This window comes from Schistocerca gregaria, chromosome 3 (genome assembly GCF_023897955.1).
Source record: "Schistocerca gregaria isolate iqSchGreg1 chromosome 3, iqSchGreg1.2, whole genome shotgun sequence".
NCBI lineage: Eukaryota > Metazoa > Arthropoda > Insecta > Orthoptera > Acrididae > Schistocerca > Schistocerca gregaria.
In genome coordinates this window covers 386196224-386484581 of record NC_064922.1, presented here as the reverse complement: position 1 = coordinate 386484581, position 288358 = coordinate 386196224, and the positions used below count along the sequence as shown (strand labels likewise).

The window sequence follows — 288358 nt, the reverse complement described above, 5'->3', positions numbered from 1 at the left end:
TATTTTGCAAACAAAACTTTCTTTACTTCTCGGAGATCTCCCTTCATTCTTCATTATTTCCAAAATGTCCTATCTATACCTGCTTTCTGTACTTTTCTCATATAACCTCTCAGTGCATTTCTTCAAATTCATCACAACTCATTCTCTTATATAGGCTACCCCCTCTGAAGCTAACTTAAATCTACTGAGCTCAGATGCTTAACTAAGGGATGAGGCAATGCAGCAGCACAAAACAATTTACACAAACAGCAATGTTAAAAAATGGAAATTGGCAAAAAAAGGCAGCAATATTACAACTAATATAAGGCAATGCGCAGCAAACAAGAAAAATAAATCAGTAATAAAATTGGCTTACCCTAGTAATACAAAGTGACATTCAGTAGCACTATGAATGGCAAACAGCTGCAGCAAATGCTATAACTTATACCTAAACATGACAAAGCTCAATCAGAAAAAATGTTACACTAAAGACAACAATGCAAATAAGGACAATGTCTATTCACATCTTAATGTCTATGCAATTAAAGTGGTGCACCACAAAAATTTATTGTAAAAAAATATTACCATGTACTTGAAAAGACAATTCTGTATGCAATTTCTGTGAAGGAAAATGTCTTTTTGTGCTACTTCGTTTTTTTTAAGTACATCATAAAGTTATTATTTACTGGATCTGTAGGCATAAAATATTTATATTAGTACATCCATAAAATTTATTTTAACCAATGCTTCAGTGCAGTTAGAAACTAGATATTAAACAAAATGAGTAAATAAATGCATAAAGCAAGCCACATGGCATTTCTCTCAACTAGCAGGACAATAGCCATGAAATGTTTCTCGTCGTTTCATTAGGCATTTTAGTAAATATCATAAATTAAGAGATCCACAGTGTAATCATATGTTTTCAAGTTTGAGCGTGTCGTATTTGCGACGCTTTCTACAAAGAAATGTCAACAGCGAGGATAATGACACCCTCTTTTTTTTTTTACCTGTGCCTCTGAAAGGCACACACTAATGGCTTGTTTCCTGGTGGCTGTCGCCCGGCTGGGCGCCCACGACGCATTACGTCCAGGTGGTCACTTAACTTTCTTACCGAAATATTTACGACACCAGTTTCCGCTACAGTGGCTGTCTCATATAAAAAATTTCACAGGTCAAGCATTTGCGTTACAAATATGTAGAAACAAAATCCTGTAAATATAACAGTGTCCAAAAAATTTTGGCGGCCTTGTGATACATTCACACGTATACACACATTTCATAACTCTTAAAGTACGATTCTTGGTTTCCAACACCCTTTTTCACAAACCAGAGTCCCTAACCACTACTCATTATTCCTTACCGTATTACACATATGTATATTCGTCGACACTTCTTCAATATGTCATCATAACAGATACGTAGCATAACCAAATAACTCATATAGCATCAGCTTAAGCATACTTCAGCAGCATAATTCACATCGTCGTCGTAATAATAACATCATAACACCACAGTCAAATTCTCAAAATCTCCGTAGCGTCCTCCAATAATTTCAAAACCTAAAAAAAAATTCTCTGCTCATGTCAAAAGTGTCATCTGCCTCAAAAGTACTTTAAAAATCGTGATCCCATACCAAATATGTCATTCAAAGCTCTCATAGTATCACAATGGTTCCGAAAAAATATGAACAGTTCACAAAATACAACTTCGTAAGTGTGAAGTTATCCAATGGTGTAATTACGTAAACATCTGTCACTGATGTAGTAAAGTAAATGTTTGTCTCTCTCAGTTAAATGATCAGATAGCTGTGTAATTTATGTGTTAGAGAAATATGGTACCGATGTGTAAAGTTGTATAAAAAATTCCATATTAGCTAGGGCTCCTTGTGCTTACCAAACACATGGTACACAAAGTAAGCGTGTACCCCCCTGAGGAATAATGCAATTATATCCTCAGGTGTTACAGATTACAGCAATGGAATGAAATGTATCACGGAAAACTTCCTTTGTAATTCAAATATGTTGAAAAATAAATAGTTTAATGCGTGTCCTGTAGCGCTAAATGTGCGTCTTGCTGTAAGACAATCTCTGTGGAAGTGTCGTAGTTATTGTCCTCCGAAAGCTAAGTTCTGCAGAAGTCAATGTAGTTACCTCATGATAAACGAAATTGAAATGCTTTGCGTATAGATATCTTAGTTATTACGCTTATTGCCGTGATGAAGTAAGTACTGTACTGTACGTATTGTTGTGCTACAGAAAAGGCTGTCTCATTGTAGCTATACCACAAACGTTACTACTAAAACATGTTTTACTTTCCAGAAAAGTTCAGAAAAACTGTGCAGATATAAAACAGATAAACTGCGAAAGCAACATTGTAAATTGTCACTCATTAGTAGCGTCGTGATAAAATCGTGTAGCTGTCACATAAACTAACCACTGTATCATCTGGTATCTCACAGTAAGTACTTTAAATCCAGAATGTATTTTCAAGTAAACCAAAATGTTGCATTAAAATCTCACTAGCAATACTGGTAAATGTTCTAAGTATGTGAGCCTTATAGTCGTTACGTAATCGTGCAACTAACAAGCAAGAATGTACACGCACAATAACACTGTGACGTCTGTTGACTATAACAATGCATTCGTAATTTCTGTTTAAATAAGTTCTCTTGGTTCTTGACTGGATATTTAACTTCAAACATGGTTGCATGTTAACACATTCTAAGTCTGACAAATTGTACTAGTGGCGTGAAGTGAAAAATTTTGTGGCAAAGACAAAGTTAAAAAGCAGATTATCTTTCAATAAACGGTTTTACCTGTGAAATGTGGTGCCATCATTTACCCTTTCTAGTTCGCAGAATTTTAACTTCAAAGGAATTATCATGTTGTGTACGTCGGTAAGGAATGCTAAAATTTTTCTCAAGGTTAGCGTCTTATATTATATTTCTCGGAGCCAGCCGGCGCACGTGGCTGCCTGCGGTGCGAGTCATTGTCTGTTACCTCTTTGTTGGCGCGCGTCGTTATTGGGATTAGGAGACCTAACTTCTACAAATTCACCTTCTCGAGAGGGCCCTGCTCTGTTTGATTCCCGCCAGTTCTGCTGCAATTCAGGTCTGTCGTTACGATCATATCGTCTGTCGTCATGTCGGTAGATTCCATAGTTTCTTTCTTGTCGGTCACGTGGTGGAGAATTTCTCTCTGAATCGTAACTGCGCGCTGGACCGTTTCGTCCAACGTTATTCTGTCTCCCTTGATAGTAATTATTTTGGTTCCCATATTGTCTGTTTCTCTGATTGTCTCTGTGATAGTCATTACCACGGAGAGGTAACCTTTCCCTGTAATTATTACTACTCTGCCAACGGTTGTCATACGGATGGTGTCTGTTTTGGTCACGATTTGTATTGTGAGAATAGCGTTGTCGTGTCCAGTTGTTATTTCTTTCATCGCGGAATTGCGACGGATGTGACCTGTAATTGTTGTGTTCCTGTTTTCGCGTTCCGCGATTGTCAGTGTCAATTTCTAATTCTTGTAACAGTCCCTGAAAAGCTTCAATGTCGTCTTTGCATCGTCCTGCTAAAATAATCTGTCGTAAATGTTCAGGTAATTTGATTAAGCAAATGCGGATGAGTTCTGACGGGCTGTATGGGTTTGACAGGTACTGATTCTTGTGCAACATGTCTTCAAAATATTTCACAAGACTGGAAAATTCAGATTGTTCGAAATGTTTCATCATCATGATGCCATGTTTTACTCGGTCTTATGTGGCTTGGGACCAATATGCTGAGAGGAAGGCATGGTAAAATTCTCCTTCACTGTGGCAATCGTGAATGACCGATAGCATTCTTACAGCTGGTTCATTCTCTAAGTAGCCACACATAAATTCTAATCTGTGCTCTAGTGACCAGTTGGGAGGAAAACAATGAGAGAATTGATGGAGCCACGCTTGTGGATGAATGTCGTTGCCAGAATTCTTAAATGTTTTCAATTTACGTGTAGCAATGAACAGCTTATAGTCAAAATCATCGTGTCGGCGGGTCGCATATCGGTCATTGTTACGTCGTTTCGGCGGTTCCATCTCAAAATTCGGTGTATTTTGCCAATTACTTTCATGATTTCCGAAATGCCCTGTGTTATTATTTTGTGGTTGTTCTGTATTGCTATGTCCCTCTTCCCATACTGGGGCGCGAGTGTCCTCTGAAATATGTAATTCTTGTAATACTCTTCAGTGTCAGTGAAGGCTACAGGTTTTGTGTCATTCAGATCATCATCTACCTTCGTAGATAAATTAGTGAACTGATCCGAAAGTTCGGCTACTTTCTCCGATAGTGAACACATTTCCTCAGTGTGTTTTTCTGAACCAAGTTTCAGAGTCTCCATTTGTGTTGAAATCGAATCTACTGTGTCCTTTAAGTGTTCCTGAGTTCTTGCAAGTTGCGTAACCGAATCGGTGGATGCAACTGAGTCCATTTTAGCTTGCAAGGTGTCGTGATTTTCACGAACAACAGTTTGCAATTCTTTTATGGCTGCTTCGTGATTCTGTAATGAGTTTTCATGCCGCGAAAAAATAGGTTGAAAATGCTCACAAATTTGTGTTTTTACGTCATTACAGATTTTTTGACATTTCGATTCAATGTTATGGAACTCAGTAGTTAAATCTTCACGTGTTTGTTCAAGTGTGGTGTCTAACTTCCGAAGATTATGTTCCATTGTGTCCAACTGTTGCTGTGTTTGTCTCTGATTTTGTTCCATTGTATCTAACTTTTAAAGATTATGTTCCATTGTGTCCAACTGTTGCTGTGTTTGTCTCTGATTTTGTTCAAGCGTTGTGTCTAACTTTTGTAGCCTTTGTCCCATTTGTTGCATTAACTGTAATAACAGTGCACTGGTGTCTGAAACATGTTCCTCAGTGCTTTTCGGCAGTGCATTTGAACCGGCAATATTCGCATTTTGAAAAGCAGAAAATGTGTCTTGATTTATTTGAGAAAACGGTGAGGACGCAAAATCTGAATCTACAGTATTTGCAAGATTGTGTCCTGTCATTTCGGAATCCTGAGGCGAGCTGTTGCCGACCGGTCGATCGACAACGCTTCCCTGTTCACTAATTGTTTCACTGCCTACACCATTATTTGCAACCCACTCCATTTCCCTATGCGCTATTACTAAATTACTACTTTGAACGTTAGTGAATTCATTACATGGCGACGCTAACACACTGCTTTCGTCTTCACTGTCATTTCTCAGTTTACTTTGGAGCCTAGTGTTACGTTTTTCACACGCCATTATTGTCACAATTTTTCACACGACAACACAGAAAAACACAATTTGAAGAACAAAAATAAGAGAACACATTAACATAGCACTGAAAATAATATCTAGTTAATTGCAAGCGCAGCTGCGAAATACTTGGTGCAAATCTACATGCATGCCACAACTGTTTTACTGTACAACAATGAAAGACTGCAATTACAAAGGAAATTCTCTCTATGATTACGCACTAGCAATAAAAAAAATCTACATTAATTACACAAACTACAAGAAAAAATCAGAAGATTCCAGTGAGGCATCCTTGCAGGGTCGCCATATGAAACGTCCCCTCAGAAAAAATTATACTCGACTGTGCTTAAACTGACACACAATATTTTTAGCGCAACGCAATCTGACTTCCAAAATTCACTACGAAAGAATGGCCCGGATTAACATTAACCTATACGTTTCACAAATCACTTACCTCACAAAAATCTTCGTTACTCGAACTACTGCAATACAGCAAGTGCCACTACTGCCAGCTAAATAAAAGATTCAAACTACTGAAGGCACCTACTACTGATAGGTATAGTTAGCAAATGAAAGATTTTAATACAGAACAGACAATGTATTTACCTTAATAGTCATAATATATATGATAGTTCATGACATCCAGTCTTACAAATTACAAAACTCCGCCATCTCTCTCCCCACGTCCACCACTGCTGGCGGCTCACCTCCAACTGCGCAACGCTACGCGCTGTTAGCATCCAGCTGCCGCTGCCCAACACTACAATGGCGAGTATTACAACATTGCAAACCAGCCACAGACTGCACACGGCACAGCCAGTGATTTTCATACAGAGCGCTACGTGGCGGCGGCGTTACCAATAAAAAAACCTAAACAGCCTACTTACACTTTGAAGGACCTGCTCGTAACATTCAAATACCATGGAATAATGAGAAAAATTGAGAAATAGGAAATTGGTGTTACATAAGTCAAATTCTTAGGACACAAAAAAGACGGTATAGGGATCTCTCCGGATATGCAGGAGTCAGAAGCAGAACGATGTAAGTCAGCTCTGGAGATACCTTGGCCTGATCAATTTCTACAAGCGTTTTATGCACATTGAATATCTGACCAACCGAGACAGTGGAAAAGATGAACGGGGTGTAGGACACGAACACTGAAAAAGAATTCCTGACAATAAGGAAGACAAAAGTAGTGGCGTCTATATTATCCCACCAACAGCTATCCAAAGAAAATGGACAGCGCAAAGACAGGTTTAGGTGTGGTTATCTTCCAAGAAGTCGAAGAAGGTGAGGAGACAAGACGTAAGATAATAGCATTGTCATACTAGCATTTTCCAGTCAGGTGCTTATGAAGCAAGAATAGAATTATTCAGTGACGGAACTAGAGGCCCTTGTCACTGTGTTGGGATTCAAGAAATTTAAGTATTTTCTATATGGAAGACACTTGTGTTTTTGGACAACAAGGCATTACGATTTTTGATGTATCTGGGGTAACGAATATTGTAGCCAATGCACTATCTCGTGCCTGATAGGATTAATAGAAACTAAGGAGGAGAATGTAGAAAAAAACCAATCCCATTTGTGCTATATGAAGGCAGTAGCTTTTGAGAATTTTATTATAGCATCTCTGAAGGAACCGAACCATGGCCTGATGTTGAAAGAGACAAAATGGAAGATGAAAGACAGGGAGCAGAGAGCTATGCAAAAGTTTTCCCTATTGGAGAAAGGAGTACTATTACAGCACCAGAATCTGAACAGGACAGGATGGTTACTGTGCATACCGAAAGATACTATTAAATAAAATAATATGGTATACTCACGTGAGTCAAGCAGATTACAGGCCGAGGAAACGTTACTTGAATATTATGGTTGACATTTTACTTCAAGAATATGGGAAGAAGAATCAGGAAGGTGTTAGCCAGTTTCAAGCCATTTCAAAAGTCAAACCCTTAACGAAATAAAACCACGTGGATCTGTTTCCCGTCGTACCAAACAGATTAAGGTATACAGCGGCAACAAATTTAATGGGACCGTTAAGTCATAGGAGGGGTGTTATAATTACATTTCGGTGACAACAGGACTGGTCTCGAAATACGTGACCTTGGTGCCACTGCGAAAAGCAATAGCAAGATGGTTTCAGGAGTGTTCCGCAAAGTTTTCCTGAGACAGGTTGGGTGGGTGGAAAAGGCTATTTCTGATAACGGCGTGTAATTTATGTCGCGAATACGGAAAGGAGTATTGAAGAAGCACAGGATCTGACTGATATAAATATCAACTTACCACCTCCTCTCAAATACGTCTGAAAGGATTAGTAGAGAATTAGAATGGTTGTGCTGATAATATTGTAGTATGCGCCATGCATCACGGGATGTGTTTTTCAGCGACTTTTAGGAAGCGACGAACAAATGCCCCAATGGTGCAATAGGGCTCGCTCCGATAATGGTACTAAAGAATAAGGTGGCAGCAGACGAGATTACAGAGATGATAGAATTTGTGAACAGGCTGCACCAGCGATACAAACAAGAGGCTGATTTGGTCCTAAAGAAGATAACAGCAGCGGGCAAAGCGGAAGAACTGAATGTGTAGAGATGGAGACACAAAACTATGGGGTAGGGTAGAAAGTTTTGATATGGTCGCAGAGACTATCAGTCAGACAGAAGACGGTGTGTCATAAATTTTTTTCCTCTATATTATGGACCACCAAAGATACGGCGTGCTGTCCATACCAATGTTGTAGAGGTGGACACAGTCAAAACTGGCAAACATGGAGGAAAACGCCATATTAGCAACCTTTTAGAGATTGGTGCAAGAATGAGAGCAAAGCCTTTGTGGTGACGTAGAATGTTAATCCTAGGCAATTTTGTGGCCATTCATGTTGTATTACATGTGCAGAAGTAAATATTGACGTCTGGAAAGATGAGACCAACTTGGCAGTATAGTATGTGGCTTCGGATACTGATAAAAGTAGTAATAATATCTGAGGATGATAAATAAGAATCAGGTCGGAATACGTTGGAAGGAGGATTATAAGATCTATAGGAGGGCTGATGACATGGCAAGAGAGGGGAGAGAACACAGATGTAAAGGAATACCCATGACTTCAGGAAGCGAAAGAGAGGAGGAACGTTGGTGTCGAAAGTAACAGGTGATTGTGTGTGGGCCAAGGACAAGTAAGCGTGAAGTTGTGCAGATAGAACAGCCCACATCCAGAGTGCATGTCGTAAATTGTTGATATACGGTAAAAAGAAGAGGTGATGTTTATATTGCACATGTAGCACCGAAGCAATTGTCGAGAATAGGAAACAATTGTTTTGTCTTAAAAGTAGTTGACGAAAGTGAAGGATTAAATGATAAATGGACGTAAAAGAAATATGCACGAATGAATATTTGACCAAAGGATGAAGATCCGAATATTTCTTGCAAAATAAATACGCATTTGTTTTTTTTTTTTTTGTTACATATGAGTAGAAGTGGTAACACACATAACAGAGAAGAGAAAAAACTGCTAAAGAAGGAAGAAGCGTATGCGTTACTGTCCATGTCTGAACTAATGGCTGTAGCGAAATATAGGGAGAACAACGGTAACCAACCCCAGAGGCCAAATGCACCGCTACTTACGGAAGAAGAAAAATAAAATCGCTGTGAGAGTGTTCAAATAATCTACAAAGCTAAAAATTAATGCAAGGTGATAGTGTGTTGATGTATAGTTCGCAAGATGTTCGCAAGAATGGGTAGCTGCAAGCAGCGACAATGCTGAGGAGGAGTCAGTTCCACGTATAGTACTGAGGATAATACAGGGGAGGCTTAATGGAATGCAAAGAGATGTGGAAGCATGGAGACGTACGTGTGGAAGGGGAAGACCAAGCTTGGCATCAAAGGGCAACTTGCGTTGGGTGTTGGTATCTTATTCTCTTCTATGTCTTTAAAAGATGATAATTTAACATAGACTTAAAGATATGGAGGCACTAACCTAGGACAGGGACGAAATTGCATGTATATAAAAGATGGATTGTGCAACCGCATGATAAATTACCCAATAACAAATCTATCAGTTACTAGATGGGCATTCTGTCATTACTAGATGGGTATTCTGTTAGTAAAAGCATGAATGGCCTTTCAGACCATGATGCACAAATGTTAATCCAACAGAAATGAGAGTTTTTTAAACCTTGTCAAGGAACAAGAGTAGCAGGATGTTTATAGTGCCGATAACATAGATGATGATGATAATATAATGCTTTCCTTAACACCTTTGTCATGCTCTTTGAGAGTTACTTTCGATTAGAACTACCAGTAATAGGCAACCTGGGTGGCTGACCGGTGGGATATGGATATCTTGTAGAACAAAGCGGGAATTATATCAAAATGTTAGAAGTAGTCACAATCAAGCTACAGTAGCCCATTACAAACAGTACTGTAAGGTGCTTAAAAATGTTATTAGGAAGGCGAAGAGTATGGAGTATGCAAATAGAATAGCTAATTCACAGGATAAAATTAAAACCGTATCATCAGTTGTGAAGGAAGTGTCTGGTCAGTAGCACAAGGTCAACCATATAAAGTCAATTCGCAATAAAAATATTTCTGTTACTAATAAATCAGATATTTGTACAGTATTTAACAATCATTTTCTGAGCATTGCTGGTGAATTAAATAAAAATTTAGTTTCTACAGAGAATCATATAACTTTCTGGCAAATGCCTCCCGAAGATCGATGTCTGAAATATTCCTCTGTGATACAGACAAGAGGGAGAGTGAGTCAATAATTAAATCACTGAAGACTAAGGACTCTCATGGTTATGGTGGAGTGTATAGCGGAATATTAAAGTACTGTGCTGCACATGTTAGCCCAGTATTTAGCCATATTTGTAATTTTTCTTTTAGAAATAGTCAGTTTCCTGAGTGAATAAAGTACTCAGTAGTAAAGCCGCTTTATAAAATGGGAGACAGGGATAATGCAGATAATTTTAGTCCTATTTCTATGCCATCAGTGTTTGCTAAAGTTATTGAAAGGGCTGTGTATGTAAGGATTACTGATCTTTTTCACACGATTTGCTGTCAAATATAGTTCGGCTTTAGAAGTCGTTTAACAACTGAAAATGAAGAAGCTTGCACAGGATAGAGAACTTCAGCAACCCGGTCTATGGACTGAAAACGACAACTACAACAGACACTCCGCAAGTTACCGTACGGTGTGTGGTGGAGGGTACCCTGTACCACTACTAGTAATTTCCTTTTCTGCTCCACTTGCAAATAGAGTGAGGGAAAAGCGACTGTCTATATGATTCCGTATGAGCCCTAATTTCTTATATCTTATCTTCGGGGACCTTACGCGCAATGTACACACATCGCAAAGTTTTGCTTCACGCCGGTTCCCAGAACTCTTGAAGATAGACGTTGACTGTGGATATTGTATCACAGACACAGTCCCTTTGACTGTCCAGAGATGTCACTAAACCCGCCCAAAGATGTAAACAACCATGCATGAGCAGCGCCTATTAGACGGAGGGGGTCCGACAGCCGATCAGTTCTCGTCATTCCACAGAAAGGAGATATACGGCTCGTGTTGTCTGTAGTTCAACCATGCCTAAACGATCAATACCGCGGTTCAATCGCGTCCGCATTGTTACTTTGTGCCAAGGAAGGCTCTCAACAAGGGAAGCGTCCAGGCGCCTCAGAGTGAACCAAAACGATGTTGTTCGGGCATGGAAGAGATACAGAGAGACAGGAACTGTCGCCCCCTCGCTCAGGCCGCCCAAGGGCTACTACTGCAGCCGATGACCGCTCCTACGGATTATGGCTCGGGGGAACCCTGACAGCAACGCCACCATGTTGAATAATGCTTTTCGTGCAGCCACAGGACGTCGTGTTATGACTCAAACCGTGCGCAGTAGGCTGCGTGATGCACAACTTTACTCCCGACGTCCATGGCGATGTCCATCTTTAAAACCACGACACCATGCAGCAAGGTACAGATGGGCCCAACAACATGCCGAATGTAACGCTCAGGATTGGCATCACGCCCTCTTTATCGATGAGTATCGCATATGTCTTCAACCAGACAATTGTCGGAGGCGTGGTTGGAGGCAACCCGGTCAGGCTGAACGCCTTAAATACACTGTACAGCGAGTGCAGCAAGGCGGAGGTCCCCTGTTGTTTCGGGGTGGCCTTATGTGGTGCCGACGTACGCCGCTGGTGGTCATGGCAGGTGCCGTAACGGCTGCACGATACGCGAGTGCCATCCTCCTGCTGATAGTGCGACCGTATCGGCAGCATATTGGCGAGGTATTCGTCTTCATGGACGATAATTCGCGTCTCCATCGTGAACTTCTTGTGAATGACTTCCTTCAGGATAACCACGTCTAACGTGTCTGGAATAGATTGAAGAGGGCTGTTTATGGACGACGTGACGCACCAACCACTCTGAGGGATCTAAGGCGAATCGCCGTTGAGGAGTGGGACAATCTTGACCAACAGTGCCTTGATGAACTTGTGGATAGTATGCCACGACGAATACAGGCATGCATCAATGCAAGAGGATGTGCTATTGGGTATTAAGGGTACCGGTGTGTACAGCAGTCTGGACCACCACCTCTGAAGTTCTTGCTGTAGTCTGGTACAACATGCAATGTGTGGTTTTTATGAGCAATGAAAAGGGCGGAAGTGATGTTTCTGTTGATCTCTGTTCCAGTTTTCTGTACAGGTTCCAGAACTCTCCGAATCGAGGTGATGCAAAACTTTTTTTGATGTGTGTATGTTGGCGCCAGTAGAATCGTTCTCCAGTCAGTTTCAAATGCCGGTTCTCTAAATTTTTTCAACAGTGTTTCTCGAAAAGAATGTCGCCTTCCCTCCCGGGATTCTCATTTCAGTTCTCGAAGTATCTCCGTAACACTTAAGCGCTGTTCGAATCTACTGGTAACAATTCTAACAGCCCGCCGTCTTCCTTCCGTCTGACTAATCATACTGTATCTGAACATTACAGGCTTGCTTTTCCTATTCATCCGCAGTACTATTCGTCTGTGTTTTCCTGTTCTGATGGGATTTCATGCATCACTTATAAAGTTATGTATAGGCGGGTACTGACCCGTCAGGGGTGAGTGAGCTCTAGGACAGCGAAGGACTGCTATGGGGGTCGTTCCATTGGGACATAGGAGGCGGTGTCTTTACAAGCTGGCCAGTGAGCCCACGGCCGAGGGAGAAAAGGAGGACGGGGCTTTTTGAAGGCAGCCAGGAGGGCACCAAGCCAGGGCCTTGCTGTAGACCACCAGGACCGACGACAACACAGGTGGATGCGGCCGCAAAGCTAAAACCCAGTCCTCTCGGTTTCCTCAGTCTAACCTGCGAGCCATACAGTTCTCACTCAGGTTAAAGAGAAAAACTTGCCAGGTGATGTGAGGGATTTAAGAGAAATACTACAACGATTGTGCAAAAGCGCAGCTCCTGCCGCAGATAACATCCTTAGAAAGGGCACAAAAATCGTCACCGACTGTAACTTTATTGCGTGGGGCAGATGGCCTGCCGAGCCGACGCCGAAAGAGTAGGACTTTTTTTTTTTTTTTTGTTTCCATGACGGTGAAATTGCGCCTGCTGGGAAAGCATGGTCTATCATGGGTGATGGCTTGTGATGTTGTTCCTGAGTTTCACTTTTTAGACTGATAGGGGAGTAAAGAAGTTGACTGAGAGGAATTTTTACTGAGCCGGTGGAGGGAGGATGAAAGACATTAAAAAGCTATACCACTGTCCAGTATTGGCGCAAACCGATTGATTGGATGGAAATTTTAGGCGCACCAAAAATTGTCACCGGGTATGGACGAGGGCGTTTTTGGACATTCTTGAAGATTTGGGCTTAGAGTGCAGAACAGGAAAGTCGCAGACATTTGGGTTTGAGCAGTGGTGTCGGACATTCTCATACATTCTGTCTTGGAGTCCCCAACAAGACGCATTTGAGGTCTGATTTTCGGAGCTGGATGGACTCAGAGGAGCGCACTCCTGACCGGCAGAGCCGGAGGGTCCCTTTCAGTTATACCACTACGGTTTGACGCTCTCCACCGCTGCTTACGGTAAGAATACCTTGCAGTACCAACGTGATAGGGACAGATAGGCGCAATTAATTGTATGGGAGCGGCGAAACTTCTATTGTTCGCTTTGCCGCAGTAAGATGCTTGTCTTCATTTGCTGTCCTCCTCAAGACTTGCAATCGCAGTATACCTGTCATACAACTTCGTTGTTTAATTAATGTGACCATCTGCCTACTATGTGAACTGAAACTGTTAGCAATGAATGTTTAATCCTTTCAGGATTCAATATTAGCTTCAATACTGGAATGAATAATTAATACACAACTTTACTCAATGATTTTCATTTTATAGTACATGAATCAAATATCCATAGGTAGGAGTATAGGAGTAACAGAAAGTTAATTGACACCCACTCAGGATACACTCCTCAGCACCCCGTAACAGATAGCGTTTTATTAAATTCTATCGCGTAACTTAATTAATCGGCACTAGCGCCTTATAAGTGATCTCTCGACATACTAAGTGGCCAAGAAAGTTTCAACATTTTTAATTACGGAATTATAATTTTTCGATGCGATAATTAAAACTTCGTTTGTACCCGTCTTGCAGACAAGACGTGTGACGTGTCAGGTTTTGTCTTGCAGTTACTGAATGATGGCAGATATCTGACGTGCATTAGCGACTAAGAAACCGCTTAACATAACGGAGTGTGTGAAAAACGCGTTCGCTGTCACGCCGTAACTCTGAGCATAGGAACGACAGTCTAATGTTACATACTGATACAACTTCGTTTGCGAGCTGCGTGGTTTTTTTAGTCGATACAGGAGCAAGGAACAGATGCTGTTCATGAACAAAGAATTCAGATATTAATATCAAATACTAAAAATAAGACACAACTTTTTTGTTGTAGTTGTAGCGTCAGTTGCTAATAGTAGCTTTGAACGTTGAAACATGTACAGATACCTTAGAGTTAAAAACATGTCAGTCTTCAACACAGTAACTATTCAGTAGGTTAGGATTGGCCACTATGAAAGTCCGTAAGTGTTACTCAACTGGCAAACACACAAAGTGGGCTCAGAGCATGAAGGTTCGAACTTAAGTACACCCGCCGGTCGAGCTCCGGAGAGAGGATGCTTGCATCTCATTGGCCGCGGTGGCGGCTGCAGGAAACGCAGCGGCGCAGCTGACGCGCGTGTATTTGAAAGTATGGCCGACAGGATAGCGGCCGATAGCGCACATACATACACTATGTGATCATATACACTCCTGGAAATTGAAATAAGAACACCGTGAATTCATTGTCCCAGGAAGGGGAAACTTTATTGACACATTCCTGGGGTCAGATACATCACATGATCACACTGACAGAACCACAGGCACATAGACACAGGCAACAGAGCATGCACAATGTCGGCACTAGTACAGTGTATATCCACCATTCGCAGCAATGCAGGCTGCTATTCTCCCATGGAGACCATCATAGAGATGCTGGATGTAGTCCTGTGGAACGGCTTGCCATGCCATTTCCACCTGGCGCCTCAGTTGGACCAGCGTTCGTGCTGGACGTGCAAACCGCGTGAGACGACGCTTCATCCAGTCCCACACATGCTCAATGGGGGACAGATCCGGAAAACTTGCTGGCCAGGGTAGTTGACTTACACCTTCTAGAGCACGTTGGGTGGCACGGGATACATGCGGACGTGCTTTGTCCTGTTGGAACAGCAAGTTCCCTTGCCGGTCTAGGAATGGTAGAACGATGGGTTCGATGACGGTTTGGATGTACCATGCACTATTTAGTGTCCTCTCGACGATCACCAGAGGTGTACGGCCAGTGTAGGAGATCGCTCCCCACACCATGATGCCGGGTGTTGGGCCTGTGTGCCTCGGTCGTATGCAGTCCTGATTGTGGCGCTCACCTGCACGGCGCCAAACACGTATACGACCATCATTGGCACCAAGGCAGAAGCGACTCTCATCGCTGAAGACGACACGTCTCCATTCGTCCCTCCATTCACGCCTGTCGCGACACCACTGGAGACGGGCTGCACGATGTTGGGGCGTGAGCGGAAGACGGCCTAACGGTGTGCGGGACTGTAGCCCAGCTTCATGGAGACGGTTGCAAATGGTCCTCGCCGATACCCCAGGAGCAACAGTGTCCCTAATTTGCTGGGAAGTGGCGGTGCGGTCCCCTATGGCACTGCGTAGGATCCTACGGTCTTGGCGTGCATCCGTGCGTCGCTGCGGTCCGGTCCCAGGTCGACGGGCACGTGCACCTTCCGCCGACCACTGGCGACAACATCGATGTACTGTGGAGACCTCACGCCCCACGTGTTGAGCAATTCGGCGGTACGTCCACCCGGCCTCCCGCATGCCCACTATACGCCCTCGCTCAAAGTCCGTCAACTGCACATACGGTTCATGTCCACGCTGTCGCGGCATGATACCAGTGTTAAAGACTGCGATGGAGCTCCGTATGCCACGGCAAACTGGCTGACACTGACGGCGGCGGTGCACTAATGCTGCGCAGCTAGCGCCATTCGACGGCCAACACCGCGGTTCCTGGTGTGTCCGTTGTGCCGTGCGTGTGATCACTGCTTGTACAGCCCTCTCGCAGTGTCCGGAGCAAGTATGGTGGGTCTGACACACCGGTGTCAATGTCTTCTTTTTTCCATTTCCAGGAGTGTAGTTATTCTCGAGTGAATATGTAGACTTAACGAGCCCAGTTCTCATCATTTCCGGAAAGTTTTAATTTTCTGCTTTACCATTAAGAACTCTGCAGCCGAGGCTCATAAAATGCTGGGTAAGACCTATGGTGAGGCACCTATTAATGAAAGAACGTGCAGAGAATGGCTTCAATGCTTCAGGAACGATAATTTTGACGTCGAAGACGGACAGGACGTTGGAAGAGAGTAGGTTTTCGAAGCTGCTGAAACGGGCGGAAACATCACAGTAAATAGCAGAATGAGATTTTCACTCTGCAGCGGAGTGTGCTCTAATATGAAACTTCCTGGCAGATTAAAACTGTGTGCCCGACCGAGACTCGAACTCTGCCTTTCGCAGACAAGTGCTCTACCTCCCCCTGCGGGTCCGGGGTAAGAATAGGCCCGAGGTATTCCTGCCTGTCGTAAGAGGCGGCTAAAAGGAGTTTCAACCGTTTCGGCCTTCCATGTGATGGTCCCCCTTGGGGTTTTACCTCCATTTTTCAAAATTCTACAGAAGTACGAGCCTTTTGCGGAAGGACGCCTTACATGGTGTATCAATGGTCCTCAGTGCATTAAGACCTTGGCACTCAGCATTGTAACGGCGTTGTAACCGCACCCACTTTCCTCAAATTGGGCCTAAACGCCTGATGGGCTACACAAGTTACGCCCATAGTGCGTCCCCATCTGCACCTACGATATCATGATGGACTTTCCATGGCACCCGAAATCCAGCACAGTAGCCAGCCCGTTGTGGTGGGGTCGTCATGTACCCTCTAAGTTGTAGCCCCTGACAACACAGGGATTGTACTGCTGATACTTGAGCTGCACCCTCCCCGTGTCGGCCAAGGAGTAGATGCCTGTCTCTTTGGGGCATCAGGACTCCCGGCAACGGTCATCCTGCCAGGTGGTCCTTGCTGATGCTGGGTGGCGCCCATGGGGAGAGCCCCTGGTCGGAGTGAGTGGTATCGGGGCGGACGTTTCGCAGATGAAACGTCAACATGTATCAGGTCGATCTGCGGCCGAATCTTTTAAAAAGAAAGGTACTGTCTCTGGTTCTGGTTCTCCTGCCCTTTCCCCCTTGGCCACTCCCTGGGGGGAAGGAAAGGCCCGCCGTCTTGGGGCGACGTACTTCCCAAGCTATTTAGTCTGTTCTCGGACCGATGGGGGGACGTTCGCCACCTCCAAGCCCATGTTCTTTGTCCAGCACATTGAGGACATCTTTGGGGAAATCGAGGCTCTCAGTAAAATGCGTTCGGGGTCCGTTCTTATAAAGACCACCTCCGCGACACAGTCGGCGGTGCTCCAGGCATGCGACCAACTAGGGGACATCCCAGTGTCCATTGTCCCGCATCTGGCACTGAATAGGATGCGGGGGGTTATTTTTCATCGGGACCTCCTGCTGCAATCTGATGAGGAGCTCAGGGCCAACCTGGAGCGCCGAGGCGTGCATTTCGTCCGACGAGTCCAGCGCGTCCCCAAAGACCATCGCATCGACACCAGGGCCTTTATCCTCGTCTTCGAGGGGAACGTTCTCCTGGAGAAGGTAAAGTTGATGTGCTACTGGTACGACGTGTGACCTTACGTCCCGCCTCCTATGCGCTGCTTTCGGTGTTTGCGCATCGGGCACATGTCGTCATGGTGTGAGGCTGAGTCGCTTTGTGGCGATTGTGGACGTCCTCCTCGTGAGGAACATACATGCACCCCACCACCTTGGTGCGTCAATTGTCCTGGCCTCCACTCGCCTAGATCTTTTAGACTGCCCTGCATATCAGAAGGAGAAGAGATTCAAGAATTAAAAACTTTGGACCGTCTCTCTTATTCTGAGGCCAGGAAGAAGTACGACCCCTTCCATCCCGTGACGTTGACAACATCGTTTGCCTCAGTCATGTCCACTCCTTCCACAGTATCCTCACCCCTATCCTGTCCCCGCTCCACCTCCTCACCCCATCCAGGGTCTATGCCTCCGCCTCCCAAATCCCTCCCTTCCAAATCCTCCTCCCTCGCGGCCCCTGCCCCCTCTGCCCCAGGGGCCACCATTCCTCCTCCTCCCCTCCGCCGCCTGAGAAGCGCCTCTTCTCAGGCGTCCATCGGGGAAACGTTCCGGACCCCGGCTTCCGTGTTCCGGCGTTCCAAAACGGACCCCGCGTGAGGACCTTCTTCAGGTCCAGCCCACCATCCCTGTGCCTCATCAGACTTCCAAGAAGGCCTCCAAGAAGAAGTCTTTATCCCCCTCTCCACCCCGGCGCATTTCGTCTGACGCTCCATCCGTGAGTCGCTGCTCCTGGCCGTCCTCAGTTTCGCCGGGACGCTCTGCTGCCAGGCGCTCAGCTGGCCTGTCGTCGGCGAATGATGCTGCCCCTCCTACGCAACCCAGGAATGCAGCCGCAGCTGGCGACGACTCGATGGAACAGGATCCGCCTCCCGCCGGTTGTAGCGTTGTTCCCTCGAAACCTGGCCCTCCGCGGCCGTCGAGGTGACCAGCTCTTCACCCGTTTCGTTCCCCCTTTTTTCTGACTAGCGATGGCTTTGTTACATTGGAACATAAGAGATATTCGATCTAATCGGGAGGAATTACAACTGCTCCTCCAGGAAACCAAGTTGCGCCCAAATGACCGTATTGCTTTTACCCACTATACCTCGGAGCGGTCTGACCTCACCCCTATGGACGGTATTCCAGCTCATGGTGGGGTCATGTTGCTCGTCATGTCTATTACCATCCCATCCCATTGACCACCCCACTCCAAGCAATAGCTGTCCGTATTACTCTTTCTGCCTTTACTTTTTCTGTTTGTACTGTCTATACTCCATCGTCATCTGCAGTTAGTCGGGCTGACATGATGCACCTTATTGTTCAGCTTCCTCCGCCGTTTTTATTGTTTAGCGACTTCAATGCCCATCATCCCCTTTGGGGCTCTCCTGCATCCTCTCAGAGAGGCTCCCTCTTGGCGGATGTCTTCAACCATCTCAATTTTGTCTGCCTCAATACTGGCGCCCTGACTTTCCTCTCAGACTCTACTCATACCTACTCCCACTTGGACCTCTCGATCTGTTCTACCACTCTTGCCTGTCGGTTCGAGTGGTATGTCCTTTCTGACACCTATTCGAGCGACCATTTCCCCTGTGCCGTTCGTCTCCTGCACCACACCCCATCCCCACGTCCTTCGAGCTGGAATATACCGAAAGCTAACTGGGGACTTTACTGCTCCCTGGCGACCTTTCCGGACCACGATTTTCTCAGTTGTGACAGTCAGGTCGAATACCTCACAGCTGTTATCATCAATGCTGCCGAACGTTCCATTCCTCGTACTACCTCTTCTTCACGTCGCGCTTCCGTCCCCTGGTGGAATGAGGCTTGTAGAGACGCTATCCGTGCTCGACGACGTGCTTTACGCACCTTTCGCCGCCATCCTACGTTGGCGAATTGTATTCGATACAAACGACTCCGAGCACAATGCCGTAGAGTCATCAAAGACAGCAAAAAAGCTTGTTGGGCCTCTTTCACCAGCTCCAGTTTTACTCTTCTGTCGTCTGGGGTGGCCTGCGCCGGCTGTCGGGCATTAAGGCCCACTCCTCGGTACCTGGCCTGACTTCAGATAATGAGGAACTTGTTGATCCTGTGGATGTCTCCAACGCCTTCAGCCGCTTTTTCGCGGAGGTTTCAAGCTCCGCCCATTACCACCCTGCCTTCCTTCCCAGGAAAGAGGCAGAAGAGGCTCGGCGACCTTCCTTCCACTCGCTGAATCTCGAAAATTATAATGCCCCCTTTACTATGCGGGAACTCGAACGTGCACTTGTACTGTCCCGGTCTTGTGCTCCGGGGCCAGATTCCATTCACGTTCAGATGCTGACACACCTTTCTCCGGCAGGCAAAAGCTTTCTTCTTCGCACCTACAATCGCGTCTGGACTGAAGGTCAAGTCCCCATGCGTTGGCGTGACGCCGTCGTTGTTCCTATACCCAAACCCGGGAAGGATAGACACCTTCCTTCTAGTTACCGCCCCATTTCCCTTACAAGCTGTGTCTGTAAGGTGATGGAGCGCATGGTTAACGCTCGGTTAGTTTGGATTCTTGCATCTCGACGGCTACTTACCAATGCTCAATGCAGCTTTCGTCGCCGCCGCTCCGCTGTTGACCACCTTGTGACCTTGTCGACATTCATCATGACCAACTTTTTGCGAAAGCGCCATACGATAGCCGTGTTCTTCGATTTGGAGAAGGCTTATGATACCTGTTGGAGAGGAGGTATCCTCCGCACTATGCACAGGTGTGGTCTACGCGGTCGCCTGCCCCTTTTTATTGATTCCTTTTTAACAGATCGAAAGTTTAGGGTACGTGTGGGTTCCGTATTGTCCGACGTCTTTCTCCAGGAGAACGGAGTGTCTCAGGGCTCCGTCTTGAGCGTAACCCTTTTTGCCATAGCGATCAATCCAATTATGGATTGCATTCCACCTAATGTCTCAGGCTCTCTTTTTGTCGATGACTTCGCGATCTACTGCAGTGCCCAGAGAACATGCCTCCTGGAGCGGTGCCTTCAGCGTTGTCTTGACAGCCTATACTCATGGAGTGTGGCTAATGGCTTCCAGTTCTCTGAAGAGAAGACGGTTTGCATCAACTTTTGGCGATATAAAGCGTTCCTTCCGCCATCCTTACATCTCGGTCCCGTTGTTCTCCCATTCGTGGAAACAACTAAGTTTCTAGGGCTCACACTGGACAGGAAACTTTGTTGGTCTCCGCACGTCTCTTATTTGGCTGCCCGTTGTACACGTTCCCTTAATGTCCTCAGAGTTCTTAGTGGTTCATCTTGGGGAGCGGATCGCACTGTCCTGCTTCGCTTGTATCGGTCCATAGTCCAATCAAAGCTGGATTATGGGAGCCTCGTCTACTCGTCTGCTCGACCATCCCTCTTACGCCGTCTCAACTCCATCCACCATCAGGGTTTACGTCTTGCGACCGGAGCATTCTACACTAGTCCCGTCGAGAATCTTTATGCTGAAGCTGCCGAATTACCATTGACCTACCGGTGGGATACTTGGTCATCACTTCAAGGAAACAAGCTCCGGGCCGTAAAACCGTTCCCAACTGCTTGGACAACCTCCTCCCGACCATCTCGGCGAGAAGAGGTCCTTCTGACCAGGTTGCGGATTGGGCATTGCCGGTTTAGCCACCGCTACCTGCTCTCCGGTGACCCAGCCCCGCAGTGCCCTGGTGGTCATGCATTGACAGTGCGCCATGTTTTAGCCAATCTCGTGTTGTCCTGTCTCTGCCATGTACTTTACAGGATATTTTAGCTGATGACGCTCGAGCAGCTGCTCGTGTTCTTCGTTTTATTACTTTGACTGGCTTGTCCAAAGACGTCTAACTCTTTGACTTATTTTATCTGCATCTTTGTAAAAACTTTCTGGTGTTCCCCGCCCCCCCCCCTTGAGTTTTACTAGATTCTATGTGCTCTTACAATTGTGACTGGGCGCTAATGACCTCAGTAGTTGAGAGCCCTTAAACCCCAAACAAAACAAAAAAAAGTGCTCTACCATCTAAGCTACCGAAGCACGACTCACGCCCGGCCCTCACAGCTTCACTTCTGCCAGTATCTCGTCTCCTACGTTCCAAACTTTACAGAAGCTCTCCTGTGAACCTTGCGGAACAGGCTATCACTAAGCCATATCTCCACAATATCCTGTCTTCCAGGGGTGCTAGTTCTGCAAGGTTCGCAGGAGAGCTTCTGTGAACTTTGGAAGGTAGGAGACGAGGTACTGGCAGAAGTAAAGCTGCGAGGGCCGGGCGTCAGTCTTGCTTCGGTAGCTCAGATAGTAGAGCACTTGCCCGCGAAAGGCAAAGGTCCCGAGTTCGAGTCTCGGTCGAGCACACAGTTTTAATCTGCCAGGAAGTTTCATCACAGTAGATCGTTATCGAAAGCAGTTAATGCGTTCGAGCCGAACACTGAAAGAGGAACGGCCACAATACAGTGGTAGACATGAAAAAGGTTATTTTGCAGCACGACAATGCACGACCCCACGTCGCAAAACCCGTCAAAATATACTTGGAAACGCTGAAATGGGAAGTCCTACTCCACCCTCTGTATTCTCCAGACATTGCTCCCTCTGGCTACCATCTTTCTCGATCAATGGCACACAGCCTGGCTGACCAGCACTTCCGTCCATATGAATAAGTGCAAAATTGGATCGATTCTAGGTTCTCCTCCAAAGACGCTTAGTTCTTCCGCCTCGTCATTCGTATGCTGTCCGAATGAGGGGAAGAAGCAGTGGCAGCGATGCCCAATACTTTGAATCGTAAATATTTTTTTGTAAGTTTTTCGCAATGAAGCCTCGACCTTCGAGGAAAAACGGCGGAAACAAAGTTGTACATCTGATAAATTCTGTAGTAACCCGGGGATTGTTACAGAGCTGTTACTGTTTCAATATACAAGGTGTTTAAAAAAACTGTCACATATTCCTACAAGAAGTAGTATTGACCAAAACAAGGAGAAAAATTCCTCTGATTACAAGTTTAGAGCCAGTACCTGTTGAGGCATCGTCCGTTTTATTCGTGACGAGTAATGGATAGTACTCTTCTCAGTGTTACAGTTTACTGCGCATGCCTAAATGGTTGTAATTTTACAGACACCGATTGTTACTCCTGCAGAAAGTCAACGACTTTGGGCTATGCACGACGGGGCACAACTCAAATTTGTACGGGTCGTGCATCGGTACCTCACCGCATCGTTTCGTATGCAATGGATTGGCCGATGAGGTCCGGTAGCATGGACTGCCTGTTCACCAGATCCGTTGGTTTACGGTTATGGGGCACTTACAAGCAGTGGGCTATGGCCAAACCATTGACAATGCGCAGACGTTTCAAGAGCAATCGAATGGAGCCAGGCGTATTTGAAAGGGTACGTGATTTACTGCGAAGAACTGAAGGACGTTATAGGATGTGTGCATTGCTGCCTGTAGCGTCTACATTTTTTTTTTTTTTTTTTGGTAATTGCAGATGGGAATTGGAGGGTAGATTTGCCTCACGTAGCAATATGCGATTTTTTTTTTAAACGGCATATAACGGAATCGGCTGTATGTGAGGACTTATGCGGTCGGTGTTGAATTGCTATAGTGTGTTCTTTTCCTGGTAGATTGGCGTTAAGCTGCGTGGCTATTGATCGCAGTCCATCTTCGTTTCTCTATGCAGCTGAAGTTTTCCGGGCGGCACTCACGAGGAGAACACGGCAAGTGCCATAATTCGATATCCTAAAAAGCTTCGCTCAGTGGAAGAGGAGTCAAAATAAGGGAACACGTGTCTCGGGTTATCTGTAGATACTCGACCGTTTGTGATAAAATTACGGTCAAAGTTTTCGACGTAGTTAAATGACTTAGCATGCGATAATCGCAGTCAAAATGGTGGTTTTCATTTATTTTATTATATTTTTTCATTTATCCACCCATGTCTGTAGAAGTTACTACACAAATGTTTCTTATAAAGCTAGGGTACACAAGGGCGTTAATTAATTGTAAAATAACAACTAGTTTTCAGAATGTCATACATTTATTATACAATATAAGTGTGTTTGGTAATTTATGGGGCGCAATATTTTTTAAATTGTTTTTATATCAATTCTTATATTAATTAATGGATTTTATTCTTATTTTGATGCATTCCCTTGAAAGATATCGCTCGTTGAAACATTGTAAACATAGACATTCCGAACGGCAAGAGCAACGCAAGAAGGTAGGTTTTTCACAGTGGCATTTCTTTGAATCTCTCTGGGGAAAGAAACGTGTTAACATTGCTGAAGATTTCAGGCGCTAGACATAATTTCACGGCAAATCACGCTTAACGGACTACTTTTTCGAAATCGCTTGCCGCTAATTATGAATCACTATACACTGCCGCGCGACTGCTACGGTCGCAGGTTCGAATCCTGCCTCGGGCATGGATGTGTGAGATGTCCTTAGGTCAGTTAGGTTTAAGTAGTTCCAAGTTCTAGGGGACTGATGACCTCAGATATTAAGTTCCATAAGTGCTCAGAGCCATTTGAACGATACACTGCAGGAATTTCACCAGAAACAATTTCAAATCATTTTCTCATTACTTTATTTTAACTATCTAATTTTTTGTAATTCATTCACCAGATGTACAGTTAGTAGACAAATAAGGACAACGTTACTTGAATATACCTTGGAATACGTGCATGTAGTAATCTTTTACGAACATGGGTAAATAAATGGACAACAAAAATAGAAATAATAATCTGGCTTCGAATTCGGGGAGCGGAAGTATGAAGTCACAACGCTAGCCACTGTGCCACTGTATCGGGTGTACTGTTTACTCGCTAAAAGGCTCGAAAACTTTTACAGTCGTTTTCTTTGAAACGGTATAGTATCTATGGATAAGCGGAGACACGTATTCCCTTATTCTGAACCTCTGTTCCAATGAGTGAAGTATCTGAGAAATCGGATTATGGCAATTTAACTCGCACTCTGTCCACTGGTTTCTGTCTAATCGTTCTCCAGATACAACTGTTGCCTGACGGTCAGTGCCAGTATTGTCTCAGACACACTACTCCTTTGCTTTCTCCCGGTACTCATGCTGCATTTTTGGTCTGCAGTTGACATCTATTGGTCAATTCCGCATTACATTGTGGTGTCTGGAAAGTTTTGATCAGGTAGTGCACTTTCTAAAAAAGTAATTCTATAGAGTCACAGAATTTCTTGGTAGTCGTACAGAAAATTTTATGTTTATAGCAGTTAGAGAGAGAAACCACAAAAGGTTCAAATGGCTCTGAGCACTTTGCGACTTAATTTCTGAGGTCATCAGTCGCCTAGAACTTAGAACTAATTAAAGCCAACTAACCTAAGGACATCACATACATCCATGCCCGAGGCAGGATTCGAACCTGCGACCATAGCGGTCGCTCGGTTCCAGACTGTAGCGCCTAGAACCGCATGGCAATTCCGGCCGGCCGAGAAACCACATTACCAACGAACGGTACGAGATTTTTCATGGTTTTTATCAGTAATAAATGTGATTAAAGTTAGTGTACTGATAGGAAAATCCAGTACCGTAGTGGTGAACAAAATAACGTGCATGACAATTTTTGTGTAAGTGGGATGTGAGATAATACGATCGTCTCGAGGACTGAAGTTATCTCTATGCGAAATCAGTGTTACGTTAGATTACTCTCTGTTGTTGTTCTGTTAGTCTTAGTTATTGCTACCGGGCTTAGTGCAGCGCAGTGTGTGGTCGAGATGCGCCAGACGTCGCAAACACAGCAAACGCGGCCCACGAGAAAGACGGGCTGTGGGAACTATGAGTGCCAGCAGCTGTCTTGGGCGGGGAGCGAGTAGCTATTTCAGACGAGTTTAATAATTCTTGACTGCCCATTTCAAAGTATGTAGGCTCTCAACAGCTCATGACAATGTTTAGACCTTTAGTGGGCACCTTTTCAATCACTTATTAATTTCCTAGGCGACCTACACGGAGCCTGGCGTTCACGAAGTGTGGCGGACAAATCAAGCCCAGTAGTGTGACGTCACAAGTTCGTTGTGGAACCCGTATTTCTCATGGGCCTTATATAGGGTGGTCCATTGACCGCTGTTGGTGAATGACGCTTCGTCGCTAAATAGAACGCGCGCCCAAAATCTGTCATCGTCCCGTAATTTCTCTTGTCCCCAGTGGCAGAACTGTACACGACGTTCAAAGTCGTCGCCATGCAGTTGCTGGTGCATAGAAATATGGTACGCGTGCAATCAATGTTCATGTAGCATTTTCAACACCGGCGTTTTTGAGATTCCCGATTCTCGTGCAATTTGTCTGCTACTGATGTGCAGATTAGTTGCGACAACACCTAAAACACCTATTGGGCATCACATTTGTTGCAGGTCGTGGTTGACGTTTCACATGTGGCTGAACACTTCCTGTTTCCTTAAATAACGTAACTATCCGGCGAACGGTCCGGACACTTGGATGATGTCGTCCAGGATACCGAGCAGCATACATGGCACACATCCGTATGGCATTTTGATCACAATAGCCATACATCAACACGATATCGACCTTTTCTGCACCCTTTATTGTTTATTCGGTAATTCATTTCCTCTCCTAAAGATCTATTCAGAAATGTATCACAGTGTACCATTCACTGAAACACAACGTTATTAATTTCATAACACAGCATTGACGTTGACGCTCCCAGCACTTAGTGCAGGTATTCGGGGTAATGGGACAATCCACGTGCTGACGTTGACAGACGACAGATGTAAACATAAGTAGAATGCACACCCGTCATTCCGTCAACCGTCGCGAGTTGGAGTTGTGTGAGTAGAATGTACACCAACGAAGAGAAAGTAGAAATGCTACTTATTTATGGGGAATGAAAGTTAGCAGATCAGTAACTGCAATACTGTTTTCTTATGTACGAGTACATTTAGTACAGTAGTTTAGTCCTTTTAAATACCGTTGTGTAGAGTTGACATACAGTGAAGACTTTGCTTCCTACAAACTGCATCGACATAACGTTTCTTTTATTGTTGTTGTTGAAGGTAGGCGAAATGCTACGCAGGGAGCGGAACTGTACTGAGAGCGATATCCTGACAAGAACCCTCCTTAGCGACGGATGTTTTCTCGTCTTGCGACGACACTTGAGGAAACGGGAAGTTTCAACCCACGACAACGCAATCGTCGTAGCACTCGCAAAGACAAAGCTGCCGAAGTTGTTTCCTCGCTTCTGTTGCTATGAATCCACATGTGAGCACACGACAGCTTGAACACGGGTTTGGCAGTCCTAAAACCAGTTTACATCGCATTCTTACACGTCATCGGTTCCATCCTTACCATGTACACCTACATCAAGAATTGTATGGAAATGATTTCCAGAATCGTGTACAGTTCAGTCAGTGCTCACAGCAGCAAATCCTTGCTAACCAGGACTTCTTCTCCAAGGTTCTATTTACCGATGAATGTTCTTTCTCAAACAAAGGACAGGTAAATAAAAGGAACATGCATTATTGGTCCAGCGACAACCCACGATGGCTTAGACAGGTGGAATATCAGTGTCAATGGAGAGTTGATGTCTGGTGTGGGATGCTCGGTATTACAATTATTGGCTTCTATTTCATCAACGGTAGTCTAAATGGCACAGCGTATGCCAACTTCCTCAGACTAATTCTTCCTCCTCTTCTGGATGAAGTGTCGCTAAGAACAAGAATGCTTATGTGGTATCAACACGATGGACGTCCAAAACATAATGCCTTGCGTTAACGTCGTGTTCTGATCCTAAGGTATCCTGCCAGAGCGTCATCATTTGTTGCAGGTGGTGGTTGGCGTTACACATGTGGCTAAACACTTCCCGTTTCCCTAAATAACTTAACTATCCGACAAACGGTCCGGACAGTTGGATGAAGTCGTCCAGGATACCGAGCAGCATACATAGCACACGCCCGTTGGACATTTTGATCACAATTGCCTTACATCAACAGGATATCGACCTTTTCCGCAATTCGTAAACGGTCCATTTTCACACGGGTTATGTATCACGAAGCAAATACCGTCCGCACTGGCGGAATGTTACGTGATACCACGTTCTTATACGTTTGTGACTATTACAGCGCCATCTATCACAAAGCGAAAAATGTGGTCCAACTAAAACATTTATATTTCTTTAGGTACTACACTAATATGTAATAAAAATGGGGGTTCTTATTTTTAAAAACGCAGTTGATATCCGTTTGACCCATGGCAGCGCCATCTAGCGGGCCAACCAAAGCGCCATCTGGTTTCCCCCTTCAAGCTACACGAGTTTCGTTCTTTGTGGTTTTTCGTTTGATGCTTATTTCGTGAGATATTCGGCCCGGTCACTATCAGTGGACCACCCTGTACATAGTCCATCCCGGTACTCGAGAATCTCATCGATTTATGCCTCTCATCGATTTATGCCTTTTATCGATGTTGATGCTGGCAAGATTATCGGTCCATGGCAAGATATCAGTTCAGGGAATTCCAAGGCCGTATCAAATTCTTTACTGGCATTCCTCAACGTAGCCCGTACAAACAAAATGAATCGAGCAGGTGCTTCCGCTTGTATATGTAAAGAGAGAAGATTTAATATTTTTTTTTACTTACTAAAGCATGACCACAACTTACATTTTGTGTTTGCACGCAGTAATGTTGTCTATTATTCTTGTGACGGATGATGAATTGAATCTGTCCTAATGACAAAAAGTTATTTTTACGTGATGTACCTGCAGTTTAGCAGTTTTCTGAAAAAAAAAAGGTTCAAATAGCTCTAAGCACTATGGGACGTAACATCTGTGGTCATCAGTCCCCTAGAACTTAGAACTACTTAAACCTAACTAACCTAAGGACATCACACACATCCCACTTTTCTGAGCCTTTAAATTGTACTTCTACTCTGAAATCTTGCGTCTTGCCGAATTTCATGATTGAATGTCAGCGGGAAGTATTCTATTTGTTTTGATAAGTGAGTTTTCGTGTTTCAAAATATGTGATATAAATGGCCGCATATTTTGATTGAACTGGCTTAAAATATTCATATTTTTACACTGCTAAGGGATTAGACATTAATATGCGACATAAATTTAAGCTCGACACGTCTACCCGTCCCTGAGAAAGTGGCCGCTTAACAGTTGGACGGACAGACAGACGAACGGACAACAAAGAGATCCAAAAAGGGCTCCGTTTGAGGTAAGGAACCCTAACTATTAATGATACTATCGGGCAGAACAGAAAAAGATAACGTGGAAATTAGAGAGGAAATTTCAGTTGAAAAATGGTAACTAAAATTTCTATCAACAGAAAGGTCATTCGAGTGGTATTTAGTGTTGTAATATCAACAAACGCCAGCAGTATAACTGCCACTTAAACCTGCAAAGCAATTATATCTGTCGCGAAATAATGTTTTCAGCCTAAAGGAAAGCAAAGAAACTATTCTTTTGTGTTTAGTGATTATTATTTCGTATGACACGTAGATCAATACTACTGGCGAGTGATATTCATATCTAAACAAATGGGGATTAATGTCTTAAATATATACAGATTTAGGTTTATCATCATGTAATTAAGTATTGCTACAGCTGGATATCCCCACTGCTTAATGATTTGTGCTAACTCGTGACACTGACGTACATTTTACAAACTACCAATTATTGTATAAATGTTCAAAGAGGGAGCAGTTTGCCGCAGCTGCAGATTGGGCGAATGAAACTGTGTTTTGATATTTAAAATGAAAGGAATGTTCCAGAGAATCATTTATGAACCACATTCCGAAGTGTGAGATACATAAACGTATGCCGTATAAAAATTTTGTGTCAAAATACTATTCGCAAATTTAGATTGAATTGGCTTAAAATCTTCAAATTTTGACGCCACTAATTGTCTAGGACTTTTTTTTAATGTGTGGTACGAAGACATTTGCGTGTGCATATACTGCTGTTTTAGGCATAACCTGTTACCAAAAATGCTTTCTGTTTGTTTATACAATAGAGAACATGTTTTTCATGTTCAACACCATAATATGCTCCCGTTGCTTCGGAAGCAAAGGAAGCACAGGGTTTGTGTTTCGACCAGCGTGACATTAGCACAGTTGTTAAGGGGCGGGGGTGATGGCCAAAGTATCGGCCAAGAGGCGAGGGAGGGGATAGCGTACCCATCCATTCGGAACAGGTAATCTCTTCAGTGAACCGTTGAAATTCCGAGATCCTACGTTCGACAGATAAGCTACCAGAAGCAGATTTCTCGTGGGAAGTGACGTCAGAATTACGTGTTTTCCATAAAACTCGATGCGAGGACGAAAGTCGGTTGCCGTCAACAAACGAAGAACCTTAGAGAGGTCGTATTGGATCCACGAATTTCGTTTTCTCCGTATTATAATGTGCGCGCTATGGAGTATGTCGGCTCAAGGCGACGGCGCACTGAAGATTTATCATAAACATATCACTCTTGCTACGATTTCTTACAATTAAATGGTTGAAATGGCTCTGAGCACTATGGGACTTAACATCTATGGTCATCAGTCCCCTAGAACTTAGAACTACTTAAGCCTAACTAACCTAAGGACATCACACAACACCCAGCCATCACGAGGCAAAGAAAATCCCTGACCCCGCCGGGAATTGAACCCGGGAACCCGGGCGTGGGAAGCGAGAACGCTACCGCACGACCACGAGATGCGGGCTACAATTAAATATCTTTTAATGACATATCTGTGTTACCGCGATTTAATGGTGTATTGGGTGTTCAAGACATCCAGAGCTACAATGGACGGCGATGTTTGTCAATTGTGTTTATAAATTGTTGCACGGTAATCAGGCTCACATATGACGAAATCTGTTTACTGCGTTAGACACAAATGACCGATGTGCTGCAATAAAATTGTATCACGAATCAACCCAGGAAGATAAGATATTGCGTCGAATGTAGTTATGTTCACGGTGGCTACAGTTAATGTTCCAGTTTCAAATGCTGTAAAAAAAAAAAAAAAAAAATAGAACTGCTGCTCAGAAGCGCGCCAAATGTGAACGGAATATTATCGAAATGGGGGGAAACATGATGGAAACAAAAAGTTTATCGAAATTCTTACCACCAGATGGCGCTGTAAGTGGCAGAATATTCGAAATAGAAGACGCGGCCCTTAAGGCTACTTCTCAATTTATGCCTGTGACCTCAAGACAAATTGTAGACGAATGTCACTGTTGCTTTTTACGCAGTTTTGGCCTGAGGACAATTAAAACCCTGTTTTTCCTATCTGATGTTGTACGAACCTTGCCTTGGTGGCTAGGCTTAGGTAGCTAATAATTCCACAACAGTTGAATGCCAAAGTTGTGTGGTCACGCACACTGCAAAGTACGGTTGATTTAATGTGCAACTCACACCATAGCTGTGGTATTGCGATTCATCTATCACTTTTACAGCGCCATCCTGAGGGGAAATTTCGCTTTCATTTTTATTTTTTGTTTCCATAACGTTTCCCCTCTTCTTCGATGGTACTCCTTTCACATTTGACATCATTCGGAGCAGCGGTCATTTTTATACAGCCTTTTTGAAACTGTTATTTTAATTATAACCAGACTGTACTTGAAAATATCATAAAACTTAATGCTTGTAAATTATACTGTGATCTTGCGAAAAGTCACCTCAGGATACAATTGAGATGAAATACAAAGATAAAATCTGGAAAAGATATGATGAAATATCAATCATCCTGTTCTACAACTGAATGTAAGTTCTTTTGTATGATGTGGTTAATGACAAGGTCCTCACATGAGACTAGTGTGTGTGTGTGTGTGTGTGTGTGTGTGTGTGTGTGTGTGTGTGTGTGTGTGACGAGGCTTATGGGCGCTCAACATTGAGGTCATCAGCGCCCTGACACACATTAAAAGAAACGAATGTGGACAGACCTAATAAAACTAAAGCACACACTCAAAGAAAGCAGGAAAAGAAGGAAAATGGTAGACAAGAATGTAAAACCTACGGCAAGGGGAAACATAGCAACAAGAATGTCACAGTAAATTGTGATTGGCTGGCCACTTACATAAAATATGGACGAGCTTGTCAAACAGTAAGCAAATTAAAATCCTCTCCCTAAAGTCTTTGTAAAAACATTTGACATGGCACAGAACTTTAAAACTTTTGCCACATTAGTCCGAGTGTTGCCTAAAAGAGATGGCAGGTCCGCTGGCAAGTCAGCTGCGGCCCGCTGGTCAGAAAATACACTCCTGGAAATGGAAAAAAGAACACATTGACACCGGAGTGTCAGACCCACCATACTTGCTCCGGACACTGCGAGAGGGCTGTACAAGCAATGATCACACGCACGGCACAGCGGACACACCAGGAACCGTGGTGTTGGCCGTCGAATGGCGCTAGCTGCGCAGCATTTGTGCACTGCCGCCGTCAGTGTCAGCCAGTTTGCCGTGGCATACGGAGCTCCATCGCAGTCTTTAACACTGGTAGCATGCCGCGACAGCGTGGACGTGAACCGTATGTGCAGTTGACGGACTTTGAGCGAGGGCGTATAGTGGGCATGCGGGAGGCCGGGTGGACGTACCGCCGAATTGCTCAACACGTGGAGCGTGAGGTCTCCACAGTACATCGATGTTGTCGCCAGCGGTCGGCGGAAGGTTCACGTGCCCGTCGACCTGGGACCGGGCCGCAGCGACGCACGGATGCACGCCAAGACCGTAGGATCCTAAGCAGTGCCGTAGGGGACCGCACCGCCACTTCCCAGCAAATTAGGGACACTGTTGCACCTGGGGTATCGGCGAGGACCATTCGCAACCGTCTCCATGAAGCTGGGCTACGGTCCCACACACCGTTAGGCCGTCTTCCGCTGACGCCCCAACATCGTGCAGCCCGCCTCCAGTGGTGTCGCGACAGGCGTGAATGGAGGGACGAATGGAGACGTGTCGTTTTCAGCGATGAGAGTCGCTTCTGCCTTGGTGCCAATGATGGTCGTATGCGTGTTTGGCGCCGAGCAGGTGAGCGCCACAATCAGGACTGCATACGACCGAGGCACACAGGGCCAACACCCGGCATCATGGTGTGGGGAGCGATCTCGTACACTGGCCGTACACCTCTGGTGATCGTCGAGGGGACACTGAATAGTGCACGGTACATCCAAACCGTCATCGAACCCATCGTTCTACCATTCCTAGACCGGCAAGGGAACTTGCTGTTCCAACAGGACAATGCACGTCCGCATATATCCCGTGCCACCCAACGTGCTCTAGAAGGTGTAAGTCAACTACCCTGGCCAGCAAGATCTCCGGATCTGTCCCCCATTGAGCATGTTTGGGACTGGATGAAGCGTCGTCTCACGCGGTCTGCACGTCCAGCACGAACGCTGGTCCAACTGAGGCGTCAGGTGGAAATGGCATGGCAAGCCGTTCCACAGGACTACATCCAGCATCTCTACGATCGTCTCCATGGGAGAATAGCAGCCTGCATTGCTGCGAAAGGTGGATATACACTGTAGTAGTGCCGACATTGTGCATGCTCTGTTGCCTGTGTCTATGTGCCTGTGGTTCTGTCAGTGTGATCATGTGATGTATCTGACCCCAGGAATGTGTCAATAAAGTTTCCCCTTCCTGGGACAATGAATTCACGGTGTTCTTATTTCAATTTCCATGAGTGTAAAACGCAATCGAATAAAACGTGGCGCACAGTGACCTGGACGCCGAAAGCACCACACATTGGAGGGTCCTCTCGCCGGAGAGGGAAGCCATGCGTCATAAGGCTGTGGCCTATTCGAAGCCGAGTGAGGAGAACCTCGTCCGTCGATGGGGCTGAGAGGAAGTACACCACACACGCGTCGTGAGCTTGACTATTGGAGGTTATTGTCAGTCACTTCCAGCCACTCATCCTCCCACCGACGCACGACTCGTGAGTTCAACAGTGATTCGAGTGCGTGCAGGGGGATAGCACACTGAGATACTTGTGGGGCGAGACACGCCTCCTTGGCTGCGAGATCTGCCCTTTCATTCCCAGCAATGCCGACATGCCCCGGAACCCAGCAGAAAGCTACAACCTTCCCTAGTCGCTGTAGTCGGAGGAGGGCATCCTGGATGGTCTGGACTATTCAATGAGTATAGGGCACTGAGTGAATCGGAACAGACTAGAAATTCAGGTGAGGAAGAATGCCTCATCTGCTCCAGTTCCCGCAAGACCGCAGACAATTCTGCATGAAAGACAGTAAAAGTCTGAGGCAGTCGGACACGATTCGGAAAAACAACTGAACAACCAACGGAATCCCCTTGTTTCGACCCAGCCGTAAAAACAGCTACATAGTCGTGGTGCTCAGATAAAATGACAGAAAATGCTGCATTGAAAACGGTGGCAGGAGTGCAATCTCTCTTGTACTGCAATAAATCTAAAATCACTCTGGGCCTCTTCAGTAACCAGGGTGGCAGGCGGTTAAAACCCTGGATTTGGGGCTGTACAGACTCCACACCAAGCGACTCTAGCACACATTGCACACGGATCCCAAACGGCAACGTAGCCTGCGGGCAGTGGGAAAAAAGGCGGTCCAGAGGTGGATGGGCAACAAGATGGTGAGCAGGCGAGCTGGGAGCTGCACGAAACTTACAAGCCTGGCGCACCAGCAGGAGCTGCCGCCGAATGGTAAGTTTCGGTTCGCCAGCCTCAGCACAGAGGCTGGTCCGATAAGCACCCGTGGCCAGTCGAATCCCAGCATGGTGAACAACGTCAAGGATCCGCAAATAAGATGGCCTCGCTGACCCATATACTGTGCACCCATAGTCCAGCCATGAACGCACAAAAGCTCGATAAAACTGAAGGAGACCTGTGGCTGAGGCACTTAGGCACTTGAGGATGTTCAGTGCCTTCAGCGTTCTGGTTTTCAAGTCACTTAGGTGTGGCAGCCAAGACAACCTGGAGTCAGCAATTAGGCCCAGAAACCGCACTGTGTCTTTAAAATGTAGGACAGTATCCCCCATATGCAAGGCAGGCAAAGTAAAAAGACGACGAGAACGATTAAAATGAACACAAACACAATTATCGGCAGAAAACCGAAAACCCGTCTTTGCAGCCCACTCCTCTAACCACCGCACTGTTAGCTGCAATTGACGGCTCGCGGTTGCAACACTGGAGGAGGAACAGAAAACAGCAAAGTCGTCCACAAACAAGGAGCACTGTACTGGACTCCTCACTGTAGACGTTATACTGTTGATGGCTATGGCAAAGAGGGTAACGCTTAAAACACTGCCCTGGGGGACACCGTTCTCTTGCTCAAAGCGGTCAGACAGTGTGTTACCAACGCGGGTCCGAAAAAACCGCTGAGACAGGAAAGACCGAATGAAAATGGGAAGGCGGCCACGAAAGCCCCATTGATGCAGTTGTGCAAGAATACAGTGTCTCCAAGTAGTATCATATGCCTTACTGATATCAAAGAAGATACCTATACAGTGATGCTGACGGAGGAAAGCCTGCTGAATAGCCGCCTCTAGGAGGGTCAGGTTGTCGACCGTGGACCGAAATTTTCGGAATCCACACTATAAGCGGCTGAGGAGCTGTCTGGTCTCTAGCAGCCAGACCAGACGACGGTTAACCATCCGTTCCAGGGTCTTTCCGACACAGCTTGTCAAGGCGATACTACGATAACTACTGGGACATCTGCGGTCCTTGCCTGGTTTGAGGAGAGCGATGAGGATTGCCTCCCTCCACGAGGTGGGGAACACTCCTGTCTGCCATATGAGATTAAAACATTCGAGGAGGATTACCTTTGACGCCGCTGGCAGATGGCGAAGCATGGAGTACCGGATGCGGTCGTAACCTGGTGCAGTGTCAGAAGTCCCAATAAGAGCCGATTCAAGTTCCCACGTGCAGAAAGGGGAGTTGTAGGCCTCAGAACTGTTCGACCGAAAGTCCAAGTTCGCTCTTTCGACAGTCGCACAGGTAGCGACGAAACGCTGGATCCTGGGTTGCAGTAGTAGTACTTTGTGCAAAATTCTCTGCCAGCGTCTGAGCAATGGCTCTGGGTGTCGTTTGGAGGCATCCCTGGTTCAGGACTGCAGCTATTGGTAAACGGCTGCGTTTACCGGAAATCCTCTGGATGGCTTCCCATACTTTTGTGGGAGAAGTGGAACGGTTGGAGGAGTCCAGGAACTCCTGCCATGACCTTTTCTTGCTCTCTTTAATGACACGGCGTGCCCTGGTTCTCGTGATTCGAAAGGCGGTAAGATTGACTGCTGTTGGGCGGCATTTAAATCGGCGAAGAGCCGCACGCCTGTCCCGGATGGCTGAACGGCACTCTTCTGTCCACCAAGGCACAAGGCGCCGCTTAAGAGTGCCAGAAGACTGTGGTATGGACAGGTCAGCAGCATGATGGATCACAAGCGTGATGTGATCCACCCATTCCTGTACGCTATTGTGGCGGTCAAAGACAGCCAACCGAGTGAACAGTGGCCAGTTAGCCCTGCCAATCATCCACGATGGTGGCCGCTGCTCCAGCAATACACCATCCAGGAGATGAATGCGGATAGGGAAGTGATCGCTGGAATGAAGGTCGTCAATGACCTCCCAGTCGGTGAGGGTTGGAGAGCAGAAAGATAGGTCAATGGCTGAGAATGACCCTGTAGCAGTAGAGAAATGAGTCGGAGTACCTGTGTTGAGGATGCACAACACTTGAGATGTTATGAAGCTCTCCAAAATTCGACCTCGAGCGCAAATAGGAGTGAAGCCCTACAGGACATGATGAGCATTGAAGTCTCCCAGGAGGAGAAATGGGCGGGGGAGTTGGTCGATAAGATCAGTGAGAGCGTCTAAGGTCATTGCATCCAGAGGGGGTAAATAAAGAGAGCAAACGGTAAGCCTCCGAGGTGAATGAATTTCAACTGCAACTGCTTGCAGGTCAGTATCCAGGGGGAGAGCAGAGGAGTGGTGGTCATTATTGACAAACACAGTGACTCCGCCTTTGGCCCTTTCTCCAGTCAGGTCATCTTTGCAATTTGACGTATAGCCCGTTCGTACAGAAGCATCAGATGGCTTTAAATGCATTTCCTGTAAACACAAGCACAGGGGGCGTTGCCGTGCTAGGAGGTTCAGTTCCTCCACATGTGCCCGGAATCCATTCATGTTCCACTGTATAATGGGAGCCATCTATCAGGGTGGGAGTACCTTCATTCTCACTTTCTGTCGGGGAGGAGAGCCCACAACAGGTGGAGGCTCAGTTTTGGGGCGAGGTGATTGCCCCAGTCTGACATCAACCTCCATCGCCTCAGAAGAGGAGTCGAGAGAGACGTCAGAGAGAATATCCACATCAGCAGACTGTATAACTTCAGTCTCCTTTAGTGGGAGAGTCTTCACCTTTGTCTTTGGCTTCGATGTTCTGGCCTGAGGTGGCATTGGAGCCAAAACCTCAGAAGCAGTAGGGCGTGTAGCAGCGCTGGGAAGTGCACAAGACTGGACCCGGGAAGGGGCAGGAAGTTCAATGATGTCAGCTACCACAGCCTGGTCAGAAGGCCGGGGGGGGGGGGGGGGGGGGGGGACAGCAGGCTTCACAGGAACGGCAGCAGCACACGTACATTGACAAACGCAGGTGCTAGTGCTGACAGTAGCAACCTCCGTTTGTGTAGCGGTATCGGTTTTCAAGACTGGCTGTTTGAGAATGGAAGAAAAGGAAGCAGCGAACGTGGGCGGCTGCATGGCCTTGTAAATTTTCTTCGCCTCACTGTACGGGATGCGTTTTGTAGTTTTAAGTTCCTGGATCTTACGTTCCTCAAGGAAAACTCTGCATTCCCTACTCCAAACAGGGTGATCCCCAGAGCAGTTGACACACTTGGGAGGAGAGGAGCAACCAACTCCCTCATGGGTGGCTTTACCACAATTCCCGCAAGTGGCTTCCCCTCTACAGCCGAGAGTAGTGTGTCCAAAGTGTTGGCATTTAAAACACCGCATGGGGTTGGGGTAATAGGGCCGTACACTGAGACGTAGGAAACCTGCCTTCACATGCTCTGGCAATTAGGTGCTGTTAAGTGTAAGGATAAATGAGTCAGTCTTTATGAGAGCACCATCCACCCGTTTCATAACGTATTGCACGTCGAAAATTCCTTTCCGGGACCATTCAGCCCTCAGTTCGTCTTGGGGAATGTCAACGAGATCTGTGCAAGTCACAACACCCTTGCTGTAGTTCAAGGTGTTGTGAAATTCAGTCTCTATCGCAAGCTCCCCAAGCAATTGTGCCTTCTGAAGGTTCTGGACTTGCTGGAAGCTAGATGTTTCAACCAACAAGGTGCCATTTCGCAAGCGCTTTACAGACTTTAATGTGCCAGCAATACGTTCTAGGCCCTTCTGGATATAAAATGGCGAAACTTTTTCGAAACTCCCATCTTTTCTTTTAATTATGAGAAACACATTCTGCGAAGCAGTTTGCATTCTGTTACGAGTAACTAAATCAGGAGGACTGGCTACACGAGCCCTCTTGTTTGATTGGGTGTTACAACCCACCAGCGGTCCACCCTTTCCGCTGGCAGGAGAAGAACAAAAGTTCGAGGGTTCCATCTCGGTACCACGAGCAGCTAGGGAACTAGAAGTCCACCTAGACAGAGCCCCGCGTGCCTAGGTAAGCCTTATACAACTGAGGTGCGGCAGTTTCGCCAGAGGTTGCCTAACGACTGTTCCAACTCAATAGCCATGCATCTCATCAGCGCGCAGCACACCTTGAGATAGAGGGGTTGTTTATAGAGGTTTATTCCATCCTCGCGATCCGGGCGGCCAAGCCAAGATCCCCACTCCCTGAGACACCCAACATTCCACCGCCGCGCCGCACGGTGGTCGTTGAAGCATGCCCAGAGCTTACGGTGACAGAGGACTGGCGGCGCTTAACAGTCCCCAGCTCAGGAACCCCAGGGTCGCCAAGCCCGTACCCAGCAAATGAATGCTGTGCCCCTGGGGGCGCGAGAGTAGCTTCGTAAAATAAACCTATGGCTCACTCCATACTGTGACTGCTGTCAACTGGTGGAAACTCTTGAACATGTTCTCACTTACGAGGAAATCATTCGGATCTGGAAGTGGACGGTGAAAAAACCGGGCCGTCATCAATAGAACCGCCAATAAAAACGTTTCAATAAAAGATGTACTCCAGAATATAATTTATGTCCTAATACAAAACATAATAGTCATAATTGGCTCATTGCACAATATGTATTTAATGCGGTCACGAAGACAGTATGTCGACGAAGAGCATTTTTATTTAAAGGAACATCCTAAATGTAAACTGGGTTTTCAGAGATACTTAGTTGTTGTCGTTAAGTCCAGAATGATGTTTCAGTATGAATTTTCCCCACTAAAGCAGTCTGAAACAGCACTGCTTCCAAAATAGATATAAAAATTATCTTTCATTTCGCCTTCATATGTAAATTAAGTTTTCTATTTTAAGTTAGAAGAAGATTACTTTTGCTTCCACGAACCTGCTGTTTCTGTGAAGAAATAAAAGAGGCGAGCAGAATTATCCTGTTAAAGAATTAGTGGCACGAACGTACACACAACTGAAGAGAATTCGTTGGCATTGAATCCAAGCTGACGAAGGCAAAATGGAGAGTGATCGCGTTAAGAAGAATAATTCTCCACACTGTCTACAGTGTTGATGGTTTCAGCAAAAAAAGGAGCTTTGTTAATTGATGACATAATCCTTCAAATTACTGAATGTTGAAGCGATAAATTATTGATGTGCTTGATAGTAAATGGACGCTGAGTTGATGACTATTTATAAGAATTGGACAACATTTATTTCACTGTGAGGTTATCATCAGTAATGTTCAAACCATTCAATTATAAAGCGACAAGTGTGGTTGTAAAAAAAAGAAAAAAAAAACAACCTAGTGCACTACATCGAGGTATGGATTTACGAAGTAGAAGGAAGTAGGTTCGTGTTCTGCTGCACTCGATTTTTTTTTTTACCGTCACGTTTGTAAAAAATTCTGGGACTTTCTTATTAATGTAAGGACGATGTGAGCTGCAATGTTTGATGCTATTTACATATGAGAGCACTGTCTCTGAGGAGTTTGTTCAAATGGCTCTGAGCACTATGGGACTTAACATCTGAGGTCATCAGTCCCCTAGAACTTAGAACTACTTAAACCTAACTAACCTAAGGACATCACACACATCCATGCCCGAAGCAGGATTCGAACCTGCGATCATAGCTGTCGCGCAGTTCCAGACTGAAGTGCCTAGAACCGCTGGGCCACAGCTACCGGCGGAGTTTGTTCGATTTTGCGACTTAAATCTGATAAAAAAAGTGAAAGTTTCATTTGTGTAGGCTATTATCCTCATGCTACTACTATTTTTTCCGACACAAAGGTGATGTCCTCCTTCAGCATGACAACGCACTTCCACATATGGCAGCTGTGACGCAGCGTCTTTTCTTGTTTGTCACAAATATTTGGCCTTTTGATTCCGAATACGTCGCGGTTTCTAATGCTGTGGTTAGGCAGGAATGTGAGAGCACAGCTTAAATTACTGCGACTGAAATGAGCATTCGATATCTGTCGACGAACGTGCTACGTCATTTTGGCGTCACTTTCCAGTAAGAATCGGATGAAACTATCTTCTCTTACGTTCGAAACAGAGCGGAGCGTCTTATTACTTCCTTGCACTCACGTCTCTCGTAGTGATCACGAAGATAAAATCAGAGAAATTAGAGCTCCTATAGACGTTCTTCCCACACACTATTCGCGAATGGGGCAGGGAAGCGGCGAAGTGATAGTGGTAACAGACGTTTCCTTCACCATACACCATAAGGTGTCTTGCCGACTATGGATACACTGACTACCAAAGAGTAATGCAACATAAACGAAAGCTGGCAGGCGCGTTACTACTCTCATGTGCAGAAGAAAACCAGAAGACCTGGAGCGACTAGAGACAGGACGTTCATATTCACAGTACTCGTACATTAGTATGTTCTGCAGAAATGATAATCATTTGAATCATGTCGACCAGCTGATTCAAGGTCAACATCGATATCACAGAGAGACACCAGCTACCGGTAAAATGTGCCTGCGGCTCTCGTCATCGCTATAAACAGAAGGTAATGGATCAGTGTGATTTGAGCAGACGTGAAGGATGCCTCACAGACGTATGCACAAAACTTTACCGTAAATCAGTGAGTCTGAAAGAGAGCGCATTACTGGCGTGAGAGAATGTGATTCGTGCACCCGGGAAATTGGTGCTCGTATGGGATGAAGTGTTTCCGCAGTGCAACTGTGTGCAGAACGGTTCACGGAAGGTTGTAGAACACAACGAGATGGGTCAGGTAGCACCACCCAAACCACCCCGAGCATATCGACAGGTCATCTGAACGGCATTGCAGGACAGATCTGTGTCCTCCTCGGCTCTGGCGCAACAGTGGAACAGTGTAACACATTGTATACTACTAGGGGTGACAGTCCGTCGCCGTTTATTACGGCATATGTTACGTGTGCATCGTCCACTTATCCGCCTACCCTACACGAATGTGCAGAAATATGCTAGACGGCAATGGTGTATAGAACGATGTCACTGGGGACAGGAATGGCGTCATATAGTCTTTTCGGACGAATCAAGGTTCTATTTGTTTGAAAATGATGGCCCCACATTGGTTCGCCGCAGGCGGAGCGGCATCACAGTGACTGTATTCGCACAAGACATGCGGCGTCAGCTCAAGGCCTTATGATATGGGGTGCTATTGAGTACAACCACAAATCACAGTTAGTACGTGTCCAGGGCACTGTGACCAGTGTACCATACGTGAATGACACCCTGAGACTCACAGCCGTACCGTTACTGCGTAACACCCCAGACTGTTTTTCAGCAAGACAATGCACGACCACATGTTGCTGCACGAACACGTGCCTCCTTGGTGTCACAGGATGTCACCATTTGTTTTGGGCACCCAGATCACCAGACATGCCGCCATTCGAAGATGTGTGGGACATGGTGAAACGATGAGTGCAACGCTGTGACCCAAAGCCAACCACCACAGGTGAACTTTGGAAGCAGGTGGATGCAGCATGGATGGCTATACCGCAAGACGCCATTCCCACCTTACACGTGTCGATACCATCACGAATGGAACAAGTTATCAGACTCTGTGTCTGCTAGGCAACAGGTCACATGCTGAACCGAAGTGACTGAAGTGCTAATCATTTTTGTAGAACATACTACCGTACATGTTCTGTGAATATGAACGTTCTGTCTCTAGTCGTTGAAGATGTTCTGTTTTTTTTTCTGAACATGAGTGTACGTCTGAAAGACAGCGCTATTAGCGCCACTATGAGGATGCAAATCAGGTTTGCTTTAAATACACGCTGTAACGGCTGTGAGCGTTAGTTACCTTTGAGATTGGACGTGGTGTGTTAGGTATTAGTCAAGAATGGCTTTAAGGCGACAAAGACGCCATTATCAGCACCTCGCTGAGTTTGAACGAGATCGTGTAATAGGGCTACAAGAAGTTGGACGTTTCTTCTGTGATACTGCTGAAAGACGTGGCAGGTACTGTATATGACTGATGGCAGCAGTGGTCACGAGAATGTAGGTCGCAGGAAGACCGGACTCCACACGGACACATGGCACAAACCGAGAGGGAAGACATCTGTGCTAGGCGTATGGCTCTGTCGCATCGTACTGCGTCTGCAGCAGCAATATGAGCAGCAGTTGGCCCCACAGTAGCATAACGAACCGTTACATATCGGTTATTTCAAGGACAGCTTCGAGCTAGACGCAGTATAGCGTGCATTTCACTGACCCAAATGACCATCATTAGCCACTTCAGTGGTGTCGAATGAGGGGTTATTCGAGGGCAGGATGGAGATCTGTTGCATTTTCTGAAGAAAGCAGTTGAGGAACTGCAACCAACCTGTCTAGGTGCTAGACACACTGGACCCACACTTACGATCAGGAGTGCGATTTCGTATGACAGCAGGGGAGTCTTGGTTATCACACGCTCTTTGACTGCAAATTTGTACGTCAATTTGATTATTCGACCTTCTGTGCTGCCATTCATGAACAGTATACCAGGAGGTGTTTTCCAACACGTTAACGCTCCACCACTGGCCCACATATCGCTGTTGTAGCCCACATGCTCTACAGGTTGTCGACATGTTGCTTGGTGTGCTACATCACAAGATCTGTCTCCAATCGAACACATATGTGACATCATCAGACGACAACCCCAGCGTCATCCACATACAGCTTTAACTGTCCCTGCGCTGACCGACCAAATGCAACAGACATGGAACTCCATCTCACAAACTGACATCCGGCACCTGTACAACACAACGTTTGATTGTTTGCATTCAACATTCTGGCGGTTACACCGGTTGTTAAAGTAGCTACATTTCATGTTTGCAATTGCTTATCTAGCGCTTACATTAACCAGTGATATCCCAAAGTTACTTCTTAAATATGTTTTATAGACAAATGTATTCCCGAAATTTCATTAATCTACGAGGGTCACTGCAAAAGAAATGCACACTATTTTTGTGAAATATACAGTTTTCATTCTGCATGTGTGATAGTTTTACAGTGTGTAGATACATCCTTCCGCTTGTTTTCAAACTTAGTTCAACCTGTTCCCGTGAGTGGCGCGGTCACAGCATGTGTTCAAGATGGCTGCTACATTTGACGTTCGTCGGAAGCAACATGCTGTCATAGAATTCCTGTGCGGTGAAAACGAGACAGTGGGAAACATTCACAAGAGGTTGAAAAAGGTGTATGGAGATGCTGCTGTCGATTGATTGACACGTTACGTTGGGATAGAGGAAGGAAGTGTTTGCAGTATACTGGAAGTGTTTGCGTTAAAAAAGGTTTGTGCCAGGTGGGTTCCCAGGGAGTTGACAGGCTCACAAAGAAACAAGAAAAACGGTATGCAGCGAACTTTCGGAACAGTACGAGAATGGTGGAGCTGAATTTCTTGAAAGAATTATGACAGGTGATGAAACATGGCTCCCTCATTTTTCACCAGAGGCGAAGAGGCAACCAATGGAGTGACATCATGCAAATTCACTCAAGAAAAAAAAATTCAAAACCACACCTTGTGCTGGAAAAGTTATGGCTACGGTGTTTTTGATTCCGAAGGACTCTTGCTTGTGGACATCATGCCAAGTGGAACCGCCATAAATTCTGATGCATATGTAACGACACTGAAGAAACTTCAAGCTCGGCTTAGTCGTGTTCGACCACATCGGCAAAAGCAGGATGTTTTGCTGTTGCACGACAATGCACGGTGTCAGTCAAAAAACCATAGAAGCGACCACAAAACTCGGATGGACAACACTGAAACACCCGCCTTACAGTCCTGACCTAGCTCCATATGACTATCATCTCTTTGGGAAACTGAAAGACTCTCTTCGTGGAACAAAGTTTGAAGATGCTGACTCCCTTGTGCAAACAGTGGCTCCAACAGGTTGCCCAGAATTTTACCGTGCGGGTATACAGGCGCTGGTTCCAAGGTGACGTAAAGCAGTTGAGAGGCATGGAAATTATATGGAGAAATGAAAATATTGTTCCTAAAGGATGTATCTACACACTGTCATACTTTCAAACTTGTAGAATAAAAGATGGATTAAAAAATAGTGTGCATTTCTTTTTGAGTGACCCTCGTATCTTAATTGTTTTTTGTGTTGCGGTTTTTCTCCGTCAGTGTGTGTAAATGTAGCCTGGTTGGCTCCCTGCCTCCCGTAGGTCTTTGTAGAGTCACTAGTTTGCAGAGAATTTGCAAATAGCATACGGGCGTTTCCCACTTTTTCCCTCGTACACCTTCATCCGTGTCATTTTTCGCTACTAACTGTGATACCAAGTGAATACAAATCTTTTACTCGAGTGCCCCTGCGCCCGTCTCAGTTAGGCGCCCCAAGCGACCGCTACTAATTCTATAATACGTCCTGTATAGAATTATTTCACTTCTGACAGCTATGGTGCCTCTTTCAGGTTGACGCCGCAAGCGGTCGCTTGTGTCGCTCTGCTAGTAATAGTAGTCATAAGAAAATAATGAGAACAATAAAACGTATAATGCTTAGCTTCGCCAACGCTGTATTTCTCCATTTCTCCTTCTACAGTGTTAACTTCTATTAATTATAATGTTTTATTAAGAGTAGTCATAGCAGAAGTAGGAGCATTGACACTGGAATGACAGTTCGTTGGTACCATGGTCAGAGAAGAGAGACACAAAAATGAAGATAAAGGGAGAGGGCAGAAGTGAAGAAAAGGAGATAAGAAAGTAAGAGAGAGGAAAGAAATGCCAAGAGAAATACTGAGCATGGGAGGGAGACACAGATGCGTAAATAGGAAGGAAGAAGACTGGCAAGAAAGAGCAAGGCGAAAACTAAGTAGGTGATGTGCATAATGAAGAATGGGGTACAACTCGTCGGCTTTGACCAATGGCGTCATAGGAAAGTCACACGAGATAGATGACCAACATTTGACATCATGAATGTTCAAAAACAAAGAACAGAGATCGTACGCATACTTCACGTAAACCCATGGAGGTAAAAAAGATTAGAGTTGTGATTACGTCAGAAACTTGAAGCCAACGTCCGCCATCTTACATAGCCCAAAACACTAAGTTCACCGAACTTATGCCTGAGCGATTCACCGCGGTGATACTTTCCGTGACGTCGCTCTGACGTGCCCTTGCGCAGTTTCAACCACTGGGGATATCCTTCGACTTTCGTGGTAGTACCCCAAACAGCAAATGGTTCAAATGGCTCTGAGCACTATGGGACTTAACTTCTAAGGTCATCAGTCCCCTAGAATTTAGAATGCCCGAGGCAGGACCCGAACCTGCTACCGTAGCGGTCGCGCGGTTCCAGACTGTAGCACCTAGAACCGCTCGGCCACCCCGGCCCGCTCCCAAATAGCATCTGGTACTCTTATCGTGTGGGGACGTAGCTGTTTCATCAAAAATGCCAGCTTGCGTAGTTTACAGGTGTACTAATCCATCCGTTCGTAATGTAAAGTTTAAAGGAATTACATTTCATTCGTAACTGGAGCCGTTAAAGCAATATTTTCTTTTCTGTACATAAATTATCGACGCAATGTTTACTTCTATAGTAGTCGTTTCATTCCTATCATTTGACTTTAGATTTACTATCTCTCCAACTCGCATAGCTCTCTGGCTGAACGCTGCGGGAAGGATAGATTGAAAACCACCCAAATTTAGCGAAATATTTTCACAACGTTTTCGGGAAGAGGACATAGACCGAACATCAATGCGTATTACGAAAAATGCAGGGCCGTCATTTTTTCCTGCAACTCCTCCTCACTTACAAAAGTTAAGTGTAAAATATCAATTTTGAATTCAGCTCCTATAAAATTACGATATAAAAACTTTCTGCATGGATTTACACCTCCTTCAATAATTGTTCACTTTGCTGGCGAGTGCAAGATACGTTATCATGTCTTGCTTCTTTCATGATGTTTATGGGCTAACAAAGAACACTTAGGTAAGTCGTTTGCAAAAGTGAATATTAATAATGTCATGCATACGAGTTGAAAGCTGAAAATGTGACGATCAAGAAACAGTACTAGTAAGCAAACAAGCATTGATTTCGGCGTTCTAGCTCCATATGCTATCGATACACATACAATGAAAGCAGAATTAAATGGATTACGAAAGCATCTTTTTTTACATCACACCTTTCGCATCTTGGTTATTCGAAATACGTCTACGTTAACGCGGCGAAATGTATCGGATTACTAGAGCAAATTCGCATTCAAAACAGAAAAACGTTCGAAATCCCTTACGGACACTAAGTTATCCACGTAAGGACTGTAACTTTTACTATTTAAAACAGCTGTTTCGAGCACACGGGAGAAATAACTAACAAGAAAAAATAGTAAACAGTAGTCTGCTAATGTTTTGAGCTATTTAAGTTGGCAAGTTCCTCCCACACAGACTTCATAACAACGCATAGCGTAAGTTATAGCGGCATTTACCTTCTCTTTTTACCTTCATGCATAAATCCAGTTTTGTAACGTAATCTTAAAAATGTAACGGAAAAAGAAATGTAGCACAGAAAACAGAGACTGCACATGTACATCATGTCAACTCATAATTGTAAAGAAAACTTATGTAAAGGAAACGCGACTTATGAAAGTCCATTAAAAAAATGAAATTAATGGGACAGGCGTGGGAATTGTTTCGGACGTTACGATTAAAAACAGAACTAGAAACATAACAACAAAAGAAAATACTAACAAAAATACCAGGAAAAATACAACAAACCGGCAGTCGACTGAGGAAGAAGATAGTAATGTTATTCATGAAATAAAAAGCAACCAAGCAAGCACTGATATTAACAATAGCGTAATGAACAAATTATCTAACATCGGCATCCTGTTCTTCAGACGACCTACCCACGCAAACGAAAGTGACGGAGCTAACATTGGTATTCCGTTCTTCTGTAGACATACAAATTACCTATTGCGAAGAAAACTATAACTCTTGCGTTGGTGTCAGTTGACACAGATATTACCTACTGTGGAGAAAACGACACCTCTAACATTAGTATCCTTTATTTCAGTGGACATATACAGAGTGGTCCATTGATAGTGACCGGGCCATATACCTCAGGGAATAAGCATCAAACGAAAAAACTACAAAGAATGAAACTCGTCTAGCTTGAACGGGGAAACCAGATCGTGCTATGATTGGCCCGCTAGATGGCACTGCGTTTCTTTAAATAGGAAGCCCCATTTTTATTACATATTCGTGTGGTATGTAAAGAAATATGAATGTTTTAGTTGGACCACTTTTTTCCTCTTTGTGATTGGACGACATCATCCAAGTGTCCGGACCGTTCGCCGGATAGTTACGTTATTTAAGGAAACAGGAAGTGTTCAGCCACATGTGAAACATCAACCACGACCTGCAACAAATGATGATGCCCAAGTGTGTGTTTTAGCTGCTGTTGTGGCTAATCCACACACCAGTAGCAGAAAAACTGCGCGAAAATAGGGAATTTCAAAAACGTCGGTGTTGAGAATGCTACATCAACACGGATTGCACCCGTACCATATTTCTATGCACCAGGAATTGCATGGCGACGACTCTGAACGTCGTCTACAGTTCTGCCACTGGGCACAAGAGAAATTACGGGACGATGACAGATTTTTTTCACTCGTTCTATTTAGCCACGAAGCGTCATTCACCAACAGCGGTAACGTAAACCGGCATAATATACAGTATTGGGCAACGGAAAGTCTAAGATGGCTGCGGCAAGTGGAACGTCAGCGACCTTTGTGGCGGGTTAATATATGGTACAGCATTATGGGTGAAAGGATAATTGGCCTCCATTTTATCGATGGCAATCTAAATGGTGCAATGTATGCTGATTTCCTACCTGATGTTCTACCGATGTTACTACAAGATGTTTCACTGCACGACAGAATGGCGATGTACTTCCAACATGATGGATGTCCGGAACATAGCTCGCGTGCGGTTGAAGCGGTATTGAATAGCATATTTCATGACAGGTGGATTGATCGTCAAAGTACCATACCATGGCCCGCACGTTCACCGGATATGACGTCCCCGGATTTCTTTCTGTGGGGAAAGTTGAAGGATATTTGCTATCGTGATCCACCGACAATGCCTGACAACATGTGTCACTGCATGTGCGAACATTACGGAAGGCGAACTACTCGTTGTTAAGAGGAATGTCGTTACACGTATAGCTAAATTCAATGAGGTTGACGGACATCATTTTAAGCATTTACTGCATTAATGTGGTATTTACAGGTAATCACGCTGTAACAGCGTGCGTTTTCAGAAATGATAAACTGACAAAGGTACATGTATCACATTGGCACAACCGAAATAAAATGTTCAAACGTACCTATGTTCTGTATTTTAATTCAAAAAACCTATCTGTTTCCAACTGTTCGTCTAAAATTGTGAGCCGTATGTTTGTAACTATTACAGCGCTATGTATCACAAAGCGAAAAAAGTTGTCCAACAAAAACATTCATATTTCTTTACGTACTACTCGAATACGTAATAAAAAATGGGGGGTTCCTCTTAAAAAAAAACGCAATTGTTATCTGTTTGACCTATGGCAGTGCCATCTAACGGGCCAACCATAGCGCCATCTGGTTTTCCTCTTCAAGCTAGACAAGTTTCGTTCTTTGTAGTTTTTTCGTTTGACGCTTATTTCTTGAGATATTTGGACCGGTCACGATCAATGGACCACCCTGTATATTACGTAATACGCAGAAAACGACACCTCTCATTTGGTTTCCTGTAGTTCAGTTGACCTACGTAGGAAACTAGTATTACCCACGACTAAAAGAACGACAAAGCTGAAATTGATATCCTATTTTTTTTTACCAATTACGGATACAATGGTAAATTGAAATGTGTACACAAATTTCTTTAAAACGGCGACCAAAACAAAATGCGTACAAAATGTCTTTCTTTTAATGATACATTCATTTATTTAAATTTACAATTTGACGCAATCAATTTACTATGGCTCAGAAATAAACAAATTATCATCTATGACTCAAATATGGCGTCGTTAGTCAAAGCAAACGAGTTTTGTCCCATTATTCAGCTGACCCATATGCAGCTACTAATGTCTGCACTCCTCATCATGTACACACGCATTACATAGCCGCTGCGGAACACAATGCGCGCGCAACGCATGTACCCATAGGCAGAGATACAACATGACGCGAGGTGAGCGCTCCTTGGTTGCGCGACACGGCAGAGCGACGGCAGCGTAAAGTCTCTGGCGCTGCGGCTTTTTTTCCAATATGGCGTCAGCGAGTTTCCTGCAGCTGGCGCGCTGCCAAACAAGCAAGGCGAGGTGAGCGCACTAGGAAGAGAATGTTCGGTCAACGGCAGTGTTGCGCCTGGTGAGGTGCGCGCGAGGTATATAACGGTCCGTCGGCAGAACGGCGCCCACACTACGCTACGCGCTGCCGCCACTGCTGCGACTGATAAGGCGACGAGGTGAGTCGATAGCAGAGATCGAACTTTAACTACCTTTACGTTATGACGCCTTGCTGGAACTCGCGCATCTTCGTCGGTCTGTAATGTGTCACAGATGTTCCGCCTGCTCAATCATCTGCCAACCTTGTTAACAATATACGTGGACAGACAGTCATTGTGTGGTTGCGAGTTAAACAAGCGATTTCTAACAACACGGCTCATGTGATGGAACTGTGACTAGTGCTGAAGTTCATAACATCCGTAACAATTCGTAAACAAGGAAAAGGCGAGACATATGTCATTAGTACGTCTACATAATAACGCTCAGAACTTAAAAGTTTTTATAAGCAGCTATTGGGAAAATTCTGAGTGGCGGCGTTCACCAAGTCTGTTTTAAATTACGTACTGCTGTAATGAAATTCGCTGTTGTAAGCGGAAAGTGGTTGTATAGAGCACCATATGGACAACGGATTCAGAGACATCAAAACATAAGCACGTGGAAGGAAACAAACTAATTAAATGAAGATGCATTTGCTGTTTCTGATGTTAAGGGACCACTTGTGACGTCAGTAGTAAGCATTGATACCGGTATAACACAGCACTTTATTTACAGTAAAAGAACTTATATTACAAGGAGTTTACGTCAAATCACAGGCATCACCAGTACATCCAGTCAAAGACATAAGTGTCTTTATATCAGTTCTCAATACCGCCAAAGAAAGAGGACAATACACGTATTCAACAAGGGAAAGCAATACAATAAGAAAAACAGAAACATCGTCGTGATGGAGCGTGCACACAGAAATGGTGTTCAAATACAGATGAATGTGCCAATTCCGGCCTCATTCTATGCCTCTGAATCAACTGTACCGTATTTTTTTTATTGAGCTAGTATTTTTTTTTTCTTGGGAAACGAAAGCACAATTTTCATCTTTTGGCTTTGAACATAATTTAACGTTTTGGTTAGTTTTTGTCGCTCTCTGAACCTGAAACAAACTGTATGGAGATATTCCATATGTCATATACGTTTGGAATGTTACGTGTCCCAACTTTCATAAGGTATTGTTCTTAAATATATGCTGCTGAGTCGTAACCGACAAAAGGCTCTGTTCATGAGAAGGTAAGGCGGCACAGTCTTACGCATGTCGTATTAAAAGCCAATGAAGTAAATCGTTTCTTTGAAAAGAAACGAAATGCCAGTTGGTAGAAAGCCCGTCCTACGGCGGTCCTGAGTTCGTGGAAGCCTAGCCTTGACTGTCATCGCTTTAGTTGTTTCGCTCAAGGCCAGCTCCGAGGCGGCATGCTGTCGACAATCCAGTTCGCTACCACAAGAAAGGAAAAGAAAACACGAATTCTCTTTATCAGAAGCTCATGCCTACAGGTTGTAGCGCCCGAATGAATGCGGAAGTATAGTATTTAAAAGAACTGTTTGGGTTTCTCTGTCTATACTAGTCACTGAGCCGATCACAGTAATTCAAGTACCAGAACTCAATACTTGTGTCTGTAATCCTGTAGCTACTCTCAGAAAGGTCTATCCTCCTTTTACAAACTTAAGTATTTTAGCAGCTGCTAGGCAGAGACTTTTATAAAACCGCCATTCCGCTTATTATACAATTTTGTACCAGTTGGGTGGCCTGAAAAGTAGTTTTCGTAATCCTTCATCATTGAACTAGGGAAAAATGAAAAAGGAAAGACTAAATTTATTCTTATAGGTAATGTGACTTCCTTGGAATTTTGCACTCCACCGGACGTTTGAACAGTAGATTCTCTCTGACTTAAAGAAAAATCTGAGGTCCTTGATTCAAATAAAGAAACGCCATTTTCTGCTATGCATACATCGATAATTTTATATGCGGCGCGTTTCTCGTCAGGTGAATTACAATATTTTACCTACTCTACTGCTGGTGAGCAGACGTTGATACGTAAAGAATTCTGTCATACGATCCGTAATTGCTCCAGAACAACAGTCACATTGGGGATAACTGGAGTACAGGCAAGCATATACATACAGGTTGCGAAAAACAAGTTGACCAAAAGTGTAGGGCAGAAAGACAGCATCAAACAAAGGAACTTGAGTATAGGAAGTTGCACATTTTCGGCGCTACAGTGATGTAATCGAAATCTGACTTGTCAACGTCTTTACCCAAAATGAAATGAAATTCACAGAAAATTTATACGTAAACAAAATCTTTGCACTATCTAGCGATGAAAGCAAGTAAACTTAAATCATCACAGACACATGTGTCTAATACCTGACGCACAATGTTAACACTTCTTGACAAATGAGAAAAATCGGATGTTCGTGTTTCCTATTTCAGCATGTTCTAAAAAGTTCAAAGTAAGTGGAAAACTAGTATGTTCACTTACACGACCTTGCCACCGCTTAATTAACATAAATATGTCGTTTCACGCTGACACTGCGCCGTAAATATTCAGCTGCGACTGCTAGTTCCTATACTAAAATGCCATCGTTTGGTGCTGTCTTTCTGCCCTACTCTTTTGGTCAAATTGTTTTTCCGCACTCTGTATATTGCCTGTATAGAACTGTATATGTTACAGAAGTACACAGTGTATGAAAAAAGTTGAGAAAGATAAGAGAGAGAGAGATAGACAAGCAGAAAGAGAGGGAGGAAGAGACGAGGAGAGATGAGAACATAAAACACTACAGTTACACAGATCGTTAAGGAGCCATCGGACACCGCTATGAACTTGGAAGCGGTTTTAAATAAATTTTAAGTGTTTTGTAACTCTTTTTCTTTGTTTTCCGCAGCTTGAAACATAATGAATGAATGGATGGATGGAAATGCGCCTTCTTGCAAGACCCAGTTTTATTTTTTAAGAAATGAGAAATGTTGCAGTAAAGCTGTTCCACTATCAGCATACGTTTGCGAGTACGTTTATATAAAGAGCGAACCATAACACCACCGACAAACTTTCCAAGGTTGTTCAGGGATAATGCCTGGTGTTTTGGTGTAAGGGAACCGCAGTCTCCAGAGGGTTGTCATAAAGCTATTGTATTCGTTTAGCTTCTTGTGCCGGCCGGTGTGGTCGTGCGGTTCTAGGCGCTTCAGTCTGGAACCGCGTGACCGCTACGGTCGCAGGTTCGAATCCTGCCTAGAGCATGGATGTGTGTGATGTCCTTAGGTTAATTAGGTTTAAGTAGTTCTAAGTTCTAGGGAACTGATGACCACCGATGTTAAGTCCCATAGTGCTCAGAGCCATTTTTTGGCTTCTTGTCCCAATTAGCTTTGTATCTGTACTGCACTGAGAATTGTGTACAACGGTGCAAAATGTGACGATATGATCTCTGTGTTTTGTTTCCATGAGCTGCTGTGGTACCGCATTCGCAATTTGGGAATACATTTGTTTAAATCATAATTACGTTATTACTAACGAGACGCCGGAGATCACGAATCCCTTACACGAAAACTCTCAGACGGCTTCCCTGAACAACCACTATAAGTTTCAGTGGAGTTCTGGCTCATTCTGTATAATAACGCTCCATGACGAAAGTCGTGGAAATTGAAGCTTGTCAACTTTTAAAATCTCACTAGGGCTGTTGACAGAAAGGTCGAGTGAAACAGTTGTTAACTTGTTAATTACGTCCATCAGATTGGAACGAGGAAGACAAAAATAGACATGCCGGCGTGAACACAAACAGAAGTGTTGCATCTTGTAAGTCCCTTCTGTCTACCATGCTACTTCCAAAAATCGAGACACTGCAGCGAGAGTACACGTATTCTGGTCTCAAAAATTGATGAGATGTTAGTGCTACGAAAAATGATAACCATAATGTCGTTTTAAGAAATAATGTAGGAGAGGTTCCTGTATTGAACACAGCGATGCGAAAACAAAGAATGTGTCCTGCAGGAAGATAAATCTCCATTCTGCACGCTAGACAGGGATGAAGAGTCAATGTGAGAATTATTTTGCCGGCCGTGGTGGTCTCGCGATTCTAGGCGCGCAGTCCGGAACCGTGCGACTGCTACGGTCGCAGGTTCGAATCCTGCCTCGGGAATGGATGTGTGTGATGTCCTTAGGTTAGTTAGGTTTAAGTAGTTCTAAGTTCTAGGGGACTAATGACCACAGCAGTTGAGTCCCATAGTGCTCAGAGCCATTTTTTGAATTATTTTCATCTTTGACGTTCCGAAATTCATCATAAATTGACTTATACTGCTACCATAAATTTCTCCCTTTTTTGTGTTTTGTTTTGTTTTAAGATCGTATGTTACCAACTTAACACAACTCGTTTGATGCTAATAAAAATTATGGATTGTCTACTTTTTACGAACAAACGAATATTATTTCTGTTTGTTTTATTTGTTATGTTTTATACAGTTAGAGACTCACTCATTAATATAACAAGAAAGAATGTTTTTTTTTCATATTCTATTTCTGACCTAAATTTCTAAGTGGAAAGCAAACCGTAATGATTAACTGGATGAGGCCCGTGATATGTTGATTCACTTTTTATTTGTGTCTGCGTCAAAGAACTATAAACGCAAGGCATAATTTCAGCCTTAGTCATTGACTTTCGTATCCATTACACTACTTACCTTTCTCGAACAGCCCGGATGGCCTCGCGCATTAACACGCCGCTTCCGGGATTCGGGTAGGCGCGCCGGCGTCGGTACCGGCGAATTAACGACGAGGGCCGGCGTGCCCTGAGGACTGGATGTTGTTTTTAGGCGATTTCCCACAACCGACGAGGTGAATACCGGGTTCGTTTCCATGTCCCGTCTCAGTTACACGATTCGCAAACATTTCGAAAACTTTCTCATTCTTTCGTATAGGATAACACTAGACGCAGCCAAATGGGGAACAGAAATTACGTGGCGACAGAAAGGACATCCGCCCCAACTCCAGATTAAAGTGTCGACCAAGTGAAGAGACGGAAGAAGGCCACGAAAAAGCGATTTTATAATATTTCTCTCAGACGACTCAACGCCGCGAAAGAAGTAACATAGTTTCCCTAATGTTTACCCACTTCTTTACCTGAGGTCACAACACGCACAATTCTGACTGTACTCGACCTGGAATTTGTCAGTTCCAAACCTGTTAGTGAAATAATATTTTCTTCATCAGCTTTTGGTCGCTGAGAGGTGGAGATATGATAGCACAGTTCCTGACAACCTACCAACCATGGTTACTACCTTTCTGATGCAGCCATCCTTCTTTCTGTCTCATCATCTGCACCATTTGGTAGTAGTTACTGTAGTTTATTCCACCGATAACGCATAACAATATGAATACTCTGTGCGTGTCTGTCGACATTTTCCCGGTATTTTTCCTGTAAACAAGTTTTTTTTAATGAAACTGTTATGTCTAATTATGTGTCCAATTAATTTCATTTTTCTTCTCCATATCACGTTCATAAAATTTTCTCTTCAATTTCTTTTAGTATTTGTTCATTTAATTTCCTTTCTGTTTAGAATGTTTTATGGCTCTCCATGTCCTCATTCCTATTGCTTTTATTTCAACCAGTGGTCGGGATTAAATTCGAAACCTTTTCAAAATGTGTTATGAGACGAGGAAAACAGCACTGTTGACGGTTATCCGTCCGTCCCAGTTGATTGCCTGCTTAGCTAGTACTGCTTGCAAGAATGAAATGAGAGCTACTGTTTAACTTCCCGTCGACGTCGGTGTCATTGGAGCACTGGATCTGGTGGAGAAGGGGAAGAAAGGAATCGGCGGAGGAATTTTCAAGGAAATATCCCATCATTCATGTAGAGAGATTTATAAAAACTATAGGAATCCTATACGTTGAATAGGGGTTTGCACTCCAGTCTTGTGTAATAGGGGTCCATTGCGCTATTTTACTCATTGGTGGTATTGTTTGAGAGGATTACGGTATATGGCGCCACCAAGTTTTACATTCTTCTCAGTTTCATAATTATCCATAACAACACAAACATAACAGTAAACTTCATAGGTACTATTCACAGTCATCCACAAAACACGGATACACTCACTATTCTGTGGAAAGAAGACGGTTCCAACCTTAGTGTGATTGACTGTATGGCGTTATTTCCAATGTAAAGAAAAAAAGTGCATTGTAGTAATTTCTGGAGTGGGGCCACTCTCAGACCAGAACTGAGGCCAGTGTTGAGGTCCATGGTGAACGGAAGTGTCATATATATATATATATATATATATATATATATATATATATATATATAAGAGTTGTGACGTCATAACGCCCGATGAGAGCTTGATATTTCGCGGCCTGAACTGGAAAGTGGTGCTTAATCAATTAATAAGCCCAAAATGGCCGAAGCAGCACAGATAATAGAGTATTTAATTTTGTAAATATTATAGCGTCATCTATGAAACGGATGGAAAAAAATATATGTTAAGAAATGGTTCAAATGGCTCTGAGCACTATGCGACTTAGCTTCGGAGGTCATCAGTCGCCTAGAACTTAGAACTAATTAAACTTAACTAACTTAAGGACATCACACACATCCATGCCCGAGGCAGGATTCGAACCTGCGACCGTAGCGATCGCTCGGCTCCAAACTGTAGCGCCCAGAACCGCACGGCTATATGTTAACACATATACGTCATTCTGAGACGGTAATTGTCTTCATGGGAAAATGTTTGCGGTTGCTTACGGATCCATGATTGTACCGAGGCGTGCAAGTCTTCGTCCGATGCAAATCGACTGCCACGAATGTTTTCCTTCAGGACTCCAAAAATATGGAAATCGCACGGGGAGAGATCAGGACTGAATGTAGGATGTGTAAGGGCCTTCGAACAAAACTTCTTCAGCGTAGTCGAAAGAGCCTGCCAACATGTGGGCCCGCCCACATATTTCGAGTACGCTGAGAAAGTTTCACTGGAAAGCCGTTACAAACTCTCAATACAACCCGATCTCAGCCCACGCGATTTCCATATTTTTGGAGCCCTGAAGAAAGACATTTATGACCGTCTATTTGCTTCGGTCGAAGAGGTGTAAGTCTGGATGAAAGCAAGGATTCGTAGGCAACCGCAGACATTTTCCCATGAAGACACTGATCGTCTCACAATGGCGTATATGTGTTAACAATTTCGGCCATTACTTTTGAAATACTAAACAGTTCACTTACTTTTTCCTTCCACTCTGCCCCTTATAACTAAACAATGTCCGGTACTTTCCTCCTTAATTCACGGAGAAGACTACTTGCGCGCTGACAAATTGATATGGGCTCTTATTATCGAACTTGTATAACAGTCAGCCCAAGAACAAGGACAAACTGGTACACAGTCTCGCGAAAATTAATTAAGTTGACGGTCCTGATTAAACACTTCACCAGAGATCGAATGTTAGTGGAATGAACAGCCATTGAGATGGATGAAGTGAAAAATTTGTAAACTCCTCAAAGGGCAATAAAACAAGTATACAAGTAACGCCGAGAAAGAAGCAAACAAGGTGTATGAGTGAAGAAATTGAAAAAGAAAGACACAAGAAAATAAGTGCACCAGATAAAGATGTTCGTATAAAATAAGCGTCAAATGAGAGTGGCACGAACCCAGAAGGTATGAAAGAACAGTTTCTAGTGTTGTACTTGATGAGACATTCTAAAAATTACGCCAAGGTATTTTATTTTTGAAGCTACTAACCAAAGTAGAAGGTCATAAGCGAAGATATTATAACAACAGTCTACTGGACATAAAACAAAGAGTCTGCAACATGTGTTTGGGCTTACGAGTCCAAAGGGGACATTATTATTTGTCCTTACTGCTGTCACTTGCGTAATTGCCAAAAAGAAAACAGAAGTATCAAGTAGGTGAAACATCTTTGTTAGAACTGGCCGTAAGTGAGATCATAAAACAGGAATGACAGTATTATGTACACTGAGATCCAGCAAGAGCACAAAGGGAAAACGATCACATAGTACAGTCTGGCAGGCCTTCGACAGCACCATTAAAAAGACATAATAAATCAAGGGCTTTAACAACAAACTACGAAGACTAAACTCCACCCAAACAAGCCATGATGGCCCAACGGTATCGACCGGCCGCCGTGTCATACTCAGGCCACATGTGTCACTGGATGCGGATATGGAGGGGTATGTGGCCAGCACACCGCTCTGCAGTCCGTATGCCACTTTATGAGACCGGAGCTGCTACTTCTCCATCAAGTAGCTCCTCAGTTTGCATTGCAAGGGCTGAGTGCGCCCTACTTGCCAACAGCGCTCGGCCAACCGGATGGTCCCCAACCAAGTGCTATCCAAGCCCGACAGCGCTTAACTTCGGTGATACGATGGGAGCCGGCCGCGGTGGTCTCGCGGTTCTAGGCGCTCAGTCCGAGACCGCGCGACTGCTACGGTCGCAGGTTCGAATCCTGCCTCGGGCATGGATGTGTGTGATGTCCTTAGGTTAGTTAGGTTTAATTAGTTCTAAGTTCTAGGCGACTGATGACCACAGATGTTAAGTCGCATAGTGCTCAGAGCCATTTGAACCATTTGATACGATGGGAACCGGTGTCACCACTGCGGCAAGACCGTCGGTAACAACAAACGACGGTGGCGCTAATCATACATCGCGTAAACGACGAAATCTTTTGTTCTGAACACGTCACACATAGAGTGGACCAGAACACTGACGAGCATTCAGAGGTTGTTCAGGAATACCTAATACCTTCTGAGTGTTTTGGAGTAAGGGACCCACGATCTCTGGCGCCTCGTTACAGATTTACTGCATTTCGTTTGGTTTCTTCCCCAACTTATCTTTGTATCTGTATTACACTAAAAATACTTCACAACAATGCAGATGTCGACAGTATATATTTATAAAATTTAGCTATACCTTTCAGCTACTTCCCTACATAGTCAAAAAAAATGTTCAAATGTGTGTGAAACCTAAATTATCCTAAGGACAAACACACACACCCATGCCTGAGGGAGGACTCGAACCTCCACTGGGACCAGCCGCACAGTCCATGACTGCAGCACCTACATAGTTGGCGCGCCGGCTTTGGCATTTGTTGTAGCATTGTACCAACTTCCCATTACTCTCATTATAGAAGGTTGCCGCCTGTGCTTTCCGGCAATTCTCGACGCTGGTCTGCAGCTCATTGTCTATGTCAGATACTCCCCTAGTAGCCAAAGGTTCATATGAGCAAAGAGATAAAATTCAGAGGAAACCACGTCTGAGCTGTATGGTGGGCGATCAAACACTTCTCATCTAAAACACCGGAGGAGTCTTTTTATTGCAGCTGCGGTTGGGTTCCTGCAACATTCCCGCACTTTCCTGTCATGCATGACAATTACGTTGTGCGGGCTGCGTGAAATCAGGCGAAAAACCTCAGCGAATGACAGCACGCAATTCACATTTGGTGCGAGACTCCATTGTTCTAAGTTACTCCATTTGTTGTCTGTGCCCTCAGAACTGAAAAGTGCGACTTGATGCAACTACGCCACTGACAGTCATCCTAGAGACACTGGTAATACATCTGCGACGAGCTTCATCGGATTTTCACGATGGCTTTAATTTTGCGACCGATCGGACCTTGAAAAAATAATTGCTATCGTATAATCTTGTTCCCACTAGGAAGAAAACTGTTCTGACAGTGCGCAGTGATCTTCTCTTCTTCATCTTAAGCTTTATATTGCACTTAATTAACAAGCACTAATTTGCCTCACTACCCACCACCTAATACAGGCTATGAAACAATGTAATAATCATCATAATAAACGTAATATCAATAATATGTCTGAAATGCGCATGATAACTGTAGGCCTACAGACAAGAGCTGAATAGATTCTTTTGAGATGTGATGCTGCAGAAGAACGTTGATCATCATGAGTATATCGTGTTACTGCTGAAGAGGTACTGCATCTAACCTTTGAGAAAATAAATTTTGGCAAAACTTATTTTAAAGAAAGGTCAGGTTGGCAGAACGCAGACTGAGCCACTGTTAATTTTATAACGGGGGGAAGTGCTGGGGAGTAACAATTGTAGAGGGATATCAAGATTTGGCTACTGTAAATAGATTCAAGTGGCTGTAGCGATGCAGTCGTTACAAAGAGATTAAGAGGCTTGCAAATCTGCTTCAAACCTGTTTTCGGACTGAATCCATAATAATAACAGTACTAACAATGAGCGAACTGGAGAGAGGAAGTGGAATGAAATAGGAGATGAATAAAATAATAAAGAGAGATCTGTGATTTTCTGCAAGATTTTCGTATCACGGCATTTATTGTAGTGTAGGTACTCGAACTCTACACTCCCTTTCGAACAAGCTCAGCTTCGGGTCCAAAAACAAATTTGTTTACTAGATCGAGACTATCTGATCAAAGAGTATTCGCACACCTATCATTGGACTTAATACGGGTTGTGTCCACTCTTCGCCTTTATGGCGACTTGAACTATGGTGGTGACACTTTCAGCGAGGTGTCTGAATATCTGTGGAGGAATGGTAGCTCATTCATCCTCAATAGCTGAAACCAGAGAAGGTTGTGAGGTTCGAACTGTGGTATGGTGCGAAGTCGACTTCATAATTTGTTCCAAAGATGTTCCATCGGGTTCAAGTCTGGACTCTGGGCGAGCCACTCCATTTCAGGATTTGTTACTGTCCACAAACCATTTCCTCACAGATGTTATTTTGTGAAACAGTGCATTGTCATGCTGATACAACGACTATCGTCTCTGGACTGTTGCTGTACGATACGCAGTACATAATGCTGTCATATATTTGCAAATACTTCCGTATTTAGCGTTTGCCTAAGCGCAGTAAGATCACCACATCCTAACAATGAAAAACACATCTATGCCGTAACACCGCCTCCTCTGTACTACACTGTTGGAACTACACACGATGGCAGGTACTTTCTCCTGGTATTGGCCAAACCCAAACCCAAACCCTCACATCGGATTGCTAGAGGGCACTGTGTGACTCATCGCTCGTTTCCAGTCATCCACTGTCTAGTGGCGTCGCTCTTTGCGCTACCTCAAGCGCCGTTTAAGGCTGAATACAGAAATTTTGGAAATTTATGGTAAAATCTTATGGGAGCAAACTGCTGAGGTCATCGGTCCCAAGCTTACGCACTACATGATCTAACGTACACTAAGGACAACACACACATCCATGCCCGAGGGAGCACTCGAACCTCCGACGTGAGGAGCCGCGTGACCCGTGACAGGACGTCCAAGACCCGCGAATACCCCGCGCAGCTGTGACTACAGGAATGTGCGGCTTATGAGGAACTCTTAGAATCTTGTAGCCCATACTTTCTATCTCCCTACACACAGTAATTGTGCTATCTCGACTATTGGCAGTACTTTGGAGCTCACGGGTGATTCCTTCCGCCGATTTCATGCGAGTTTTTTTTACACACATTCAAAAAAGTTTTGCATCACCCCGGTTCCGAGAGTTCCGGAACCTGTACAGAAAATTGGAATAGAAACGACATAATCATCATTTAAACCCTTTTTATTTGTCAAAAGAACCACACATTACATGTTGTACCACCATACACCAAGAGGTGGTGGTCCAGATTGCTGTACACACCGGTACCTCTAATATCCAGTAGCACGTCCCTTGCATTAATGCATGCCTGTATTCGTCGTGACATACTATTCACAAGTTCATCAAGGCAGTGTTGATCCAGATTGTCCCATTCCAGATTGTCCCATTCCTCAACAGCGATTCAGCGTAGATCCCTCAGAGCGGTTGGTGAGTCACGTCGTCCATAAACAGCCCTTTTCAATCTATCCCAGGCATGGTCGATAGGGTTCATGTCTGTAGAATATGCTGGTCACTCTAGTTGAGCAATGTTATCGTGAAGGCAGTAATTCACAAGATGTGAACGATGGGGCCGCGAATTGTCGTCCATGAAGACAAATGCCTCCGCAAATGCTGCCGATATGGTTCACTATCGGTCGGAGGATGGCATTCACGTATTGTACAACCGTTACGGCACCTTCCATGACCACCAGCGGCGTACGTCGGTCCCACATAATGCCTCTCCAAAACAGCAGAGAACTTCCACCTTGCTGCAGTCGCTGGACAGTGTGCCTAAGGCGTTCAGCATGACCGGGATGCTTCCAAACACGTCTCCGACGATTGTCTGGTTGAAGGCATAATAGACACTCATCGCCAATCCTGAGCGGTCCATTCGGCATGTTGTTGACCCATCTGTACCGCGCTGCATGGTGTCGCGGTTGCAAAGATGGACTCTGCCATGGATGTCGGGAGTGAAAAAAAAAATGGTTCAAATGGCTCTGAGCACTATGGGACTGAACTTCTAAGGTCATCAGTCCCCGAGAACCTTGAACTACTTAAACCTAACTAACCTAAGGACATCACACACATCCATGCCTGAGGCAGGATTCGAACCTGCAACAGTAGCGGTCGCGTGGTTCCAGACTGTAGCGCCTAGAGCCGCTCGGCCATCCCGGCCGGCTCGGGAGTGAAGTTGCGCATCATGCAGTCTACTGCGTACACTTTGAGGCGTAACACGACGGTCTGTGGCTGAACGAAAAGCATTATTGAACATGTGGCGTTGTTGTCAGGGTTCCTGCGAGCCATCCACTTCAGTCGTAACACTTGGCAGGCCTGAGCGTGGCATGCCATCGACAGTTTCTGTCTCTCTGTATCTCTTCCATGTCCGAACAATATCGCTGTGGTTCATTCCGAGACGCCTCGACGCTTCCCTTGTTGAGGACCCTTCCTGGCACAAAGTAACAATGCGGACGCGATGGAACCGCGGTATTTGACCGTCTAGGCATGGTTGAACTACAGACAACACGAGCCGTGTACGTCGTTCCTGGTGGAATGACTGGAACTGATGGGCTGTCGGACCCCCTCCGTATAATAGCCGCTGCTCATGCTTGGTTGTTTACATCTTTGGGCGGGTTTAGTGACAACTCTGAACAGTCAAAAGGACGGTGTCTGTGATACAATATCCACAGTCAACGTCTATCTTCGAGAGTTCTCGGGACCAGGGTGATGTAAAACTTCTTTTGATGTTCCACAATGCTCGACGGTCCCTATTCGTCAGAGCATGAGGTGTACCGGGTCTTCGCTTAGCTGCGGTTGTTCCTTCGCGTTTCTACTAAATAATACATCATCAACAATCGGCTTGGTCAGCTTTAGAAGGGTCGAAGTGTCTGTGATTGACCTTTAACTCAGGTGACATCCAGTGACTAGTCCACGTCCGAAGTAACTGAATTCTTCTAATCGACCTACTTTACTGTTGCGGCTTCTCTACTGATATCATAATCGTCCAGTCTTCTTTTATACTGGCGAATACACCTTGCAATATGGTGTCCTGATATTTATGATCAGACATGTCCGTATTCCCCTTTATTTTGTTATTTAATACCGATGCTAGTACCGAAGCGTTCCCTTTCCTCCACGTCACGTAGTATCTTACTGCTTTGTGTACGCCTTAGCTGGTCAGCTAAAACTAGTAGAATCGCAGCAACAGTGGGCTTATGGAGCCACTTACAGCTGTGTCGACGCTCATTCATCTGTGTCGGTTTGCGGTCGTCGCACCAGGCTTCGTCTCAGCGGAAGTTGTGGGACGTCCTGTCTTATCGCTGCCTAGCGAAGTCTGCAAGATCCGCTGCTGTTGCGTCCTCTAGCTGCGACCCGCGACATTCGTTCCGCAGCGCCTGTACCGGCGCTCTGCTGTCCGCTCAAGCGACGGCACATTCTATAATTTCAGTGATTGAGGACTCGACAGCTGTTTTGTAGAGATTGCACTTGATTTCAATACCAGGGACGGCAGAGAATGTTACCAGCGTGGTCAAATTCCCGAGTGCCCCAGAATCCCAGCAGTTTTTTATATCCTTCACTTATCTCTCAAAATAAGTCTTTTTGGTAGTTCTATGTATTGCACATGTTGAATAAGCCGTCAAAACGCACTTCAAATAACAAGATGAAACTTACTAATACGGTACTTTATCAAGCAAATGTCGCTAGGAAGCAAGGGACGTCGTAACAACCGAAACCAACGGCACGCGTTTCGCGCCATTATTTCATGTAATCATTTGTAAAGCTTTCGCTAGGTGGCGACATTTGTATTGTTTATACAGTATTACTAAACAGGTAACCCGGTTCATGGTTCGTGATGTTCTGTTCCAAGTGCAGTTTGTTTATCTAACAGCTCCAGGGGCAACAATAGTTTGGTTCTCAGTATTTCGTATAACTATTGACTGATATTACAAATTTAAAATGGCGTCGTAATCTACTAATTAACAGATATAATCTTATGTTAAAGTTGTCTTTTTTATAGATTCTTCCGTTACTTCTTGGTAGAGCAATCCCAAGGTTGAATAACAAGTACACAGTTTTTATCTACTATTTTTTTTAATTTCAGACTAGTTTTCGGCTTACTGGGCCTTCTTGAAGAAACAACTGACTAGCGTCTGGAAAGGCACTAGTTCTTAGGAAGCTAAACATTATAACATTCCATTTGTATACAGTGATGTGCATCAAACTTGCTTCTTAACATTCACATTACACTTCACCCAGTGGACAATGTTAAGCAAAATAAATAGGATAGTAACCATTTCAGTTATAAAATTGAAAGTTTAATTATTTATTGTGGTTAATATTGTCCATTGGGTAGAGTGTAATTTCAGAGTTAAGAAACAATTTTGATGCACAACACTCTATGCAGGTGGAATACATGTTTGCTTATAATATGTGGTTACCTAAGAACTTCCGTTAAATGTTTAACACAGTAAGACAAGTAGTACAATTTGAAACTGTGTGTATGTCTTGAGGTGGCTTAACTGACGGCGCTTAAATTATCGTAAAAGTGGATGCAGTTATTTAAATTTGCGTGGAAAATATTGGAAAAGGTTTCTTATAATTTGAATTTTGTAACATACTGTTGAAAAATATAATATATATTTTAGAGCAGATCCACCTCAGAGCCTTTAGTCGAGGTGTCGCAGTATTTAAGACATTGGATTCACATTCAGGATGGACGGACTTTCTCCGTCCGGCTATTCAAATTCAGGTGTTGTATGGTTTCCCTAAACGTTTAAGGCGAATTATGCGATTGTTCCTTTTATAAAGTACACAGTCGTTTTCGTTTCTGATTCTTGCCCTATCCTATCTTGAATTCTGTCTTTGGTAAATTCGCCGTCCTTTCTTAGAACCTCTCTATTGGGTTCCATACTTCATAGATGTTCGCCTGCATACCAGCGCTTCTGAGTGAACGATATCTAGAAGAAATGGCCTAGAGTGTCTTAGTTTTTGGAATGAATGTTTCACTGCGCAGCGAAATGTACCTTGTTTCGAAACTCATGACTCATTGCATCTGCATGCTGCACCAGGATATTTTCGCCCAAAAACTATATAGTTGGGTATTTACGGGGTTGTCCTCCTGTTATAGTTCGAGCCTTCCTCTCAGGTCGGTATTTTACGTTCCGAGTTGGCGATGCACTCCCATATCGACATAGCCAGGCGAATGGTGTCCCTCAGGGAAGCGTTTTAAAGCGCTAGACTTTTTGCAATAGCCGCTAACACTGTAGCGTCCACCATGACCAATGAGGGTAGACAGATCCTCTCTATTACTATTTTACAGAGTCCTTGTTCAGTGACGGCTGCGCTGTGTATAAAAACTTTCCAAGTCTCATGTTTTATCACAAAACACGTTTTCAGTACTATTGTGTTCTCTGTACTTTGTTGCTTGTTCTTAGACTTTATGCAGGCACCAAACCATGGAGAAATTCTTTCAAACATACGTTAGCTGATGGAGCATAATCTTTGTGTCAAACTATTCTTCCCCCTGGAGCTTCAAAATGTAAAAAGTATGAGAGGTGTTATGCGATATAGGTTCCGCCTCTTTGCAAAAACACTGTTTTCTTATTTTTACCCCAACGTGTTTAGGCACCTGTGTGCCATCCATCTTTTTTGGAAACTGTAAAAATTGAACACTGTTTACGTTTGTAACCTTTCTAACAAAGTGAGGCCTAAAGAAAGTTGTGTATGACACACCAGATGTGTTTACCGTTGGAGGATTCGGTTGACTTATCGCCTAGTCATCAGATGCTTGCTGTTCCCATTCGAGAGCCAATTCCTTTCGGCTGCTAATAGAGTAGTTGTGCAGAATAAGGTCTGATTATAGGTGCCTTCCTTACTCAGCCGGCACGGTAGCTCAGCGTGTTCGGTCAGAGAACTGGTTGGCCTCTGCACTAAAAAAACTGAGTGGAAGGATCAACAAGCGAACTTTAACGAATGTCATGTGCCGTCCGCAACGACCAAACCAACGATCAACAACGAAAAAAAAAACAATAAAATAAAATAAAATAAAGTGCTCAGCGCGGCGGTCTGTCACGCCAAGGGGTTCAAATGGTTCAAATGGCTCTGAGCACTATGGGACTCGACTTCTGAGGTCATTAGTTCCCTAGAACTTAGAACTAGTTAAACCTAACTAACCTAAGGACATCACACACATCCATGCCCGAGGCAGGATTCGAACCTGCGACCGTAGCGGTCTCGCGGTTCCAAACTGCAGCGCTTAGAACCGCACGGCCACTTCGGCCGGCACGCCAAGGGGCCTAGGTTCGATTCCCGGGTGGGTCGGAGATTTTTTTTTTTTTTGCTCAAGGACTGGGTGCTGTGTTGTCCTCATTATTATCTCATCATCACCAGTGGAAGGCAACGGGAAACCACCACTGGGATCAATTCCCTAGACGCTCATGCGGTGGACCTCTCTGACGAGGCTCTCCCCAGCCCTCCCCCACCCCTCTATGACAAGACCTGCCGTAAGGCAGAACACAAATGGTTCAACTGGCTCTGAGCACTATGGGACTTAACATCTGTGGTCATCAGTCCCCTAGAACTTAGAACTACTTAAACCTAACTAACCTAAGGACATCACACACATCCATGCCCGAGGCATGATTTGAACCTGCGACCGTAGCGGTCACGCGATTCCAGACTGAAGCGCCTAGAACCGCACGGCCACACGAGCCGGCGGCAGAACACCAAGCTTTTTTTCCTTACACCTCGCTGTTGCAAAAGGACTCTACACACGCCACTGACGTAAATTTGAGTACAGCGAACAGACACGACAATGACCGGACGGACAGCTCATGATTTTCATAATTTTGTGGGAAAAAGAAATCGGGTGTGAGGGAGATTAGAACCCAGATCTCGCGCTTTGCAGTCCAACACCGTGACCATATAGCCACGACGCCGCGGATTTTTCCACATGGCTCGATGTTGCACATCTTGAGCTTGGATCGCTCACACTTTCTATTTTCCTTCTTTTTTCACAGTTTAGTGCACCTTCGTTCTGGTTTCATGCTTGATCTGTGTTCAATATTTGAAGGGCAATCCACTGGGCCATCTTCCCACTAAATCCGAGGAGAGCGCGATGGGGAGCTTTCCTTGTGAGGTTCGGGAAACATCTTTAACCACTAGGCGGAAGTTTCTCACAGTGGGGCATGCGTGTCAGGTCCGCTCAGTTCCCTAGTTTCCAGTTTTTAATCTTTTTGTCCGACCGCCAGCGGAAAACCGGTATGTAAATCGCTGAAGAGCAATAAGACCGCTTAGAGGGGAGGAGCAGCTTGCGAAGCTCTGTGTGGCGGACCCGACTGTTCTAAGGCTGACAAGGAAACACCATCAGCTTAACCTCATATTTTATGGAGAAAGAAGCGTATTTGCAAGGTATCAGCCAAGTAATTTGGATGACAATTCAGAGAGCACGCAGTTATGAACTTCGGCGCGCACTAGTTGTCACTCGCTCTGCCCCAATGCGGCCTAATGCCCAAGGGCGTAATGCTAGCGTAGTGAGTAAAAGGATCGTGCTCATAGTGGCGGTGAAGGAACAAGTGATAGTCAGAATGCACGGCTTTTAGTCTACACCTGGGTGCCAGAGATCTCTTCGCTTTACAACTACATTTCTAATCTGCAATTCACACTTAAAGTGTCTGGCGATGGGTTCATCGAAACACTATTGCTCTATTTATCTACCGTTGCACTCGAGAACAGCACACGCGAAAACGGAACACTTAAATCTCTCCATACAAGCTCTAATTTCCCTTATTTTATTGCGATGATCATTCCTCCATGTGTAGGTGGGTGCCTAGAAAATATTTTTGGAATCAGAGGGGAAAGCTCGAGTTTGAAATTGCGTGAAAGTATCTCGGCGCATCGAAAATCGCTTTTGTCTTAATGATTGCCACCTCAACTCGCGTATCATATCCGTGAAACAGTCTCCTTTATTTCGCGATAGTAGGAAACGAGATGTTTTCTTTGTACTTCTTTGATGCCCTCCGTCAATGTTATCTGTTAAGGATCGCATGTCTCACAGCAATATCCTAGCAGAGGACGAACAAGCCTAGTGTAAGCAGTTCATTTAGTGGATTTGTTTCATCTTCTAAGTGTTCTGCCAATACATCGCAGCCTTTAGTTCGCACATCATCGTTCCAGTTTAAGCAATTCAAAAGTCATCACTAGGTATTTGGTAGAACTGACAGTCTTTAAATTTGTGTGATTTATTGTGTAACCGAAATTTAACGAATTACTTTAAGAACTTATATTGTGGATGACCTCACACTTTTTATTATTCAGTCAACAGCCATTCCTCACATACAGATACCTTGTCTAAATCATTTTGCAAATGGTTTTCATCTTTCTATGACTTCACTATGCGCTACATGAAACATCATCGGCAAACAATCTAAAAGGGCTGTTGAGATTCTCTTAAATGTTCAAATGTGTGTGAATTTCTAAGGACCAAACTGCTGAGCTCATCGGTCCCTAGACTTACACACTACTTTAACTTATGCCAAGAACAACACACACACCCATGCCCGAGGGAGCAATCGAACCTCCGGCGGGAGGGGCCACGCAATCCGTGACATGGCGCCTCCAACCGCGCGGCCACTCCACGCGGCTATCTCTTAAATATTTATGTATATTAGGAACAGCAAAGGGCCATAACATTTCCTTGGGGGAATGCCACACATCACTTCTGTTTCACGCGATGATTTTCTCTTAATTCCTACGAATTCAGACATTTGAGATAGAGAATGACGAATCCAGTCACAGAACTCCGTAGCCACGCAATTTGATTATAAGCCGCTTGTGAGAAACGGTATCAAAAGCCACCTGCAAATTCTAGAAATATGGAATCATTTTGAGAGCTCTGCAGATAGCAATCATTACGTCATAAGAGAAAAGAGCTTTTTGTGTTGGATAAGAACGATATTTTCTGAACCCGTCCTGACTATTTGTCAATAAGTCGTTTTCTTCGAGGTAATTCATAATTTTCGAGCACAGTGCACATTCCAAAATCTTATTGCAAATCAACGTCAATGACATGAGGCTGTAATTGAGTGGATTACTCCAATTTCGTTTCTTGAGTATTCGTTTGACCTGTGGAACTTTCCAGTCTTTAGGAATGGATCTTTTATCGAGTGCTAATAAGTATGGAGCTATTATATCAGCATACTCTGGAAGGAATAGAGCTTTTACTCAATCAGAAAAAGAAGACTTGCCTTTGTTAATTGTTTTGAGTTGCTTTGCCTGACCATGATGTAATCTAACTGAAATCTTCCCGAATCTCCTGGACTTTTTCAAGTATACCTTTTCTTCTTGTGATTCTTGAACATGTATGTGCGAAGTTGATATATTCCGCACTCTTTTCTCGTAAAACAACGTTTTCTCGAACGAGATATTAAAACAGACGTGACACCCTCCTCTTCACACACCTTCATCATCCCGTGAACAGGTGGGCGGTAGTCGTAAGACCGTTGTACAGTGCTTTACGCTCGGGCATTATGCGGCTGCAGTGGGGGAGAAGTAGCGAGTGACTCACAACTAGTGCACGCGAATGTTTAAAAGCTGTACATTCACAATATCATAACTGCGCACTATCAGAATTATGGCCTAAAGTTTCGCTCTGAATCGATTCTTGGGCTTATACAGGGTGTTTCACTAAATGTGTTTGCGTCTGTAATTTACGAAGTAGTAGGCGACGGAAATATTTATTGCGGTAGGTCACCATAAAAAATGTTACACTGTCTGCGGAGCTATGAACATAATTTGTTGTGTTATTATCCAAAGAGTTACAGCGAAAAGATACAATTTTAATGGAACAATAGTTGTTTCTATCATACATTGGAATCAGTAACACCAGCTGTGTATACATCAATTTAAATTACATTCCTATGACTTTTAGTTTGGGAGTTACAACCCTTCAAAGTTTCAGTGGCAGATACAATACGCTGTACGTAATACATGGCTGTGTGGTGGGTGTTGGATGTTATGGCGGTGGGAAGTTGATTTAAATGAGATGTTCAAACGTGTGTCCATGTTTCTGAATGCACAATGCAATGCGCCTTCTAAAGGATCTGCGGACGAGATTAAGATCGCCGGTGTCACGAAGCAACATGCATCCTTGATGCGCCGTTTTAGATCATCTGAGGATGTGGGCTCAGTGACAAATACGATTCTTTAGACATCCCCACAAAAAGAAATCTAATGGTGTTAAATCGAGCTACCTTGTGGGTCATGTACGAGGACCATGGCGCCTCAACCACCTTCCTGCAAACCTGTTGTTTAGTTCTTCCACAACAGCACGCACAGAATAGGCTGGGTGACTATCTTGTTGGATCCACGTACGGACTCTCGCGTGTAGAGACACATGTTCAAGGAGACCACCTAAACAGTCGACTATAAACGCGCGATATAACTCACCTGCTAGTGTACCTGGGGAGTAGTGTGGACCGATGATTTCATCCCCAAGGATTCCACGCCATACGTTAACAGACCGCCTACGTTGACGGTCGACAGGTCGTACACACCGAGGATTGTCTGCGGCTCAGTAGTGCACGTTATGGCGATTCACTGCACCATAATTTGCGAACGCGGACTCATCAGAAAACATAACACCTTGTAATGACTCGAGCGTCAAATTACGCATGGCCCATTCACAGAATGTGAATCTCGCACGGAAATCGTTCTCATGCAGCTCGTGGATCAGTGACAGGCAGTACGGGTGAAACCTGTGGTCATGTACTATACGCCACACAGATGTGAGACTGACACCAGCGACTGCAGCAAGTCTCGTTAGCTGACATGAGGATCGTGGTGTACTGCAGCTAAAACAAACACCTCCGTCTCCTCACTTCTTGCAATTCTTAGTCTGTTACTGCGGCGCATTACCAAGCTGCATGTTTCCCGAAGTCGTTGTTCGGCACGTAAGAACGTAATGGCTGCCGGAGCTCTTCGCCTAGGATATCTCACGGCGTACGCCGTGACTGCTTCGGTGGCATCGTGTCGGCACACGCCGACCATCAGCAACATGTCAACGTACTCGTTGTTCGTGTATTCCATCTTCATCCGATGTCAGTAACTGTGGTATATTGAGCCCCGTTTGTTTGTGTGGCTCGAACTGTCGGGTATACGGCCGTGTGCTGCGACAGTCGGCAATCTAACAACGCATCGAGGAAGCTTCTCGCTCCGTGACACCGGCGACGTTACAACTCAGCCGCACCACATTTAGAAGGCGCATTGCGTTATGCGCAGCGTATGTGCTCTCTGCCCCTCAAACTTTGAAGGGCTGTAGCTCCAAAACTAAAAGTGATAGGAATGTCATTTAAACTGGTGTATACACAGCTGATGTCACTGATTCCAGTGCATGATAGAAACAACTATTGTTCCAATTAAAAAAATGTATCTTTTTGCTGTAACTCTTTGGATTATAACACAATAAACTATGTTCATAGCTCCGCAGACAGTGTAACGTTTCTTATGGTGACCTAACGTAATAAATATTTCCGTCGCCTATTACTTCGTAACTTACAGAGACAAACATATTTAGTGACACACCCTGTATATTGCTGGTGTGCTTCTTTCTCCTTAAAATATGAGATCAAGTTGCTTGAAGTTTCCTTGTAAGACTGTGTTTAAATTTGGTAGAGAGCAAGAAATCTTGTAGACCAGATTTTATTTTTAGAGAAGCCTTTACGTATTTTTCATGAGCCCCGAAGTTTAACAGCCAGTTTCATTGTTGGGTCTAAGCACGGCATAACGAATAATGATTCCGTCTGTTTTGATTCCCTAAGTGACCTACACACAATTCAGCAAATGCAACCAGCAGGCAAAGTAGTACAAAACATACAAGACACCCTTCACGAACTTCGACGGCAAGGGAAGGAAGTAACATTCTGCTGGGTATGAAGTGGAAATCCAGGGATATCAGCAAAGCTGACAAGGCGCTTAGGGACGCCTGAAAAAAAAAAAAAGGAAAACACTACCCCATGCTGTTCCCTTGGGTGCTAGTACCTCGTTGTTGAGAAGGAGACTTCTGTGTCTGTGGAAGCATGCGTGGCTGGAGCTACGAACTAACAAACTACGACTGGTGAAGCCAACAGTTTCGCCGTGGCGGGCATCGCTCCTGCCATAAAGATACAGAGAAGTAGCCTTGACACGAATGAAAATGAAGCACTGTGCAATGACACACACTTAACTCTTCCCGGAGGGAGAAACCATCAGTGTCCGATGTTTGTGAAGTACCATTGTCGATGTGCTTCATTTTGCTTGACTGCATTTTATGTTCTGATAAGAGCGCAACGGTATTTTTTGATAACGTTTTGACCACTGTTAGACATAACAAAGAAACGAGTGTGGTTAAGTTTTGAAGGTCCGAACTCCTGACCAAAACACAGGATACGTTATTTTAATGTGTCTCAGAATGGCTGTTCATCCTTTCATTCTTTTTTAGTCTGTGATCATACCAAGTATAATTATCTGAAACATAGGTTCACTACATGTCCAATTTTAATATATATGAATATATCTTTTATCTGGGACTATGGTTTCTTTCTAATCAATATTAATGTATACGTGTAGAACTGTTAGCCAGAGTGGTTACCTATATTCCTGAATGTTATTAGTGGTTAATCAGCACTATGTACTTGGGAAAAAACTTTTTCAGCCAGTTCTCGTTTTACATGAAATTTTCTCATCACTGTATTTCAGTTTCATTAAAGAGCGACGAAAGATACATGAACGTCCATATAAAGAAAACGCCAACGTGTGTTATTTTAGTGTCCATTTCAATATATTTATACGCAACTGTAATCTATGTTGTCATTTCCTGATAGGTTTTTAGGCACGCAAAGTGTAGTTCGAAACAAATTCGGTGAGTGTAAATATCTGGCATCGAATGTATTGGGTATAGATATATTACCTATTATACTAAAATTTGTGTCGGACGAGAACTCTAACCTGAATTTCCCGCTTATCGCGACCAATCCCTTAACCTCTTCGGCTACCCGTGCACGCCTTCCGGACTGGCCCAAACTTCCATATACCACAGTGTCTACACCCTTGTACGATAGTCCGCTACATTCACGATTTGATGTTCGCAGCATTACTCTGGATCCGTGCATCAGTGAGAATGGGACTAATACGAATACTGACCAATGGCGTTATCGTCTTACTCCGCCTTGGCGTGCAGTACTCACTTGAATGTCCGAAGGAACAGGCGTTAGTGACGACCGAACTAAATTCGTAGGGCTGTCGATCGTCAGTAATGTCGAGACTGCTTACAAGGAATTGACTGTTCGTCTCAATAAATGCACACATTCATAATCAGCAATGGCGCTGAGCGACCTGGAATCATTATCGTTATGATAGTTACGATGCCACAGCGTGGGTGCACGCTCTCGTAAGTTGGCACTACGAGAGAAGACTAACTACGCCGACCACAGCGCCCTCTGGCCGACGCTGTGGAGCTAAGGGAGTGCGTCTTGATTTCGGCCCCTTTCATCAAGAGCAAACGGCCTGGAAATATCGCTTCTACTATCGAGTGGGCTAGCTTGCTACTGAGGCTCTGTATTAGTTACGTTCAGTTAAAGTTTGGACAGCAACGAGTATTTGATAGTTTTGAGATTATACAGAACAGTCATCCTAACTTCACAGGATTAGACATGGACTACGGTTTCACACCTACGTGCTCATCCTAGCCAAAGTTACTAATGCATTTGATATTTAATTGTGTTTTTGACTCTATTGTTGTTGTTGTCTTCAGTCCTGAGACTGGTTTGATGCAGCTCTCCATGCTACTCTATCCTGTGCAAGCTGCTTCATCTCCCAGTACCTACTGCAACCTACATCCTTCTGAATCTGCTTAGTGTACTCATCTCTCGGTCTCCCTCTACGATTTTTACCCTCCACGCTGCCCTCCAATGCTAAATTTGTGATCCCTTGATGCCTCAAAATGTGTCCTACCAACCGATCCCTTCTTCTAGTCAAGTTGTGCCACAAACTTCTCTTCTCCCCAATCCTATTCAATACCTCCTCATTAGTTACGTGATCTATCCACCTTATCTTCAGTATTCTTCTGTAGCACCACATTTCGAAAGCTTCTATTCTCTTCTTGTCCAAACTAGTTATCGTCCATGTTTCACTTCCATACATGGCTACACCCCAAACAAATACTTTCAGAAACGACTTCCTGATACATAAATCTATATTCGATGTTAACAAATTTCTCTTCTTCAGAAACGCTTTCCTTGCCATTGCCAGTCTACATTTTATATCCTCTCTACTTCGACCATCATCAGTTATTTTACTTCCTAAATAGCAAAACTCCTTTACTACTTTAAGTGTCTCATTTCCTAATCTAATTCCCTCAGCATCACCCGATTTAATTTGACTACATTCCATTATCCTCGTTTTGCTTTTGTTAATGTTCATCTTATATCCTCCTTTCAAGACACTGTCCATTCCGTTCAGCTGCTCTTCCAAGTCCTTTGTTGTCTCTGACAGAATTACAATGTCATCGGCGAACCTCAAAGTTTTTACTTCGTCTCCATGAATTTTAATACCTACTCCGAATTTTTCTTTTGTTTCCTTTACTGCTTGCTCAATATACAGATTGAATAACATCGGGGAGAGGCTACAACCCTGTCTCACTCCCTTCCCAACCACTGCTTCCCTTTCATGCCCCTCGACTCTTATAACTGCCACCTGGTTTCTGTACAAATTATAAATAGCCTTTCGCTCCCTGTATTTTACCCCTGCCACCTTTAGAAATTGAAAAAGAGTATTCCAGTCAACATTGTCAAAAGCTTTCTCTAAGTCTACAAATGCTAGAAACGTAGGTTTGCCTTTTCTTAATCTTTCTTCTAAGATAAGTCGTAAGGTCAGTATTGCCTCACGTGTTCCAACATTTCGACGGAATCCAAACTGATCTTCCCCGAGGTCTGCATCTACCAGTTTTTCCATTCGTCTGTAAAGAATTCGCGTTATTATTTTGCAGCCGTGGCTTATTAAACTGATAGTTCGGTAATTTTCACATCTGTCAGCACCTGCTTTCTTTGGGATTGGAATTATTATATTCTTCTTGAAGTCTGAGGGTATTTCGCCTGTCTCATACATCTTGCTCACCAGCTGGTAGAGTTTTGTCATGACTGGCTCTCCCAAGGCCGTCAGTAGTTCTAATGGAATGTTGTCTACTCCGGGGGCCTTGTTTCGACTCAGGTCTTTCAGTGCTCTGTCAAACTCTTCACGCAGTATCGTATCTCCCATTTCGTCTTCATCTACATCCTCTTCTATTTCCATAATATTGTCCTCAAGTACATCGCCCTTGTATAAACCTTCTATATACTGCTTCCACCTTTCTGCCTTCCCTTCTTTGCTTAGAACTGGGCTGCCATCTGAGCTCTTGAAAAGTGTTAAAGTTATATGCAGTTTCGAAGTGCTTCACCTCTCCTGCAGTCCGCAGCTCGTGGTCGTGCGGTAGCGTTCTCGCTTCCTACGCCCGTGTTCCCGGGTTCGATTCTCGGCGGGGTCAGGGGGTTTCTCTGCCTCGTGATGACTGGGTGTTGTGTGATGTGCTTAGGTTAGTTAGGTTTAAGCAGTTCTGAGTTCTAGGGGACTGATGACCATAGATGTTAAGTCCCATAGTGCTCAGAGCCACCTCTCCTGCTACTACTCGCTTCCTTCACTCTCGGCCTATATTACAGAAGCAGTTCACAGGAGGAGACTCACGCACCACCTATCCAGTCGGGACACAAAAATAATCACTATCGTTGATAACTAAGTTACTGGGAGTTTTGCCCGACAAAGATAAGACTCTGGGTTTGAGTCTTCGTCGCTCACAATTTTAATCTGCCTGAAAGTTTCAAAACAACACACACTACCTTGCAGATTGAAGGAGTCATTATGCGAGGGGCGTTCGGTAAGTAATGCAAAACATGCTTGGTAGGTTCCCGGGAACTACGCCGGATAATACTGTAAAAACCGCACAATATTTCAGTGAGACAGCTGCCCGCCATCTTCAGGTGCTACTGTCGCGTCGCTGAGAAGCTCGCCAATTTATATATTGGCTTTCTAGAATAGGGCAGGCGCCAGTGAGGGCATAACGTCATCGAAGGGCAATCGTAGGCGGCCTCGAATACCAGTGGCGTCTGCCGGAGAAACGGGCCGCGGTCTGCGGAAGCGCGCCGCGGCGCGGGAAAGTGCGGCTGGGAGCGACGGACCCCGTCCGTGCGCGCGAGGTGTTGGCGCGCGCTTTAAGCATCTGCGCTAAAGCTTCCCATCTGCGTTGACTCGGTGCGGCTGCTGATCTGTGGCTGACGATTCCTTACTGCCGCCAAGGCTGGCGCCCCCGCAGTCCTAGAAAGCTAACATATAAATTGGCGAGCTTCTCAGCGACGCGACAGTAGCACCTGAAGATGGCGGACAGTTGTCTCGCTGAAATATTGTGCAGTTTCTACTATATTATCCGGCGCCATTCCCGGGAACCTATCAAACAGATGCAGCGTCGGGAAAGCCTCAAACAGCACAACAATGCAAGACATTTTTTCTAGGCCAATTACTGTTTACAAATGCTGAATTCACTGCGGGACACTGTAGAATATTCCCGCTTCAACCGCTATAGTCTCATTGAGTACCGACAGGTGTCGGCGCCACGCATAGTCCTCAAAATGGCGTCTGTAACAGAGGTGAGTTCCAATAAGAGAGCCGCCATTGAGTTTCTTTTGAAGGAAAGTCGGAGCATTGCGGATCTTCCTAGGGCCTTGCAGAATGTCTACAGAGACCTCGAAGTGAACAAAAGTATGTCGAGTCGTTCGGCGGGGCGCCTGTCAACAACGCAACAAGGTCTCACAAACCTGTCGAGTCTCCCACGTGCCGACCGGCTGGCGCACACAGCTACGGTTACTGCAATATTGGAACGTGAGAACACTCTCATCCAAGGTGATCGACTGATCACAGTTAAACGCATCGCTGATCTACTGGACGTCTCTGTTGGTACTGCTGACACACTCATCCACCAGTTAGGGTTTTCAGAAGAGGTGTGTGCCCGCTGAGTTCCTCGCCGCCTAACATGAGACCATAAAGAGCAACGAAGGACCATCTGTGCGGAATTGCTTACGCGTAACGATGCTGATCGTTACAATTTTCTTTTGAACGCCGTCACAGGCAATGAAACACGGGTTCATGACTTCCAAACGGAAACAAAATGGCAATACAATGATGGATGCACCCCGTGGGCAATAGTGCGTGCTGTGATTGGGAGGTTATTGATACAGCAAGACATTGGCTTCGACGTCGACCACTAGAGTGGTACCTCAGAGGCCCTCCCAGTAAGACGGCGTAAGGCCCTTGCGATGAACGGAGATTCTTTTTTTTTTTTTTTTTTTTTGAAAAAATTGTGTAATGAATAATAAGGTGTATTGGAAACGAGAATAAAACCAATCTGCTTTCATAAAAATAAGATGCGTTGCGTTACTTATTGAATGACACTGGACTCGCATTCGGGAGGACGACGGTTCAATCCCGTCTCCGGCCATCCTGATTAAGGTTTTCCGTGATTTCCCTAAATCGTTTCAGGCAAATGCCGGGATGGTTCCTTTGAAAGGGCACGGCCGATTTCCTTCCCAATCCTTCCCTAACCCGAGCTTGCGCTCCGTCTCTAATGACCTCGTTGTCGACGGGTCGTTAAACACTAACCACCACCACCACCACCACTTATTGAATGCGCCTCGTAGAAAGCAGCATTAGGATATCACTATGCCATTTCTCAGTGATATCCTTTCTTGTGCAAGTGCTAGTCCAACGAGGTATGCTGCCGCGCGGTGTAGCTGCGCGGTCTAGGGGACCCGGCCGCGGTTCGCGCGGCTCTCCCAGTCGGAGGTTCGGGTCCTCCCTCGGGCATGGGTGTATGTGTTATCCTTAGCGTAGGTTAGTTTAAGTTTGATTAAGTAGTGTGTAAGCCTATGGACCGATGTCCTCAGCGGTTTGGCCCCACAGGAGCTTACAAAAAAAAAAAAAAAAAAAAAATGGCTCTGAGCATTGTGGGACTTAACATCTGAGGTCATTAGTCCCCTAGAACTTAGAACTACTTAAACCTAACTAACCTAAGGACATCACACACATCCACGCCCAATGCAGGCTTCGAAACTGCGACCGTAGCAGTCATGCGGTTCCGGACTGAAGCGCCTAGAACCGCTCGGCCACCGCGGCCGGCGAACTTACCACAAATGTCAATTTTTTCCGAGGTATGCTGGAAGCTTTCTGTGTTGTTTGCAAAGTAGGAGGTACGTATTATCAGAAAAGTAATTGAGAGGATGGCTTTTGAGTCGTGGTAGCATAGCTCAGCCGGTAAGAGTACTGCAGAGGACTGAGTTCGAGGCAGGATACAGCACGCAGTTTTAACCTCGTCAGGAGGTTTCACAAGAGCGCATATTTCGCTGCAGGGTAATTCATTCTAAATCTACAACACACATACATAAATAAACCTAGATACATAAAATTTTAGTTTTTGTCTGGTACAATGTACAACAATACCCCGCAAGTTTACTGAAGTATTACGATCTCTCGGTCTGACCAAGTTTTTTGGGAGGTTTCCTTTGGTTAAAGAGCGAATGCTGGAACTGAAAATTCACTCTGAAATATTCTCAAGTGTGACTGCTCTGCCCTTACTGGGATGTTGGGTTGAAAAGAAAGAGTTTCTACAACAGCTCACCCAGCTCTCGTGACGAGGGAGTATAAACTGACGAGTGAAAACACTATGACCACTGCCCAACGCGAGCCTGAATGCCGCCTGGTGGTCTTGTGGACAAGTGGCGCAATGAGGAAAGTATGGAAGTGGGGCTCAGGCGAATGGGGAACCACTCTGGCGACATTATGGACCCAAAACTGGGAACTCCACTGACGTAAGCCACTTTGACAAAGGGCAGATTGCGACGGCTTGGCGCCTAGGAAAGAGCATCTCAGAAACACCGAAACTGGTCGGCAGTTCGCATTACATAACGTCTACATGACTACTCTGCAATTCACACTTAAGTGTCTGGCAGCGCTTCATCGAACCTTTTTCACACTATATCTCTAACGTTCCACTCTCGAACAGCACGCGGGAAAAATGAACACATGTAATTTCGTGAAAAGATCTCGTGACAACGAAAAACCCCTTTGTTCTAATAATGAAGATGGCATCTGTTCTTTCAGACATGTCCGAAAGAACAGATGCCATTGGTGACCGTGCAGCTCTCTAGAATGAAATTACAATTAAATCAATATCATTAGCTGCTGACACCAACGGAAACAGTTAAAAATGTGTGCCCCGACTGGGACTAAAACCCGGGATCTCCTGCTTACATGGCAGACGCTCTATCCATGTGAGCCACCGAGGGCACAGAGGATAGTGCGACTCCAGGGATTTATCGCCGGCACGGTCCCCGTGAGACCCCATTTTCAACTTATAGTCCAAACACTACATTAATAGTGCCCCTGCCATTTTACCCATTACTCGCCGCAGACAATCCACCGAGTCCCGTAAGAGTTCAGGCAAATCGTGTGCATCCGCACTGAAGAAGGTCATCAGCTGGTTAGCCTTAAGCGATATGAAGATGGCATCGGTAACGCGGTGGAGCCAAGTCGGCTGACAGCGGAGGCCAGAGTCCTGGAGAGATGATGCGGTCACCGAAGATGTCCTTTAAGAAGTTCTTCGTCTTGTGGGCGGTATGTGCAGTCACCCTATCCTGTTGGAGCCAGGCATTCTCAATTTCGTCCTCATTCATTTCACCTAGGGAGGGCTCCAGAATGCAAGTGCAGTGCCGTCCTGCATTTATAGTATCCTGAAAGAAGATCGGGCCAGTGATGCGTTTACGAGTCAAGGCGCGCAGTGGGGACACCCTAAATTCATGCGGATTCTCCGTAGTTCACACACGACGATTCTGGCTATTCACGTAACGGGAGAGGTGAAAGCATGCCTCATCCGTGAAAAACGTTGTGTCAAGAATCCCCTCATCATTGTCCTGCAGGAAGGACAGAAACCAGTTGCAAAAGTTCACACGCGCCGAGCGATCGGTGTGCCTCAGTTCATGCACGACCGATATTTTTTACGGGTACATGGACAGTGACTTGTGGATGGTCCGCCTGACTTTGGAGCGCTATGAACGCTTCTGATCTTTCGAAACTTGGTGATGAGGTTTCGTACAGCCAAGCCATTAGACATCTTCACTCCTGGGAACTTTGCTGCAAATGCAGCTTCTGCTGCTGAGATCAACTTGTCTCCATTGCGGAACACATGCTCCACAAGAAACACTCTTTGTTCAATCGTCAGCATGATGACCTGGATCACAATGATCTCACACAAGACATCGGTCTTCAATCAAACCGCACCTGCAAACAAATACAAATACCTGATCAAATATGGTTCAAATACGTTAAATAATGGAAAATGTATCAATAATTGACAATCATATAAGTCATTACTTAGCACACCACAACATGGCACTGCATAGTTACTTTCTGAACACCTCCGGAAACCTAACAACGACTAATCGAATCCATACCAAGCGGAATCGCTTCTGTATGGCGTTACAAACGTGGACCAACGCGCTATTAATCAGGTGGCCGTAATGTTTTGGCTCATCGGAGTATATTCTCCCAGTTGTTTAACCCTTAACCTTACTTTCTTATATGTTAATAATGGAACATTGCGCTGCCCAGTATCTTCATATGGTGGGAGACATCGCATGCACAGGCGACTGCAGTCTGTTAATCAACACAAGCACTGCAAACAACGAACGTAAGAGTCCCCTGAACTCCGCGTCGCAGTTACTGTGACATTTTCAGTTTAGTGAATATGTTGGCGAATCAAAAAAATGTTAACGCTGCAGAACTTACCTCTGAGGAATACGTACTAAAATGGATTGAGGAATGTAATCTTGACTGTTCAGATCAAATTGGCGGTACCGAGACAAATAATACCATCGAAAATACTATTCCAGGTGATCACGAAACAGCAAGTGAACTTTTTGGCAATGAATCTGACGACGAAAGTGAGGTGCAGGTTACTGAAGGTGAAGACGAAAATGCATTGCAAATCTACAAGACACTCTTTTTATATATGTGTTTGGACCATTGTCAGTATTTTACACTTTCCTATAGAAGTAAATGTATGCTCTTTTCTTACAGTTTAGACCTTGCCAAATGTGTATTCCATACGAAGAAATTTTTATTTGTCTGTTTTCTCGTGGAAAATAGATATAACAGAAAGACTATGTTTATTTTTGTAATATCTGTAGTTTCGGACTTTTCGCTTTGGTTTGTTACTAAATTGGTTTTAAATAAAATAAAAACGTTTGTTTCCTTATAGATCTCTGATTCCATAAACATCCCAAAACAACAACTGCAAAAAAATCATTACCAGACACAAGACCCATTTTTGTTTTGGAGTCCCCAGGACTCCGCAACGCAATTAGTGTTAAAATTTCCGACCTTGCTGTTTAACCGTTAAATTTATCTATCCTTTTTACTGTGGCTGCTGGTGTTCTCCAATCCCCAGGGGTATTCAGTATCTCTGTCTTGTTGTAGGCGATCCTCAGGGTCGCCATGTAGTTTATTTTTCTTAGGTTGTCAAGCAGTTTCTTCGCATCTTCTTCTGTCTAACTTACTGTCGCTATATCGTCTGCAAAGACTAGACAGTCCGCTTCGGCTCTGCAGTTCATTTTGTGGCGCACGTGCATGTTTGGTATCGCCATTTCAGTGTTTATTGCCCTCCATTGTCTGGAAGTTGTGGAGACGCGCTGTTTTCCGCGACCTGCAGACCAAATTATTCACCGAGAATGCCTGGAAGCGGGTACAGACAGCGCCGCCAGGCTCGACTGCCGTGTAACGTGATTCGCGTGACTGACTCGCTTCTGACGGGTAGCCGCTGCTTTGTGCTTTGCGAGAGGCGGTGAACTCTGCAGCGGCGGCGGTCACGCACAGTTCGGACTGCGCTTCCACGTGACACACAGACCGAGCGGGCTAAGCGCGTGAGGTGCCGGGCCGGAGCTATCACAGTGCGTGCAGAACAGGACAGCTTTTAAAAAGGTAGGCTGATAGAAACAGCTATGGACCACCTGAAATATTCCGAGGCATTTCGGTCATCCTGTCGTCTTTTTATGGTCTCTTTCTCTGTATTTTATTAACAATTCGGCAAGGACACAAATCTATTGTAGTCTGTGTGACAAGAGGCTCGAGTACTTTAACTGAAATTAGCTTCCTGCGTCAGGTATTAGCTATTTTCTCCCTGTAAGGCGTTACCTGTGATGTAATATAAATTCTGTGAATGTAGTGGTCTGGAGTCGGCCGTGCCCTGTCAAAGGAACCATCCCGGCATTTGCCTGAAGCGATTTTTAGGGAAATCACGGAAAACCTAAATCAGGATGGCCGGACGCGGGATGGAACAGTCGTCCTCCCGAATGCGAGTCCAGTTGTTGACTGAAATGGCTCTGAGCACTAAGGGACTTAACATCTATGGTCATCAGTCCCCTAGAACTTAGAACTACTTAAACCTAACTAACCTAAGGACACCACACAACACCCAGTCATCACGAGGCAGAGAAAATCCCTGACCCCGCCGGGAATAGAACGCGGGAACCCGGGCGTGGGAAGCGAGAACGCTACCGCACGACCACGAGCTGCGCACGTGAGTCCAGTGGGCTAACCACTGCGCCACCTCGCTCGGTTATGGTTTCGTGATTTACAAGAGTGGTTTAGTGCTTAAGATAAAAAGAGCTTTACGGGTGTATAAATAAGCCGTGAGACTTAAAATCCATGTAATTCCACGGTTAGATGGAAGATACGATCAAAGGTCCTTAACCGTAAGCACCCCAAGTAGAGGGAGGTAGCTGTGCCACTGTACGGTTAAAAATACACTTCCAAAGTAGAGGTGTTGAAGAATACATTATCGACGTTTGAAGTGCGAAGTGTAACAAGGGTTTAGTGTGTAAAGAAAATGTCCCTATCTGCAATTCATTGTCCAATAGTGGATGGTTGCGAAGTGATCATAATGTCACAAAAATAGGTATGCTTTTGGTGTCAGGAATTTGATAAAGACAGAACAGGTGTATGAGAGGAGTAAAGGTAAGCACAATTACGTCCCACTTCAGATGACAACGTGTGATGTGTCAAAGTGTTGGTTCAAGCGGGAAGTCGCAGCAGACTGCACGTGATCCCAACATCTCGATTGGCAGTGAGCCGGCCGGGGTGGCCGAGCGGTTCTAGGTGCTACAGACTGGAACCACGTGACCGCTACTGTCGCAGGTTCGGATTCTGCCTCGGGCATGGATGTGTGTGATGTCCTTAGGTTAGTTAGGTTTAATTAGTTCTAAGTTATAGGGGACTGATGACCTCAGAAGTTAAGTTCCATAGTGCTCAGTGCCATTTGAACCATTTTTTTGATTGGAAGTGTGATGAATCTCTTACGAGTACAAAGCAAGCGCATGTGGTTGTCTCTCCAGCAGACGTAGGATGCTCCATTCCTGCAGCATACTGTCACAGAGGACGAAACGTGGGTGCGTCATCATGTGTCACATGAGTTCAAAAAGGCCTCAGTTTCATGGAGCTACACTGGGTACACTTCATTCCCCCCTCCTCCAAAACTCTACCCGTGAAGAAATTTATGGCCACAGTCTTTTGAGACTTGCAGAGTGTGTTTCTGGTTGATCTGCTTTCCATGGAGACGCCGTGAATGCTACCAGTTACTGCTCCACACTGTAACGGTTGCAGAAGGCGATTTGGAGGAAACGACTGGGAATGCTTTCGAAAGATATGTTGTTGCGTGACAACATCCGACCGCATACGGCCTCGGTTAAGCAAGATTTGAGCCGGCTTTCCTGATGAACTGTAGCGGAACACCCTCCGTACAGCCCGGCTCCTGTTTCAAGCGATTTTCAGCTCTTCGGACCGATCCACTTGAGAACCGATGCCGACATTCTGGAGGCTGACGCTAAGTGACTCCAGGGCTTGGACCCTGGTCTTTTTTATGCCAGTTTCAACATAATGGTTCACCGCTGGAACAAACAGACAAGTTCGATGACTCTGTGGAAATATGGTATGTACAAGTGACTTAATAACTTTGTACATTTCTCTGATTTCGCAAATCAGTCTTTTCTCGCAGAGGTCTTGTTACCAACGTCGTAGGAAGAATTTATTTATTTGTTAACTTTTTGTCTTGACGCTCTTCCTGCTGCCACAGTCATTAATTATTTGCCTAATAGAGGGCAGTCCTGTGCACCAATTGTCTGTGTAAACTTTGTGCTGTGCGCTGTTGTATGTTAACGGGTTGTGTGGCTTAGTTTGTGATGCGAAGATTGCAACTTGTCCGGAAATGGCCTATGTGAGCGCGGGAAATCGATTAAAAACCACAGTTGGGTTGGCCGGTGCTGCAGACCAACGATCATTATTGCGGGGCTAGGATTCCATCCGAGCCGGTCTCACTTCTCTATCTTCTTGTTGAGCAAGCCCCGCCTCGAGCCGTACAAGAAGGTCGGTATTGCTCCTGCCCGTAGAGCATAAATTGCGCGTGGTATTACCTACGCTGTTCTTCCTTCGCTTTGATGCATCTACATCTTCACCTACATGATTACTCTGCAATTCACACTGTAAGTGTTAGATAGAAGGTTCACAGAATCACTTTCAGACCGTTTCTCTGCTGTTCCACTCTTGAATAACAGGTGGGGGAGGAGCAACTCTTAACTCCCGCTGAAAAGGAACACCTAACTCGTGGTGTGTGAGATCAGGTTCCTGTTATTTTACCACAATGGGTATTTCACCCTACATAGCTGGCAACCAACAAAATAATTTGGCTTTCGAAGGACAAATTTGGTGATTGTAATTTCACGAAAAGCTCTCGCTGCAACGAGATTACTGCCACCTCAATTCGCTTGTCATTTCTATGATATTCTCTCCTCAATTTCGTGATAATGCTAAATTTGCTACCTTTCTTTGAATTTCCTTGATGTCGGAAGAAAATTGGAACATCAAAAAAGTAATTAATGTAAAGTAATGAAATTTCGGGACTCCATTTGCCTAGGTAACATATTTCTGTGATTAACATTGCAAGATCATAGGTTAATGTAACCACGAGATAAGTCATTGCAAGTGTGAAATGGTGGTAAATTATTAACTGGTGTAATAACCAGAATGTTGAATGCAAGCATGCGAACGTGCTTTAGTTGTGTTGTACAGGTGTTGGACTTCAGTTTGTGGGATGGAGTTCCATGTCTGTAGTAGTTGATCGATCAGTACAGAGACAGTTAATGCTGTTTGTGGATGGCGCTGGAGTTGTCGTCCGATAAAGTCCTATATCTGTCTGATTGGAGATAGATCTTGTTATCGAACAGGACAAGGCAACATGTCTGCAATCTGTACAGCATGTTGGATTACAACAGTGGTATGTGGCGGAGCGTTATCCTGTTAGAAAAAAAACCCTGAACGCTGTTCGTGAATGGTAGGACAACTTGTCGAATCACCATATTTACGTAAAAATCTGCAATCAGGGTGCGTGGGACACCCACGAGAGTACTCTTGTTGTCTTACGAAATCGCCCCCCAGACCATAACTCCACGTAAAGGTCCAGTGCATCTAGAACGCAGACAACTGGCCTGCTTCTAACCAACAAATTGTCATCAGTGGCACGAATTCAGAAACAGATTACGTAAGAAAACACAACAGATTTCCACCCTGCCCTCCAATTAGCTATCGCTCGACGCAACTGAAGTCGCAAATGTCGATGGTTGGGTCAATTGAATCCACGCTGTAGGGCGTCTGGCTCAGACCTGTTCTTAAAGTAAACGATTTGCAACTGTTTGTTGTATCATTGTGGTGCCAACTACTGCTCAGACTGCTGCTGCAGATGCAGTACGATGCGCCAGAGCCATGAACACGATGGTCTTCCCTCCCGGTAGTGCCACGTAGCCATCCGGAGTGTGGTCTTCTTGCAACCGTACATTCCTATGTTCGCCGCTGCCACCAATCATTTCCAGTGGCTACATTCCTGCCAAGTCTTTCTGCAGTATCTCAGAAAGAGCATCCAGCTTCTTTTAGGCCTATTACACGACCTCGTTGAAAGACTGTGAGGTTTTAATAATGACGTCTTTTTGCCTTTAAAGGTATTCTTGACTAACATCAGCTCACCATCGTCCCAAAGATAACTAACGCTCACGACTGTTACAGAGGCATTCCCATGTGACTGGCGCGAAATTTGAATAAACATTTTTCAGACGTAGAAACACGCCTACCAACTTCTTTTTAGTGTAGTGACCATTTTGCGGCAATGTATTCTGCGATGATCCTATATAGCGCGGCAGTACTCCAGAACAGTACAGACAAGCACAGACTAGGCAATTTCTTTAGCAGATGTGTTGCATCTTCCATTCTTCCCTCTTGTGAGCTACGCCCTTGATTTCAGTACAACTAGTGCATGCTGTATCAGCGATCTGCCTTCATTCTCATATCTAGGCCTACTTGTGCGATTTTTGTTGACCCGCCTCCCTCGAACCATATTTTCAGCGAACGGTTCATATCATGATAAGCGCTCAACCAGTCTATCTCTGCAACTCATTACGCTCCTCTGTAAGCATAAGGGACATTAAAAAAACGACCCAGATGGAAAACAAATACGTAAACTGTTTATTATTACAAAAGTAATCGTTATAACCGTTAATACATTTGTCCCTGAGAGAGACAAGACGGTCAATGCCTTCATGGAAAAATGTTTGTGGTTGTCTATGGAACCATGATTGTACCCAGATTCCCATACGATTCCCATATGTTTGGAGTCCTGAAGAAGGACATCGGTGGCCGTCCATTTGCTTCGGAAGAAGAGGCGCACGCGTGCATATAATCGTGGTCCCATAGGAAACGGCCAACGTTTCTCTTTGAAAGCATTATCCGTCGTGTCTCACAGCGGGATAAATGTATTAATAGTTAGGGCATTTACTTTTGAAGTAATAAAATGTTTATCTAACTTTTTGCCATTTGGCTTGGTTATATTTTGCAGCCCTTTTATATGTTATTGGTTATCGAAAACTCGTTGAAGTACGGCTTTCCTCCTTAAACAACGCACCTCAATCACCTAATCTTCAATACTCTTCTCCAGCACCACATTTCAAAGGATTCCATTCGTTTCCTTTCTGTCTTCCCAGTTGTCCTGCCTTGCACTCGTAGAAAGCTTTGGGGCATTATATGAATTCTTTTCTCGAGTGGATTTTAGCAGCTGTTTCTTTTTGTTAAAAGGCCGTTCGCTTCGTCCAATCCTTGCTGCTGTGACTTTCTTACATCTTCCTCCTGTACCTATTCTAGTTCTGAGATAGGAAATTTCGTCCACCTATTGAGAGCCTCGTGTTCAAGATTAACATTTAGTCAGCTAGCATTTCCAATTGCTGTACACACCATTACCTCAACTTTCTTTTCATTTATGAGCATAATGTAGCCATCAACTGGCATACGTTCCACTTCATTAAGCACTATATTCAGTTCCAATTCACAACAGTGGTTGGTTGGTTGTTTTGGGGAAGGAGACCAGACAGCGATGTCATCGGTCTCATCGGATTAGGAAAGGACGGGGAAGGAAGTCGGCCGTGCCCTTTGAAAGGAACCATCCCGGCATTTGCCTGGAGTGATTTAGGGAAATCACGGAAAACCTAAATCTGGATGGTCGGACGCGGGATTGAACCGTCGTCCTCCCGAATGCGAGTCCAGTTTCCTGTTCACTTTCGGCATCTACTGCCATGTCATCAGCGGATCACCTTAGGCTGATCTGGCCGACCGAACTCTCTCGTAGAGATAGTCCTTTATTTTCCTCACTACCTATTGTGTAATCAAGTTAAATTTTAGTGGTGCCATTGCGCAACGCCGCCTTTCCCTTTCCGATTTTGTCCTCTTGTATCATTCGTTAGTTCTTGATTACTTCAGCCTGTTTTGCAGTAAGAGATTGGGTTACACTTCTATCCTTGTGTTTGATATCACACTAGCTGAAAATAAAAAAAAAAATTTAGAACAGAAAAATAGTCTTGCTTGCGCAAGCAAGACTGTTTTCTCTTGTTCTACAGATCTACTATTGTTAATGCAGCAGTGCCACTGCGGTAGTCATGGAGTGGACTGATTTAAAAAAGACCCATTGTACCTCATAAAAAACCTTCTTCAAATGTACTTTTGTAATGTAGCGAAACATTGCTCCCCCTCGTCATCGGAGAGATTCTGTCGTCGTGAAATCTCACAGTCGCAGCTTGAATCCACGCGCTCTTGACGCGCCTGACAAGTTAACTCAGCGAATTGCACTGAAGCTTAACTAGGAATTCTTCCGTGGCGGAACCGGATGAATTTTATTCACTTTTACTCTTATAAAATAGTCATAACAAGAGTCAGAAATCGCGGTTTGACCCACTAGCCAGAGTTAAACGTGTCAGCAGTCAACAACCAATGACAATTTCTCTCTGAAGCTAACTGTACTCTATAAAATTACGAGATCTAACTGCTGGATTGTAAAACGCACACCGTTGACAATCAATTAACGGCCGCCGCCCCCCCCCCCCCCCCCCTTTCCCTCCCTCCAGCTTTCCCAAGCAACTTCCAACGATAATCTTCACAAAGACACAAGTAGATAACGGTTCAAAATCAGTAGATCAAAACGCGCACACACACACACACACACACACACACACACACACACACACACACTTTCTGTTTCTATGGAAACAAGTGAAGATTGGAAATGTCAAACGTTCTAAGTGCGATTTTTGCACAAAACACGCTTTCAGTGCTGTTGTATTCTCAGTACTCTGTTGCGTGTCCCTAGACTTGTTCCAAATGTAAATCGAGGAGGAAATGTTTCAAACATTCATTACAAGATAGCGCATGGTATTTGTGCCAAGCAGTACTTCCGTTTGAAGTTTCAAGTTCCATGGGTCAAAGTCAAGGGCGGCCATTGCCAGGGACAAGGGAGGGTTGCTCCTCCACCCTTCCCCCCAAAATTCTGAGAGAAAGGAAAAAAATATATAGTGTTGTAAGGTGCTTTTCTTCTAAAAAAAAAAAAAAAAAAAAAAAAAAAAAGACTTAAAACTCGGTACAACGCAATTTTTCAACAGGGCTGGAACTGGAACTTTATTATGGCCTTTTACGTCTTCTTTCGTCTTCCAAAATATGAAAAATACTTCATGTCCCCCGGCTTCCTTGCCCCCTCCCCTTATAGACTATCGTATGAGTGCTCTTGGTCATGGTCTCCTCGATATAACTGCTGCACATTTTGTGCGGTAAGTAGAGTGCATTTAAGCGGTTTCTTCAAAAAATGAAACATCTTTGTAACGGAAGTAGATAATTTTTGTTTCATAAATGTTGAAAAAAAAATAAAATGCGTTTTCATCAAAGTGTCTCAAACTCATCTGTCGCAAATAGGTATTAAAATACTTATTCTTAAACAGAAGAACGGAATAATGTCAGCGTATTCAGACGACGAAAGACCGTGACTAATGTGTTCCATGCTGTTGTTTTTCTGAAAGACCAGCCATGTTTATCAGTTGCAAAACAATGACAATGTTTCCATTTCCTCCTCAACAGCACAGGGAGTTCTGCAATTAATTTTGCAACACCTTATCCCAAGAACGAAGTTGTGTAAGAAACAGTTCAATACTGAAAAAAACCTTTCCTTCAATTTAATATTTTTCCTTGTAAAAACTTAAATGTAATGATATATGAGTTTTGTTGACTGGAGTCTACTGCTTTAAACAGTGGTACTGTGTGACCGAACTTGTATTATCACAAACAAAATGTCGTGACACTTGAAATTAAAGCTTTCTTATTGGCACTTAGAAGCAGTAAGTTCCCTGCAATGGCACGTACAATGTTCTTAATAAATTGTCATTTTATAATTTATCTCATTATCTTTAGTAGCGGTGAGGTGAAAAGCATAATTCTGTGGTATCAGAAAACCTTCTCAATTTTCTGGATATGTGTATGTAAGTTATGTACAAAAAGAAATACATTGTTTTTGATTCTCTTGAGAAATTTGAGATTTGGTACTTACTGGTTTACATTAGACATCGCCAAGTGTATCCCTTTGATTATCTAACATCGCCCGCTAGTCGCTGGCTCCACTATCTGTTTCGAAGTCTGGCTCTGAGCACTATGGGACTTAACATCTGAGGTCATCAGTCCCCTAGAACTTAGAACTACTTAAACCTAACTAACCTAAGGACATCACACACATCCATGCCCGAGGCAGGATTCGAACCTGCGACCGTAGCGGTCGCGCGGTTCCAGACTGTAGCGCCTAGAACCGCTCGGCCACTCCGGCCGGTTGTTTCGAAGTCTGTTCCGACTGTTCAAGTGCCCACACACTAATTATTGGAAGCGGCAGCGCTCGCCTGTACAATCGGCATTGACAGGTCGGAATTCCACACCCTCTTGTGCACACTTTTACGCTTTAAGTAGTGAAAAAAATAGACTTTTGGATCACGCAGGATCATTCATTTCCGACTCTATATGCGCAACACTCTTAACATACCATCTCCATCCACGTATCTCCATGCCCAGGAGGGCTTTTGGCCGACTCCTCCATTTCGCGACTTCCCAACAACTCCCGAAAATGAACTCGGGCTTTTCAGCCAGTCAGTATCAAGAGCAGATGGGAGGTATTTTCATTGTTCATTTACTGTGCCTGCAAATAGCGCTCTTCAACAAAGTGCTCCTTCCTTTCGCAGTGTTATTTCCAATACGTGGTCGAAAACGCCAGCCCTTACGCCAACCGAGTAGGCTCCAAGCACGATCCGCTCGAGGAAAGACGAACGCATGAGTTCCAGGTTGAACAGGAATCCCCACTGCTGGATGCCGACTCTGGCGCCCCAGTTGTTAAAACTCTCCTCCAGTTGCGGACCACAGGAGATGGAGGCTCCTGCTACGTATTAAGGAGGCTATTGGCTAAGAGATTATATGGGCTGTTGACAATTGTGTAGCTGTCGCAAGTATTTTAGCCTGTGAACATAATAATGTGAGTATTGACTGACAACATCTGCTGACAAAAAGGAAGAAACATTAGGTTTTAACTTCACATCAGCGACAAGATCATTAGACAAGGATTTTTATTCAGTCTGGCGAAGGGTTGAGAAGGATATTAGCCTTATCCTTTGGGAAGGCACTACCCCATCATTTGACTGTAAAACCACGGAAAATGTAAGTATGGACGGCTGGACGGGGACTTGATGTTCCGACGTAACGACAAACGCCTGAAAAAAAATGTTCAAATGTGTGTGAAATCTTATGGGACTTAACTGCTAAGGTCATCAGTCCCTAAGCTTACACACTACATAACCTAATTTAGCCTGAGGACACACACGCACACACACACACACACACACACACAAACACACACACACACACACACACACACCCTTGCCCGAGGGAGGACTCGAACCTCCACCGGAACCAGCCGCACTGTCCATGACTGCAGCGCCTCAGACCGCTCGGCTAATCCTGCCTGGCGACAAACGCCTTCTCGAAGATGAAGAACGCAAGACCAGAGAAGGCAGTGAGACGAGGTCAGCCAATACCTCGCCGACTATGACTGCACGACTACAGGATCGACTTCTATACCAAGAGAATATAAGCGCCATTCCTGCCAGACTCGGGGACAGTAGAAGACGGACACTGACAGAGAGGCCTAGATGAGCAGTGAAATTAACGATAGTAATGACTTATGAGCGCGTGTGAATGCTTACCTGGACATTGTGTATAGTGAAGGGCACTGTTTGTATGTCGCCCATCGCTTACGATAACTCTTGTAAACCAAAGTTAACTATTGTCAATCTACTTTATTGTAATAAAAACCATTAATGTGATTTGCGTGAATTGTTGTATAGCTATCCGAGAAAGCAGCATCTTTTAGGCACCCTTTAAGAGACGAGTGGGTAGGACCCCACACTTGAAAAGCCGTCCGTCAAAATGAGAGACCAGTTTCTTACCGCTGCTCATCCTCGTTCAGAGATTGCTAGAGGGATGTCAGAAATGATCTGTTCATGTATATTTCGTTTTCTTTCAAAATCGACCTCTAACAACAATGGTGCCAAAATTGTTTCTCAAGTGCTGCTGCTCCTCATAAAACCAAATTGTTCTTCTTGGTTTGTGTGCCCATTCTGTTCGTAGTCACTTTATAATTATTGAAGGTATTTTAAATTCGACTGTGCAAACACAAGAAAATGCGTATTTTTGTGAAAAACGCATTTAGTTTTATTGATCAAAACAATAAAACATCAGCTGTGGTCTGTAACGAAACATATTTATAGTCTGACTTGCCTTCTACATACAAAAGCAGTTCGTTACAGAAGAGGTCGATTTTTTGTATAATATTTTACGTCTGTTTTTCTTTCACATCGGGACTAGCTGCCTCTCCGTATATTTTGAGGTATTTCAGTGCCAAATGGGGGAATAACTTCAAATGGCTCTGGGCACTATGAAACTTAACATCTATGGTCATCACGCGCCTAGAACTTAGACCTACTTAAACCTAACTAACCTAAGGACATCACACAACACCCAGTCATCACGAGGCAGAGAGCATCCCTGACCCCGCCGGGAATCGAACCCGGGAACCCGGGCGCGGGAAGCGAGAACGCTGCCGCACGACAACGAGCTGTGGACGGGACAATAACTCAAAATGTGCAAGAAGACGGTACTTTCTGATATATTTGAAAACTGGACGTAAATTATCTGGTCCTTACTCGCCAATAAAAAGAAGAAATTAACACAACTAATCGAAATATTCATACCCAATACAACAAATATACAAAAGAAAACAAATATGCAAGGAAAACAGGAGGATATGTGGCATCAGGATAAAGTTGACATTATACCAATTATATTATCAACTACAGGAGTCATACCACACAATATCCACCAGTACACCAATGCAATACAGCTACATCCAAACTTATATATACAACTACAGAAATCCGTAATTATTGATACATGTTCAATTACCCGAAAGTTCCTAAATGCAATATAACATATACCGTACAGTTAAAAGGAAGTCACGCTTGATCAAGGTGCGCGTCACTTTCTACTTCTGACCAGACATAACGTCTGAGATAAGAAAGAAATAATAATAATAATGACCCTATAAGGAATAGCACAATTAGGAGTACCATTAGCAGGTGACCTCTACGGAAAGGTCCAAGTAAAATGGTCTGTGACCCTGACTTCTAATCATCAAAGTTGAGTGTTTGCCACAAAAGTGGGAAATAATCACACCACTTGCCATATGTTTTTTTCAGCCATATGCGCGCCACACAAACAGTTACTTCCGTGAAAAATAAGCGATCCAGGATGGCGTACAGTCCTCGCGAGTTCAGTTCCTAATTTTACCGAAAACGCGTTTGGTAGGTGTCTAGCCCTGATGTCATCCGAGGCACAGCGTATGCCAGCCTTTGACAGACTCGGACAGATTGATAGCTCGGTGCAAAGTGTCTCCCTACGGCAACTCGGACCGTATTTATAAATGAGCGCAGCAGACCACCGAACAGAACATCTGCTATAAACCGTTAAATGCGTAGGTAGCAGACTGTAAAACGCCCATATCTCGGACACGCATTAATTAATATCTCTGTTGTGTAACAATTTACAAACTTCACAATTTTTACATAATTAAAGATAAGTTTGGTTTAGTTATTGAAAAAGTTTGGTTCGACTATTTAAACTTCGCCGACTAGACTGCACGTACATACAGATTTATTATTTAATGAATGTAATCAAGTGCTGTAATTATAACTTTCTATAACAATTACAAATGATTCTTAACCTATTACGAATAAGGACGTTTATGTTCCAAATTTGCTGGCCGGGGTGGCCGAGCGGCTCTAGGCGCTACAGTCTGGAACCGCGCGACCGCTACGGTCGCAGGTTCGAATCCGGCCTCGGGAACGGATGTGTGTGATGTCCTTAGGTTAGTTAGGTTTAAGTAGTTCTAAGTTCTAGATGACTGATGACCTTAGAAGTTAAGTCCCATAGTGCTCAGAGCCATTGGAACCATTTGTTCCAAATTTGGTTTTTAGTAAATTACTTGAAAACTAATAGGGGTAGCTTAATGGATTCACACACTTTAGAATGCTATATGAAAGTGAGGCTACATGCAAACTTTCAACTTCCTGAGACTAATGTTTAACGCCTTCAATTTTTCGTGAAAACACCGGTTTTGACCAAAATGTTGCCCCGATCAAGCTGAGACTTGTAACTTTTGGTTATGACATACATTTGCACATTCTGAACAATTTTTGGCTTTCTAGCTCCGTTGTTTAGTGCTATTTATTTTTCTCTCAAAATAATATGTTTGGCAAAACTTATTCATCTGATGTTTCTGAGACTTCACTTTGTTAACATTAATATACTGAAGCATACATTGACAAAGTTTGGAAAAGCTATTACAATTTTTAATTTTACTCTTAGATTATCGCACAATATTGTGTATGCTACGCGCAGGTGTGTTATGATGACGTGGCTCTAGTACCAGTGAATCGGGGTAAGTCCCGGCACACTCCATCTCTCAGAATGATACAGCTTGTTTTGTTACATATTGAAAGGGCGTGGTCGATATCGTTCCCCATTCTTCCCAAACCCGAGGCTGTGCTCTGACTCTAACAACTTTCGCTTCTCCTCCTTGTCTTATTGTTACCATTCTTCTTCTACTACTACTACTTTTATCAATTTATTTAATTTTTTCTTTAAGCACTGGTCGACAGTTTGATACTCTTACCTGATAGGATTATTGGAAAAGGCAGGGAAGATTTAAGAAAAGCAGCTTGCATTAACTTCATCGCTTTCCAATAGCTGATACTAAGAGATGGGCGTTGTGCGACTTGTAGAGGTATACCATCGTTGTTAATCCTTTCTGGAATAGTGGATAGACACTGTGTTTGCATTCAGGAGGACAGTGGTTCATATCCTCATTTGGACTTCCACAGTTAGGATTTCCGTTAGCCGAATACTGGTATGTTTCCTTTCCAAAAGGACACGACCGATTTCCTTCCCAAATCCGAGGCAGTTATCTGCCCTTATGACCTCTTCGCCGACGGTATGTTAACCTGTAATCTTCCTTCTGTAATTAATCTTGAAACGCCGGCCATTGTGGCCGAGCGGTTCTAGGCACTTCAGTCCGGAACCGTGCTGCTGCTACGGCCGCAGGTTCGCATCCTGCCTCGGGCATGGATGTGTGTGATGTCGTTAGGTTAGTTCGGTTTGCGTAGTTCTAAGTCTAGGGGACTAATGACCTCAGATGTTAAGTCCCATAGTGATCGGAGCCATTTGAACCATGTTTTTTGACTCTCGAAACATTTATTGTTGTTCTGATCTGCAGTTCGAAGAGTTTTTTTACGCAAGTCTCTGTGCTTGTCTATCCTGTGCAAGTCGCTACATCTCTCTTTCCCTGCATTGCCAAACTGATGATTCCTTTATACCTCAGGAAGTGTGCTATCAACCGATCCCGTCTTTTTTTCAAGTTATGCCACAAATTACTTTTCTTCCTATTTTGACACTGTACTTCCTCTTTAGTTACTCAGTATACTCATATAATCTTCAGCATTATTCTGTATCATCACATTTCTAAAGCTTCTATTCCCTTCTTGTCTGAGCAGATCATCGTCCACATTCCACTTACATACAAGGGTACACTCCAGAGAAGTACTTCCTAAGACTTAAATTTGTATTTAGTACAAACAAATTTCTCTTTTTCGAGAAATTCTTTTCTTGCTCTAACGAGTCTGCATTTTATATCCTCTCTACTTTGGCAATCGTCAGTCATTTTGAAGCTGAAATCGCAAAACCCATTCACTACCTGTGGTGTCTCACTTGCTAATATAATTTCCTCTGCATTGCCTTATTTAATTGGAGTACATTCCATTACCTTTGTTTTGCTCTTGTTGATGTTCATAATATAACATTTTCTGAATACACTGTCCACTCCGTTCAGCTGCTCTCCCAAGATCTTTGCCGTCTCTGACAATATTACAAAATCGTCGACAAACATTAAAGTTTTTATTTCTACTCCCTGAACTTTAATTCCCTATCCAAATTACTCGTTGGTTTTCTTTGCTGGCAGCTCATTGTTCAGACTGAATGGCATCGGGCATAGGCCGCAATCCTGTCTCACTCCCTTCTCAACCACTGCTTCTCTTTCATGCCCTTCGACTCCTATGGTTTCTGTACAAGTTCTAAATAACCGTTCGCTCCCTGTATTTTATGCCTTAAACATACAAAATTTCAAAGAATGTAGTCCAGTCACATTGTAAAATAATTTTTTCGAAGTGTACAAGTGCTCCGAACGTAGATTTCACTTTCTTTAACCCAGCGGTAGCGAAATAGCGGCCCGCTAAAGTTTTCTTGCGTGTCCCTCCAACACAGTCATAAAAATCTGTCTTGAACCGAGATTTACTCCCCGTGCGTGAGCTAAGATCTTCAATAGGACAGCCATGTCAGTACACATGCGCAGCGTAGAAACATTGCCGCGCAAACCATGTTGACACTCGGCGCGGCGTTTGCTGCGGACGACCGTAAAGGCATTTCCAGTTTAAACTCGCTCCCATCAGGCATCGCGCAGAGTATCATGAGAACCAACATAATTTGCTCGTAAAGTACGGTGCGCAATCGCTTTTCCAGTTGACCTGGTTTATTTCCATGTTATCTGTGCTACAGCTAGTATATAAAGATCGAACTTTAGTGAAACCACGAACCTCCGAAAAAACGTAAAATCAATTATGAATGTTGTGTGTACAACGAAGAACCGGCCTTTTCTGAAATAGGAAGTTAGCTAATGAATGCAAAAGTTTTAAAAGGTGCGAACCTGCTCAAAAATGCGGCCACCCAGCTACAACAATTACCCACTCCTTCTTTACCCTATCTTCTAAGATAGGACGCAGGGTCAGTATTGCCCCACGTGTTCCTCCATTTCTCCGGAATTGAAACTGATATTTCTGAAACGTTTACCCTATGAGCTTACGTGGCCAGTACAACGAGAACAACAGCGCCTTGTATCTTTATTGGGAGACTTCCAACGTTACCGTTGTTTCTACGGGCAGTAGCTGTCAGAAGACGAGCCATCCTCGTGTGGGATGTATAGGTTGAGAGAGGACGGCTAAACGGCGGCCAGCTGCAGACTCTTGTTTGGCAGAGTGCCTCCTGCACACGGATGCTCTGCCAGGTCTCGAGGCTGCACCGGTAAAGATACCCTCGCCCTCGCGACGCGCTGTTGGCAGTCGCCTCGCCCGCAGGTCGCACGCTGCACATACTCGGCCAGAGTGAGTACCAACAGCGGCAAGTACACGCGGGAATTGCAGAAAACACTTTTACGAAATTACCAACACTCGGTCTAGAGTTGCAGGATAAGAAACCTACAAGCATGAGCGACCGACGCTGAGGTGATAAAAGTCATGGGGATACCTCCTAATATCGTACCGAACCTCCTTTTGTCTGGCGTAGCAACTCGATGTGTCATGGACTCAACAAGTCGTTGGAAGTTCCCTGATTGACCCATGATGGCTCTATACCCGTCTATAATTGGGAAATTTCTGCTGCTGCAGGATTTTGTGCACGAAATGACCTCTCGATTGTGCCGTTAAATGTCCTATGAGATTCATGTCGAACGATCTGGGTGGCCAAATCATTCGCTCGAATGGTCCAGAACGTCCTTCAAACCAATCGAGAACATTTTTAGCCTGCTGACATGGCGGATTGTCACCCATAAGAATTCCATTCTTGTTTGGGAACATGAAGTCGATTAATGGTTGTAAACAGTCTCCAAGTAGCCGAACATGCCCATTTCCAGTCAATGTTCGGTTCAGTTGGACCAGATGGACCATTCCGTCCCATGTAAACACAGCACATCTAGCACACAGTGCCTTGTTGACATCTTGGATTCATGGATTTGTGGAGTCTGTGGCACACTCGAATCCTATCATCAGCTCTACCAACTGAAAGCGGGACTCGTCTGACGAGACCACGGTTTTACAGCCGTCTAGGTTCCAGCCGATACAGTCGCGAGCACACTAGAGGCGTTGCAGTAGACATTTCTTAGTTAGGCGCTTGCGTCGGTCGTCTGCTGCTATAGCCGACTGACGCCCAATTTCTGCGGTTATTTCGCACGGTGTTGCTTGTCTGTTAGCACTGATAACTCTATGCTAACACCGCTACGCTCGTTCGTTAAGTGAAGGCCGTCGGCCACCGCGTTGACCATGGTGAAAGGCAATTCCTGAAATTTGCCATTCTCGGCACACTCTTGACTCTGTCGATCTCGGAATACTGAATTCCCTAACAATTTCCAAAATGGAATGTCACATGAATCTAGCTCCAACTACCATTGCGCATTAAAACTTTGTTAGTTCCCGTTGTGCGGCCATGATCTCGTTGGATACCTTTTCACATGAGTCACCTAAGTACAAATGGCAACTCCGCCAACGTACTGCCCTTTTATACTTTGTGTATGCGATGCTAGCGCCATCTGTACGGTATATGTGCATATCGCTATCCCAAGACTTTTGTCACTTCAGTGTATAATTTCACTCATTAGATATGCATGTACATCTAAATGATTATTGTACAGCTCATACTTATGTGTGGTAGAGGTTTCATAAAATCACGTTCAGACTATTTCTCGGCCGTTCCACTCTCAAATGGCACGTGGGTAAAATGAATACCTACATCTTTCCGCGCGAAATCTGATTTCTCATTTATTTATCACAATGGTCATTTCTCCGTGTGTACGTGTTGGCAACAAAATATTTTGGCATTCGGAGGAGTAATTTAGTCATTGAATTTTTGTGAAAAGATCTCAGCTCAAGCAAAAAACATTTGTTTTAATGACTGCCGCATGAACTGCTTTGTCATATCCTTGACATTCTCTCCCCCATTTCGCGACTCTTGTTTGAACTTTTTCGATGTTCTCCGTCAACACTATATGTGAAGAGTCCCATACCAGAAGCAAGGTTCCAGAAGAGTACGAATAAGCTTAGTGTAAGCAGTCTCTTTAGTAGATCTTTTGCATCTTCTGAGTCTTCTGCCAAAGATTCCCAGACTTTGTTTCGGCTTCCGCACAACATTGTCTGTGTGATCCTTCCAGTTTAAGTTGTTTGTAATTAGGATCCATAGGTATTTCGTTGAATCGATAAGCGTAAGATTTGTGCGATTCATCGTGTAACCAAATTTTAAAGGATTTTTTTTTAGTACTCATGTGGAGGATATCGCGCTTTTTATTATGTATGGTCGATTGTCATTTGACCTTCTTATAATTTCCTAGATGGTATACGACAGTAACTTCTAAGAGGACTGCTCAGATTGTCATCTAAGTTATTTACATAAAGTAAGAACAGCCGAGGACCTATAACGCTTCTTTGGAGAACCCAGTTATCATCTTGGTTTCGCGAAATGACTTACCGTCATTTCCTCGAATTATAACCTTTGAGACAAGGAATCACGAATCCGGTCATGGACTCAATAGGTGCGCAATTTAATTAGATGCCGTTTGTGGGGAACCCTGTCGATACTACTTATTACTTCGAGTGAATAAAGAACAAGCACGATATTTCCTGAATCTGTGCTGGTTATGTGTCAGTAGTTCGTTTTCTTCGGGGTATTTCATATTGTTGGAACACAGTTAATGTTCCAAAATCTGCTGCAAATCGAAGTAAGTTGTATGGGTCCATAATTCAGCGGGTGACTTCTGTTCCTTTTCTTGTGTATTCATACGATATGTGCAATTTTTCGGTCTTTACGTATGGAGCTGAAGTCGAGCGAGACGCATTTGAAGTAGTAAGCCGGCAAATGTTTTTCACAGGTACACGCGCTGCTACAAGAACGTACCCTCCAGCTTAGCCGTAGGAAGGTAGGTTACGTTAGTTTTTTCGAGAAAGACGAAATAGTTTTTAGATTTCACCACTCTGGGTATACTAGTTACCATTTAATATCCGTTACACGTTGCTTTCTTCAAACTTATGCTGAACTGAGAGGGTTTGTAAACTGAAAAGCGGGAAGTGCTGGTGAGAGGGAAGTGGCCTTCCCTGGAAGTAAAACACAACCGCCATACAGACACACTAAGTATCAATTTCTCATCTAACAGTAGTCAGAGTGCAGTGGTTTATGTAGGTTCAGTTCGTGGATGTTTCTTAAATTACTTACGTTAGTACTAATTTCTGTTTTCACTGAAGTGTCACCGCATTTAGTGGGAAATAAACAGTCCTTGGGCGTGTTTGCACACTACTCATAATTGATTTAAAAGGCATTCTACGGAAGGGTCGGTGTAACTTCGTGAAACAGCCGTTAGGTGCTGCTTGTGACGTAATTGGGGAGGGGGTAGGGGGCTCACCTGCTCACTATTCAGTTCGCGCACAAACTATAATTATGTTTGTCTGTCGGCGGGGCAGGCTCTGGATTCGATTTACGAAGATTTTTTTTCCCCCTAAGGAGTGGGGTGCTGGGTGGGGGATGCGGGTGGCAACAACCCTATAGTGTTCCTCGCTGGTTGCGCTCTTTTGTCGCTCAAAGTGACTAGCTTTAAGCTTGAAAATTGTCCTACCTCATCCAGTTTTGTACTGTCGGAAATATCCTTTCTCGTACTGATGTGATGAACGAACAAAAAATAACAAAAAGGGTGTGCGTATTGATGAAAATTTTAAAATTCGAAACTTTAAGCATAACAATAATAGTCAGGTTTGGAGAACAGACACTTGTAAGTTAACATAGCTTACACATTTTCATCCACTGATGTCCTACGGGATAATATTGAAGGATAACTCCTCTCTTACGTAAAATGTATTGACTGTACCAAGAAGTTGACGTGTGTGACGTTTGTAAGGGGATATATATCGATATCACTGCGCTGTACCAAACATAAAACTTATCCATCGCTGCTGGATACAAGACGACAGGTGACATGAGGATGGGAATGGAGTTAGCTTTACGCGCCCGCAGAAAAGCGCGATGACATTTAGTCCGTCTCCTTGACGTGAATAGGAGCGAGATATATTTATTTTGTGGTAAATACCGTGTAATACGAATTAGTATAATTTTATTTATGGCATCCGAGAGTAATCTTAATGGTGCTTACCGAACCCACCCAAAGAAAATGTGGATTAGTGTGAGTGTTCATGTACTCTGAATGGACTTTAGATCGACTTAGAGGCATTTTAATGGATTTAAGACATTATAAACAGACTGTTAATGATTAACTGTTTATTAGTATAAAGGTTCCTTTTTATCATAGTATGTTCATTGAGTCAGTCACATAGAAGTATGGCAGCAGCAGATTAGAGAGGACATTAGTCACATAGACACACGATTATGGAAGTTATTACAATAGGGCCACAGGGAAGCTTACACAATCACACACAAGGCAGTCTTATATTCATATTTTAGCAATTCGGAATAATAACTACAGCCTCACAGTACGTTTATTCACGGATGAAATTTGTTCCCAACATTTCATTGCAGTTGGAAACCAATAGAGATATTCATAAATGCAATACTAGAAGGAAAAATTATCTCTACCTAACCTTGACACAGAAAAGAAGTGAAACACACATCTATAAAACTCTGTGATAATATGCAGTATGTTGTTCCAGTTACCAAAAAACTGTCTCGGAAATGTAAACTACTCAATTAAGACCCCGTCCCATAGTGCTCAAATTTCACCCATGACCCATCGTTGGGGAATGTCGTACATGAGTGATGGGCCACCTGCACATTTTGCTGCTGACGTATGACGTCGTGTAATGTATCTTGAGCCGGCCGGGGTGGCCGAGCTGTTCTAGGCGCTACAGTCTCGAACCGCACGACCGCTACGGTCGCAGGTTCTAATCCTGCCTCGGGCATGGATGTGTGTGATGTCCTTAGGTTAGTTAGGTTTAAGTAGTTCTAAGTTCTAGGGGACTGATGACCTTAGAAGCTAAGTCCCATAGTGCTCAGAGCCATTTGAACCATTTGAATGTATCTTGACATCTATGCTCTGGATTCTTTTGTCTGCGGTCGACTCGGAAGAGAAGCGTACAGAACTCCCGTTGGTATGGTCGAACGACTGGAACAGCTAATTGTACAGACTTGTCACGATTTACGCGATGGTCCCAGGATGCTTGAAAGAATTCCTATCGCACCAAAGAGACGTGTTCGATAGTGCCTCCAAACGCGAGAATGACATGCCTAACACACCCTTCAAACAGGTACCAATTTACAGTAAAGTGCACCATGTAAGTGCTGAGGTAGTGTTGGACAAGGGACATTCAATGAGTAATGCAACACATTGTTTCTTAAAACTGGTTCGTTTTATTCAGGATTCCAGTACATCATATTATTCCCCACTCTTTTGCATACATACCCTATTTTTTAACATAACCTCCGTTCAATGCGACAGCCTTAAGCAGCGTGCTAAGTTCAACGTGCTGATGAATGCTCAGGGACGATGCGACTTGTGCATACGGTACGTGGGCCCCAACGTGGTACACGCAATCACAACGCACTCCAGTGGCAGTTGCGGGATGTTTCTAGTTCGCAAATCACACTGTTTACTAAACTGGTACGTGTAAAATTCCCACGTTAGCTCTATTAAAACGCACATTCCCTCGATCGTTCACGAAAAGGAGAGTACCATGTCCAATCAATAAGGACACAGGCTTATTAAAGTTCCATTACAAACAGTACGATACAAATTTTCAATACTTCTCAACACAAGATAAACATTATTTTATCGCCGGCCAGAGTGGCCGAGCGGTTCTAAGCGCTACCGTCTGGAACCGCGCGACCGCTACGGTCGCAGGTTCGAATCCTCCCTCGGGCATGGATGTGTGTGATGTCCTTAGGTTAGTTATGTTTAACTATTTCTAAGTTCTAGGGGACTGATGACCTCAGCAGTTAAGTCTCATAGTGCTCAGAGCTATTTGAAACATTATTTCATCGTTCCCTCATTTTAGTAAAGCCCCAATGTCAGTCTTACTTGATAACTGTTCCTGCCCAGTGTCAGAATCTTTGCAACATGTGAATTACGAAGCGTAAAAGAGAAAGGAGCAATATATCTGTTGTGGTTGGCAGGAGAGCCAACCGTATGGTTAAAGGAGGCCGAAATGCACGCGTTTTAGCTCACGCAGGCTGGCGTGAGGTCTGGAACATGACAAGGGAATTAGAATTGAGAAAAACAGACGTAGCTGGTGGAATACTTAACTTTAATCCATTCATGGAGGACGTCGCTCTTTATGGTACATGATTCACAATATCAATAGTACGGACACTGGCGCCATGCTAGGTCGTAGCAAATAACGTAGCTGAAGGCTATGCTAATTATCGTCTCGGCAAATGGGAGCGTACAAGTCAGTGAACCATCGCTAGCAAAGTCGGCTGTACAACTGGGGCGAGTGCTAGGTAGTCTCTTTAGACCTGCCGTGTGGCGGCGCTCGGTCTGCAATCACTGATAGTGGCGACACGCGGGTCCGACGTATACTACCGGACCGCGGCCGATTTAAAGGCTACCACCTAGCAAGTGTGGTGTCTGGCGGTGACACCACAATATCATTATACAAGTAGCGCAAGCTATCCTGTAGATTAAGCCAATCCAACAAACTCACCGCTCGAAAGAAGGTGAACTTATATCTACATAACACCAAATATTATAGTATATACTTATATTAAACTAATAATAAAGTATCAGATCCTTAAAAAAATTCAAATGTTCGGAATACAATTTGAGAGTTTCGAGACGCGAACCACCGCCTTTGATTTCATCTTCATCCGGAGCAGTGACGCTACTCACTATGCTTTTTTTTTTTCGTTTTGTTCGTTCTTGATCGTTGTGTCTGTTCGTTGCGGACGTCACATGACATCCGTTCAAGTTCGTTTGTTGATCCTTCCACTCAGTTTTTTTTTATTACAGAGGCTTACTCGCTAAATCAGCAACACGCTACTGACAACCAATTATAGCATATTACCACTTGCTAAAAACTGTAATCGTAGATATGTTACTGATTGAAATTTAATTATAACAAATTGTACCAAGAAAATGGGTTTTGGCTGGATCTTCAGTGTGTCGTTGCCTTCAGATAGCATACTCTCATAATACGCAAGTTACGATGATTATTTTGCCACGAATTCGATGTTTCTCATTATTTTATTGGAACAAATCTCACAGTTAACAACAGGTTTTCCAGTGATTCTCAATTTGCTGGTGCTCAGAAACGGCATATACAGGGTGTTACAAAAAGGTACGGCCAAAATTTCAGGAAACATTCCCCACACACAAATAAAGAAAAGATGTTATGTGGACATGTGTCTGGAAACGCTTAATTTCCATGTTAGAGCTCATTTTAGTTTCTGCCACCTACGCCCAATGGAGCACGTTATCATGATTTCATACGGGATACTCTACCTGTGCTGAGAGAACATGGGCCTTTACAAGTACGACACAACATGTGGTTCATGCACGATGGAGCTCCTGCACATTTCAGTCGAAGTGTTCGTACAGTTCTTAACAACAGATTCGGTGACCGATGGATTGGTAGAGGCGGACCAAATCCATGGCCTCCACGCTCTCCTGACTTTCATTTATGGGGGCATTTGAAAGCTCTTGTCTACGCAACCCCGGTACCAAATGTAGAGACTCTTAGTGCTCGTATTGTGGACGGCTGTGACACAATACGCCATTCTCCAGGGCTGCATCAGCGCATCAGCGATTCCATGCGACGGAGGGTGGATGCATGTATTCTCGCTTACGGAGGACATTTTGAACATTTCCTGTAACAAAGTGTTTGAAGTCACGCTGGTACGTTCTGTTGCTGTGTGTTTCCATTCCACGATTAATGTGATTTGAAGAGAAGTAATAAAATGTCCACATAACATATTTTCTTTCTTTGTGTGTGAGGAATGTTTCCTGAAAGTTTGGCCGTACCTTTTTGTAACATCCTGTATACGTATAGGCTTGAAATGAATGCCAATATGGCCCCTCACAACTCTGTGCTGAAGGAAGACGGCGTGCGTGTGAAGTAGGTGGCGTTGTGCCATCTCATTGGTCAACGCTCAGACGCACGCTCAGAGTATCTGACATGTTAGATATTGCTCTGCACGTTCGGAAAGACTCCCGAACGCAAATGTTCCGTGTGCCGACTGCTTTACGCCGCCGTACTGGGAAGGCCTACATGCCCGTACGGTACCAATCTACTAGGCGATATCGGAGCCAACGTCTCGCTGCATCAGTAACCTCCGCATCATCCAATTGTCGCGATCGCCCTTGTAACGCGCAAGCAATTTCCCACCGATGGTCCTGCGTTGCTCTTTGTGGTCTTCTGTTACGCGGTGAGGAACCCAGCGAGCACACACCTTTGAGTACCCCAACTGGTGAGCGGGTGTGTCAGCACTACCAACAGAGACATCCAGTTGTGCAACGAAATATTTGATTGTGATCCGTCTATTACCTCCAATGAGAGGGTCCGCATGGTCCAACATTGCAGCACACACACAGCTGTGTGCGGGCGGTAGGCACATGGGAGATCGGACACGTTCGAGTGACCTTATTGCAGTGATGAGAGACGCCTTACCCAACGACTCACCATGCTTTTGTTCACTTTCAGGTCTCAATAGACATTTTTCAAGAGTCTGTCAATATCTGCGATGCCATGGTTTTCCTCCAAAAGAAAGTCAATGACAGATTTTTGCTTGGAATCCACCTCTGTTACAGACGCTATTTTGAAGGCTATTTGTAGCCACCTATCGGAACTTAATGAAACTATAGGGGCTGAAGCGGGAATATTGCACGATGGTCCACAACAAAGTACGAATTTTTTCAACCGAAATTATCCGAGAAAAAAGCGATACATTACTTGTTGAACGCCTCCTGTGTTTTTTGTTAAGGCAGTGCTTGGATGAATTTTGAGCCCCCTTAATGGGCACCTAATCGGGAAGATTACTTACATTTCCAATGCGTTTTACTAGCTAGGACACATTTCTTACTGAAGTCAGTGGCGTCTCGTAACCAGACTCGCCACGGGAACGGCCTTTTTGCGGACTCATGTCTGTTAGAACGTTTTTGCTTTATTTCCACCTGTAGCAGTTTTCGCGGTTAATTATGTTGCACTCTATAAGGTCCAGACTGCAGGCCGATACGTGCGCTGGATCTTCGTCTGCCGCGCTACCTCGTGTGCCTGCTGGAAGCTTCTTTATGCCAAAAAGCACCGATAGCGAGCAGCTGCGGTCTCCCTTTTAAAACGACTTGAGAGGCTTCTGAGAACCGGCGAACTACTTCAGTCGTGGCTTACTCACCGCTGTGGCGGTCGGAATATGTCGCAGCTGCAGCTGTACCAGGTAGACGCACACCCACCTCGCCGTGTTATTTAACTGTTGTAAAGCCACCTTTACACGCCTATAGATAAGGTTTTTTTCGGAGAAATTATTATCCGATCCTAATGTCAATCGAGAATCTAATTTGACGTGGTTTTAAATACATCTACATCTACATCTACATGGTTACTCTGCAATTCACGCTTAATTGCCTGGCAGAAGGTTCATCGAACCATTTTCATACTATATCATTACCATTCCGCTCTCGAATGGCGCGTGGGAAAAAGCAACACCTAAATCTTTCCGTTCGAACTCTGATTTCTCTTATTTTATTATGATGATCATCTCTCCCTACGTAGATGGGTGTCAACAAAATATTTTCGCATTCAGAAGAGAAAGTTGGTGATCGAAATTTTGTAAACCGCCTTTGTTTCAGTGCCTGTCACCCCGACTCGCGTATCATATCAGTGACACTCTCGCCCCTACAACGCGATAACACGAAACGAGCTGCTCTGCTTTGCACTTTTTCGATGTCCTCCTTCAATCCTACCTGGTAAGGACCCCACACCGCGCAGCAATATTCCAGCAGAGGACGGACAAGTGTAATGTAGGGTGTGTCTTTAGTGGGTTTGACGCATCTTCTAAGTGTTCTGCCAACAAAGCGCAGTCTTTGTTTCGCCTTCCCCACAATATTATCTGTGTCGTCTTTCCAATTTAAGTTGCTCGTAATTGTAGTTCCTAGATATTTAGTCGAATTGAAAGCCCTTAGATTTGTGCAATTTATCGTATACTCAAAATTTATCGGATTTATTTTAGTAACCATGTGAATGACCTCGCGCTTTTCTTTGTTTAGTGTCAATTGCCACTTTTCGCACCATACAGAAATTCTCTCTAGATCATTTTGTAACTGGAATTCATCGTCTGATGATTTTACTAGACGGTAAATTGCAGCGTCATCTGCAAACTATCTAAGGGGCTACTCAGATTATCATCTAGATCATTCATATAAACCAGGAACAGCAGAGGGCCTATGACACTACCTTGCGGAACGCCAGGTATCAGTTCTGTTCTACTCGATGATTTACCGTCTATCACTACGAACTGTGACCTCTCTGAGAAGAAATCACGAATCCAGTCAGACAACTGAGACGACACTCCATATGCGCGCAATTTGATTAATAGTCGATTGTGAGGAACGATATCAAAAGCCTTCTTGTACTGTAGGAATATCGAATCGATCTGAGGTCCCTTGCGGACAGCACTCATTACTTAATGGGAATAAAGAGCTAGCTGTGTTGAGCAAGAACGATATTTCCTGAATCCGTGTTCATTATGTATCAATAAGTCATTTTCTTCGAGGTTATTCATAATGTTCGAGTACAGTAAATGCTCCAAAATCCTCAAATTGAGATCAGTGATATGAGTCTGTAATTCAATGGGTTACTCCTATTTCCTTTCTTGAATATTGGTGTGACCTGTGCTACTTTCGCCGGTGTGGCCTAACGGTTCTAGGCGCTACAGTCTAGAACCGCGCGGCCGCTACGGTCACAGGTTCGAATCTTGCCTCGGGCATGGTTGTGTGTGATGTCTTTAGGTTAGTTAGGTTTCAGTTGTTCTAAGTTCTAGGGGACTGATGACCTCAGAAGTTACTTGCCATAGTGCTCACAGCCATTTGAACCATTTTGTGCTACTTTCCAGTCTTTAGGAACAGACCTTTCGTCAAGTGAGCGGGTGTATATGATTGCTAAGAAAGGCGCTATTGTGTCTGCATACTCTGGAAGGAACCTGATTGGTATACCATCTGGACAGGAAGACTTGCCTTTCTTAAGTGATATAAGTTGTTTCGCAACCAACACCTAAGATATCTACTTTTATGTCACTCATGCTAACAGCTCTTCTGGTTTCAAATTCTGGAATATTTACTCCGTCTTCTTTCGTGAAGGAATTACGGAAAAAGCAATGCCGCTTTAGTGGCACCATCATCGGTTACATTTCCATCGCTATCGCACACTGACAGTATTGACCGTTTTTTTTGCCACTGGTGTACTTTACATACGACTAGAATCTCTATGAGTTTTCTACCATATTTTGAGACAATGTGGCAGAAATGAAATGCGTTACACCGTGAGCGCCTTGACAGAGCGCAACGAATTTGATATTGCGCTATTTCCACATTTAAGAATGGTGTGGGAACACGCTGCTTATTGGGTGTCTACAATTATTGGAACTGATCAGGTGAAAATCGCAGCGTTTCGAGAGGACGTGCATGTGCCATCTATCACCATCTTTCGGACCTTGAGGAAGGTCAAATCATTGGCATGAGGGACATGGGAGTATCATACAGTCAGATCGCACAAACAGTTGGCAGTAGTTCAATGGCTGCAGAAGGAGTACTAACGGGATGGAATGAAGACGACAGAAGAGTAGGCACGGGTCCTTGTACAAGAACGAGAATATGGTAGGTTTATTCGGTTGGCTCCGATGAACAGACAGATGACAACAGCTGAAATCCGAGCAAAGGTTACACGCAAAGATTCACCACGAGCCGTCAGGAACCGACTACTCGAAGCTGGGTCGAAATCTGGAGTTGTTATGCGTGACTTGTCCTCTCCCCTGACACCTTACCACAGACAACAAAAAACTTGCCTGGTGAGATCAACTGAGACACTAACTGGCAGTGTTCACCAATGACTCTCTCTCCTGTCTGTGACGGTCAAAAATGGTTCAAATGGCTTTGAGCACTATGGGACTTAACATCTGAGGTCATCAGGTTCCCTACAACGTAGAACTACTTAAACCTAAGTAACCTAAGGATATCACACACATCCATGCCCGAGGCAGGATTCGAACCTACGACCGTAGCAGCAGCGTGGTTCCAGTCTGAAGCGCCTAGAGCCGCTCGGCCACAGCGGCCAGCTGTGGCTGTCAGGTTGATGCTAATGTGTCAGTAGGCAAGCTGGTGAAAGATCACTAAAAGAAGCGCTTCTCGAGACCTATACCGCTCCATCTCCTGGGAACACATTGTGAGTATCCGTCGGATTTAACAGCAGGATTGATTTGGAACTGTATCAGGAAACTGAATGGTAGCTAGTGTGTGACAAGAGTGGTAAACCTAATTATTTGTCCCTTCGTGACCATGATGCCAAATGGCATATTCCAGCAGAGTAATGCAAGACTCCGCATTGCAGTTCATGCCCACAAGTGCCATGAGGAATGTACGGATCCTTCATTGAACTGCATGCTTATCATTCAGCTACGAATGTGGTGAACTTCTTCAGAAAGTTTGATAATTCTCTGACTGTTGTAATTCCATTTGTGTCATTGTGCGTCAGACCGCTGTAGTCCTTCTTGACTTCGGCGCGAGTTTCAGCGAAATTTATGGAAGGCGTTCCAAAATACACAAGGACTGGGATACTTCCTTTGCTGGCAGCGGAAAGTGGATGAGAGATGTTTGCATCAACTATGGCGCAGTGTAGCATACGATAATGCTTTCATTGCACACAGTATTCTGAGCTTTTCCCCGGAAACTACAAGAAATTCTCTGGTAATTAACTTGCTAGATATGGTCGAGAGTGAGTGGTATCATTAACTGCCGGCCGGTGTGGCCGGTGTATATTATTCATCAGTCCGAGAACTTTTAGAATGCCGAAACACAGACTTGCATAGGACAAGGATTGCGAAGGATGCCGACCGTATCCTTGGAATAGAAACCACCCAAGAATTCGCTTTAATCATTTTAGGAGAAACACGTAAAACGTATTAATTCTAGGTGGTCGGACAGGATTTTGAATTTCTTCCTTTTTACACTCCTGGAAATTGAAATAAGAACACAGTGAATTCATTGTCCCAGGAAGGGGAAACTTTAATGACACATTCCTGTGGTCAGATACATCACATGATCATACTGACAGAACCACAGGCACATAGACACAGGTAACAGAGCATGCACAATGTCGGCACTAGTACAGTGTATATCCACCTTTCGCAGCAATGCAGGCTGCTATTCTCCCATGGAGACGATCGTAGAGATGCTGTATGTAGTCCTGTGGAACGGCTTGCCATGCCATTTCCACCTGGCGCCTGAGTTGGACCAGCGTTCGTGCTGGACGTGCAGACCGCGTGAGACGACGCTTCATCCAGTCCCAAACATGCTCAATGGGGGACAGATCCGGAGATCTTGCTGGCCAGGGTAGTTGACTTACACCTTCTAGAGCACGTTGGGTGGCACGGGATACATGCGGACGTGCATTGTCCTGTTGGAACAGCAAGTTCCCTTGCCGGTCTCGGAATGGTAGACCGATGGGTTCGATGACGGTTTGGATGTACCGTGCACTATTCAGTGTCCCCTCGACGATCACCAGAGGTGTACGGCCAGTGTAGGAGATCGCTCCCCACACCATGATGCCGGGTGTTGGCCCTGTGTGCCCCGGTCGTATGCAGTCCTGATTGTGGCGCTCACCTGCACGGCGCCAAACACGCATACGACCATCATTGGCACCAAGGCAGAAGCGACTCTCATCGCTGAAGACGACACGTCTCCATTCGTCCCTCCATTCACGCCTGTCGCGACACCACTGGAGGCGGGCTGCACGATGTTGGGGCGTGAGCGGAAGACGGCCTAACAGTGTGCGGGACCGTAGCCCAACTTCATGGGGACGGTTGCGAATGGTCCTCGCCGATACCCCAGGAGCAACAGTGTCCCTAATTTGCTGGGAAGTGGCGGTGCGGTCCCCTACGGCACTGCGTAGGATCCTACGGTCTTGGCGTGCATCCGTGCGTCGCTGCGGTCCGGTCCCAGGTCGACGGGCACGTGCACCTTCCGCCGACCACTGGCGACAACATCGATGTACTGTGGAGACCTCACGCCCCACGTGTTGAGCAATTCGGCGGTACGTCCACCCGGCCTCCCGCATCCCCACTATACGCCCTCGCTCAAAGTCCGTCAACTGCACATACGGTTCACGTCCACGCTGTCGCGGCATGCCACCAGTGTTAAAGACTGCAATGGAGCTCCGTATGCCACGGCAAACTGGCTGACACTGACGGCGGTGGTGCACAAATGCTGCGCAGCTAGCGCCATTCGACGGCCAACACCGCGGTTCCTGGTGTGTCCGCTGTGCCGTGCGTGTGATCATTGCTTGTACAGCCCTCTCGCAGTGTCCGGAGCAAGTATGGTATGTCTAACACACCGGTCTCAATGTGTTCTTTTTTCCATTTCCAGGAGTGTAGAACGCGACACCGGGTCAACTGCGCGTCCTCGATCAGAATGTAGATAAGACCTTTACGGTTTAATTAGTAAACAATAGGTTTACACACAGCTTTGTACCATTTCTGACAACAAGCTCGAGAACAGAGGGGGAGGATATTGGTTCGTGGGAGTGGCCGAGCGGTTCTAGGCGCTACAGTCTGGAACCGCGCGACCGCTGCGGATGCAGGTTCGAATCCTGTCTCGAGCATGGATGTGTGTGATGCCCTTAGCTTAGTTAGGTTTAAGTAGTTCTGAGTTCTAGGCGACTGATGACCTCGGATGTTATGTCCCATAGTACTCAGAGCCATTTGAACCATTTTTGTCATTAACTGCATGAAGGGTTGATACGATAAAAATGACCAGAGGAGAGAAAAGAGCCAACCATTCTACTGTTATACTAAGAAACCTTGATGTTTCAAAAATGTACAGGTACTGCTCCGAACTCGCCGAGTGGCGTGGTTGGTTGCGGACGCTCATGGAGGGAGGAAAGTAGTTCAACGGCAGTTTTCACTTTCATATATTAACATTTTTTTGTTATTGCAGATAAATCATTGAAGTGGTAGTAGTGAATCAGTAACGGTGACTTCCAAAGTTGAGTGTATAGCAAGCTGGTGTTATTGCTCAGTTTTTTACCGGCTCACATTTCTGGGCAGTCAGAGCGAGACATTGCCTTTGTTTAGAGCGCCAGGGATATAACAAAGAGGATAATCAGAGATTTTTGTCACAGCATGTTTGCAGTCCAGTCGTCCAATTCTGAAAATTGAGTGCATTATGATCGCTGCGGGGCAGCAATCAGATTTGTCAGACTTCTGACGTTTTTACTTTGCGAGCCTTATGAAAAACCGATTATCTAATGTAGTAGTCAGGATATTGATCCAGCTCCACCGACTGACAGTTCTTTCATCTGCACAAGTCCCATTACGTCATGTAACATCGTCGAGTGTGTCACAGAGGACTAGAGTGCGCGGACGGCAACACGAACTTTTTCACTCCGTATAATGCAAAAACTTTTTATTTTGTAAAAAGAAAGCAAGAAAAACCGTTGTTACCCAGAAGTCTGTGGGCTGCAGTAATACAACAAATTTAGAATGGATATTGTAAAATGCAATTGAGTGTAGCCATCTGTACAACTTCTTGGATGATTAAGACTGTGTGGCTTGCCGCGAGTCAATACCAAAACCAAGTCTTACGGGGCATATTTCGAGAGCTGACCTGAACATGCTGAAATAGGGCGCTCGGTGGCGGACCAATAATCACCGCTATTAGATGAATTGAAATGAGGTCAGATGCTGAGTTGTAACTCAATGGTATAATCGTCACGAGAATTGCTTGTGTTAGGCAATGATTCGAGTCCGAGGTCTGGTCGGGAACGGAAAGATCTTTACCTGAAGATATGTCAGGACTGGTAGTCTAATGGGAACCGAAAAGTCTTTGGATCGTATCACGGTCGGAATATTTCAGTGTGCCTTTATCCTAGTCTCCAACTTTCTGTGATGTAAACCAGAAACGGTACCTGGTTCAGATTCCTCAGTTGGATAACTGGGGTAGGTTAGGGACACGCAAGTCGCTGAAGTGATGTCCAACAGAGGGTCTCGCACCAGGCCTTCGAGCCATACAGAATTATTATAATTATTACACGTGTCGGAATGTTTCATATGGAGAATGTTGCTCAAAGAAGCGGACATCATTCAAAAGCAATAATATGGGACTGCTTTGAAGGGAAAATCAAATAAATGTTATGTTCTCAGTAATTTAGTGGTAAAGGTGTTAGAAATTGGCAAAGATGGGAACAACACATGCAGCAGTAGATACTTTACTTGTACAGTAAAACTTTACTTCTTGGCAAATTTATTGATTCTTCACTAACGAAAATACCCTACAGGTTTTCATGAGTGAGTTTGCGAGGAAACATATATTTGGCATAAATGTCCGTATCTTTCGATTGCATTGACTTAGAACCTTCACTTTCTTACATCGCCAAAAGGCCGTAGATCCTAATATGTAACATAAATTTCGACTTCATAGTCTGTCCCTGAGAAAAGAGGGTCTTAATAGACGGACGGACAGACATACTGTCTGATAACGAATGACAATTTTTTTTGTAATACCATAAAAATTAAGAATTTTCGGCTTTTTTTCTTTCGTTGTAGCGTGAAACTTTCCTCTTTGGGAAATTTCATGATTCTGGGTCAAGGCGAAGTAGCCTGTAGGTTTTGATGAGTGAGTTTTGTATCAAAATGTGTAACATAAATGGCCGTATCTTTTGACTGCCATGATCTAGAAGCTAATCTTTGTTATATTGCCAAGGTGCGATGGCCTTGATACGTCTACCCGTTCCAGAGAAAAAGGCTTTTAAAAAGTCGGACAGACAGAGATATGGATAGACAGACGGACACAAAGTGATCGTGTAAGGGTTCCGTTTTTACCAATTGAGGTACGGAATCCTAAAAATGATCCGGGCGGAATGCACTCCTGAAAAGATGCACGTGGAGGAGGGGGGCTGTGTCTCAGTAACAACGACCGGTGAATGTACCGCGTTCTAAGAATTAGAGGTCAGTACTCAGAAGCAGCATTATGTCTCCCCTTACCGTAACACCTGAACCAGAAAAACCATCATATTCGACAATAGTTCAGGATGCATTATGAGTTCCCACCTCTCGTCATATGAGGCTACCTCCAGCATAGTCGAACAGCATAGTTTAGGTGGTTTGGCTGCTACAGTATGAGGAGGCATAATGTTGCTTCTGAGTTCTGACCTCCAGATCTTTGAACGCTATACACTGACCGGTCAATGTTATTGTGACACTGTGCTCCTTCCATACGCGCTTCTTTTCAAGGGTGCATTCTCCACTGTCCTCGTTTTTATGGATAACAGTGCGCGACCGCATCGAATTGCGCAAGTGCAGGAGCTCTTGAAACGGGCGAATGGACTGGTCTGTACGTTACCCCAATACAAATACCTTCCGCACTTGTGGGAAGGGTTGGGAAAACGTACAGCAGCGCGTCCACATGCATCACCGACCATCCAGCAATTGACGGAGGAATGAAATGCACTGCCACAGGAAATCCTTACCAACATACCGGGTGATCAAAAAGTCAGTATACATTTTAAAACTGAATAAATCACGGAATAATGTAGACAGAGAGGTACAAATTGACACACATGCTTGGAATGACATGAGGTTTTATTAGAACAAAAAAAAAATACAAACGTTCAAAAAATGTCCTGCAGATGGCGCTTCATCTGATCATAATAGCAATAATTAGCATAACAAAGTAAGAGAAAGCAAAGGTGATGTTCTTTACAGGAAATGCTCAATATGTCCACCATCATTCCTCAACAGTAGCTGTAGTCGAGGAATAATGTTGTGAACAGCACTGTAAAGCATGTCCGAAGTTATGGTGGGGCATTGGCGTCGGATGTTGTCTTTCAGCATCTCTAGGGATGGCGGTCGATCACGATACACTTGCGACTTCAGGTAACCCCAAAGCCAATAATCGCACGGACTGAGGTCTGGGGACTTGGGAGGCCAAGCACGACGAAAGTGGCGGCTGAGCACACGATCATCACCAAACGACGCGCACAAGAGATCCTTCACGCGTCTAGCAATACTTTTTTTTGGTTCTAATAAAACCCCATGTCATTCCAAGCATGTGTGTCAATTTTTACCTCTCTATTTACATTATTCCGTGGTTTATTAAGTTTTCAAATTTATACTGACTTTTTGATCACCCGGTATAATAATACATGAAGATGGTATCTGTTCTTTCGGACGTGTAAGATTGTCTGCCGCGAGTAATGCGTGTAATGAGCAGCGGCACTACGATTGTAGTGTGTGGACGTTAAGTTGGGAATGTGGGTCTCACGGGGAGCGTGCAAGCGATAAATCCCAGCAGTCGCACTACCCTCTGTGCCCTCGGTGGATCAGATGGATAGAGCATCTGCCATGTAAGCAGGAGATTCCGGTTTCGAGTCCCGGTCGAGTTACACATTTTCAACTGTCCCCGTTGATGTGTATCAACGCCGTCGACGGCTTAGGGTATAGATTTAATTATCATTTCATCTTACCAACCTTGTGCGCGGCATGGGAGCACGTTGTATATCATGCACTGCCGTCCGTGATGATCTCACAAACTATTAAGGACCATGTCTCGGGTTTGTAATGTCCAGGGAATTGCCATAAAGCGCAGCGACTTCAGTGTTTTTATTGTCTCTGAATAAAAGTGTCATTTCTATTCATCTCATTGCGCGTTTCTTTCAGTTCCCCCCTGTACCAAATTGTAGCAGTCCTTTGTATGTGTAGTCCAAGTTTCATCGAGCTATGATACGCGGGAGTGACACATCATGCGACAGTTGTTTTCATCTTTAAGTTTTGCACACCTGTGTATGTGTAAATTTCCTTGCCATACATGCGGATAACTATTTAATAGCCCTATAGAAACTAGCTACTTTTATATCCTCAGGAACCACCTTTTCTTTAAACTAGCAACTTCGCTGCTAATTTTAATACAAGGTGTACAACTTTGCTTCCGCCGTTTTTTCCCAACATTTGAGGCTTTAATGAAACAAATTAGTTACACTTGTATCATTCAAAGTATTTTACATCGCTGGCCATTACTTTCTCCCATCTTTCGGGCAGTGTACGAGTCCCACATCGAAGTAACTGTTCATCTTTTGAAGCGACCCACGAATCGATCCAATATGTGACTTCTTCATGAGATCGGAAGTGTTGGTCAGCCAGGCCATGCGGCATTGATATAATCAGGTGACAGTCAGAGGGAGAAATGTCTGGAGAATTTTAACGTTTCCAAGTACGTTTTGACCTCTTTTGCAACGTGGGGTCGAGCGTTGTCGTGCTGCAAAGTCACTTTATCGTGCCTCTCGCTGTACTGCGGCCGTTTGTCTTTAATGCTCCGCTCAAACGCATTAATTGCTTTCGGTAAAGAGCACCTGTGATTGTTGCACTTGGTTTTAATACCTCATAGTGCAAGATGCCGAGCTGGTCTCACCAAATGCACAGCATGATTTTGGAGCCGTGAATATTCGGTTTGGCCGTCGACATGGAAGTATGGCCGGGATATCCCCATGATTTTTTGCATTTAGGGTTATCATGATGAACCCATTTTTCGTCCTTGGTCACAATGCGATGCAGAAATCCCTTCCATTTTTGGCTTTGAAGCAACTGTTCACAAACACACAAACGCCGTTCAACGTCTCTTGGTTCTAGCTCACACGGGACCCAAGTTCCTTCTTAATCAATCATGCCCATAGCCTTGAGACGTTTTGAAATGGATTGCTGTGTCACTCCCACTAATCGTGCCAATTCTTCATGAGTTTGACGCGAGTCTTCACTCAGCAGTGTCTCCAATTCTGTATCTTCTAAAACGTTCTCTCGTCCATCACTAAGCCGGTCTACGACGTTAAGCTCACCGTTCTTGAAGCGTTGAAACCACTTACGACACGTTCTTTCACTAATAGCGTCCTTACCGTTGTTACTTGAGAGCATTCGATGAGACTCAGGCGCTGTTTTCTTCATATTGAAACAATACAGTAACACCACCCGCAAATGACGAGAATTAGGCTGGTAAACCGAAATTTTCAATCAAGAAAAACTTTTTTATGCAGACACAAATCGACTGATGTTTGAATGAGGTTAATGTTGATCGAGGTCCAAGCTAACTGCCTGGCGTCTGCGATCTGTTTCTTTTGATCGCTACTTAACGTTGTCGCCATCTATCGGCAAACGGTTGAAGCGAAGTTGTACACATCGTATTTTAAATTTAGACTGTGTAAGTACGCGTAATATATAGTAACGCACACGTTTGGCATTTAACTGATATTTTTCTTTTGTTAATGTGCACCTTGCATCATTTCAGATACAACACCAATGTTTTTACGATACTAGCAGCGCGTCTCTAAATCTCTTCAATGTGTACTGTCAGGCCTGATTCATAAGTACACCGTAGTGTAATAGTATAGAATAAATCTCAGTTCGGTTTTGTATTCCGTTTTATTAACGTATGCACTGTATTTTATTAGTTCTTGCCAAGAAAAATAACTTTGCTGTTGGCCATATCTATTACTGATTTCAAACGTTCGTCCCATTTATTATCGTTTCGTAGGTATACGGCACGATAAAGACGTTAACGTTAACTAATGTGATACTATCACATTTTTTCTCTTGTTTAGGGGATTACCTTGCATTTGTCCACACTTAATGACAGTCGCTGACCAGTATATTAAGTGCAAATACTGGCTAAATCGTCCTGCTTTCTACATCTACATTGAAGTAACTGAAGTCATGGGATAGCGATATGCATATATACAAATGACGGTAGTGTCGCGTACACAAGGTGTAAAAGGGCAGTGCATTAGCAGATCTGTGAATGTGAAAAGGTTTCCGACTTGATTATGGCCGCATGACAGAAATTAACTGACTTTGAACGTGGAATGGTAGCTGGAGCATCGGACATTCCATTTCGGATATCGTTAGGGTATTCAATATTCCGAGATCCACAGTGGCAAGACTGTGCCGAGGCATTACCTTTCACCACCGACATCGTAATGGTCGACGGCCTCCACTTAACGACCGAGAGCAGCAGCGTTTGCACAGCGTTGTCAGTGCTAACAGACAAGCAACAGTGCGTGAAATAAGTACAGAAATCGATGTGGGACGTACAACTAACGTATCCGTTAGGACAGTGCGGCGATATTCGGCGTTAATGCGCTATAGCACCACTGGACTGTCGCGAGTGCTTTTGCTAATAGTGCGATATTACCTGCAGCGCCTCTGCTGGGCTCGTGACGAAATCGGTTGTATCCTAGACGACTGAAAAACGGTGTCCTGATCGTATGAGCCCCTATTTCAGTTGGTAAGAGCTAATAGTAGGATTCGAGTGTGGTGCAGACCCCACGAAACCATGGACTCCAGTTGTGGCTTCTTAATGGTGTGGAATGTGTTTACATGGAATGGACTAGGTTCTCTGGTCCAACTGAAACTATCATTGACAGAAAATAATTATTTTCGACTTCTTGGAGGCCATTTGCAGCCTTTCACAGACTTCATGTTCCCAAACAACGATGGAATGTTTATGGATGTCAGTGTACCATGTCACCGGGCCACAATTGTTCGTGATAAGTCTGAATAGCATCGTGAACAATTCGAGCGAATGATTGGCTACCCAGATCGCCCGACATGAATCACATCTAAACTTTATGGGACATAGTAGAGAGGTCAGCTCGTGAACAAAGTCCTGTTCCGCCAACACTTCCGCAATTATGGATAGCTACATAGGCAGCATGGTTTAATATTTCTGCAGAGGACTTTCAATGACTTGTTGAATCCATGCCATGTCGAGTTGGTGCAGTACGCCAGGCAAAAGTAGGTCCGACTCGAAGTATCCCATGAGTTTTGTCACCTCAGTATATGTCTACGTCTACACTGTGCAAGTCATGCTATGGTATTTGGTGGAAGATACTCTATGTATCAGTATCACTTCCCCTCACCTCCCCCCCCCCCTCCCCTGTTCCAGTCGCGAGTGATGTGCGATGAGAAAGACTGTTGGTAAGTCTTCATGATAGCCCGAATCTATTTCATCTTTCCTTTTTGTTCTCTTCGTGAAATATACGTAGGAGGAAGCAATATAGTGGTTGACACTTCTAGAACGTGCACCTTCGTAATTTTAACAGTTAACCATCTTGATGCAGAACGCCTCATTTGCAGTGTCTGCCAGTGGAAATGTGTGTGACACTCTCATGCTTACTAAATGGACCTGTAGAGAAACACGCTACTATTCTTTGTATCTACTCTAGTTCACTTATAAATGCTATCTGGTGGCGAACAGCACTCAAGTGTCTGGAGCGGATCCCAGCTGACGATCCATATTCAAGTAGGTTTTAGGTTGAACTAGGTTCTTGTAAAGTACCTCCTTCGTGGGTGGACTAATCTTCCTGAGGATTCTTCCAATTTCAGTCTGGCGTCTCCCTTTGGTACGATTAGTTTTGCTTTGTCCTTCCTTTTTAAACTCGGTTATTTGGTGGCTGTGACTACTTCCGGTGAGAGTTCTGCAACCGTAATCATACCATACCGTCGTTTGTGTCTATTTACACACAGTCACTTGGTGAGAATACCTTTCTGTGGACAACAGTGTCATCAGTGGCTAAAGAGTGTGCTGACGACCCTATCTCAGGAATAGCTTGTGTGTACTGTGAACTTTACTTATTCTATTATGCTTCCGCGGAGCACAGCTGAAGTTACTTCCTTTTCCGTTGAAAGTTCTCTGCCCAGTATAAGGTCACACCAACGATCAAAAACTGATCAAGGCAAAAGTACAGGGGGGGGGGGGGGCACGTAAACACGGCATTCGGGTATTTAATGTACTCCCAAAGCAAAACCGGGAGACCAAGGGAACAGGGCCACATCATCTTTACCAATACGCACAATCCAGCGGTGTCGAAGTTTGTCGTTTAAGTGGCGACGAACGTCAATGCTCCAGTCCAATGAGGTAGTGCCCGTCTTGTTGTGAGGTGGGATTTTCAGAATCAAAAGTGGACTGTAGAAACAACCATAATTGCAACATTTCAAGGGAAGAGGTAACCGTCAGACTCTTTTCACAGAAGATAAACAGCCCACTCAGCTTTTTCTGTGAGATCGTACAGAAAACATTAACTCCCAGCGAATGTCGTTGATACACCACTATTTCATGAGGATGTCAGTGTCCAACACTTTTACATTGTGGCGATTAACCGTTAGAGATAAATGGAATGTTATTACGTCGTTTGGACGCAAAATGTTCATCCTCAAGTGCTTCCAGCATTGTGATGAAAAATTGAAGGTGCCGGCCGTAATCTTCCGGTTTTAATAAGTTGCACACTTTACGGTCTGAAATGTAACCGCCCTTGGAAAATCTTCCACACCGTATGCTGCAATATTCTTAGTTCGTGGCTTGCGCGGACCGCTGATGTTTTTGGACTGCGTACAAAACTTCCCCTCACCCTGAAACTTCCTGGCAGATTAAAACTGTGTGCCTGACTGAGACTCGAACACGGGAACTTTGCCTCTCGCAGGCAAGTGCTCTACCAACTGAGCCACCCAAGCACGACTCACGCCCCGTCCTTACAGCTTTACTTCTGGCAGTATCTCGTTTCCTGCCTTCCAAATTTTACAGAAGCTCTTCTGCGAACCTAGCACAACTAGCACTCCTGAAAGAAAGGACATTGCAGTATTTTTGAGAGGAGACATGGCTTAGCCACAGCCTGGGGGATGTTTCCAGAATGGAAACTTTCCCTCATCCTCTTTGCATCTGGCACAATTGTTCGACTGGTACTTTTCTGTTTACAGAGACAACCATTGTCGGGGTCTGCATGGCAGTTCTTTTCCATAATTGCTTCTGCAGCCGGCCGCTGTGGCCTAATCGTTCTAGGAGCTTCAGTCTGGAACCGAACGACCGCTACGGTCGCAGGTTCGAATTCTGCCTCGGACATGGATGTGTGTGATGTCTTTAGGTTAGTTAGATTTAAATAGTTCTAAGTTCTAGGGGACTGATGACCTCAGATGTTAAGTCCCACAGTGCTCAGAGCCATTTGGACCATTTTTGCGTATGCCTGCACGCTGCGCTGTTATAACACATAAAGATCTTGCATATTCCAATATACAATAACTCCTCCTTGCTTTGTCACCATTTCGTCAAAGCTCTGGACTGGTAAAGGCAAACGGTGGGCATACATGGATCAATCATATTTGTACATGTAACACTTTGGAAAATGTAGAACTTCGAAAACGAATAAACCATTTATAATGACCCTGTATAATTCGGAACTGCGTCTGCTATTTGCGGAAAGAAAATTGATTTGTGTTCCTTTCAAGTGGTGTTTCCGGACCGCATACAGTATTTTTGAGAGGAGTTCGTCGTGTTAGTATTCTGCAACATGGGCCAGCCGCGACGTTAAAATTGCACAGCTGACGTGGGTGTTAGCGGACGTGGACGCCAGCTGCAAGCAGGGGCTGCCTACTCGCCTGCTTCGTGTGCTGATCGAAATCTGCACCGTCAGACTGTGCTGTTCCGGTGGCAGTGCGGCGTGCATAGCTGCGAGCGCCGGAGGCGAGTTCTCTGGCGTGATGGCACCAGTCCGTCGCTGTCTGCGAGCTGCTCTCTCGTCTGTTAAATTTCTGTTCTCGCGAATGCCCGACGGGACTGCCGCTCGACGTGCTGAGCTTCATACCTCGCAGAAGGCGTCGTCGAAGAAGTGGTTTCTTTATTGGATTCGAAACAAAGGTACGCAGTATTAATGCTCACGAGATGTCGTTGCTATTAGTGCTTCGCGCGTTATGGGGGTAAGGGTGTGAGACATCATTCCTGGCAGCGTCATGGTGTAGCCCCTCAGTCACTGTGGGAACCACAATCGGTTTCCAGTATACAGGGGAATATGGATTTGACCTCCGTGAAAATAATGAGTCAGTCTTTCGGTAATTTTTACGAGGGTTGCCCAGAAAGTAATGCAACGCATTTTTTTCTTCAACAGTTCTTTATTGAAGATGCTGAGAACTGCAAACGCGAAAGAATGGTGTTTTATCTACACACCCTATTTTTCCACGTAATCTCCATTCCATTCTACGGCCTCCCTCCAGCGCGAAACAAGGACGTGTGTGCCCTGTCGGTACCAATCCTTGCCCTGGTGGCGGAACCAGTTCTTCACTGTGTGAATCGCCTCCTCATCATTCTCAAAATGTCTCCCTCGAATGGCATCCTTTAATGGCCCAAGCAAGTGGAAGTCCGAGGGAGCTAGGTCAGGGCTGAAGGGAGGATGGAGTAACACTGTCCAACCCAGTTTTGCGATATGTTCAGCAGTCCTCAGACTTGTGTGGGGCCGATCGTCATCGTGTTGCAGCAAAATATCTCTTGGGCTGCTATGGCGACGAAGTCGCCGGAAGAGCGCCTTGAGTTTTGTTAATGTGTTGACATATGCTTCTGAATTAATGGTACCGCCTCTTGGCATCACGTCAATGAGAATCATACCTTCACAGTCGCAGAAGACGGTGATCATGACCTTACCGGCGGAAGCAGTTGCTTTGAATTTTTTCTTCTGTGGGGAGTGAGAATGGCGCAATTCCATAGACTGTCGTTTTGTTTCGGGCTCAAAATGGTGAGCCCAGGTTTCATCACCTGTCACAGTCCGGGACAACAAAGCCTCCCTGTCAGCTTCAAAACGTTGCAACAAATCAAGGCATAAGTTTTTTCTGTGCGATTTGTGATCCACCGTTAGGCACCGCCGGACCCATCTTGCACACACTTTTGAATATCCAAGAGTGCGCATAATTGCATCCACACTTCCTTTACTGATCGACATATGCAGCGCCAACTGCAGAGTCTTAATGCGTCTGTCCTCGCGAATGACAACGCCAGGTGGCTGCAACATGTCAAGTGTCACGCCCGTATATGGTCTCCTCGACCGCTGCCAATTGTGGAGCTCCGCCGAACCGTCTTCTAACGAACTCATCCTCCGCGCCCAGCGACTAACTGTACTTCTGTCGACAGCAGATGGTGCATAGACTTAGCACAAGCGTTTGCGAATATTTCCCACAGTTTCTCTCTCTGCAGCGAGAAACTCAATGTCGGCACGTTGTTTGTAACGTACATCCCCTACAGACGCCGGTTTGAAACTGTACTGCTGCTACGCTATCTGTCGTAAGTGACGGAAACTTGGCGCGCTCACTCACGAAACTTCAAATAATAGATACATAACGTTTCGAGTTCGTAGCATTGTTTTCCGCTGAGTAAAAAGAGTGCGATGAGTTACTTTCTGGGCAACCCTCGTAAATAGGCTGTGGTCGAGGTCCGCTCGGCTGGCTTAATGGTTTGTTTCTTTATCAAGACGTCAGACGTTAGTTTCACATGTGCGAAGGAAAATTTGGGAAGTCCTGGCAGAAAGCAACGCTTTCAAATTATTTTCTGGTGGGGGACTGCAAAGAATAACTTACGTACGTTGTCCCACGTTAAGACCATTACGCAACTAGTACAGCGCATTGTCTGCAGAGAGTAAATTTCATGGTTGCCAGCAGACTCAGTTATGCTGCGTTACGGTTAACAGGTACATCACAGAGTGCGAATCAAGTGGCGCTGCAACTGGAAACGTAATCCAAAGTTTAAGTACGCAGGACGGCACGATTCTTGAGGGGAGGACGTCTGAATTGCAAGCAGATTCACCGCGACATCCTGACGGTACAGCCGTAGTGAAATCGTGCCAACAATTTGAGCAGCGCCACACCAGACGTGCCTGATGCTGATTGAAAAGGAAGGCCCACAACATCGACCACATATGAGAGCGTGCATGCAATCGTCGAACTGATTCGCAAACATCGCAGTTATTCCAACGGCAAAGAAGTTCACACAGCGTTTTCGAATGAATCCGTGACCAAGGAGCGGATTTGTAGCTTCGAGGAATTGAACGATCCTTAGGACCTTCCGACCGTTGTTTAGAGAGACTTGGCCAATCCTGAAAAGTAGTGTGGTATATTTGTGCGAGTTTGAAGTGTAGCGCAGCATTCAATAAAATTCACTTGGCCTGCCGTCATAATGTGTAACTTATTTTATGTAGTCCCCTCATATTAGCGGGAACATGATGATTTAGTGAAAGAAGTGAATTTTGAAGCAATTTCGTGGAGCGGTTTGGAGCTCCCGGAATCCAGGAGTCGGGTAGGAACCCTTTTGGATGTAGACGACGCGTCATGAGCTATCTGTGAGGCGCAGCTGATGTTTCAAGTGTGTTGCATATACCAAGTCGGCAGTGAGTGATTGTCAATGGCCCATGAAGTTATTGTTCCGCCAGTACGGACAACTTTGAAAGTGTTCATAGTTGTGTACCCGTCGCGGACGTGGACTTCTGCTTAACTTTTCGTGAGCTTACTCGTGCTCGAAGACCCCTCTTGCCAGAGAGTAGAGCCAGCTCGTCAAGTCTTCTAAAATAAAGACGCACAAGAAAACACTTCTTAAAGGTATAAAAAAGTCACTTTCTAGTATAACCTAACCTACCTTACTTGAAAATCAGTTAAAACTGTATCTTACGTACTTTTTACTTTTTTTTTTTTTTTTCAAACAAATACTTGTGGACCTCTCGTTCTGCCGAACCCGGGGAGCAGAGTGGGATATGGTAATTCTTTGCGAAACCATTGCATAAACCTAGTAGAAATTATTAGGAATCTCGTCGTTAAGAAAACACTTAAATGTCATTTTGAAAAATGTACTATTATTTTCGATGCTTAATTCCTGCTTACTGTTGTTGTTATTGTTACTTTATTGAATCCTACCTCTCGTGCACCAGATGTATTTTCCGGCTTGAGATTAGACAACTTTGGATGCCTAGTAAAAATCAAAATGTTCAAATGTGTGTGAAATCTTATGGGACTCAGCTGCTAAGGTCATCAGTCCCTAAGCTTACACACTACTTAACCTAAATTATCCTAAGGACAAACACACACACCCATGCCCGAGGGCGGACTCGAACCTCCGCCGGGACCAGCCGCACAGTCCATGACTGCAGAGCCTGAGACCGCTCGGCTAATCCCGCGCGGACGTAGTAAAAAATCCTATAACTCTGTCCTGCCCAACTAGACAAGTTTCTTTTGCAAATCTGTGTGGTAAGCCAATTCTTTCTGCTAGGTGATAGGCTAATCATTTGCCAATGAAGTGTTTCATCGTTGATCTAAAAAGTCTGCTCTGCATTGACCTCAAGTATGCTACCAGTTCATCTTTTTGTTCTGCAGTGAACAATTTTTTATATTTTTCATCCGATTTGTCAGCTATGTAGTTTGGATTATTCTTAGCACTACTAACGCATCTTTCCAATGTTGATTTGGATACTTTAAACTCCTTAAATGCTTTTAAAATTCCCATTTCAGAACATAAAACCAATGAAATTGAAATTGTCATTGATTTAATATCCAGCTGTTTCCTATCAGTCTTTCCAATGTAAGTTTACAACATCTATGAAAGAAAGCGAAATATATAATTTGATATCTACTTGCATCAAAAAAATTAAGGGGCAAATCTTGTTCTCTTCCGTGCCGTTCCGTACAAGGAGCAATTGTCAGGTTAATGATTTTTATGGACCGTAATAACTGTTAGGTTTAAGCGTATTATGTAACTAACGTATAGTGAATGGGGAGCACTTTAAGGATGTACAATTAAGAATTAGCGGCTTATCTTGCGTTGAAATTCACCGAAAGTTACAAAAATTCTACTGTAAACTTCAAGTGCAACCGTTCATTTAGCAGTCGCACTCCAAACCAAATCAAAAAGGTTATTGCACGTTCCGTTCCATTCAGAGGCACACACTGAAGCGCCAAAGAAACTGGTATAGGCATGCGTATTCATATACAGAGATATATAACCAGGCAGAATACGGCGCTGTGGTCGTCAACGCCTATATAAGACAACAAATATCTGGCGCAGTTGTCAGATCGATTTCTGCTGCTACAATGACAGGTTAGCAAGAATTAAGTGTGTTTGAACGTGGTGTTATAGTCGGCGCACGAGCGATGGGGCACAGCATCTCCGAGGTAGCGATGAAGTGGGGATATTCACGTACCATCATTTCACGAGTGTACCGTGAATATTAGGAATCCGGTAGAACATCAAATCTGCAACATAGCTGCGGCCGGAAAAAGATCCCGCAAGAACGGCAGCAACGACGACTGAAGAGAATCGTTCAACGTGACAGAAGTGCAACCCTTCAGCAAATTTCAATGCTGGGCCATCAACGAGTGTCTGTATGCGAACCATTCAACGAAACATCATCGCAGCCGAAGGTCCACTCGTGTAACCTTGATGACTACACGATACAAAGCTTTACGCCTCGCCTGGGCTCCTCAACACTGACATTGGACTGTTGATAACTGGAACGAGTCTCGTTTCAAATTACACTCCTGGAAATGGAAAAAAGAACACATTGACACCGGTGTGTCAGACCCACCATACTTGCTCCGGACACTGCGAAAAGGGCTGTACAAGCAATGATCACACGCACGGCACAGCGGACACACCAGGAACCGCGGTGTTGGCCGTCGAATGGCGCTAGCTGCGCAGCATTTGTGCACCGCCGCCGTCAGTGTCAGCCAGTTTGCCGTGGCATACGGAGCTCCATCGCAGTCTTTAACACTGGTAGCATGCCGCGACAGCGTGGACGTGAACCGTATGTGCAGTTGACGGACTTTGAGCGAGGGCGTATAGTGGGCATGCGGGAGGCCGAGTGGACGTACCACCGAATTGCTCAACACGTGGGTCGTGAGGTTTCCACAGTACATCGATGTTGTCGCCAGTGGTCGGCGGAAGGTGCACGTGCCCGTCGACCTGGGACCGGACCGCAGCGACGCACGGATGCACGCCAAGACCGTAGGATCCTACGCACTGCCGTAGGGGACCGCACCGCCACTTCCCAGCAAATTAGGGACACTGTTGCTCCTGGGGTATCGGCGAGGACCATTCGCAACCGTCTCCATGAAGCTGGGCTACGGTCCCGCACACCATTAGGCCGTCTTCCGCTCACGCCCCAACATCGTGCAGCCCGCCTCCAGTGGTGTCTCGACAGGCGTGAATGGAGGGACGAATGGAGACGTGTCGTCTTCAGCGATGAGAGTCGCTTCTGCCTTGGTGCCAATGATGGTCGTATGCGTGTTTGGCGCCGTGCAGGTGAGCGCCACAATCAGGACTGCATACGACCGAGGCACACAGGGCCAACACCCGGCATCATGGTGTGGGGAGCGATCTCCTACACTGGCCGTACACCTCTGGTGGTTGTCGAGGGGACACTGAATAGTGCACGGTACATACAAACCGTCATCGAACCCATCGTTCTACCATTCCTAGACCGGCAAGGGAACTTGCTGTTCCAACAGGACAATGCACGTCCGCATGTATCCCGTGCCACCCAACGTGCTCTAGAAGGTATAAGTAAACTACCCTGGCCAGCAAGATCTCCGGATCTGTCCCCCATTGAGCATGTTTGGGACTGGATGAAGCGTCGTCTCACGCGGTCTGCACGTCCAGCACGAACGCTGGTCCAACTGAGGCGCCAGGTGGAAATGGCATGGCAAGCCGTTCCACAGGACTACATCCAGCATCTCTACGATCGTCTCCATGGGAGAATAGCAGCCTGCATTGCTGCGAAAGGTGGATATACACTGTACTAGTGCCGACATTGTGCATGCTCTGTTGCCTGTGTCTATGTGCCTGTGGTTCTGTCAGTGTGATTATGTGATGTATCTGACCCCAGGAATGTGTCAATAAAGTTTCCCCTTCCTGGGACAATGAATTCACGGTGTTCTTATTTCAATTTCCAGGAGTGTATATCGAGCCTATGGACGCGTACATGTATGGAGACAACTACATGAGTCGATGAATCCTGCAAGTCAGCAAGGGACTGTTCAAGCTAGTGGAGGCTGTGTAATTGTGTGGGACGTGTACAATTAGAGTGGGTCCCCTGATACTTCAACTGGTCACCAAAGTCCCCAGACATGAAAATTATTGAGCATATCTGGAATGCCTTGCAACGTGCTGTTCAGAAGAGATCTCCACCCCTTCGTACTCTTACGTTTTTATGGACAGCCCTGCAACATTCATGGTATCAGTTCTCTCCAGCACTGCTTCAGACATTAGTCGAGTCCATACCACGTCGTGCTGCGGCACTTCTGCGTGCTCACGGGGGTCCTACACGATATTAGGCGGGCGTACCAGTTTCTCTGGCTCTTCAGTGTAGTTACATCTTGCTGTAATAGGTTGCAGTTCTCTCCTGTCTAGAAAACAGCACAGTCCCGCTGTGCCCCGCTATCCCTTTCTGAACCGAGTTCCCCTATTTCTATTTTGTCTTTATGCAGATTATCGGCGGAAGTTGCTTGGCGCCAGCTGGAGGCGTTTTACGAACCGTTAGCGGAGTACGTTTACCAGTCCAGTGGTCGCATCTTAGAATATTTCTGCCAGTACTTAGATCACCAATGGCTTTTGTTAGTTCTGTAGGAGGGGTGACAGATTTAACGCTGTTCGGGGACTAAAGCTAAGCTGGCAACCCTTATTTATAAAGATTTAATTGTGTAGCAAGAAGGAAAAACTGTTAGCAGCTAACCTCGGCGATCATCAGTTCGGATTCAGGGGGGCAGTGGGAACACGCGTGTTAATACTTTCCCTACGACTTCTCTTAAAAGTTAGGTTAAAGAAAGGCAAATTTTCTTTATAGCATTTGTAGACTTAGGGAAAGCTTTTGACAATGTTGATTGGAATTGTGTTGTTGTTGTGGTCTTCAGTCCAGAGACTGGTTTGATGCAGCCCTCCATGCTACTCTATCCTGTGCAAGCTTCTTCATCTACCAGTACCGAATATAACCTACATCCTCCTGAATCTGCTTAGCGTATTCATCTCTTGGTCTCCCTTTTACGATTTTTACCCTACACACTTCCCTCCAACACTAAATTGATTATCCCTTGATGTCTCAGAACGTGTCCTATCAACCGATTCCTTCTTTTAGTCAGGTTGTGCCACCAATTCCACCTCTCCCCAATTCTGTTCAGCACCTCCTCAGTAGTTACGTAATCTACCCATCTAATCTTCAGAATTCTTCTGTAGCATCACATTTCGAAAGCTTCTATTGTTTTATTGCCTAAACAATTTATCGTCCATCGTCCACTCCACACAAATACTTTCAGAAAAGATTTCCTGACGCTTAAGTCTGCACTCGATGTCAACAGATTTCTCTTCCTCAGAAACGCTTTTCTTGCTATTGCCAATCTACATTTTATATCTTCTCTACTTCAGCCATCATCAGCCATTTTGCTCCCGAAATAGAAAAACTCATCTACTACTGTAAGTGTCTCGTTTCTTAATCTAATTCCCTCAGCACCACCTGACTACATTCCATGATCTTCGTTTTGCTTTTGTTGATGTTCATCTTACATCCTCCTTTCAAGACACTGTCCATTCCGTTCAACTGCTCTTTCAGGTCCTTTGCTGTCTCTGACAGAGTTACAATGTCATCAGCAAACCTGGATTTCAACTCCTACTATAAATTTTTCTTTTGTTTCCTTACCTGCTTGCTCAATATACAGATTGAATAACACCGGAGATAGACTACAACCCTGTCTCCCTCCCTTCCCAACCACTGCTCCCCTTTCGTGTCCCTCGACTCTTATAACTGCCATCTGGTTTCTGTACAAATTGTAAATAGCCTTTCGCTCCCTGTGTTTTACCCCTGTCACCTTCAAAATTGAAAGAGACTATTCTATTCAACATTGTCAAAAGCTTTCTAACTCTACAAATGTTAGAAACGTAGGTTTTATTTTCCTTAATCCATCTTTTAAGATAAGTCGTAGGGCCAGTATTGCCGTGTGTGTTCCAATATTTCTACGGAATCCAAACTGATCTTCCCCGAGGTCGGCTTCTGCCCATTTTTCCATTCGTCAGTAAAGAATTCGTGTCACCATTTTGCAGCCATGACTTATTCAACTGATAGTTCGGTAGTTTTCACACCTGTCGACGCCAGCTTTCTTTGGGTTTGGAATTATTATATTCTTGAAATCTGAAGGTATTTCACCTGTCTCATACGTATTTCTCATCAGATGGTAGAGTTTTGTAGTGGCTGGCTCTCTCAAGGCTATTAGAAGTTCTAATGGAATGTTGTCTACTTCCGGGGCCTTGTTTCGACTTAGGTCTTTCAGTGCTCCGTCAAATTCTTCACGCAGTATCATATCTCCCATTTCATCTTCATCTACGTCCTCTACCATTTCCAGAATATTGCCCTTGTATAGGCGTTCTATACACTCCTACCACCTTTCAGCTTTCCCTTCTTTGCTTAGGACTGGTTTCTCATCTGCGCTCTTGATATTCATACACGTAATTTTCCTGTAGTTAGTATTTATCTTATCACTAGTCATATATGCCTCTACATCCTTTCATTTGTCCTCTAGCCATTCCTGCTTAGCTATTTTGCACTTCCTGTCAATCGCATTTTTGAGATGTTTGTATCCCTTTTCACCTGCTTCATTTACTGTATTTTTGTATTTTTTTCTTTCATCAATTAAATTCAATATCTCTTGTGTTACCCAAAGATCTCTACTAGCCCTCGTCTTTTTATCTGTTTGATCCTCTGCTGCCTTCAGTATTTCATCTATCAAAGCTACCCATTCTTCTTCTACTGTATTCCTTTCCCATGTATTTGTCAATCTTTCCCTAATGCTCTCTCTGAAACACTCTACAACCTCTGGTTTTTTCCTTTCATCCAGGTCCCATGTCCTTAAATTCCTACCTTTTTGCAGTTTCTTTAGTTTTAATCTACAGTTCATAACCAATACAGTGCAGTCAGAGTCCATATCTGCCGCTGGAAATGTCTTACAATTTGAAACCTGGTTCCTAAATCTCTGTCTTATCATTATATAATGTATCTGAAACCTTCAGTGTATCCAGGCCTCTTCCACGTATACAACCTTCTATCATGATTCTTAAATCAAGTGTCAGCTATGATTAAGTTATGCTCTGCGCAAAATTGTACCAGGAGGCTTCCTCTTTCATTCCTTATTCCCTGTCCATACTCACCTACTACTTTTCCTTCTCTTCCTTTTTTAACTATTGGATTCCAATCCCCCACGATTATTAAATTTTCGTCTCCCATAACTATCTGAATAATTTCTTTCATCGCATCATACATATCTTCAATCTCTTCATCATCTGCAGAGCTAGTTGGCGTATAAACTTCTACTACTATGGTAGTCGTGGGCTTCCTGTCTATGTCGGAAACAATAATACGCTCACTGTACTTTTCGTAGTAGCTTATCTGGACTCCTCTTTTTTTATTCATTATTAAACCTACTCCTGAATTACCCCTATTTGATTTTGTATTTATAATGCTGTATTTACCTGACCAGAAGTCTTGTTCCTCCTGCCACAGAACTTCACTAATTGCAACAATATCTAACTTTGACCTATCCATTCCCTTTTTAAATTTTTTAACTTATCTGCCCGATTAAGGGATCTGACATTCCACGCTCCGATCCGTAGAACGCCAGTTTTCTTTCTCCTGATAACGACGTCCTCCTGTGTAGTCCCCTTCTGGAGATCCAATAGAGAGACTATTTTACCTCCGGAATATTTTATTCAAGAGGACGCCATCATCATTTAACCACACAATAAAGCTCCGTGTCCTCGGGAAAAATTACGGCTTTAGTTTCCTCTTCCTTTCAACCGTTCACAGTACCAGCACAGTTGGCAGTTTTGCTTAAAAAATGTTCAAATGTGTGTGAATTCCTAAGGGACCAAACGGTTGAGGTCATCAGTCCCTAGACTTACACACTACTTAAACTAACTTAGGCTAAGAACAACACACACCCATGCCTGAGGGAGGACTCGAACCTCCAGCGGGAGGGGCCCCGCAATCTGTGACATGGCGTTTCAAACCGCGCGGCCACTCCTCGCGGCTTTGGTCAATGTTACAAGACCAGATCAGTCAGTCATCCAGACTGTTGCCCCTGCAACTACTGAAAAGGCTGCTGCCAATCTTCAGGAACCACACGTTTGTGTGGCCTCTCAAGAGATCCCCCCCCCCCCCCCCCCCCGGCGTTGGTTGCACCACAGTACGGCTATCTGTACCCCTGAGGCACACAAGCCTCCCCACCAACGGAAAGGTCCATGGATCATGTGGTGGGGGACTGGAATTTCTTCCTTTCCCACGGAGCGAGAAGTTACATACAATCTGTGTAGAAACCAGACGGGAATGCAATAGTTGAGAATGGAGTGAGACAAGGCTGTAGCTTATCCCCAATGTTGTTTGATCTGTACACTGAGCAAGCAGTAAAGTAAACCAAAGTAAATTTTACGAATGAACGGGCGTTCAGGGAGAATAAGTGAAGATTTCGAGGTTTGCCGGTGACACTGCAATTCTGTCAGAGACAACAAAGGACTTGGAAACGCAGTTGAACGGAATGGACAGTATCTTGAAACGAGGATGTAAGCTGATACTCTGACGGAAAAAAATCGCAACACCAAAACTTAATTAATGTAGAACAAAGGAATTTCAGGAATACATTTGTTGAGGTAACATATTTAAGAGAGTAACATTTGCAAGATCACAGACTGATGTAAGAGCGAGACACACCATTGCAACTGTGATATGCTGGTACATTAATAACCAGTGTAACCTCCAGGATGTCGAATGCAAGCATGCAAACATGCATTATTGTGTTGTACAGGTGCCGGATGTCAGTTTGTCAGCTGGAGTTCGACGCCTGTTGCACTTGGTCGGTCAATACAGGGACGGTTAAGGGGAGCCGGAGGTGCCTATGCTGCCCATGTTAAAATCACTAGGTTTGAGGAACATTATTGAATAAACTACCAAATAGAAAAATTTGATTTTTTTTACATATAGAGTGGTTTAGTATTGCAGTTATGGCAGAGGGATTTTGGAATATCTTTTCTAGTTTCCTTCCAATTATTTTTTTTATTAATGACCCAATTTTTTTTACAAATAATTGCTTTATAATTAAACTGAAATGAAACTACTGAACATATTGCCAAATGGCTGTGTTACAATGTAAGTTTGACCACTAGGAGCGCCGTATAAAAATTTCATCTCTCTATCTTGAGTGGATTTTGAGAAAATGTTCCTTATATTCGAAAAATTCTAATTTATGGGAAATGGCTATCAAAGTTTCTCAATACATTCTTGCACTATAGGATCGATTGTCAGGATCTTCTTCATCCTCCAAAAGCTTCCTCTTCTGTCTTCTTTTCTGACCTTTCTCTTCTTTCTGCTCCTCTTATCCTTTCTCTGTCAATATTTCTTAGTGCTCGTACAGTGTTCACCCCAGCTGTAAATCCTAATGCCTTCAGAACTTCACACTTCACACTGTTCCCTTGGTTGTAGGTTGCTATTGCATCATAAATGCCAAAGTTCAGTGTTTTTATGCTTACCCTTTTAGGAATCACTTTCCAAATCAAATTGTTTACGCTCTCGTTAGGATTCTGCGTCTTTCCGTGTAGACGTTTGTGTAACAATTCTGGGTGTGCTAAGTCATGAAAAATATAACATCATCACTGTCACTAAAATATTCACGAAATCTGTCACTTCCAGCAGTCAGCTTTTTGCTAGAAGATGTCACAGGGCTATGGCCGGCCATGTGTTGCTTAGCAGAAGAACGCACTGTTTCTGTAATTGTAGTATTGCAACTTGGAATTACTGTTAATTTTCTTTTCCCTACGTTCTTCCTCTTCTTATATACACGGTTACTAAAACGTGGCATCGTAACCAGAACAACGCTTTACACAAGAAGTATAATACTACCAACAAGGGCAACACTGAACTAATTCGAAACGGTAAACAGCAAAGAGACGATGTTTCGCGCTCTTAGCGCTTGATTTGTCACAGAAAACAATGTAGCCAACCCTTGCACACTCGCTGTATGCGTAACATAAGGCGCTGTATGCGTAACAGGCCGAGAAAATCCCAAGCAGTTCGCCAGGAAGTCACGAGAGGGTGTTTGATGCATTCACCGGCCGCCCATTTCCTCTGCAGGCGTGGGGGAAAATGGTAATAACTCTACTTCTAGGGCGAGTAGAACAATAATTCAAAGTTTACATTAAAGAGGAATGTTCCAATTAATTTTCGGTAGCAAAAAAAATCGTGCATTTTTGGATTTGACCACCTCCGGCTCCCCTTAATGCTGTCAATGGATGACGCTGGAGTTGTCTGATGATGTGACATATGTGCTCGACAGGAGACAGATCTGGTGATCGTGCAGACCAAGGCGAGATGTCCGCACTCTGTAGAGCATGTCTGATTACAATAGAGGTACGTGAGCGAGCGTTGGAAAACACCCCCTGGAATGCTGTTCATGAATGGCAGCACAATTGGTCGAATTACCAGACTGACGTACAAATTTGCACTCAGGGTGCGTGGATTAACCACGAGAGTGTTCCTACTGTCATATAAAATCGCAGCGCAAGCCATAACTCCAGGGAGCTTTCATCATAAAACACAACAGACTTCCAAGTTGCCCTCCAATGAGCTCTCGTTTGACACCACTGAAGTCACAGATGGTGGTGGTTTGAGGTCAGTGGCAGCACGCTACAGGGCGTCCCGGAGCCGTGCTTGATGTAACCGATTTGTAAAAGTTCGTTGTGTCACTGTGGCACTGCTACTTAGATTGCTGCTCCAGATGCAGTACGATGTGCTAGAACCATACGGTGAATACGGTGGTCTCCACTCTCGGTGGTGTCATGTGGCCGTCCGCAGCGCGGTCTTCTTGCAACGATACATTCTTGTGACCACCGCTTCCATGTACAGTGGCTACATTCCCGCGAAGTCTTTCTGCAGGACCGCAGAAGGAACATCCGGCTTCTCGTAGCCCTGCTACTTGACCTCGTTCAAAGTCAGTGAGGTGCCGGTAATGGCATCTTTGTAGCCTTAAAGGCATTCTTGACTAACATCGACTCACAACGGCCAGTCTCAATGGTAACCAACGCTCACGACCGTTACAGCGTGTATTTAAAGCAAACCTGATTTGCAACCTCATAGCGCTAATAATTTTATGCTACCTGATAATAGATATGTGCTGACAATGTTAACAGGCTAGCGGACAGTGTGCTAATTCACATTAGGGCACTGAAAACTAATTCTAACGAAAGTGGTTTGGGCTGGGTACAACAGAGACTGTAGGTGCAGCTCACGTGTCGAGCTGGACCACTATACTAGGAGCTCGACGAATAAAGCGAATTAAGAGCGCCTCATCTGTAGCAATTAGCTGGCGCAAGATGGTACGTGAGTTGCCTGCAGTAACTGCTAAGCTGCTAGCACTGCCAGGCACGGAGCACGCTCATCAGCTGCGGTGCGTCTTACAGCACTTTGTCAATAGAAGTGGTGATCTGTGGCGTGGGAAGTTACTTTTGGAGGCATCAGGCTCAGGGGTAATTGCAAAGTGGCATTGAAATATATTAATGTATCAAAAATTGACATTATCTGAACGTAGATGTGCGGAAATAAAATTGATTCCTTACTTGAATTATAAAAACACATAACCACTATTAATAATCTGTTACTGAAAAAAGAGCCACATCTCTGTCTCTCCTAATAATATAATTACAGTAAGAATTACTGTTTTAATTTTAGTTACAAGGTGTACAACTTTGCCTCCGCAGTTTTCCCTAACATTTGAGGCTTTAATGAAACAAATTGGTTACACATGTATCATTCAAACTATTTTTTCATCGCTGGCCTCTACTCTCTCCCATCTCTCGGACAATGTACGAATCCCGCGTCGAAAAAATTGTTCATCTTTTGAAGCGATCTACGAATTGATCCAATTTGTGACTTCTTCATGAAATCGGAAGTGTTGGTCAGCCAGGCCATGCGCCATTGATCCAAACATGTGAGATTCAGAGGGAGCAGTGTCTGGAGAATACGGCGGGTGGGGTAGGACTTCCCATTTTAACGTACGTTTCCAAGTACGTTTTGACCTGTTTTGCAACTTGGGGTCGAGCGTTGTCGTGCTGCAAAGTCACTTTATCGTGCCTCTCGCTGTACTGCGGCCTTTTGTCTTTAATGCTCCGCTCAAACACATTAATTGCGTTCGATAACGAGCATCTGTGATTGTTTCACTTGGTTTTAACACCTCATAGTACACGTACACGACCCCGAGCTGGTCCCACCAAATGCAGAGCATGATCTAGGAGCCGTGAATATTCAGTTTGGCCATCGACGTGGAAGCATGGCCAGGATATCGCCATGATTTTTTGCTTTTAGGGTTATCGTAATGAACCCATTATTCGTCCCCGGTCACAATGCGATATCACAATGCAGAAATCCCTTCTGTTTTTGCCTCTGAAGCAACTCTTCACAAACACACAAACGCCTTTCAATGTCTTGGTTTCAGCTCACACGGAACCCAAGTCCCTTCTTCCTGAATGATGCCCATAGCCTTGAGAGGTTTTGAAATGGCTTGCTGTGCTTCTCCCACTAATCGTGCCAATTCTTCTTGAGTTTGACACGAGTCTTCACTCAACAGTGTCTCCAATTCTGTATCTTCTAAAACGTTCTCTCGTCCACCACTAAGCCGGTCTACGACGTTAAGCTCACCGTTCTTGAAGCGTTGAAACCACTTACGACACGTTCTTTCACTAATAGCGTCCTTACCGTTGTTACTTGATAGCATTCGATGAGACTCAGCCGCTGTTTTCTTCATACTGAAACAAAAGAGTAACACCTCCCGCAAATGACGAGAATTAGGCTCGTAAACTGAAATTTTCAATCAAAAACAACTTTATGATGCAGACGCAAATCGACTAATGTTTGAATGTGGTTATGTTGATCGAGGTCCAAGCTAACTGCCTGACGTCTGCTATATGTTTCTTTCGAACGCTACTTACCGTTCTCGCCACCTATCGGCTATCGGCAAACGGCGGAAGCAAAGTTGTACAACTTTTAGAAATTACTAATTTTCTAATAAGATGAGACGACAGAGACGCAGGAAATGGATGGTCTGGTAGCTATATGTTTTCTCAAGGTCTGATTATCTTCTGGTTGAAGCTGTGCAGAATTTGCATCTCATTACATTCACTCGTCTCAGACATCGTGCAGAATGCGTTGTTCTCATTCTATGCACCACTGCGAGCTGTGTCAGACAACATTATGCGGAACGCGTCGTCGTCTTGCGGTGCAAATATAGAGTGTGTCCCGGGGGGAATGGCCAATATTCATGGATGTGGTAGGAAAGATCATTCCAAGTAAAAAAGTCTAGTAAACATGGGCTCCAAAATGCATACCTTAACAGCTATGAGCCCTTCTTCGACTTCGCTACCTTCACATCTCTTCAGCTGAGTAAGTGCTTGCAACTCTTAAGGTATGCAATTTAGAGCCTGTGCCCCAAAATATGCAAAGCAAGGAGCTTGCAGCAGCGCAGATTTGTTTCACAGTATTTAATATGAAGAAGTGCCCATAGATGGTAAGGCATGCCTTTTGGAGCCCATGTTTACTAGATTTTATTGCTTCAAATGGTCTTCCCTATCACATCCCTGAATATTGACCATAGTCAGGAATATGCAAACAAAGACTAGCAGTTCTATATTGTGTCGTATTTCCCACCAAGAAATGTGTAGTGCGGCAAACTAGCTTAAGTACAGGCAAAAAGATCAGTGCCAATCGAAGGAATACTTGAGAGTTTTACGAGGAGACGACACTTCCTGATGTAAGCGAGAATCGGACATAAGATGACCTAAGTAAAATCTCACAGCTGAATGTATTCTACACTACTGGCCATTAAAATTGCTACACCACGAAAATGGCGTGCTACAGACGCGAAATTTAACCGACAGGTAGAAGATGCTGTGATATGCAAATGATTAGCTTTTCAGAGCATTCACACAAGGTTGGCGCCGGTGGCGAAACATACAACGTGCTAACATGAGGAAAGTTTCCAACCGATTTCTCATACACACGCTGAAACGTTGTTGTGGTGCGCCGTGTAAGGAGGAGAATTGCGTACCATCACGTTTCCGACTTTGATAAAGGTCGGATTGTAGCCTATCGCGATTGCGGTGTATCGTATCGCGACATTGCTGCTGGCGTTGGTCGAGATCCAATGACTGTTAGCAAAATATAGCATCGGTGGGTTCAGGAGGCTAATATGGAACGCCGTGCTGGATCCAAACGGCCTCGTATCACAAGCAGTCGAGATGACAGGCATCTCATCCGCATTGTTGTAACGGATCGTGCAGCCACGTCTCGATCCCTGAGTCAACAGATCGGGGCGTTTGCAAGACAACAACCATCTGCACGAACAGTTCGACGACGTTTGCAGCAGCATCGACTATCAGGTCGGAGACCATGGCTGCAGTTACCCTTGACGCAGCATCACAGACAGGAGCGCCTGCGGTGGTGTACTCAACGACGAACCTGGGTGCACGGATTGCAAAACGTCATATTTTCGGATGAATCGGGATTCTGTTAACAGCATCATGATGGTCGCATCCGTGTTTGGCGACATCGCGGTGAACGCACACTGAAAGCGTGTATTCGTCATCGCCATACTGCCGAATCACCCGGCGTGATGGTATGTGGTGCCATTGGTTACACATCTTGGTCACCTCTTGTTCGCATTGACGGCACTTTGAACAGTGGACGTTACATTTCAGATGTGTTACGACCCGTGGCTCTACCCTTCATTCGATCCCTGCGAAACCCTACATTTCAGTAGGATAATGCACGACCGCATGTTGCAGGTCCTCTACGGGCCTTTCTGGATACAGAAAATGTTCGCTTGCTGCCCTGCCAGCACATTCTCCAGATCTCTCACCAATTGAAAAGTCTGGTCAGTGGTGGACGAGCAACTGGCTCGTCACAATACGCCAGTCACTACTCGTGATGAACTGTGGTATCGTGTTGAAGCTGCATGGGCAGCTGTACCTGTACACGCCATCGAAGATCTGTTTGACTCAATGCCCAGGCGTATCAAGGCATTTATTACGGCCAGATGGATACTGATTTCTCAGGATCCATGCACCCAAATTGCGTGAAAATGCAATCACATGTCAGTTCTAGTATAATATATTTGTCCACTGAATATCCGTTTATCATGTGCATTTCTTCTTGGTGTAGCAATTTTAATTGCTAGTAGTGTATGATGAACTGCTGTAGATCTAGAAAGGAATCCAGAATTGTAAATATGTTTTATTACAGTTCGCTAAAGATCTTTTACACTGATAAGCCAAAACATTACGACCACTGCCCACTGCGACGTTGGATTCCGCCTGGTGGCGTTGCGGGCACGTGACGCTTTAATAAAAGTGTGTAAGCGCAGCAGACGGGGACGGAGGATAAACCTAGCGAAGATATGGGCTCCAGATGCGGAAATCCATTGAGATAAGCAGCTTTGACAGGGGGTATGTTATTATTACGCAGAACCTATGAACGAGTATCTCTAAAATGGCAAGGCTGGTCGAATGTTCACGTGCCGCTATTGTATCTACGGAAAGAGGTAGAAGGACAGTGAAACTATCACTAGGCGCTAAGCGGTTGGACGTCCACGACTCTTCACAGAACGTAGGGTTCGGAGGCTTCTCTGCTCTGTAAAGTAAGATAGATGGTGTATGTACACGTGTTTCGGAACACACTGCTCATTGTACATTGTTGAACATGGAGCTCCACAGCAGATCACCCCTACGTGTTCACATGTTGACACAACGACATCGTCAATTACGATTGCAGTTGGCCCGGGACCATCTGGATTCAACCCTCGATCAATGGAAACGTGTCGGATTTTCGGGTGAATCACATTTTTGCTACACTGGGTCGATGATAATCTCCACAAACGTCGTCATCGAGGTGAACGGCCGCTCAAAACGTGCAGCGCGCCACGGACTTAGGCATGTGGGAGCAGTATTACGCTATGGAGACATTCTCCTGCTCTTTCATGAGACCTGTGATAGTAATCGAAGACACACTGACAGCTGCGAACCACCTGCATGCCTTCATGCTTGATGTCTTCTACGAGCCGATGTGTCTTTCAGTAGCATAATTGTCCATTTCCGGAGCCAGAACCTGCTACAGAGGTTTGAGGAGCATTATAATGAAATCACGTTGATATCTCAGTGACCAAATTCGTCCAATTTTATAGAACCCACCTGGCTCGGTAACGGATGCCATCACAGTGTTCGCAAATCAGTGGCTCGTTATTTATGCGAATTACATGACCTGTGCTAGACATCTAATGCCACATACCTCCAAAGACTTACCAAAACCTGTTGGATCCCTGATACGCAGAAACAGTGGCGTATACCGTACCAAAGACGGATAAACAAGCTATTAAGTAGATGATCATAATGTTTTGGCTCGTCAGCGCATATCAACAAAAAGAAAAGCTCATTGTGATAAATGTGCGCATTGTCTCGGACTTGCACGGGTGTAACTTAAAAGGCTTAAGTTTATCTCAAATTAATTTTTCGGCTGTTATTTTTTTATTTTTATTTTTTGAACGCTCGGCATATTAACTTGTCGCTAGGTTCAAATGGTTCTGAGCACTATGGGACTTAACTGCTGTGGTCATCAGTCCCCTAGAACTTAGAACTACTTAAACCTAACTAACCTAAGGACATCACGCACATCCATGCCCGAGGCAGGATTCGAACCTGCGACCGCAGCAGTCGCGCGGTTCCGAAATGAGCGCCTTAACCGCTAGACCACCGCGGCCGGCTGTCGCTAGGAAAAACTTAATTTTTGAAACTAGGAAAATGTTGAAACAATGACATTTCATGCACGGATTGTCTTAATGATTGCCAATTCTTCTAGAACATAACGGTAATATAGCAGGTAACTATTAACAGGCACGTTTAGTAGCACAAAACATTCGAAGGATATCGGGAAGTGCCGGCTGCTGTGACCGAGCGGTTCTAGGCGCTTCAGTCCGGACCCGCGCTGCTGTCGCGGTCGCAGGTTCGAATCCTGCCCCGGGCATGGATGTGTGTGATGTCCTTAGGTTGGTTAGGTTTAAGTAGTTCCAAGTCTAGGGGACTGATGACCTCAGATGTTAAGTTCCATAGTGCTTAGAGCCATTTGAACCTTTTTTTTTTCATATCGGGAAGTCCTACAAAATAGTGCCATTTGTGCAACAACTGGCAGTTACACGTTATCTAAATAAATTTATTTCGCAAACTACTGTATTTTATACTATTGGGTTAGTGCATAAGTTCGTAGCGTTTTTCTATAAGTTTAATAACACAAGAGATACATGTAACAGAGACTTTAGCCATCAATAATATATTCTCCTTCACTATTTACAACAGACTGCCAACGCTGGGATAATTCTTTTAATCCGCGACTGTAGAAGTCACATGGTTTTGAGGCGAAGGGCTCGTTCAGCCTTTTTCGGAGCGCATTTTAATCCAGAAAGAATGTTCCATGTAGGGTCTTCGACAGAGAGCTGGAAAAGTGAAAATCTTAGAGCGCACGTTCGGGTGAATCAGATGGGTACGGAATGAATTCACAACGCATCACCAGTAATTTTTCCAGTCTAGCAGTTTGCTAGTGGGCGTTATCGTTGAGTAGTACATTTCGTCTGCAAGTCTTTTCAGTTGTTGACAGTAAATGCCAGTAGTGATGGTAACACTAGGGAAAGCAATTCATAGAACTCCACACCGTCGTTGTTCCACCAAATGCTTAGCATTATCTTTTGTGGATTCACGCAGGCCTTTGTACGGGTAGTTGCTGGTCTGTGTGGGCTCAACCATTCCTTTCTTTTCTTTATGTTAGTGTAAAGATGCAATTTCTCGTACCAGTAAAGATACAGGATAGAAATGGTCGGTGTTGTTCACGAGTCGATTGATGCCGAGCAAGCAGGGATGTTCATATGGCAACCCATTGAGTTTTGTGTTTTTGGCATAGAGCTTGCTGTACCCATACATCTGATTTTTGAACCTTCCCCATTGCATGAAAATGTCGCACGACGGTGGAATGATCACGGTTCGTCACATTTGCAGTTTTCGAGTACACTGACGTATATCATTGTGGATTAATGCGTTTAAACGATGTTCATGAAACCTTGCAGGTCTCCCTGAACGTTGCGAATCGCATACATCAACACGGTCATCCTTAAAACTAGAAAACCATTTTCTTGCCTTGCTCTGTCCAATGGTATCATCCTGATTTACGGCGCAAATGTTTCTGGCTGCCTCTGCTGCTGTTACCTCTTTATTGAACTCACACAGAAGAAGATGCTGTAAATGTTCCGATTTCTCCATTTTGCACCCGTTTGCTAGCGTCCACAGCTCCACTCAGTATCTCCAAATAACAAAACGACAATATGTAAACTCAAACAGCAACAGTGAACTGCAAATAAAAAATGATAATCCATAAATAAAACCACAGCAACCGGAACACCAACATGCAGAACAAAACAGGCCACGAACTTATCCACAAATCTAATATTATGACTTGTTCCTTCTTCTGTTCGAATACTGAAACAGTATAGCTGTGAACACTATCGTATCTACGTATCTACGTATCTATCGTATCCACGACCTTCTAGGCTTATATCATCTGTAGCATTCTTGTTGTACCGAAATAATGGAGGTTTAAGTTGGCTTTGCAAAAGAGCTGCCAAGTGCAGCAGAGCAAGTGCCATTATCTACCGCTCACTAACAGCTCTATAATGAAGACTTTTCGTCAAAAGTAGTTATAATCAGGAAAAAAAAATGATTTTCAAGCAATAATCCAAAATGAAGTACGATTTTAGTGTAAACTTTTGAAGAGTAACCGGAACGCGTCAAATCTGAATCGTCGGCACTGAACACGGCTGAAGTACACGACATTCGAACAATATTAACTATTAGAAGTGTCATGCATCGCAACTGTGTTGACGAACATTTCTTTATTCCGAGCATGTCTTTATAAAAATACATACCAGACTTAACGTTGCTGCGTGTGTCTTGTCTTCATACTATTTTTGTTTTGTATCTACATTCTAGATGCTAACGCAGATCGTATTTTGCAACACAACCTCACACAACGATTTGAATGTATGGCTTCCTGTGATTTAGTGAATTACCCTTTAGAACTATTGTTGTTGTGGTTGTCTTCAGTCTAAAGACTGGTTTGATGCAACTTGCAGCTATCCATTCTAGTCTATCATATACAAGCCTCTTCATTTCTGTGTTAACTACCGAGGCCTACATCCATTTGAACCTGTTTGTTGTACTCATGCCTTGGTCTCGCTGTACAGTTTTAACCCTCCCCCCTCCTCCCCCATACTTCCTCCCATTTCATTTATACTTCAGGATGTGTACTGTCAATCGATCCTTTCTTTTAGTCAAGTTGTGCCATAAATTTCTTTTTTCCCTAATTCTTTTTTCCCTAATTCTTAGCCGGCCGCGGTGGTCTCGCGGTTCTAGGCGCGCAGTCCGGAACCGTGCGACTGCTACGGTCGCAGGTTCGAATCCTGCCTCGGGCATGGATGTGTGTGATGTCTTTAGGTTAGTTAGGTTTAAGTAGTTCTAAGTTCTAGGGGACTAATGACCGCAGCAGTTGAGTCCCATAGTGCTCAGAGCCATTTGAACCATTTGAACCCTATTCTTCCTTCTTATCTGTTATTTTGTCTACCAATCTAGCCTTCAGCACTCTTCTGTAGCACCACAATTCAAACAATTTTACTTTTCTTGTCTGAACTGCATATATCCACGATTCAGTTCCTTACAAGGCTGCACTACTACAAATGCCTTCAGAAAACACATCATAACATTTAACAAGATATCAGAGGTTAAGAAATTCCTCTTTTTCAAAAATGCTTTTCTTGTCATCGCTAATATTAATTTTATATCTACTGTATAGTCAAAATGGCTCTGAGCACTATGGGACTCAACTGCTGTGGTCATTAGTCCCCTAGAACTTAGAACTACTTAAACCTAACTAACCTAAGGACATCACACACATCCATGCCCGAGGCAGGATTCGAACCTGCGACCGTAGCAGTCGCACGGTTCCGGACTGCGCGCCTAGAACCGCGGCTGTGTAGTCAGCTTTTCAAGACACTACCCATTCCATTCATTTGCTCTTCCACGTCCCCTACTTTTTCGGGCAATACTACATTGTCTTCTGCAAACCTTAGAGTTTTAATTTTTTTCTCTCTGAGTTTTAATTCTTTCTCCAAATTTCTTTCATTTTTCTTTTAGTGCGATAGGCTACGACGCTGTATCGCTCCGCTACTGCTTTCCTTTCATGTACTTCGGCTCATAACTGAAGTCTAGTTTCTGTACATGTTGTATTTAATCTTTCACTCCCTACACTTAGAGTGTATTCCAGTCAACATTGTTGACAGTTTTCAAACAACTTACGGGAATTCAGCCAGGTGATGTTTACAGCCACCGCCTGTATTTCGGCGGGAGTACACGCCGCCATCTTCAAGACGGTCGCTGTAAACACGACCTGGCTGAATTCTCGTAAGTTGTTTGTAAATTGCATACGCCAGGAGAAACTCAGGTCTCACATTGTCGACACAGTTGCTGTATGTTTACAAAAGCTATGAACGTAAGTTTGTCTTTGTTTAACGTATCTCCAAAGATAAGTCGTAGATGCAGTATTGTCTCGCATGTTGCTACATTTCTCCGGAACACAAAGTCATGTTCCCCGAGTCTCTTCATTTCTCTGTAAATAATTTATGTAATTAGCAACAATGACTAATTAAATTGATAGCTCGGCAATATTTGCTACTGTCAGTACATGCTTTCTTACGAATTAGAAACATCACATGCTTTTTGATCGCTGAGGGTATTTCGCCTGCCTCATTTATCTTGCACGCCAGGTGGAATACTTTTGTCATGGCTGGCTCTCCGAAGGATCTCAATAAGTCTGACGAAATGTCGTGTACTGCAGGGGCCTTGTTTCGACTTAGGTCTTTCAGTGCTCTGTCGAAGCCTTCTAGCAATATCATATCTCCCATTTCATTTTCATTTACTTTCTCTTTCCGTCCATGTTCATTTTTAACGTCTAAACTATTTGACTGTGCTTAAAATAAACAAAACACGTGGATCTTCCTATGATCTACACCTGCATCTGTACTCTGGGAAGCACTATAAAATCCGTGTCGGACCGTAGTTTTTATTCTACAATGTATTGAGGTTTTTTTTTTGCCGTTTCACTGACTATTAGGAAGTCTCTGTGCGGGCAGTTAGTCTGTTTCCGTCCGCGCGGTCTCTTACGTGATCGATATATAGGAGGCTGAAAGGTATTTGTAGTTTCCAACCCGAGAGCTCAATATCGCTCGGTGTAATACTAGTTTTCGAGTGTCTGCCAGTCAAGATTTTTCAATACCTCTTTTAGATTTCGGAGTTTTTCCATTTACTAATTTCTCAGCTGTTTATTTAGTAAATAAACACCGCTCCTGTTGCTGTTGAGAACTTGGTCGCGTGCGCTACAGGCTTCGATCTATACGTTAGGTCATTCCCAAGTGGTTCGGAACAATTATGATTTGGACGTTCTTCTCTACAGCATAATTTTTCAGGACTATTTGATAATGGCCTAATGTAAAGACCGAAAGCGGTAGGGAACTCAATAAAAGTTCTCAGCAGCAACTGGAGTGCTTTCTATTAATTAATAAAATCTGTTACACCCTCTCATCAGTCAAACAAAGCTGTGACGATTTTCATTGTCCCTCTTATATACTCTTAACATTCCCTGTTCCTCCAACCTTACATGGGTCCCACACACTTGACCAGTATTTGCGTGTCAGGGGTGTACAAGTACAGTGTTTTGAGGCAGAGAGAGAGAGAGAGAGAGAGAGAGAGAGAGAGAGAGAGAGAGAGAGAGAGGGTTGTCGAGATGAAGGACTCGGGGACACACAGTATTCTGTTTGAATCTAAATTACTTAGTTATGTCGTTTTAGAATCGAAATAAACAATAAATGAAAGATAACGTTTGTTGGTTCGCATTACTTTCATGTTGCTCGGAATCGTGTTTTGATAAGTATCATACCAGCTTTGGGTGGCTGATTTCTACTGCACATAATGTAATCGAAGTTCTGCAGCTGCGCCTACATCCATATTCTGCAAACCGCTGTGAAGAGCATGACAGAGGTACTTCCCATACACCAATTGTTACGGCTTCTTTCTGCTCCATTCACGTACGAAGCGCAGGAAGAAAGACTGTTTATATACCTCTGTGCGTACTGTAATTAATCTAATCTCGTTCTCACGAACCGAACGAGGTGATTGTGGTTAACACACTGGATTCACATTCGGCAGGAAGACGGTCCAAATATGCATCCGGCGAACCAGATTTACTGTACATTTTCCGTGATTTTCCTAAATCGCTCCAGGCAAATGTCGGGATGGTTCCTTTAAAAAGGAGCGGCAGATTTCCTATCCACATCCTTGGAACAATCCGAGATTCTGCTCCGTCTCTAATGACCTCGTTGTGCGATAGGACGTTTTACCCTAATCTTCCTTCCTTGTCTCACGATATCTACGGAAAGGGGTTGTAGTATATTCCTTGTGTCATTTAAAGCCAGTTCTTGGAACTTCTTAAGTTGGTTTTCTCATGGTAGTTTAACTTTATTTTCAAGAGTCCGTCGGTTCAGATTCTTCAGTATCTCAGTGACACTCTCCCACGGATCAAACAAACCTATGGTCGTTCGTACTGCCCTTCTCTTTATACGTTCAATATGTCCTGTTAGTCCTAATGGTATGGGTCCTACACGACTGAGCAGTACTCTAGAATGGGTCATACAAGTGGTCTGTAAGCCGTTTCTTTCGCAGACTGTTTGCATTTTCCCCGTATTCTACCAATAAATCGATGTCTGCCGCCTGTTTTACCTACGAGTGAGCCTATGTGATCGTTCCATTTTATATCCCTACAAGACGTTACACCCAAATATTTTTATGAGGTGATCGATTATAGCTGTGATTCGTTGATACTGTAGTCGTAGGATACTACGTTTTGTTGTATTGTGAAGTGCACAATTTCACATTATGTACATATAAATTAAGTTGCCAGTCTCTGCTCCACTTTGAAATTTTATCGAGAGCTGACTGAATACTTACAAGCTTTTTTCAGACAGTACTTCATTATACATACTTGCGTAATGTGCGAAACGTCTGACGTTACTATTAATATTGTGTGCAAGACAACAAGAGTCCCAACACACTTCCCTGGAGCACCCCCAAAGCTACTTCTACATCTGTTGACGACTCTCCAGTCGAAATAATATGCTGCGTCCTCCCTGCCAAATAATCGTTAGAACAATCACAAATTTCACTTGACACCCCCATATGATCGTACTTTTGACAATAAGTGGAGGTGTGATACTGAGTCAAGTGCTTTTCGGAAATCGAGGAATACTGCATGGTACCTTACTGGCTTGATTACGTCATGTGAGAAAAGTGCAAGTTGAGTTTCTTATGACTGATGTTTTCGGGATCAATGCTGGTTGGCATGGAGGAGGCCATTGTTTTCGAGATACTTTATTACGTTTGAGATCAGAAGATGATGAGATTCTTACTGCGCACTCCTGAGATGCAGATGCATTCAGTAATTAATGCTGCGTGACTTGCTTGCACGGAGATGCACCCATAGATCAAGCTCTTCAGCACGTAAACCACTGTAAACTGATTACACACTGATTTACCACTGCAGTACCTCCAAGCTCGGTGGAGATATCCGCAGACACGGGTAAAGTTAAACGTGAGAAACACAATGGCGGTATCTAGTTCGGTGCCTATGCTTGAAGGTATCTGCTGGCATCTTACGTCTAACACAGCAGAAACTTCGTATCATTATCGTAAAAACACCTCGTTCCAGAAACGATGCGTGCGATGGATCCCCGAGATCAATAATACCGGAATACATAAGAAGTGTCTCAGTTAAAACAGTCCGACTAAGATATCAGGCAACACAGCAGTGAAAATGAAATTGACGAGAACGACTTCCATATTAATAACTTTCGGAAATACTGCCTAAGCAACGTCGAACTGTGACTGTGCAATGGAGTTGGCCCAATGTTCCGTTACGACATATGTGAGTCTCTATTTGTATCTCTCTCTCTCTCTCTCTCTCTCTCTCTCTCTCTCTCTCTCCGTGTGTGTGTGTGTGTGTGTGTGTGTGTGTGTGTCATTAACACACACACACTTAATATACATTATGCCTTGGGTCTGTGCAAACGGAGACAGTCCTGACTATCATTTTCTACTCCAAATATTTCATATCTTCTGACGCCTTCGTTTTCCTCCACTGAGAATCGTACTTGCACTGCTGTTTGGGAAATTTTTTACTCGTTCACGCTGATAAAAACAAGAATGGTCTCTTTTAACGTTGCAGCTCGTAAAAGATTTGTTTGTTATGTGAAAATAACAATTTATAAATCAGCTGCGGAAATGGCCACGTCACCAAACCTTTTGTGTGCTCATAACGAACATTGAGTCACAATTTAATCAGGGAAAAGGTTATGTAACACGTTATAATGGCCTGATTGGTTCAAAACTAAAAACATTCCCGACAGACAGCCACCAGGTCCCAAATAAGTCGGAAATTTAACATGTAAAAGGAATGATAATTAACGAGCCGTCGACATCGAATGTATTAGAAACAAAGCATTTGAAAAAGCAGGACTGGTGAGTCAGTCGAGGTGTACTGAAACCGTCGTGGTATTCAGATGAGAGATGTAGAGAAACTACTGTCTCCCAGAATGCAAGCCAGTAGGCCGACCTCCGTCAGAGTCATAAGAACTGCGGCGTCTTTTATTCGTAATAAAGTAACAGACAATAGCCTGGGGAAGATAAGCACACCGTGCTGAGTGAACGTCTTTCCGTTTTTGCGTCCTGTCGTTGTGACACTAATTTGCCTCTCCGTTTTTGGTAGTGACTTCGTGTGACTTGTTTACAGCCGGTCGTTTTGGCTGAGCGGTTCTAGGCGCTTCAGTCTGGAACCGCGCTGCTGATACGGTCGCAGGTTCGAATCCTTCCTCGGGCACGGATGTGTGTGATGTCCTTAGGTTAGTTAGGTTTAAGTAGTTAGTTCTAAGTCTAGTGGAATGATGACCTCAGATGTAAAGTCCCATAGTGCTTAGAGCCATTTTTTGAACTTGTTTACAAATTGACACAGGTTATGAACTCTAAAAATAAACCGTCTGTGCGAAAGGGATAATGAATGTGTAACCAATTTGTTCTCTGGTGCGCCACACAGCAGTGTAGTGAAATATCGCACTGTCATCAGATGGAAAAATTTCAGACGCGTTCATTTTGACTCTTCAAACGAAACTTAGATTTAATAACAGAATACATATCGGTCAGGTGCAAAATAATTATTTTTTCAAGACGTTTGCAGCCGTGTTTCAGTTTCTACATCTACAATCATATTCTGCAGGCCACCGTGAAGTGCGTGGCAGAGGGTTCTTAGTATGTTACCAGATTTATGAATTTCTTCCTCTTTTTTGTTCAAACCGCTTGAGGAGGGTAGGGTGAACGACTGATGAAAAGCTTCTATGCATGTTGCAATTAATCTGCTTTTGTCCTCGTGGTCCATTCGGGATACGTAGGCGGCTGAGGAATACCTCTAGATGCTTCACTTGAGATACTGGTTCTTGAAATTTTGTGAGCAGGCTTCTGGGGTGTAATTTGCGTACTTCTTCAAGCGTCTACCAATTCCAGTTTTTCAACATTTCCGTGACACCCTCTTACGAGCCGAGCAAACCTGTGACAATTCGTTCTACCATTCTTTGTCCACGTTCGATATTCTTTTCCATTCCTGTCTGACATGGGTTGCACGTACTTGAGAGCAATATTCTAAGACAAGAGACACAGGTTAGTTATGAACAGCTTCTTTTGTAGACTGGCTGTATTTTCCCAGTATGGTGCCGCTGAATAGCGCCACTCAGACTTCTGAAAGACTCAAGGAATCAAAATAAAGTGAAGTTACGGATATTGATTATTTGAATCAACATCCCTCGCAGGTACGCTTAAGCATGTGACTTAAAATGTTGGCATTCTCAATTCTTAAGATGGTCCCACACTGACGTCACCGTAACGTCGTGGAACGGAAAGGAGCGTCACTGTCAAATGACGACGGGTTCGCACTGGACGGAACGTCAATACAACGAAACGTCGGTTAGCGCAGTACTGAACGCCGAAAGGGAGTATCTACGATACCGGCGATCTTATAAAAAAATGTCGGAGTACACAGAACTACAGAGACAGTGGGGTGTTTGAACTATCACGGGACTGGCAATGATAATAGTCATTAATATAAACAGTTAATGGACAAAGCAAAATCGAAGACTGGAAATAAAAAAGCTCTAAGTGCCAACATCATGAATCTGAGGAAAATTAGTTCTAAGTATAATTTTGTAATTAAAGATCATAATTGCACAATTAATGTGTTTTATTTGAAAATTAAGCATAGTATGGCTCTAGTATCCAAAGGAAATTACAAACATTGTATCGTAATGGTATGAAAAACTTACTGAAAGTGGAAATGCAATGAAAAGCTGTAAGTGTCACGGTTCATTACCTGGAAAAAAAATAAAAATTCAAATGGCTCTGAGCGCTATGGGACTTAACATCTGTGGTCATCAGTCCCCTAGAACTTAGAACTAACCTAAGGACATCATACACATCTATGCCCGAGGCAGGATTCTAACCCGTGACCGTAGCAGTCGCGCGGTTCCAAACTGAAGCGCCTAGAACCGCTCGGCCACCGCGGCCGGCACTCGGCAAAAAGATAGGAAAAGTTCATTCTACGTTTGTCAACTGTACCTGGTCATTAGTTGTCAGGTACTGCATCATTTTAATCAGACCTTTATTCTTTTCGTCATAGATGTGGCTTGCATCAACGAGGGCATATAGCGGAATTTTCTTGATATCCTATACTCTCAAAACACATATACCTTCCCAATCCTCAAATTCATTTAAGCTTCTCCAGGGTCTTAACTAGATGAAGCTTATATTTGACTACCCATAGGCACTGTACATTGGACATGTTTAGGCTTCCTGTGTTTACATTACTATCAACGGCTTTTTTTGAAATCTAACAAGTCAAATGAATTCATGTTATTGACAATAAATGGCTTTATTTGTCTTGACTGATGAATCACGTCCTTTGCAAATTATGGAAAGGTACATTGGGTAACTCAAGACTAAACATTCTACTCAGTTATTGTACAGGTTAGTGATCAGTAATAAGATTTACCTCCAGTGCTGGGTGAGCTTTTGCAGGAATACGTTTTTTATTTGAACTTAAGTATTCATTTCCTCCATTTCTCAGCTTTTTCTTCATTGCTGCCACAGTGCCCTCTCCTTTAATTTGTCGTTTATTTCCGCTCAAGCGGTTGCAAACATCTGTTGTCTCCGCCATTTTATTTAGCACCGAGGAGTAAGCGCGCCGAACATAGAGCCTTTCGTATGTGAACAGCAGTTTGTGTTAAACTTCATGCCATCTACTGGCTGCACTTGGCAGTACATTTTGATTCATGGCAGATTGAGCCTTTTGTACGTTATTGGCCATGACTTGTGGATCCTATCTCACACAAAACTTCAAAATTCCATGTTATACACTTTTATTTCAAGTCTTCGATTCAAAACGGTTGCTTTACAAAGGCCGTACGGCAAATTTTCCACTCTATTCAAAAGTGAAAGAACAGAAAACCTGACGTCCAAATATTACAAATATTAGCATTTATTTCCACGTGAAAATATATACATACAAACACTCCAGACAATGTTAATATTGCAGTGCATAGCTCCTTTTTTCTTTATCCATTGTACTTTCTGTTATTGCTAATACCTAAAAAACGTCAAAAGTAATTATATTTTTCCCTTAGTAAAGGTGATTTATTTTCATTATTCAAAATGGTTTTTCAGTGTCAATCCTTTCATTGTTCACGCAGTTACTTACTCACATTGTAGGGTTTTTCTTTACCTAGGCGTCGTCAGACTTAAGTCCTATTCTCATTCAAATGTTTACCCTCTTTTGTGGAAGAACGTTGCTATGAAAATTATAGAAGAACGCTCATACGACAAGTACCGAACTCTTTGTGCAGCCAGGCGTGGGACGAAACGGGAGGGAGGTTCCTTCCCACCCCGCTCAAACAAATTTTCAAATTTCGCAACAACTTTTTCGGAGAGTAACGTAGCATAAAAACTAAGGGTCCCGAAAATGGCAAGGAATTTTATAAATTACAGACCAGTGCACATAAACTAATGTATTTAAACATTTTGTGTGTATCATTGTTTTCGTTGACAAAATCGGAGGTATCTGTGGCACGTTAAAAGTATGACTGCAAGTGGTATTTGTGGACAGAGAGGGGAGGGGTGGAGACGGTAACAAACTATAACTCAACTCACAACCGGTCCCAGGATCCGCGCCTGCGTGCAACCTTTGCAATATATTACGAAAAAAACAGTAAGCAATACATTAAAAAGTGAGAAGTTACTGCTATAGCATGAGTGAGCGTGGGGTGAATAGTTCAACTTCCGATGTTGGAAGACGACCTGCAGAGTGATTCGACCTTGCTGTCGCACCAATTGACCACTGACGGTTTGCTGAATGCAGCTGGTCAGAGGCAGCCGCGGGTCCGGGTTCGATACTAAGGGGTCACCTCCTCCGAGGTGACTCTTGAGATCATCTACACTTTTGACATACCACAGACGTCTAAATTTTTAATAACAATAATAATAAGATGTATGAGACAGGCGAAATTCCTTCAGACTTAAAGAGGAATATAATAATTCCGATCCCAAAGAAAGCAGGTGTTGACAGATGTGCAAATTACCGAACTATCAGTTTAATAAGTCACAGCTGCAAAATACTAACGCGAATTCTTTAGAGACGAATGGAAAAACTAGTAAAAGGCGACCTCGGGGAAGATCAGTTTGGATTCCGTAGAAATGTTGGAACACGTGAGGCAATACTGACTTAGAAGCTAGATTAAGGAAGGGCAAACCTACGTTTCTAGCATTTGTAGACTTACAGAAAGCTTTTGACAACGTTGACTGGAATACTCTCTTTCAAATTCTAAAGGTGGCAGGGGTAAAATACAGGGAGCGAAAGGCTATTTACAATTTGTACAGAAACCAGATGGCAGTTATAAGAGTCGAGGGACATGAAAGGGAAGCAGTGCGTGGGAAGGGAGTGAGACAGGGTTGTAGCCTCTCCCCGATGTTATTCAATCTGTATATTGAGCAAGCAGTGAAGGAAACAAAAGAAAAGTTCGGAGTAGGTATTAAAATCCATGGAGAAGAAATAAAAACTTTGAGGTTCGCCGATGACATTGTAATTCCTTCAGAGACAGCAAAGGACTTGGAAGAACAGTTGAACGGAATGGACAGTGTCTTGAAAGGAGGGTATAAGATGAACATCAACAAAAGCAAAACGAGGATAATGGAATGTAGTCAGATTAAGTCGGGTGATGCTGAGGAAATTAGATTAGGAAATGAGACACTTAAAGTAGTAAAGGAGTTTTGCTATTTGGGGAGCAAAATAACTGATGATGGTCGAAGTAGAGAGGATATAAAATGTAGACTGGCAATGGCAAGGAAAGCGTCTCTGAAGAAGAGAAATTTATTAACATCGAGCATAGATTTAAGTGTCAGGAAGTCGTTTCTGAAAGTAGTTGTATGGAGTGTAGCCATGTATGGAAGTGAAACATGGAAGATAAATAGTTTTGACAAGAAGAGAATAGAAGCTTTCGAAATGTGGTGCTACAGAAGAATGCTGAAGATTAAATGGGTAGATCACATAACTAATGAGGAAGTATTGAATAGAATTGGGGAGAAGAGAAGTTTGTGGGACTACTTGACGAGAAGAAGGGATCGGTTGGTAGGACATGTTCTGACGCATCAAGGGATCACCAATTTTGCATTGGAGGGCAGCGTGGAGGGTAAAAATCGTAGAGGGAGACCACGAGATGACTACACCAAACAGATTCAGGAGGACGTAGGTTGCAGTAGATACTGGAAGATGAAGATGCTTGCACAGGATAGAGTAGCATGGAGAGCTGCATCAAACCAGTCTCAGAACTGAAGACCACAACAACAACAACAACAATATTTCAATATGCCTTATTAATAATATACACTAAGTGAAAAATAACGCGGAATTATACGAATGAGACGGAAATCAGTAGATGTAACATACAGGTACAGACAAACAAAATATTACAATTTCAGAAAAATTGGATGATTTATTCAACGAAAGAGTTTCACAAATTCAGCAAGTCAATAAAGCGATCGTCAGCCCCTGGCCCTTGTGCAAACAGGTATTCGGCATGGCATTGATTGACAGAGTTGTTGGTGTCCTCTTGAAGGATACCGTGCCAAATTCTGTCTGGCTCGGCCTTTAGATCATTAGAATCCCGAGCTGGTTGGAGGACCTGCCCGTAATGCTCCAAACGTTGTGAACTGGGCAGGGATCCGGTGACCTTGCTAGCCAAAGTAGTTTTTGGCAAACACGAAGACAAGCAGTACAAACTCTCGCCGTATGCGGGTGGATGTTATCTCGCTGAAATGTAATCCCAGGATGGCTTGCCATAAAGGGCAACAAAAGGGGACGTAGAATATCGTCGACGTACCACTGTGCTGTAAGGGTGCCGCGGATGACAGCCGAAGCGATCCAGCTCTGAAAACAAAATGGCATCCGAGATCATCACTCGTTATTGTCAGGCTGTTAGGTGGGCGAGAACAGGTTGGTATCCCACCGCTGCCCCCGTCGTCTGCAGACGCGTCTTCGGCCAGGAATCTCACTGGCTAGAGTAGAAATGTCTTTATGTATCATCACGCTTCGGACTGAGCCCCGATGGACAGCGGAGACGTGTCTGGAGACGCTCCGGATAGCGGTGGTATACCAGTCTGACTGTCACACACCATCTACATCTACATATATATACTCCGCTAGCCACCAAGCGGTGTGTGGCGGAGGGCACAATTCGCGCCAACGTCATATTTCCACCCATCTGTTCCACTCGCGGATCGCGCCAGGGTAAAACGACTGTCTGAAGTCCTCAGTATGAGCTCTAATTTCTCTTATCTTTGAATGGTGATCATTGCGCGATTTGAAAGTTGGTGGTAATAATATATGCTCTACATCGTCGGTGAAGATCGGATTTCGGAATTTAGTGAGCAGCCCCTTCCGTTTAGCGCGCCATCTATCTGCAAGTGTGTCCCACTTCAAACTTTCTATGAGATTTGAAACGCTCTCGCCATGGCTAAATGTACCAGTCACAAATCTTGCCGCTCTTCTTTGGACCTTCTCAATCTCTTGAATCCTACCCAAATGGTAACGGTCCCATACAGACGAACAGTACTCCAAGACTGGACAAACTAACGTAACAAGAGAGCTTCTGTAAAGTTTGGAAGGTAGGAGACGAGGTACTGGCAGAAGTAAAGCTGTGAGTACCGGGCGTGAGTCGTGCTTCGGTACCTCAGATGGTAGAGCACTTGCCCGCGAAAGTTCGAGTCTCGGTCGGGCACACAGTTTTAATCCGCCAGGAAGTTTCATAACAGCGCACACTCCGCTGCAGAGTGAAAATCTCATTCTGGTAACGTATTGTAAGCTGAAATGTCTCTGTTGGATTACTTTCATGTTAATTTCTTAAATCTGTTATCATTTGCGGCATAAATTCCTCTTCTAAATTTACTGTGGTGTTTCTGACTATCTGGGAGGAGACTGAGCAGTGAAACGTGTTACTTTTACACATAAACAAGAACGATCTGTCACACTACTACACTTTAAAACACAGTTTATATATAATTCATGTCACACAGTCTCATTCGGAACCTACATTTTTACTTTTTTTTAAGTAAAAATGTAGGTTCCGTATGACACTGTGTGACATGAATTACGTACACTCCTGGAAATTGAAATAAGAACACCGTGAATTCATTGTCCCAGGAAGGGGAAACTTTATTGACACATTCCTGGGGTCAGATACATCACATGATCACACTGACAGAACCACAGGCACATAGACACAGGCAACAGAGCATGCAAAATCTCGGCACTAGTACAGTGTATATCCACCTTTCGCTGCAATGCAGGCTGCTATTCTCCCATGGAGACGATCGTAGAGATGCTGGATGTAGTGCTGTGGAACGGCTTGCCATGCCATTTCCACCTGGCGCCTCAGTTGGACCAGCGTTCGTGCTGGACGTGCAGACCGCGTGACACGACGCTTCATCCAGTCCCAAACATGCTCAATGGGGGACAGATCCGGAGATCTTGCTGGCCAGGGTAGTTGACTTACACCTTCTAGAGCACGTTGGGTGGCACGGGATACATGCGGACGTGCATTGTCCTGTTGGAACAGCAAGTTCCCTTGCCGGTCTAGGAATGGTAGACCGATGGGTTCGATGACGGTTTGGATGTACCGTGCACTATTCAATGTCCCCTCGACGATCACCAGAGGTGTACGGCCAGTGTAGGAGATCGCTCCCCACACCATGATGCCGGGTGTTGGCCCTGTGTGCCTCGGTCGTATGCAGTCCTGATTGTGGCGCTCACCTGCACGGCGCCAAACACGCATACGACCATCATTGGCACCAAGGCAGAAGCGACTCTCATCGCTGAAGACGACACGTCTCCATTCGTCCCTCCATTCACGCCTGTCGCGACACCACTGGAGGCGGGCTGCACGATGTTGGGGCGTGAGCGGAAGACGGCCTAACGGTGTGCGGGACCGTAGCCCAGCTTCATGGAGACGGTTGCGAATGGTCCTCGGCGATACCCCAGGAGCAACAGTGTCCCTTATTTGCTGGGAAGTGGCGGTGCGGCCCCTACGGCACTGCGTAGGATCCTACGGTCTTGGCGTGCAGCCGTGCGTCGCTGCGGTCCGGTCCCAGGTCGACGGGCACGTGCACCTTCCGCCGACCACTGGCGACAACATCGATGTACTGTGGAGACCTCACGCCCCACGTGTTGAGCAATTCGGCGGTACGTCCATCCGGCCTCCCGCATGCCCACTATACGCCCTCGCTCAAAGTCCGTCAACTGCACATACGGTTCACGTCCACGCTGTCGCGGCATGCTACCAGTGTTAAAGACTGCGATGGAGCTCCGTATGCCACGGCAAACTGGCTGACACTGACGGCGGCGGTGCACAAATGCTGCGCAGCTAGCGCCATTCGACGGCCAACACCGCGGTTCCTGGTGTGTCCGCTGTGCCGTGCGTGTGATCATTGCTTGTACAGCCCTCTCGCAGTGTCCGGAGCAAGTATGGTGGGTCTGACACACCGGTGTCAATGTGTTCTTTTTTCCATTTCCAGGAGTGTATAAACTGTGTTTACTTCAGTACTTAGTAGGCTGCGTCGCTCCAGTATAACATCCAAGAAATTGCATTTTGCAGAAATATAACATATGGACAGCATTTGTCCGAATATCTAATAAGAACACGGCTCATACAGTCAATTTGAAAACTATAATAGTAGCAAACACAACTCTGACATCTTCACATTTTACCTAATAATGGTAGTTGACACCGAACGTAAATAAATATAACACAGTGAGCGTAAATAGGCGATGGTATCATTTTCTGTTCGATTATGCCATTGATGAAAACTCGCTGTAACTAGTAATAAAATACCTAGGAGTAGCGATCCGGAAAGACGTAAGGTGGAATAACCACGTAACACAAACTCTAAGAAAATCAGATGCCAGGCAGAGATTCTTTGGAAGAATTTTAAGGAAATGTAATTTATATAGTTGAAACAACAGTTGCATAACATATTACGCGTGATTCCTACTCAGTTTCACGTAAATATCCTGCTCGACGCTGAACGTGAAAGAGAATGTGGTGCTCGTGTATTCTGAGTAAGTTTCAGTTAAACTAATTGAGAGGTTGGCGAATAATTAAATCAACTGAAACTGAAATGAAAGATTGCAAAATTACCTCCCTGATTACCATTTAATTTAAAGTGGAGTAGAGATTCTGATATCAAAGAACATAAATTACCTCCCTGATTACCATTTAATTTAAAGTGAAGTACAGATTCTGATATCAAAGAACATAAAATGACATGTTAAAATTCAAGTAGTTAATTTTGAGGGGCCTCACAAGCAGGTGGCTAACTCAGCTCGATAATCCCGTCTGTCTGTTGTCTGATTCTCCACGTTAACATAAGGTAACATTTCATTTTGAAATCATCAATGATTTAAAGCATCAAAAAGTTTAACGTGTGAAATTTGTCGCAAGAGACAATGCCAGATGGCTTTGAAGAAGCCCAGGTTGGAAAACTGATGTGTATGGCTTGAAATAATCTTACGATCAACTGAGCATTTATTATCGGAGTAAATTAAGATAAATTACAAATAAAAATCACGATTGCTAGTGTATTGGTTTATTAGTTCCTTAAGTTTATCATTAACGTACGGAGGTGGCAAAAGTCATAGGATACCTCATAATATCTTCTCATACCTCCTTTTGCCTGGCGTAATGCAGCGACTTGATGTGGCATGGACTTAACAAGTTGTCGGAAGTCCCCCTACAGAAATATGAGAAAAGATGCCCCTATGATGATGATGAGACCCCGTACTCTGAGTAGCGTAGGGGACGATGCGGGAGTCCCGCACCACCTACTAGCCCAGGTCCTAGCGGAGGTGGTTTGCCATTGCCTTCCTCCGAAATTACGAAAGTGTGACCGGTGCAGGACTTTATGCACGAACTGCCCTCTCCTTTATGTTCCATGAAAGTTCGATGGGATTTATATGGAGCGATCTGGGTGGTCAAATCATTCGCTCGAATTATACAGAATGTTATTCAAACCAGTCGTGAACAGTTGTGCCCCATGACATGGTGCATTGTCATCTATAAAAATTCCATAGATGTTTGGCAACGGCCGTCCGTGATGGCCGAGCGGTTCTAGGCGCTACAGTCTGGAACCGCGCGACCGCTACGGTGGCAAGTTCGAATCCTGCCTCGGGCATGGATGTGTGTCATGTCCTTAGGTTAGTCAGGTTTAAGTAGTTGTAAGTTCTCGGGGACTGATGACCTCAGAAGTTAAGTTCCATAGTGCTCAGTCCTTTTATACAGGGCGAAAAGTATTTAAAAAGTATTTAAACCGACAAACTCTGGTTGTAGGGGACATCAAAACAAATATTTTTCCCTAAAATCATTTTTTCCTATGAGGAGTATTTAAACTGGTAGAGGAAGATTTCTCTGACGGCAAATTAATTAAACCAACAAACACTTTTCCATTTTTTATGACCAAGAGACAACAATTGGGTAGCAGATACGACCCAATTAAACAGTCCCCAACAACACCGACCCACACATTAACGAAGAACCGCACTTGATGAGCGCTAGTAGCTGTGGCATGTGGGTTATCCTAAAATGCGAATTGTGCATGTTGAAGACTCCATCACCCCCGAACGTTGCTTCATCGGTAAACAACACAGAGGATGGAAATGTAGGATGCATTTCACACTGTTCCAGGTACCACTGCGAAAACTGCGCTCTGTGTGGATAATCAACTGGCTCCAGGTTGTGGACACGCTGTAAGTGAAATGGACGTAGCAACTGCTCTCGAAGGACTGATCTTACATTCGTCTGATTCGTCCCTATGTTACGTGCAATTGCACGAGTGCTGATTGAAGGATCCCGCTCCACATGCTAAAAGAGAGCTTCTTCAACTTGCAGCGTTCTTACCGTGCGACGACGTCCCTGTCCAGGTAATCTGCTAAATGGCCCGGTCTCACGCAGACGTTGATACACAGCAGCAAAGGTCGTATGATGCGGGATACAGCGATTAGGATATTGTTGCTGATAAACCCGCTGTGCAGAACGTCGGTTGTGGTGCGCTACGTAGTACGCACCAACCACATCAGTGTACTCACTCCAGGTGTATCGCTACATTAGTAAACAGAGTCAATGCACTACTGCACTGGTGGACAGCAGTTGCCTACAAATGAAGAGCGTAATACGCCCTCTAACAACTGAAGATCGTAATACGGCCTCTAACAACTGAAGAGCGTAATACGGCCTCCACCGGTTTAAATAAACCTCATAGGAAAAAATGACATTAGGGAAAAATATCTGTTTTCATGTCCCCTACAACCCCCCAGAGTTTGTCGGTTTACTTTTCACCCTGTATATTGTGTACGCCATACTATCGCCATCTGTGCATGTGCGTATCGCTATCCCGTGACTTGTCACGCCAGTAGACGACAGTTGTGACATGTCTTTTTTGCTGATGACCGTTAACTTCTGTTGATTTCTGGCTCATAGCGGTTACTACTTTCGTTGATTCAACTCCATCTACGTCATATTGCGAAAGCCACCTGACGGCATGTGACAGTATCACTAATTGGTCCCCTCTGCCCCGATCCACTTGCGAATGGCGCGTGGGAAGAATTATTGTTGTAAGATATTGAAAACTATTTAAGCTGTCAGTGAATATTCAGCTATAATGGTAAAACTGATATATATGGACGTGAAAATGACCATAAGTGTGTAACTAAGTGGCAGAACTATCACCACAGCATAACTGTAATAATCGTGCTTCATCATTTTGTAAGTACAGATATATTTTCATCAAATGCTGCCTTACCACTTGCAATTGTCCCACTTGTATGTGTGGAGTCACCAGCAAATATTTTTTTGTATTTACACAGTGCTCTCCAACTGTACAAACATGTACATGAATGTATAAACACCTGAAGATGGGCGCAAGCTCGAAACCGGTCGTGTGACAAATAAACAACCTTTTATTGTGACTGGTAGTGGATATTTTTCTACAACCCCGTAAAGCAACAGTCACGGAGTTCGTCAGCATCCATTACGGATAAAATTCATTTAATATTACAGTATTATGAGCGTAGTGGACACTGTTTAGCTTCTAAAGAAATATGTTAGGGGAGGGGTTTCGGCCCCTCCCGCTTCCGTCTTCCCCTCCCTGTCTCTCCAGTTGGGTCTGGCCTAGTCAGAGAGCATTCTGTCGAAGGTAACACCTTTACGAAAGCAACCGACCGCATTCGTTGCTGGTACGCTGCGCATTATTTATGTTTAGCTGGCCGGGAACGGCGAGGGACGGTGTGCGTGCACGCAGGTGCTTGCGATAGTCGATTCCTGTGCCTACGGAACCAGCTGGCGGCGGCTGGTTCGGTGGACACGACTGTATGGTGGCCCCCCTCCACGGCCGCCGCTGCAGCGGGAGGAACTTTCCCTCCGAGAGCCGCCGCTTCACGGCAGCCGCCAACAGCCAGCCACGCAGTGCGTGAGCAGTGAGCGATCGTCTCTCGGGGTGCGTCCGTGGAAGACTTGCGTGCATGAAACGGGAACACCGGCTGCAGAGGGGCGTTCCCCGCCCTGACTTGCGTAACTGTGCGTAACGCTCTGCGTAGCTTGCCATCTTGCTGCATTTCGCTCTTGTGTGTCCTATACTACGCGGATGACTTGCCGGAAGGAATTCTTGTGACAGTCTTCTGGTGGAAACTACGCTCAAAAAATATGTCTTGGTCTAACCGTAAAGGGAGACTGATTAGTGGTGGAAAATATTGTAGCGATGTTTTCTGAAGTGATGTATTTATGATGTTCTTCTAGAAAATCGTGGCTGTGAAGAACAGCGTCATAAACACGTCCAGTTTCATTCCGTTGTGTGTTAGCCTGGGGAACTCCGAACTCTACCTTTAACAACGATTAGTGTCAAAGACGTATTTTCGTGCCAATGATTACACTTACAGAAACTCCAGCTGATAAACCTTGCACTGCCCGGGTGTCCATTTCGCCAGTTTTCTGTTAAAAACGGAAGCTTGAGATGTACTGTGTTTGTAGTGTAATACCGAAAAAATTTCATTTCCATATATTTGTGAAAACACCTATGAAATTATGAAACAGTTGTACAAAGAAATACGCGTAATGTTCAGTTGTTTAAGTCGAGCTGCTTCTCGTGTCTACAACGTGAGTCTTTATGGCTAAACGGCTATTCTTCTCGCCTACAGCCGCTTACTCCTCTCATTTGAAACCTTTCAAAAGCGCTGCCAAGTGTCAGGGATTTACTTAAGTTGTCTCGCTGTAGGAGTGTCTTAGCAATAAATAATGAGTGTATTAAAACTTCAGGCATGATGCGAAATTTTTTTCACGCATCTCGATGTTAACGATGCCATACCTCCCGAATTGTGTGTCATACAATGACATAATTTTGTGGGTATATTCAGCGGCATATGTGGATACTGTTTACACACTGTGTTGCGAATAGAGATAGTAGCACAGAAGCAATAAATTTAAACGTCATGCACGATATCTTCCGAACTGTGATAAGTAGGTGGCTCTTACTACGACGGCGTTTGTTGCCTGACAGTAAGGGATATGCGTACCAAGTTTGGCTGAAATCGGTCACGCTGGTTTAGGAGGAGATGTGGAAACGCCCCCCGCCTCCCCCCCCCCCCCCCCTCATATAAAACAAGAAAGGAATAGTCGGAACTTTGGATATCATCTTAAACTAATGAACACGTGATATTGCGTATTTTGCAATCTGTCAGCTGGGCTATGAAAGTCCCTCTCTCCTCTGTAATTTTTTTAAATAATTTTGCATATTCTTTCGTTTGCGTCCATAACATGTTCGTTATTAGTTTTCGTAAATATACTTACTGCAAACGGAAGCTTGTGTAGTTTTTCATAAGGTAATTAGCGCACTTCATAACTAGTCTCATTTATTTCTGCCGAGTCACAATGTGCGCACAGACAACTACAATGAAACGCTATCTCCGACTGAAGAAGATTCGTGTATTTGGTTGAGTGCTCTGCTTTAACAGTGACTGCATGTAGATTATTAAAAGTATGTCAGATGATTGTGCAGTGCAGTAATTCAAAGGAAAACGTTTGCAATATCTGTGAGAATGAAAGAAAAACATGGTATGGTGAGGGAGGAGTGCATTCATCCGCGGGTGTTTATAGCGTGACATCATTTGTATACGGTGACGACAATTAAAATCATTGTACAAATAATTGTTATTGCTTTTTTTAAGGGTATGTTAATCACTTATTCCTGTTTTTACTTTATACGGTGTTGTCAACCAGAGCCCTGATCAATACGCCTCATTTGTTTCTTCCCGTTAAGTGCTCTGTTTGTCCGCTATTATTCATCCTTCTTACGCTCGCACCGAACGCTTTCCCGCATCTACTTGTGAGATATATAACATCTACGCGTTCCATTTATTTCTTTAGAAAGCTATGTACTGGATAGACGGTACTGATTAATCTCTACCATATGGCCGACCAGCTGAGCCCTCTCTTCTTTAGCATTGACAGTTCCAGTAACTCTTAAATTTGTTCTGATCCTCCTTTCTCTGTTCCGCACATCGTTTACAGGACCAAGACTTGAGCCCAGCAACATGGGGACTTTTCAGATACATTTTTACTATCGAGGATTACATCTGTTTCATACTGAAGTCACTGGCAGCTACTGAGAACACTTGCCGTGTCTCTTTAACGTGTTTCCTACTGTTACCTTATACTGTCTCATGGTTCAGTTTTCGCTATTAATAATGTTACACCCCGTCCTAACCTGGGAGAGTCAACCAAGCTCCACTATCCCTTCACCCATCACCTCCCTCACTTACCACCCTCCACTCAACACCACACACAAGAGTTCAAAGTTATTTGTACTTATTTTCTCTCTATGTAATTTATTTACATTAAACGAAAGATCTATATCGAAGGTTCTCGTAATGAATAAACATCAAGCACTTAATGTAAACTGATGGATGCCGTGAATCTAAATTTTTTGTTACATTTGGTACTCAATACTTATCTGAAATATATTTTATACCATACACTGTGTTCCTGGTGTTGTACTTAGTCGTGGTTAATACATAATATCGGAATATAGGATGAGCGAGATAGCTCGTACAGCAAAGCGTTAAAAATACGGATCCATTGTGTGGAACCCTCGTCTATTATGCAAGTACATTATTAGAGAAGAGAATGCTCTTTCTAAAACATAAGCCACAGTCATGGATGTTGCACGTGGGTGATAAACAGTACAGACAAGCAGAGGATAGAACATTCTGACATGTAGTGTTAAAGAAGAATGCTGAAGATTAGATGCGTACATCGCATAACCAATAAAGAGGCACTGAATGGAATTAGGGAGAAAAGACCTTTGTGACTTGACTAAACAAGGAACTGTTAATTTGGTAATCAAATAATACGTATGTGTGTTGGTGTGTGTGGAATAGGGTAAGGTTACAAATTGGTGACAGAGAATACATTAAGCAGGTTCTGCAGCAAACCAAACTTCGCATTCAACACCACGACAACAACATAAACAACAGCCATTGATCAGAAGCGACTATAACTAAAAAAGTGAAAGATGAAACACATTCGGACGAGTAATCGAACAACTGACGTAGTAGTTTTGATAAAATTTTCTGGTCAGTTTTACGTTCGGGTGTCTGTAGAGTAATATTTCCGAGGGTAGACAAAGTAATTATCGTAAAGCAAACTTATCGGACCTACATGTCTTAGAATGCATTAGTCGTTGTGATGACATAATCATGTACACTCCTTATGTACGTAGTTCAGAGCCATCATTTTTTTATACGTGGTGGCAGTATGTTCAAAGTATTTGGCTAGTGTTGTCCTGTCACAGGCGAAGGAAAGAAGTGATTACGTCTAGTCGATATCGAGATTGCTGTCATCTGTTGGTTGTAAGGTCCTAGAGCATAATGTAAGCACAAACATGACGACGATACCGGAGGAAAAACACATTTTCTCAGTCAATCAGCACACATTGCGAAAAAACCACGCGCTTGAAACGAAGCTTGAGTTATTCATACACGATGCCATGCAAACAAAGATGCAGACAAGCAAGAATGAGACAAGCAGATAGATTTCCAGCAGATGTTAAATCCGCACCATTTTATCTTCAGAGATATGTAGTTGGTTGGATGATCTTTGGACTAATAGAAGCGAGTACCGTATCCTGGACGGCGAATGTGAGGCAGGAATGTGACTAACGTCGGGAGTGCTCCAAGGTGACTTAACGTAAGATTATACCTCTTAATGTGTAGATTATGACAGAATTATAAATTTTTAAATTCGGTCAATAATCGAGCAAAATACTGAAAACAATTTTTTGTTGCTGCAGGAACCCCTAAGGTAGGCAACCTGCAACTGGTGTCGGATTCCTGGATAGCGGTTTGGTGATGAATAGGGCGTCCCAACAGAATGGTCAGTACTCATGGATATGACGAACGATCATTCGAAGCAAAAAATATCTACTGAACATTGGCTTTAAATGTGCCTCACAGTATCGAAAATGAAGAAGTGGACGTAGCTCCTAAGATATGCACTTTACAACACATGTGTACTGGACTTTTCTGCTTCGAATGATCGTTCCTGTCATATCCCTGTATATTGACCATTCCTTCCGGTACACCCAGTAGATCATTCCAGCATTTGTAACCTTTGTCAAGTGTGTGTAACAGCAGATATCAAACTGAGAAACAGTCAGCAAGTCGTTCAAGGAAGAGAGGTGAGGAACGTTACCGCCGTGCTAGAACTGTTTGCAATGTCATACCTTTGGAAACTGGTGGACGTATCATACAGTTGTATATATCTGAGGGGTGTGCTCTGTCGGGCATGTCTGGCAGAACACACTCCACTCAGATCCATAAATTTCTGTAAGAGCGCGAAGGCTCCTTGAAGTTTTTTTCAGTGCCGATGCACTCAATATCGTCCGAGCTCCTACGGGAGTCAATAATTTACGAGTAGGGGGTGCTGCATTGCAGCGTGCGACAAGTTGGAAATTTGAGTCGGCCAGAGACCGTGTCCGGTTTGCCGAAGCGGTCTGTGATCCCCAACGGTACTCCCCTTTATTTCTAGAAGATGTACATGGATTTCTCCACGGCTACGTGTGGCTTTCATGGACTTAACTTCACAGGTCCGAGCAAAAATTAAAAAAAAAACGTTCTTGTCTTATATAACTTTGACACCCTTTCCCCCATTTTCTTTCCTCCTGTCTTAGTTTCTTCCTCATTTCTTAGTTTCGGCATAACTGCTGGGATAGGCATGTTTAGGAGCCAATACGTGAAATGGTGCAGATATCTTTGTTTTTAGGTTTAAAGTGGCGGTGGCAAATAGACCTCTTTTTTATAGGTTGCTTTATAATTAGGAAAATAGGGGAAAAAAGCGGTTAAGGCAATCTTATGAGAAGCGGTAAATCTGTGTTTGAGTCCCGGTCCGGCACAAATTTTCAAGTTTCGCCACTGCATTGCTACAGTGGCCTGTGCGGCTGAGACGTCGTAAGTTTCCCACCCATCCTTTCCCTTTCTTTCCCCATCCCCCATTTCATATAAAGAACATAGAGTGCTGTGCATGTTCAGTATATTTTTATGTAGCAACTTTTTGCAAATGGATCTAGCTTTCAGTTCACTTGACCTTAGTCTACAAACGGTATTTCCACCGCCGTACCCTGATTCTCCCGTAACCTATATAGCCTACGAAATCTGCTGTATCATTATTACGTCCGCGATTCACCGTTACGAGAGTTTTAGTAGAGGTGGGAGTGCAAGGGACACGAGCTGGTACCGGTAAATATTTTACATGCGACAAAACTTTCGGAAGACGAAAACCGAATTTCGGAAATCATTTTTCGTTGTCGTGATTACGTGTTAAGGTCTGAAGTGGTTTTCTTAGCTCGATCAAATATGGCCTTTGGAAATCAGCTCTCTTGAATTAAATATTAGAGGTACACCACTTCATGCCCTGCGTATTATTTCAACTTCTCCCTCACTGCACAGAAAGTCATTCCTTTTGTTCACATGGCAGCGAATATCGTTTGTGGAAATTCAGCACCTCGGATCGCATTTCCAGAATCGATATTGGAGTCTTTACATGACCAAACGAAACAGGTATTGGGAAGTCCGTTTACGGAATCTGGTTTTGGGAGCTCCATGTGAATACAGCGAGTGTCGCAGCCTCGCAGGAACGTCCTCGTAGCGGTGTACAGTTGTCGCGCCGGCAGCGGCTGGCCGATCTGATGAATGAGTTCGTGGGGAGCGTAGTGGGGAGAAAGGCAGTCGGTTAAGAGGGGAGGCTCGGCGTCCTACATCCGAGGCGTGCGGAACGGGGCTCAGATAAATAAACCCGCTGAGCGGCTTTTGTGGCGTTACACAAGAGCTACGAACGAATATGGTTCAATTGGCTCTGAGCACTATGCGACTTAACTTTTGAGGTCATCAGTCCCCTAGAACTTAGAACTACTTAGAACTACTGAAACCTAACTAACCTAAGGACATCACAAACATCCATGCCCGAGGCAGGATTCGAACCTGCAACCGCAGCGGTCGCGCGGTTCCAGACTGTAGCGCCTAGAACCGCTCGGCCACTCCCACGAACCAATATCCTCCCCCTCTGTTCTCGAGCTTGTTGTCAGAAATGGTACAAAGCTCTGTGTAAACCTATTGTTTACTAATTAAACCGTAAAGGTCTTATCTACATTCTGATCGAGGACGCGCAGTTGACCCGGTGTCGCGTTCTAAAAAGGAAGAAATTCAAAATCCTGTCCGACCACCTAGAATTAATACGTTTTACGTTTTTCTCCTAAAATGATTAAAGCGAATGCTTGGGTGGTTTCTATTCCAAGGATACGGTCGGCATCCTTCGCAATCCTTGTCCTATGCAAGTTTGTGTTTCGGCATTCTAAAAGTTCTCGGACTGATGAATAATATACAAGAATTTAGGGGTGAAGAATCTTTAGTTTTCAAATAGTTAGCTTACAGTATAATGTATTTAGTTCAACAAATGATAATTTTAGTAAAATTACTCCAACTGCGCAAAATACATGATTGTCTACACCTGAAAACCACTGTGAACTGCTTGGCAGACTGAGCTTCCCTTTGTACCGTGTTTTAACGTTATTTTACATTTCATTCTCGCATTGAGCGCGGGAAGAATGATTGCTTAAATGTCCCCATGCGTGCTGTAATTAATATAATCTTGTTCTCACAGTCCCTGCAGGAGGGATACGTACAAAATTTTAGTATATTCGTTGATTCTTTATTTCATACTGCTTCTTAAAACTTTGTAAGTAGACTTTCGGGGGTATTTGCGTCTATCTTGAAGAGCTTGTCAATTTCGGTTTTCAAACATGTCCGTGACGTTCTCCTCCGAGGATCACAAATATGCGATTATTCGTGCCACCTTTTTTGTATTACGTTCAATATACTTTCTTAGCCCTATTTGGTACGGGTCGCACGTCCTAACAATGAATTGTAGTCTACCACATCTTTTACCTAAGGGTGAGGATATGTGATGTCCATTTCATATCCCTACAAATTGTTATACTGTAGAATTTGAATGCGTTGACTGCTTCCTACTGTCAATAATTGATATTGTAGTCATAGGATACAAAAATTTTACATATCTGGACATTTATGGTAAGATGTCAATCTTTGTAACACTTTGATAAGTTACCAGGATTTGACTCGATAAATGTATAGCTTTTTGTGATAGTAGTTCTCTACACATTCCTAAATAATCTGCAAAAATTTGAAATTAATGTTGGACCTATCTGGCAGGTCATTAATATACAATACGAAGAGCAAGGGTTCTAACACAGTTCGCTGGGGTATGCCTGAAGTTATTGGCTACATCTGTGACGCTCAGTGCAAGATAGAATTCCTTGTCTTTCCTACGAAGATATCTACAGTGCAGCCAGAACATTTGTTCATACACCATATAACTGAGCTTTCCTTAATAAGCGTAGGTGTGCTATTGAATGAAATGCGTTTCGGAAGTGAAGAATTACTGATGTGGGCTCAATTCACATATTCGAGTCCACATATATAGTGATAAGCCAGAACATTATGACCAACGCCCTACTATATCTATAAACCTGTCCAGGCGATAGCAGCGTCACCTGGCCAGTAATGACCGTTATTTAGACACACGCGCAGTACATGTAGAATCAGTGAGCGTGAAGTCCGTGTGTAGAACAAGGAGGACGCGCGATCTGTGTGGATTTGGCCGAGGGCAGATTGTGATGATCCAGAGGCTCGTCACATGCATTTCGGAAACTGCACTACTTGTAAGGTGTTCAGGGAGTGCTGTGGTGAGTGTCTTCAATTCGTAGCGAAACCAAGGTGAAACCACGTCCACATGTCGTGGGGTTGGGCGGTCAACCTTCATTACAGATGTCGGAAGTCGTAGGTTGGGCAGACTGCTAAAACATGCCGGAACTAACATCAGACTTTAATGTTGGGCGGAATACAAGTATGTCTTAACACACAGTGAACCGATCACTCCTAACGACGGTACCCCGTAGCCGTCGACCAGGCATGTGTCAACATTAACACTATGACATCGGCAACTACGACTAAAATGGGCATGTGATCATCGTCACTGGACGTTGGTGCAGTAGCAGGGCGTCGCATGGTCTGATGAATCCCAATACCTTCTTCACCAAACCGATGGGAAGGCGCGTATCCGTCGTCTTTCACGGGAACAGCTCCCTGACACGTGTACTGCGGGATGGAGACAAGCTGGCGGCATCTCCATTACGCTCTGCGGAACATTCACCTGGGCATCTATCGGTCCAGTGGAACTCATGCAAGGCACCATGACGGCCAAGGAGTATTGTGCACTGCTTGCAGACCACGTACACGCTTTCATACCTATCATGTTTTCCAACGACAGAGGCATTTTTCAACAAGATAATGCGCTATGTCACTACGCCAGAAGTGTAACGGAGTGGTCCGAGGAACATAATGGCGAGTCCCAATTGATGTGCTGACCTCCAACTCGCCAGGTCTGCGCCCAATCGAACACATCTGGGATCTGACTGAATGTGGGTCATCGACCACCTCCCCGGAATTTAGGAGAATTAGGTGACTTGTGTGTGCAGACATGGTGCCAACTCACTCCAACGACTACTGAGGTCTCATTACTTCCATGCCACGACGGTTCGCCGCTGTTATCCATGCCAAAGGGGGACGTACCGGTTATTAGGTGGGTAGGTCGTAATATTCTGGCTGATCAGTGTTTCCGCATTCTCTGCTTCCATTGTTTAGATCATTTCTGCATGTCATTTTCTGTAAGGCTTCACAGAATCAGCCCTGTTTTGCTTTTCGACGGAGTGCATTAATACATCTTTTGTAAACTGATTATCCAGTACGATGGAGTTGGTGGTGATGGATTTGGATGAAACTTGTCGAAGCGTATGGTCACAAGTTCAGTTCGTAAAACAATAACGCGCTATTTTCTCTGCATCAAATAGCTCTTTCGTAAGGCGAACGTAGTAATCTTTTCCACATGAACGAATCAGTGTTTTCAGTGCTCGGTATTTTCGCGCTAGGAGGTTGAGACAAGGCAGCATTGCATACACTTGCTTAGGCAGCGTGCAAGAGAAAGTGCATGCCTTCTCGTAGTTCCTTCGTCGGATACGCGCGGCAGCCCCAGCAGCAGCAATTTCCGTCAGGATAGTCGCCGATGCGCTGAGCAGTTGTTTCAGACATCTACTCCGTTAATACGTTATAATGTATTCAAGAAAAAACTCTAATATAAATTGCCTCTAACCCACGAGTCGTCAGTCACCGACAGAACGTTTTTTGAAACTTCCTGGAAGATTAAAATTGTGTGCCGGACCGAGACTCGAACTCGGGACCTTTGCCTTTCGCGGGCAAGTGCTCTACCATCTGAGCTACCCAAGCACGACTCACGCCCCGTCCTCACAGCTTTACTTCTGCCAGAGTTCGAGTCTCGGCCCGGCACACAGTTTTTATCTGCCAGGAAGTTTCATATCAGCGCACACTCCGCTGCAGAGTAAAAATCTCATTCTGGAGAACGTTGTTTATTAATTTTCTATTTTCTTTCTGCGGAACTTTCAAGTCTTTGGGCTAATGACTTTTCTTATCATTATCTTCCGTTCGAACAGCGCCATTCTTATTACAAGGTTGCTACGTAGCGTTTTTGTTTTGCATGTTGGTATTTCGGTTGTTACGGGCTTGTTTATCGATTGTCATTTTTATTTGTAGTTCACTGTTGCTACTTGAGTTTACGTACTGTCATTTCGTCATTTGGAGATAGTGATTGGAGATGTGGATGATAGAAAATGGAGTGCCAGGTGCAGAAATCGGAACATTTCCGACATATTCTTCTGTTTGAGTTCAGTAGAGGGGTGACAGCAGCAGAGGCAGCCATAAACATGTGTGCCGGTATGAGGTTAATGCCACTGGACAGAGCACAGCAGGAAAACGTTTTTCTCGTTTTAAAGAGGATCATTTTGACATTAGTGACTCTTCACCTTCATGAAGACCTTCAAGGTTTGATGAAGATCGTTTAACCGCATCATCCACGTCAGCGTACTCGAGAACTGGTAAATGTCATAAAGTGTGGTTGACATTTGCATGCAATGGGGAAAGTTCACAAATCGGGCGTATGGGTACCGCAATCTCTATGCCAAAATCACAAAAATCAGTGGGTTGCCGTACGTGCATCTCTGCTTGCTCGGCATCAATTGGCTCGTGAACAACACCGATCGTTCCTATCCTGTATGGTTAAAAGACCTGCACGCATCCACAAAAGATAATGTTATGCATCTAGGGGAACAGCGGCCGTACGGTGTGCTACGAATTACTTCCCCGAGGTTTAACCGTCACTGCTAACTTTACTGACAACAACTGAGACGTCTTGCAGACATAGTCCAAGAACAACGACCAGGTGGACATGTAGCTACTCCACGATAACGCCCGTCCGCATTCTGCTAGACTGACAAGAAACACTGTATAGGAAGTCATTCGGCATCCACCTTACTGATCTGATCTTGCGCCCTCAGGTTTTCGTCTGTTCCGTTCTCTACTGAACAACCTTCCAGGAACTTCCCTTCCGAATGAAAATGCGCCCCGAACGTAGCTCGACAACGTCTTCGTCTCAGAACCACGTAATTTCTACAGTCGTGGAATCGAAAAGTTAACCCCAGATTTGGCAGACTGTTGTAAATAGTGAAGCAGAATTATTGATGAGTAAAGTCTCTCTTATGTATATCTGTCGTGTTTATTAAACTTATAGAAAAACGCTACAAGCATATGCATCAACCTAATAAGTCGTCTAACAATGAAACTGCATATATGCATATATGTCGATTTATAGGAGCTTGGAGATCACCAGTGAAGTGACTTGCTCTTCAGAACTGCAGAAGAGCTAATTTACGCTTGGAACGTGACATGAAAAGTGTTATGTGCAGGTATAAACGAAAAGTGGCGGCTTAGAAAGATTTTAACTTTGGCTGTTCAGCCTATTTGTCACGAAGAACAAACAAAAAAAAAGATCCGTTGTAAAGAGTTACATATTTGTTACATTGTTAGAAGAGCGAAAATTCGCCTGCTTCGATGAGTTGTTAGGTTCATGCATAAGCTCGCAGCGTTTTTCTATAAGTTTAATAAAAACGACAGGTGAAGGAATATTGGTTCAAAAAATGTTTCAAATGGCTCTGAGCACTATGGGACTTAACACATCTGTGGTCATTAGTCCCCTAGAACTTAGAACTACTTACACCTAACTAACCTAAGGACATCACACACATCCATGCCCGAGGTAGGATTCGAACCTGCGACAGTAGCAGTCCCGCGGTTCCGGACTGAGCGCCTGAACCGCAAGACCACCGCGGCCGGTGAAGGAATATTGATGCCGTAATGCAAATCTGCTACGCGTAAGAAGACCAAAGTTGCATGGAATGGAGTCCTTCCAGCTGCAGAGTGCTGGAGAAGTGGTCCAAGGCCGACTGTCAGCTGACTCCGCAGACAGCGGTTAGTAGGCGGCCAGCAGCTCCCCACTCCAGCCCAGGTCCGAGTAGCTGCTACCGTTGCTTGCCTCTCTGTCTGCCACCTTTCTCAAGTAACGGCTACGCCCTCTATACATGCTCTGCAAGTCACACTAAAGTGCTTGGCGGTGGGTGATTTGCACCACTGTCTTTACTGTCCCAGTCGAGAGTGAACTGTGATGCAAATGGCTGTAAGTCTGTGTACGATCCTAATGTTCCTATTGTGTCTCCAGTATCTCTGTTAACACCCGACACAAAACAGCCTTTTTTTAAATTTTTTTTTAATTTTGCAAGTCAGTGTATCTAATAATGGTTGACCGTATCTACAAATTTAAGGTTCCCCGGGTCAGACATAATTTGAATTCTGGAAGCACCTCCCCAGTGAACATGACACTTCACTGACAGTGTTTTAAAATAGGCTACCGGAAAGATTTCACTATAATTTATTTCAGTATCTGTGCTGCACTGAAAATACATCGAGTTGACAAAAGTCATGGGATACCTCTTAATATCGTGTCGGTCCTCCTTTTCCTCGACGTAGTACAGCAATTCGACGTGGGATGCTCTCAACAAGTCGTTGAAAGTACCTTGCCGAAATACTGAGTCATCCTGTCTCTATAGCCTACCATAATTGCGACTGTGTTGCCGGTGCAGGATTTCAGGCACAAACTGACCTCTCTATTATGTCCCGTAAGTACCGCTACGAGGTTTGCGTCGGGCGATATGGGTGGCCAACTCATTCTCCCGAACTGTCCAGAACGTTCCTCAAACCAATCGCGAACAATTGTGGCCCAGTAACACGGCGCATCGTATTCCATAAAAACTTAAGCCCATGAATGGCTGCAAATGGTCTCCAAGTAGCCGAACATAGCAATTTCAAACCTATGATCGGATTAATAGGACCAGAGAACTCATTCAATCCATCCCGTATAAACACATACCACACCATTATGGAAATGGCCATCCTGATCTAAGTTTTGCGTGATTTTCCTAAATCGCTTCATGAAAATGCCGGGATGGTTCCTTTGAAAGAGCGCGGCCGACTTCCTTCCCCATCCTTCCCTAATCCAATGGGACTGATGACCTCGCCGTTTGATTCCCTCCCCTGAATCAAGCAACCAACCAACCATTATGGAGTCACCACCAGCTTGGCTAAAATGGTTCAAATGGCTCTGAGCACTATGAGACTTAACATCTGAGGTCATCAGTCAAAAAATGGTTCAAATGGCTCTGAGCACTGTGGGACTTAACATCCCCTACAACTTACAACTACTTAGACTTAAATAACCTAAGGACAGCACACAACACCCAGTCATCACGAGGCAGAGAAAATCCCTGACCCCGCCAGGAATCGAACCCGCGAACGCGGGCGCGGAAAGCGAGAACGCTACCGCACGACCACGAGCTGCGGACAGGTCATCAGTCCTCTATAACTTAGAACTACTTAAACCTAACTAACCTAAGGACATCACATACATTCATGCCGGAGGCAGGATTTGAACCTGCGACCGTAGCGGTCGCGCGGTTCCGGACTGAAGCACCTAGAGCCGCTCGTCCACACAGGCCGGCCCACCAGCATGCACAGTGCCTTGTTGACAACTTGGTTCCATGGCTTCGTGGGGTCAGCGCCACACTCGAACCTTACCATCAGCTCTTAACAACTGAAATAGGGACTTATCCGACCAGGCCACTGTTTTCCAGTCGTCTAGGATTCAACCGATACGGTCACGAGCACTGGAAAGGCGCTGCAGGCGATCTCGTTCTGTTAGCAAAGGCACTCGTGTCTGTCAGCTGCTGGAATAGCCCATTTACGCAAAATTTTGCCGCACTGTCCTAACGCATACATTCGTCGTACATCCCAGTTGATTTCTGAGGTTATTTCACGCAGAGTTGCTTGTTTGTTGGAACTGATAACTCTACGCGAATGTCGCAGCTCTCGGTCTTTAAGTGAAGGCCGTCGGTAACTACGTTGTCTGTGGTGATAGTTAATGCCTGAAATTTGTTGATACCGTGGACCTTGGAATATTGAAGACCGTAACGATTTCCGAAACGGAATGTCCCATGCGTCTAGCTCCAACTATCATTCCACGTTGAAAGTCTGCTAATTGCCGTCGTGCGGCCACAATCACGTCGGAAACCTTTTCACATGAATCACTCAAGTACAAATGACACCTTCGCCAATTCACTGCCATTTTATACGTTGTGTACACGATACTACCGTCATTTGTATATGTGCATATGGTGGATATCCCGTGACTTTTGTTACCCCAGTGTACTAACGGAACAATGCAAATATCTGTGATATACCCTGTGTGTCTTGTCTGGCGGAACTTGATCCTCTAAATACACTTGTTGTTGACTACAGTAATGTCCGCTTAACTCTTCGCCCTCAATCTTGCATTCATTACTCAAATGGTTCAAATGGCTCTGAGCACTATGGGACTTAACTTCTGAGGTCATCAGTCCCCTAGAACGTAGAACTACTTAAACCTAACTAACCTAAGGACATCACACACATCCATGCCCGAGACAGGATTCGAACCTGCTACCGTAGCGGTCGCGGCATTCAATACTACTCGGTCGTCTCGGGTCTGCTTTTTACCGGCAGTGTTAGTTGCACTTTAACACTAATACACAGGTGCATGAATATGTTTACTAAGAAGAGATGGCCGATGTGCACGTCGTGGATGGGTTCACTGAAAGCAATGGAGAAGAGGCACAGCGACGCCATACTAAACTCTTCCCGAAGCCACGTCAACCACATCACAGAACCTTTGCCGACAATGGTTGTTGAAGTATACTGTGTTTCGTGTTGCATTTGTCAATGAATGCATACTACAGACTTTTTCCCTGTTGTTACAGCATTATTACACAAATAAAGGTAACTGGGGTAGCAATGCGAATTAATCATAATTACAGTACTACTCTGTAACGAGTTACTGGAAACCATAAGTCCCTTATACCAAGATACTCGGGAAAAACACCGAACAACGAACAACCTCTGAAATGTTGTCCATGGAGTTCTGGGTCACACTGTGGAAACGGGGTACCTGTATAACTAAGAACTCAAATGGTTCAAATGTCTGTGGGCACTATGGGAGTTAATATCTGAGGTCATCAGTCCCCTAGAACTTAGAACCACTTAAACCTAACTAACCTAAGGACATCACACACACCCATGCCCGAGACAGGATTCGAACCTGTGACCATAGCGGTCGCGCCGTTCCAGACTGAAGCGCCTAGAACCGCTCGGCCACACCGGCCGTCAACTAAGGACTGTCTGAGGCATGCAATACTAACTAGTGAGATTGAAGAATCTATGAAGGAGATCAAAAATGAAAAAGCAATGGGAATTGGTAAGGTTCCTGCAGAACTGTTAAAGTCATTGGAGAAAGAAAGGAAAAGGGAGTTGATTGAATTGTGTAATTAAATATACATGACAGGAATATGGACAAAGGACTCTACAGAAAGTATCTTAATGCCTACAGAAAAAAAGAACAGTAAAAAGTGTGAGGAACATAGAACAGTGAGCCTGATATCGCATGCAGCCTAAGTCTCGCTGAGGACGCTCAACAGAAGGCTATATGAAAAGCTGAATTGCGTAATAGGAGATGAACAGTTTGGTTTTAGGCGAGGAGTGGGAACCAGAGATGCCATTGGGCTACTGAGAGTTATTGGGCAGAGGTACATGGAGAAGAAAAGGAAGGTGTATGTTGTGTTCATTGATCTTGAGAAGGTTTTTGACTGTGTCAGATGGGACATACTGATGGAAATCCTAAGGAAACATGGAGTTGACTGGAGGGATAGACAGCTAATTAGAAATTTATATTTGAACCAGAGAGCAAGAGTAAGAACAGGAGGTGTGATGAGTGAAAAAAATGAACTGGGAAGAGGTGTAAGACAAGGTTGTTGTTTATCACCAACACTGTTCAATATATATCTGGAGGAAATTATTAGTGAAAGTTTCGATGGAAGGAGAGGAGTTTGTATAGGGGGTCGGAAAGTGGAGGGTATGAGATTTTCAGACCACATGGTTGTGATGGCAGAGAGTGCAAGAGAGATGGAACAAATGTTAAATGATCTAAACACAAAATTATAAGAAAATGGAATGAAGATTAAAAAGAAGAAAACGAAAAGTATGGTAATTGGAGGAAAGGGGAGAAAATGCCATATGAAAATAGGGGGAGAGGAAATAGAGCAAGTTACTTGGGAAGTGTAATAATGGATGATATGTATTTCTCAACAGAAATTAGGAAAATAATTGCAATGGCAAAAGAAGGATTCAAGAGGAAACATAAATTACTTTGTGGAAAACTAAACAAAGATCTGAGGAAAGGACTTGCCAAATGTCAAATATGGAGCGGTGCACTATATGGTGTGGAGACTTGAACATTAAAGAAGGAAGATGGAAGAAGATTGGAGGCACTAGAGACGGAGATATGGAGAATAATGGAAAAAGTGAAATGGGAAGACCGAGTAAGGAATGAAGAAGTATTAAGAAGAGTTGGAGAAGAAAGAAACATGCTGAAAGTCATCAGAAAGAGAAAACGGAACTGGATTGGACATTGTTTGAGGAGGGACTGCTTATTGAAGGAAGGAATAGAAGGAATGGTGAATGGAAAAGGGGGAAGAGGAAAAAGAAGATATCAAATGCTGGACAATATCAAAGGAGGCAAATATTCAGAAATGAAAAGACTGGCTATGGTTCAAATGGCTCTGAGCACTTTGGTACTTAACTGCTGAGATCATCAGTCCCCTAGAACTTAGAACTTAAAGACGGTAGCGGTCGCGCGGTTCCAGACTGTAGCGCGCCTAGAACCGCTCGGCCACCCCGTCCGGCTGACTGGCTATAGACAGACATAAGTGGAATAGGCTTAACTCGTGACAAGACCTGCCGTTAGGCAGAATACCATACTACTATTACTGAGGCATTTGCGTAAATCTGGCGAAGTTCCCGTAGAGGCACAACCGCAACGGTGTCGTTGTTTACATTCGCTTCGACGTTCCGTTTTCAAGACGTCTCCTGCATTTATTGGGCTTGAAATAAAAATGTTTTCCGTCAGCAGGATTTCAGTAGACTACAGGATCAATCCAACGCACCATAATCCATTAGCAAACTCGTCTGCGAAAGCTTGTGGTACTCCACATCAAGAATATGCCACACATTATTCTGTCTATAGCGCCGGAATTAAAAATAAACGACAGAAAGCGAAAATGTGAAAGTCTACAGTGTTTTCCCTTTGTTTATAGGATGACATCTACACACAAACAAAATTTAAAGCTGATGATACTTGAGAGCGTATTGTAGGTAATATGGGGTAATATCCGCAGTTTGTTCTTTGGAAGGAGAAATTTTCATTAGACAGGCGTCGGGTCAAATTTTTTTCCATAAATGGTATAAGAATTCAGTCACATTCTTGGTATCGTACTGTAAGTAGTACCCTCCACTGTGGAACATGTATTTCGAAATGATTGTAATGTAAGCATTGGATCTCTTTATTTCGTTTTTCTAGTCATTGTTTGACACGCCAGGTAGGCTTTTCATTCCGTACCGGCCTTTTTGTTCTGTAACGCTTTCTCTTCTAACGGGGCTACGTTACCGGTCAGCACGACTGAACTCTGCAGCGATTGGTCAGAGCCAGATACTTGGCTCATTGTTTTGCTCACGATCTGTAGCTGTTTTTTTTTCTTTTAATTTTTAGGGTTCCGTGCTTCAGTCTGTAAAATCGGAACACTTAAAGACCGCTTTATTGTCGGTCTTTCTATCTGTCTGTCCGATCGTTAAGAACCATTTTTCTCAGAAACTGGTTGGCGTATCAACTTCAAATTTATGTTGCATGTTAAGGTCTAAGGTTCCTTGACGGTATAAACATTTTATCTTCTAAGTCGATACAATCAAAAGATTCGGTCATTTCTGTCACATATTTTGATACTGGCAAACTCACTCAACAAGTTTGTGCGCGGGGTTTTACAAAAGGAATATCACTCATCAAAACCTATATGGTGCTCCCGTTGACCTAGAAACATAAAATTTGGCAGGAAACAAGGTTTCACAGTACAAGTACAGGAAGAAATCTGAAAATTGTTTATTTGCAATTACATGACACGAAAAAGATTTTTGGTCATTTTTTTATCCGTCTGTTTATTTGTCCGTCTGTTAAGTCTCATTTTCCCTGGAACAATTTGGAGTAACAAGTTCACATGTATGTCACATACTACAGTCTATGGTCTCTTGACGGAGTAAAAATTATAAACATGTAAGTAATTGCAATCGTGAGATACTGCCATTTATGTCACATATTTTGATACTCGCAAAGTCATCCATCAAAACCTGTAGGGTACTTCCCGTTGACATAGAATGATGAAGTTCTGCAAGAAACAAGGTTTCATAGGACATGTAAAGCAAAAATACTGAAAATCGTTAAATTGTAATTATATCACATAAAAATGTCTTTTGCAATTTGAACATTCATAGCATCCATCATCCGTCAGAAGCGTAATAGACGAACAGTAGTGCATGCAAATATAAAATATAAGTTGCAGTCATGTTTGTACGTACGAGCTAGTGTGAGGAACTATTGTAAAGATTTTGATACGATCTTCGAATTCCCACGACCAATATATTGATAACAAGCAAAGATCGTTGGGATTCTCGATTCGCAGGACGGATGAACTTATTAAGTTTGTACGACGGCACTCCTCAGTGTGCTCGTCGTACTCGCACTTCGCCATTTTTTTTCCGAAGTGGCTGTTACAGGCGGCAAGAACAAACCGTGTCGCTTAGTTTCGAATCCCCGCTGTATATAACGCAGTGAACATTCTTTTCGTGGTATGGACTGATAATCAACGCTGTTTCATTTCAGAGATAACTAGAAAGTTGATTTACACACAATGTAAGTTAATGATTTGCAGGTTATTTGGCCGTGATGAAAGTACTAACAGGTGTGTCTTAGGACCGAGGGTAGATGACGAGCTTTCTTTGTGGTATCCCGTTGAAGACGTTGTGCAGAAGCTGAATTCCGCTATCTTCCGCGATAAGAATAACCTCCACTGTCTTTGCGACCGAAACTTGTTTACTTTGCTTACTTCCGTTCTTTTTATCTCGTTTGGTGCCCAGCAAGAATATTCTTAGTCTAGGACAGGGCGATCAGGTAGATCTGCTGCATCAGTTCGCGGACTTCGTAAAGGGCATTGTTCAGGTATCTCGGAATTCTAACTCTGTCTTTACTGTTTCGTTAATAATATTGCCTCATTCAGAGAGATAGCCACATTCGTCCAGCAAACACTGGACGCAAAACGATCTGCACTTGCATCAAGTGCAAAAAGACACGATAAGGAAGACCTTCGGGGTTTGATGAAGATCGTTTAAACGCTTTAACCCACAATGATCCACGTCGTTGTAGTCGAGAACTGGCAAATATTATGAACTGTGATCATTCCACCATCGTGCGACATTTGCATGCAGTGGGGAAGGTTCCGGTTGACCGTATGTGCGTCTCCGCTTCATCAAATGACTCGTGAACATTATCATTCATTCTAATCTTGCACCGTTACTGCTAGAAAGAAAGGAATGGTTGAGCCCAAACAAAGCAGCAACTCCCCGTATAAAGATCTGCGTGCTTCCGCAAAAGGTTATGTAATGCATCTGGTGACACAGCGACAGTATGGTGTACTACGAATTGCTTCCTCGAGGTGTAACCATCACTGCTGACATTTATTGTCAACAACTGAGACATCTTGCAGATGCAATCCAGGAACAACAACCAGAAAGACTGTGTGAAGTGATGCTACTGCACGATAACGCCTGAACGCATTCTGTTCGACGGACAAAAAATGCTAAACAGGAGTTGGGTTGGGAAGTCGTTCCGCATCCTCTTTGTTCACCTTATCTTGCCCCCTCAGAATTTCAGCTGTTCCGCTCTCTGTCGAACAACCTGAAAGAAACGTCCTTTCCGGATGAAAATGTGCTTCGAGTATGGCACGACATTTACTATTTCGCCTTAAAACCACACAATTTTTACAGTCGTGGAATCGAAAATTTACCCCAGCCTTGGCAAACTCTTGTAAATAGTGAAGGAGAATTTATTATTAATGATCCTGTTTTATTCCCGGGGAAGTTCCGGGGGACTAATGTTGACAGCACGGTGAGTAGAGCTGGAGCCATCCTGGAGGGAAAGGAACGAGAAAAAATCGCCACCACTACCCGAGATTGAACTCAAGGCTTCCAAGACCGGAGTCTACAGCTCTGCCCGATAGACCGTCGTGGCCACCTACAAGATGTTGTAGTCACAGGAACTGAACAAGTTAGATTTTTTAGGAGACTTCAAGTAAAAAGTATACTCAACTTTATAAGGTCGCACCTACAAAGTGTTTTGTGTGATCTGCCCTTGAGTTCTACCAATGTTTGAAACCTTTGCCATCGAATTAAAGAAAAATATCTAAGAAATTTGGACGTATCAGCTAGATTGTTACATTGAGTTCGCATATCTTCTCTCTCAATAGACTTGTTGTTTACGATATACACTTGATTTGAACAGTGATCAACTCAGCGACCACAAGACTGATATTGTGGCCTGACCTCCACCGCCGTTAAAGAAAAAAGTGGGTTGTTGTACAGTATGCATTTTTAAGGTTGTCAGCTACCTCCACAGATTTTCAGATCAAACTTCCAGAGCTCCTTCTAGGCCATCTCCCGTTCGTTAAAGAAATTCTAAACATTTTGTTATTGTAACTTACAACAGTAAAAATCTTTTGGGAAATACTGATCAATTTATAGCGACACACATTCATAACCATCCGCTCACACTGATTTGCGTTTTCCAAATCGTTACAGGCGAATGCCAATATGGTGTCTAACAATCTCTGTACGGAAAAACAAGAGACCTGACATAACAGGTCGAATACGTACTGCATTGCTGCAGAGTCACATCTTGTATTTAGCGCAACTGCCGACTGGTTTTGCAAAACGTTTCCCTAGCCACGCTACAAGTCTTGTATCATTTCCGATTGACTAAGGAATGCGACGAAGCAACGATAAATGCCAAACAATTTTTTTTAAAAAATTGATTGATACATATTTCTTCGTTCGTCATGAACCCATAGATAAAGTTCTTCTTCGAATAGAAGGCTTCTTTCGCAGCTCTTAAATTGAATTTCGTTGCGCATCCTCCTTATTCACCCGATCTTGCGTCCTCAGATTTTCAGCTGTTCCGCTCTCTATCGAACAACCTGAAAGAAACGTCCTGTCCGGATGAAAATGCGCTTAGAACATGGCTCGACAAATACTATTTCGCCTTAAATCCTGCCTCGGGCATGTGTGTGTGTGAAGTCCTTAGGTTAGTTAGGTTTAAGTAGTTCTAAGTTCTAGGGGACTGATGACCTCACAAATTAAGTCCCATAGTGCTTAGAGTCATTTGAACCACTGTGTACCATGTACTCCGCAAAAAGGTGAGTTAAAGTGACCACATAGTCACGGGAATTTGTTTGACCATGATGTAATACAGTTTGAATCCTCTCGTGTTTCCAGCCCATATCAAGTATATCTTCCCGTCCTGTGGTTTTTTTAACAGTGTATTCGGTATTACAAAAAAAATGGTTATAATGGCACTGAGCACTATGGGACTTAACTACGGAGGTCATAATTCCCCTAGAACTTTGAACTACTTAAACCTAACTAACCTAAGGACGACACACACATCCATGCCCGAGGCAGGATTCGAACCTGCGACCGTAGCGGTCGGTATTACAATCTGAAATTTATTGTAGAACTCAAGTAGGCTTTCTTCTACCACATTCCTGCTATCCAGCCCATATTCTGCCGTAAAACTGTCTTCTAATCTTTCCCCCACTGCAGCGTTCTGATTAAGCAATGTTATAGATTTTCATCTCCCATTACATTCTGGATTACAGCTTCGGTGGCCTCATGTACTTCCTCTACCTCTTCATCTTCTGTTTGAGGTACTGGCATGTATATCTGAACTATTGTTGTTGGCACTGGTTCCGTTTGGGGAAGTAATGCCTAATCTTTCGCTAATGCAGAAATTGTGGTGATGCTTTTTCCACTACATGCCACATACCGTGCCTTCTGCCTGCTCATATTGTTGACTGTTGCTGATTATTCCGCCTTTATGGGCCAGTTTCCTGTCCCAAGGGCAAGCCCTGAATCACTGCACGCTCCTGCGTCATCATTGACTAAACCACTGGCAGAACGGGGGTGCCTCTTTCTACCACAAGACTGTAGCAAAAATTGTTAATGACCTTTAGAAATCGTGGTCGTGCGGTAGCGTTCTCGCTTCCCACGCCCGGGTTCCCGGGTTCGATTCCCGGCGGGGTCAGGGATTTTCTCTGCCTCGTGATGGCTGGGTGTTGTGTGCTGTCCTTAGGTTAATTAGGTTTAAGTAGTTCTAAGTTCTAGGGGACTGATGACCATAGATGTTAAGTCCCATAGTGCTCAGAGCCATTTGAACATTTTGACCTTTAGAAAGATTCTACATGACGCGATAACGACATAACCCGTTAATGTCACGGAAACTGTTCATCAGCAGTCGTGTACCATTAACATGACGTCATACAGTAATGCGTATTATCTATCAAAATATTTGGAATATTCCCAAGGGAATATGAGAATTTTGGGCGGGGACATTTCTGCTGTTGTCACTTTCAAACATATTGAAATTTTAAAATAACAACTCATGGAGGGGAAATGTCCGCCCCCGGTAGCTTAGTGGTCAGTGTGACAGAATGTCAATCCTAAGGGCCCGGGTTCGATTCCCGGCTGGGTCGGAGATTTTCTCCACTCAGGGACTGGGTGTTGTGTTGTCCTAATCATCATCATTTCATCCCCAACGACGCGCAAGACGCCGAAGAGGCGTCAAATCGAAAAACTTACATCTGGCGAACGGTCTACCCGGCGGGAGGCACTGGTCACACGACATTTTCATTTACAGTTTAGAGCGAACATGTACTTTTCAGAGAGCGAGGTTAGATGTAACTACGAAATATTCAGTGTTTTTTTAAAAAATTGTTACTGTTGTCATGACACATTCTTTGGCTCGCACAAAACAAAGCTGTGGCCTACGTGTCTATTCGAAACCGCGAGCTAATCTAAAGATCAGGTTACATGTTACCACAGTCTTGATCTACGGTGGAGAGCGCGATGTTTTGGAAGCTTTGACAGACCTTGCATTACGCGGGCAGTGCTCTACCGGCTGAGCTATCCAGATACGACTCACAATCCGTCCAAGAGGAGAGGGGTACCTGCGGAAGTAAAGCCCGGAGGGCTCGTCGTCAGTATTAACTCGATAGCTCAGCTGGGGAGAGTACTGTCCTTGGTTCGTGTCCCGGACAGCAAGTTCAAACATACTTCTCCATTTCAGCATTATTCGCAGCAGGATGACAGTGCCGCTGATTGTATCTGAGAAATTATTTGTTTATATTGTGAAAACAACAGTTCTTGGGACACACCCGATCTTACTTCCGTTTCTGCTGAATATTTGAAACGCAGGTTCTGTCAGCGTTCTTTTAATTTGTATTTGTCCGTCATATCAACTGATACAGTTGTAAGATAAGTGGGACAAGATATGAAGCGCAACAGATGAGCTGATAGCGTTGTGTACACGTTGGCATCGCTTCCACAACAAACCCGCAGCGGCGACGGTGACGGCAGCTGGCGCGCGTTATCTCGTGTAGCCGACGGACGAGAGTCGACTCATCGAAGACAGGGCCATCGATATAGGAACAAGTCACCTGTTGAGACTGCACGTGCGCTCGGCCTGTGAAATGAAGTGATGGCACCGCCAACGAAGCGTCCTGGCAAGCGACCCTACGCCAAACTCGCGCCCACCACGAAGCGTTACAGGTGGACCCCGCTGGTGCCGCAGCGATGGCTGCCTCACGGTACGTCGACGCCGCCGCAGCTACCATGCGTACAGCTGCTGTGTCGTCTGTGACGTCGAAAGCTCGTGGTATTGTGTTCGCGTGCGGTAAGAAAATAGCTGATCTGTTCACGAAACAAGAAACTTCGAGCTGAATTTTATAAGAAGGTAGATTTCTCTCCTACATTTTTGAGTGTACAACTGGCAACGAAATCGCGTTGTTCTGGCAGTGTCGCTGCATTGTTATGGCATTTTTTCTTCGCTAGCAATTTGCAATATATCAGCTTTTTGAGTGTGCTGGCTTGTACTACCTGTAGTTAGCAGGCAAGTTAGTGTTTCCCAGAGGGAGAAAGAGTCTTCGGAAGCTTCTGTTTCTGCTTTGAGTAAACATACTTAAGGCCACTACACGCGCACCAACGAACCGACCGACCGACAAATTGGATGTGTAGGCGTTTTGACCGACCGACCGACTAACTTACCTTGGGATGACGAGCGTGTAGGCTCACACGACGGCAACCAACCAACCCACCCACCTCCCCTCCCCTCCCCTCGCTTATCCTAGCCTCGCCTCTACTACATCCCCTCCAGCTCCCCTCCCTTCTACTCCATCCCCTCCCCCTCCCCTCTACCACCACCCACCACCTAACAATTTGTGCCGTGTGTAGCGCTATCGTGTCAATCACACAACAGTTCCTCTTTACTCACTAATTCTGGAGAAATTCAGACACTGTAGATGCTTGTGAGACACGCGCAAGGAGTGTAGAAATATAAATGCATGAAGTGAAGCGCTTTTATCATTTTTTTTAACGAATCCAGAGTGGTTTTGTGTGGGATGTAGAGAGAATAAAAGTCTGTCAGCCTTCAGTGTTTCTGTTTTTAGGTATTATTTTCAGTGCTTATCGCAAATGAATTCTAAAGACCGAATTATCAACATTCAGAGCACGTTAATTCGTAAATTTTACTAGCTTTGTTGTCATGTGTGTTAAAATCTAGCTTAGATCAAAGCCCTCTGCTACGCCGAGCAAAGTGTGGGATAATTTTTACAGTTCTAACAGTTGCTACTTGCTTAATTTCTTACGTAAAAAGTCTTCAGATGTGTGTGAAATCTTAGGGGACTTAACTGCTAAGGTCATCAGTCCCTAAGCTTACACACTACTTAATCTAAATTATCCTAAGGACAAACACACACTTCCATGCCCAAGGGAGGACTCGAACCTCCGCCAGGACCAGCCTCACAGAATTTCTTATGTCTCTGTTACATTTATTAGATTTTGTGTCACTCTGCCATATGTAGTCTTTCTTCTTCGAATTTGAAGTGATTTTCTTAAACTTACAAGTAACCTTCCATGACGTTTACATGAACTTCTTTTTCCTCAGTCAGCTATAAATCGCGTTGCAAGTTCAGGAATCATTTTAGTTAATAACTGTGAGTATATAACAATGAGTTTGAGCTCTTCTTTAATTTCTGCCAGTGGCTAGAAATCGAAATGTAGCTGACAGCCTCCCCTCACAGTTTGCAGCCTCTCTCTAGAATGTGTTATTTCTCTTTAAGAATGGTCTGATGATGTGCAGGAGCTCCGAAGTGGAAGATTCATCAATTATTAGATAATTATGAAAATTATCGGCTCCCAGATGCTTAGTTAACAGGACATGGGTGAATTTCTTTCCTTGCATTACCGACTTCTTTGCGCACAGCTTTCTATCGGCCTTTTATGGCCTTGTTAGCTTTGGAACAGCTAAGGCAAACCACTGTTTTTCTGTGTAAAACAACGCGTGCTCTAGTAGAACTTAAACACACTGAACTTAAATAGCAAGTAACAGTGCTGTAGTCGCTGAGTGCAGCCGTCAGCACGTGTGTAGGCTGCCACGAAATTGGTCGCTTGCCCGAACGGTCGGCCGGCCAGTTAACCGGGGCCTTTAGACTTACTGCATGTGTATATGTGGCGGGAGGGGGCGGAGGGTGCTGCTGTGACATCACTGGTCAAAGATGACTACTCCTCGTGTAGAATATTCCTCTTGATCCGGTGTATGATAGGCGGGTTGTTTCGCATTCGCAATTTTGATGTTTTAATCACTCCGTTCCGTGCAAGGTCTCTCTTATAGAGTATTATTACAGCCTGTTAGCACACAACTGAAAGTTTGTGCTTCTGCAACAACTCCCACTTCTATCCAACCAGTATAACGCGTTTTTCTCGTGATTAAGGCTGAGAAATCGTTTCTTTTTCTTTAGTTTGATGTGTTAAATGGGATTTCTTTTCTTTCTTCTTTATCTTTAGGATGGACAAAAAAGTTTCGTCACAAGTGATATTAATGGGCCAAAATGACCAATGAAACAGGTTTTTAAAAAAAAAACCTTCTGTGAAGTTCAAAATGTTTTTTTTTTTTAGTTTAATTAACCATAGTCTACAGCATTTTGTGTTGCCACTTTCTGTTGGTGTCATCTTTGTAACATTTTTTTCTCAATATGCCTTTGAAATACTACGCGACCGTGAGCAGATTAGATCCCATGGTGGTTTGGTACTCACCATTCGCTGGCCTGTAGCTGAATGGAAGACTGCCTATAACCGACGTAGATCGGAATAAGTTTGTGTTTTCATGGCACAGACTTTCACGAATATTTGCTGTTATTCAGAAGGATTAATTTATTTGCAGAAACAGTATCATTGCGAGAATGCAAACGGTAATTTCATGAAACACAGAAAGGTAGGATATCAGGGAATGTTTTTAGTTTTAAAACACGTTATTGAAAAACATCACTGACTTGTTGAAGAAACTATGTTGACTGCTGATTCACAGCTTTGGAAAAATCATGAAAACGGTAATTAAAGTTAGAAACTCTAAAATATGAATTCAGTATCTCCAGAGAGAGATATCAATAGCTACAATAATTCACAGGGTGTTTCAAAACGAATATACGTGTTGTAAGGCTTTGTATCAATTATTACATTCGCCTTTTTGTTTTGGCCATCAGTCTACTGACTGGTTTGATGCGGCCCGCCACGAATTCCTTTCCTGTACTAACCTCTTCATCTCAGAGTAGCACTTGCAACCTACGTCCTCAATTATTTGCTTGACGTATTCCAATCTCTGTCTTCCTTTACAGTTTTTGCCCTCTACAGCTCCCTCTAGTACCATGGAAGTCATTCCCTCATGCTTTAGCAGATGTCCTATCATCTTGTCCCTTCTCCTTATCAGTGTTTTCCACATATTCCTTTCCTCTCCGATTCTGCGTAGAACCTCCTCATTCCTTACTTCATCAGTCCACCTAATTTTCAACATTCGTCTATAGCACCACATCTCAAATGCTTCGATTCTCTTCTGTTCCGGTTTTCCCACAGTCCATGTTTCACTACCATACAATGCTGTACTCCAGACGTACATCCTCAGAAATTTCTTCCTCGAATTAAGGCTGGTATTTGATATTAGTAGACTTCTCTTGGCCAGAAATGCCTTTTTTGCCATAGCGAGTCTGCTTTTCATGTCCTCCTTGCTCCGTCCGTCATTGGTTATTTTACTGCCTAGGTAGCAGAATTCCTTAACTTCATTGACTTCGTGACCATCAATCCTGATGTTAAGTTTCTCGCTGTTCTCATTTCTACTACTTCTCATTACCTTCGTCTTTCTCCGATTTACTCTCAAACCATACTGTGTACTCATTAGACTGTTCATTCCGTTCAGCAGATCATTTAATTCTTCTTCACTTTCACTCAGGATAGCAATGTCATCAGCTAATCGTATCATTGATATCCTTTCACCTTGTATTTTAATTCCACTCCTGAACCTTTTTTATTTCCATCATTGCTTCCTCGATGTACAGATTGAAGAGTAGGGGCGAAAGGCTACAGCCTTGTCTTACTCCCTTCTTAATACGAGCACTTCGTTCTTGATCGTCCACTCTTATTATTCCTTGGTTGTTGTACATATTGTATATGACCCGTCTCTCCCTATAGCTTACCCCTACTTTTTTCAGAATCTTGAACAGCTTGCACCATTTTATATTGTCTAACGCTTTTTCCAGGTCAACAAATCCTATGAACGTGTCTTGATTTTTCTTTAGCCTTGCTTCTTATTAGCCGTAACGTCAGAATTGCCTCTCTCGTGCCTTTACTTTTTCTAAAGCCAAACTGGTCGTCACCTAGTGCATTCTCAATTTTCTTTTCCATTCTTCTGTACATTATTCTTGTAAGCAGCTTCGATGCATGAGCTGTTAAGCTGATTGTGCGATAATTCTCGCACTTGTCAGCTCTTGCCGTCTTCGGAATTGTGTGGATGATGCTTTTCCGAAAGTCAGATGGTATGTCGCCAGACTCATATATTCTACACACCAACGTGAACAATCGTTTTGTTGCCACTTCCCCTAATGATTTTATAAATTCTGATGGAATGTTATCTATCCCTTCTGCCTTATTTTACCGTAAGTCCTCCAAAGCTCTTTTAAATTCCGATTCTAATACTGGATCCCCTATCTCTTCTAAATAGACTCCTGTTTCTTCTTCTATCACATCAGACAAATCTTCACCCTCATAGAGGCTTTCAATGTATTCTTTCCACCTATCTGCTCTCTCCTCTGCATTTAACAGTGGAATTCCCGTTGCACTCTTAATGTTACCACCGTTGCTTTTAATGTCACCAAAGGTTGTTTTGACTTTCCTGTATGCTGAATCTGTCCTTCCGACAATCATATCTTTTTCGATGTCTTCACATTTTTCATGCAGCCATTTCGTCTTAGCTTTCCTGCACTTCCTATTTATTTCATTCCTCAGTGACTTGTGTTTCTGTATTCCTGATTTTCCCGGAACATGTTTGTAGTTCCTCCTTTCATCAATCAACTGAAGTATTTCTTCTGTTACCCATGGTTTCTTCGCAGCTACCTTCTTTTTACTTATATTTTTCTTCCCAACTTCTGTGATTGTCCTTTCTGGAGACGTCCATTCCTCTTCAACTGCGCTATTCCTTATTGCTGTAACTATAGCGTTAGAGAACTTCAAACGTATCTCGTCATTCCTTAGAACTTCCGTATCCCACTTCTTAGCGTATTGATTCTTCCTGACTAATGTCTTGAACTTCAGCCTACTCTTCATCTCTAGTATATTTGATCTGAGTCTATATCTGCTCCTGGGTACGCCTTACAATCCAGTATCTGATTTCGGAATGTCTGTCTGACCATGATGTAATCTAATTGAAATCTTCCCGTATCTCCCGACCTTTTCCAAGTATACCTCCTCCTCTTGTGATTCTTGAACAGGGTATTCGCTATTACTAGCTGAAACTTGTTACAGAACTCAATTAGTCTTTCTCCTCTTTCATTCCTTGTCCCAAGCCCATATTCTCCCGTAACCTTTTCTTCTACTCCTTCCCCTTACAAATATAAATAATAGTCCAAATGAAAGGGAAACACTAACAGTTTTTCTTACAATTATTCAGTGTGAACACCCATCACACATAGTCGACAGGCGACTTGTTCCGGAACCTTGATCAATGTGTTTATCAGTCACTTTGTCATTCCACACACTTCCCATTGCGCGCAGGTATACAAACTGTCTAAACTGTTGCAATAACACTGTTTCTAAAATCGGATAGGTCAGCTGGTATAGGAGGCACATACACATGATCGCACATGGAGGTCATGCATAAAATGCTGTGTCAACCGACCCCTTGCGCCCAGTCCACCGGTCGGATACAACGTCGTTTAACCAGTCGCGTACTGACTACGCCAATGAGGCGGCGCACCTGCTTGCTCCCAAATGAAGATGTGTTGTTCAGCTTCTTCCCATAGAGGCACTGGCCATAGCTGTAGCACATCAAGATAAGAAACATCAGTTACAGCTGACTCGCCGCAAAAGAAAGGCCCATAAACTTTCCGCGGGGATATTTCTTGGGGCTAAGTGTGAAAGACTCGCACTCGTTCTACACGTTTTTCAGTCATTCCCCACTCTTCACATTGCGCAAAGATATAGAAACAAACTGTTTGAATTGCTCTTTCATTTGGCGTATTATTTACAATTGTAAGTTGAACGTAATAAATGCTACAACGCTTTAAAACCGGCATGTTCATTTTGAAACATCCTGTATAATAGTCATCTCGCTTAGTCGAAACTTCTGGTGATTTTTTTTTGTTCCTTATTGTTGCATAGAATAACATAAAAGATTTTTTTATTCTGCAGCCTTTGGCTACAATCTGTGAAATAGTACAGACATTATGGACGAATCTTGCACTGCATGGGGTCCATGCCAAACAAGAGTAACAGGAGATACTGATCGTGTACAAAGAAGGTAAGCACGAAAAGTCTCAGGTTTGTTTGCCCCATGGGAGAGAGTAGCAGGGATGCTGAAAAATGTAAACTCGCAAAAGCTTGAAGCCATAAGGTGAGATTAGTCTGACTGGGGAGAAATCACGTATGCGGTTCCCCAACCCTCAATCATAAGTCTACCAATGTTCCTCGATCTTCCGTCTAAAATTCAACAAGCAGAATTACTTCTTTTTGCAGATAACATTAGTATTGTAATCAGTCCAAGCATACATCCAGAAACAAAAGAAATAGTAAACAATGTCCTTAAAAGTGTCATTGGTTTTCTGCAAATGGTCTCTCTCGATTATACACTCCTGGAAATGGAAAAAAGAACACATTGACACCGGTGTGTCAGACCCACCATACTTGCTCCGGACACTGCGAGAGGGCTGTACAAGCAATGATCACACGCACGGCACAGCGGACACACCAGGAACCGCGGTGTTGGCCGTCGAATGGCGCTAGCTGCGCAGCATTTGTGCACCGCCGCCGTCAGTGTCAGCCAGTTTGCCGTGGCATACGGAGCTCCATCGCAGTCTTTAACACTGGTAGCATGCCGCGACAGCTTGGACGTGAACCGTATGTGCAGTTGACGGACTTTGAGCGAGGGCGTATAGTGGGCATGCGGGAGGCCGGGTGGACGTACCGCCGAATTGCTCAACACGTGGGGCGTGAGGTCTCCACAGTACATCGATGTTGTCGCCAGTGGTCGGCGGAAGGTGCACGTGCCCGTCGACCTGGGACCGGACCGCAGCGACGCACGGATGCACGCCAAGACCGTAGGGTCCTACGCAGTGCCGTAGGGGACAGCACCGCCACTTCCCAGCAAATTAGGGATACTGTTGCTCCTGGGGTATCGGCGAGGACCATTCGCAACCGTCTCCATGAAGCTGGGCTACGGTCCCGCACACCGTTAGGCCGTCTTCCGTTCACGCCCCAACATCGTGCAGCCCGCCTCCAGTGGTGTCGCGACAGGCGTGAATGGAGGGGCTAATGGAGACGTGTCGTCTTCAGCGATGAGAATCGCTTCTGCCTTGGTGCCAATGATGGTCGTATGCGTGTTTGGCGCCGTGCAGGTGAGCGCCACAATCAGGACTGCATACGACCGAGGCACACAGGGCCAACACCCGGCATCATGGTGTGGGGAGCGATCTCCTACACTGGCCGTACACCTCTGGTGATCGTCGAGGGGACACTGAATAGTGCACGGTACATCCAAACCGTCATCGAACCCATCGTTCTACCATTCCTAGACCGGCAAGGGAACTTGCTGTTCCAACAGGACAATGCACGTCCCCATGTATCCCGTGCCACCCAACGTGCTCTAGAAGGTGTAAGTCAACTACCCTGGCCAGCAAGATCTCCGGATCTGTCCCCCATTGAGCATGTTTGGGACTGGATGAAGCGTCGTCTCACGCGGTCTGCACGTCCAGCACGAACGCTGGTCCAACTGAGGCGCCAGGTGGAAATGGCATGGCAAGCCGTTCCACAGGACTACATCCAGCATCTCTACGATCGTCTCCATGGGAGAATAGCAGTCTGCATTGCTGCGAAAGGTGGATATACACTGTACTAGTGCCGACATTGTGCATGCTCTGTTGCCTGTGTCTATGTGCCTGTGGTTCTGTCAGTGTGATCATGTGATGTATCTGACCCCAGGAATGTGTCAATAAAGTTTCCCGTTCCTGGGACAATGAATTCACTGTGTTCTTATTTCAATTTCCAGGAGTGTAAAACCACACGTCATTTTCAGTTCTGCACATCTAGATGTACAACACCAATGATAAGCGTACGCATGGCTAGTAAATAATAAATGGGGTGGAAACTTCAAATTTCTTAGGTGTTCATATTGATGACAAAGGTGGAAAAAACACGTTTTGGAACTCCTAAAACAACTTAGTTCACCCACAATTTCAGTTAAAATCATTGTAAATCTGGGGAAGAGACAAATCAAAGTTTACATAGTTTGCACATTTTCATCCAGTAATGTTGTATGGAAAAAGTTTGGGGTTTGTCAGAAACGTGCTGTAAGAGCAATGTGTTATACACTCATGATCATTTCGTAGACATCTGTTTAAGGAGTTAGGTGTTTCCTGTACTCCTTTACAGTACACATTCCTCCCCCCCCCCCCCCCCCCCCATGAAGTTTATTGTAAGTAATTCACTGCAGTTCGAAATGAATGATGTCCTCTTCCAGTAAATCCGTTCTCAGACAGTTGCCAGCTGGACACTCTCCATTTTTCTGTCGCGAGCAGCATCCTTCATTTGCTTGTAATTTCTTCTTCTCTTCACATTTATTAACATTTCAAACATTCATCTTCTCCCTCTTTTTCCTTCTCCTTTTCCCTCATCAGTGTTGCTTTCAGTGCCTCGATTTTTCCTCTCCTACGTACTTACATTACCAGAACACGTTCCTGGCTGATGTAACTAACAATAGATGACTTCTCCTGGGGGCGAGGGACTGATCTCGCTGTTTAGTTCTTAAACCCCCCCACCTTCGCCAGCCAGCAGCCAGCCAACCGACCGACTATCCTGTGCCTCCATTATGACTAACATTTTCTGGAAGTTCCTCTTGGTCTCAAGACCAACTGGCGAAACAATAATCCCACTCCAAAACATTGCCAATTAGGACACCCTGTCCCGACTACCAGCTCGCTTCGTATTTGGCTGAAAAAAAGTGGGACCTGCAAGGGGTCTCGCATCTCGGACAGCCCACTCTACCATTCACTGTAGAGAATGGAAAGTATACACATGTCAGAAAGATCCAAATTACAACTGTTCGAAGACTAGTTCCATCCACATGCAATAATATCGTCTCTGGAAGTCTGCTTGAAATGGACTGCGTTAAGAGTTCCGTGATGAAATTCCAAAGTATGAACCCTCCGATTACCAGAACATGAGTATAACGTTATCTGCCAGTCAGGCCTCTCAGGCCTGTGTTTAAACTGTCACGGTTTTGATTACTTATGACGTGAACCACCTTCGCGGCATAAACACTTTTAAAATAATTTGATTTGTTTAAAGTTAACTTATAAAAAAAAACAATTGTTATACTTGGTTACTTGCTGCTTTTTAAGGATTCTCATCCGGCACTGACAGTTTTTATAATTCTTGTTACAAATTTGCGTTCACAGACAATAGCAGAACATTCCGAGCATACACGTTTGGTACACTTATAATATGAAATTTGACTTTTTTTGTCTTCTCTACACGATACGCACATCTTTAACTGGAGGCTTCACTGCCCTTCCTGCATCCAGTGTTACTAATACAGGTAAATTCGTTAACTTCTCTTACCCTGATTGTTGCTTTCCCGAGTTGAAAGTCCGATGTCTCATTTTTTTAATCATCCACATTATGTAAGCATTTATTGTCTCTACGTCGATCATGTTGAAGAAAACCACCGATGGCCAGTGTCCTGTATTTTTCTTCACACTAGCACTGCGTGTTCTGGTCCACAGTATCAACGCCGCCTTTTGTTGCAGGGTATGTCTTTATAAATTCAGGATTCTTTACTTGTGATGGTGATACCGTTGGTCTGTGATGAAGAGAGCTAAGAACGGTAACAACTTTGTTCTTCTTAGGACCGTAAGAGGCTGTCATCATATATGATTGAAAACCAAATAATGTAGAGTCTACATCACGTCCTCTAAGTGTAATAAAATCGACAGGCAGTTCATCTGTTTTTTTGTTGTTTTTTTCGAATAGTACCAGCTAGTGTCATATCTTCTGACAATAAATAATAAGCTAAATCGAGAGGTGTAAAAAAATTATCGCAAGTGCTATTAAGTCAAGACTTTCCAAGTTCAGTCACCAGCGTTTACACAACATTCTCTCCAACTCGCAGGATTCTCGCTTGTTTCTCCTTCCCTAAATACATTTTCGTCTTCCAGCATTAGCCTGATGCAGTGTCACAGCTTGCCAAACTTTATTCCGTATCTATTACGTTTTCATGGCACGTATTGTTGAGACGGACAGCGACGTCGAAATGTAACTAACTGTTCACCCACGATCATGCATCCTGAAATGTAGGCATTCCTCAGGGTAGTTTCCTACATTTCACGCTTCTCTAATTGGTTCCAGTTTATCACTTGGCCTTTGTTCAGGTCAGGTAATTTTTTCTATGAGGGCTGCATGAAAGAACAACATAAAATTAGGCTCTTCATGATTACAGTTCCTAAGCGTCAAAGTGACACAAGCCGCTATTTGGGGCGCCAAGCTAAAGGCGCCCAAGTATAAGATTTTGTAGGCAGTGCGTGTCACAATCAGTAGCGAAAACACACGTGTGAAAGGGTTCAAGGGAAAGGGGGTGGGAGAAGGCGTCAAACGATAAATCGCTTTTGTGGGAAGAATGTTCTGGCCCCGGTCATGATTCATGAGGAAGAAGGGAAAGAAAAATGATTACCCTAGCTATTTATCTAACGTTCGCTGCCTATTCTTGGAGCAGGATGCACCGTTGGAGGACTGCGTCTGTGTTCTTAGAGGTCCAAAAGTATATATTTTTAAAGATACACTCTACACTTGGATTAATTTATTCTGTTGAAACAGTGCTTCTGTGTAAAACAAACAGTCAAACAATATACACTATTTAATTCGGAGTTCATCGAGTGATTTCCATTCTTTAGCGATTGTTATCGATCGCTAATTTAGGTAAGAGTAAAAACACGTAGCTCATACTTGGGGAAATCCCAAAGAATTATGGTGCTTTTCGGACGGTTTTTACAACTATTTTTCGGCGTCGCTCGAACACTTTCGATGTTATGAAGAGTTCGAATGCTGGTAGATCTTTCCCAAGGCCTGTCCACTTTAAAATCATCAGCATTGTTTCTTACATGACATGAATTGTGTTGAATGATGGTGCTAAATGTGCAACGGAACGACCTTTGTATAAACCTCTACATTTCATTTAATTAAATAAATCTTTTATCTCTGTGTTAAAGATATTTCTGTCCGCCATCTTGGAATGGTTGAAAATTAGTGCTCATAAACAGAATTTTGATATCTACGGGATTAGCATAGCGCACTGCGCATGCTACCAATTTAAAATGAATCATTGCATGAGTTTGGTATAACGGTGTTTGTTTAAATTTTGTACTAAAACCAATCTTTAATGTTTCACTTATCTGCCCTATATTTACAGTCTTATCATTAACAGTAGTGATGAATACTTGTCGCCGTTACGGACGCAAGTCGAAATACGTGAAAGGAGGAACAGTTACTTTTCATAGATGAGTAGTACTGTTACATGCCTAGGAGACAATACAGGGTGGGCCAAAAGTCGCAACCCATCGTAACTTGATTTGAATAAAAAAAAACCTCATCACTCAAAATTATCTTAGAAAACAACTCACTATCACCTTCTTTTAATTCATTTAACAATGCCTCAGAAGACTGAAGCCTGCGATGAAGATTGTATTTCAATAGCCCGTGTATGAGACGAGGTACGTAAAGTTTGGATTTGGCCTTATGTAAACCTTTCCGCACAAAAGTTTTAGAAATATTCCGTGTCTATGAGTAGACTTTTTAGGGCTCTGGATGACCTCTTATAAAACTTTTAAGCTTCGTTTCATCACTTATGGCTGGCTGACCTGGGTGATCTGCTTCAAATCCATTTTTCACAAAATGTTTCCGTAAGTTGCAGACAGGGTTCCTTGTAAGTGAACTAGTGTTGAAATTACTATTCCACTTATTCATTGTTCAATTACAACCACTTTGTATAACATGTTTTTAGCAAAAACTCTTTCTTCGTCAGAAAGAAACTTAAAAACAGATTAGAAACAACTGCGAACAGACTTAGAAATGTTTAAATGAATAGCAGTGTAGTCTAGTGTTTGTGCAAGTAATTAACTGAAAATGTATAGCAATACACTCTGATGTTCGCAAATAATATGTTTTCAATGTACGCCGATCGTGGTCTAGTGGCGGCCGGAGTGGCCGAGCGGTTCTAGGCGCTACAGTCTGGGACCGCACGACCGCTACGGTCGCAGGTTCGAATCCTGCCTCGGACATGGGCGTGTGTGATGTCGTTAGGTTAGTTAAGTAGTTCTAAGTTCTAGGGGACTGATAACCTCAGACGTTAAGTCCCATAGTGCTCAGAGCCATTTGAACTGCTTTGAAGGACAGCAACAGGTGCAAACGTGTAACTCTTCGTCCGCAACTCGTGGTCTCGCGGTAGCGTTCTCGCTTCCCGAGCACGAGGTCCGGGGTTCGATTCCCGGCGGGGTCAGGGATTTTCAGCCTCAGCGTGCTCGGTCAGAGGGTTAGCTGCCCTCTGTAATAAAAAAAAAAACTGAGTGAATGGATCAAAAACGAACTTCAACGGGCGTCAGGGGACGTCCGCCACGAACAATTGCAACGAACTATAACGAACAAAATGAGATTAAAAAAAAGTGGCTGGGATTGCTACCTCTCGATCACGGGGTCCCGAGTTCGATTCCCGGCCGGGTTGGGAATTTTCTCTGCCCGGGGACTGGGTGTTTGTGTTGTCCTCATCATTCCATCATTCGTGAAAGTGGCTACATTGGACTGTGTACAGATTGGGAATGTGTACAGGCGCTGATGACCGCACAGTTGAGCGCCCCACAAACCAAACATCATCATCAATATGTTTTCAGTGGGCTAAGATGGGTAGTGACTTTCGGCCCACACCTTAAATGCACGATACAAAAATACTTTTCTGCCCTCGTGAATTCTCACTTCATACATTTCCTTACTAAATGTCCTGAGAGAGAAGGAACTATTTTTCATGAACGAAAATTCATAATGCAAACAATCTAGAAAACAAATACTAGATGACATTTCGTGCTGCCAGGAAACTACTCAGTGAGTCCATAGAATCTGTAACAGAATTTCTGATTTTATCAGTACTTAAGAATTCCTTTGTTTCATGGAGATACGAACATGATTTTCCAGTCTGGTCAGTTATCACCATTACGTTGCCAAAATATTTAGGGTGTATAACTTTGAGCAACAGAAAAGTGAAAACAGGAGTCAGTTGATGGTTGGGAATCAATGACAAGTCTAAAAACAGATCCGATTTTGAAGAAATTGAATGTATAACAAGCAAAAGGAATTAAGGAATCTAATATCGAGAAATAAATAGCAAGTCCATTACAAATTTCAGCTACTGAGAATAGCATTTGGTGAGAAAATCAGACGGAATTCTAGAAATAGAAAGGGTGCCTTATCTTAACGACACAAGAGTTAACGACTTTGTCTACCGACGGAGAAATCGTTAGGCTGTTTTCCATGTAGCTAAGAAATGTTTTCACTCGTATAAACGACTTGTACGGCTTTGTTCCTCATTCCCTGCCCGTGTTATAGCCACCATTTGAGTGTACGGAACAGTTGAGGTAGCACGGATGTGATACCTGGAAACAGACAACCGGCTCACCTGAAGTACAACTTTCGAACTAATGAGTCGCTGTTTAATGACCGACAGTGAACTACGAGAATACCTGCGCGTTTTAGAAGGGCCCAGTCCGCTCTGTAAGTATGCGCTTTGTTGCTTTAAGTAAGCCGTAAGCCGTGAGCCGAGAGCACTTGGTTTACCGTGGTTTTATAACTGCGTTCTCGTCGGCGCCCTTGACTGGCTCCTCATTTATGGCCAGGTTTAACGCTGACTAATCTCTAATTCCTGGTGTGTAGTGTTACTCATTCCCACATTTCAAATATTTGATGTTTTGACATTTTAAAGCCCGGGAATTAATTAAAATCCGTGGGTTAACATGTAGATTAGATGGGGAACTTTAAAAAACCGCTGGGGACCCTTCTATGCAGTTTATCCGTCGAAAGCGTTGCGTACGTGATTCTGATTTACAGGTAAATTTTCATTCGGTGGTGAGTACTGGATCTTCTACCGTAACACTGCAATCGTCTAACCGTGACAAACTCGACTGAGCTACGGGTATATACAAAAAATCCGCGTCGACCTCCGTTGTCTCAAATTTCTCGGTCTTCAATAGGTATTCAATTATGATCGTGTATAATATCCTTGTCCTAATAGTAAAAATCGAAAGTATAAACCAGTATACATATTACAGGCATTCAAAAGTACTTTAAAAGAGATGAAAATCACTGATAATTAGGTTTTGTTGATCGCTTGACTGCTTAGTTGATTATTGCAAATGGTGGCTTAGGAGTGAAAGGAAAAATAATTTGTTGCGACCAGGGCAAAGTAGTTTCGTCCATCCACAAATGTGATGTCGTTAATTGCTCTGAGAGAAGGTTCATCGAACTAGAACACATGAAATATTAGTTAACTGTGTTACATGAATTAATAAAAGTTTTACCTAACCTTCACACACTTTTTTGCCACAGGAGAACAGGATAATTTACAACTGTCACAGACTAACAAAGCTTCACTGGATGCACTCATTAACAATCTGTTCTCTTGATGTACAATGTTCGGCCTTAACAACACTAAAGGTTCATCTGAAACTTTAACTACTCGTTGGTCGTAGGCGATGTTGCTGACCGCTGGAGCTGAGTGGGCAGATCTCTTGCATGCTCAACACTATATTGACCTCAGTGTGAGGGCGCTACCATTGCTGAGAGGGAGGTGTGGTCTGGAGCGCCTCCGGTACATCATTGTGGATCACAATGAGCCCTCAGTAATGTGTGTCGTGTCCATTCGCCTTGCAGACGTTGCTGTGGCACTCCGATCTCTGCACAATACCAAATATTTGTTATAAACTCACCATATTATTTTTCTGTCAACATCTCGAAATTTGGGGAACTCAGAGCTTTTACGTTCAATTTGGAAGAGATTTTGATACGACGTCTATGTATAAGTCTATATAAAGAGCCTCACGAAGTAGGGTAACTTCTCTCAGCATAATTTTAGGCAGCAGTCAACATTTTTGTGCCATGTCGTATGAGAACCGTGGAATTAGATTTATTTTGTCGCCCTCTTGCTGCACCACGGCGTAATAATAGTTACAGCGTTGGAAAGTTTAAAATGAACTATGTATGGTGCAAGAAAAATGACGTCAAATTTAGTCTTCAATGATAAGAGAGCCAGAACATAGCTAGAACCGTGTTTTACTGTCTTGCTGTAAACGTGCTATACGAATGCACTGAGGCGACGTAAGAATCACCCTGTTGTTGGTAGGATTCACAGATGGTTACACGATCATAGTATAAATAGCTAAGCCAAGTTTTTTAGCAAAGCAACAGCAGCATATGTTTCCTTTCTTGTTGTTAGATACCAAAAGAGTGATTAGATTTCTTCTATGCCATATTGTGAATGTAGGTCTTATTGTGGTTCAGAAGGGTTGTGTGTGTGTGTGTGTGTGTGTGTGTGTGTGTGTGTGTGTGTGTGTGTGAGAGAGAGAGAGTGTGTGTGTTATTTTTGAGAACATCTGCTTCTATGCCCCTGACTCTTCATACTGGCTCAAATGCTAGTTCTGCAGGGACCACACTAGTGGTGCAGATTTTAAGAGGCCATAAAATAATTTTTCCATTTTTGAAAGTATTAACGTTAAACAATATCGTTTTTGCCTACAGAAACAATTTGTATTTAGTAGTGCAGCTTAGGTCATAAGCGATTAAATGTTGGTAAACAGGTACACCTATGCGCAGTGCACGGTCCCAGTTGCAAGTTGCTTATCTAACGGCTTCAAGTAGCAACAAAAAGTTTGATTTCCAGTGTTTCTTGATAGCTACTGTTAGAATTTAAAAATTTAAAGTGCTGTCGTGACCTACTCATTAAGAGAGATAATCCTTTGTTAAAGGTTTAACACAGTAAGGCGAGTATCGCAGTTAGAACTCCGTCGTATAAAATAGCTTCAGACATACGAACATTTTACAAATGAGTTAATGTGTAAAACGTTTGTAGCATGTAAGTGAGAAACACTTTTCAAAAGGTTTGGAAATTATGTTTAAAATATATTGCAAGTCAATAAGTGCTCTCATTCTCAAATACCGAAAGAATATAATCTGTGTATTTGCGTGCGGTGCACGGGCGGTTCGAGAACATTTTTCCACACAAGCTATTTATCGTTTGGCGCTCCCCTTTGCGCTGGAACACTTTCACCAGCGCAGTTTTTGTTACTAATTGTGATACGCAGTGTGTACAAATCTTGCACTTGGAGGGCAGGGACGTCAAATGCTAAGTTTGGCTCCCCAAGCGGCAGCTACAAATAGTGATCCGCACTGTACAATGATCTTATCGTTACGGCGCCTTTGCTTTGCGCCCCAAGCGTCGGCTTGTACTGCTTGGGCCTTAAACCGGCCCAGGGCGGTGAGCTGCTCTGCCTCAGGTCACATACACAGTTTCTAACCGTATATTACTTTTCTTACTGTGTTAAAGCTTTAACACGAAGTTATACCTGTTAACGAGTAGTAGATTATGGCAGCATTAAAATTTTTAAATTCGGCCAAGAAGTACATGAAATACTGAAAAATCAAATTTTTGTTGTCCCTGGGTATCGTTAGATAGGCAACCTGCTGCTGCTGCTGCTGCTGCTGCTACTACTACTACTACTACTACTACTACTACTATAATATCATATATCAGTTCTGAAGCATTTGTGTATTCGTCTCTATTACTCTCTGCAAATAGCCTTTTATTAGGAACAAGTTAAAATTTGTAATTTGAATTACCATGTCGACCACTCGAAATTTGTGGTATTTTCCGCAAGACGTCATCAGTTCCTTCAGGAACCAAAAACCAATTACTAGTTACGTATTATCCATGAATTTCGAATGTACAGGCAGTTTTCAAATTGTGTAGGCGTCATCAATGGCAATTCTATCGTAATGCAGCTCTGCAAACGCTACCGCACGTATTTGGTGCAGATGAGGCTTTACCACTGACTTCAGATATCATATGGCCATCTCACGCCTATTAAAGGATGCACTAACGTCGATTGAAACCATTTTTAGTTGCCGCTTGTCTTCGGGAAGCAGGTAATAAGATGTAAACACGGCATTTTGGCAATTAAATACCAATAGACAGTTGTATCATAACATCTGAAGTGTTAACTGTGAAACTAATTACTGTGACTGGTCCTACATAGCCACTTGAAAGACTGGGCTCAGTGAGAATGTTCATCTACTATGACGTATTGTCCTCCACGGCTTACACGTATTGAACACCATGTTCAGAATATTATATTTAGTACTTTACGCCAAATTGTTCTACAGAAGGCTGCGATTAGAGATTTATAATCTTTCGGTGTAAGAAATTGACTTACCAATTGGCTATATGTCCTGCACGTAAAGACTATTTTAGCGATTCTGGAAAGATTAATTCGCAAACTAGGGTTAAACACGTACTTATAAAGTATTCTAAAGGTTGCAAATGAACAAATGTCATAAGGCAAAATAAAATAATTAGTACTCGTTGATACTTAGCAGTAGCGTCTTTTGTCATACCAGGAAATTGGTTTCAGTTTGAGATCTTTAGATATATACGGCATGTCGTAAGTATTAACATGTCCCATGTCTCTGCACTTGTCCTCATTTCATGAGCTACTAACTCCCATTACGAAAACTACAGCGATTTATTGAAAAAAATTATATATACCCTTCCGTATCTTGACTGATAAAGTTTTCTGTATTTATCATGCAAGAAAATAGTGACTCTTTGCCATCTATCATGTGCAAGAAACCACTTTTCGATATTTTGAAACGTTTATGAAAGATGAGGAGTGTTACGACCACGTGATTTCCGACGACAAGGTATGACATTGGCGGCATCGCGCGCGACCCATCCGCCAGAAATATTTGTACAATTCGGTATCTGGAGACCGGTGATAGATATCGATCTGCTACTATCTTGTTATGTTGGCTACATTTCATACGCAGTAATGTATGACCTCAAATGAGCCATGCAGTGCGTTTTTACCTCTGAAAACACTTAAAATACCGTGTAATGCTTTACTTAATTTGATGTAGAGCAGTAGCTATGACAAATAATAAAAAGAAATTCTCTCCTTTATCGAGCGAATACATCAGGCTGCGAGATGTAGAAGAACCAAAGCTTTTCACCGAATAGTTTTCTTAAAATCGGATGATAAGTCTTTCTCAACAGACGGCGCGTCCGCACAACCTCTTTTGCGACAATTCGTGTGGCTGGAGGATCTGAACCTGACATCGGTGTCAGAGCGTTATGGTGAAGCGGCATACGACTCAACTGCTAACCAGTTGGAAACAAAACAATAAAACATATTTCTATAAAATTTAATAAAAAGTTAGATGCGTTTCTGTATGCATAAATTAGGGAATTCTGACAGCGATAAAAGGGAGTTCGCTGCGTTAAGGAAATGCCCCAAGTATGTCCCGAGGGAGCAAATAATAGAAGATAGATGCAGAGGGTGCGGAGAACACAAGAAGACCACATCAAAATTACATGTATATATAAACCTCTTACCCCCACCCTGAATGTTTGCAAAGACATGGTGAGATCGTCTAAATAAACTTGGGATAGTGCGATCCATGAGCCAAGCAAATACTTTCCTTTACAATATAGGTACTAAAAACCTGCAGGGAAAACGAAAAATCCAAAATTTATTGGAAGAACAGGATAAATAACAAAAGTATTTGATGCAGTAGACCTGACATAACAATGATCTAAAAGCTGAGCAAGATATCACCATTTCCAACAATCTTGATTTACAGTGAGACAATGTACACATACAGGGATCCATCACGTGATTTAAAAGTCATGTGAACACAGAAATCTATGCACGTCGTTCCTGTGACAATATCAGACAACAGCCTTATCCCAAAATGTGTTGTCAGAACCCTGTAGTACCTACCTAGCGTTGGTCCTCTGTAAACCACTGCCACTAAATGTTTCACTGTAGTGAATTCAAACGTAGTTACACGGCATGCTGCATTCTTCGCCATGAAATTTTGAAATACCAATTTGACATAATGGAGGCTATTCCGCAAGCAGTTTTATTAACAAATTAACTTGTACTGAATGGTTTTATTATTCACGTTTTTAATGTGTCCCTCGTCTTTCTTTTCCAGTGTTTAGCTTCAAAGTCGTGATGAGTGTTATATCCACAACGGTGCTGGTGTTCGCACTGTACGGGATATTCTCCTGCTTTGCAACGCAAGCAGAAGAGGAGAGGTAAGTTGGATTTTATATTTTAATTAAAATTAATTTAAATTTCAGCTTGTCGTTCCGAAGATGAACTTGGAGGTTAATATTCTCCTTGACATTTCGCCTCATAATTCGTGGAAAAAATGGTTCAAATGGCTCTGAGCACTATGGGACTTAACATCTATCGTCATCAGTCCCTTAGAACTTAGAACTACTTAAACCTAACTAACCGAAGGACATCACACAACACCCAGTCATCACAAGGCAGAGAAAATCCCTGACCCCGCCCGGAATCGAACCCGGGAACCCGGGCGTGGGAAGCGAGAACGCTACCGCACGACCACGAGATGCGGGCCATAATTCCTGAGAAATCGAGAAATTTTCAGATACAGAAGTTTTTTGAGAGACAGTGTGACAGCAAAGCATCGATGAAATAACGGGGAAATGTCGAAAGCAATTTAAATTGAGCTTCTAAGAAAACATCAAGACAAGCTATAACTCGTCGCTATTTCTCAGGATAATATACTGCAACACTAAAGCATTTGTAATAGCTGTAGACGAAATTATATACTCTCGTCATAGAAATATGCCGGCAGGAACCTTAAACATTGTTTCACGTGATGGACCTCCACATTTGCGACAACTTATGACGACAGTTATTTTTACAGCTTTGCTAAGAGGTGGTAACCATGGGGGAGGGGACTCGGAGCTGTAAATTGACTGTCCAACTTTACTGTTGGCATCTTTGACGAATTCTCGAAGTTCTGTTACTATGTAAATGAGTATTGGCAGCAAAAAACTACCGGAACTCAACATGCCACGCCATCGGTTTGAATTATTGCTCGTACCTGTTTTTAACGTTTTGTTCTAGGCTGTTGAATTGTTCTGTCTCGTTCCTTAAAGTAAAGCAACTAAAGGGCTTTCCTATCCCGAAACAAAGTGACCATAATCTTCTTCAAAGAATATGACTAGCAGAAGTTCAGATTTCCGTGACGAACTGGTGTGGGACCGCTCCACTATACTGCTGTTTCATCTCACGTAATACAGAGCCTACGTTTAATCGCCTGAAACAATGTGACGGGAAAAGAACAATCATTTTTGTCTGTTACCAGTAACCAAAATCTGAAACAAACGTATTACGTGAGCCCTGTAGCCACCAGATAAAACCTGGGCCTCCACATTGGCACAAAGCCTCAATTGTCAGCTACCACGTTGTGCACAAATATTATTTAAACATAAAGGAAACCGTCTGATGATTCTGATATTTTGTATGAGTTTTCTAAATTGTATAGCATTCGCACAAGTTCATTTGTGACTGCAAGCAGTCGTCCACTCCTTGCCTGAAATGCACGCCACTTCGTTCATTCTGAGAGACTGTCTCGGGGCACTTTCCCTGACAACATTCATTTCTGCGTTTCCATGTGGAGGATGCTTGGACTGGGTCAGCGCTGTATAATCATTTTCTAGGGAAAGGTGATCCGCGAAAAGTTAGTTTTTCTTTGCACTTCATTCGCAGACCGGAAATATATTTCCAAAACCGGACTGCTGGGAATAAAGTTCACAGAAAAATTGTAGCTGTTAGGCGGAACTTCGCCTGCAAAATCATTACACTACATTAACCGCACATTTATTTTGCCTCCACAGAAAACGGATCGACGCGCGCACTTCATAGTGAATGAAATTTGCAATTGCACGGTCCATTCCAAACCTATGCCACACAGTACACATTGTGGCAGTGATCTCTTCTCTGAAGTTAGCGGATGTGTACTGACCCAAGTTACATAGTGGCCTACATATTACTTCGTTTCTTGTTTCGCTTAAAATACGTATGCGCATATCCACAGCTATGTGTAATTTGTTGTCACCATTAGTTTTCACACGCAGCTCCCTACCCATCAAGACGCGGTTACCCTAGAAAACCGGCTTCGAATGCGCACCAATCACGGCAGGAGCTCAGACTCGCTTTATGTATTGGGTAAGGCACCAACTCCAAAATGCGGTTGTGGAGCAGCCAGGCAAACCGTTCGCCACATTACCAGAGAGTGTCCTAACAGGGCATATCGTGGAACTGTCAACGATTTGCTCATGGCAATGTTCCATGTATTTGATTATATAAATGATATAGCACAAAGCGTTGGAAGCTGTTTAAGACTGTTCACAGATGATGCGGATGTCTATAAGAAAGTAACAACGCCAGAAGACAGTATCGAGATGCAGAATGTCTTGCAGAGGATTGGTGAAAGGTGCAGCCTCTAGCAGATGACTTTGCACTCAAATAAATGTAAGATATTGCGCATACATACGAAAAGAAATCCTCTACATCTACATCCATATTCCACAATCCACCTGACGGTGTGTGGTGGAGGGTACCTTGAGTACCTCTATCGGTTCTCCCTTCTATTCCAGTCTCGTGTGGTTCGTGGAAAGAAAGATTGTCGGTATGCCTCTGTGTGGGCTCTAATCTCTCTGATTTTATCCTCATGGTCTCTCTGCGAAATATACGTAGGAGGGAGCAATGTACTCCTTGACTCCTCGGTGAAAGTGAAACAAAAGCCCGTACCGAGTTATTGAGAGTCTCTTGCAGAGTCTTCCACTGGAGTTTATCTATCATCTCCGTAAAGCTTTTGCGATTACTAAATGATCCTGTAACGAAGCGCGCTTCTCTCCGTTGATTCTTCTCTCTCTCTCTCTCTCTCTCTCTCTCTCTCTCTCTCTCTCTCTCTCTCTCTACCCTGTCTGGTACGGATCCCAAACCGGTGAGCAGTATTCAAACAGTGGGCGAACAAGTGTACTGTAACCTACTTTCTTTGTTTTCGAACTGCATTTCCTTAGGATTTTTCCAATGAATCTGTCTGGCATCTGCTTTACCGACGATTAATTTTATATGGTCATTCCATTTTAAATCACTGCTAATGCGTACTCCTAGATAATTTATGGAATTAACTGCTTCCAGTTGCTGACCTGCTATATTGTAGCTAGACGGTAAAGAATCTTTCTTTCTATGTATTCGCAGCACATTACACTTGTCTGCATTGAGATTCAATTGCCATTCCCTGCACCATGCGTCAATTCGTTGCAGATCCTCCTGCATTTCAGTACAATTTTCTATTGTTAGAACCTCTCAATATACTACAGCATCACCCGGAAAAAGCCTTAGTGAACTTCCGATGTTATCCACAAGGTCATTTATATATATTGTGAATAACAACACCACTGGTCAAAAATTTCTGGAAACAGCAATCACCATAAAGTGCCTAGGAGTAACTATCCAGAGCGAACTTACATGGAATGACCACATAAAATAAACAGTAGGAAAAGCAGATGCCAGATTGAGGTTCGTGGGAAGAATCTTAAGTGGCTTACAAGGCGCTTGTTCGGCTGATTCTTGAGTATTGTTCATCAGTCTGGGACACTCACCAAGTAGGACTGGTACAAGAGAGTGAGAAGTTTAAAAGAGCACCAGTGCGTTCCGTCGCGGGATCGTTTGGTCGGCATGAAAGCGTTACAGAGATTTTCAAAGAACTCCAGTGGCAGACGCTGCATCAGAGGCGTTATTGTACATCGCGGAGAGGTTTACTGTTGCAGTTCCGAGAGAGTACTTTTGGGGAGAGTCAGACAACTTATTACTTCCCCCCCCCCCCCCCCCCCCCAAACTTCCTGGCGAAGAGTGTAAGTAGGCTGTTTAGGTTTTTATGTTGGTTACATCACGTAGCGCTTTGTATGAAAATCACTGGCTGTGCTGTGTGCAGTCTGTGGCTGGTTGGCATTGTTGGAATATTCACTATTGTAGTGTTGGGCAGTTGGATGTGAACAGCGCGTAGCGTTGCGCAGTTGGAGGTGAGCTGCCAGCAGATGGCAGAGTTTTGAAAGCGGACGATCTGGACATGTCAGTCAGAAAAACGAAATTTGTAAGACTGGATGTCATGAACTGATATGACTTTTGAACACTATTAAGGTAAATACGTTGTTTGATCTCTATCAAAATCTTTCATTTGCTGACTATGCCTATCAGTATTTAGTGCCTTCAGTAGTTAGAATCTTTTATTTAGCTGCCAGTAGTGGCGCTCGCTGTATTGCAGTAGTTCGAGTAACGAAGATTTTTGTGAGGTAAGTGATTCATGAAAGGTATAGGTTATTGTTAGTCAGGGCCATTCTTTTGTAGGGATGGTTGAAAGTCAGATTGCGTTGCGCTAAAAATATTGTGTGTCAGTTTAGTGAAGATCAGAATAAGTAAAGAGAGAAATGTCTGAGTACGTTCAGTTTCGCTCAGCTGTTTGAAAATCAAATAACGTAAGGGGTTTACCTGCGCAGTAATTCATACATTTTTCTAAGGGGAGGTTTCAAGAGAAAAATCGAGAAATTAGAGCTAATACAGAGACTTACAGACGATCGTTCTTAAAACGCGCCATTCTCGAATGGATCAGGGAAGCGGAGGTCTGCAGTACCAGAAGTACCCTCCGCCAGACACCGTCACGTGGTTATCAGAGTAATAATAATAATAATAATAATAATAATGTGACATTAGTGCTCAGTACGTCTTTTGGCTTAACTTGCAAGAAATTTCAGTTTAGAACAACATGTGATTAAAATAGCATTTTACCGAAGATCTACGAAGTTCACGTGGTCTGTAATTGCCTTAAAAGCTATGACAGCAACAAAATCTCACTACTTGGACGCTGTCAGAAACACGATATAAAATCAATAAAAATAACGGGTATTGTATAAGCAACGAGACTGTGAACGCAGGTGAAGTGCGTAGAAGAGGGTACGTCCCACTTCATCGGTATTAGGGATTTTTCCCGTCCCATTGCGGAATGGAGCGCGGGAAAATGCCTCTGTGCGTGCTGTAACAGTCTAACGTTGTCCTGACGATCCCTGTGGGGAGCGATATATAGGGAGCTGTAGTATATTCCTAGAGTCATCATTTAAAGCAGCTTCTTGAAACTTTGTCACTAGACTTTCTCGGCACAGTTTTTGTCTCTGTTTTCACGGGTCTGCCAATTCAGCTCTTTCACCATATTGGTGATACTGCGGGTCAAACATACTCGTGACATTCGTGCTGAGAAATCAAATTAGCAAATGATTATAGCTTCTTTCTCATCGAGCAATTGAGCAACGATCATTGTTGACAGTGATACGCATCTAAAAAGAGTGAATTGATTTCAAAATAATATTGGGTCCTGAAGTTGTTATCATTTACGTAGTAATTTAACACCACTATCTATCTGTTCTGCGGGGCCTGCATGAAGCGAGAGCAGCAGATTCACAGCTCGGAGACAATGGCCAGATCATACGTAATTAGTGCTTGCTCAAAATGATCGCAAGTCACTGTTAAATGATCCGCAAAAAATCTCAGGGATGCGTTTTGCTTATAGCAAAATGAAGTCAATGGCTGAACGCGAAATGCATTCGGCACATTGCGTCTTTCTACCATGATCGGCTGAGCCCGCAGTTCCAGCTAGTTTTACTCAAACAAATATTACAGAAACTCTCAAATGACGTACCACTTAATAATTGCGGAGAGCACATTTCCTTTTAAATCAAAGATAAATATAACCCGTTTTTAAAATATTTAATTATAAATCAAAACTTATTCTTCTACTACTCTACTCTTCTACTACTAAAATACGTCTGCTCAGTTCAATGGAGACAAGAGAGAAGAGTAGGTCCCAGTTTGCTGAGACGAGATTCGCTCCTCACTTACATTTTGCTATACAACATTAGAGAATGCAATTCCGGTGATTCGTTTCAACCACAGGCTGAATTCTCTGATATCGTTGACCTGAATCCACAGTTAATACACGTTTTAACATATTTTTAATAGACAACACGTAACATTTCATTAAGAAATTTGCGCAAGAAAATAACTTTGAAATATTTTTTTTGTATTTAAAAAGCGGTACCTGATAGCTGAGCAATATTCTAGGATGGGTCGCACGAGTGATTTGTAAGCGATCTCCTTTGTCGACTAATTGCATTTCCCTAGTATTCTACCAATAATCCGAAGTGTGCTACCTGCTTTGCCCACGACTAAGCCTGTAACATCGTTGCACTTAATGTTCCTACTGTTCCATCCTAAGTATTTGGATGCATTTACAGATTCCATCTGTGACCTACTAAATTTATAATCATATACTATGTTTTTTCGTTTTGTGAAGTGTACAACTATACATTTTTGAACATTTAAAGCAAGCTGCCAGTCATTGCACCACTTTGAAATCTTACCGAGGCCTGATTGAATATTTATGCAGCTTCTTTCAGATAATACTTCATTATATATAACTGCATCATCTGCAAAAATCTTTGTTTTACTATTAATACAGTCTGCAAGGCCATTAATATACAACATGAACAGGAGGATCCCAACGCACTATCATGGAGTACACCCGAAATTACGTCTACATCCGTCGATGACTCCATCATCGGGGATAACATACTGCGTCCTCCCTACCAAGAAATTCTCAATCCAGTCACATTATTTCGTCTGATACTCCATACGACCCTACTTTTGATAATAAGCGTAGGTGTGGTATTGAGTCAAATGCTTTTCGGAAGTCAAGAAATACTACATCTACCTGATTGCTGTGCTCCAAAGTCTTCAGCATGTCATGCGAGAAAAGTGCGAGTTGCATTTCACGTGACGTATGTTTTCGATACCCATGCTGGTTGGCATGGAGGAGGAGGTAGTTTTGTTTTTTGGATCACTTCTGTTACCCTTCCTGTAGACAGGTGTGACACTATGGCTATGTGAGAAATGCGTTTTCTTTCATTCGTTTCCACTTCTTTTTAAAAAAAATATACTCTTCGTAATTTTTTTCTTTGTGGGCAGTTTCTGCATTTCTGTGTTGATTTATTCAATATACTGTTGTGCCATTCTACCTGTAGAGTCGCGAGCATCTGTTTCTAGTACCAAGTGTGGTGAAGGCTGTGAATGGGCCCCTTTTCCTGGTCTGAATGTTCTGTGCAGGTAGCCCACCGGGCCACAAGCCAATTCACTTGGTTCGTACTCAGACAAGCAACCGAAAAATGTCCCGCATTAAACACGGCTTCTAACTCCGAGAATTCCTTGTTATTTTCGATATTCCGTGTTCACGTTACGTTATTTTCTGAATGTTAGCTGATAAATTTAGAAATTGATCTACATAAAAGTATAAACACTTGTAATTCACGTGGTTAGCACACTGGACTCGTATTCGAGAGGACGACGGTTCAATCCCGTCTCCAGCCATCCTGATTTATGTTTTACGTGATTTCCCTAAATCGTTTCAGGCGAATGCCGCGATGGTTCCATTGAACGGCCGAATTCCTTCCCTAACCCGAGCTTGCTCTCCGTCTCTAATGACCTCGTTGTCGACGGGGCGTTAATCACTAACCACGACCACCACCACCTGTAATTCACACTAAGATAGAAACGAACCACGAAGGAATTACCCGAATGGGACGGAGTCCGGTAAATGTGACGTACATCTGCGGGCAAATGATAATAATTTCAGAAAAAGCGAATGATTGACAAATTTAGCAAGTCAATAAAGGGTTGGTCCACCTTTGGCTCTTGTTTGTATGTATGTATGTATATATGTATTGAATCGGGGCCCTACAAACGACGGAGAGGCTTCGTGCCACCGTAGCCCTCAGTGGTTCACAACCCCACGACAGGCCTTAGCAGTCCACCCACCCCACTGCTACCCCACACCGAACCCAAGGTTACTGTGCTGTTGGCCCCCCCCCCCCCTCCAGGGTACACCTCCCCCGCCCCCCCTCTCAGAAACGTCTCATACCAGACGAGCGTAACCCCTATGTTTGCGTGGTAGAAAAATTATAGTGTACACGTACGTGGAAACAGTGTTTGCACAGCAATCGCCGACAGTGTATTTGGGGCGCAGTAAGGGGAACCAGCGCGCATTCGTCGAGGTAGATGGAAAACCGCCTTAGAAACCATCCACAGGCTGTCCGGCACACAGGACCTCGACACTAATCCGCCGGGCGGATTCGTGCCGGGGACCGACACGCCTTCCCCGTCGGGAAGCAGCGCGTTAGAGCGCACGGCTGGCCGGATGGGCACCTTTGGCCCTTATGCAAGCAGTTTCCGGCTTGACATTGATTGATAGAGTTGTTGTATGTCCTCCTGCAGAATATCGTGCCAAATTCTTCCAATTGTCGCTTTAGATCATCAAAATCCCGAACTGGTTGGAGGGCCCTACCGGGAATTCTCCAAACGCTCTCAGTTGAGGAGAGATACGACGATCTCACTGGCCAAGGTAGGGTTTGGTAAGCACGAAGACAAGCGGTAGAAAATCTCACAGTGCGAAATCTAGCTAAAATGCATGTCCAGGACGGCTTGCCATGAAGGCAACTAAACGAGACGTAGAATGTCGTTGTCATACTGCTGTGCTGCTAGGGTTCCACGGATAAAAATAAAGGGGTCTTGTTATGAAATGACACCCCAGGCCATCACTCTTGGTTGTCGGGTCGTACGGCAGGCGATAGTCCAGTCTGGGGCGTCTCCAGACACATCTTCGTTCTGGATCCTCATTGACTGGAGTAGAATCGTCTTCAGTGACGAGTCCCGCTTACAACTGAGCCCTGATGACCAGTGAAGAAGTGTATGGAGGTCCAAAACAGTGATGGAATAACAATTTGACTGTACCCACCATACGACATAACACCCAGGCGTGATGCTCTGGAGTACCATTTCTTTTCGTAACATCACCTCTCTTGGTAGGTCATCCGCGACACAGAGCGATACATCGAAGATATTCTGCACCGCGTTTTGTTGCAATTTATGTCAGTCCATCCTGGCTTACATTGCAGCAAAATAATGCCCGCCCCTATACGACGAGATTTTCTACTGCTTGTGTTGGTGCTTACCAAACTCCGCCTTGACCAGCAAGGTCGCCGGATCTCTCTCCAATTGAGAACGTTTGGAGCAGTATGGGAAGGACCCTCGAACCAGCTCGGGATTTGGATGAGCACCAGTTGGACAGAATTTGGCACTATCTCCCAACAACTCCGTCAATAAATATCAATTCGAAAGGTGGACCAATGCGTTATTGGCTTGCTCAATTTTTGAATCTCTCTCTCTTGAATAAATCATCAGATTTGTGTGATATTGTAATCATTTGATTTGTTTGTCTGTACATCACATCTACCGATTTCCGTCCCATTCGGACAATTCGTTCGTGGCGTGTTCTTTTCCTTCTGGTAGTGGTGGTGATGGCCCTGGATCCACACCGGATAGTTCGGAAATAAAGATTACTATACAAATTGTTTTCGTGTGCTATTTTTTACGCTCGAGATCAAAGTTGACGCGAGACTTTGACAGTGAAGGATATGGAAGTAACCAGTATACCAAGAGCCATGCATTGCCACAAGTGAGAGTCGTGAGCAATAATCGTTACATATGAATAGGAAGAATTTCAAAGTTGTAACTCAAAGATCATCATAGAGACCACTGAAAATTTTTCTAGTGGCACTCATCAATTGAAAAAAGCTCCTATTTAGCAATTATATACAACCACTCGCTCGCAGAAAGATCCTTACCTGAAGACTGGAAAATTGCTGAAGTCACACCAATAGTGTAGGGAAGTAGGAGTAATCCGCTGAATTACAGGCCTATATCACTAACATCGATTATCAGTAGGGTTTCAGAACATATACTATATTCGAACATTGAGGTACCTCGAAGAAAACGATTTATTGACACACAGTCAGCACGGTTTCAGAAAATATCGTTCTTGTGAAACACAACTAGCTCTTTATACTCATGAAATAATAAGTGCTATCGACAGGGGATGTCAAATTGATTCCACATTTTTAGATTTCCAGACACCGTTCCTCAAAAACGGCTTCTAACAAAACTGCATACCTATTGAATATCGCCTCAGTTGTGTGACTGGATTCGTGATTTCTTGTCAGAAAGGTCACAGTTGGAATTAATAGACTCAGTCATCTAGTAAAACAGAAGTAATATCCGGCGTTCCCCAAGGAAGTGTTTTAGGCCCTCTATTGTTCCTGATCTATATTAACGACATAGTAGCCGTCTTAGATTGTTTGCAGATGATGCTGTCATTTACCGTCTTGGAACGTCTTGTAAAGTCATCAGATGATCAAAACGACCTGCAGAATGATTTAGATTGGATATCTGTATGGTGCGAAAACTGAAAGTTGATCCTGAATAAGGAAAAGTGTGAAGTTATTCACATGAGTACTAAAAGAAATCAGCTAAATTTAGATTACGCGATTAGTCACACAAATCTACGGGCTGTAAATTCAACTAAATACTTAGGGATTACAATTACAAAAACATAAGTTGGAACGATCACATAGATAATATTGTGGGTAGAGCAAACCAAAGATTGCGATTCACTGGCAGAACACTTAGAAGGTGCAACAGGTCTACCAAAGGGACTGCTTACACTACGCTTGTCCGCCCTATTCTTGAGTACTGCTGTGCGATGTGGGATCCCATCTGGTGGGACTGACGCATTACATCGAAAAAGTACAAAGAAGGGCAGCTCGTTTTGTATTATGGCGAAATAGGGGAAATAGTGCCACAGACATGATACGTGAATTGGAGTGGCAATTATTAAAACAAAGGCGTTTTTCGTTGCGACGGGATCTTCTCATGAAATTTCAATCACTAGCTTTCTCCTCAGATTGCGAAAACATTCTGTTGGCACCCACCTACATAGGGAGAAATGATCATCACGATAAAATAAGAGAAATCAGGACTCGCACAGAAAAATTTAAGTGCAAGTTTTTCCCGCGTGCCGTTCGAGAGTGGAACGGTCGAGAGACAGCCTGAAGGTGGTTCATGGAACCCTCTGCCAGGTACTTTATTGTGAATAGCAGAGTAATCGCGTAGATGTAGATGTAGACTATGACCAGTTATGTTCATTATTATAACTCTTTCATCAGGTAAACCTCATTGCTTAGTGTGTGGTTACTGTCGTCGTCGTCGTTGTCTTCATCATCATCATCTCGCGAGTTATGGGAACACAACACTACGCAGTCCACTTTATACCAACATAACACTGCCCTCCTTTTATGACATCACAGCTCTGGCCCTCGCTTTGTACCAACACAACACACACCACACTCTGTTGCGCAAGCCTACAGGGCTCATTCCTCGTCCCTCTCATAGCAGACATTTCTGATGCTACCATCATAAGCCTGCCGTCACAGCGGCAGTGACATCAGGGGATTCATCCGACGACAGACATCCAGCTTTTCAAACCACTACATGTGCAGTTTCAGTACAACTTATAATACCCCTTTTTCTAAATTTGTTGGACACGTTACCGCTCCACAGATGGAATAAAGCAACATAGTAAAAAATTATGTAAAAGTAATCTGTGACTCTTCAAATCTGAAATAATGATTGTTGAAGCAAATCATCCTAGTTTCCATAGCTAGTCCCATTGATTAGCTTCTGTATTTACTTCCGATGTAGATGCTCGCTTTGTTAGGAGGTATGGTATTTTAACGTACAGATTCTATGTCAGTATACCGTTTAGACTGAAATGTTTTCATTTGAAGTGAATTACTACATCTACCTTGTCCTAATCCGTATTTATCTGTTTCAGCATTAATCGGCTGCCATTATAGCAGTTTATATGCAAATTTACATGAACCATCATGGATTCTGTCTTCATTATCTTTTCACGATTTACGAAGTCCGGTTACAATTTGTTGTTCTCATTTTTTTATATATGGCAGTATTGGCGATTCAAACACTTATTACCGATATGCGGTCTAGCATCATCCTGTTAATGATTGACCACGAAAATACGATTTGTATTCATTCCATTTTCTGTATCAGAACGTTTCAACTTTCCTTATAACATTGCTGCTCTCATCAGTTCCATCAGTAAACATTTTAAATGATTAACTCCGAAACTGAGCAGAAATATTAGAAACTGATCTGTACTCCCGAATGTACAGACTTTGGACGGCGATCGGCTGAGTTCGTTTCTGCTTCGTTCCGTCAAATCAGGCGACGTTCCCACTCGCAAGATTGGAAGAGTCTGAAAATTTGAGTACAAGAAAGAAGTTAGTGGCAAACTGGTGTTGAGCAAAATCATAGCTAGCATATATCTCGGAATCATTTGCAAAGTGTAATGCAAAATTTTTCTAATAAAATTGATTCTATTCCACTGGCATTTCAAATCTGCATGTTATTTCTGCGTTATCTATGAAATATATGTCAATCATAAATAAAAATATTCGCGAACAATAACTAAAGGCGTAAACTGAAGGATACAGATAATTTGCAAGAGCATTCAGTTCAGAGCCATACGTTCCACCACTCCAAATATGTTCTGCTCATTAGGATACGACATAGCTCCGCTGCTGTCAGATATCCTCCACTGTCAACAAGCCAGCCAGCACTCGGCTCAAAGCTAACTTAGCTAGCTAGAGTGGACCATCTTGCATAGTCAACAAACTCGCAACTCGACTCACGGTGCACTCTCCTTTTCCCCTTTTTGTTGTGATTTTCATACCCCTTCGCCCCATGTGGGCCAGGTGGGGGGAGGGAGTGGGAGGCGGTCACTCAACTACACTCAACCCGATTTAGCTGGGGGACTGTACACACTTAGGCGCTGATGTATAGACATAAGGACAAAACGACAATTATTTTAAAATAGTAGTGAAATATGAGGATTATGAAAGACTAAAATAATAAGGCTGGCTGAACAAGTAGTTTAAAAGCAGTGATAAAAATACGGTCAGACAACACAGTTTAAGAACCACATGAAGAAAACTAAAAACACTCTAATTAAACACTGGAACAACACACAAGTGTCACTGAACATTAAAAACGGAGCACTACGCACTTTCACTAAAACTCGGATGGTCCTGCCCTGGGATGGTAGACGAAAGGAAAAGTAGTTGCAGAGCGAGAGGAGAGAGTGTTGAGGATGGGAACTGGGGCCTAGTAAGAGTTGGCAGTGACCAAGAGGTAGGGATGACTGTTGCGCGACATGGAGAGACGGGTACTTGGAATTGGGATCTGTGAATTTGAAAGGAACAGGAAATGGAGAGCGAATGGTAGGGCGAAAGGAGGGGTGGGGGTGGGGGTGGGATGAAATTTCTTTGGCAGAGGATGTGGAGGGTGTGTAGGTGGAGTGTTTGTGGGATGTGTATGTAAAGGCAGCACAGTCTAGGACTGGAGAGGGGAGGGGACACGGTAGCATTGTTGGAGTCGAGTTTGCAGGTGGTTGGTAAAGGTAAGTGGGTGTGAGAAGCAAGGCGGAAAGCATGGCGTTCGTGGATCTGGAGGTTACAGAATTTTGGTGGGGCAGATATCCATGCAACACTGGCGTAGCAAAGGATGGGGGTGGAACAGAGATTTGTATGTGTGTAGGATAGTGGAGGGCTGTAATTTCCATGTTCGACCAGTTAGTAGTTTTAGTCTATTGTGGGTTTTCTGTTGGTTAGTGAGTGAGGTTTCCACATTAGTTGCCGGTCGAAGGGTAATCCAAGGTATTTCATTGTGTTAGTGAGCTGGACAGGACGCTTGTAAATGGCGAGTTCCCTTTCCCCACACGGCACCGCCAAATATCACTCCTACCAGAGGGGCCGTACCATTGCTGCCAGGGACTTAAGGAACTTGAGTGGTGCCAACCTTAGTAATGCCACACTTTGATGTGGTTGTTGTGGCTGAGGGAACAGGCTAGCATTGTTGTTGTTGTTGTTACATTGTATTCAGTGAACCAAGAGGTCGACATCGTCCAATTCTTAATCAGTAAACCTATCCATACTGCTGTGTATCACTGTATGTACAACCAATACTGCCGGAAAACAGACCCGAGACAGAACTGAGCATTAGTGAATACAGACTTGAGGGCGATGAGTAAAGTGAGCATTACTGTCGTCATAGCCTGTACCATGTGTGGAAGGCATAGTTTCTTTCCAAACAAGAAACACAGGGCTTTCTGTCGACACTTGCGACGTTGCGCAAATATGTTCAGTGCTCGTCTCTGCAGTCCTTTCTTTCTTACAATAACATAATGCTTATCTACACACTGTGGTGCTAGTTCCACGATGTTACTATCCATTTGATGACCACAATATATTGAAACAATTATTAGTTCTGTAAGCAGAGAGGATGTACTGATAACAGCATAACAAACTCATGGGCCGTTTCAGCGTCTGTAGGCACATAAGGTGTACATGTAAGACAGGGCACAACAGCTTTAATATCGAAATATAGACGCCGAACTGAAAAGAGTGCAGTATTAGACAAATATGTAAGATTAACTGCGATTTGTGTTTCGGCGGTGGTGTCATTTGCTAGCATTGAGATTAACCCATTCTGGCGGCGTTCGCAAACGATGTAGCAATAGATTGTTTTTTTTCTGTCTTCTTGTCTTTATTTTATTGCTTGCTTTTTTTTCGTGACACATGGCGGATATTGCATGAAAATTAGGTATTTAGTGGCGTAATCTGAATCGGAAGGACTCGACCCACGGGTCTGTACAGTAGACCACCGTGTCGAATACGGTTGTGAACTTCCGCAACAGCCCTATACGGAACACCAATCGTAACTCCCAACTTTTATGCTGATAAGCTGATTGTTACTAAGGAAGGACTTGCATAACTTAATAACCACAAAACTTACGTTGATCAGTTTAATATAAAATCCTGTAGGCCTGTTAATTAACTTTGGATGTAAATATGACAGATCTTGTTTAAACACTTACAAAACAATCAATGTCAAACATTGAACAGGAGTATAGCATTCTATCAATCATCTGAAAAAATCATGTTTACCTAGCGGTGTTTCATTTATGTTTGTTACCAGTTTTTCGTTCTTAACAATTTTTAAAATAATCCTGACTGTTGTACCACGACTGAAGAGTTCATAGAAAACAGAACACAGTATGTGATTCTTAACGGAGAGAAACCTTCAGAAGTAGTTCTAACTTCGGGCGTATCCCAGTGGTGTATTATAGGACCACCACTATTAAGAATACATATGAATGACCGTGTGGATAACATAGGAAGGTCAGTGGGGCTGTTGATGGATGATGAACTTATACACAGAGGAGTCACAACACTAGAAAACTGTAGCGAAATGCAGGAAGACCTGCGTAGGATCAACGTTTGGTACATGAATTGGCAGTTGACTCTCAGCATAACTAAATGTATTGTATTCCACATAAATAGTCAGAAATACCCATTATCGTGTGGTTACATGATTGCAGAATAACCACTGGAAGCAATCACATCCATTAAATATCTGTAAGTATGCATACATAACAGTTTAAAGTGCAATGACGACATAAAACTAATCTCAAGTATGGCAGATGCCAGACTGAGATCGATTGATTGAATTTTGTCGTTTTTAGAATACTGAAGAAAGTTCTGTTCAATTATAAAAAAAAGCATCCAACATTTTATGCGATCTTGGCTGTTGAATGGGTTTTTGAGATTCATTGGCAGAATCCGCAGCAACTTCAGTCCACCCACAAAGCAGATGACTTACAAAACCTTTTAACGAATCTTTATTCACGCGTGCTTGCCATGGCTATTTCTTTTGTCATATACATTTCTGCATAAACACACGGCATTTTAACTCGTTTGGGAGCAAATTAAACATTATTATTTCGATGTTAATCGTATTCACACGACAAAGAACTATCCAGTGTCGACAGTTGAAATTTGTTGTCTACGCATTACCGTTGGTGCAGTAACTATGACTCTCTCTCTCTCTCTCTCTCTCTCTCTCTATCTATCTATCTATATAATCAGTGTATTGCTTCGTAATAGAGAGATTATATTATTTAAGTTACTTTGACAATTGACATAGGCTACAGCTTAAATTAGGCATACTCAAACTTAAATGCATTGTGTAATAATAAATAAATAATGTGATTATCGTTCCGTGATTTCGACAGACCTGTTATGTGAGCAGTTCATACTTAACATGTTGATCAGCGACATACAGATCTAATATTGATATAATTTCGACAAAAGTGTTACACGAATAACATAAATTTGCGGAAAAATATTAAATACCTGATCTCAACGACCCTTAAAAGGTCTAGATCTATACCTACACCAAAACCAACACTGTCCAAACCACTGTGAAGTGCATGGCAGAGGGTACTTCCTATTGTACCAGTTATTGAGACTTCTTCCCATTCCATTCACGTATGTTGGCTGTTCAAAAGCCTCTTTGCGCGGTGCCATTGATCTAATCTTGTCCTCACGATACCTATGGAAGCGATACGTAAGTGATTGTAGTATTTCCTGGTTAGCATTTAAAACTTGTGCTTGAGACTTTGTAAGTAGGCTTCCTATCCTCAAGCAGTTGCCAGTTCAGTTTCCTTCAGCATCTCCGTGGCACCCTCCCACGGGCCAAACAAACACTAGTGCAACCCGTCTCTGTATGCGGTCAGTATACCCTGTTCGTTCTAATCGGTAATGGTCCCACACACTTCAGAAGTATTCTAGTGTCGGTCGCAAGAGTAATTCGTAAACTATCTCCTTGCAAACCTAGTATTCTACCAATCAACCAAAGTCTGCCACATGCTCTACCCGTGACAGAGCCTCTCTGATTGTTCCGTTACATATTTGTGCAGCATTTTTCAGACAGTACTGTACTGATAACTCACCTGCAAAAAATCTGATAATATTGTCTCCAAGGTAATTATTATACAACGTGAACAGCAAGGGTCCCAAAAAACTTCCCTGTGGCACATTCGAAGTTATTTCTGCATCTGACGAAGACCATCCAAGATAACATTTTGCTTCCTTCCTATCAAGTAATCAACTCAGCCCGCTTGATACCTCATACGAGAGTACTGAGGGGTTGTAATTAAAGTGCAGGTACTCACAGAGGTCCAGTGTAGATTTTAGTTATCGTACGGCTGTGAAACTTGGTATATATTCCACTAATGTGGAACCAATAAACTCTTGAAGAAAATTAGTTCCAATTTTGGCCACCAGTTGCAAAGCTGGCAATGTACAGCATCTCGTCGTCTCCGGTGCTCATATTGGACAAACTGTGTAAGTGGTAATTAATAATATCAACATTATGCCTCTTTGTTGTTTTATCGTTACTGCCCGTTACTGGAAACATTTCTGTACGTCTTTCTTGCATTCACAGGGCCAGATTTGCACCTGGTGACCAAACTCGGAACTAATGTTTTTTCCAGCGTAAAGCAGTTCCTCATTAACGACTTATATTATCTATCAAGTATCGCTACCAGACGATAATTACAGCCCACACTGGACTTCAGTGAGTAGCTGTATTTTAATCATAACCACCCGCTATTTTCGATAATAGGCGTAGATGTGGTACTGAGAAAGTGCTTTTCGGGAATAAATACTTCTATCTGACTGCCTTGATGCATGTGATCGATTATTTTCGAAACGCTGAATGCTTGTTGGCTTGGAGTAGGTCACTGTGTTCGACTTACCTCCTTACGTTTGAGCTCAGAGTGTATTCTAAGATTCTACACCAAATGGATGTCAAAGATACATGACGGTACTTTCGTGGATCACTTTTGCAGCGCGTCTTGTGGGCGGGTATGACCATTGCTTTCTTAAGAGTTACTGAGCGTAAATCTGTATTCCATTGGGACCTGGAGCTTTATTAAGATTTTGCTGTTTTAGCTGTTTCTCAACACCATTAATAGTAATATCTACATCACTGATCTTTGCAATTGCGCCAGAATTAAATTCGGGCAATACCCCTGGATTTTTATTTGTAAAGAAACATCTTGGGTATTAATAAACCGCTTCAGCTGTATTTAGTCCTTTATTTTAATATTACTGCCGGTTTCATGGCACTGACAGCCATATCTTCAGGTGGGTATCTGCATAACAATAAATCAAGGAGGACTAACAGACCTGAGACATCCACTGATATGATACATTTCTAATATTATTTTACCATTTTTAATTATTTTTAAACGATTGAAGATCTTTTACATGTTGTTGTTGTTGTTGTCTTCAGTCCTGAGACTGGTTTGATGCAGCTCTCCATGCTACTCTATCCTGTGCAAGCTGCTTCATCTCCCAGTACCTACTGCAACCTACATCCTTCTGAATCTGCTTAGTGTACTCATCTCTCGGTCTCCCTCTACGATTTTTACCCTCCACGCTGCCCTCCAATGCTAAATTTGTGATCCCTTGATGCCTCAAAACATGTCCTACCAACCGATCCCTTCTTCTAGTCAAGTTGTGCCACAAACTTCTCTTCTCCCCAATCCTATTCAATACCTCCTCATTAGTTACGTGATCTATCCACCTTATCTTCAGTATTCTTCTGTAGCACCACATTTCGAAAGCTTCTATTCTCTTCTTGTCCAAACTAGTTATCGTCCATGTTTCACTTCCATACATGGCTACACTCCAAACAAATACATTCAGAAACGACTTCCTGATACATAAATCTATATTCGATGTTAACAAATTTCTCTTCTTCAGAAACGCTTTCCTTGCCATTGCCAGTCTACATTTTATATCCTCTCTACTTCGACCATCATCAGTTATTTTACTTCCTAAATAGCAAAACTCCTTTACTACTTTAAGTGTCTCATTTCCTAATCTAATTCCCTCAGCATCACCCGATTTAATTTGACTACATTCCATTATCCTCGTTTTGCTTTTGTTAATGTTCATCTTATATCCTCCTTTCAAGACACTGTCCATTCCGTTCAACTGCTCTTCCAAGTCCTTTGCTGTCTCTGACAGAATTACAATGTCATCGGCGAACCTCAAAGTTTTTACTTCATCTCCATGAATTTTAATACCTACTCCAAATTTTTCTTTTGTTTCCTTTACTGCTTGCTCAATATACAGATTGAATAACATCGGGGAGAGGCAACAACCCTGTCTCACTCCTTTCCCAACCACTGCTTCCCTTTCATGCCCCTCGACTCTTATGACTGCCATCTGGTTTCTGTACAAATTATAAATAGCCTTTCGCTCCGTGTATTTTACCCCTGCCACCTTTAGAATTTGAAAAAGGGTATTCCAGTCAACATTGTCAAAAGCTTTCTCTAAGTCTACAAATGCTAGAAACGTAGGTTTGCCTTTTCTTAATCTTTCTTCTAAGATGAGTCGTAAGGTCAGTATTGCCTCACGTGTTCCAACATTTCGACGGAATCCAAACTGATCCTCCCCGAGGTCTGCATCTACCAGTTTCTCCATTCGTCTGTAAAGAATTCGCGTTAGTATTTTGCAGCCGTGGCTTATTAAACTGATAGTTCGGTAATTTTCACATCTGTCAGCACCTGCTTTCTTTGGGATTGGAATTATTATATTCTTCTTGAAGTCTGAGGGTATTTCGCCTGTCTCATACATCTTGCTCACCAGCTGGTAGAGTTTTGTCAGGACTGGTTGTCCCAAGGCCGTCAGTAGTTCTAATGGAATGTTGTCTACTCCGGGGGCCTTGTTTCGACTCAGGTCTTTCAGTGCTCTGTCAAACTCTTCACGCAGTATCGTATCTCCCATTCCGTCTTCATCTACATCCTCTTCCATTTCCATAATATTGTCCTCAAGTTCATCGCCCTTGTATAAACCTTCTATATACTCCTTCCACCTTTCTGCCTTCCCTTCTTTGCTTAGAACTGGGCTGCCATCTGAGCTCTTGATATTCATACACGTGGTTGTCTTCTCTCCAAAGGTCTCTTTAATTTTCCTGTAGGCAGTATCTATCTTACCCCTAGTGAGATAAGCTTCTACATCCTTACATTTGTCCTCTAGCCATCCCTGTTTAGCCATTTTGCACTTCCTGTCGATCTCATTTTTGAGACGTTTGTATTCCTTTTTGCCTGCTTCATTTACTGCATTTTTATATTTTCTCCTTTCATCAATTAAATTCAATATTTCTTCTGTTACCCAAGGATTTCTAGCAGCCCTCATCTTTGTACCTACTTTATCCTCTGCTGCCTTCACTACTACATCCCTCAGAGCTACCCATTCTTCTTCTACTGTATTTCTTTCCCCTATTCCTGTCAATTGTTCCCTTATGCTCTCTCTGAACCTCTGTACAACCTCTGGTTCTTTCAGTTTATCCAGGTCCCATCTCCTTAATTTCTCACCTTTTTGCAGTTTCTTCAGTTTTAATCTACAGGTCATAACCAATAGATTGTGGTCAGAGTCCACATCTGCCCCTGGAAATGTCTTACAATTTAAAACCTGGTTCCTAAATCTCTGTCTTACCATTATATAATCTATCTGATACCTTTTAGTATCTCCAGGGTTCTTCCACGTATACAACCTTCTTTCATGATTCTTAAACCAAGTGTTAGCTATGATTAAGTTGTGCTCTGTGCAAAATTCTACTAGGCGGCTTCCTCTTTCATTTCTTAGCCCCAATCCATATTCACCTACTATGTTTCCTTCTCTCCCTTTTCCTACACTCGAATTCCAGTCACACATTACTATTAAATTTTCGTCTCCCTTCACTATCTGAATAATTTCTTTTATTTGATCATACATTTCATCAATTTCTTCATCATCTGCAGAGCTAGTTGGCATATAAACTTGTACTACTGTAGTAGGTGTGGGCTTCGTATCTATCTTGGCCACAATAATGCGTTCACTATGCTGTTTGTAGTAGCTTAACCGCATTCCTATTTTCCTATTCATTATTAAACCTACTCCTGCATTACCCCTATTTGATTTTGTGTTTATAACCCTGTAGTCACCTGACCAGAAGTCTTGTTCCTCCTGCCACCGAACTTCACTAATTCCCACTATATCTAACTTTAACCTATCCATTTCCCTTTTTAAATTTTCTAACCTACCTGCCCGATTAAGTGATCTGACATTCCACGCTCCGATCCGTAGAACGCCAGTTTTCTTTCTCCTGATAACGACATCCTCCTGAGTAGTCCCCGCCCGGAGATCCGAATGGGGGACTATTTTACCTCCGGAATATTTTACCCAAGAGGATGCCATCATCATTTAATCATACAGTAAAGCTGCATGTCCTCGGGAAAAATTACGGCTGTAGTTTCCCCTTGCTTTCAGCCGTTCGCAGTACCAGCACAGCAAGGCCGTTTTGGTTAATGTTGCAAGGCCAGATCAGTCAATCATCCAGACTGTTGCCCCTGCAACTGCTGAAAAGGCTGCTGCCCCTCTTCAGGAACCACACGTTTGTCTGGCCTCTCAACAGATACCCCTCCGTTGTGGTTGCACCTACGGTACGGCCATCTGTATCGCTGAGGCACGCAAGCCTCCCCACCAACGGCAAGGTCCATGGTTCATGGGGGGAGATCTTTTACATGAGGACATTAAAATATTTGTACTCATTAGACCTAAAAGTCTCGGAGCTTTGTATCCAGTATTCGTTGTCTGTCAGAATAAAACATCGCTAGAAGACGGTGTGTCGTTAAATAAAACAGCCGGATGCTTGGATTCCAATTCAGTATGGTGGATGTCGCTTAAACAAATAATGCCATAGTATGCATAAATCTAAAACTACACTACTAGCCACACCACGAAGATAACATGCTGCAGACGCGAAATTTAACAGACAGGAAGAAGATGCTGTGGTATGCAAATGATTAGCTTTTCAGAGCATTCACACAAGGTTGGCGCCGGTGGCGACACCTACAACGTGCTGACATGAGGAAGGTTTCCAACCGATTTCTCATACACAAACAGCAGCTGACCGGCGTTACTTGGTGAAACGTAGTTGTGATGCTTCGTGTTAGGAGGAGAAATGCGTACCATCACGTTTCCGACTTTGATAAAGGTTGGATTGTAGCCTATCGCGATTGCGGTTTATCGTATTACGACATTGCTGCACGCTTGGTCGAGAGCCAGTGATTGTTAGCAGAATATGGAATCGGTGGGTTCAGAAGGGTAATACGGAACGCCGTGCTGGATCCCAACGGCCTCGTGTCACTAGCAGTCGAGATGACAGGCATCTTATCCGCATGGCTGTAACGGATCGTGCAGCAACGTCTCGATCCTTGAGTCAACAGATGGGGATGTTTACAAGACAACAACCATCTGCACGAACAGTTCGACGACGTTTGCAGCAGTATGGACTGTCAGCTCGGAGAGCGTGGCTGCGGTTGTTACCCTTGACAGGAGCGCCTGCGATGGTGTATTCACCGACGAACCTGGATGCACGAATGGCAAATTGTCATTTTTTTCGTATGAATCCAGGTTCTTTTTACAGCATCATTATGGTCGCATCCGTGTTTGGCGACATCGCGGTGAACGCACGTTGGAAGCGTGTATTCGTCATCACTAGACCACGGATTTTTAGGTAGTAAAAAAGTGTGTTTTAGGCACCTAAAATAGGCTCCTTCAGTAGTTCATTTAGGCTATATAAAACCTAAAATAGCCTCTAATAAAAATGATGCAGAGGAAATGAAAGTAAATTAAAATACACAGTGTTGACAGTATGAACATCTTATTAGTCATTAAAATAAGGAGAATGAATATTTACACAGTTACAGAGAACAGCAATCTACAACATTAATGTTGAACGTAACTCCAAATATTTTTGAATTCCTGCAAGATAAAGGTCTCCGTAAAAAAGATGTGGCAGTGGTTTAATTAATACATTCGTAGTTTCACATATTCTGACCATAGTTGGCTTCACAATAAAAACAAAAATCTTTTTTAAGTTTTCTAGTGAAAAATTGTGTGTGGCGCTTGTCAGTCAGAATCAATTTATACGATGAAAAAGAACGTTCTACATCAAGAGATGTGACAGGGGCGTACTTCATTTTCGGCACATGTTGGACAGGAATGCTGCAGTCAGGAGTGCTGGGTTTTCCACTAAGTATGTCGGCAGCTGCACACAACTCCTTCAGGCCAGTGTTCTTCTACAAAACAGTTTGCATTTTTGCCCGTACTTTTTCCCCTACCTCACATGGCGCTTCATTAATTTTCATTTTGACTTCTTCAAGAAAAGAAATATTGTCGTAGATAGGTCTCCCTGAGCCTTCTAATTCTGAAATTATTCTTGTCATAAATGTGTAGTGGGCCCTAATGTAAGATAAGTCCTGCTTTAAAGAAGAATCTTTGAGTAACTCCATTGCTGCTGTTACGGATGCAGCATCCTCCGGTATATTTTCAACCACCTTCTGGACAGCTGAGAGATGCGTACTATAGTATTTTGCTGCTATCAGCCACGTGCCCCAGCGAGTAACAACAGGCCCTGGCGACAATGCCTTGAATGCCTGTATTCTTGATGGTACCTTAACAAAAATTTTCTTCGCCATAGATATTACTTTATTTACTTTAGGAAATTGTAGCCTTACTTGCTCTGCTATGCGGTTGATCCCATGCACTACACTAGTTACGTGCAGCATCAATGGGTAGAATACTTTTAATAGTTGAAACGCTGCTATCATATATGCAGCAGCATCAGTGACGGCCAGAAGCACCTTATTCTCATCCACTCCATTTGGGTATAGCACCTTAAGCCCATTGTTGACAATCTGTGCTATTGTTTGTTGGTTAGTTTTTGCAAGCTGTTTTGAGTAAATCAAATGAGCCCTGGATGGAGCATCTGGATCTAGCTTGCCAATAATCAGGTATGCAATGTAACGGCCAAGACTGTCAGTAGTTTCTTCCACAGAAATCCATATACAAGATTCTTCAACATCTTCTCGGATTCTGTGCAATGCTGCATTGTAAGCTGAATCCACATAATTCTTATGTAAAGTTGACTCCGTAGGAATAGACTGATGGCAGTACTTTTCAAGAAAACCTCTGAAAGTAGGGTTTTCTAGTTTCCAAAAGGGGATGTTTGCTGCCACAAGTGCATGACACAAATCACTGCAGAACTTGTTTTTTCGGACATATGGCACCTGACAGATGGCCGCCCCTTCTGAACAAGGGAATGGAATATACCGGTGCTTCAGATGAAAACGTCTCACTTTTGGCAAATTATTTTTCGAACCGGAAAATTCACGTATAATACCTTTCACGAAACAGAGTAGTTTGATAGGACTGTCTGTAGATAGCAGCGAGAAAATGCCCGAAGGGCAGTAATTTAGCTATATAGGGCGTCTACAATTAACATTGTGATTTTTTAATCCGTGCTCAGCTTAAGGCCTATGAAACCCTTTCTTTGCGAAAATACACAGCTGGCCAGAATCTAAGAACGAAATATTTTCAAATACAGCATTTATCATTCCCACGTTCGATTCTAATGTGTAACTCAAATCTTTGAGCGGTTCCCATTCGCTCACCGAAGTTAAGCACTGTCGCGCTCTGCGCGTACTTGGATAGATGACCATTCAACCGTGCCGAGTGCTGTTGGTAGTAAGGCAAGCAAAGGAATTGTAAAGTCTCTAGCGACCTTGACCTTCGACGAGACGTAAAGCCCTAAGTTTATTTCCTTTTTCTAATCTTTGAAAACATAAGAACTCTGTCAGATTAACGAAATAGGTACTTTTTAGGATTTTGATGCCGAAATAGGCAAAATTAGGTGTCAACGTCGAAATACGTAATTTTAGGTCCTATAGAACTAATGGTATTCAGTTTAGTTAGTCAAGAAACGCATAACTACCACATTATATGCAAATTGAAACTTAGGAAAATATAGATTTTAACCTAAAGATCCGTGATCTATTTTTTACATATGAATAGTAAAACACCTGTAAAGAGTATTTGGTAATAACAGGGATAGCGATATAAAAATATAAAAAAAGACCGAAGTGTTAGGCAAATACGAAGCATTAGCGCACATCAACTAGCCACCTTGCTGCACGCTGGGCAGAAATTATTTTTTTCCATCTGTCGTATAGTGTGGAAAAACTTGGAGCCACTGTCTCTTTAGGATATTAAAGCCGAAATAGGCAAAAATAGGCACTAACATCGAAATAGGCTTTTTGATGTTCTATAGAATTAATGCTATTAAGTGTAAATAGTCATGAAACGCATACGTACAAATTTTTATCCAAGTAGGAACTCAGGAACAAAATAGGTTTTTACCTAAAATCCGCGGTCTAGTCATCACCATACTGGCGTATCACCTGGCGTGATGGTATGGAGTGCCATTGGTTACACGTCTCGGTCACATCTTGTTCGCATTGACGGCACTTTGAACAGTGGACGTTACATTACAGATGTGTTACGATCCGTGGCTCTACCCTTCATTCGATCCCTGCGAAAACCTACATTTCAACAGGTCCTGTACGGGCCTTTCTGGATACAGTAAATGTGCGACTGCTGCCCTGGCCAGCACATTCTCCAGATGTCTCACCAATTGAAAACGTCTGGTCAATGGTGCCCGAGCAGCTGCCTCGTCACAATATACCAGTCACTAGTCTTGATGAATTGTGGTATCGTGTTGAAGCTGCATGGGCAGCTGTACCTGTACACGCCATCCAAACTCTGTTTGACTCAACGCCCAGGCGTATAAAGGCCGTTATTACGACCAGAGATGGTTGTTCTGGATACTGATTTCTCAGGATCTATGCACCCAAATTGCGTGAAAATGTAATCACATGTCAGTTCTAGTATAATACATTTCTCCAATGAATACCTGTTAATCATCTGCATTCTTCTTGGTGTAGCAATTTTAATGGCCTGTAGTATATTAAGACCTAATTTGTGCCGAGCACGGAAAATCAAGAAGTGCTTGCAACAAACTGGAGGGATGTTCTGCCCGAACTTAAAGTAAATAGCTACTGACGGGAAAGCAGAACCTGGAACCCGACCAATATTCTGCCGCGAAGAGAGGACGCTGCCGCATGCTGTCCCTTACTGACGGCAACATAGTAAACCGCTTGCCTATAAACAGCTCGCGCATGAGAACAAAGAATATTGTTATCTCAATATTCCTTGTTCTCATTCACCATCCGTGTGTTTGCCAAAGACGTCCAATGATCCGGTTGAACCCGTGCATCATCAGCGCATTCGCGAGCCGTCCATAGGCAAGCGGTTTGCTTTGTTGCCGTCAGTAAGGGACAGCACGCCTCCGATATCCCCTGTTCGCGACTGAGTATGGACCGGAAAAGCGGTAAATCTGGTTTCCAGGTTGTGCTTTTCCGTCAGTAGCAATTTACTTGACGTTTTCGGTCCAGGTACGACATCTCTCGATTTTGTTGCAAAAGCTTACTGGTTTTCCGTGCTAGCCGCAAATTAGGTATTAATTGCTTTACATTTATTTTTACCTTACTAATGGATCACTAAGATATAATTAATGTGCCACCGTATTCGATTGGAATCCATCCATCCTGCTGTTTTATTCAATTACATACCGTCTTGCAGCGATGTTTTGTTCTGACAAACAACGAACGTTAGGTACAAAGTTCAGAACTTTTTAGCTGTAATGTTTTAGTTATGTAGGGACAAATATTTTGATATTCTCACGAAAAATGTTTAACGATTTTTAATTTTTTTTAAAAGAAATCGTAGAATAGTTTTAGAAAGTAACATGAATGGATGTCTTAGTGTTGTTATTCCTTCTTGAATTAATCATTTTACTAAGATTTGAAGCTCCCACTTCTCGTTCTTCCGTGTTTGCGATTTAAAATGTGGGTTATTTTGGAAATCAGCCTTATGCAAACACAATACGTTTAGTTTTATATTTCTCTAGACACTAATGTGTCATCTTCTGTGCGTTAAATTTTATTTTCTTAAAATTACATCGCTAATAAAAAAAAGTTCAAATGTGTGTGAAATCTTATGGGACTTAACTGCTAAGGTCATCAGTCCCCAAGCTTAAACACTACTTAACCTAAATTATCATAAGGACACACACACACACACACACACACACACACACACACACACACACACACACATCGCTACTTGAACTATATTATTAAACATCGATTCTACTGCTCGTTTTTGGCCCTTTTTTTTGTTGCTTTTTTGACAGCATGTCATATTTTCCGTCCTGTTTCGTGTCCTTGACTGATATCTCTATTATCTACTATTTAGTGCATTGCTTTCACTCAGTTTTTCATAAATTTCCGCTCACTAAAAAATAAACTAATTGTGTTGCATAAGGCTGATTTTCAAAACAACCCAGTTTCTCGATTTAATGTTACGCAGATCTTCACCTGAAGATATCGCTTTTAGTGTCATGAAAACGGTGGTGCCGGCGGCGGTGGCCGTGCGGTTCTGGCGCTCCAGTCCGGAACCGCGTGACCGCTACTGTCGCAGGTTCGAATCCTGCCTCGGGCATGGGTGTGTGTGATGTCCTTAGGTTAGTTAGGTTTAAGTAGTTCTAAGTTCTAGGGGACTTATGACCTAAGATGTTGAGTCCCATAGTGCTCAGAGCCATTTGAACCATTTTTGAAAACGGTGGTGATCAAAAAAATAAATGGCTAAATACAGTTGAAGCGGTTTATTAATACCAAGATGACTCCTAGCTGTGGTTGCCCTACCTAAAAGGTTGTCTATATCTACATACATACTCCGCTAGTCACCAAGAGGCGTGTGGCGGAGGGCACAATTCGCGCTAAAGTCATATCCCCCCCGCCCTCTGTTCCACTCGTGGATCGCGCGAGGGAAAAAACGACTGTCTGAACGCCTCAGTACGAGCTCTTATTTCCTCGATCTCTAATCTTTGAATGATGATCATTACGCGATTTGAAAGTTGGTGGTAATAATATATGCTCTACATGCTCGGTGAATATTGGATTTCGGAATATAGTGAGCAGCCCCTTCTGTTTAGCGCGTCGTCTATCCCACTTCTAACTTTCTGTGAGATTTGTAACGCTCTCGCGATGGCTAAATGTACCAGTCACGAATCTTGTCGCTCTTCTTTGGACCTTCTAAATCTTTTGAATCAGACCCAACTGGTAAGGGTCCCATACAGACGAACAATACTCTAAGACTGGACGAACTAACGTATTGTAAGCTATTTCCTTTGTTGAAGGCTTCGTCGCTTCAGGATGCCACCAATAAACCGCAATCTAGAGTTTGCCTTACCCATTACCTGCGTAATCTGATCATTCCATCTGAGATCATTTCGAAGAGTCATACCCAGACACTTGACTGATGCTACCGCTTCCAAAAACTGATAATTTATTTTGTACTCATACATTAATGGGGATTTTCACCTTGTTATACGCAGTAGGTTACACTTACTAATATTGAGTGATAACTGCCAGTCATTACACCACGCATTTATTTTCTGCAAATCCTCATTGATTTGTTCACAACTTTCGTGTGATACTACTTTCCTGTAGACTTCAGCATCATTGGCAAACAGTCTAAGGTCGCTGTCAATACCATCAACCAGATCGTTTATGTAAATCGTAAAAAACAGAAGACCTATTACGCTGCCCTGGGCATACCTGAAGTAACTCTTGTTTCTGTTGAAGTTACCCCGTTCAGGACGACGTACTGCTCCCTGTCTGTTAGAAAACTTTCTGTCCAACCGCATATGTGATTGGATAGAACGTAAGAGCGCACTTTTTATAGCAAGCGACAGTGCTGAACTGAATCGAACGCCTTTAGGAAGTTGAGAAATATGGCATCAACCTGGGAACCGGTATCTAGAGCCTATTGTATATCATGCACAAAGAGGGAGAGCTGTGTCTCGCATGACCACTGTTTCTTAAAACCGTGCTGGTTTCTGCAGATGAGCTTCTCAGAGTCCATAAAGGTTATTATGTTTGAACACAAACTATGTTCCATGATTCTACAAGAAATTGACGTCAGTGAAATTGGCCGGTAATTATCTCATCCGATTTTCTACCCTATTTATAGATTGCTAAAATCCAATCCCAAAGAAAGCAGGTGTTGACAGATGTGAAAATTACCAAACTACCAGTTTAATAAGTCACAGCTGCAAAATACTAACGCGAATTCTTTACAGACGAATGGAAGCCAACCTCAGGGGAGATCAGTTTGGATTCAATAGAAATGTTGGAACATGTGAGGCAACACTGACCCTACGACTTATCTTAGAAGCTAGATTAAGGAAAGGCAAACCTACGTTTCTAGCATTTGTAGACTTAGAGAAAGCTTTTGACAATGTTGACTGGAATACTCTTTTTCAAATTCTGAAGGTGGCAAGGGTAAAATACAGGGAGCGAAAGGTTATTTACAATTTGTACAGAAAATAGATGGCAGTTATAAGAGTCGAAGGACATGAAAAGGATGCAGTGGTTGGGAAAGGAGTGAGACAGGGTTGTAGCCTATCCCCGATGTTACTCAATCTGTATATAGAGCAAGCAGTGAAGGAAAGAAAAGAAAAATTCGGGGTAGGTATTAAAATACATGGAGAAGAAATAAAAACTTTGAGGTTCGCCGATGACATTGTAATTCTGTCAGAGACAGCAAAGGACTTGGAAGAGCAGTTGAACGGAATGGACAGTGTCTTGAAAGGAGGATATAAGATGAACATCAACAAATGCAAAACGAGGGTAATGGAATTTAGTCGAATTAAGTCAGGTGATGCTGAGGGAATTGAATGAGGAAATGAGACACATATAGTAGTAAAGGAGTTTTGCTATTTGGGGAGAAAATAACTGATGATGGTCGAAGTAAGGAGGATATAAAATGTAGACTGGCAATGGCAAGGAAAGCGTTTCTGAAGAAGAGAAATTTGTTAACATCGTGCATTGATTTAAGTTTCAGGAACTCGTTTCAGAGAGTATTTGTATGGAGTGTAGACTTCTGTGGAAGTGAAACGTGGTCGATAAATAGTTTAGACAAGAAGAGAATAGAAGCTTTCGAAATGTGGTGCTACAGAAGAATGCTGAAGATTAGATGAGTAGATCACATAACTAATGAGGAAGTACTGAATAGAATTGGGGAGAAGAGGAGTTTGTGGCACAACTTGACGAGAAGAAGGGACCGGTTGGTAGGACATGTTCTGAAGCACCAAGGGATCACAGATTTAGCATTGGAGGGCAGCGTGGAGGGTAAAAATCGTAGAGGGAGACCAAGAGATGACTACACTCAACAGATTCAGAAGGATGTAGGTTGCAGTAGGTACTGGGAGATGAAGAAGCTTGAGTAGTATGGAGAGCTGCATCAAACCAGTCTCAGGACTGAAGACCACAACGACGACGACAACAACAACAAAACAACAACAACAACAACACCGTCTTGTACCAATTTTTTGTTCTGACAAACAACGAAAGTTAGGTACAAAGTTCAGAACTTTCTAGCTCTAATGTTTTGGTTATATGAGGATAAATATTTCAATATTCTCACGTAATAGATTTAACGGTTTTTAATTTTTTTTAAAATCTTAGAATCATTTTAGAAAGTAACATAAGTGGATGTCTTGCTAATGTTGTTATTCCTTCTTGATTTACTCATTTTACTAAAGTTTGAATCTCCTCTTCTCGTTGTTCCGTGTTTGCGATTTAAAAATTGGGTTGTTTTGGAAATCAGTCTTATGCAAACACAATAAGTTTATATTTCCCCAGACATGTTTGGACACCAATGTGTCATCTCCTGTGGGTTGAATTTTTATTTTCTTAAAATTACGTCGCTAATTGAACATCGATTCTAGTGCTCGTTTTTGGCGTTTAATATTTTCCGTCCTGTTTCGTGTCCTTGACTGGTGTCTCTATCAGCTACTGTTTAGTACATTGCTTTCACTCAGGTCTTCATAAATTTCCGCTCACTAAAAATAAGCCGGCCGGAGTGGCCGAGCGGTTGTAGGCGCTACAGTCTGGAACCGCGCGATTGCTACGGTCGCAGGTTCGAATCCTGCCTAGGGTATGGATGTGTGTGATGTCATTAGGTTAGTTGGGTTTAAGTAGTTCTAGAGGGCTGATGACCTCAGGAGTTAGTCCCATAGTGCTGAGAGCAATTTGAACCATTTGAACTAAAAATAAACTAATTGTGTTTGCATAGGCTGAGTTCCAAAACATCCCAGTTTCTTGATTTACTGTTACGCAGATCTTCACCTGAAGATGTCGCGCTTTTAGTAGCATGAAACCGGTGGTGATAAAAAAATAAAGGGTAAATACAGCTGAAGTGGTTTATTAATACCCAAGATGATTACTCCTAGGTGTGGTTGCCCTACCTAAAAGGTTGTCTGTAAAGAGACAGTCGAAGACAGAATTTCGATATGGAAAAATGTTTTTAACCCACAAATACGGGAGATCTCTTACTATACACGATGGCTGACTATAACAGTGGCTGACTGTACGCCGGCTGAGCGCAGAACTAAATGTTGCAGGCCGGTGTGGACGTGGGAGTGCCGCGAGAGCCGATGCGAGAAGGTGGCCGCCGGTGAGGGCGAAGCGCAGTCGCTGGGGGCGTGCCGGCTGTCGTGCGACCCCTGGGCGACGCTATGGCCGCGGCCGCGCGGCGGGCTGCAGAGGACGCCGGGCCGCCTGCTGGCGCTCAACCCGTACAGCGTGTCCGTGGAGGCGGCGGGCCGCGACCTGCAGCCCGGCGTGCGACAGCTGCTGCAGGAGGCGGGACGCATCTTCCACAGGAAGGTAGAGCGAAAGGCGCGCACCGGCGCCAAGCTGCGGTCCGCCGGCGAGCGGCGCTCCCTCTTCGTCACGCTCACCGTCAGCGACGGGCAGACGCGCTCCTTCCACACGGACACCTCGGAGGCCTACTCCCTCTCCATCTCGGAAGTCACTGCTGGCAGGGTAAGTGAGCATACTGTACGTGGCCCAGTCACCTTGTGACCACCGCCTATGTTCGGCGTCAACGTGTCTTGTGCACATAGTTCCGCGTAGTCAGCGCGTACACAACTTTCCCACTAGAGCGCGGTATTACACTATCAAATTTCTTTGTCAAAGATTTGACCAAAGATGTGATCAAATATTCCGTCAAATGTATTTGACAAAGATCTTTGACGTAACGCTAGAAGGGGTATTACGCTGTCATACGAGGGCTGTCCAGAAAGTAAGTTCCGATCGTCCGCTACATGGAAGCCACAGTGAAAAGCAGAAATATTTTATTTGCAAGAGTTGCACCTCTCTCCAGATACTTCTCTACATAGTCGCCATTCGGACTTAGATACTTGTCGGAGTGTTATATCAAATTTCCAACACCATCGTAATGGAAGGCAGCTGCCTGTGCTTTCCGGTAATTCTCTATGCTGGTCTATAGCGCGTAGCCTGCGCCCAAGTGTTGTCTTCGTATCCAGCGTTTTATGTGAATAGAGACCATACTCAGGACGATCCAATTACGGCTGTGTTGTGGGTCATCGAACACTTCCCATCGAAAAGGCTGCAGGAGCCCTCCTACTTGGCGGGTGACATCGTTGTTCTAGGCACCTTTAGTCGCCCACAGGGCGCTCATAACTGAAGAGAGCGCCTTGTTGCGATCGACGGTCATACTAGACACTACCCGACACATCTATGCAAAGCTTCATCGGTTTTTCACTGTGCTGTCCATTTCGCGACCGATCGGAACTTAATTTCTGGACAGCCCTCGTATTTTTCGTCAAAGTTAAAGATGGCTATGTAGTTTGACGGGAAGGCTAGTTATTACCTATGTATAAACAGTGAATTAATTCGTCTAATAAAAACCATCTAGCTACAACACTCCCTCGTTGTCGTAATCACATAGTGAAAATGTTATGCCAACTGCTACAATGTGAAATACTCCTGTGCAATGGCTTTTCAGCATACCTAGTTGGTGAATAGATGTCGGGCTACACTTCTTTCAGAAAATAAAGTTATAATCGGAGTCACATAAGTACATTTAGGTTCCGATTCACGGCTGCTTTCTTCCGTCACAAGCAGAAAACTCTTCCACAGATTTGTGTTTAAAACTAAACGGCGGTAATTCGAGTTTTACAAGAAAAGAAACAGTCTGCAATGTAATTAATGAAATGATAGGAAAGTTTACTTACATTCTACTGAATCATCCCAGTTCATTAGCATACATTAGTTATTTACATGTTCTCGCAATGACTTCGATGCTCAGTGCTCTTCTCTATTTAGAACTTTACAACAAAACCGTCGTGTCCATAATCTCGCAGGAGACTGCACATCTAAAAATAAAACGAAAACATTCATAACAATAAGAAATTAATACGTCGCCATATCAAAGAATAATTATTACTTTCTGTAATTACATCTATGCCGCTGATTTTAAAAACTTCGCTGGCGCTGTTTAGTGTTTAATACGCGTTCACAGCATAGAGTAAATATCTCTCGAGTGAGCACTCACATGCGCAGAACAGATTTTGTGTTGTCAATATACATTGCCGGCCTGGTCACGTGATCTCGGGACGTCGGGTGTTTGTCCTGTATATTTAGAATGTCACTACATCCCTAGTACAGACGGATTCTTTTCGTACGTGTCGTGGATTATTTATATATGTTGCACAGACATTTTAACAGTATCCATTTCATACCGGGACTAAACAGCTACGTAACTTTTAAGGGCAAGTGATATTACATTCTGCTTCTTTGCGATAGGTGTCATAGTTCAGATGCACTCGATTTTTGGTAGTTTTCGGTATGATACGGCTCTTTATACTATTACAGAGCCTGAAGTACATTTTTGCAGTGATAGTCCTGCAAAACGACTTGACAGTACGCTAGTACTTTTGCAAGTGTCCGAAAAACACCGAATTTGCGCACATTAGCGATTATATCCCTGCTAATTCGTCCTTTTTTCTTGTATTTCTGCGTGTTTATTTTCTCATTTTTGCGACCTAAAGCACAATTTTTCTTACTGGTGGCACTTTGAGGTATTTATTTAACGCAGTTTAAGTGCTTGCTCCCAGTTTATTAAATAAATAGTAGACTGAGTAATCTCTATACATAATCGACAAGTCACTGATGAATGCATGGTGGATAGTATTTACTGAAACAATTAACCATTCCCTTTCTTGTTCCACTAGCAAATTTACGAGAGGAAGCGATTATTTGTAAGCTTTTGTACGAGCCGTAATATCTGTTATATAGTCATAAAATGTAGACTGGCAATGGCAAGGAAAGCATTTCTGAAGAAAAGTTTGTTAACATCGAGTATAGATTTAAGTGTCAGGAAGTCATTTCTGAAAGTATTTGTATGGAGTGTAGCATGTATGGAAGTGAATCATGGACGATAAATAGTTTGGACAAGAAGAGAATAGAAACTTTTGAAATGTGGTGCTACAGAAGAATGCTGAGGATTAGATGGGTAGATCACATAACTAATGAGGAAGTATTGAATCAGATTGGGGAGAAGAGAAGTTTGTGGCACAACTGGACGAGAAGAAGGGATCGGTTGGTAGGACATGTTCTGAGGCATCAAGGGATCACCAATTTAGTATTGGAGGGCAGTGTGGAGGGTAAAAATCGTAGGAGGAGACCAAGAGATGACTACACTAAGCAGATTCAGAAGGATGTAGGCTGCAGTAGGTACTGGGAGATGAAGAAACTTGCACAGGATAGAGTAGCATGGAGAGCTGCATCAAACCAGTTTCAGGACTGAAGACAACAACAACAACAGTCATAAAATCGTAGAAAAATAGGTCTACAGAATAAAGTCCTAATTATAAGGCGTCTCGAAATTTTTAAACATATACAGTGTCTCTTACTAATATGATAACTATAATTAGAGCTACATGGTATGTACCCATGAAAAGTTACTATCCCTCCTTTCAAATATTTTTCTTCGCATCCGTAGCAACAACAGTAATTCACCCTCGCTATTAAACTATCAACAAATGGTGAAAACAACAAAAACTCTTGATACTATAAACTTCACAAACGCTTCAGAAAGCACACACTCACAGCGAAGTCCCGAAAACACGTGACAATCCTGGTTTGATGTTGACAACATGCGCAGAACGCAATGCTCACTCCAGAGATATTTACTCTATGGTGTTACATGTCATATTTTTCATCAAAGTTAAAGATGGCTGACCACAACATGTTATTAATCGCAGCAGTTGCATGTACCACAATTGCACTGTGTGCATATGCGGAAGAGAAGCGGGGAAACAAAAAGGAAACATACCTGGGTGAAGCCGTGGGTTTTACGACGACACGATAAAAGCTTTCTACAAAACTTGTTACGTGAGCTTATAGTGGAGGACGTCACGTCGTACGTAAATTACTTAAGAATGGATGGGCATACATTTCTGTATGTGCTCAATGAAGTGTATCCTCATATCATAAACCACAATATTCACTTAAGAACTGCTGCATCCGCAGAAGACAGGCTCACTGTAACACTCCGGTTCCTTGCTACAGGAGAGGGTTGGGTTAGGTTAGGTTAGGTTAGGTTAGGTCAGGTCAGGTCAGGTCAGGTCAGGTCAGGTCAGGTCAGGTCTCCAATCTTCGTAATCTGTTTTTGTATTCAGCGTGCCTCACGTTGTAAAGCGCCTCATCAGCTTCATTCATCTCTATTAATTTTGTAGTTGTCGACACACACCAATTGTATTTACTCGCAATGTTTATAAAAGCACTACAGACGACAGAACGCAGCGATGCTAGCACTCCATGTGGTAACATGTCACATTGCAGTGAACAGAAGACAAGCGACTTCTTTGATCAAATCTACAGTGAGGCCCTAGATTTCATCAAATATTGGACGACATTTGACAAAGTTCCCTATTACACCATCAAATATCTTTGACAAAGATATTGGACAAAGATGTTTGACAAAGAAATTTGCTAGTGTATTACCGGCCTAGGCACAACAGCGCAGGTGCAGCGCTCGTCCATCTCCGCACTACAAGATGGCGCTGCCATAGAGACGGACCAAATTCTGCTTCCGCCGATCTGCGTATTAATATGTAACGCAGCCAACGAGATTGCTGCTAACGTAGAACCTTTTCTCCTCGCAGATCACACTCGTGCAGTGATACATGAACGCGCGAGGTATTATAACGAGTGTACAGACCTCCGATTAGTCAGTCCACATTTGTCTGTACCAGTCTACATTTGTCTGTACCAGTGTATAGTCAAGTTTCAGTCTGCGCCTAATAAGATTACCATATTCCTGTACATAGCCAGGAAGATAAATGTATAGACACTTTTGTCAGGATCAGAGATATATATGTGAGAATAAGATTAACGTACCAGTAAAAAGGAACTTCAGATTGTCAATTGTAAATAGCCTCCAGAACGCAGTTAAGTAATTTGTATCCTTGTTATTATTTTAATAAATGTGTGTGAAAATTAATCAAGTTCTGTTTAAAATTGGTCACCGTCAATCTGCTACTCTAAGCGTGCAAATGGCATTTCTATCGTCTAACGATAAGACCACGAGACATTTCTGACACTTGCCTACTTCGTTAGAGTGACAAGTCAAATAATCTGATGGTGTGTGTGCTGAAGGTCTTAAAGTACGCTCACCACATCGTGCAACAACCATTCCCATATGGCAGGTGACAGCAGTAGCAGTGGGGGGATGTGTTGGGGGAGGGCACAAAGGAAAGAAATGCAGTCATCGTCATAATTCAGAAACTGAGGACTTATCTAACGTCCAAGGGTGGAGGCATTTCAAAATGGCTAAGTTGGTAAACTGTTGGTGTGCTGTCATGTTTAAAGTATACCGAGGATGGCAGAATGACGCTATGCAAAGGCAACATCGAGGTAACTGTGGTGGACCATGAGCCGTAGATGACAAGGGTGAACACTTGCTGCAGAGATGTGTACGGGTGAATAGACATGCAACTGTTGAGCAACTGACCATCCAGACGAACCAAGAGGTTACCAACAGTGAATCTTCAATGACCGTTCAGCGAATGTCGTTGTGTATTGTTGTCCACTGCAGGAGCCTGGTGTGTGCACCCGTGCTGGCTGCTGTTCATCAGCGATGAAGGCTGTAATTTGCACACCAATGCTGCAACTGGACATCCACTGATTGGCGACAGTTGGGAATTTTGAGACGATAGACGAAATATTTGAAACCAAACGCTCTGCAACAATCATTGGAAGAGTCCAGGCCAGAGGAGGGAGCGTTATGGTCTGAGGAATATTATTGTTGCATCTCCTGGGTAGTCTTGTCATTCTGGAAGGCACAATCGATCAAGACAAATAAGCATCAATACTTGGGGGCCGCGTCCAATCCTACATGCACTTTGTTTTCACTTTCATCATGGCGTCTATCAGGAGGACAAATCAACATGCCACATAGCTTGCATGTACATGCACAGTTCAAAGAGCACCCCAGATTTAAACCCAATCGAAAATGTGTGGGACCACCTCGCTCGCGCTGTCTGTGCCATGGATCTTCAACCTACAAACTTAGTGCCGATGGCCATTGCGCTGGAGTCGACATGGTCTACATCCCTGTCGGTACCTTCCAGCTCACTGACTCTCTTTTGCACTTCTCGCATTGGTGCATGGTGCAGAAGAAAGGTTGTTCAGGCTTTTGCGACTGAACTCTGTATCTAACAACTTAAAAAAAAAAAAAAAAAACTTGTTGAAGCGAGGTAGTAATCTCACACAGCTATGAGTAGGGCAACATATGTAACATGTGTAAATTGCTTAATCTTACTACAGTGCTAAATGGCAAAGAAGAAACAGTTCATTATTATTTAACATAGTTCCTGTGATTGTTAATTTTTTAGTGTACTCTTCTAGCGTCAATTAAAATGTGCTATGTATTAAAGTTGTGCTACATCCCAGAATGTGGTATACACATGGCATAGACAACAGGATGGAAACACCACAAACACAGTACATTTCCATCCCTACTACAGTGTTGCAAAACCATTGACATTCAAAACAGTTTCCAGTTATCTCAAAATGGGTAAATGCAGGTACTGTAAGGTTTTCAATGGAATGTTGTAACATTCTTCTTGCAAGATACTGGCACATTAGGTGACGATGATGGAGGTGGATAGCTATCGCACACCAGTCTCTCCAAAGTAGACCGGAAAGGCTCAATCGTACTGAAATACAATAACTTTTGTGGTCAAGGGGAACGCTACAGCTCATCCTTAGCCTCACAGAACCAGTCCTGGACGATGCAGCCTGAGTGAAGAGGAACGCTGTCATCTTGGAACACAATGTCACCATTGGGGAACAAACATTATACCATGGGATGGACCTAATCAGGCAAAATGGTCATATAGTCCTTGTCAGTAATGCAGCCTTGTAGAGTAACCATGGAGCCCTTGGAATACCACAATATAGCTGACAAAATCGTCAAAGAACCCCCATTGCGTTTCAGTCTAGGCAGCAAGCAGTCCATTGTAGGTTTTAAATGGCTTATGCTAGGCATAAGCTACCCCAAAAGTTGGAAACAATGTGAAACAAGGCTCATCCACCCAAATTACTTTCTTTTATTGCTCCACAGTACAGGTTTTACTGACTATGGTACTATGTCTTACACTTTGGTCATTTGCATTACTGACGTTTGGCTTTAGAATTCCAGATCGCCCTGTAGTTCCCTGCTTCAGGAGCTACCTCTGTGTTGTTTTGGTGCTGACAGAATTCATGAATGTGGCATTAATTTCTGCAATGGCTTTTGCAGCTGTTGTCCTCTTACTTTTCGTCACGGTCTTCTTCAATGACCATTTGTCAAGATCACTCTACAAAACGACCTCGTCTGCATTGTGACTTAGTGGATGATGTTTTGCCATTTTCCCTGCATGTGGTATAAATCTTCAATACAGTGCCTTGTGAAACACCATACCCCTGGGCTTCATAGGTTACGGAAGCACCCACCATACAAGCACCACCAAAAATTTGCCCACGTTTGAACTCACTGAGCTGCAACATAATGCTCTCGGGACTACACAGAACTCTGTTATATCCCCCAGGGGGCCCACCACCATTTGGCAGGTTCGTGCTTGGCTACCACAGGCCCCAGCCTTTGCAGCACTTTTTCCCTTCCGTGCTGTATGTTTATCCTCTTTCTATTCTTTTTCCCCTCCCTTGGCGAACATGTCTGTGGTATTATTGAGAATGTATTATTGAGAACCTCATCTAACACACCAATATGGACTAAGATGGATAGACGCTGTGGGGCCTGTAACTTGGCTACGAAGATCACTTGTCAGTGCTCTGGATTTTTCTGTGGTCCTTTCAAAAAGTGGAGTATGTATCACACCTGTCGCTGACTTGCGAACAGTCTCAACTTTGTTTTTGGCTCCCTTTTCCTTGCTTTGTTTCCCTTCTCCTCTCCTTCCTCCACTTCGGCGTTTGAGGATCCTCATTTTTCTTCATCATCCTGGTGTGCTACTGAAGGCCGGCCCACATGTCTGACATGTAAAAGGTGACTGGGTAACACGTAATTCCCAGCCCCGAGTCAACAGGTGGGGTTTCCCAGGCCCGGGGAGGGGTGATTTCCTGAGCAGTAACCTTCCCAGATTGCCCACCCTCTGTCAGGGGTTCAGGAGGTGTGACCTGAGGTGTAAACAATTAACTAAGGCAGGTACACCTCTTGTGAAGGGGGCCCCCAGTTGGAAGGAGCGGGCCATCGGAGACGCTGGCAATCGTGGAGGATTTCATAGTGATGAGTCAATTATCCTCTCCATCGACGTCGACGAAACGTAAATGTAATGAGGCTACTCATTTGAAGCCCCTTCCCGCTGCTCCACGATTCCTTGTGATATCACATACTGAAGATGGTCAGTCGTTCGCCATGGTCAATCAATCTATTATTCAGAAAGGTGTTGATGCCATTGCTGGCCCTATGAAATTTTGCTCTCGTTTACAGAATGGTACTTTGCTTTTGGAGATGGCTTCTGATTCTCAAGCGCAACAACTACTTGCTGCCTCACTTCTCCATGGCTAATCTGTTCATGTCAAGGCACATAGAACTTTGAATTCTTCCCATGGAGTAATTTACACCACGCTGCTTCACGGTCTAACCGAGGCTGAAATACAATCTTACCTCTCTGATCAGGGTGCCATTGCTGCCCATCATGTAATGAAAAAGGTCGATTCCTCCTTGGTGCCCAGCCGCACTATTTTCCTCAGCTTTAATAGGGTGGTGCTGCCGTCCAAGATTAAAGCAGGCTATGAAATCATCACAATCTGGCCTTACATTCGGAATCCGTTGCGCTGCTACCAGTTTTATCAGTTCAGTCACACTAGAAAATCTTGTCGACACCCAACCACATGCGTAACCTGCAGGGATGCACACGAGGCCAAATGTCCGCCTCCTTCTCCCCGCTGTATCAACTGCAATGGCGGCCATGCCACCTCCTCCCCGGATTGTCCCATGTATCTAGACGAGCAGGCTGTTAAAGAGATTCAGGTCAAGGAAAAAGTGCTTTACCCAGTAACTTGCAAGTTACTGGCTAGTCGCAAACCCTGTGTTCTCCCGTCAGGCACCTATAGTTCAGTTCTTGTTACCCCTCGCTCCATGAAGGACATGGCCACGCAGACATGCGACCTTAGATTTTGCTCTGAAGTTGTGAAGTCACGCAGTGTCAAGGTAGCATCGCCGCCCTCCAGTCCCACTGTGCAACAAACCATCATACTCTCGCCTAAAGGGGCAAAGCTACCCACCACACAACCAACTGGCAGGAAAGGACAGAAGGAGTATTCCCGTGAAGACTTCATCCGTCCCTCCAACCAAACAACACCCAAGTCTTCCTCTAACGAGAAGGGCTCGTAGAAGCCCACTAAAGACATACGGTATTCTCCTTCCCCAACTCGAAGATCGTGCCTGATGGTGTCGCCACGTGGTCATTTAGCCTGGCCGGCCTCTGTTTCTCTGGCGCGCATCACCAACCATTTTTCAGCATTGGACTCCGCAGACCAATCACACAGGCACGTCAACGCCTCTGTGGACCCCATGGAGCAGGATTCTCCTGTATTAGCGGCTCTCCACCGGCTATCCCTTGGTGGCCACCGAGTTGACAACCCTACATCTCTTCCTCCTCATGACTGTCCTCCAATGGAACGTTTGCAGTCTTCGGTCCCACAAAGAGGATTTACGGCTGCTTCTAACATCACAGCATCCCCTTATACTCTGGCTTCAGAAAACGAAACTGCACCCTCAAGACCGCTGTGAGCTTTCGCATTACCTAGCAATTCGTTTTGGCCTTCACCTTGAGGTCGGTATCCCATCTCATGGAGGTCGTATGCTGCTCATATGGAATGACCTTCATAATCAACCCATCTCCCGGATACCCGTCTTCAAGCTGTCACAGCTCGCCTTTTCTTTCCCCGCCTGACTTTTTCCCTCTTTACCATTTATGTCCCTCCGTCATTCGATGTCACCAGGACAGAATTCCTTCTGCTTATTGCGCACCTATCTCCCCCATTTTTGCTACTCGGTGACTTTAATGTGCATCATCCCATTTGGGGTTCTCCCAGATCCTGCCAGAGAGGTGCCCTCTTGGCCGACATTCTTAACCAACTCAACCTCTTCTGCCTTAACCACTGGAGCACCCACTTTCCTTTTCGACTCCTCAAACACCTATTCCCATTCGGACCTATCCTTCTGCACTGCCCAGCTTGCCCATTGTCTTGAGTGGTCTGTTCTTTCTGACGCCTACTTGAGCGACCATTTCCTGTGTGCTTTCTGTCTGCTGACTCCTTCTCCATCCACATGCATGCCGAAATGGCAGCTTCCTAAGGCTGACTGGCAGCTTTACTCCTCCCTGACGACGTTCGTAGAACAAGATTTCCTAAGTTGTGATAACCAGGTGGACTATCTCACCAACGTTGCCCTTACCGCTAGAGAACGTTCCATTCCTCACACTTCCTCTTTACCACTTTGTGTCCCAGTCCCTTGCCCTTGGTTGACTGAGGCATGCCACGACGCAATTCGCGCATGGAGACGTGCTCTGCGTGTTTTTAACCGCCACCCTACGCTGGAAAACTGCATTCATTATAAACTGTTGTGTGCAAAGTGTCGTTGAGTTCTTCGGGATAGCAAAAGAGCTAGTTGGATTTCATTCACTAGTTCTTTAAGAGTTCCACACCTTCCTCTGTCGTGTGGGCCAACGTCCAACGGCTCTCTGGAACCAAGATCCATTCCTCCATTTCTGGCCTGACAGTAGGTGCCGATGCCATTGTGGATCCTGTTGGTATCTCCAACACCTTGGGCAGCCATTCTGCCGAAGTTTCGAGCTCTTCCCACCATCACCCTGCCTTCATCCATCAAAAACGAGTGGAGGAGTTTCGGGCGATACCCTTCTCTTCTCCGAAACGTGAGTGTTGCAATGTTATCATCACTATGAGGGAGCTAGATTATGCTCTCAGTTCATCCCAGTCCTCCATTCCAGGGCCAGACGCTATCCACAACCAGATGTTGTATCGCCTCTCTCTTGCGGGCAAGCACTTTCTGTTTAACACAAACAACCGCATATGGGCTGAGGGCGTGACGCCACCATCATACGCATACCTAAGCCCAGTAAGGACAAAAACCTTCCTTCTAGCTACCGCCCCATCTCTCTTACCAGGTGCGTTTGTAAGGTGATGGAACATATGATTCATGCCCGGCTGGTGTGGTGGCTAGATTCTCTCAATTTACTCACAAATGCACAGTGTGGATTTCAAGTGAGGCGTTCTGCAGTTGACCATCTCCACTCATGTCATGAATGGTTTCCTGCGGATATACCAGACTGTGGCTGTGTTTTTCGATTTGTAGAAGGCCTACGACACTTGCTGGAAAACAGGTACCATCCGTACTCGTTACACATGGGGCTTCTGTGGGCACATGCCCTGTTTTCTTTGGACATTTTTAAAAGACCGAGTTTTCAAAGTACGTGTGAGTTCTGCTTTGTCGAACACCTTTATTAAGGAAAATGGTGTGCCTTAGGGTTCCGTCCTGAGCATCATCCTCGTTGCTATCGCTATTAACCTATAATGGGCTGTCTCACACCAGGTGCTAGTTCTCCACGGACCTATCTCACTGAATGGCTCTTCAGCGCCGGCGTGATCGTCTTCACTCCTGGAGCATCGCTAATGGCTTTCGATTTTCCACTGACAAAACCTTCTGTATGGATTTCTGGTGGCGCAGATGGTTTCTCTTACTATCTCTACACCTTGAGCCTGTTGCTCTTCCCTTCTTTGACACAGTGAAATTGCTGGGGCTCATGCTCGATAGGAAACTCTCTCGGTCCTCCCATGTCTCTCACCAGGCAGCCCATTGTACGCAGCCCCTCAGTGTCCTCCATGTCCTCAATGGTACTCCTTGGGGTGCCGATCGATCCACCCTCCTCCATTTGTACCGGTCCCTTGTCCATTCTAAACTCGACTATGGATGCATTGTTTTATGCATCTGCAGGCCCATCTCTTTTTACGCCGTCTCAACACTATCCATCATCATGGCATCCGTTTGGCCATGGTGCCTTTTACACCAGCCCGATTGAGAGTCTGTTTGCTGAAGCTGCTGAACTACCACTGTCCTACTGCAGTGAGTTTCTCCTCAGCAGGTATGCATGCCGTTTGTCTGCCATGTATGGCCACCCCTCCTACGCCGATTCCTTAGATCGTCAGTATGGGGCTCATCCCCTTTCTCTGTTACTCCTAGAGTTCACTTTTTCCACGTGCTATGGTGGCTTAACTTCATGCTACCTACAACTTTCCCAGTGGGTGTGAACCCTTCACCACCTTGGCTTCCTGAAGTGGCCCATGTTAACCTTGGCCTTTGTTCACTTCCTAAGGACACTATTCCAGCCTTGGTCTATTGCCTTCAGTTTCATGACCTTTGCATGGAACTTAGCGATAGTCCCTACGTATACACTGATGGCTCTCCGACTGACTGTGGAGTCAGGTGTGCCTTCGTCATTGGCAACCGTGTCTTTTGATATCAGCTTCCGGCACACTCCTCTGTATTTACAGCCAAGCTTTTCACCTTGTATCAGACCATGTAGTACGTCCGGTGACACAGCCTTCCCAATTGTGTCCTCTGCTCAGACTCACTCTGCGCCCTCCAAAGTCTGTGTACTGTACACTGCTCATCCCTTAGCGCAGCGGGTCCAGGAAAGCTGTCACTTGCTCACTCTTGGTGGGACCAATGTCATGTTTCTGTGAGTCCCTGGTCATGTCGGTCTGCCAGGAAATGAGGCTGCTGACACTGCTCCCAAGGCTGCAGCCCTCATACCTCAGCCTGCGAGTACCTCTATTCCCTCCAATGATCTCTGCATTGCCGCCTGCCAGGAGGTGGTGTCCCTTTGGCATCGCCAATGTTCTTTCCTTCTTGGGAATAAGCTTTAGTTTATTAAGCCTCTCCTGGCATCTTGGATGACCTCCTCTTGGCCCTCCCTCCCGGGAGAAGTTTATTTTAACTCGGATGCGTATTGGGCACTGCCTTTTTAGCCATCGTCATTTGCTTAGTGGCACTGCCCCACCACTTTGTATGCATTGTGCCCAAGTTTTAACTGTCCGCCACTTCCAGCTGGAATGCCCTTTTTTTAACCAATTTTTCCAGCTTATGTTTGCTGTCTGATTTATCAGCCATTTTAGCGAATGATGCGTGAGCTGTCGACCACGTTTTACTTTTTATCCACCGAAGCAATATGGCAAAGGCCATTTAATTTTTAGTTATGGACTTCAATTTTTGTATGCTGTTTTTTTAGCCCTTTTTCCACGTCTTGTTTAGCTGTTTCCTATTCTGTCCATTGGGACTGACATATAGTCATTTCTTTCGTCTCTGTGTTTGTGTTCTATAGTTTTGACTTGGGCGCATATGACCCCAGTTGTTTTTTTTTTTTTCCACCCTAAAACAAAACAAAACAAACAAAAAGAACTCTGTTGTGACCAGGATGAACAGTTACAACTTATTGAGAACATTGTACAAGGTCCCAGGCACATTTTACTGTTTGTACAAGACATCATCTAACACACCAATATGGACTAAGATGGATAGATGCTGTGGGGCCTGTAACTTGGCCACAAAGATCACTTGTCAGTGCTCTGGATTTTTCTGTGGTCCTTTCAAAAAGTGGAGTATGTATCACACCTTTAGATAAGGTTCATGAACTGGTTAAGTCCCGAGATAATCCAGGGGTGTTGGAAGATTTGTAACTCGCTGTGGGAAAAGTGCAGTATTGCCTCCAGAAGTGGTGGTGATAGGTAGAACTCCTTCTTCAGCAGCTGTGAGTGTACAATAAGATTGTAGCTTATGATGTGCTGAAGTAGTGTTGTATTTCTAGTTTTAAAATGGTCCTTTGGATAAATTAGAGCTCTGTTGCACACAGACTTACCTGATATGTTTACTTTTGAAATACAGGGTGGTAAGGTTAACATATAATATTAAATGTAGTAACTTAAGACGTAATTTGTTGACAGTATGTTTCTACAGGTATAGAAAAAAATGTTTTCTTTACACACATAATACACCTCAATATACACACCATTAGTGGTGTAACAGGCAACTAATCTGTATTCCACTTCTATCAGTGTTTTGCAGCATTGCTGGTGTAACAGTTCAAATAGTTGCACGAAAGTGATGATGCAGATCACAAACTAGTGTTAGTGTCTGGTGCACTTGTTCTTGATAAACACCCACAAAAAAAATAAATCAAGTGGTATAATGTCTGGGCTTTTAGGGGTTCTATGTAGTCAATGAATTACCCTTCCCAATCCACCAATCTGGGATCTCATGATCCAGGAAATCCCTCACAATGTTAGCAAAGTAGCATTATGTGTAATCTTGTTGAGACCTCATGTCATGAGGAAGTTGTAGCACTGGATGCAATGCAACATGTCTATGTACATTGTTGCATTAACTGCAGGCTCTGAGAAGGAGAATGGGCCTGTAACCCTGTCCTTCAACAATCCACACCACACAAATTGACTTTCAGGAAGTCACATTTGCACTCTCACTAGATGGGGACAAGGGTGGGGGTGTTTGAGATCCCCATATGTGGCAATTTTGTGTGTTAACTGTGTGGGAAGAATGGAGTTTACTGTACTTGGATGCTGATATGAAGTGTTATCCAAAAAACAGACCAAATTGAGGAATGCCTCATTTTCGCCTATTTTTCCCAGAATTGTCTTCTCAAGTGCTTTCCACTGTGGCTTGTCCTCAAACTTGATTTTGTGACAACACTGCAGTTTGTATGCCTGAATAAGATAACTGTAACTGCGAATTAATTCAGCAGTGCCTCTAGAATTTCAGGCTTGGCATGGTGGCCTGACATCAAAAGTAGACTGTGTTTCCAAGAGCTGCTTGTCCCATTTCTTGATTGTTACGTAAATGGGATCATCATTAGGTTGTTGCAGTCTATGCTCGTGCTGAAAACAATGTTGTACCAGTGTAACAGACTTTAGCTTCATGAGTGAAAGTACACAGAACACCTTCTGCCATGAAGTCCATTTGGCTACTGACATGTGTTTACATAAACGAAGCAGTTACACATATGTGCACTTGGTACCAGCTGTCACAAGCAGACATGGAAAACATTTTGTGTTATCATGCATGTAGAAGCAAACTGCCAATAAAAATCTCAGTTACGTCTCAAGTTATTACATTTTATATCATTATATGTGTAGCCTGGGCACCCTGTACAATTATATTAACTAGGACAATATTTCATAGTGAAGTCAGTGGTGGCTCTTAAACACAGATTTGCAACTATCTCAAAAATTGGCCGTTTGTGAATCTTTGCCATCGTGCTTATTGCAATTTTTTTTGCTTTTATTATTGCATACATTCCCCCATGTCAATTTCTGTCACTAAGTACTTTACACCATCTATGAAAATTTTGCAGTGGGGCATCTCTGGCACTCTGTTCAGCTTGGAACACCAAGTGACTGCTTGCATTGCTTGGGCCTTATGCCAACCCTGGTTATTAAATAAAAGCATAACCTCCACTGCATACTGAAAGGTGGGTTGTGGAGAGATGATGTAGATGTAACAGTACATAAAATGGTAGTTACTACAGGTTATAATATATGTTGTCAAAAACCACTACTCCTTGAAAATAACTTCCTCCATTGTCCCCCCATTCACTTGGATGCAGTACTGTAGGTGTCGCAGGAAGGATTCCAGGACATACTTGATGTATCGTCCACAATGACACTTAATTTCTTCACATAACTGCAAATGAAGTAATCTGGAGCTGTCAAATCTGGGGAAAGAGATGGCCATGTCACATTGCCACAGTAGGGAATCATCCTCAAGATAAACAGTGACTAAGAATCACTCATGTGCCAATGACACACACAATACCACAACTTTTGGAGTCACATGGGGGCTTTTCACATAAATGTTATGTATGGATATTCCTGACACCAGTACTGCTGGTTTTGCTTATTAAGATAGCCAGTCACACAATAGATTGCTTATCGGATGTCAGCAGTTGATGGGGGGAAACAGTAATTATTGCAAGAATTTCAGTGCAGTTGGAAAGTCTTTTGCCTAGCACTGTCTCTCAGGTCTTGAATCGCCTGCTGTTTATATGGATGAAACTTAACACTTTCACTGCCAGTTACATAAACCTTGCCATTTCTTAGAGAGGACTTGCCACCGATGAAGATGAACTGATCTCATCAATAAGTGTCATTTTGTACTGAAAAGCAATATAAATCATACCCCATCAAATGACAGGATTGTCAGTCAACTGATTTTTTTGCATTCTGTCAATTGATGGGATTGATGTACACAGAATTAAATTCATCCAGTAAGCCCAATGAACTGTACAAAGTATTAAATTCATCCAGTAAGCCCAATGAACTGTTAAAGTGTTTGTGCATGTCAGGGTGTTGAATGACTATCATTGTGTTAAAGTTACATACATTCATTCCAAGTTATAATAAATTCTAACACCTTTCCCCTAACTTGGTGACTGCTGGTTCAAAACACTACCTGTGGCACGCCACTGTCACATCCACCTGAAAATACTGTACCTCTCGGATGGAATTCACAGATCACTGCTTAATGGCATACTGCTTGCCTGATTCCCTTGTATTCAGCAATGTATGCATGTGCAGTGTACAATGTATGTTTGGTCACTGTCATCTGCTGCGTTAGATACAGTACTCACCAGTATAGAGTTCTGAATTAATGTGGACCATACCCATTAAATCCAGTTTTCTGAGACATGACTGAAAACGTAAATTACTTTATTAAAACTTGCAATTTAAATCATTAAGGTTAGGATGTATAAAAAAGCCTTTAAATTGACTTTTATGCTATATTATGGAAAACATTGGAAATTGGTGCTAAATACTATGGGTCCAAACTGCTGAGGTTATCAATCCCTAAGCTTGCACACTACTATCTAACTTAAACTAACTTATCCTAAGGACAACACACACACCCAAGCCTAAGGGAGGACTCGAACCTCCGATGGTACAATTTGATGATGTATGGCACTTAGTTCATTTACCCTTAGAATCTTTAAGGAAAATATGTGAAAGGTTTTATTGATATTACATCAAAAAGACACAAATCTGTTTCTTATTATACACTCCTGGAAATGGAAAAAAGGACACATTGACACCGGTGTGTCAGACCCACCATACTTGCTCCGGACACTGCGAGAGGGCTGTACAAGCAATGATCACACGCACGGCACAGTGGACACACCAGGAACCGTGGTGTTGGCCGTTGATTGGCGCTAGCTGTGCAGCATTTGTGCACTGCCGCCGTCAGTGTCAGCCAGTTTGCCGTGGCATACGGAGCTCCATCGCAGTCTTTAACACTGGTAGCATGCCGCGACAGCGTGGACGTGAACCGTATCTGTAGTTGATGGACTTTGAGCGAGGGCATATAGTGGGCATGCGGGAGGACGGGTGGACGTACCGCCGAATTGCTCAACACGTGGGTCGTGAGGTCTCCACAGTACATCGATGTTGTCGCCAGTGGTTGGCGGAAGGTGCACGTACCCGTCGACCTGGGACCGGACCGCAGCGACGCACGGATGCACGCCAAGACCGTAGGATCCTACGCACTGCCGTAGGGGACCGCACCGCCACTTCCCAGCAAATTAGGGACACTGTTGCTCCTGGGGTATCGGCGAGGACCATTCGCAACCGTCTCCATGAAGCTGGGCTACGGTCCCGCACACCGTTAGGCCGTCTTCCACTCACGCCCCAACATCGTGCAGTCCGCCTCCAGTGGTGTCGCGACAGGCGTGAATGGAGGGACGAATGGAGACGTGTCGTCTTCAGTGACGAGTTGCCTCTGCCTTGGTGCCAATGATGGTCGTATGCGTGTTTGGCGCCGTGCAGGTGAGTGCCACAATCAGGACTGCATACGACCAAGGCACACAGGGCCAACACCCGGCATCATGGTGTGGGGAGCGATCTCCTACACTGGCCGTACACCTCTGGTGATCGTCGAGGGGACACTGAATAGTGCACGGTGCATCCAAACCGTCATCGAACCCATCGTTCTACCATTCCTAGACTGGCAAGGGAACTTGCTGTTCCATCAGGACAATGCACGTCTGCATGTATCCCGTGCCACCCAACGTGCTCTAGAAGGTGTAAGTCAACTACCTTGGCCAGCAAGATCTCCGGATCTGTCCCCCATTGAGCATGTTTGGGACTGGATGCAGCGTCGTCTCACGCGGTCTGCACATCCAGCACGAACGCTGGTCCAAGTGAGGCAGCAGGTGTAAATGGCATGGCAAGCCGTTCCACAGGACTACATCCAGCATCTCTACGATCATCTCCATGGGAGAATAGCAGCCTGCATTGCTGCGAAAGGTGGATATACACTGTACTAGTGCCGACATTGTGCATGCTCTGTTGCCTGTGTCTGTGCCTGTGGTTCTGTTAGTGTGATCATGTGATGTATCTGACCCCAGGAATGTGTCAATAAAGTTTCCCCTTCCTGGGACAATGAATTCACGGTGTTCTTATTTCAATTTCCAGGAGTGTATTAACATACATACCTTACATATCCTCAGTTTGGATAGAAAAGTTGCTGATAAAGCCTGTACAATTATTCATTTACATTTCTACTATAAAATTCACTCTTAAGTGCTTGGCAGAGGGTTCACTGAACCACATTGACTATTTCTCTACCATCCCATTCTCGAATAGCGTGCAGGATAAATGAACAGTTACACCTTTCTGTGTGAGCTCTAATTTCTCATATTATATTACAATGATCGTTTCTCCCTACCCAAGTAGGCATCAACAAAATATTTTTGCATTCAAAAAAGAACGTTGGTGACAGAAATTTTGTGAAAAGATCTTACTGCAATGTAGAACGACTTTGTTTTAATTATTTACACCCTAACTCAAGTATCATAATCATGACATTGCCCCCTCCCCCCCCCCCCCCCCCCCCCTCCTGCCATTATGACAACAGAAAAAGGCTGCTCTTACTTGAATGTTTGTGATATCCTCCACCAGTACTATCTGGCACAGATCCCATACCTTGCAGCAGTATTCCAGAAGAGGATGGACAAGCATAGCATACACAGTTCCTTTAGTAGACCCGCTGCATCTTCTAAGCATTTTGCCAAAAAACAGTCTTTGGCTGTTCCTCCTTGCAACATTTTCTGTGTGATCATTCCAATTTAAGTTGTTCACAGTTGTAATACATAGGCATTTAGTTGAATTGACAGCCTTTAGATTTGTGTGATTTATTGTGTAGCAAAAATTTAACAGCTTTCTTTTAGTGCTAATGTGAAAGACTTCACACTTTCCATTAGAGTCAATTGCCACTTTTCACACAATACAGATGTCATATCTTTCTGACGACTTTACTAGATAGAAGTGAGACCTTAATTTGCAAGCAATCCAACAGTCCTGCTCAGATGTCTCCTAAATCATTTATATAGGTTAGAACAGCAAAGTGCCCATAAAAATTCCTTAGGGAATCCTACATTATTTTTGTTTTACTCAGTGGTTTGCCATTAGTTACTACAAACTGTGACCGTTCTGACAGTAAATCATGAATCTAGTTGCACAACTAAGATGTTACTTAATAGACACAGTTCTGTGTTTCCAAGAACAATATTTTCTGAATCTGTGTTGACTGTGTCAATATTTTTTTTTCTCTGAGGTAATTCATAATGATGGAACACACTATATGTTCCAAAATCCTACTGTAAACTGACATCACTGATGGGACTGCCAGCGGACCCAGCTTACTGCCACACATGGAGATAACGTACCTGGTCCTCGGCAACCAACCGACTCCTCTCAGAATGCCGACAACATCTAAAATAGTCATCAGTGGAAATAACGCCAACTACACACACAACCTGACACAAAGACCGTGGCCCAGCTCAAGCAATGTGTGGCGGCCATTGTTAGGTGAGCCATGTCTACGCAGACCTCACAGCTCCAACCTGACTGCACTAGTGCTGCATTGCAACTCCCCGACTGGCAGGTCCAGATTGTGATCCAGATGCATTCCAACTGACTGGCAGCCCGAACTCGCAACCTAAATTCCCCTACGACAACTGGGAAGCAATACCAGTCGAGCAAAGATACTGCGAGAGGGGATATATCAATATGCACTGCTAGCATTGGTCACGGTCAGGAAAAGCAGCAACTCAGTGACAACAGTAATTTAAATTAAAAACAGGGTGTAAAATACATGATGGCGGGAACACGAGCCAACACAGTTCAGAAAGTTTCTTTGTATTCAGTCAAAAAGACCAGCATTTTAAAAGTCTCAGCCTACGTATACGTATCCAGTTAACAAATTGTGCTTGCAAGTCCCCTTTCCTGTTAATTAAAGTGTTTTCCAAAGTTTTTACGTTCAGAAATTTATTTCTATATTTTAAAATGTATGTCAGTTTGAAGCTTATTCCTCTTTACTGATTTTATCATTATGAGGCAATCTTCCAGCAAGTAAATGTCATTCCTTTTTACTTGCTTTTTAAAGTATACCAAAGTCCACTGTTAGGCAAGAATGAATGCCCAGACTATAGGAACTTCAAATATACAATTAACATTTTCGTGTTAGGTCCTCGAACTCAATAATTTCTTCAGAAGAGTCCACAGCCTCAAAGTATCGTCTAAATGATGAAACAATTTTAACCACTGCAGGCTGTCAGTTTTGTTCCTTTGACGCATCATGTATATACATTATATTACTGCCAAACTTCAGCCTTAGGCCATTATCAGATGTTTGCAACGCAATACCGAAAGTGCAGCAGATAGATAAGACATTAGTTGGTAACATTATGCTTGTGTGTTTCACTTGATAATTTAATTACTTACATCACTTACGTGACATTGGTGAAACATGTGTCACATTTAAAAAAATATTTTGTGTTATGTGGGGACAGACAGATATATTATGTTGAATGTTACAGATATGGTCTTGTACGTATCAATCAGTTAACAAGAAAAACTTTTATAGCACATCATGTAGCCAAAAAGCTTACTAACAGGTAGCTTACTGACCCACGCAATTCATTAAGCAGCATACTGTGTACTTTTCTGCACTCACACGTACACATAACTGTAACAAATCATGGGAACATGCATCATCCAAGGAGCATGCTAAGGCCTGTCATTTTGTAGAGACAAAGTTATCACCTGAGGGAGCTGCATTCATTTGTCCAGTCTTGCGTACATGTCATTAATTCTTATTAAACTTTTTATATGATGGACTTCAACAATATTTACAATCATTATAGGCATAATTAAACTTCTGTTATTGTTGGAATGATGCTAAATGGTCTTATTACATTGTTTTAAAAATGGCTTCAGTTTTATAAGCCACTGCTGAAAGTAGCCTCTATGCCTATTGTCATTACACAAATCACAAAGTGGCACAACATTACTGTCCCTTGCTAGTGAGGACTTCGCTCACTTCAACTCTGAATCCTCTAAAATGTGCAACTCTGCAGGTAAGTGTGGCTTTGTTCACACGTCTGAATGAGTTGATATCTGTAAAATTAGTTCAATTAACAAACTCTATTTATAAAAGCTGAGCAGGCTACACAAATAGTAAACCATTAAAAGTAAATAAATAAAATGTCTAAGATGGAAGTCATTAAATAATCTTAGCAAACTCCAGAAAATTATAATATTTGAATAGGTGAATTAAAATTTCTTAATTGAACCAATTCCTTGTAGGTAAAGCATTTGTTTGCCTACCAAGTTTCATGTACTACTTCAGTAAACAAAAAAAAATCTGGTTTTATTATGGTATTGTACAATCGTATTTGCCAGTGTTGCAGCCAAACCAAATTTCCAATCAATAGAGGGAGTTGACATGCTGTTGTAGACAATAAATAATTGTATTTTATACAAATGTAACCCAATAAAGCCTCAGAAGCTCAATTTCCTTTGTCATTACTTTATTTAATCACCTTGGTCAGACAGTCATTTTGATGTGCTTTGAATTATCATTGTTCAATTAGTTTAAAAGCTATTATTTCCCCATGTGGTATTATAATGCTTTGTTTATGCAGCTGGTTGGAGTTGCCCACATGACTGAAGATAATTTATAATGATGAGAAAACCACCCCATATACACCCATGCTCAACTTCTGTTGTCCATTGCAGCTATCAACACAATTGCTATCTGGCATACATACGGCCACTTCCTCCTTACCTCTTATGGCTCACTCCCCACCTGCTTCCTTGTGCCACCCCTTCAGACTCATTATTTGTGACTCACTCTGGTAGGCAGTATTACTCTGCCATTTCCTGTCACTTTGCAACCAGAGCTGCCACTAAAATAAATATAAAAAATTGAGACCAGATAAAAAGAAAAGACTGCTTACATTTAAGGAACTATTTCTGCCATTTTTGTATGGCAGTTTTTTGACTTTAAACTCTAACAACCTTCATTGATATCAATCAACTTATAGTTTCATGCGGGAGTGTTCTCTCACTGCACTGGAAAATGTGTACTTGCTCTGAAACGAAACAAACAAGACAGGAAGTTTCATATCAGCGCACACTCCGCTGCAGAGTGAAAATCTCATTCTGGAAACATCCCCCAGGCTGTGGCTAAGCCATGTCTCCGCAATATCCTTTCTTTCAGGAGTGCTAGTTCTGCAAGGTTCGCGGGAGAGCTTCTGCAAAGTTTGGAAGATAGGATACGGATACTGGCAGAAGTAAAGCTGTGAGTACTGGGCGTGAGTCGTGCTTCGGTAGCTCAGATGGTAGAGCACTTGCCCGCGAAAGGCAAAGGTCCTGAGTTCGAGTCTCGGTCGGGCACACAGTTTTAATCTGCCAGGAAGTTTCAAGACAGATGATGCTGATTTGTGACTTTACCAAATAAGTTTAGTTAATTATGGTCACTGTCAAACAAGAAATAATTTTTGATTACGTATAACTGCATTTGTTACTTCCACTGCTCAGAACAATTTCACTATGTCATTTATTATTTTATTTTATTTTATTTATTTATTTGTTTGTTGTGAGACTGCACAGAAGCTCCTTTGCTTTTGCAGTATAACTATGTTAATGTAACTATGTAGTAAACTGCTTTTCCACTATTACTGAGTACATAAATTCTAATAGAACTTGTCACAGCACAATAACACACATTAATACACCGTGACAAATAGTTACTTAGTAATGTGACTAAAAAAAGGTTCAAATGGCTCTGAGCACTATGGGAGTCAACATCTGGGAGTCATCAGTCCCCTAGAACTTAGATCTACTTAAACCTAACTAACCTAAGGTCATCACACACATCCATGCCCGAAGCAGGATTTGAACCTGTGACCATAGCGGCCACGCGGTAATGTGACTATTTGAAGTTCTGTTTGTCAACTTATAAGATCATCAATCTTCAACATCCAGGATTTTTCTGATATTTTATCATTGGAGTAAAAAGTTAAGAGTGATCTATACACAAATGATCCAGAGAAGAAAAGCCTCTCCAAAGTTTGATTCAAGTGACACATACGGAACAAGGAATGAAAATGAGACAACTGTGAGATGGTGCATATTCAAATTTGAGCCTCATGTAGGCAGTCAATTTGTAAGAATGAAGAGCTACTATCACAGTGAATTTATAATAAGTAATACATTGTAAAATATGAACTAAGAAAAAAAAGCCATAAGAAATGAAAATCAGAACTGACATCAAAAAGATTCTAAAGGAATTTGTACTTCTGGATAGAAAGTCCATCTTACATTAATGTTACAATAATTTTAGTGATTTTGGTGTGTGGTAGAGGTGTCATCATTACTGCAGAAAATTTGATTCATAAGTCTTGAGTTAGGCAGAATAAGCAGTTTATTTTTGTGCTTGCAGGCCAGTATTTTCATACATGTTACTGCAAAGTAGTGGTGATGAAGAGCTGCCAGGTTTACAGTCAGAAGATGATGGGCATGATCTTTGTTGATATGTTAAGGTTTTCCAACACTGCCATTTGGTTGGAAACCCACGAGCATTTTATCAGTGGTATGTGACAGGAAATTCTGCATCCAGACACATTACAGAGTAATATTAAATGCCTTATGTACCACCACTTGTAATGAAGGAAAGTGGAAGGTAGTGCATTTGACAGGTTGTCAGCTGTATACATGTAATGAAATTTCAAGTAATTCTGTTTGTCACAGTCATAACTCACAGAGAGAACTGAACAAATTTAGTCTTAATAATACTTACCAGACAACATGTGGATGAAAAATGAAGTGGTTAATATGTACCATGTTAGGAAATGATTGATCTGGTCACAGTAATGGAATATTTGCATGTAATAACAGATCCACTTCATTCATTCATTCATTCATTCATTGTGTTAAATAGATCTCATCAAGGAGGAAAACCCTCAGTGATATGAAACAAATCAAAAGTACATACTAACAAAAGATAAGCCAATGATAGAAATTTAATTTTCTCACTGTATTAACAAGTAATAGTTCTATTACTGCAGTATTTAAGGCTATTCATGTTTATGCCAGCTGAATTTTACCAAGTAAATTACTTTGGAAAAAAAAAAAAAAAAAAAAAAAAACTTCTGCTTCTGCAGTTCTACTGAATAGCAGTTGTTTATCTCTTATCAAAAGGTTTTCCTCACTGACCATTTACCACTCGTTACCCATTTACTGTTCTTCATTGTATGTACATGAAGATTGACTGATTTGTAATTTTGCTTTTGAGTTCATAACTTATTTTACTGAGACAACATTTTCTGAAGATAATGCCGTAAAATAAAAGCACTTTCAAAGATTTGTATGTAGAAGTCATTCTTCAAACAATATTAGAGTAAACTTCTTACTTTCCATAAGAAGGCAGATTGTAGATGGGTTTCTATGCTGCTCTGGCTGCCAAGCACTGTGTATTATTTTCAAATATTGTATGTGAAACAACTTTCAAATGTTTACAGGTAAATGCAGCTGTAACGGCAGACACATTCTTTGGTGCACGGCATGCACTGGAGACACTGTATCAGCTTATTGTGTATGATGACATAAATAAGCAGTTGTTGTTGCTGTCAGAGATAAACCTTTCTGACAGTCCTGCTTTCCCACACCGCGCCATCGCACTTGATACTGCAAGAAGCTATTTCTCTGTTGCTTCCATCAAGAGGACAATTGATGCTATGGCTGCAAATAAACTCAACACTTTCCACTGGCATATCACTGACTCGCACAGTTTTCCATTTGTTTCTGAGACTTTCCCAAAACTTAGTCAATATGGAGCGTACTCACCAGAAAAGGTAATTGTTTGATTGTTTTTTTTAAGAATTGTGGCTGTGTTTTTCGCATGTAAGGTTTCCTAGTTTTTCCTCATCCATTTCATTGTTTGTTATTTTTGTCTTTTTGTGGAAGTTATTCTTCTACTTGCCTCTTCCAGAGTTGTTAATTTCACACAGTACCTCCTTTTGGCAGAAATGTTTGGTAACAAGAAGAAATAATAAATTAAATTTTTCCTGTGTGTTCTGATTACTTTTCTTTGAACTTCATAAGGAAAGTGCTTGTTTAATTACATCTTCTTTAATAATACTTAGTGGTTTACATAATTATAATAATACATACTTCAATTATTTTTACATACACTGCAATGTAATGGTTAAGTGGTCTAAATAACTGACCTAATATTTACACTACATTTAGGTACTGATTAGTAATTTTGAGTGAAATTGTATTATCATTGCACTCTAATGAGGAGGGAAATAAAGGTTTTTCTAAACTCAATTACATTTCACTCCCAAGAATAGAGTTACACAAGCATCTCCTGTATTATTAACTGGAAAAAGCTGAAACAAGATCAGATTTCATCTCTGAGACATAGTATAATTTCCTCCCAACAGATGTGTGGTCATGTGCCACAAGGCCAAGTCTTGTTTTCACAAAGTTTAATTGAATTATTCAAGTTTGAAGAATGTTCACCAGTATGAATGGTTTCACAAGTTGTAAATTACTTTATACCTCCATCCAGTCATTCACCAATGAAAGAAGGTTTGAAACAAAGTGAACAGTCCTTAACAATAAATACAGGATCCAAACAGTAATCATTCAGACAATTGAACAGGGAAAGATGGCCATTTATAGTGATAATGGAGTTACTGAGCAGTAGATATGCACAGTAGATATGCACAGAAATAAAAATATGACCATTCTATGTCAGCTTATAAATTTGATATTACATGTACTGCAACTGATTTGAATTGTTAATTACTTGTTACTCAATAGCAATTTAAGTGTATTACTAAAAATAAGTAAACATTTTTTTGTTTTCTTGATAGGTGTATACTCCTGATGACATAAAATCAGTTGTGGAATATGCTAGAGTGCGAGGGGTTCGCATTATACCAGAGTTTGATGCTCCTGCACATGTGGGTGAAGGATGGCAGTGGGTGGGAGATAATGCCACAGTATGCTTCAAAGCTGATCCATGGTCTCAGTATTGTGTGGAACCTCCATGTGGTCAACTGAATCCCACTAGTGAAAAGATGTATCAAGTACTTGCTGGTATCTACAAGGACATGTTAAATGTTTTTGACTCTGATGTCTTTCACATGGGAGGAGATGAGGTGAGTAAATATGAGCTGTGAATTTAAACTCATAAATTTATAATATAATAAACTAACTTGACCAAGGAAGAATTATAGTTCTATGAAACTAAGTCACAGTATTGATTAACGGTTGTCAGTTTCTCCAGGGTCAAATGTTGTGATGTAGGCACATTATCATGAAAAGCAAAACAGCTCTGAGAAGAGGTTTTTCAATAAGCTGTTACAGTTAAGCTTCCACATCCAGCAATAAAGATAAAACATCAGTCATCAACTGCACAAGAAAATCCCTCAGGGAGCTCAGCATTCGTTTGCTGGGTACGGGCTTGGCAACCCCGGGGTCCTCGAGCTGTGGACTGGTGTGCACCGCCAGTCTGCTGATACCGTAAGCTCTGGGCATGCTTCAGCGACCACCGTTTGGCGCAACGGTGGAACGTTGTGTGTCTTAGGGACCGGGGATCTTGGCTTGGTTGCCTGGATCGCAAGGACGGTACATACCTCTATAAAAAACCCTTCAATCTTAAGGTGTGCTGCGTGCCGATAAGATGCATGGCTGTTGAGGTGGAACACTCGCGAGCGGGCAACCTCTGGGGAACCTGCCGCACCTCAGTTGTACAAGGCTTATCCAGGCATGCGGGGCTCTGTCTGGATGGACGTAAGTTTCCCTAGCTGCTCGTGGGACGACCATGAATACTATGAATTCTTCCTCTTTTCCTCCTTCTAATTTTTTGCTGGCTAGTGGGATGGGTGGACCGCTGGTAGGCACTATCGCCCAATCCAACAAGAGGGCTAGGTTAGCGTCCTCCTGACTCCGGCGTCAGCAAACGTACAGCAGTTCAGAGTAACAGAGCACATACTGAAAACCAGAATGTGTTTTTAATTATAAAAAGGAAAGAGGGTTCCTTTGAAAAGGTTTCGCCATTCTATATCCAAAAGGGTCTGGAAGGAATAGCTGGAACTTTAAAATCAGTGAAGCGTTTACGGAATGGGACACTACCTGTTGAAACATCAACTTCTCAGCAAGCAGTTAACCTCCAAACAGCTAAAAGCTTGGGGGATCACTCTATCGATACAGAGCTTCACAGCACCCTGAACTCTAGTAAGGGTGTTGTTACCTGTAGGGATCTCGTGGACATTCCTGTAGAAGAATTAAAGAGTGAGTGGGCTCAGGAGGGAAGTGTTGATGTTCAGAACATCATGAAAAGGGTGGATGGGAACCTGGTGAAATCAGACTCCTTTATTCTTACTTTCAATACCCCCAAACTCCCAGAACACGTCAAGGCAGGATTTCTTCGACTAAACGTCTGGTCTTATGTCCCAAACCCAATGCGCTGTTTTAAGTGCCAGCGTTTTGGGCATACAACTCTAGGGTGTAGGGGAGAAGTGATGTGTGACAACTGTAGTAAGGCTGCCCATGACGGAATTGACTGTTCGTCACCTGTCAGATGTATAAACTGTTCTGAAAGCCACCCTGTTTGGAGTAGGGACTGTAGAATCTTCCTAGAGGAACGTAAAATAAAAGAAATAAAAACAACTAAGCGTATCCCCTACAGTGAAGCCAAAAAGATCTTTAAGGCCATGCAGCCCCCCACATTCGTTATGTCCTTTGCTTCCATTGTTCAGAAGCCGCCTCTGAAGGTCGATGCATCTACACAGACGGAGGTTGTTAGTGTTGGCACGAACACGTGCACATGTCAGTGCACTTGCAAGGCAGCAACTGTATCAGAGCCTGTAGCCCCTCCTAGAACAGCAGAGAAAGGTACAGTAGCTCACAATGAAGAGCCCCAGGCATCTCCGACTGCTGAGGCTGTTCCAAAGCCCAGCATGGTCATAAACGCCCCAGCTCCGGTTCCAGCAAAGCCCTCTAAACAAAGGAAAGCACATGTGAAGCAGCACCAACAGATTAAATCGGCTGGTAAACCCTCGGATCATGTTAATGTGGTCCTGCTAGACGCTTCATCAGACTCTTCCCCAGAGCTGATGGAGTCTGAGAATATGGGGCAATCAAGACTGAGCCTCCACCCGCTGCAGTCTCCCCACCTCGGCGGAAAGAGAGGCAGAAAATACAACCACCGTGATGGCTCCCATACTACAATGGAACCTGCAAGGGTTCAGGACACATGTGGAGGAACTACGTCTATTGATTCAGGATAGACCTATGTGTGTATGTCTGCAAGAGACAAATTTCGGTGAAACATACACCCCAGAGCTACGTGGTTATGTCCTCCACAAAAAGGACGACCTGAGTGGACAGAGAGCTCGAGGAGGAGTAGGTATCTTTGTCAACACCGAATACCACTCCTCGCCTCTCTCCCTCACGACGGATTTACAGGCAGTTGCAATATTAGTACATGTGCGCCACACGCTAACAGTATGTTCGCTTTACCTGCCCCCACATGATGTGCTTGACGAAGAGGCTCTCAGGGATCTTCTTACACAGCACCCCCACCCCCACATCCTCTGTGGCGATTTTAATGCACACAGTATGCTTTGGGGCTCTGTGAGCACTTGCCCCAGGGGTAGAGCAATTGAGAGGCTTCTTCTGTCTACCAGTGCCTATTTGCTAAATACAGGTCAAAGCACGCATTTTTGCATTGCAACTGGGTCATTCTCTGCCATTGATCTACCGCTTTGCTCTCCAGCCATCGCCCACACTGTTGCATGGGAAGTGGTTGATGTCTTACATGGCAGCGATCACTTCCGCATCTGGATTCACCTGCCACATGCAGTGGAACCAGAAAGGAAACCGCCTCGATGGGTGCTCGGTAGAGCCAACTGGGCACTGTATAGTCAGCTCGCCCAGTTTGAACATCGGGTCAGTGTCCAGGAGTAGGTGGATCATATTACTGAAGTGATCCACCGCAGCTTTCCAGCCCCACAGAGTGGCTGCTGAGAGGAGCAGTTTTGACTTCCACTCACCCAATATGGAAGAGTACAACTGCCCGTTTTCCATGTGGGAACTGGATTCTGCATTGTGTGGGGCTCGTGATACGTCCCCTGGTCAGGATAGAATCCACTATAGCATGCTGCGGCACCTCACAGGGAGAAATAAAGAAATCCTCCTCCGACTTTTTAATCTAGTTTGGATGTTCGGTCACTTCCCCGACTCGTGGCGTGACGCAATTTTAATTCCTCTTTTAAAACCTGGGAAAGACCGCACATGCCCGGGTAGTTACCGTAGTGTTGCCCTCACTAGCTGCATGGGAAAGACCTTGGAGCGGATGGTCAACCGCCGCCTTGTCTGGATGCTAGAATCCAGACAACTCCTTAGTCACTTTCAGTGTGGGTTCAGGAGGTATCGCTCCACCTTTGATAACCTGGCCCTCCTGGAGGCGGCCATACAACAGGCTTTCCTGCGCCAGCATCACCTGTTGGGAATATTTTTTGACATTGAAAAGGCATACGACATTACTTGGAGGCATCTTATCATCAGGCAGCTCCACGAATAGGGTTTTCGTCCATTGGATGTCTTCCAAATTTTATTCGGTCCTTCCTGTCGCCACGTTATTTTCGGTACTGAGTCGGAGACATACTGTCTAGTCGCTTTGAACAAGAGAACGGTGTCCCTCAAGGTAGTGTTTTAAGTGTGACGGTCTTTGCTATTGCTATTAATAGTATTACGTCTGTTGTGAAAATTCCTGTGCAGTGTTCCTTGTTTGTGAACGATTTCTCCATATTTTGCTCTTCTTAAAGCCTTGCAATGACGACTCGTCAGTTGCAACTCACTCTCCGACGTTTGGATGAATGGGCACAGAAGAGTGGTTTTCAGTTTTCAACTGATAAGTCGGTGTGTGTTCTTTTTAACCGTTCTCGCTCCATTTTTGACATGCCTGAGTTGAGGATGAGGGACACTGTTCTGAATTTTAAAGACACGGTGAAGTTTCTGGGCCTCACTTGTGATTCTAAGCTTACATGGCTGCCACACATTAAGGAACTGAAAAAATGGTCTCTTAAGGCACTGTCAATTTTAAAATGTCTTAGTCACCTCACATGGGGAGCAGACAGGACTTCTCTGCTCCGATTTTACAGAGCCTTCGTGCGGTCCCGACTTGATTATGGATGCACGGTGTATGGGTCTGCAAGACCCACTTATTTGAAGCTGTTGGATGTGGTGCACCATGAGGGGATTCGACTGGCCACTGGGGCGTTCAGAAAGAGCCCCATACCGAGCCTGTGTGCAGAGGCAGGTGAACCGCCACTTCACCTCCGGCGGCGTCTACTAATGGTGCGCCAGGCCTATAAAACATTATCCACACCATACACTCCTGCATACCACACTGTTGCTCGGCCTCCACTGGAAAGGCTTTTTCGCAACCGGCAACGAGCAACAAGGCCCTATGGGATTCGTGCAAAGGATTGCATTTTAGAGATGGGTGTGGCCGGTTTTAATGTTTCATGTCGAGGTTGGAGCAGATACCCACCTTGGCTCCTCTAGAGGCCCAGACTGATTTTAGATTTGGCAAATTTTAAGAAAGACAGTACATCAGATTTTACTTTCAAATCTTTATTTTTTAACATTTTAGATAGGCATCATGATTTTACATTGGTATACACTGATGGCTCCCAACAGGGGGATTTTCTTGGCTGCTCAGTAGTGTTCCCCGAACGTGTCATCAGGATTCGCCTTCCCCGGGAATACACTGTTTTTTCCACAGAACTTCACGCGATCCTGAAGGCATTGGAGCAGATATGGTGTACTCAGGGCAAAAACTTTCTAATTTGCTCTGACTCAATGACCGCATTACAGTCACTGCAGAACCTGTACCCAGCGGAGAAGTTGGAACAGCTGATTCACGACCAACTGTACATCCTCCAACGACAGGGCAAGCAAGTGTACTTTTGCTGGGTGCCAGGGCATGAGGGCATACGGGGAAATGAACAAGCTGATAGAGCTGCCAAGGACGCCTGCAGATTACCGGAGGTGACACAATGTTCTATTCCTTTGCAAGGTATTGTTTCTGTGCTGCAGCGGAAGTATATGCAATTGTGGGAGGAGGAATGGCTGGCGGTGAGGGAAAATAAGCTGCGATTGGTGAAACCCACCATCCAGCCGTGGTGTTCCTCCTGCCGGTCACCTAGGCGTGACGAAGTGACCCTTACACGTCTTCGCATAGTGCACTGTCTCCTTACGCATGCCTTCTTCCTACGGCGAGAGGAACCCCCGTTGTGTAATGCCTGTGGCGTACGAATCACTGTACGCCACATTTTAGTTGAGTGTGATTTATATCATTCTGTCAGGGCAGATGTTAATATTAGTGGGTATCTGCCCTCGATTCTAGCCGATGACGAGGCGAGTGTCAAGAAAGTTTTAAGGTACTGTGATGTTTCTGGCCTTCAGCCAAAAATTTTAGGTTGGCATTTTTAGTGTGTTGCCGAGTGGCTTACAACTCTTTTTTTATACTTATAATAGGCCAGTTCCAAACATGTGCTATGTGTTTCATTTTAACCCTTTCACCTACGTTCTCTTGCAGTTATTCTCTTTATGTGCTGCATTCCACTTTGCAACTGTTGACGTGCAAACTGCCTATGTAGCCTTTCACCTTTAATTTTAGTCCTATTTTAGCACTTGCTCATTTTAGTGACACTTGTTCGTTGTTTCCGTTCGGGCGCTAAAGACTACACTGTTGAGCGCCCATATCCACCATATCCATCCATCCTGCACAAGAAACCCTTTATTTGGTTCATCTTCTACCTTTATTTGGTTCACTTTAACAATTTTGACAGTTTAAACTGTCATCTTTAGAAGTGAAATAGGTTCAAATCATTAGTAAGTCAGCATCAAAATAAAAATCAGATGGTGGTGTCTTTTGCTACAGGTTCAATGTTTTATTGTTTCTGTAACAAAGGACACCACAATCCAATTCTTATTTTGACATTGCCTAACTCATGATTTGAAGCTTTTTTGCTTCGGAAGATGACAGTTTCAACTGTCAAAATTGGTAAAGTGAACCAAATACAGGTTTCCATGTGCAGCTGGTGACCGACTTTTTACCCTTATTGAAATATTCTGCAGCTGCTGAACTACAGCTATGAACAAAATCAGATTTTTTTGACTAGTTAGGATGAATGAGCATGGACAGAGGGTGTATAGTGGCAACACACATTAATGTAACAACCTTGGTTACTGTTTCACCACACATGCCCCCTGGATTCTTCTCCCAACACCAGTGTCTCAGAACTCCATAAATGAGAACAGGCATTACATGTCCTTGGTTCTCACTGCCCGCCTGGCTTTAGCTGATGTCAGTTTCTTCAGTATTAGTATTCCTTCTAAGTAGCTATATCTTTTTTCAGCCCCTTTTAGTTTTCTACATTTTTATTTTCTGGCTTGTCTATTTCCTATTCCCCCACCTCTAACATATATTCTGCTCTTACTAACTCTTGCACTTTTTTTTGTCAGTAATCTCTGTCTGCTTATTACCCTATCTTCCACCTTTTAAGCTCTCAGGTTTACAGATCTCGTCCTGTGGAGACCCCAACAATTAGTCTTTCTTTCTCATCCCGTGTGGTAAGTCTCCCTTGACCCATGGTTCTGGGTGACTTTTACATAACTCCCCCTATTTTCTAATCCTCAGCAGTTACATATCTTTATCCCTTTCCCTTCCTCTTCAACCCTTCTGTTAGGTGGAGCCATGGGCTCAAAAGCTTACACATTTCCTTAACTTTTGTATGTGGTTATGTCTGCTGCCATTGGGTGAACAGATCTTTTTTATCTATCTAGTTATATTTTCAAAAACTGATTATTTTCTTTAATATAGGAGCAGACAGTATTTTCCCATCCAGAAGGAGCAATGAGTAGGGGACATGCACATAACATGTGCATTGTTTCAGCTCGATCAATGGCTAAAAGATAGTCATAATACAACGCCCCCCCCCCCCCCCCCCCCCGCGTCTGTAAATTACTCATTTCTCTCTCCCTATGGGTAATACACTCCCGGAAATTGAAATAAGAACACCGTGAATTCATTATCCCAGGAAGGGGAAACTTTATTGACACATTCCTGGGGTCAGATACATCACATGATCACACTGACAGAACCACAGGCACATAGACACAGGCAACAGAGCACGCACAATGTCGGCACTAGTGCAGTGTATATCCACCTTTCGCAGCAATGCAGGCTGCTATTCTCCCATGGAGACGATCGTAGAGATGCTGGATGTAGTCCTGTGGAACGGCTTGCCATGCCGTTTCCACCTGGCACCTCAGTTGCACCAGCGTTCGTGCTGGACGTGCAGACCGCGTGAGACGACGCTTCATCCAGTCCCAAACATGCTCAATGGGGGACAGATCCGGAGATCTTGCTGGCCAGGGTAGTTGACTGACACCTTCTAGAGCACATTGGGTGGCACGGAATACATGCGGAAGTGCATTGTCCTGTTGGAACAGCAAGTTCCCTTGCCGGTCTCGGAATGTAGAACGGTGGGTTCGATGACGGTTTGGATGTACCGTGCGCTATTCAGTGTCCCCTCGACGATCACCAGAGGTGTATGGCCAGTGTAGGAAATCGCTCCCCACACCATGATGCCGGGTGTTGGCCCTGTGTGCCTCGGTCATATGCAGTCCTGATAGTGGCGCTCACCTGCACGGCGCCAAACTCGCATAGGACCATCATTGGCACCAAGGCAGAAGCGACTCTCATCGCTGAAGACGACACGTCTCCATTCGTCCCTCCATTCACGCCTGTCGCGACACCACTGGAGGCGGGCTGCACGATGTTGGGGCGTGAGCGGAAGACGGCCTAACGGTGTGCGGGACCGTAGCCCACCTTCATGGAGACGGTTGCGAATGGTCCTCGCCGATACCCCAGGAGCAACAGTGTCCCTAATTTGCTGGGAAGTGGCGGTGCGGTCCCCTACGGCACTGCGTAGGATCCTACGGTCTTGGCATGCATCCGTGCGTCGCTGCGGTCCGGTCCCAGGTCGACGGGCACGTGCACCTTCCGCCGACCACTGGCGACAACATCGATGTACTGTTGAGACCTCACGCCCCACGTGTTGAGCAATTCGGCTGTACGTCCACCCGGCCTCCAGCATGCCCACTATACGCCTTCGCTCAAAGTCCATCAACTGCACATACGGTTCACGTCCACGCTGTCGCGGCATGCTACCAGTGTTAAAGACTGCGATGCAGCTCCGTATGCCACGGCAAACTGGCTGACACTGACGGCGGCGGTGCACAAATGCTGCGCAGCTAGCGCCATTCGACGGCCAACACCACGGTTCCTGGTGTATCCACTGTGCCGTGCGTGTGATCATTGCTTCTACAGCCCTCTCGCTGTGTACGGAGCAAGTATGATGGGTATGACACACCAGTGTCAATGTGTTCTTTTTGCCATTTCCAGGAGTGTAGTTGGTTTTCCTAGGTTTTTTTTGTCTCCCATTGTTTGATTTTTCAGGATGCTTCAACGACTAAAATCATAATTGAACTGAAAAGGTTTCTTTGCTGTATGTTGTACTCATTCAATGGTTTTGTAACATATTTCTAGATTGTATATCTACATCAACATTTATACTCTGCAAACCACTGAGGTGCATGGCAGTTATTAGTTTGTCTTCCTATTCCATTCACATATAGAGTGCAGAAATAATGCTTGTCTGAATGCTTCTGTGCATGCAGAAATTATTCTAACCTTATCCACACAATCCCTATCTGAGTGCTACATGGGATATTGTGGTATCTTCCTTAAGTCATCATTTAAAGCCAGTTCTTGAAACTTTGTTAACAGACTTTCTTTGAATAGTTTGTCTATCTTCAATAGTCTTCCAGTTCAGTGCCTTCAGTATTTTTGTGACATGCCCCTATGGATCAAAAAAACCTGTGTTTTGCCCCCACATTTGATCAATATATGGCTGGTTTATTAGTAAAGTCATTCCAAACACCCAGATTTAAATTGTTTGCAAATATGTAATATACAAGGAGCATTTTCACATGCGGTGCATACATGATGTAAAGTTTTGATAAAATTCCACATGACTTAGCATTTGTGCGATGCAGAGTAATCCCTACACTCATTACCATTTTATTTTCTTAGGTCAACATGAACTGTTGGAACACATCTGAAGTGATAACAGACTGGATGGATGCAAATGGCATACCTCGCACAGAGGAAGGCCTTCACGAATTGTGGGACAGATTCCAGAGCCGAGCATACTCTTTGTTGGCAGAGGCAAATGGAAAGAAGGAGCTACCCGTTATACTGTGGACTAGCACTCTCACAGACGTGGCCCATGTTGACAAATATCTTGACAACAAACGTTACATTATACAAATCTGGACTCGTGGCACAGATCTGGTAATACCAGAACTTATCAGGAAAGGATTTAGAGTAATTTTCTCCAACTATGATGCTTTGTATTTTGATTGTGGGTAAGTGTTGTTTTATTCATACCCATTTTTAAGTAAAAATTGTTCTGCAACCTCAAACTATTTAGTGTTGAAATGTCAATACATCAAAACAATGTTGCATATCTTTGATACTGTGATAAATACAGCCTAATTTTCCTACAGGTTTATTAGGTTTCTCTATTGTTTGATATTGTATTACATGATTGTCGTAATATTACTCATATTACATTGGAAATTTTGATATTATGGAACTAATGTACACATCAGTTTAACATTGTGTGTTTGGTTAAAAAGTCACAACAAAAATGCTCTTACAAATTCAGCAGATTTGAAGTTAAGATCAGATATCTTTCTGCGCTTATGTCATTTATTTTACCCCTTTCCAGCAAATTTTTGTACTTGCAGCATTCTCGCCATTATTTATACACACAATATGGAAACACATCATACCTTGTCTGATACTGGAGCTGTAGTGGAAAATTGTAGGATTAAAATATGTGCACAACTAAGCTATAACTACAATGTTTGAAGTCATCCTAACTCAGGACGATTTTTTTTATTTCTCCAAGAAAATATTGTTTCTGGTTTGAAATAAGGGTTTAACAATGATTTTTTGGTACTTTCATGTCCTTATTTGAAAGGTGTGTTTCAAGAATAGCTAATAAGAATCGGTCATTCGAAGGAACAACAGCCAGTAGACAAACCTGCTATCAGAGTACTGAGCCAAACTCTAAAACGTCTGTCAAATAAAAATTACAAAAAAAATACACACTTCGCAGACTACGTTAAGACTTATAAGAACTGTAGTTTTCAAGTAATACACAGAACTGATACAAGTAATACAGATACAGCTTTACTCATATACCTCTGAATAATAATGGAAATAAGCCTCTCATGACTCCACACATGACAAGACAAAAGAATCATACAGAAGGTGCAACATTAGTGATTAACAGAACAACTGATGTGAATGATACAAACAAACAGAACATAGTGAGAGTGAGTCAGCACTGCTCTGAATGTGCTATGTAGGTGTAAGTCACCAGTAAATGGTACACTAGAGACCATGTTGTGTGCAAGCCACCCACAGGAGGCCTCTAATGGCTGGTCTGTGCTGATACTGTGGGCAGTTCATTTAAGTACACATGCACGGTGACCCTACACTTGGTGCAGCCTGCTGCAATGTTCTTGAGGCTGGAGCCAGACTGGCACCCAGTGACAGGAAGCTGGAACCACAGGGTGCCACGCAGGGAGGAGGCACCCAATGAGATGGGGGTGCATCCACGGCAGGCGATGACAGGCTCGAGGGGGAGAGTTGAGGGACAGGCTGTGGTGACAGGCACCGCACTCACATACTAGAAGCTTCTGGCAGTGAGTGGGAGCACAAATTATCAAATTGGTGCGCCGCCAGCCTGTTGGCCATACGGACAGCATGAAGATGGCATCCCCTGTGGCAGAAAATAGTGGCTGGTTTCCATTTGCGCCAGAGACAAACCCCTCACACCCATACCAGCAATCCTGGCATGAAGGGGTTGGACTAACCTAACTTTGGCAGGTGTGGCACAGGCCACAGAAGGTGGAGGAGCATGTGTGGCTGCTGGTTGTAAGGAAACTCAGCCAGGCTCCGCTCCCCAATAGGTGTGGAGTGATACGAGCTCAGAAAACAGAGTAGGGCATCGTCTGATGAAAATTCCATAACAAACTTTTTCATTTGGAACTCTAAAGCACGCACTAGTTGTTCCACCTCACTATTTGATTGAGGACGGAATGGTGTGGTCGTAACATGATGAATGCTGTGATGATAACAAATTAGCTGAAAGGTGTGAGAAACAAACTGGGGCCCATTATTGGAAACTAAGGTGCAGAGCAACTCCTCAATAGAAAAAAAAAACCCTCAAGAGCATACAAACTGTGACCTGTGTGATAGGAATGTCTGCTCTGGGAGAGAGATCTTCTGTGGACAACAGCAAAACACCATTCAGAGTGATACTGTAAGGAAAAATAGTTGTGTGGAAGGTCCAAAGCCTGACCTGGCAGTTCATCTGGCCAGCCCTGTTTAAAAAACAGAACTCTCCCCCCCTCTCCCCCCCCCCCCCCCCCCCAACAGACCAACTAAACCATAAGTCACTGAGACTGTTCACCCACAGGAACACGCACACACACTTCACACAAATCAATTTTGGAGAAGTATTGTCCACCCAATATTTTCACCAACATTTCCTCCTGGCTTGGGAGAGAATGTGTACCCATTATCAACTGCATGTTAACAGTAGTACTGAAGTCACCACAGAGGTATCATTTCCTCGATGGCTTCTGAACTAAAACTAGCAGAGACGACCATTCACTAGTTGTAACAGGTTGCACCACCTCTGTCCAGTTCTGCTTTCACTTACACTTTCAGAGTGACAGGAATAGGACATGCATGACAAGAAAAAGGCCAGGCCATGGATTTCTATGAAATATGAGCAGCAAAATTTCTAGCAATCACTATACCCAAAAAAAAAGTCCATAAACCCCTCACACAGTGTTTCCAATGAAGAATATGATACCTGATCAGACACAACATGAACTGCATCGGTGAAGATATGCCTGAAATGCATACATCCCAAATGAGTTCTCATCACCAGCATCACCATAAAAAAATGTAATGGAGCAAACCACTGACTTGTAAAAGGCAGATGTCATAAACTGCCTCAACAACTGTGACTGGTGTCAATGGCAGCAAGTCTAAACTCGTATAGCTTTCGGAATTCAATAACATCACTACAGCACCTGTGTCTGCCTGCTCCTAGAGCACACGATGTAAACCACTTAGCTCAATAAACAACTTGGGGGAAGTCACAAGCATTGGAGTCACACAGCCTACATCCATGTCCCTATCCTGAGCAACCTTCAGTAAATGATATACAGAGGTGATGCAGCCATTCTTCTGGCAAGCATTACAAGCAGCCCAGTGCTTAGGACATGCTGAACATTCATTCTGGACAAAACAGAAATGACAAGACTGAAATAGAGAATGCTGATGCTGCCAATGTGGCAGTTGTGGCTGCTTGGGCCAGCCTTGGCCAACCTTGGTGTGCCCAGCACTGGGCCCAAGTGTTTACCATCACCACTATTGCTTCCTCATGCAAGCTACCTGTTGTCCTAGTGGGCACATCTTGTGACACTATTCCCACATTGCCCTATGCTTCAGTTTGGTCAACCACTGCCTGAGAAACTTTGAAAGATTGTGCTATTTGCAAAACTTCTGCCAATGGGAGTTTCACAGAGTAAAACCTTCTAGTGCAGTTCCTTGTCTGGATCTAAACAGGTAATTGTGTTGCACACCATAGTGTCTGAATAAGTCACCCTAGTATCAGTAATGAGCTGACACTTACGGCTAAGGCTGTGAGTTCAACTGCTCAGGCCCTGTATGACAGGTTTGATTTCTTGTGGCACTGATAGAATTCAACTCACGCTGCTGTGACATGCATTTGTTTGCAATGATAGTTGGACAATAAACTGCACATGCAATCAATAGTAAGAGCTGCTGGTTCTTGTAAAGGGACAAGCTGACACAGTATTTGATACAACTTAGGCAGAATCCATGAGAGAATAAGGCTTTGCACAAATTCGAGTCTGTCACACCAAAGCAAAAAAATTCTGTTGAAGTCTTTTTTCATATGCTTCCCAATCCTTGACTGAATTGTCATAAGGAGGGAAAGTGGGTGGATAGACCCTGTCTATTAATGGAAGTTGACAAAGTGTTCACTGCAGAAGTAAGCTGTTCAATCAGGGCCAGTAGCATGGCATCCATAATGTCTAAACCTGATGAAACCACACTTAAAGATAGTATATATGGAAACTGCTCCAAATTCATCGTCGATCATGTAATAACCAAGTAATATGTGAGACCGATCCAAGTAACACAAAATGGCTTTATTCATAATCTTCTGAACAATAATGGAAATAAGCCTCTAGTGACTCCACATGTAACAAGACAAATGAATCATACAGAAGTGCAACATAAGTGATAGGCAAAACAATTGATGTTAGTGGTACAAACTAAAAGAACATAGTGGGAGTGAGTCCATGCACATTCAGGCACAAGTCACCAGCAGATAGCATGGTGGAGACTGTGCTGTGTGCATGCTTCCTGCATGTGGCTTTGAGTGGCTTGCCTGCCCTGATACAGTTGGTGGTTGATTTAAGTACGCATGTGCGACAAACATATACTAGGTGCACTCACTCTTACATGCACTAGTAACCAAATATAGCATGAATATTTATAGGAATGTGATTAAAAAAAGCTAAAACAATGCACAATGATAAAGTAATTTTAGGGTCAGCAAACACATCAGAAGTAATATGAAATGTAGTAAAAAAAGGAATAAACAGAAATGTTAACATTCAACGTGGCATTGTTTTAAAGAATGATCACGGTGTGTTAGTCAGAAATCTTACTCTAGCGAATTACGTAAATGACTGCTTCATAAGTACTCCAGTTAAACTGTGTAGAAATTGCCTTAGGAACAGAGGAACCTCTTTTCTGACAGAACAAAGTGTCAGTTCAATATTGTTATGCCCCACAAATAAATCAGAAGCTCTAAGAATAATAAAAAGAACAAGGAATAAAATCTCTTCAGGGACTGACAAAGTACCTGGTTCACTCATAATAAAATGTGCTAGTGTCATATTGGAACTGCTCTCACACATCATAAATATATCATTATCGGAAGAGGTGTTTCCTCAAAGAACAAAAATGTCAAAAATAAAATATTATTATATGTATTTTCAAAAGTAATAGAGACAGTCGTGAAACGTAGCATTACAAATTTCCTTGAAATATTAAATGTCTCATCTGTAAACCAACATGGTTTCACAAAGGATTGAGCACAGAATGAGCTATTACCCATTTCATTGAAAATATCATAATGGGGCTAGACACACACAACAGTACAATGGGAATAAATTAGGAATTATTGAAGGGATTTGGTACTGTCCAACATGATATCTCGCTAGACGAATTTGAAGCTATTGGTATATGAGGAGTTGAGAAAAAATGATTTCAGTCTTATCTCCATAATAGAGGGCAGGTAGTAGGAACTACCTCAGCCAACATTAAAAACCAAAGCATTAAAACTTCCTGGCAGATTAAAACTGTGTTCCACAACGAGACTCGAACTCGGGACCTTTGCCTTTTGCGGGCAAGTGCTCTACCATCTGAGCTACCCATGCACGACTCACGACCTGCCTTCACAGCCGTAATTCTGCCAGTACCTTGTCCTCCTACATTCCAAACTTCACAGAAGCTCTTCTGCAAAGTTAGGTCACAAAAAGATCAACAACCAACTAAAAATATCATGTTTTCTTATATAAAGGCAATGAAATGAAGCAGAATATCACACATTGACAACATCACATAGGAATGACATAACAAACACAAAAAACGCACTTGATAATGGGAATCATTTCGTGAAACGCGTCATGCAAAAAATAAAATAAAGAAAATCATGACTGCTGGCAGATGAGTTATTTATAAACAAACCTATTGTTTTCACAGTTGCAGGCTTTCAGAATTATTTATAATGGATCAAATCAGAAGTTTTATGGGATTAATGGAATAGCCAACCAATGGATAATGTTGTATCTAACCAAAAGAATAAAGAGAGTTTTACTTAGCAATTCAACCAATATAGTCAGGGAACATAATTCTAACTGAGGAGAAATCATATATGGCTCAATCTTAGTTCCACTATTGTTCCTCGTACATGTAAACAAACATCCATCTAATTTACAACAGGCAGAATTAGTTCTTTTTGAAGATGACACTGGAACTGTAATCAACCCAAGCTACAAGTAGAAACAGAAGAAATGGAAAACAAAGTTCTTAAAAGTATCGTTGACTGGTTTCTCCAAATGGTCTCGTCCTCAATTTTAAAGAGACTCAACATATTCAGTTTCGTACTTCTAGAGGCATTGCACCAATGGTAAGTGTAACACTGGTGAAGGAACAATAAACACGGTGGAAACTTCAAAATTCTTAAGTGTCCACATTGATTAGAATTTAAACCGGAAAAAGCACGTTTTGGAACTCCTATAAAATAATTTAGTTCAGCCACATTTGCACTTACAACTATTGCAAATTTTGGGGCAGAACAAATCACTAATTTGACATATTCTCATTGAATGTCGCATGGAATAATTTTCTGGGGTACCTATCTCTCTTAAAATAAATTATTCATTCTGCAAAAATGTGCTGTCAGAATATTACGTGGTTCTCACCCACGATTATCTTGTTGACACCTGTTTAATGATTTGGGCATTATGACTACTCCTTTACATTGTATTTATTCCCTCATGCAGTTTGTTCTAAATAATCCACTACAGTTAAAAAAGAACAATGATGTACATAATTACAATACCAGAAGGAAAAATAAAATTCTTTACTCCAAATTAAGTTTGTCTTTAGCACAGAATGAGGTGAACAATGCTGCAATAAAATTTTTTGATCACTTATCCTGTGATATAAAATGTCTGACAGACAGCAAAGTAAAATTTGAAAATAAACTGAGAAATTTTCTCCTTGACAGCTCCTACTCTGTAAAAGAATTTCTATTACTGTAATGTGTAAAAGGTGGAGGGTAGGAGTTACTGTCTCACATCCCTATCTTTTTCTTTTTAGAAGAAAAAAAAGCCTTTGAAATGTTCATGCTGTAACCATATGTACAAATTAATTTGCAATGTGAATGTAAAATGTCCCACTACCTATCATTATGATCTATTGTGCAAAATGATACATGAAAAGTGTAACTAACTAACTGGAAGTAACATGGAGGTTGGGAAAAGATGCAGCAATAATGCCATGCAAGTAGAGGAAATAAGTAACTGGAGAAGATCATTAGTTTATTCAATTAAATATGTGGAAATAAGACACAGGTTCATTGATTTTTTTTTCCAATAATACTTTGTGTTTTCATTTGGAAATTTGCAGAACAATAAATGACAAGAGGCAAGGCAGTATCTGAAAGCATAAGTGTTGTAAAGATACGAAGAAGCATCGGGTACTTCTTGATGTGTGTCAGGTGTTTGAGTTGCACATTTTGTGATTAACATTTGTGTCACTGCCTTCAGCACAACTAAATTTTAAGTCCGTATACAAACATGTTAACACTATCCAAAAAGCAAAGTTTAATTAAGACAGTTCTCCAATATAATTGCACCTGAGCAGTAACTAATAGAGATAGAAGGCTGTGTTTCTGTGAAAATGTTTTTGGGCAAGTTGAAAGTATAAAGACGAAATGGAAGTGAGGGAAAAAATGATGGGCACGGTCAGTAAAGAAATTATTTTAATAAACACTCACAATTTAGACTATGGCTGAAAATTGATTTGTAGAATGAGCACACACACACACACACACACACACACACACACACACACACACACACACACTCTTAAGTAACAAGAAATATGCTGGGATATGATGAACAGCTAAAATTAAAAATTCATATAAACAGCTGAGCAATATCAGAAACATAAACTAATGAAATTGTGAGGCTGAAGCTGGTGAAAAGTGTAAGTCAATACTCACAGTAGCTTTCCCCATTATTATTTCATCTGCAATAAGGTGGCAGGCAGTAGTAAAGTATAGTATGCAGCAGCGGACATAAGTAATATGAACATTACCATAGGCTTTGGTTCAGATTCTGCTTCTTGGCCACTGCATGTTTGAAAATGACTTTCTATACAAGGCATACTATGTTCTTGAATGATTTGTATGCTCTATTCACAGTGTTCTGTTTTCATAAATAGCATGTTATGTATCAACATAATGCATTTATTTACAGATTTGGAGCATGGATTGGATCCGGCAACAACTGGTGTTCACCATATATTGGGTGGCAGAAAGTATATGACAACAATGTGTGGGACCTGTTATCAGCATTTGGTATAGATGTTGGAGAGGGTTCAGAAGCACGGAAGTTGGTGCTTGGCAGTGAAGCTGCACTGTGGTCCGAGCAGGCTGATGAGTTTGCACTTGATGGCCGTTTATGGCCCCGTGCTGCTGCCCTTGCTGAACGTTTATGGACTGATCCTGTAGAAGGCTGGATGTCAGCTGAACACAGATTCCTGATTCAGAGGCAGAGGCTTGTTGATGAGGGCATTGCTGCAGATACCATAGAGCCTGAGTGGTGTCTACAGAATCAGGGTCACTGCTATGCATAAGGGATACATGACACAATGTGTTTGTGTATGAACAAGTAATACTGAATGATCCAAGACTGTAAGAAATATCATGAAGATATAGAAATTGACAATCGATTTTTTGAATGATACAGCTTAGTTTAAGGAGCAAACTGAGGAGGCTGTGTAATAGATATAACTGGTTTTATGATGACTGACACTATATTAAACTGCATTTTCTGTATGTGTGATTGCTGCACCAATATTTCTAATAATTATATGAAATGATTCTTAGATTGTACAGTACAGAATACAATCATAAATAAAAAATTATTACAATTTTTTTAAGGTTTAATGATCTTTAAATCAATGCCTATGCATAAATTATGAACAGCAACCAACCACATGGTCACAGATAAGAGTGATAGTGTACCTCAAAACCCAGAGTGATTTTGTGATCTGTTACCTCTGTGTGATCAACATTATTCATTGATTTGTAGGCAAACAGTTGACTTTGTAAATTTTTATTTGTAGTTTACACTTTGGAGTTCATTTGTTATATTAAATCAAACTGACCAGTGTGTACAGTGTGTTTTGAATGAGACTGTCATCATTGTGAATATTTGACTGTTACCTAGAAAATAAAGAAATTTTTTACAGATGAATGCATTTTCATTTAAAGAAATTTGAAAGTGTTTGTTGCACAGAAGAGTATAAAGCTGATTCACCCCACATCATAGTGAAAGACTTTATTTATCATCCAAGTAACAAGCAAATATAAAAAAATATTACCTTTGTACTAAAAAATCTAAAAAGAATAATGAAATGAGTCTTAAACATGACATGTTGCAATTACACCAGTTTCACATATTTATTACAACACTAAAATAATAATTTACATTAGTGGGTACCATATAAGTAAAAGAAATAAAATAATGAATTCATAATTATTTTATCAAGACATTCTACTAATTAATCATGAGATTATACACAAAGAAGTTGGTACCCCTTCAGTACATAAACTGAGCTTCTCGGAGTGTGAAACTTATATTCCAGATTTATGTCTTCTGCAACAAATGAGAAGCTGCAGCCTCAGTAACATGATTCTGATGCTAATTTCTAAATCTACATATGCTGTTCTCAAGCCACTGGATATTGTATGGAGGGGGGTTCAAGAATGAAGTGGTAGGAATGAAATGTTGCTGTTACCAAAATGGAACAATGGAAAATGACTATCCATATGCCCTTATGTGTCATGTCGTCTTATATTACCGCAGAATCTACATAACATTTACAAAGGAAACAGCAGCATTATTCCACAGAATTTAACACAGGCTCTTTACATTTACCCCGCAGTTTCAAGAAGCATATGTTACCTTTTTTCCAAAACTACCTATCCTTGAGGGTCCCAATTATATCAGTATGCTGCACTGACTTTTGATAAATAAAGCAGTACATATCAGAATTCATTAAATGCCTGTTGTCATGTCTGATTGATAAGGACTTAAATGATACAAGCAGTACTCTAAAACTCATCACACTGACATCTTGCATGTAGTTTCCTTTAAAGGTGCACCACATTTTCGATGACACTCTACCATTTGCCTTCCCTGATTTTGATTTAACATCTTTGTCCTCCACAATTTTTGAACGCTATGTGCCACTACTACTGTAATCCAGTACCACAGAGTGTTTTTCCTTGTTGTATGAGTTAAAGTAGTTTACCTTACAAGAAAAGGAACAATGAAGGGGGGGGGGGGGAAACAGGAAAAATGAGTTAATTCCACATGTACTTGGCCACACATGTGGTTAAATCAAGTTTGTAGTGCACCTCTCAACCACTCTGCACCTTATATGAGTTGCCTATATCAAACAGCCCCTTCTTTTCCTTCTGTGGCTGCTGTTCACTTCCTTTGAGAGGCCATTACTCCAGAAGAGGTAAGACCAACCAGCCAAATTTGCCAATGAAATGCTATGCCTTGAACTTGTTTCCCACACTACATCAGACCTAAACACAGCTCACTAGCTACAATTAGGTGTCAGCTTGGTTACAACCTTGCTTCCTGTTGTTTTTGGATAGTAGTCAACTATTCGACCAAAACAAATCATAATTTATAATCATCCTTACTCATGGCTACCTGATGGCTGTTCACTTATACACAGAAGCAAATATGAAACTATATTATGCACTTTCAGAAACTTAAGTACAGCAATTACTTTAAATGTCAGTACTGATTATTAGTACCTACTGCTCAAGAACCTGTGCTCAGTTACTGGTAAGAAGTAGGGTCTTACGGTTCAGTGTTGAATATTCTGGGCTACTGCCTATGTTTTGCCTACTCTATCTAGCGAAAGTTATTATTATTACTCTCATTTTTACATGGCACTGATATAAAGATAATGGTTTAAATAACAAGTTACTACTAAATCAACTATGTTCTCCAAGACTGTGATGAACTATTCTGCAGGTGTGCACTGTAACTGCCTTCCGCAGTTGCCAACAGAGAGGAGGAGGCAGTTTTTGGTCCTGTATATTCTTCCATATGTTTTAGGACAATACAACAGTGACTGACATTACTACAGAGATGATGGGTACAAACTTCTGTTTCCACATGGCTTTCACCTCAGCTGCCAAGTCCATATATTTGATCATCATCTCACAGCAGATGTTTTGCATCTTATGAGTTGGGTACATTGATGTCTATAAGGTAGGTAGTGGTGGTGTTTGTCGTCATCTCCGTTGTAATTGCAGTCTCATGGGTTATTCATGACCCAGTACTGAATTATGCATAATAGTAGTGGCAGCAGATGTGTAGAAGTAGTAGTAAAATCCTGTCAGTCTCTTGCTTCAAATATTTCATTACGTCTTTAAAATCTCAGTTTCAGGTTTCTATTTGTGATCTGGAGGAACAGTCTATACTTTGCAGGATTTGTTGATGATCTCTGTAAAACAGAAAATTTCAGGGTTCAGTTAGTCTTTTACAATAATTCCTCTTGCAAAGACATAGCATTTTTAGTAAGGAAGTAGTGGAAGAAAGGAGCAGGATAATAAAGAAGATAACAAAATTTATAATGATCTTTTATTTTAACAATAAGTCCTAAACTAAAAATGCATAACAAAGCAGCTGATAATCTGAAGATCATGCTGGGGGTGACTTCTGGAAATATATTTTATTAAATACTCATCTTCAGTTGATGCTCATTTTAAGTCCATGTTTGGGTGCCAATAAATTTATTTTTGGATAGATTTTGCCATAGCAAACACAATTTTTTCTTATTTTCAACCCAAACATGTTTCATTGAAGTTGCTGCATTATCAATAGTTTTTAGTTGTTTTCTATTAAATAACAGGGAAATTTATTGTCACATTTTAATTAAAATATTCACTAATTTGAAAAACTTGCCTGAACAGCCATTCATGTTACCTGCTGCTGCTGAAATACATGCACTGGTCCTAGATCGAATCCGCTTGATGGATTAATGATAGGGGGCTAGTGTGCCTATCATCTTGGATATGATTTTAGGTGATTTCTCACACCTGATTAGGTAAATGCCTGGCTGGTACCCACATCTTGCCTCAGTTGCACAATTCTCAAACATTTCAAAAATGCTCTCACACTTTCACATGGAATAACACTAGCTGTGGACAGAGGTACATAAATTCTGTCACAAGGCTGCAACAAAGGGCATCAGGCCACCCTCTACCACTAACATTGCCAGGTCCAGATCAACATGCCAAACTTGTAAAGATACAGGATAAAGCCAGGAAAAAGATGGCTTTAAACATTTTAAAATAAATTTTTTATATACTTTGTGAAGATCTATTGTGGTTTCGGTGGCTCACAGCTATAGCAGTTTCTCTTTCAGTTTATAATCTGCAATGGTGGAGAACTTAATACACAAAATATATGTACATCAAAAATATATGACTGGCAATGTCACTGTCATGGTTGAACTTAATGTGCGTGTTGTATTTGTTGGTTTGTGTTGTTTGACAGTTCTTTGAGGGCAGAGCACAGAGGTCCATTGCAGAGACCTCAGTATTCAGTTATTTCTTTTCACTCATCTCTGGTTATCCATATTTGGTGGTTTGCTTAAGTTACTAGTTTATTTCTTTTTGAGGGGGGGGGGGGGGGGTGGAGGGAAGGCTCTTGCTGCATTTGAAAATTTTTAGGCCAATGTTGATATTTGTTGCTCCATATCCATCATTAGGTATTCTTTGAATTAAAATGACAACTATTATCTTTTACTGCTGCTTTGTGAACCTAATGTTGAAATTTCTACTTGTCAGTCCCATATAAATCGAACTGCAGTCCTGACATGTCATCTGAGAAATGTAGATATATTGTATTTGTTTGTGTTGGCACTAGTTGTCCTTAGTTATCTCTGTATTAAGTTGCCTGTTCTGTAGGGTGCTTTTAGTTCTCATTTTATGAGTGCTGCCTGTCACACAGAAGATGTTATATCCAGTTTTTCTGTGAGAGTTTTGTAAAGCACTTTCTCATAACCTACACAGTGTGCTTTAGCTCAGAGTACAACCAACCACAAAGTAAAGTTACAGGCCAATTTGTCTAGCCTAAAGTGAAGGCAGACTGCAAAGCATGGACACAACTTGCGTCAGGTGTCACTGGTGTAAAGACAGATGTTGAGCATCCCCAAAACATTGCAGCTATACAATACTAAAAGGATGTCTGCAGTACGTAAATGTTGACCTCGTTGGACCCCTGCCCAAAATGGCAACAGATGGCATAACTCGCTGGGTGGAGGCACTGCTATTGGTTGATATTACAGCAGAAACATTTTTACAAATGTGAATATCACCTAGTGGGATGTGGGTAACCACTTAAAATGACATCCAGGCTGGCCAGTACATCCTCCCTTGCTATTAATCTGTTAGGCAGATTCAATCCATGTTCGGCACACCTCTCCTGGACATTCGATGACACTGTAACATGTGTGGGTATTGGGACTGAGCCCATGTAACAGATACAAACTATCCTTCTTTGGCCCTAAATGAAGGGGGAAGCCCATGGGCTGCCTGAAAGGTGTACTATCTCTGATTGCAATAAATCATCAGTGGCAACCTTAACTTGTCCATAGCACACTGCTAAGCATTGTGAAAAATATGAGGGCCTTGTGTAGTATTTATCCTATGAACTGTGTTGTCTTTGATACTTCTCTTTGCTCAAGGAACATATGTGACAGATGGAACACTGGAAAAATCCCACTAGAAGTTTGTGCACTGACATTGGCATTACCGATCTGCATAAACACGTAATGTTCCTTATGAGGTGTATGTGCATGATGCTGGGACAAACGCTGATTCTTCTCCACATCTATGGCTCCAACTGATGACTCCAGGCTACCGACACATTTCTGTATGTGATGTATTAAATCCTTTTGTATCTGTCTCATATTATCCTTGCTTTCATGGTCAATATTGTTGTTGTTGTTGTGGTCTTCAGTCCTGAGACTGGTTTGATGCAGCTCTCCATGCTACTCTCTCTTGTGCCAGCTTCTTCATCTCCCAGTACCTACTGCAACCTACATCCTTCTGAATCTGCTTAGTGTAGTCATCTCTTGGTCTCCCTCTACGATTTTTACCCTCCACCCTGCCCTCTAATACTAAATTGGTGATCCCTTGATGCCTCAGAACATGTCCTACCAACCGATCCCTTTTTCTGGTCAAGTTGTGCCACAAACTTCTCTTCTCCCCAATCCTATTCAACACTTCCTCATTAGTTATGTGATCTATCCACCTTATCTTCAACATTCTTCTGTAGCACCACATTTCGAAAGCTTCTATTCTCTTTTTGTCCAAACTAGTTATCGTCCATGTTTCACTTCCATACAAATACTTTCAGAAGCGACTTCCTGACACTTAAATCTATACTCGATGTTAACAAATTTCTCTTCTTCAGAAACGCTTTCCTCGCCATTGCCAGTCTACATTTTATATCCTCTCTACTTTGACCATCATCAGTTATTTTGCTCCCCAAATAGCAAAACTCCTTTACTACTTTAAGGGTCTCATTTCCTAATCTAATTCTCTCAGCATCACCCGACTTTATTTGACTATATTCCATTATCCTCGTTTTGCTTTTGTTGATGTTCATCTTATAGTCTCCTTTCATGACACTATCCATTCCGCTCAACTGCTCTTCCAAGTCCTTTGCTATCTCTGTCAGAATTACGATGTCATCGGCGAACCTCAACATTTTTATTTCTTCTCCATGGATTTTAATACCTACTCTGAATTTTTCTTTTGTTTCCTTCACTGCTTGCTCAATATACAGATTGAGTAACATCGGGGATAGGCTGCAACCCTGTCTTACTCCCTTCCCAACCACTGCTTCCCTGTTATGTCCCTCGACTCTTATAACTGCCATCTGGTTTCTGTACAAATTGTAAATAGCCTTTCGCTCCCTGTATTTTATCCCTGCTACCTTCGGAATTTGAAAGAGAGTACTCCAATCAACATTGTCAAAAGCTTTCTCTAAGTCTACAAATGCTAGAAACGTAGGTTTGCCCTTCTTTAAACTAGCTTCTAAGATAAGTCGTAGGGCCAGTATTGCCTCACGTGTTCCAACATTTCTACGGAATCCAAAATGATCTTGGGATTGGAATTATTATATTCTTCTTGAAGTCTGAGGGTATTTCGCCTGTCTCATACATCTTGCTCACCAGATGGTAGAGTTTTGTCAGGACTGGCTCTCCCAAGGCCGTCAGTAGTTCCAATGGAATGTTGTCTACTCCGGGGGCCTTGTTTCGACTCAGGTCTTTCAGTGCTCTGTCAAACTCTTCACGCAGTATCGTATCTCCTATTTCATCTTCATCTACATGTTCTTCCATTTCCATAATATTGTCCTCAAGTACATCGCCCTTGTATAGACCCTCTATATACTCCTTCCACCTTTCTGCTTTTCCTTCTTTGCTTAGAACTGGGTTGCCATCTGAGCTCTTGATGTTCATACAAGTGCTTCTCTTATCTCCAAAGGTCTCTTTAATTTTCCTGTAGGCAGTATCTATCTTACCCCTAGTGAGATAAGCCTCTACATCCCTACATTTGTCCTCTAGCCATCCCTGCTAAGCCGTTTTGCACTTCCTGTCGATGTCATTTTTGAGATGTCTGTATTCCTTTTTGCCTGCTTCATTTACTGCATTTTTATATTTTCTCCTTTCATCAATTAAATTCAATATTTCTTCTGTTACCCAAGGATTTCTACTATCCCTCGTCTTTTTACCTACTTGATCCTCTGCTGCCTTCACTACTTCATCACTCAAAGCTACCCACTCTTCTTCTACCGTATTTCTTTCCCCCATTCCTGTCAATTGCTCCCTTATGCTCTCCCTGAAACTCTGTACAACCTCTGGTTCTTTTAGTTTATCCAAGTCCCATCTCCTTAAATTCCCACCTTTTTGCAGTTTTGCAGCAGACCTGCAGTTTGCAGGTCAGAGTCCACATCTGCCCCTGGAAATGTCTTACAATTTAAAACCTGGTTCCTAAATCTCTGTCTTACCATTATATAATCTATCTGAAACCTGTCAATATCTCCAGACTTCTTCCATGTATACAGCCTTTGTTTAAGATTCTTGAACCAAGTGTTACCTATGATTAAGTTGTGCTCTGTGCAAAATTCTACCAGGCGGCTTGCTCTTTCATTTCTTTGCCCCAGTCCATATTCACCTACTACGTTTCCTTCTCTCCCTTTTCCTACTACCGAATTCCAGTCACCCATGACTATTAAATTTTCGTCTCCCTTCCGTATCTGAAAATTTCTTTTATTTCATCATACATTTCTTCAATTTCTTCGTCATCTGCAGAGCTAGTTGGCATATAAACTTGTACTACTGTAGTAGGTGTGGGCTTCGTATCTATCTTGGCCACAATAATGCGTTCACTATGCTGTTTGTAGTAGCTTACCCGCATTCCTATTTTCCTATTCATTATTAAACCTACTCCTGCATTACCCCTATTTGATTTTGTGTTTATAACCCTGTAGTCACCTGACCAAAAATCTTGTTCCTCCTGCCACCGAACTTCACTAATTCCCACTATATCTAACTTTAACCTATCCATTTCCCTTTTTAAATTTTCTAACCTACCTGCCCGATTAAGGGATCTGACATTCCACGCTCCGATCCGTAGAATGCCAGTTTTCTTTTTCCTGATAACGACATCCTCTTGAGTAGTCCCCGCCCGGAGATCCGAATGGGGGACTATTTTACCTCCGGAATATTTTACCCAAGAGGACGTCATCATCATTTAATCATACAGTAAAGCTGCATGCCCTCGGGAAAGATTACGGCCGTAGTTTCCCCTTGCTTTCAGCCGTTCACAGTACCGGCACAGCAAGCCCATTTTGGTTATTGTTACAAGGCCAGATCAGTCAATCATCCAGACTGTTGCCCCTGCAACTACTGAAAAGGCTGCTGCCCCTCTTCAGGAACCACACGTTTGTCTGGCCTCTCAACAGATACCCCTCCATTGTGGTTGCACCTACGGTACGGTTATCTGTATCGCTCAGGCACGCAAGTCTCCCCACCAACGGCAAGGTCCATGGTTCATGAGGGGAGGTGGTCAATATTATCTAGCTTTAATAAAGTCTTTGTCAATATTTAATGCATTTTGCTAGGCTACATAAACTGCCTGACAACTCTGTAGGTCCAAGCAAAGTTTTTCATTGGTCTCTTAAGATTTTCCACATCCTTCAAACCTGCTGGCACACGGAGGACTGGAATGGTAGATTGTTCTCCCACATACATAGTGTATTTCTTCATTTTAACTATTTCTTTCTAGAATCTTCCAATTATTTTCTACTGTTGGTCATCTTGGATTGTAAGTCTTGATGTTCCTAATGTAACTTCACACATCTCATCCTCACATGTTTGTATTTCTTGTTCATAGTGGCCATTTTCAGCTTCAAGGTACGGTATGTATTCATTAACTGTTTAGTCACTGTTGAACTGGAAACTGTCACTGGCACTTGTGAATGTGTGGGTGGTCTGTCGGTCATGCTCAGCACTGATTCTGCATTGACAGTGTTGTCAAACGTGCCATCAGTGAGGCTGCAAGAGAGGCACAACTGTGTTAAAAAATCTGCACCCAACAAGCACTCATTTATGTCAGCTATCATGAGATGCCAGATGAAAAGTTTGTGTAGTCCAGGGTCTGCAGTGTGGGTCATTGTTCAATATAGTTTGATATAGTTTGATGTAAGTGTGATTTTAGCTTCACACCTGAAGGATGGAATCTGAAACCTCTATTTGAGATGCTCTTTTGGGAAGTATGCTCACTTCAGAACCTCTGTCAATTAGGAAATACTAGTTTGATGTCTTGTTTAAGGTGTACAATCATGGAATTCTTTTAGATAAGCTAAATCATTATGGTTTGATGGGGGCAGTGCACAAATGGATTTAATTCATACTTAACTGGAAGAATGCACAAAGTTTAAATAAGTGGTTCATGTAATGTTAACACAACAGCTGATTCCTCAAACTGGGGGGCTATCAAGTACGGAGTCCCACAGGGTTCGGTCTTAGGTCCTTTACTGTTCTTGATATACATTAATGACTTACCATTCCATATTGATGAAGATGCAAAGTTAGTTCTTTTTGCTGATG

General features: G+C 43.4%; 1 protein-coding gene across 7 annotated transcripts; it reads left to right on the top strand.

The window, feature by feature from the left end:
* The first annotated feature begins 49267 nt into the window (after positions 1 to 49267).
* On the top strand, positions 49268 to 279395 carry LOC126354985 (chitooligosaccharidolytic beta-N-acetylglucosaminidase). 7 transcript variants are annotated; one of them, XM_050005079.1, is made up of 7 exons: positions 49268 to 49422; positions 203560 to 203662; positions 234732 to 235155; positions 259593 to 259925; positions 260955 to 261242; positions 270257 to 270591; positions 278398 to 279395. In XM_050005079.1, exons 2-7 carry the CDS (start codon positions 203580 to 203582, stop codon positions 278774 to 278776), a joined length of 1842 nt encoding a protein of 613 aa, XP_049861036.1. In that variant the 5' UTR covers positions 49268 to 49422; positions 203560 to 203579; the 3' UTR covers positions 278777 to 279395. The 7 variants fall into 7 exon arrangements, with proteins under 7 accessions (XP_049861036.1, XP_049861035.1, XP_049861030.1 ...); XM_050005078.1 differs by lacking the exon at positions 49268 to 49422 and adding an exon at positions 96876 to 96921; XM_050005073.1 differs by lacking the exon at positions 49268 to 49422 and adding an exon at positions 121227 to 121448.
* Positions 279396 to 288358: the final 8963 nt, after the last annotated feature.

Bases quoted from the DNA above. Each gene is read 5' to 3' on its own strand.
- LOC126354985 (XM_050005073.1), top strand. From the start codon at position 121,292: ATGGCACCAGTCCGTCGCTGTCTGCGAGCTGCTCTCTCGTCTGTTAAA. The intron at 121,449-203,559 runs GTACGCAGTATT...TTTCTTTTCCAG, and splicing joins TTATTGGATTCGAAACAAAG to TGTTTAGCTTCAAAGTCGTG. The intron at 270,592-278,397 runs GTAAGTGTTGTT...ATTTATTTACAG, and splicing joins GCTTTGTATTTTGATTGTGG to ATTTGGAGCATGGATTGGAT.